This window comes from Delphinus delphis, chromosome 1 (assembly GCF_949987515.2).
Source record: "Delphinus delphis chromosome 1, mDelDel1.2, whole genome shotgun sequence".
Taxonomy (NCBI): domain Eukaryota; kingdom Metazoa; phylum Chordata; class Mammalia; order Artiodactyla; family Delphinidae; genus Delphinus; species Delphinus delphis.
In genome coordinates, this window is record NC_082683.1 from 83,100,381 (window position 1) to 83,388,738 (window position 288,358).

General features: G+C 40.1%; 3 protein-coding genes, 1 long non-coding RNA gene and 1 other non-coding gene across 16 annotated transcripts; 3 read left to right on the forward strand and 2 right to left on the reverse strand.

Annotated features, from left to right (window-relative positions):
• Positions 1-5,906: 5,906 nt before the first annotated feature.
• On the reverse strand, positions 5,907-111,985 carry ALG14 (ALG14 UDP-N-acetylglucosaminyltransferase subunit). Of its 6 annotated transcripts, none has more exons than XM_060025958.2 (5): positions 111,586-111,980; positions 107,736-107,887; positions 69,166-69,297; positions 56,545-56,693; positions 7,321-7,532 (listed from the first exon to the last, which is right to left on the reverse strand). In XM_060025958.2, the coding sequence occupies exons 1-5, from the start codon at positions 111,935-111,937 to the stop codon at positions 7,466-7,468; spliced, it is 852 nt and encodes a 283-aa protein (XP_059881941.1). In that variant the 5' UTR covers positions 111,938-111,980; the 3' UTR covers positions 7,321-7,465. The 6 variants fall into 6 exon arrangements, with proteins under 6 accessions (XP_059881938.1, XP_059881941.1, XP_059881948.1 ...); XM_060025953.1 differs by lacking the exon at positions 7,321-7,532 and adding an exon at positions 25,706-29,612 and having other exon boundaries at positions 111,586-111,985; XM_060025955.1 differs by lacking the exon at positions 56,545-56,693 and having other exon boundaries at positions 5,907-7,532; positions 111,586-111,835.
• TRNAW-CCA (transfer RNA tryptophan (anticodon CCA)) lies at positions 49,260-49,332 on the forward strand. The gene has a single exon. It is a non-coding gene; the product is annotated as a tRNA-Trp (tRNA).
• Positions 111,931-213,065, forward strand: TLCD4 (TLC domain containing 4). Of its 5 annotated transcripts, XM_060025985.1 has the most exons (8): positions 111,931-111,998; positions 151,782-151,859; positions 173,873-174,038; positions 178,025-178,114; positions 179,861-179,919; positions 182,111-182,205; positions 197,046-197,119; positions 212,190-213,065. In XM_060025985.1, the coding sequence occupies exons 3-8, from the start codon at positions 173,884-173,886 to the stop codon at positions 212,506-212,508; spliced, it is 792 nt and encodes a 263-aa protein (XP_059881968.1). In that variant the 5' UTR covers positions 111,931-111,998; positions 151,782-151,859; positions 173,873-173,883; the 3' UTR covers positions 212,509-213,065. The 5 variants fall into 5 exon arrangements, with proteins under 5 accessions (XP_059881968.1, XP_059881976.1, XP_059881960.1 ...); XM_060025993.1 differs by lacking the exon at positions 151,782-151,859 and having other exon boundaries at positions 111,976-111,998; XM_060025977.2 differs by lacking the exons at positions 111,931-111,998; positions 151,782-151,859 and adding an exon at positions 152,973-153,288.
• Positions 213,066-228,597: 15,532 nt separating this feature from the next.
• LOC132434345 (uncharacterized) lies at positions 228,598-240,614 on the reverse strand. Its single transcript, XR_009521286.1, has 3 exons — positions 240,438-240,614; positions 238,247-238,313; positions 228,598-234,758 (listed from the first exon to the last, which is right to left on the reverse strand). It is a non-coding gene; the product is annotated as an uncharacterized lncRNA (long non-coding RNA).
• Positions 240,615-254,309: 13,695 nt separating this feature from the next.
• RWDD3 (RWD domain containing 3) lies at positions 254,310-265,497 on the forward strand. 3 transcript variants are annotated; one of them, XM_060026007.1, is made up of 4 exons: positions 254,310-254,417; positions 262,170-262,657; positions 264,792-264,907; positions 265,006-265,497. In XM_060026007.1, exons 1-4 carry the CDS (start codon positions 254,333-254,335, stop codon positions 265,118-265,120), a joined length of 804 nt encoding a protein of 267 aa, XP_059881990.1. In that variant the 5' UTR covers positions 254,310-254,332; the 3' UTR covers positions 265,121-265,497. The 3 variants fall into 3 exon arrangements, 2 of the variants coding, with proteins under 2 accessions (XP_059881990.1, XP_059881996.1); XM_060026013.1 differs by having other exon boundaries at positions 262,170-262,610; XR_009521287.1 differs by lacking the exon at positions 262,170-262,657 and having other exon boundaries at positions 254,321-254,417; positions 265,006-265,027.
• Positions 265,498-288,358: the final 22,861 nt, after the last annotated feature.

The following is a 288,358-nucleotide window of genomic DNA, read 5'->3' on the forward strand; positions in this document are numbered from 1 at the left end:
CCTAATATCAAGCCAAAGTAACCAAACTTTAGAGGGACTGGCTCCTTCTGAAAGGTTATTGTTCTAATTACCTATTGCTTTGAAATGAACTCCCCGAAAACTTAGTGGCAGAAAACAGCAACCATTTAATTCTGCTCATGGACGCTGCAGGTCAGAAATTCACTGGGCGCAGAAGGGAGGGCTTTTCTCTGCTCCATGGTGTTTGAGCCTCAGCTGGGAGGACTAGAAAGGCTGGGAGTGACTCAAATGGCGGGGCTGGAATCATCTGGAGGCTTCTCCCCTCACATGTCTAGCACCTGGATTGAGATGACTCAAAGCCTGTGCTAGCTGTGACCATGACCCTGAACACCTACACCTGGCCCCTCCGCGGGGCTTGCGCTTCTCACAGCCTGGTGGCTGCCTTCTGTGACGGCATCCCCCGGGGGAATGTCTGAGTTAGAATGTCACTTCCCACTCTCACTGCAGTCTGGTGGCCGGTTTAAATTCCAAGGGAGAGCAACCAAACTCCACTTCTGCGTGAGGAAGCAGCCGGGTCATACTGCAGAGCATGTGGCTGGCCAACTTTGGAAAATACAATTCACCTCCGTGGTCTGGGTTGAGGCCCTTTAGGGAGGAGGTGGGAGAGGGAGTTACTGCGTGCCAGGGCCATCTTCTCCCTCCAGGCCCCCCACTGGCTCTTTTCACCCAGTTCTTACTCAGCTCTTCCCCAGTGGCCACGCTTTGTCCCCAGACCTTCTGTCTTTGTTCAGTCTCTGGTCATGGGCAGAGATGGAATCACAATAAACAAAAACACTCCCTGTAGCAGCTTCCTGGCTGCTGTGCTTAGTTTTTGGTTTGTCTTTCTTCATCTGTATACACAGCCACAAATATCTAAGGACAGATTCCCTGACTACTGATGATAGTTTTTTTCATTGAGAAATAATTCACATGCCATACAGTACACCTTTTTATAGTGTACAACTCAGTGGGTTTTAGTATATTCATAGTTGTACAACCATTATCGAATTCTAGAACATCTCACTTAAAAGAAAACCCCACATCCATTTAAAGTCACCCTCATTGCCCTTTCCCACAGCACCTGGCAACAATGAATCTACTTTCTCTCAATGGATTTGCCTATGCTGGACAGTTTATGTAAATGGAATCATACAATATGTGGGGTTTTATGATTGGCTTATTTCCCTTAGCATGTTTTCAAGGTTCATTCATCTATGCTGTAGCATGTCATGAATTAGTCACATCCTTTTTGTGACTGAATAATATTTCATCGTACAGATATATCACTTTTGTTAATCCATTAGTTTGGTGGACATCTAGGTTGTTCCCACCTTTTGACTATTATGAATAATGCTGGAATGAATGTTTGGGTACAGGATATGTGCGAACATGTTTTCAGTTCTCTGGGGTATACACCTAGGAGTGGAATTGCCGGGTCACATGGTAACTTTAATTCTTTGAGGAAGTGCCGAACTGTTTTCCACAGCTGCTGAACCATTCTACATTCCCACCAGCAACGTATAAGGGTTTCAATTTCTCCACATTCTTGGCAACATATGTTATTTTCTGCTTTGTTTGATAAAGGCCATCCTAGAGGGTGGGAGTGGTTGCTGGGCTTAGTCTAAGGAGAGCCTTCCTTTAGGCCACTACATACCAAGGAAGCCACCTTGGTTGCCTGGAGACATAAGGTAACTGAGGGCTTACTATGTGTCAGGCTCTGTGCTAAAGGCAGTACGCGTATCATCTAGTTTGGTGTTCACAACTCCAGAACTAGGTACCATTATTATGCCTATTTGACAAGTAAACAAAGTGAGGCACAGAATAACTTGCTAGAAAAGGGACGAGGTTTGGAAGACATGAATTTCCCGTACTAAAAATAAGTTAGAGAACTTGGATACTAATGAAGGAGTCTGGTGGTCTAAGTAAAAGTTAAAAAAAAATTTTTTTTCAAAACAAAACAAAAAACGCCAGGCACATTGTAGCTGGCCAAATTCGAAGCTGGCCTCCAGTATTCTAACCATGATGCCCACACCCCGTATGATCCCCTATCCTGAAGTAGAAATGGGACCTATGAACATCATGGGCTATTGCTCTCCTGAATATGTTATATTAATATGGCAAAAGGAATTTTGAGGATGTTATTATGGTTCCTAGTCAGTTGACGCCAATTTAATTAAAAGGGAGAGAGATTACCGTAGGTGTGCCTGATCTCAGTTACGTGAGTCCTTAAAAGCGACAAGCTGCAGTAGAGACTCTCCTGCTGGCCATTAAGAAACAGGTCACCATGAGCCCTACAACTGCAAGGAACTGAATTCAGCCAACAACACCCTGAACAAGTTTGGAAGATCTAGAGTTCCAGATCAGAACTCAGTCCTGGCTGTCACCCTGATTACAGCCTGTGAGACCCTGAGTAGAGAACTAGTTAAGCCCTGAATGAGTTTCTAACCTACGGAGCTGTGAGATAATCACTGTTACTTTAAGTCACTAAGTTTGCCGCACTTTGTTACACAGCAATAGAAAACTAGTACACAGAGCACAGACCGACTAAAGGCTGCTAGAGGAGATGAACTCATTGGTGTGTCATACATAAAGAACAGCACTTCTCAAAATGTGGCCCAGGGACCCCTGGGGGGCCTCAAGGTCTTTTCAGGGCTCCATGAGGTCAAAACTATTGTCATGTGATTAAGGCATACTGAGGTGTTATCTGTCTTTTTCCTTCTCATTATTTTATAGTTTTCTAGATGCTACAGGATGTGTGATGATGTCATTGCTCTGATGGTTAATAGAATGTGTCCCCGTCTATTCCTATGTTTAAAAAATTTCTGGTTTAATTTCTAATGTGGTAAATATTGACAAATATAGCCCCCATAAACAAAAGTTCATTGGGGTCTTTCAATAATTTTTAATGAGGTCTTGAGACCAAAATGCTTGAGAACCACTGGTCCAGATGAAATGGAACTAAGTAGGCCTAGACAAAGTCTGAAAGTATAAGAATTTAGATACTTAATGGCTACATTCTGTCCTGAGCTGTGGTAGGTGTGACCAAGAGTGGAGCAAGGGCACAAAAGTTGCATGAGGTACAGTCCCTGAAGTAAGGCAAACATGAAGAATTAATTAGCAAAAGCATCCGTGTCTTCCCTTCGCAGGTGTTTATGTAAGTACAAGGTACTGCAATATGATGGTACCTAATCTGTGCTAACCTTAGGTGTGGGCAGCTAGGACACAGTGTGTAGAGAAGAAGTTGCTGAAACCAGGCTATGGGGGAACAGTGATATTTTACTGGAGAGGTGAGACGTAAGTTGGGAGGGGAAGTGGGAAGAGGACAAATATTTCAGGCACCCTGCCTCAAATCTCAGCTGAAATGTCTCTTTCTTAGAGAGGCCTTTCCTGATATCCCTCTCTAGAGCAGTCAGCACTGTATTCCCTTCACAGCACCCTGCTGATTTCCTTTCTAGCACTTTTAAAATTTTAAACCTAACATAGCTGTTCAAATAAGTCTGGCTGGAGCTACAGTACCTTGGTTCAAATGCCAGCTCTGCTACTTTCTAGTTGTAAAATCTTAGATAAGTTACTTAATCTCTTTATGCCTCAGTTCCTCAAAAAATGTGCTAACAAAGCAAGGAATTTATGTTAAAGCGTTAGCTTAGTTGTGACCAAGGGACTAAAAGGGAAGGCTGGATATGAACTAGTTCAAACGCAGAATCAACGGGTGAAATCAGATGACGAGGAGAGAAGAGGGATGAAAAGATACGGGAAAATTCTGGGGATATTAAAAAAAAAAAAAGGCAACCAATTATATGTGGATTAAAGAAAGAGTAAAATAACAAAAATTATTCCAAAGTTTGTTGTTTGAGCAAGATGGCAGAGCCTGGCATCAGGTGACTACTTTGAAGGGAAAAGGAGGACGCATGTCAAATCCATGTTTAAAGTGAGTGGGAACAAGAACACAGACCACTTGATTTGAGAGTCCTGGGGTGCTGGGGCTTACAGAAGCAAGCTCATGGCAGATGACGAAATCTGGATGTCTGCTCATCGTCTGCCAAAGCTGAAATCATGGGGAAGAAACTACACAAGGTCCCCAACACCGAGCTGTATGGAGGATGACCTTCTTTAATATTCACGATGGCATTACCGTGGATAAAAGAAGCTTCATACATTGCTATCAAACTCTTTTTGGTGAGATGGGGCTTTTTAGGAGATATGAAGCACAGATTCAATGCAGGGAGCTGCACAGTAAGAGGTGGTACATTTCCCAACGTTAACCTATCTTGGTAAAGACAATTAAACAGTGTGTTTCCAGATGCTTTTATACGGGGAAGCCTGGGTCATCTCTCTTCTAGCAAGCACCTCTTGCTATTCAGTTTAAAAGTGTAGGGCTTCCCTGGTGGCGCAGTGGTTGAGAGTCCGCCTGCCGATGCAGGGGACACGGGTTCGTGTCCCGGTCTGGGAAGATCCCACATGCCGCGGAGCGGCTGGGCCCGTGAGCCATGGCCGCTGGGCCTGTGTGTCCGGAGCCTGTGCTCCGCAACGGGAGAGGCCACGGCAGTGAGAGGCCTGCGTACCGCAAAAAAAAAAAAAAAAAAAAAAGTCTACAACATTCCTCTTGTTGACATGGTTTCATAGCACTCTTCGTTCCAGGCGAAAGCTTCCTGTGATGACTTTTGGATGTCCCTTCTGAAACATTTAGGCTTTGACCTGGCAAGCTGCTGAGACCCATTAGGACAGCTGAACTGTAGATAAAATCTTCCAGGGAAGTAGGTGTGGGCAGGATGTGTGGTTTCCCTGCCTCTCATTTAAAGACTGATGCAACAAATTTTTCATGAATAGTCTCTTCCAGTAAGAGTTGCATTCCAGAGTGCCTCAAGAGGAATTGGAAAGGACAAGTTAGCTACTGATTTCTTCAGTTTCAGTTGAGACTAGAGCACTAGCTTTCTTCATGCCGCAGAAATGCACAGCAGGGATACAGCCCCTACTGCAATCTCAAACCAGCTCCCTTTGCTAGTGTGACCCTGAGGACTTGAATTAGCCATAACAGTAAGACACAGGGGAATAGGCATTTGTTTACCAAATAATCTGCAACTGAGAAAGAAGGCATGATCACATGTGCCTCAGCTGGGCTCTGAAACGTGTGCATAGCAGCCCGAACCCAGGAAGATATTTCTGAACTTTCAGTGATATAACACACACAGATTCTTTCTCTGACATTCCAGGCTAACCACTGTCTAAGTTAAGGCTCTGCAAAGCATCTGGGACATACGTTTCTGGAAAAAATCATGGCTTCTTTTCTACAATTCTCCATGGCCTAAGCATTGTAAGCTCTGGCCCGACAGGAGCCAATGCAGCAGGCTTCGTTGCGGGGGGCCCTGGGACAGCTGCCCTGGGGCACAGACGGGCATGAACTGCACTGAATACAGTCCACTCATCCACTATTCACCTAGTGCCACTCAGGAACAGTGACAGAGAAAAACTTTTCAAAGATGCATAAAATGTACATGCTGCTGTCTCAAAACAAAAAACAAAAAATCACTTTCTCCCTAAAAAAGTCGAGGCTTACTTCATCTCCGCTCCTGCTGGAACCACACAAATATGGTACCTGATATTTCAGACCTTTATGTCAGGTGACACAGAGCCAGTGCCTGAGATCTGAGATTTAAAGTCAAAGCACAGTGAACTAGCGCTTGGCTGCCCCACTGGCCACCGGCAAAGTGCTTTCACTATTCTGAGAGCCTTCTGCCATGCGTTTCCCCAGCCAAAAACCTGGGAAAATGTCCTGACAGATGAGCCTACTTTACTTTATTCAGAGAAAGAGAATTTCTAAAAGAACAAGAAAGGCTAGGGTAGCCTCAGCATTTTAATTTTATGTCGTCTTAGGTGATCAAGCCCCTTTTCACCAAAAGTCAATTTCTTTGTTCATTTCTTTATTAGATTTATATCACACTTATAAGACAGATTTAAGAGGGAAAAAAAAAACAACTTAAACATCACAAGAGGTCTTCTCATTGTCTGTTGCCTTGTTAAAATAGCAGGGAGGGGAATGGAATTCCTGTTTATTGCAGAGCTGCTGGGCCAGGCCCTGCATTAGGTGTTATACTTCTGTTGTAGTTGACAGGGCTCTTTAGGAGCACAGATTCTCAAGCAGGGCCAGCTAAATAATCGGCAAGGTCCAGTGCAAAATACAGTGTGAGCCTCTTATTCAAAACATGCTAAGAAATTCAAGAGAGAGACAGCAGAGTACTAAACCAAGTGTCGGGCCCTGCTAACTATGGGTCCCTATGTGGCCGCAGAGGCCCCATGCCCATGATCCTGGCTCTGCTCTTAAGCTTGGGCTCGAATTCTCGATTTGGCACTTACTAGTCCTATGAGCTTGGAAAGTCATCTGTAAAATGGGGGAAATTACAGTCCCTACCTCATTGAGTTGTTATTAGAGTTAAATGAGTTAATATTTGAAAAGTGCTTACAAGAACACCTGGCATACAACAAGCACTTAAGTAAATGTTAAGTAAATATATACTCTCCTGAGCCTACACATCTTAAAATGCCAGAGATAGCTATAGCCACAAAATCGTGAATTTACCATAACATTAAAAAAAATGTTTTGAGAGTTCGGCCCTGATAAACAGAACCATGTTTTTACTCGTATGACAGTAGTCACCTTTTCATTTATTTTAACAAACAAAAGATTTTAAAAGATATCCTGGAGTAAGGCCAGCTACTCACAAAGCAAAACCAAAGAATAAAAACAGATACTGGTCTATGCGCTCAGTTCTGGAAGCCTGTGGAGTGCAAATTGTCATGAAGCCAATTTAATATAACTGCTTCCTTTATGCTGAAAGGATCCACTAGGGACCTCTCTGTTTCCATACAGGAAATAAAGCCTGTTGTGTCTGAACAAAAACTAAGAAATATTTTTCTTTTTCTTTCTATAATGCAGAATACTGTAAAACAAAAAAAAAGCTGTAGAACAGGAAATGTGGCTAATCATACAAATTCTATATTTAGTTCTAGAAAATATTAGTAAAGTATTAGTAAAACAAGTCAGAAGATAACTTGCAGGTAGTGGTAAACACCTTTATATAGAACAGAAATTTGGAGCACGGAGGCATAAACACTTAATGGTTTATTAATGTTTGTTTTATAAAAGCAACCTCAGTTTCCTCACTGGGTTACTTATACATTTCTCTACTCTTGACCACCAATAATTCTCAGGATTCTCAAAGGCTTTTACATAAACATGTAGTTTTCTGTTCCCCATTTATAGTAAATATTGTTGACTGCAAAATTCTAAAGAAGTAAGTTGTCATTCATCAAACAATTCGCCCGAGGTAGACAGATTTGGGATATTTCTCCTTAAGAGTCGGCCACTGAACAATGAAGTAATCGGAGAGGTGAAACAGAATCTTTCCGGACAGGGATAAATGTTCCACTCGGCAGATGCTTTCAACGTAGACAATGATCACTTTCTTTATTCCTAGTATCCCAAGGAGAAGGGCAGATATACAGATAGGAACACATGTTCCTGGTCCGTTACATAACACCTTGAAAAAAAAAAAGTTGAAGGTCAAATAAAAACACAGAATACTGCTCTAATTTTAAATGAAAAACAGTCCAATATCAGGGAGGATTTTTTTATTATGCTAAGTCTTGAGCGATTCCTTGTTAAGATCTGGCCTGTAGCAAACTCGTGCAGTTAGAAGCCAGGTGGGGCTGTGTTGTCGGCTCTCCTGCTTACCAACTGTGTGAGTTGGGACAAATCAGTCCACTTCTCTGCACCTGGGTGGCCTGCCCTGCACCACAGGACGTGTGCGCACAGTGCCCGGTGCTCAGCCAGCACCCACGGGATGGGTGCGTGTTGCTCTTCTCCGACTGCTTTGTGGATCTTGAATGTCACACAAACATATGGAAAACAGATAAAATGAGTTGTGATTCACTGTTTTCTCATATATTGACTTGTTCGTGTTGATTTTTTAAAGTAATCTAATTCATAGTTGGAGGACTGACATGTTAAGATATAGGAGAAAATGTCTTTAAATGACTAATTATGTAGAATATTTTTGTTGGAGGTAGAATCACTGTAGGAGTTCAATCCAACACATGGGATATTCGAGAGAAGGTTACTAAAGGAATGAGATTTTCCCTCAAGAGAATTTAATCCACATTTGTGGTCCCGAGAGTTTTAATGCTTTTGACTTCTGCTAATTTTTATAGAAAGCCACTGATTAAAAACAATTTAGTTGGTGAACCTAATGAGAGAAATAAAAATTTAACTCATAGAGTAACTGCAAAGAATTTTTATAAGTTTTTTAAGAAAATGAGGGGAAAGCTATTACACAGAATTGTTGGTAAGATAATTTACTATTATTTTCAGAGGAGAAAAAGCATTTTGCACAACATCTCAATCATATGCTCGTGCTGACTGAATTAGTACAATCTAATAAAGCATTTTTTACTCCACAAGTCATAAAACAGGAGATCCGTGGTTGTCTACACACGCCTACTGGGTATTACCTACAATGTCACATGATCGCTCCAGCACAAGGCCCACAAAACTTATCAGACATCAGAGAATCTTAGAGATGAAAGGGTCCCCAGAAATACTGTCTAACCATCCCAGCATTGCAGGGACCTTCCCCAACAGATGTCTGTTGGGGCTGTGAGACAAGGTGAGGGATATAACGGTTTGGTAAAGGTCATGTGAACTAAGCCCCGCCCTTCCTGGAGGCAGGACCACCTGGAACACCATTCACAGAGCTTTGGAATCAGAGACAGTAGCCTGTTTCAGGTAGGAACCAATCCTTTTTAGTCTCCCTTAGCTCCCACCTACGAGTTAAATCCCCTGCCTGTCTTTTATGAAGAAATTTTGTTCAGACTTTCTCCTGAAGTACCAGCTACTAAGCTGCTCTCCAGGTCAGTGCTCTTTAATCCCCACTGAGTTGCCCCTATAACCTTTCTTCATAGACCCTCAATGGAGCATAACAAAATGGGACAGGGAGTCTGGGGTTAAACAAGCTGTGTACTAGCTCTGTGACCTTGGACGACGGTAATCGTAATTACCACCTCAGCTCTCACTACCACTATTTATCAACAACACATCGTGGTCAGGTACTGTACTGAACATTTGACATGTATTCTTTTAGTTAATCTTCACAGCAATCATTTGAGGCAAGCTTTCATATCCCTTTTTGCAGAATAGGAATCTGAGGCACAGAGAGACTGGGCCAGCTGACTGATCACACACCTAGTCCAGACTAGATGACCTTTCCTGTTAGCTCCAGGATTTGATCATTCTTTGAGTCTCATTTGTTTCTAGTTTTGTCTGAAGCCTAAGTTACAAGATTGTTCTGAATCCTTTCAGGATTTAGAATTCTAAAAATCCTATTAATGCAAGGTTTCTCTAATAACGGCACTATTGACATTTTGGACCGGATTCTTTTTCCTTGTGGGGCCAGTCCTGTGCATCGTAGAATGTTTAGCAGTATCCCTGGCCTCTACCCACAATACTCCAGTAGCCAAGAAGATGAAGAATGTCTCCAGGCGTTGCCAACTCTCCAGGAGAGAACCACTGTGTTCATGTATTCCCTAATCCTTGGATTATCTGTGTTGCTTTTCTCAATTTTTTTTCCCATAGTACAGAACAAAATAAAACCTACAGCTAAAAGATAATATAAAGGTTGCATGTTGGATCTTGAATGTCACAAAAATATTTTCATGTTTGTTGCCTTTAAAAAAAATATACATATCCACATGTGTTCCCTTCAGTGTCTGATCGGCCTGCTATACACAAGCTGTGAATACATTAATAGAGATGTCTGGATACAAGAGGGGAAGCGACTGGGCACTGGTGGGAGATGCTTTAATAACCTGCCATAGATCAGAGGCAAAAGGTAAAAGTGGAAATTAAAGGTATTTTGTTTATCTCTGTTGTATCTCTATTTTGAGGTACCTTACTACAAAAGTCCCAGAAACAATAAAATCACAAAACCCTAAACCAAGTATATAAAAAAAAAATCTTAAGGAAAACTTAGGCAAAGGAAAGCTTCTTTTAATTAACCACAGGTTTTTAACTCTGAGTTTTACAGTAGCCTGGGCAAAAATTTAAAAATTGGGGATTATGGAGTTTCTATTATTTCATGGAGCATACCAAAGAGACTTATTCCAAGCACTAAACAAACTAGAATTTACTGAAATAGCCTGGGTAAAGACTTTAAACAATATAATGGTTGAAGTTGTCTTTTTAATTTTATAAAAAACACAGAAATACTCTTCATATTTCTATTTCTTAAAACATAAGTTCTCAGTAAACGTGGGTGCACTGCTCTTACTAACGCTCTACCTCACTACTTTGTAAGCTCCTTATAAGCAGGGTCAATTTCTAGGACAATCTATGTTTTGAACCTGGAACAAAATAGGCACTCACTAATTCTGCTGAAAGGAAGGAAGGAAAAGCATTGAAGGATAAGGGAGGAGGGAATCCTTTGCCTACCATGTATGAAGTCAAACGTTCGCTCTGTCAGACTTGGCCCTGTTTGTAGCTGTATCGTACACATTTATCATGAACATAATGGCTGTGACTGACAACTTAAAAGTTTTTTACTATCTCAGATCCATCGCCTTTTCCTCAGGGGAACCACTGTATCCCTTGCTCTCAACTTAAATGTTTCAATAGAGTTGACTCCACGCTCAACTATAAGGAGAGGACATATGACTCCAGTCTGACCAGCTAGATCATCGAATTGCCCTAGGCAAGGTCATCCGTTCAGGGAAGAGCATATAACCCAGTGAGAAGCCGCAAGACATAGTGGGACATTGGTTGGGGCTACTGAGAGAGCAGTACCTTTTCTGTTGTACTGGCATCTAGGAGAATGTGGACCTGGCAATGGTAACATCTATCTTGCCACCATGTGGAGGGCTTGAGGATGAAGCCATCACAAAGCAGAAGAGAGCAGAGCTGAGAGATGAAGACAAGCCAGGTCCCAAAGATAGCATTTAAGATCCATGAATCCAGCTGTGCCTGAAGGAAACCAGATCTACCCCTAGACTTGCCAGGTATGTGAGGGAATATATTCCATTTTTGCTTAAGCCAGTTTGAATCAGGACTTCTGTCATTAGCAATAAAAAGCATCCTGACACAGCCCTTTATTTTGTCTAACTCCCTGACTAAGCCCCGACTGTCTGCAGTGCCAACCGGTAGGTGTTCATACGTGCCTGTTGGATGAATTAGCAAATCAATAAACTTCTCTGAGAGCAGGAAATCTAAGAGATGTACTAAAGATAATATAAATTATGGGTCTAGAAAACTGCAAGAGGTCAGGGCTAAAATAAACATGAAGTCATGAGGCTAGATGAGCCCGATCGAGGATCAAGAAGAGTTACAAGAGGACTGTTGTTCTGTAGATTTGGGTCACCACAGGTCAGGTCCTGTTGGCTGAGACATGACATCGGCATGCACGAAAAGACAAATTTAACTAGGGTAGTCTGAACTTAATTCGTAGCCTAGTAGGAACCCCATACACAGAATACGGGCCAAGACCTTTGGGGTCCTGGGTTGGTTTGAAAGTCAGAGACCATAAAGTTGAGGGTGATCCAAGCATATGAAGGTGAGATTGAAAGCCAGATGCAGAGTCCAACTACTCTGTAATCTAAAGAGACTGGACAGAAAAGCAGAGCCCAACTCTGAGACACTGGCCTGAAAACCAGACTTTTGGACACCAGCCTCTGGCTGGTGGAGGAGGAGGCTGGAGAGAGCTAACAAACTGAGGAACCCAGCTGCAGGCAAGGTTTTACTGAGCTTCCAGGGCCATGCAAGAAGCTGGAGAACTAGAGCCCACTGTCAAAGCTGAGCTGGCTTGGGAAGACAGTCTCTATGGAGGTCACAGGTTCTGTCAAAGCCAACACTTCCATATATAGGATATTGGTTCCATTATGTAGACAGGTAAAAGTGGAGATGAGGAAGGCAGTAACCACTGAGATGTAGAACTACTCAGGAGTCACAGCAAGAGCCTTACAGGGGCTTCCCTGGTGGCGCAGTGGTTGAGAGTCCGCCTGCCGATGCAGGGGACATGGGTTCGTGTCCTGGTCTGGGAAGATTCCACATGCCGCGGAGCGGCTGGGCCCGTGAGCCATGGCCGCTGAGCCTGCGCATCTAGAGCCTGTGCTCTGCAACGGGAGAGGCCGCGACAGTGAGAGGCCCGCGTACCGCAAAAATAAATAAATAAATAAAAATAAAGAAGCCTTATAGGTAAGTTGCTTAACAATGCATCCTTCTTTTTTTTCTTTGTTTGTATTTTATTGAAACCCTTTATTTATTAATTTATTTTTTAACATCTTTATTGGAGTGCAATTGCTTTACAACGTTGTTTTAGTTTCTATTGTATAATAAAGTGAAACAGCTATACGTATACATATATCCCCATATCCCATCCCTTTTGCATCTCCCTCCCACCCTCCCTATCCCACCCCTCTAGGTGGTCACAAAGCACCGAGTTGAACTCCCTGTGCTCTGTAGTTGCTTCCCACTAGCTATCTACCTTACATTTGATAGGGTATATATGTCAATGCTACTCGCTCACTTCGTCCCAGCTTACCCTTCCCCCATACCGTGTCCTCAAGTCCATTCTCTACGTCTGCATCTTTATTCCTGTCCTGCCCCTAGGTTCATCAGAACCTTTTTTTTTTTTTTTTAAGATTCCATACATGTGTTAGCATATGGTATTAGTTGTTCTCTTTATGACTTCACTCTGTATGACAGACTCTAGGTCCATCCACCTCACTACAAATAACTCAATTTCCTTTCCCTTTATGGCTGAGTAATATTCCATTGTATATATGTGCCACATCTTCTTTATCCATTCATCTGTCGATGGACACCTAGGTAGCTTCCATGTCCTGGCTATTGTAAATAGTGCTGCAATGAACATTGTGGTACATGACTCTTTTTGAATTATGCTTTTTTCAGAGTATATGCCCAGTAGTAGGATTGCTGGGTCATATGGTAGTTCTATTTTTAGTTTTTTAAGGAACCTCCATACTGTTCTCCATAGTGGCTGTACCAATTCACATTCCCACCAGCAGTGCAAGAGGCTTCCCTTTTCTCCACACCCTCTCCAGCATTTATTGCTTGTAGATTTTTTGATGATGGCCATTCTGACCAGTGTGAGGTGATACCTCATTGCAGTTTTGATTTTTTTTTTTAACATCTTTATTGGGGTATAATTGCTTTACAATGGTGTGTTAGTTTCTGCTTTACAACACAGTGAATCAGCCATACATATACACATGTTCCCATATCTCCTCCCTCTTGCATCTCCCTCCCTCTCACCCTCCCCATCCCACCCCTCCAGGCGGTCACAAAGCACTGAGCTGATATCCCTGTGCTATGCGGCCGCTTCCCACTAGCTATCTACCTTACGTTTGGTAGCGTATATATGTACATGCCTCTCTCTCGCTCTGTCACAGCTCACCCTTCCCCCTCTCCATATCCTCAAGTCCATTCTCTAGTAGGTCTGTGTCTTTATTCCTGTCTTACCCCTAGGTCCTTCATGACATTTTTTTCTTAAATTCCATATATATGTGTTAGCATATGGTATTTGTCTCTCTTTCTGAGTTACTTCACTCTGTATGACAGACTCTAGGTCTATCCACCTCATTACAAATAGCTCAATTTCGTTTCTTTTTATGGCTGAGTAATATTCCATTGTATATATGTGCCACATCTTCTTTATCCATTCATCCGATGATGGGCACTTAGGTTGTTTCCATCTCTGGGCTATTGTAAATAAAGCTACAATGAACATTTTGGTACATGACTCTTTTTGAATTTTGGTTTTCTCAGGGTATATGCCCAGTAGTGGGATTGCTGGGTCATATGGTAGTTCTATTTGTAGTTTTTTAAGGAACCTCCATACTGTTCTCCATAGTGGCTGCACCAATTCACATTCTCACCAGCAGTGCAAGAGTGTTCCCTTTTCTCCACATCCTCTCCAGCATTTATTGTTTCTAGATTTTTTGATGATGGCCATTCTGACTGGTATGAGGTGATATCTCATTGTAGTTTTGATTTTCATTTCTCTAATGATTAGTGATGTTGAGCATCCTTTCATGTGTTTGTTGGCAATCTGTATATCTGCTTTGAAAAAATGTCTATTTACATCTTCTGCCCATTTTTGGATTGGGTTGTTTGTTTTTTTGATATTGCGCTGCATGAGCTGCTTGTATATTTTGGAAATTAATCCTTTGTCAGTTGCTTTGTTTGCAAATATTTTCCCCCATTCTGAGGGTTGTCTTTTTGTCTTGTTTATGTTTTCCTTTGCTGTGCAAAAGCTTTTAAGTTTCATTAGGTCCTATTTGTTTATTTTTGTTTTTATTTCCATTTCTCTATGAGATGAGTCAAAAAGGATCTTGCTGTGATTTATGACAAAGAGTGTTCTTCCTATGTTTTCCTCTAAGAGTTTTATACTGTCTAGCCTTACATTTAGGTCTTTAATCCATTTTGAGTTTATTTTTGTGTATTGTGTTAGGGAGTGTTCTAATTTCATTCTTTTACATGTAGCTGGCCAGTTTTCCCAGCACCACTTATTGAAGAGGCTGTCTTGTCTCCAGTGTATATTCTTGCCTCCTTTATCAAAAATAAGGTGACCATATGTGCGTGCGTTTACCTCTGGGCTTTCTATCCTGTTCCATTAATCTATATTTCTGTTTTTGTACCAGTACCATACTGTCTTGATTACTGTAGTACAATCTGAAGTCAGGAAGCCTGATTCCTCCAGCCCCATTTTTCTTTCTCAAGATTGCTTTGGCTATTTGAGGTCTTTTGTGTTTCCATACAAATTGTGAAATTTTTTGTTCTAGTTCTGTGAAAAATGCCAGTGGTAGTTTGATAGGGATTGCATTGAATCTGTAGATTACTTTGGGTAGTATAGTCATTTTCACAATGTTAATTCTTCCAATCCAAGAACATGGTATATCTCTCCATCTGTTTGTATCATCTTTAATATCTTTCATCAGTGTCTTATAATTTTCTGCATACAGGTCTTTTGTCTCCTTAGGTAGGTTTATTCCTAGGTATGTTATTCTTTTTGTTGCAATGGTAAATGAGAGTGTTTCCTTAATTTCTCTTTCAGATTCTTCATCAATAGTGTATAGGAATGCAAGAGATTTCTGTGCATTAATTTTGTATCCTGGTACTTTAACAAATTCATTGCTTAGCTCTAGTAGTTTTCTGGTAGCATCTTTAGGGTTCTCTATGTATAGTATCATATCATCTGCAAATAGTGACAGTTTTACTTCTTCTTTTCCAATTTGTATTTCTTTTACTTCTCTGACTGCTGTGGCTAAAACTTCCAAAACTATGTTGGATAACAGCTGTGAGAGTGGGCAACCGTGTCTTTTTCCTGATCTTAGATGAAATGGTTTCAGTTTTTCACCATTGAGAATGATATTGGCTGTGGGTTTGTCATATATAGCCTTTATTATGTTGGGGTAAGTTCCCTCTATGACTACTTTCTGGAGAGTTTTTATCATAAATGGGTGTTGAATTTTATCAAAAGCTTTTTCTGCATCTATTGAGATGATTATATGGTTTTTATCCTTCAATTTGCTAATATGGTGTATCACATTGATTGATTTGCGTATATTGAAGAATCCTTGCATTCCTGGGATAAACCCCACTTGATCATGGTATATGATCCTTTTAATGTGCTGTTGGATTCTGTTTGCTAGTATTTTATTGAGGATTTTTGCATCTGTGTTCATCAGTTATATTGGCCTGTAGTTTTCTTTCTTTGTGACATCTTTGGTTTTGGTATCAGGGAGATGGTGGTCTCATAGAATGAGTTTGGGAGTATTCCTCCCTCTGCTATATTTTTGAAGTGTTTGAGAAAGATAGGTGTTAGCTCTTCTCTAAATGTTTCACAGAATTCACCTGTGAAGCCATCTGGTCCTGGGCTTTTGTTTGTTGGAAGATTTTTAATCACAGTTTCAATTTCAGTGCTTGTGATTGGTCTCTTTATATTTTCTATTTCTCCCTGGTTCAGGCTTTGAAAGTTGTGCTTTTCTAAGGATTTGTCCGTTTCTTCCAGGGTGTCCATTTTATTGGCATATAGTGGCTTGTAGTACTCCCTCATGATTCGTTGTATTTCTGCAGTGTCAGTTGTTACTTCTCCTTTTTCATTTCTAATTCTGTTGATTTGAGTCTTCTCCCTTTTTTCTTGACGAGTCTGGCTAGTGGTTTATCAATTTTGTTTATCTTCTCAAAGAACCAGCTTTTAGTTTTATTGATCTTTGCTATTGTTTCCTTCATTTCTTTTTCTTTTATTTCTGATCTGATCTTTATGATTTCTTTCCTTCTGCTAACTTTGGCGTTATTTTGTTCTTCTTTCTCTAACTTCTTTAGGTGTAAGGTTAGGTTGTTTGAGATTTTTCTTGTTTCTTGAGGTAGGACTCTACTCCTACAAACTTGCCTCTTAAAACTGCTTTTGCTGCATCCCATAGGTTTTGGGTCATTGTGTTTTCACTGTCATTTGTTTCTAGGTATTTTTTTTATTTCCTCTTTGATTTCTTCAGTGATCTCTTGGTTATTTAGTAGCGTATTGTTTAGCCTCCATGTGTTTGTATTTTTTACAGTTTTTTTTCCTGTAATTGATATCTAGTCTCATAGCATTGTAGTCGGAAAAGATACTTGATATGATTTAAATTTTCTTAAATTTACCAAGGCTTGATTGTGATCTATCCTGGAGAATGTTTCATGAGCACTTGAGAAGAAAGTGTATTAGGTTGTTTTTGGATAGAATGTCCTATAAATATCAATTAAGTATATCTTGTTTAATGTGTCATTTAAAGCTTGTATTCCTTATTTATTTTCATTCTTGGATGATCTGTCCATTGGTGAAAGTGGGGTGTTAAAGTCCCATACTATGATTGTGTTACTGTCGATTTCCCCTTTTATGGCTGTTAGCATTTGCCTTATGTATTGAGGTGCTCCTATGTTGGGTGCATAAATATTTACAGTTGTTATATCTTCTTCTTGGATTGATCCCTTGATCATTATGTAGTGTCCATGTCTCTTGTAACATTCTTTATTTTAAAGTCTATTTTATCTGATATGAGTATTGCTACTCCAGCTTTCTTTGATTTCCATTTGCATGGAATATCCTTTTCCATCCCCTCACTTTCAGTCTGTATGTGTCCCTAGGTCTGTAGTAGGTCTCTTGTAGACAGCATATATATGGGTCTTGTTTCTGTATCCTTTCAGTGAGCCTGTGTCTTTTGGTTGGAGCATTTAATCCATTCACATTTAAGGTAATTATCAATACGTATGTTCCTATGACCATTTTCTTAATTGTTTTGGGTTTGTTTTTGTAGGTCCTTTTCTTCTCTTATGTTTCCCACTTAGAGAGGTTCCTTCAGCCTTTGTTGTAGAGCTGTTTTGGTGGTGCTGAATTCTCTTAGCTTTTGCTTGTCTGTAAAGCTTTTGATTTCTCCATCGAATCTGAATGAGATCCTTGCTGGGTAGAGTAATCTTGGTTGTAGGTTCTTCTCTTTCATCACTTTAAATATGTCATGCCACTCCCTTCTGGCCTGTAGAGTTTCTGCTGAGAAATCAGCTGTTAACCTTATGGGAGTTGCCTTGTATGTTATTTGTCACTTTTCTCTTGCTGTTTCAATAATTTTTCTTTGTCTTTAATTTTTGCCATTTTGATTACTGTGTGTCTCGGTGTGTTTCTCCTTGGGTGTATCCTGTATGGTACTCTCTGTGCTTCCTGGACTTGGGTGGCTATTTCCTTTCCTATGTTAGGGAAGTTTTCGACTATAATCTCTTCAAATATTTTCTCGGGTCCTTTCTCTCTCTCTTCTCCTTCTGGGACCCCTATAATGCGAATGTTGATGTGTTTAATGTTGTCTCAGAGGTTTCTGAGACTGTCCTCAATTCTTTTCATTCCTTTTTCTTTTATTCTGCTCTGCAGTAGTTATTTACACTATTTTCTCTTCCAGTCACTTATCCGTTCTTCTGCTTCAGTTATTCTGCTATTGATTCCTTCTAGAGAATTTTAAAATTTCATTTATTGCGTTGCTCATCATTGTTTGTTTACTCTTTAGTTCTTCTAGGTCCTTGTTAAACGTTTCTTGTATTTTCTCCATTCTGTTTCCAAGATTTTGGATATCTTTTCTATCATTACTCTGAATTCTTTTTCAGGTAGACTGTCTATTTCCTCTTCATTTGTTTGGCCTGGTGGGTTTTTACCTTCCTCCTTCATCTTCTACATATTTCTCTGTCTTCCCATTTTGCCTAACTTACTGTGTTTGGGGTCTCCTTTCACAGGCTGCAGGTCTGTAGTTACCATTGTTTTTGGTGTCTGCCCCAAGTGGATAAGGTTGGTTCAGTGGCTTGTGTAGGCTTCTGGGTGGAGGAGACTGGTGTCTGTGTTCTGTTAGGTGGGGCTAGATCTTGTCTTTCTGGTGGGCAGGGCTGTGTCCGGTGATGTGTTTTGGCTGTCTGTGAACTTAGTATGATTTTAGGCAGCCTCTTTGCTAATGGGTGGGGCTGTGTTACTGTCTTGCTAGTTGTTTGGCATGGGGTGTCCAGCACTGGAGCTTGCTGGTCGTTCAGTGCGGCTGGGTCTGAGCATTGAGACAGAGATCTCTAGGAGAGCTCTCGCCGATTGATATTACATGGGGCCGGGAAGTCTCTGGTGGCCCAATGTCCTGAACTCAGCTCTCCCACCTCAGAGGCTCAGGCCTGACAACAGCCTGGAGCACCAAGACCCTCTCAGCCACACGGCTCAGAATAAAAGGGAGAAGAAAAGAAAGAAAAAAATGTTTTAATAAAATAATTAAAATAAAAAGATAAAAAAATTATTAAAAAAGGTAAAAAACATTTAAAAAAAAGAAGAGAGAAACCAAACCCATAAACAAATCGACCAATGATAACAAGCACTAAAAACTATACTAAGATAAACATAAAAGTCAGAAACAAGTCAGTCGCAGACAACAAACTCCAAGTCTACAGTTGCTCCCAAAGTCCACTGCCTCAATTTTGGGTTGATTTGTTGTCTATTCAGGTATTCCACAGATGCAGGGTACCTCAAGTTGATTGTGGGGACTTAATCCACTGCTCCTGAGGCTGCACGGACAGATTCCCCTTTCTCTTCTTTGTTCGCACAGCTTCTGGGGTTCAGCTTCGGTTTTGGCTCCACCTCTGCATGTAGGTTACCCTCAGACATCTGTTCCCATCCAAACAGGACAGGGTTAAAGGAGCGGCTGACTAGCGGGCTCTGGCTCACTCACACCAAGGAGAGGGAGGGGTATGGTAGTTATAATTGGAATGCGGGGCAAGCCTGCGGCGTCAGCATGACGTTGCAACAGCCTGAGGCATGCCGTGTATCCTCCCGGGGAAGTCGTCCCTGAATCACGGGACCCTGGCAGTGGCAGGCTGCACAGGCTCCTGGCGGGGGTGGGGGGCAGGGGGTTGTGGATAGTGACCTGTGCTTGCACTCAGGATTCTTGGTGGCTGCAGCAGCAGCCTTAGCATCTCATGCCCATCTCTGGTGTCCGTGCTGAGAGCCGCGGCTCATGCCCATCTCTGGAGCTTGTTTAGGCAGTGCTCTGAATACCCTCTCCTCTTGCACCCTGAAACAATGGTCTCTTGCCTCTTAGGCAGGTCCAGACTTTTTCCCGGACTCCCTCCCGGCTAGCTGTGGCATACTAGCCCCCTTCAGGCTGTGTTCACGCAGCCAACCCCAGTCCTCTCCCTGGGATCCAACCTCCGAAGCCCGAGCCTCAGCTCCCAGCCCTCACCCATCCCGGTGGGCGAGGAGACAAGCCTCTCGGGCTGGTGAGTGCTGATCTGCACCGATCCTCTGTGCGGGAATCTCTCCACTTTGCCCTCCACACCCCTGTTGATGCACTCTCCTCCGTGGCTCCGAAGCTTCCCCCACCCACCCACTCCCCGTCTCCACCAGTGAAGGGGCTTCCTAGTGTGTGGAAACTTTTCCACCTTCATAGCTCCCTCCCAGAGGTGCAGGTCCCGTCCCTATTCTTTTGTCTCTATTTTCTCTTTCTTCTTTTGCCCTACCCAGGTACATGGGGATTTTCTTGCCTTTTGGGAAGTCTGAGGTCTTCTGCCAGCATTCACTAGGTGTTCTGTAGGATTTGTTCCACATTTAGGTGTATTTTTGATGTATTTATGGGGAGGAAGGTGATCTCCTCATCTTATTCCTCCGCTATTTTGAAGGTCCTCCCTCTTCTTTTTAAAATTTTTATTTATTTATTTATTTAGGCTGTGTTGGGTCTTCGTTGCTGCATGTGGGCTTTCTCTAGTTGTGGCGAGCAGGGGCTATGCTTCGTTGCAGTGTGCGGGCTTCTCATTGTGGTAGCTTCTCTTGTCGCAGGGCACAGGCTCTAGGTGTGCGGGCTTCAGTCATTGTGGCACGCGGGCTCAGTGGTTGTGGCTCGTGGGCTCTAGAGCTCAGGCTCAGTAGTTGTGGCGCATGGGCTTAGCTGCTCTGCAGCATGTGGGATCTTCCTGGACCAGGGCTCGAACCCATGTCCCCTGCTTTGGCAGGCAGATTCTTGACCACTGCGCCACCAGGGAAGCCCAAAAATGCATCCTTCTTATTTTAGAAAATAAGAAAACCACAAAGCCACTTGCCTTAGCCGACAGAGACAAAATCTTCAGATTTGGGTAAGAGAAGGGTAATGGAAACCCCAGAGATGCCTACTTCTGTGAATCACTGAGCTAAAATACGGGGAGGGGAAGATGAGCATGAGGGAGGGAAAGCTCAGATAGGAGCTGGGTGAGCTAAGCAGGGCTGGGAAAGGCTTACAGAATGGAACGAATGATCTATACGTGAACACAAAGACTGCGGGAATGAACTGGTGGTGAGGGAAGAACTGATGATATAGAAAAAGTGAGTTTTTTCAACACCAGGAGAAAAGAGTAAGAATTCAGAGTATTTAGTTTGAGATTGGTTTGGGAAAAAATGTACCTTCTGAGAACATGACAAAGGATAAAAACGGTGGCACAGGAAGTTTGCCCTCAACAGATTTTTCTTTCAATATTTATAACTTTCCAGCTCAATGTGAAAAGTGCGGAAAAGCAAAAAGAAGATAATAATCCTTCTAATTTCATCAATCTGTTAACATTTTGGTGTATTATCTTCATATACACATTTATATTTCACTATAAAATATGTTCACGGATGCACATATAAATCTGAGAGCTTATATATAAATATTGTAAAGTGTTTTTTTGAAGTGTTGTTATATTTTTGTGTGTTGTGGAAAATTTTTTAAATTCATGATTTTTAATGACTGCATATATTTAATCCTATGGATATCTCATAATTCATCTAACTATTCCTTTATTGTTGGAAATTCGGGCTGACTCCTTTTATTGCTATTCTAAATCATGCTGTTATGAACATTTTTGTATATAAATCTGTGACCCCTAAGGTTTTAATTTTGCATTGAACTGTGTTCCAGAGTTCTTGCTGAGTGAGAAGTCAGAAGAAACAGCTTCAAGGACTTAAGGAAGTTGTAGAAAGTTTAATAAAACAACTGTCCTGAGTTGGGGATGGGCCATGTGGCCTTTAGTTTTGTTTTGTTTTTGTTCCTGTGTGGAAACTGAGTGATTTCCCACTGTATGAGTTGTGACAGCAGGCAGAGCCCATCTCACAAGTGAGATACTCCTTTCTGTGTTCCCTCTGCAGCTAGTGGATGGGCCGTGACTTGGCCAGATGTTTCTGCCTAGGTCTGATCAGGTGCTGGTGGTGCAGAGAAGCAAGGCCAGAGGAGAATCTGTTCTGGTGGCAAAGGTGCCACTGGCAGAGTCTGGCATCCAGTACCAGCGGGGCCAGCTACACTGTTCACTATCCAGCAGTGGTGGCAGCAGTGTTCCCCCAAAGCAGCTCTGAGGCCATGGAATTTGGGCTGTGGTTCTAGCTGTTCAGCTCCCACCTTGTCCCTCCACGTTTACTAATCCTATTTCATTAGCTTTCCCAGTAACTCCGAGAGCTCTCAATAATCTTTCCCTAAATTCTTTTTCTGTTTCAGTCAGCCAGAGTGGATTTTTATGGTTCGTTACCAAGAACCTGACTGGTATGGAAAAAAAACAAAGGCTTTGAGAGCAGCAGATGCAGAGTTACAGAAGGAACAGGTCACGTCAGAACAGTCACAGGATTTCCTCAAGCAGGGCTCAGAGCGCTGCACGGTGAGCACAGGAAGAGGCAGAGTGAAACAAGGATGAGGACCAAGCAGCAAAAAGCACCCAGGGTGAGTGTTTTGGCGTAGGGAGAGGATACTCAAAAGTCGTCATCCAAGAGAGGAGGAGGGCAAGAGCCGTGGGATAAAAGCCGTAGAAAACTGGATAGAGAAGCATCTGTGAGTAATCAAGAGAGTGAGGAAGAAAATGCAGTTGGAGGGCAGGTGGTCTATAACATGTAGAGGATATCGTCAGAGGACCGGAAGGCTGGGGGTGCAGCCTGAGGAAAGGCAGCACGGAATGTCAGCGCTCAGTGGAGGTGGACAGCAGGAAGGAACAGGACACAGAGCAGATGGGATGACGTGTTTGCTTGGCTCACGTTACGGTACACTGCATTTCTTCTTTTTTATGTGTATTTAATCATCTGAGTAGTAACAGTTAAACAGGAATATCTAAATATCAAGACCAACATGAAATAACCAAATAAAGCCCTAAACACTGGAATCACCAACTATTTATGAACTTCAAGGTCTCTTACAATCCTATTGCTAACACACAGAGTCTTCAGAGTTGTCATCACTGTGTATAGCATCTTGAGGTCTACTTTTCCAAGTATACCACTCTTCCTTCCATGTTGCTGTATAGGCCTCAGTTGCTTCACTGCTTGAACATGTCACAGTCCACCTAGCCCCTTCCCTACTTGTCCTTACCCAGGCATAGCTTTCATCTTCTTTTAAGTCATATCAAAAAGGTAAGTAAAGTTATAAATTGTTTTTATCTAGGCTAATGGCTTACGTTGCAAAGACGCTGAATTTATTGCTGGCTCCTCGAATATCAGTTACTTGCATTTCATTTGATAACAACTGGACCCAGTTCTAATGTGTGCACACGTGCGCACGTGTAGGCTGCCTCACAACAAACAATGCTCTGGACACCAGCTGGTTGTCCTACAATTTAACTCAATTCTGACACTACCTACCTGGATATAGAATCAGATTCCACAGGTTAATGGCTCAGTCCCAAAGACTGCCCTCCCCCTTCAGATGCCTGTCACAAGCCCTGGCTGCTACCTCTACTTCTGGCTATAAGTCAGAGGTTCCCACGACCCACTCCTTGAGATCAATTAATACGCTAGAATGGCTCACAGAACTCAGGAAGGCCCATTTACTCACTAGCTTACTGATTTATTACCAAGGATATTAAAAAATACAAACCAACAGCCAGATAAAGAGATACATAGGGTAAGGTATGGGGCAAGGGGGTGGAGTTTCCATGCCCTCTCAGAGTGTGCCGTTCTCCCAAAGTCTCCACATGCTCACCAACCTGGAAGCTCTCCCAACACCGTCCTCTTGGGTTTTTATGGTGGCTTCATTACATAGTCATGATTGATTAAACTACTGGCCATTGGTGACTGATTCAACCTCCAGGCCCTCTCCCCTCCCCAGAGGTAGAGGCTGGGGGTGGGACTGAAGTTCCAACCCTTTAATGACACAGTTGGCTCCCCTGGTAACCAGTCCCCATTCTTGGGTCCTTTCCGAAAGTCACCTCATTAACTTAACAGGCACCTTTATTGCTCTCATCACTTAGGAAATTCCAAGGGTTTTAGGAGCTGTGAGTCAGGAACTGTGGATGAAGACCAAATATATACAAAAAATATATTTTGGTCATCTGAATAAACAAATATATATTTTTCTTTTAAATCATGTAATCATAGAATGTAATCAAATAAAGAACAGTAAACTTTGGCCCTGTAGGATCTTGCCGAATTGGTAAGTCCCTTATGCCAACACCCCAACACTGATTACTCCCAGTCAGCCAGAACATTCTTGCTCCTGCTGCACTCACATAATCGATCAGGGAGCTGAGCAACATGGTGCTTATGGGCCAGGGCTTTGCAGTCACACAGATCTGGGCTGTCTGCTTAACAGCAACGTGAGCAGTCCGTTCTATGTCTCAGTTTTCTCATTCATGGATTCATTTGTTCAAGAAATAGGTACTGAGCAAAGATAATATGCCAGGTACTTTCTGGGTATTAGGGATCTACTAGTGAACAAAGGTCCCTGCCCTCACAAAGTTTACATTCCAGTGGGAAGACAAAAAATAATAGGTATACGTTTATATAATATAAAGTAGGATAAGGGAACAGGGAGATATGGAGGTCAAAGAAGATCTGGGAGGAGGTGAGCTGGAAGCCAGTAACTGATGAAGTGGTATGGTATTCTGGGTAAATCAGACAGCAACTAGAGCAAGACTGAGGAGAGAAGATGATGTAGATTTTGTGAACCGACCGTAAGTCTGGGCCAGCAAAAAGGGTTTAGGAGGTTGGGGAGGGGTGTGGGCTTGAGACAGATTATAATTTAACAGAGCTGTTAGGTCCAGGTAACACTCTCTCTCAGGGGCTTGAACTTCTTGTGGTGAATAAGGTAAACAGAGACATATATATAAGGGCAAGATGAGACTGGTCCTGATGGTCCTTCAGGGGAGGTGGGCAGTAAGTTCTAATGTATTCTCCTTCTTGGGAATTAGCAACAGTAAGGTAGAGAATGTCAGGAGTGGGGAATGGTAATCCAACCAGAAACAAATATAAACACAGGGAAGACGGTATATCTACTTTTTAGTATTGCTGTGGAGATCAAATAAGATAACACATGTAAAGCATTTAACATAGTGCTTTGCCCATGGTAAAAATTCAATAAATGGTAGCTATTATTATTATGTATATATGTATTTTAAATTATTTATTTCTTTATTTTTGGCTGCGTTGGGTCTTCGTTGCAGTGCGTGGGCTTCTCATTGCGGTGGCTTCTCTTGTTGCTAGGGCACGGGCTCTAGGCACGTGGGCTTCAGTAGTTTCAGTACGTGGGCTCAGTAGTTGTGGCTTGCAGGCCTAGCTGCTCTGCAGCATGTGGGATCTTCCCAGACCAGGGATCGAACCCGTGTCCCCTGCATTGGCAGGCGGATTCTTAACCACTGCGCCACCAGGGAAGTCCCAGCTATTATTATAATCCATCCAAAAGTCAAGTAGAATACTTGTGGCATTTTTCAAATTCTTAAGAGTACTATGTGGCAGAAGGCTTGTCCCTCACTCTGTCACAGACATGGCACTGACCCGGCATGATCTATCCTACCCTTCAGAGGGTACCTTATAAGACTGACCCAACCATCCATTTTAGCCTCTTTATCTTCAAGTCATATTTTTTGCTCTGCCTGATACACTCCACGTGATGCTTATGTAAAAAAATGACGGAAGGAGCCTGATTACCCGGAGCGGTGTTTTCTCTTCTTCCACACGTGGGGAATGAGTGAAGGATTCTTGAGCTCCCCTGCTCTGGATCTGGGGAGCCACTGTAGTGTCCTTCTCAGCCAAATGGCCATGAAAGTCCGTGGCCATAACACGGTAAACAAGCCTGATGACCTGGTGAGTAAGCCTGATCTTGTTCATTTCAAAACAAGGGTCGGCTATTTTGCCCTTGTATGGGGAAACTAGACTTCACAACCTTCTGCGACCATCCTGATTTGTTGCGTTTGGGCTGAGTTACAGGGGTGGAAGTTATGTAGGTGGAGACACACAGACAGCAGACTCCAGTGTCCCCTCCACCAACTCTGGGATGCCCACCTGTAGTCTGAATGCATGTTAACAAGATCCTACAAGACCCAGGCCACTGCATGTATGTTTATGGCCACTCCATGTATGTTTATGGCTCCTCCAACTGTAAGTGCAGAGTAGGCAAAAGAGCTCAGAGGTTGTCGGTGCCCACACTGGGGTGACATTTGATTTTCTTGCCCTGACGATCCATCATAAAAGATACACAGATAAAATTAAAACTTAAAAAAATTTTTTTTCTCTGAACGGTTAAGCTGTACCTACTTTGCATCGTCGTTAAAGATCAACGTCAGGCCAGCCAAACATTGTTTTCCTAACCTTCCTGGCTGATTCTACTTTCAGTTGAGGAAACTGAATCTTTTAGTTTTCCTGTTCTCTGGGCCAAATGGTCAAGGTGACGACTTCCTGACTTCTTGGTCTTTTTGTGTTTTCACTGTATTTTCAACACTCTGAAATGTGTTCACGGAGGTCTTTGAATCCTAGTAATCCAGTACTTTTTCCTTTTGTTTTCCCCACACCGTATACTCAGCAGTTCTCGCAGAAGCCCTGATTGCTGACGCTAGATGCAGTCTCAGGAGTCACTTAGTTCAATCCTTGCCCTTTAGCTTGAGAAGGAAGGCGGAGACCTTGACATTCACAGGGCACATACTACTTGCCAGGCCCAGAGCATAAGTGTGGCATTCTGCGTAATGAGCCTTTTCTTAAACCTTACAACAGCCCTTTGAGGTGGATGTCTTTATCCTCATTTTTTAGACAAGGAGACTCAAGACCAGAGCAATTAAGTGACATATGAAAGATCACACAGCTGAGACGCAGACCAGCTTTAGAAAACAAGCCTGGGGCTCTCCTGTCCCCCATCCTGGTCCTGCACCTGTCAGTCAGGACCAGCATTAGTTGGAAGTGGGCTGAAGGCAAGGTAGGCTCCAGGGCAGATGTGACACAGGGAGTTTAATTGAAGGTAAAATTCTGGCAATTGTTATTAATATTTTATAGCTTTAATAAAGAAATTAGTGGCAGACTATAACATGTCATTGGACTAAGATGGATTATGAAAGCTTTTCAGCAGATAAAATGGGGGCAAATGGTTAACATTTTCAAAAGAAAAGGGAGTATCCTTTCTAAACAGGAAGAACTGGCTCAGATTCAAAGCAATTATGTAACTCCTGACTTCTGTCAAGGCCCTCTCTTAGGCAGATTAAGTGATATTTTATTCGTGATCCTTCCCTAATTTTTTTTTTTACATCTACCTATGAATAAAACTGCTATCTTGCTGAACTGAAAACTAGTCAGCAGTTTTCCTTAGATAATTTCTTTATGTACAGATTATGTTTGCAGTATTAAAAAAGGCTTACAAATTTTTTTTTATAGAGGAGTATCTAATTCCTTAATTCTAAACCAAAAGGATACATAAAAACACTTGTTTGTGAGTTTCTGGTTGTGTGTGTAGAAAAGAGAGGTAGACATAGATGCTCAAAGACAGACAATGAAATGGAGGCAAGAAGATAGAATCCAACAGAGTGAGATGCATTAAGGAGCTGTACCTCGTTGTGGTTAAAGAACATGGTACTCTGGAGCCGAGCTTGGATTCCACACCTAGAACGAACGGGCAGGGTTCTCCATAGAACATGTGCTTCACTCTGCGCATTCAGGCATTCAAAAGGTGTTTCCCTTTCATCGTCCACCATGCATTTATCAAGATCTTAGCATTGGTGCACCTGACTCCATTGGTAACTTGCAGAAGTAGAATGACACTTCTTGTCAAAATCAGGGTGTCTCTTGGAGGTTTTTATTGCCTTCAAGCTTAGTTGAGTTTTGCTAGGTGTGTTTGGCTGTACTAACGACTCTCTCTTATTATACTCTTAGAAGACAGGAGCATTGATAGGAACTGAGAGAAGTGGTAGGTTTGTCCCAGTTCTATTCAGAGAGGACCCCTTTAAACCAGCAGGTAGAGAAGTGACTCCCATGTTAGTATTTTGCAGGCCTTCACATCCCATTCACCCAGGGATACTTGTCAAAAATGCAGATTCTTGGGGGAGGGAGGGGGATGACTGGGAATCTGGGATTGGTAGTTGCAAACTATTACATTTAGAATGGATAAACAACAAGGTCCTACTGTATAGCATAGGGAACTATATGTAATCTCCTGGGATAAACCATAATGGAAAAGAATATTTTAAAAATGAAGGTATATATGTGTAAAACGAAGTCACTTTGTTGTAGAGCAGAGATGGGCACAACACTGTGAATCAACTATACTTCAATTTAAAATAAATAAATAAATAAATAAAATGCAGATTCTCTCCAAATCAGAATCTCTGGGTCTGGGGCCCAGGAATATGCATTTTAAACAAACTGCCAGGTGTTTCGGTACAAATTAGCACTTGGAAACCTCTGCCCACCACTACAGGAAGGGGGCTGGCACTCTTCATAAGTGGCACCTTGTCTACCTTCCTGCAAAGGGGTCTGTGTGTGCTGAGGGAGAAAGCAGCGGCGGAAGAAATGTGGGGACTGGTAAGCCATCAAAGGCCATTCTCTCTCTCATCCTGCTCAAAACCACTTCAGGGACAAGCAGCCCAGCTGAACTCATCTGGAAGAGCTTTTCAGTGAGCCTGAGGTTCCTAATAGCAGGGAGAACTGCCAGGAATTGAGGAGCTCCACCATGACGCCCCTCCTTCCCTCTGTTGTCTAGATCTAGAGACTCCCTCTTAGAGAGCCAGCATCCCTGGGAGGAGTCCTATCTTAAAGACTAGAAGTTAGCTCCTTAATTATCTGTTAATTCTTTAAAAATGATTAGTTGACAACGTTGCGAGAATAAGGACAGGTTACAGGGAAGGAAGGCACCTGAAGGATGGCAGAAAGGGACATTAGTAGGGAGGTGGCAAGGCGGCATATCCTCTGCCACTCAAAGTCACCCTAGCTGTCAAGGTGCCCCATCCCACTGGTGCTGAAGGAGCATCTCTGCAGACGTGGAGAATGGTTTGCTCACACTTCTCTGCATCACAGTCTGGGTCTTTGGGGAGGGGAGGGCTGGACAAGCAGGGCCTCAGTGGTGGGGCTCAGTCTGTCAGTAGCACCAGAGTGAGTCCTCTACCAGAGTCATCTTAAGGGCAGGGCAACAGCTTTTAATCCAGCAGGTGATCTGGGAAACATCTTGCTTGACCAGAAGCCAAATTTTGTTAAGAAGAGATTCTTAACCACTATGGAGAGAATACCAAACCTGCAGGTTTTCTAATTCAAACGTGGAGCACCGCCCCCCCGCACCGTTTCTTGAAACAAGCTTCTGTCTTATGGTAGACAAGATGGGGTATCTGAGTCACTGACAGTCCAGGGAAAGGGCAGTGACGAGAGGATGAACCCTGGAGCCAAACCACCGGGGAGTGAATCCGGGCTCCACTGCTTCCTACCTGTGTGAGCTTGGGCTAGTTATTTCACCTCTCTGTGCCTCAGTTCCCTCATCTGTAAAATGAGGATTCAAGCAGTGCTTTCCACATAGCATTATAGTGAGGATTAAGTGAAACAGAGCTTGACAAGCACTTAGAACTCAGCAAGTCCCTTATGCGTATTTGCTGCTATTATTTTTCTTAGTCTCTCTGCCTAAGGCTGCTTCACGACAAAGACCAAAAGAGGGGTCTTAGAGTTGAAGGGGGAACAGGATCCTTGTGTCATCTGTATGGCTCATGTTCTTTCAAGATCAACAGTGGCTCTTTTGACTGAACTGCAGTCTTCTCTCCTCCCACAAATCCTGCCGAGGGCACTGCTGGGCCACAGTCCAAGCATCTTCTGTTGGGGCAGCAGGTTCTCAGGTCCTCTTTTAAGAGCCTTTTAAGGGAAAAGGAGGTGGGATGGCAGATGAATCAACCCCCTATTTTGTACAGTTCAGCTAACAGGGCAAATAATGTACACCGAACTATTACTGGTAGGGCTTCCCGGGGCAAGACTGAAAATAAAATTCTGTTAGAGGGACAGTCCATTCAGGGTATAAAATGGAATTATCTTCACCAGGATTAAATCACACTTCCTGACTGTGACAGAGCGTTTCCACGGAGAGTAAGCGCCGCGCAGCCCTTAATGCCACTCGTTCATTGTTGCTCATGACTCCTACCCCCACTGGCTGTCTAACCCCATTCAGCCTCCCCCGCCTGACCCACTGCGGTTTGAGTCTTTGAAACAGAGAGCCGGGTGCGGAAACAAGACTAGGCTCCCTCTGGTCTGGGGAAATGTTGGCAATGGGAATTCTGGAGGGGAACTGGAGCCAGACACTCACACATGTTACAGATGCTAACTTTAAATTTGATGTTAATTATAATCAAGTATGTTTAAAATCCATGTTGTAATTCTAATAACTACCACTAACCCATCATTCTGCGTGGTCTCATCTGTATGACCCTATTAGGAAATTTATTCATAAATTCAATAGTTATGTCCCGGGACTTCCCTGGTGGCGCAGTGGTTGGGAATCCGGCCTGCCAGTGCAGGAGACACAGGTTCGAGCCTGGTCTGGGAAGATCCCACATGCCGTGGAGCAACTAAGCCCGGGTGCCACAACTACTGAGCCTGTGCTCTAGAGCCCATGAGCCACAACTACTGAAGCCCGCACGCCTAGAGCCCATGTTCCGCAACAAAGACAAGCCTCTGCAATGAGAAGCCCGCGCACTGCAATAAATAAGTAAATAAATAAATAAGCTCACAACTCAGCCAATGAAAAGCCACTCTTCTTCCAACTCCTCCGATGGACTCTGTTTACTATCGCCCTTCCAGCTTCCTTTTCCCCTCTTTAAAAGAGTTCCCCTCTCCTTGTGGCCTGGCAGCAGGGATCTGCGCATAGTTGACCATGGTTGCAGACCTTCAGATTGCAATTCTTTGCTGATCCCAAGTAAACTCATTTTTGCCGGAGAAGTAACTGGCAGTCTGTTTACGGTCAACAGGTATTATAATGATGCTTGGCATTTTTCTCAGCACTTGGGCCTGGGAAGCTGAGTAAGCAATCAGGGAGCCCACAATCTAGAAATGTGGCACTGCATTCAGCCCGTCAAGCACTTTGCACAAAACCGGCGCACAACAAAAATCTTAGGGGAGCTGGCAGAAATTGCTGATTCACTGCTGGGTCTCTCTAGTTGTGGTCAGTTTAACATAACAAAATACCTCAGAAAAAACAATGGTTTTAAACATTGCCTCTACAAATATTGAACAAAACCCTTTTATAGTATGTCATTAGTTAAAATTCCCCGCTCCAATACTGAGTCTTTAAAAACTAGGACATGGCGGGAAAAACTTTAGTCTTTAAACAGATAAGAGAAAATAGTTTTCCATTGTTTTATGTAATCACTTACAAAACTAAAATATATGTTCACCATGGGTATGCCCAATACTGCTCTGTTATGAGGGGCACAGAATGCTATGTCCAATTAATACAATCTATGGATATAAAAGGGTGAGAGAAGAACATCATGGACTGTTCTAAAGCCATAAAGTCGTTCTCCTTTCCTTCCCCTTCCACCTTGCGAAAGTATTCACTGATCTTTTCTTGTTTACTGTTTTCAGACCCTTGTTTTAAAACTGAAAAGTTCTATAACATCCTATAAAAACATACTACAAGGAGAGAGCCTGTCCCAGGGATTGAATTCTCTCTATCCCACGCAATAAAAGAACGCAATGAAAAAAACCCAAAGAAAATATAGTTCACAATACAAAAAACATCTAGCTTAGTATCCACCTAAGTACTTTTGTGAGACCTGTTGTTTGGAAAAACTGAAATAAGGCTTCATGTGCCTTATTGTGTGAATGGTTGACATAACTATGCACGAGGCAGGAGAATCTGCAACATCATGGCACTCTTGACAGTGGCCCCCCAAAGCCCCCAACACTTTGGCTTATTTCTTTTTCTGCCTTCCTTTTTCCTCCTCTCCCTTTCCCGTTAGTGGAAGGCAAATCTGTTATGCCATACCCTGCAGCTTTCACCTGCCAGAGGGCTCCTTCTCTGCTCTCTCCTGGGGGACTGGTCCAGCCCCTCTTACTGGCCAAGTTAATCTCTCTTTTGGCTCTGACTCTCTCAGGCTGGATTCCCCATGTTAACCCTCTAATCCTGCTGAGGAAGGGCCTCTGGCAGCACTGCCATTTGAATTCTTATTATTTTAACTTTAGAAAACAGCCTTCTTACCAGATACATTTCTCTCTTTCCCCCTTCTCACCCAAACCCTGCCAATTCTACTCCTAAAGCCTCTTAAATCTGGGCGCTGCTGTTGATCTCCACTACTTGGTGTGGGCCAACTCCCCTCTCACCTGGTTCACCTCCTCCCTGCTTTGCATGCCCCGCCCTCTCCTCCGTTTCACTCTCGTAGTGCTGCTACATGGCTTTCTCCTAAAATACAAATCTGACCCCGTTAGCATTTATCATCAGTGGCTTCCTGCTGCCCTCAAAATAAAGTCCAAATACCCTGAATTAAAAATTCTTCCCGGGGCTTCCCTGGTGGCGCAGTGGTTGAGAGTCCGCCTGCCGATGCAGGGGACACGGGTTGGTGCCCCGGTCCGGGAGGATCCCACATGCCGCGGAGTGGCTGGGCCTGTGAGCCATGGCCGCTGAGCCTGTGCGTCCGGAGCCTGTGCTCCGCAACGGGAGGGGCCACAACAGTGAGAGGCCCGCGTACCGCAAAAAAAAAAAAAAAAAAAAAAAAAAAAGTTTTTCCCTAAAACTCACTATCTGTACTGTTTTCCTTCATCGTTGTGGTTTCAAGGCTCACCTGCAGTATTTTCTATGGTAATAGAGAAACTCATGAATATCGTTTAAGTTAATATAATAATAAATGTGAGGAATCAAGACATACATTTCTCATGTAATAATATACCTGTTTGTAGCCATGTATTGTACTTTGGTGACCCTTCAGGAACAAGTAGTTTTGTAGTTCTAAAGTAGACTTAATTATCCAAAATGCTTGCTTTGTCCAAATTAATGAGTTGTGTAACACATATGCCAGGGTTAGAAAAGATCTGGCCAGTGTGCTTACTGGAAATCAAAAGCTTTAGGACCAGTATTCCTTCATTTTTTTTTTTTTTTTTTTTAAGCAGTAGTGAGGAGGGGGAAAATGACCAAACCGGGGTTCAAAAAGAGAAGACAGAGGGCAACAAAGACATATCAAGCCACTGAATGACTAATTCTACTTTAGGCTGGTCCTGGTCAAAGAATGACAGCTAACAAGTACTCATATTCTTTGTGAACAGTATCTCATTTCATCTTAGTCTCCACAGCCACAATAAGAGATGGGTAAGATTATTCATATTTTATAGGTGAGGAAATAGACCGGTGATATTTATTTTGTCTCCTATGGTAATCGCTGGTTAAGTATACCACTTAGAGTTTTAAGGGCAAATACTCAACCTTCCTGTTTCCCTGGAAGGAAGGAAGTTTCCAGGTCCCAGGAAGGAGGAGTGAAGTTTCTGCTCGGTCTTCTCACTCAGCCCTTCCCTGGGGGGAGGAGTGGCCTACCCATCAGTGACTAGGTTAGGAGAACAGCTGAGGATGCACAGCTCAGCCAGGCCCCCCGGGCTTTTTTCACTCTCTTCTTTTCAGCTTGTCTGTCTTCAACATCTATCCTCTATACCTGGCTTGTGTGCTAAGTAGAGAGGCGGGCCTGTGGCCTAATTTAGCAGAGACGGAAACCCATGGTGGCTGCATATATCAGCCACATCCTCCAATCTGGCTTTCATCAGTTGATAAAGCTAATATTTTGATTTCTACTGTCTTATTTCTCAATTGGTTGAGAATATAAGAGAGGAAGACAGAGGGCTATTAATTGGCTCCCGAAAAGCCAAATACAGGCACATAAGAGGCACTCAATAAATATCTGTTAAATGAATGAATGAATCTGTCCAAGGCCACAAAGCTAAAAAACCACAGAGACTTGAATCTATGTCTGACAGAAGAGCCCATGGTTTTCTAAAATTCCCACTTCCGTGCTTCTTGTAGAGTGTTCTATTTCCAGGCTTCAATTCATGCTTCAGCATGGCTGCCAGGAAACTGGAAACAAAGGCTGGTGTAGGCATTAACTACCTTAAAAACACATGTCTGCCTAAGAACTTAGCTGATAATCTGTCTACAGCAGTGACTAGGGACGAGTTCAGCCTGTCTGCCTGTTGTCCGCTGTACTGACTGAGCCCTCAGGTACATGAAGAGGGACCTGGAGGATGACAGAAGCAGTGCAGGTGGCACCAGCAGTGCATGTAACAGACCAGGGAGGAGAAAGGCAGGCAGCCAAGCATGAAGCAGGATGTGCACAAAAGGGGCAGGGCAAGGGCCTGGGGACCAAGGGGAGAATGAGGCCCAGAGGGATTTCAGGGAATGGAGGATGGGAAGGAGGCAGGGGAAGGAAGAATGAACAGAAAAATCCCAGGAGAACAAAAGGCCATAGAGACAGGAAATAAAAGTATGTCCAAACAAAGAGCATAAAGTGGAGGCAGATAAAAGGACGAGAGTAAATCACTAGCTATGAAAACAGCCACAAACTGATTTTCCATTTCATGTCAAGATGATGAAAAGTGAGGGCTGTCCTGTGTGCCAGCAGCCTTCAGGAACTAAGAAATAAAACACCCAGGTTGAAAATAGTTTGGGGAGCCAGAGGATGACAAGATTCCTCCTGCAGGCAAAAGTGAAATTAAAGGAATGACCGCATCTTCTACCCCTTTTCCCCACCGATCCCCCTCCAGTCACAAAAGAGGGAGGAGCTGCTTGGCGGACAACCACGTATGACCTCAGCGGGGACCCTGTTCTGACTGAGCTAATATAGTTGCTTTTTAAGAGAATCTGGTAGAACTCAGGATTGTGTGTTCACAAACACCATATAAAAAACAGGGTCATTGCTGCCTTCCAAGCAGTTTTTTTCAGTCCGTTTAAAGGCCGGACTTCGTCTTTTTTTCCCCTCACTAGAGCAGCACACAAAGAATTCTCTGACACACTGCACCCACTGCAGATGAAAGTGCTTAAGTGTGAGTGAAAGCAACAATGTTTAGAGTGACATTTACTAGCTGCAAACAGTGAAATCAGAGAGCTCCAGTTCATGGAGATTAAATGTCAGGATTGAAAACATTTAGCAGAGTATTAGCTATGGAAGTTTTTAAAATTTAGGATTTGGTTTTACACTGCAAACAGCACTTAAAAGTTTTTAAAACAAACAACTGAGTCATAAGCTGAATAAGAATATATATTTTGTACTGAAGATGAGACAAGTGTAGGACAGTCACAGAGTTTGGCTCAACAATGCCAGAGGTGCTCGCTGATCTTCACCTGTTCAGATGAATAAGAGACAAGTGACAATCCCCACACTTCATGTTTTGGAAAATGCAAGTCAAAATCCAGAAAACAGTAGTTTCTAGGCACATAATTTTCCACACTGGGCATGGACTTTACAAGCCCAAGCGTTTTTACATTACTGTTTCAGAATGAATGCTTTTTAATGAACCTATAAAAAGTCAGAGCAGAAAACAGATCCCCTTTTTCTTTTAAGAATATTTTCCATGGATAAATTTATGCATGATAAAATTGGCTATATGTGCCAAATATAACATCCGTTTGAACACGACTAAACAATAAAATCTCCAAATCTGACAATATCAGCAGTCCGTCCTTCCTTCATTCAAAAGAGCTGGTAAAGCACCCTCTCTATTTTGCTTCTTATGAGGTGCTGGACAGATACAAAGCCAATGAAAATGATTAACATTTCAAGCTTTGTTCTAAACACTTTATAAGCAGTATATTATCCCCATTTTACAGATAAGAAAACTGGGGCTTCCAGAGGTTAAGGACTTTGCCCAAGACCATAGGATCGCCAAGTCATGTAGGATTCAAACTCTAGCCACTGACTCCAAAGCCTGAGCAACTAACTTCTATTCAAGGAACTCTCAGTCTGGCAGAAAGCACAGGCACGTGAACAAATAAAGGTTAACGCAAGAATATGACACAACCAAGATATGAACAGAGACGCAGAGTGAGTAATTCTGTCTCAGGTCTGGGACCCAAGGAGGAGACATTTAAGCTGGGTCTTGATGTATGAGGAGGAGTTTTTCAAGGTGAAAAAGGTAACAGTTTCTCTAGGCATAGGGAACTACACTACCCAAACATGGAGGGCTTGGCATGTCGATGGAATGTTCAGAGTTCACGGTATATTTGAAGGGGGGCGACCATGGAGGCCAGCAAACAAGCATATTATAATAGTCTGGATGAAGATATAAAGGAAGGTTGGAGCAGGGGAAACAGAGGATGCTGTTGTTTGGACAGCAGAAGTGATGGCCTGTGACCCACTGGATGTGCACAGTGAGGGAGATGAATCCATAGTGTCTAGCTTTTTAAGTCTACTGTAAAGACTGAGAATAAAGGAAGTAAGACAGATTGAGGAGCGGGTTAGAGAAGAGGAAGATGATACCTTGTTTAGTTTTAGAAAAGCTGAGTTACAGATACTTGAGGGATATCTAGGCATCCTCTCTACTACGCTCTCTACTTTAATAAACACTGCGAGTCTCTTGTACCAAGTACTAAGGAAGTTAAAAGAGAACAAAACTGGGGCTTGCCTTTTCAGAGTTCATGTACTGTATAGTCTGGCTCTCAATGGTGGTAATATATTAGGGAATTAACAAGATCATTTCTGGTTGTTACAGTGACTGAGGGGTGTTACTTGCGCTTAGTGGACAGGTGCCAGTGATACAGATATTCTGCAATATTTAGTCTGCTTCATACAACAAAGCACTATCCTGTATCTCACTGGTCATCCATACGGGTGATAATCCATTTACAATTATCTGAGCTTAGAACCTAATTCTGTTTGACAAAGAAAAACAAAAATTGTTCTGCCTGTTTTACATATACACTGAATTTTTCCGAATAGAACCACCATGGAAACTGAAGGAACACTGTTGTACTTTGTTTTGTTTGGACTTTTACCAAGAGTGTTCACTACTTAAGAAAATTACATCAGGAGTTGGGGGAGATGAAAAAGTTCTGGACATGGAAGGTGGTGACAGTTACACAACAATGTGAATGTACTTAATGCCATAGAACTGTACACTTAAAAGTGATGAAAATGATATACTTTATGTTACATATATTAAAATAAAGTAATTTATAAATTGAAAAAAATTAAAAAGAAAAAGAATATTACATCATGGGCAGCAAACCTACTCATAGTTTTTGAAAAGTTACCCATGCAATGTGCCTATACCAGTCTGCATTGTAGCTGCCCTAATCGTGCTACTCCCACATTCTAAATATCTACTTTACTGTGTCTCCTGGTGTGGTCATACCTGGAGATACTGTAAAACATGTAATTTGATTACAAATTACTTTCTTTTTCTTTCTACCTTTAATTGCAACTAGGGCATTATATTGTATTTTTGAAATTATGTGCTGCGTAGGTGGGTTATATTAACTATGAATTTCATTTCAGGATAGGGAAGGGTGTGTTATATTTGTTATAAAAAGAATACATCAGTTTGAAAGGGTTGAGAATCACTAGTGAGAGAGACATATATAAACGGAACTAAAGTACAAGGAAAACCATGGCAGCACCTCAGAGAGCTAAAAGTACAAAGGAAGAACAGGGGAAGAGATGTAACTGGCCATGTAGGGTCTGGGAAGGCCCATGGAGTAGGTATGATGTGAGCAGGTGCTGACTGACATCCTCTGTTAGAATAATTCCAGAGAGATGGGGCTTGGTATCTGCCTCCAATGATGTCCATTCCTTCTGCCATGGCGTTGATTTTTATCAAGTTCTTTTCGATGTTCTTCCTGTATCTCCCCCTCAGTGGCCCTCGTTCTGGGAGGCTCCAGTGGGCAGAGCATGATGAATCCCTAGCCTACGCAGCATCTCTGCCAGAATCTGAAAACTGTGGTCTCTGTAATACTCTCTGGTTAATCTTCTCTTCTTTCGGCTAAATCTCCCTGCTTCCTCCAACTGTTTCTCATATAACTTGGTTTCATGTTCCCTTACTATCTGGGTCATTTTCCTCTGAACATGCTCCAATCTGTCAGTGGCCCTTTAAAAGTGTGGTGCCTAGAACTGTATGTGGTTTCCAGCACTGAAATATATAACTGTATTTCCTAATATCCCCCCAAAAGGGGAAAATGTTACTGCTCCAAACAGTGAGATCAGGATGGGGGAGGGAACAGGGGAGATCTGTCTTAATAATCATTGTATTTCCAGTATTGAAAATTTTTCCTTTTTTGTTTAAACAAGTTAAATCTGAATTTTTAATAGTCACAAATAGAGTTCTGATCTCAAAAAGCTTTCTTTTTCTTCCTAGTTTGTTTTTGTTTTGAGGATACAATGAAAATGTGGGTTTGGCTAATAAACACTAACAATTATTTTTATTTGCCAATAGCATCTGTTTACCACCATCTTATAGTCATTTCTTGTCTGCCAATGTCCCAGGTCAATCTAACCAAGACTGGCAAGTGTGCCACCCTTTCCAGGGGCTTGGCCTGTAAACTGGAATTAGTATTTCTGCATTAAGCATGGACCTGGTGTGTGTGGAAAGCCCCTGCATTCCTGTGTGTCTAGTGAACGTCAGCTTGAGCCCCATCATGCATAATTCCATCTAGGCTCCTGATTTTTCATCCCATTTTGGTCTGAGACTGAAACCTTGCAATAACTTGACTGGCTCTTACCAACATTCTGTCCCCTCGGACTGAAACAGTACCAGCTCATCTCTTCATTCTAGATGCTAAGGACTCTTGAACCACAGTGACACCATCCACTGGTCTGAATCTTTGGAAGTTACAGCAGAACTCTGCAGAAGAACATCACTCTGACATAAATGCCAGCTTGCTATCCACCCTGAATGCAAAGCCTTCAACTAACTGACCAACAAACAGGGGACAGGTTAGCCTCAGAAGTTTAAGCACTTTATGTCACATCTGCTGGCTGCCCAAGTCCCAATACACTTTTGCTGCTGAAAAGACCAGCTCAAAGGTGAACTACGTGAGAGCTGGGTTATTTGTCTGTTTTGTTAGTTAATGTACCCCAAGCCCTCGGAACAGTGTTTAGCATATAACAGCTGCTCGACAGATATTTGTTGAATGAATTAATGAAATGACCTGGTATGGCAGATATCTATCTTTGTTTTGCCCAGTATTCTCTTCTTTTGAGAACCGCTTCTTGATCGTGCTGCCAATCATGAGACTGAACAAGCTAGCAAATGGTGTTACGAGTCTGGAGCTTATTAGTCTACATACGTCCCTAGCCCCTAGATTCCCTACAGTTCAAGCAGGTATCTGCACTCCTTCTTACTTCTGGAGAATCCGAGGCACAACGTCAGGAGGTTTGATGAATGTGAGTGGTACATTTTGCAGTTAGATCATTCAGAGGCTAAACTTTATGTGAATGTCAATCACAAAACCCAAGACAATAGGACAAAATGAATCTCTAAGCTTATGCTTCTAATATTATTGATCTTCGTAACTAATCAAATACTAGTGTCATAATTTATCTTATTCACATTCAAATAAATTTGAGATGAAACTTTTTCAAACTTCTAATGACGGATGAAATACAGTTTTTATAATGTCAGCTTTACCATGATAATGCTATTTAAGGTTTCTCAGAAAAAAATTAATCTGTGAAATATGGAAAAGATATATATTGGATTAAAATGATCCAATAAGTGGGGGGTGGGAAGGAGAGCAATAGTTGGATAAGGCTTTTTAAAAATTGTGGTAAAATACACGTAACAAAATTTACCCTTTTAACCATTTTTAAGTGTACAATTCAGCATCATTAAGAACATTTGTAGTGTGTGCAACCATCGCAACTAACCATCTCTAGAACCTTTTCATCATATCAAACAGAAACTCTGTACCCAATAAATAATAACTTCCCACTATCCCCTCCTCCCAGGCCCTGGTAATCTCTATTCTACTCTTTATGAATTTGCCTATTCTAGGTACGTCATATAACTGGAATTAAACAATATTTGTCTTTTTTTTTGGTCTGGCTTATTTCATTTAGCATAATGTTTTCAAGTATAGATGTTGTAGCATGTATCAGAATTTCATTCCTTTTTATGGCTGAATAATATTCCATTGTATGTATATACCACATTGTGTTATCTATTCATCTGTTGATGGACACTAGGGTTGTTTTCCCCTTTTGGCTAGTGTGCTATGAGCACTGGTGTACAAGTATCTGTTTGAGTCCCTGATTTCAATCATTTTGGGTAAACCTAGGAGTGAAATTGGTGGATCATATGGTAATTCTATGTTTAACTTTCTGAGGAACCTACGTAAGGGTTTTAAAGATAACTTATAAAATTAAAAAAATTATTAATTTAGGAACTATATTCTGCAATAAGAAAGTTATTCCTCACTTGATACTTCACATATCATTACTGGAGACAGAAAGACTGCTGTAGTAAATAGAACAGAGGATACATCATTTCCTTGTAGTGAAGGAGGAGTTTCCAAATAACTATAGATCCCCAAGAAGGTAATACATGACAATAACTGCAACTTGCTAAAATGTAAACACCAGGATTTTCACAAACACAAAATACAGTCTTCTTTAGAAAGCTCAAACTTTCATTCAGAAATAAAGAAAGAATGAATCCCACTATGTAATCATACACCTGTAGTCTCTGTATGCAAAATAATTGATCAGTTTGCTTCTAAAGTGTAAGGGTTATGAAAGACTAGGAAAGACTGGAGAAATGTCAGAGATTAGAAGAGACGATGGAGATCTGGTAAGTAACCAGGATTGGAATCTCGGATTGGATCTTGAACAGAAAAAGTATGATGACGGAAAAACTCGCGAAATCCAAATAAAGGCTGTAATTTAGTTAATAGTTATTATACCAGTGTTAATATCTTGGTCTTGATAACTGTACTATAGTTATGTAAGATATTAATTCCAGTGAAAGCTGGATGAATGATATACAGGAATTCTCTACTATTTTTGCAACTTTTGTGTAAGTTTAAAATGATTGCAAAATAAAAAGCATTCCATATTTTAAAGAAATTATGCCATTTCTCTACAATCTCTTTCAGAGGATAGAACTGGAGGGAATACTCCCTAACTCATTCCACAAGGCCAGAATTTCCCTAGTTCCAAAACCAGACAAAGACTTTACAAGAAAACTATAGACCAATATCTCTCACGAACACAGATGCAAAAATCCTCAACAAAATATTAGCAAATTGAATCCAACAGTGTTTGAAAATAATTATACACCACAATCAAGTGGGATTTATTCCATGTATGCAAGTCTGGTTCGACATTTGAAAATCAGTTCATGTAATCTATCACAACAACAGGCTAAAGAAGAAAAATCGCATGATCATATTAATGGATGGAGAAAAGAAGCATTTGATAAAATCCAAATCCATTCATGATTAAAAAAAACTCTTAGTAAACTAGGAATAGAGGGGGAACTTCCTCAATTTGATAAAAAATATCTACAAAAAACCTACAGCTAACATTATACTTAATGGTGAGAAACTAGGAGCTTTTCCACTAAGATCAGAAACAAGGCAGGGATGTCCCCTTTCATCACTCCTTTTCAACATTATACTATAAAGTCCTAGCTAATGTAACGGGATAAGAAAAGGAAATAAAAGGTGTACTAATTGGGAAGGAAGAAGTAAAACCGTCTTTGTTGGCAGATGGCATGATCTGGAAGAAATGACCAAAAAATTCCTAGAATTAATAAGTGATTATAGCAAGGTTATAGGATATAAGGTTGATACACAAAAGCCAATCACTTTTCTATTGGACAATTGGAATTTTAAATTAAAAACACATAACCATTTACAACAGCACCCCAAACAATGAAATACTTAGATATAAATCTAACAAAATATGTATAAGATCTATATGAGGAAAACTATAAAACTCTGAAAAACAGGATCAAATAAGAATGAAATATATACTCCATGTTCATGGATAGGAAGACTCAGTATTACCAAGATGTCATTTCTTCCCAATTTGATCTATAGGTTCAATACAATCTTAGTCAAATTCCCAACAAATTATCAATATTTTGTGGATATCAATAAACTAATTTTAAAGTTTATATGGAGAGGCAAAAGACACAGAACAGACAACATAATATTGAAGAAGAAACAAGTTAGTGGACTGACACTACCTGACTTCAATAAGTACGTACTGACTTTGTACTTACAATAAAGCTATAGTATCAAGACAGTGTGGTATTGGTGAAAGAAGAGACAAGTATGTCAAAAGAACAGAATAGAGAGCCAGAAATAAAGCCACATAAATACTGATATTTGACAACAGAGTGAAGGCAACACAATGGAACAATGACAGTCTTTTCAACAAATGATGCTGGAAAAACTGGACATCTACATGCAAAAAAAAAAAGGGAGAGAATCTAGACACAGATCTTACACCCTGCACAAAAACTAACTCAAAATGGATCATAGACCTAAACGTAAAATGCAAAACCATGAAATTCCTAGAACATAACACAGAAACTCTATACAACCTTTGGTTTGGCACTGACTTTTTAGATATAATACCAAAGGCACAATCCATGAAAGAAACAACTGAAAAGTTGGACTTCATTAAAATAAAAAACTTCTATTCTTTAAAAGACATTATCAAGAAAATGAAGACAAGCCACAGACTGGGAAAAAATATTTGCAAAAGATATATCTGATAAAGGACTGTTATCCTAAATATACAAAGAACTTTTAAAGCTCAACAATGAGAAAACGAATAAACCGACTAAGAAACGGGCCAAAGATCTTTACAGACACTTCATCAAAGAAGACACACAGATAGCAAATAAGCAGGTGAAAAGATTTTCCACATCATATGTCATTAGAGAAATGCAAATTAAAACAATGAGAGACCAGTACAAACCCATAAGAATGGCCAAAATCCAGAACGCTGACAACATCAAATGCTGATGAAGATGTGGAGCAACAGGGACCCTCATTCATTGTTGGTGGGAATGCAAAATGGTCCAGCCGCTTTGGAAGGCAGTTTGGCAGTTTCTCAGATAATTAAACATACTCTTACCATATGACCCAGTAACTGTGCTTCTTGGAATTTACCCAAGGGATTAAAAATTTACGTATACGCAAAAACCTGTACACAGATGTTTATAGCAGCTTTATTCACAACTGCCAAAACTTGAAAGCAACCAAGGTATCCTTCAGCAGGTGAATGGATAACTAAACTGTGGTACAACCAGACAATGGAATATTATTCAGCACTAAAAAGAAATGAGTTATCAAGCCATGGAAAGACATGGAAGAAACTTAACTGCATATTACCACCTGAAAGAAGTCAATCTGAAAAGGCTACATACTGTATGATTGCAACTATATGACATTCTGGAAAAGGCAAAACTATAAAGATAGTAAAAAAAAAAATTCAGTGATTGTCAGGAGCTGGGGCAGTGAGGAATGAATAAGCAAAGCACAGAGTATGTTTAAGGCAGTGAAACTACACTGCATGATAATATAATGGCAGATACATGTCATTATATATTTGTAAAATATATAATGTGTAACACCAAGAGTGAAGAATAATATAAATATCAGCACTTTGGGTGAAAATGAGGTGTCGATGTAGGTTTATCAATTGTAACAAATGTACCACTCTGGTGAGGGACGGTGATGACGGGGGAGGCTATGCATCTGTGGGGGCAGAGGGTAAATGGGAAATCTCTGTGCCTTCTGCTGAATTTTGCTGTAAACCTAACACTGCTCTAAAAAATAAAATCTACTTAAAAAAAAAGTGAGAGAAAGAAACAACAAGCTACAGTATACTGATATTTCTATCAGCCATGTGACTACTCATTTGTGTATTATGGATTTAGAAAATACCACAAGAATGAGTTAGTTCTTTTTGCCATTCCTAAGTTCTACAAAGAAAAGAAAGTTCTTATTGACTGGAAGGGAAAAATATATCACCATATCCTTCCATATTTAGAGAAAAGTTCTACAAATTTGGAAGAGAAAATTCCAACAGGGCCTAGCAGAAACATAAACAAGCAACATGCTTCATTATATAAACAAAGAAATTGAATAAAGTCAGAGGAATTGTTCTTATCATAAACTTAGAATACTGTGTGGCCAGAGGGCCACACTATGATCAGAAAGCCAACTCAGAAAAGAATGAGGCGTATAAAAAAATAAATAAAGTTCAAAAAAAAGAAAAGAATGAGGAATGGGGGGTGCATCTAAATTAGCCTAGGGCTTCCCTGGTGGTGCAGTGGTTGAGAGTCCGCCTGCCGATGCAGGGGACACGGGTTCGTGCCCCGGTCCGGGAAGATCCCACATGCCGCGGAGCGGCTGGGCCCGTGAGCCATGGCCGCTGAGCCTGCGCGTCCGGAGCCTGTGCTCCGCAACGGGAGAGGCCACAACGGTGAGAGGCCCGCGTACCGCAAAATGAATAAATAAATAAATAAATTAGCCTAGAAACCTAAAGATACTAATTACTTCCATATAAAACAGGATTAAGATTCTTTATTATTCCTTATTATTGAAATTCAAAAACTAAATTTGATCATCGTTTTAGTCTTCACTTCTAATGAGTAAAAGTGATAAAAAGTTTGGGGGAGAATGGATACATGTATATTTATGGCTGAGTCCCTTTGCTGTGCACCTGAAACTATCACAACATTGTTAATCGGCTATACTCCACTATACAATAAAAAGTTTTTAAAAAAAGTGAATTTTAATTATTATTTCATCATATGAACTTCCATGTAAACATGGTTTGGATCTTTTGGTGAATGTCATGGTAATCCAAAATCTCTAGTTTAGGGAAATACTATACCATCCAACTTGGTGAGAAGTATAGCTGGAATTAAACTTATATCAACTATTTTCCAGTTGTATTGTCTTATTAGAGAAAGCTACCAAGTTATTATAGTAGAGCCCAGTAAGATTTTGCTGCTCATTAAGTAATAATGAGTCCTCCACATTTGTTACTAAAAAAATACAAATGCCAGATTCGGTGGTCACCAAGGCTATGCTGACAGCGTTAGGGCAAGTTCTGAGGTACCTCTAATCAGGCAATCCTCTCTGCAGGTCAGTCACACACTACATCATCATACACTGGATTTCCCCTTGAGAACATCTATACTCCAGGGCCAACAGGGCCTGTACCAGGCAGCCCTGCTTTGGTGGAATTTCCTAGTATATCAAATTAGAATCAGTGAATCAAAGACTCAAAGCTGGAAGGAACCTTAAGATCAAAAGTGACATCATAGGAAAAAGTATAATTTGGTAAGATATTGTCCACCTCTGTGTCTGCGCTGTTGATTAAACGAAAAATAAAACAAAAAACAATCCAGGAGAATCTTTCCCTCTCATCAAAGATATTAGTTGCCATATATTTGTAATCATAGAATTGTCTCATTTTTCCAATGCAGGATAAGTAACAGGCCATATTTGAACTTGACCAAAAACTATTGTTAATTTACAATTTATCCTAACCCTCTAATGCTTCTGATGGAAGTTTCCTGTGCATTATAATAAAAATACAGCAACCAGAACCTGGATGTTTACAGCGTTTTGCCAACAATTAAAACAAGCAATCCACCAAAGCTGCACTGGCTCTGTAGACAAAAGAAATCAAACAACTACTTCAGAGTTCCAAAACTAATTTATTGGTCTAATGAGGACTAGACTCCAACTTGGATATTCTACTGTTTCTGGTCCTCAGTAAGATAAAAGGCTTCAGCATATATTTTTAGAATTATTTTTATTTTAATAGCATGGCCTTTAAATCACTTCTCCTTAAAAATAACAAAACAAAAAACCTTCCAGCATTTCTAACTTTATGATTCTCCAATTAAATTATGAAACTTGATTATGAAACAACAGTTTAGTTTACTTTACCAACTTTTATCATTTTGTGTTTAGAATCATTCTCAGAAATCCAAATTGGCTGATTACTGAACAAGTTCTAATTACTCCCCAGAGACTGTGGGAGCGGGGCTTTTAGCATTGTTCACTGTTTGGCTGGGAAACAGGCTTCCTCTTGTAGTGCCCGATCTGTTATTGATTTAAAAACTGACCTAAAGGGCTATTTGTTTTGGGTTCTTTGAAGTACATTTGCTGCTCCCGCCTTCTGGAACTATGCTGTCAGACATCCTGAAGCCTTATGCCATATTCTTCACTGCGTGGTTTGTGAACGACGGGATAATGGCTCATTAACGTGCTCTCACCACCAAAAGAGGGCCTGGGATTTAAAACACCTCCGAATAATCACACTGGTGTTTCTGTCTTGAACCTTGAGGCCGTCAGTGCAGATCCCAGTTCACATGATCCCTCCTTCCTAATCCTGGACTTGGGGCAGTGCCTGCTTCCTAAATTATATACTCTTCTGAGCATGAATGCCACCCATTTCTCATGGTCACCTCTTTCTTCCGTGGTGCCCAGCTCAGGTCTCAGCTCACAGCAGTTATTCAATGTAAAATAATAACACCACTGTAAATAATTTATTTATTTACAGTTATTTATAGACAAATTACAATTATTTGTAAATTTATTTACAGATAATTTTTTATTTGTAAATAAGTTTATAAAATAATAACAAATTCAGGAATAAATGACTTCAAAGGATAGAGATTCAGATTATAACCAGTAAAAAAATCTTGCTCTGATATCTAGGTTTTATGATCCTAAGAAGTGGCATCAGAAAGCAATTCTGCATTGATAGTTTCAGGTCCTCTTAAAAAATAAAAAGTAATTCAACGAATAACATTTTCCTTAAGAATCAAGTGGGTATTTTGGCAGAATGACAGCAGAGGAAGACCCAAGTTCCTCAGGCTTAGTTATGCTTCCCAATCCTTTTCAATATGAAGAGAGCTTTGCACAGTTTTAGACTTGCCACGGCACTCTTAGAAGAGGGGAGGTCCAAGTTCCCATGCTTTTTTTTTTTTTTTTTTTTTTTTTTTTTTTTTTTGCGGTACGCGGACCTCTCACTGCTGTGGCCTCTCCCGTTGCGAGCACAGGCTCCGGACGCGCAGGCTCAGCGGCCATGGCTCACGGGCCCAGCCGCTCCGCAGCACGTGGGAACTTCCCGGGCCGGGGCACGAACCCGTGTTCCCTGCATCGGCAGTCGGACTCTCAACCAGTGCGCCACCACGGAAGCCCCCCATGCTCTTTGATAACTAAGAGGAAGGGGCACACCTGGCTAGTGGGGAGGGAAAGAGGCACAAGAATAAAGGTGATCCAGGAGGCAGTTCAAGGGTCCCCTGAATGTCATTCACCTCTGAGTGGGACCTAAGAAGGAAAAGAGGGTGGTGGCCGAGGAGGAGATATTTAACTGGCAGAGAAGGAAGACAGTGCAGCACTCTGGGGTCAGCTGGGATCAGGAGCTGCTAGTATTTGTCACGGTGTCTTCCAGTTCCTTACAATCCAGTTACTAATCAAAGACCTCCCTAAGCACCCACACACTGCTAAGCTCCCTGGCGGATAATAATACAGCCAGAAGACTGGTTTTGGCCCTAAAAGTGCTCATAATGTAAGTTGGGGAAGGAGAAAATGAATGGAAGTGAGATGACCAGTGACAGTGAAATGTTAGTCTGAGGAGTTCACAGGTGGGAAAGATCTGGATGGACTGATAGTCCAAGACACAGCTCAGAAGAAGCTTCCAGAAATTGAGGATATGAATTGTGTAACTGAGGATCAGGCCCATGCCCACAAGCTCCTCCTTGAGAGGGGGCAGATTCAGAAGGATGTCGTTGACCGGTGGCCCAGTAGGAGAGAGAACCTGACAGACTGCTTTTAGAAAGGCTGGAGTATGTGACGAAAACACAAGAGGGCCGAGAAGGAAAGGACAGAGAAGCAAATAATCCTTGGTTGTTTTCATGCCTGAAGGGGCTCACTGTGGCATGAAAATCAACATGAAAACAGTTAGACATACCACGTCATCCAAACTGGGCACTGTGCAGACATTCCTTGGCTTAAGTTTAAAAATATTTATTAACTCCTTGTTAGCCTCTCAATTTTTGGAAGAGAATATTGAACCTGGTGATATAGGGGTGAGAAGGACCTAGGAACCTACCATGGAGGCCCCTTGTGTACATACTAGTTATATTCACATAAGACTATGAAGTAGGTTTCATGGTCTCTGTTCTACAGATGAGGAAAAGGAAGTTTATGGAGATCAAAATAGCTCACTTAAGCTTGCCCAAATATTAGAATGGCAGACCTAGATTCTGAACCTTACTATACATGCTGCCCAAGCCCATTTCCTTTGTTTCATGTAGAGAGTACACACTTGGTTGCTCTTAGAGAGGAAAGAAATCTATGTTTCATTTGTAGTGTGGTCTACAGCTGAGCCTGGAGCTGGGAGTGAGAAGAACTGGGTTTTTCATCCATGCTTTGCTATTAGTTCTAAGACTCGAGACAAGTCTTAGAACTTATTATCTTAACTTTATAAAGTTAAAAGTCTTAGAACTTTATAAAGCTAAACTTTATAAAGTTAAAGTCTTAGAACTTATTATCTAAACTTTATAAAGAGGATGTGGGATTAAATGATTGCTAAGGTATTATCTGTGTAAGTTTATGATTCTAAGAGTACAAGTGGATTCCCCACCAGGGAATGACTTAATATGACTGTTCTAATAAAAAGAGGAGGGGGAATATGAGACACGCATTGATGGCTGTATACAGAAATCCACCAGGATATAAATAATCTAATAAATAGTTCTGCCACAAGAGCAGTGGCAGCTGCTCAGGACTTTAAAAGCCAGGACTTTAAGGAGGAAGGGTTCAGGGGCGGCAGGTTTGTCTTGCCACCGTGCACAGTGAGCCCACCGCCTTCATGTGCATAGCCTGCATCTAGCCTCCCACGTGGATGAGGGCTACAAACCACCCTTTCGCACTGCTACCACCCATTTTTGTTGCTGGGAAAGGCATGAAAGCTGAACACACACATAATCCGCTCAGGGAACCTATATAAATGAAACAACCAGAGGTAAGAGAGCATGTACCCCAGACAGAGCAGTCACGACTCAGCTCTAGGTGATACCTGCCCTGCAGTCGCCTGCCCTTCCAATTTTTCAAAAAGAGCCAGAAATATGGATTTTTGTGCAACATGAAATACCTGAAACAACCATGTGGTACCAATGCCGACCAGCTATGTGAATCAGACAAAACATGTTTGTATCTACTTGTGATCCAAGATCATCAATTTGCTTCAGAATTAGCTGATAAAAAAAGAGAACGCAGGAGGCCTAGTCTTAAATATTTTAAAAAGGGCTCACTGAAGTAGACAAAGAAAAGGCATTGAGAAAGACCTTAGCCATTTTATTTGAATAAAGTCTATCAGTAATGCATAAGCTCTTACACATCTAACTCTGATAATGCTTACAACTTTTGTCAATACCCATCTGTTTCCTATAGTCAGTAGTAAGAGAGCCCTTAAAACAAAGGTGAGTGTGCTAATTCAGGGACAAAAAACTGGGAGACTTATGAAAACTTAAAATTTAGTTCTATCCGGGACTTCCCTGGTGGTCCAGTGGTTAGGACTCCATGCTCCCAATGCAGGGGGCACAGGTTCGATCCCTGGTCAGGGAACTAAGATCCCACATGCTGCACAGCACAGCCAAAAAAAAAAAAAAAGTTCTATCTCCTAAGAGACCTAAGGGAAGAAGAATTTCTGCAGCAGAAGTTGATCAAGGCAGCTGGAGAAAAGTGGAAGATAATGGGCCAAACCCCGGGGCCATCAACATGAATCCCAATGGGAGGGCAGAGGTGTAAGTGAGAAAGAGGAAGAAAGAGAAAGAAAGGTCAAAGTACGAAAAGAGACAGAAGAGAGAACGCTGCTGTATAGGGCGGGACAGTAGAAGGATAGCCAAGCTTTCGAATGCGTGTGTATGGGTGACAGGTGTTCCTTAAATAAACTATGAGGAACCCCAGAAATACTCTCAGAGCTAAGTCATCATCATAATTTAAAAAATATGTTTTGGGCATCCACTCTATCTAAGATATTATGAGGTGCAGGAGCTCCAACCAGCGCCAGTCATTCAGACACCAGGTGAGCAGGAGTTAGTGGTTTTGAATGGTAGGGAATCAATCACCTTCCCGGCAGAGGGAGTGGCCTGTTCAAAAGCAAGTGGATCTGACATCTGTGCTCTGCCTACTGTGCCTTCCTATTATTCCCGTTTGATTGGAGGAGAGGCTAAGCTCAGACAGGCTAAGTGATTAGCTTCGAGTCACATGCCTAATTATTCACAAAGCTGAGAGCAAAACCAAAAAAATCCTGATTCCCAGTATGGCATATTTCCTCCTCTACCACGATCAAGGTATAGTGGATGCAAGCCAGAGAAAACAATAATGTGGAAACTTTCAGAAAAAAATGTAAAGCAAATACGCAAAATGAATTCTTGATGAAACCTATATAACAAAAATGAGGAACTCTTCTTCGTGACCTGAAGACTGGAAGTTTGCGCCACACACAAGCCTCACCTAGTTCCCACAGAGGGAGGGAAATCCATACTCCCACCCACTCCCAGCCTCGACCCCACCCCAATTCTCTTCTCCCTTCGTATTGAGCAAGGAGGGATTTTTTTCTCCCTGTATGACTTCACAGAGATGAATCATGGCTCCTTGAAAAGCTGAAACAGGAAAGTTGGCTTGGGAATAATAAAACAGCAACAGACTAAGTCCCCTGAGCTGTGGGCACTGCCTCCACTAATGAGACTTATCTACAAAATACTGTATTGTGTAAGCAAATCTTTTGAAAAATAGCATCTGGAGCTTTGAAGATGTGGACACAACTGATTTGAGCATGACACACCTGTCTTTAGAGAAAAGTAATTATTTAGCCCATAAGTACAAACCTGTTTTCACAAACTGTCAGCTATAAACATTTTTTAAAAACTGCTTTGTCAAAGATTTGTATAAATGGCTTAAGTATGATTTCAGGAAGACCAAGAATGCAAGACGGTATTCTGCTAACAAATGGAATTTGCTGCCCTTTGCAATTCTACAGCTGACCCCACTGCAGATTTCATTCTTTACGGCAGAATATGGAAATTTTGACATCATATACATAGGAAACTTATAAATCTGCTGTTCACATTTCTTAAAAGGAATGATCAGTCATGACATGTTCTTTCTGTAATTCAAAGGTCTTATCAGCAGGGAATGTTTTGCTATTTTTAAGAGAGCTCTCAAGCTCTCTAACCTGTTTCTAGTTGGACCATTTTCACTCCTCTAAACAATAATGCTAAAATATCTTTTTCTGTAAGCTACAACGTTTGAAATTTGTAAGGTGTTTATTCCTTCCTTTAGTAAATCTAGAGTAATCACAGTTTCCTCATCCCTGATTATCAGGTCCTTTTGAATATTTTTATAATTATTTGTCCATGTGTCTTAGAGAAAATCAGAGTTTGCCCTTTTTATCCTGTGGCAAGGATCCATGGAAGATGAGAAGCACCTGACTTACATCTCCTATAGAATGCTGTCCTGGTGTAAGCGGAATCTCAAATCTCATGCTCCATGTAGAGAAGTGATAAGCTTTCTGGAGCTGATTGAATTTCCAATATGTTTAGCACTAGAAAAAGAAATCCTTGACCAGGAGGCTTCGTTGTATTCACGCTACAAAAAGTAAGAATTATACCAGGAGGCCAGGAGAAAAAGAAATCACCAAAAAACAAACTACCAAAGAGGAAATGCCAGCCTAAAGAGGTAAGTTTTACCCAATGATTCGTGGGGAGGGAAATGAGAAATTTAAAAGACAGACTATGAAGAAGATGGCATGTAGTCTCCAGAGGCTGTTAGAAAACACTGACTAGGTTTCAGTCTTCTTTTTAAAATAAAGTAAAAAGGGGCTTCCCTGGTGGCGCAGTGGTTGAGAGTCCGCCTGCCGATGCGGGGGACACGGGTTCGTGCCCCGGTCCGGGAAGATCCCACATGCCGCGGAGCGGCTGGGCCCGTGAGCCATGGCCGCTGAGCCTGCGCGTCCGGAGCCTGTGCTCCGCAACGGGAGAGGCCACAACGGTGAGAGGCCCGTGTACCCCCCAAAAGAATAAATAAATATAAAATAAAGTAAAAAACTCTAAGTGGTTTCATGATACTCAGGCATTAAAGTAAAGCAACTGTTGATGAAAATGTTTTGGAATCTAATACAGGTGGTGTCCAACACCGTGAATGTACTAAATGCTACTGAACTGTACACTAAAATGGTTAATTTTACGTTGTGTGAATTTCATCTCAATAAAAAAAGTAAAGCAACTGTATTCTGCTTGAGTTGAAAGAGAAATTTTTGCCATTTCCTTTTGATTGCTTCGACAAAGACAATATTTAACACTTCAGAAACGTGCTATCAAGAAAATCCTTAGATGAATTCCAGGGATTAATTCAGTCGGTGCAAAGGTTAGCCAAGGAGCAGTTATGCAATGCTTTTTCCCCTATTCTATTTTTTCCACCCCCTTAAAAGTGCTAAGCAGTCATCACTAAGTTTTAATAGCTTCTCTCTTTCCTTCCTATATTCCTCCTACCCAACTTCTCTCCTTCAATATTTATTGAAATCCTATATGCCCCCGAGCACTTTAATAAGTGGTAGGATTGCCAAGATGAGTAACACATCTTACCTTTCCTCAAGGAGTTCACAGTTTGCATTCAAATTTCAAAAACTCCCCAAGCAAATGCCTCTAGTGTTTTCCAATTAAATAAGAAACTGCCTGCATTTCTTCTTATATATATACACATATATAAAATATTATTATATATTATCATGCTAAGTATTTCTCATGTTACTCATGTCCAATTTTCTTGAATATTTTGCTCATAATGGGTGTTGAATTTTGTCAGACTTGCTAAGTATCTGTTAATATAGCTATATGACCTTTTTCTCCTACACTTATTAATATGGCATATGATGTTAATGGATTAACTAACATTAAAACAACCTCATATTCCTGCAATAAACTCCACTTGATTATGGTGTATTATTTTCTTTAATGTGGTGTTAGATTCTGTATGCAAATATTTTACTTAGTGATTTTGAATTGACATTTATGAGTTATATTTCTCTGCAATTTTCTTTCTTTATATTGGTTTTTAAATCTGGCTTGGGCTTCTGTTTTATTATTTTATTCTTTACTGTCAGGTTTATCAGTTATTTTCAGTATCTTTTAATGTCCATCTATTGCCCGTACAACAATAAGCTTTTTCATTTCTCTCTTTCCTTTTCTTTCTCTCTCATATTTCAGTTGCATTATTTCAAATTTATCACAATACATAACCTTTGTGCATTAGCGTATCACCTTCATTCCACCTCTGTTTTATTCTTACGTGTACATTTATAGAATTTAAAATGTTGACCATCTGTCTTTTTGCTGAAGTTTTCCCAATCATCTTTTGGTTGGTTGATGTCATTCATTAGTAGTTTCCTTAGGAAAGGCTGATGAATGCAGAATTCCTTAAGTTTTTATGTGCTGAATATTGTTTTTTCAGTGCCTTGGTCTTTGAAGGACACTTTAGCTGAATATAAAATCACTGGTTTACACTTTCTCTCATTGAGTTTTGAAAAACATATTGTTCCTCTGCTTTTTAGATTGCTTTTAAAATGTCTAATGCCTCAGTCTAATTATTTTGCTTATGTAAATTATTTAATAATTATTAATCACTTAATGATTATTTAATTATTGAAGGCCTTGATGAGTTTATCTTCATATTTGAAATCTAGTAGTGTCTTAGATTTGTCTAGGATGTGTCTTACAGCTGACTTTATAAAATATTTCAGAGACTAGGTTTAAAAATTATCAATCTATTTGTAAAATTAACATAATCTTGACATGTTAATTTTAAATAAAAATAGTAAACAAACAAAAAACAAAAAACTCCCCAAGCTACTTCTTCCACACCAACTCGAGTTCCAGACATCTCCAAATCTTTAATGACTCCACTTGACTTGGACTGCAGCAGCCCTTCCTAAGCTCTCACATTCCATACTCAATTATTTGTGCTCTGATTGTGCTCCTTTCTTTTCTTTTTTCCTTCGGACCAAAGGGAGATTTTTAAAATTCTAAACAAAAACAACACTTTAGTGATTTTCAGATACTATAAAAATAGAGCTATGCTGATTCACATGAAACTTTAAAATAGGCACCGTAAGGCTGTGAAACTGGCTGCTTCCAGGAATCATTATTTAAATTGAAGATCATTTCAAAGATTTCCTTTCTCTTGATCCCACCCTCTGTTCTCACTTAGCCACTGGTGCCCCCATCACCTTTTTGTACAAGGCCGGGTCTCTCTGAGTTCATTGTCTCTGATTACGTATCAGTCCTTTCTTGGAAAACAGCTTTGTTTCCATCATGCTTGCTTCCCTTATTCTCATCCTTTCACAACTGAATTTCTTTACCTTCAACTTTTATTTCTGTTTTCACTGTAGCCACATTGTTATTCTTAGGAAAACACACTAGCTTTCACCTTGAAAGGAAGAGGCCCCACCAGGCCCAGATCTCATATGTGCCTGTAATGGGCTGAAACAGTGACAACTCAGAGAGTGATGCAGGCAAAGCGAAACAAGAGAAAAACGGTAGGCAAAGCCACACTGGCTTCTGCAGAGAGGAAAAACGTAACGTTTGCCAAGTGGAAAAAGGATCAACTCGGAAAAGAAAGAAAAATCATTTTCAAGCTTCAGAGAACTCCCCCAAAGTGGAGAAAAAGAAAAATAATTCAAAGCCATCTCTAACTGATAATATACAGCCTAATTTTGACACAGATTTTGTTCTAAGGTCATTCAAAATGTGAAACAGAAACCATAACATTTAAATTAAATACCTCATTTGTGGATGGAAGTAGCTACAGGTTGTCACCCAGCCAATGTATCAGTGGCACAGCTGGCAATTTCACCATGCAGCTGGGAAATGCAGTTTGTCAGTCATAAGAAACCAGATATGTGGGAGGATTTTCACATAAAATCACTCCTCACGGTGGACTCTGACCTTCATCAGACTCGCTAAATGAACGTACAATACAGAGCTGGTTCTTCTGTATCTTTATGAAAGCTGCTAAATTTACAGTACATGTAAGGAGGGGAAATACAAACTGGGAAAAAGTAACCCTTGGTATTATTTTAATGTGTTACAGAGCACTGGTCAACAGAGGGACAGGAACTGAACAAGCTTAAACAAATGGCTCCCAAGTATGATTTCATTAATCTTGGAAAACAAGAAGCAGTAGATGATTGCGATCTAATTGTTTCTTATTTGACTTGGCTTGAAAAATCTTATTCTCACTTAACTCCATTTATAGATAGGCATCTTGGGCCGGCTGACCTTTTCTTTGTCTAGCTAAGTTTCCTTTGAACATGCTATAAAGGTTTTGATCACCAAAAAATATAATACCAGATGAAGGTCATTACATAAAGAGAATCAAACCAACAGCAATTAAGGGGAAAAACAAAGTTCCTGTAAGGGTTCTGGCATATCAACAAGAAGTTAATTGATTCTTCTTAATGTTTGAAACACATGTCAATCAACAGGGCAATAAAAATTTTATATACTATGCAAACAGTGGTAATCCCAGTTCCATCCAGTTGTGGCTCACCACAGAAAATACCTAATTAAAAGAAAAAAATCATAGTATCCCATTTATGGACAACAACCCATTATCCATGTCATCAACTTGCTACTGCTATGAACTTAGGCATTTCACAGCTCAAACTGGATACAGAACATGGAAAAAAATGACTAAGTAAAATAATGGCTTTCTTTCATACAAAGCACGAGTGTACATGTAATAAATACATCTAAATTTGTCATAGTGAATTAAATCAGCCTCAGCTTCAGGCAAAAAGGCAGAGCATTAGGATGAAATGGTCCATTTCTTTCCAGTTTGTTATACGTGTAGAATCTGAAATTTATTTTTTTACTTGATTAAAAATTAAATTAGGTTTCATTTTTACACGCAGAGTTCTTTCTTTGAGTATTTCATTTAACAACAGCCAGGCTGGAAGGAAGCCAGTAATCAAACACTTCAGACTTGGGAAACGCTTCTGGTTTTTCAGACTCTTAATAAAGCCTGAGAAGAATACCAGTTTAGGGAGCGGGTGTCTTTGTTTTGGGGATGACTCACATCATTCAGTATTCATTCATTTATTTTTAAGTCATTCCACAAATATGTGGAAGGCACTTTTCTAGGAAGGGACCATGGGAAACACACAAATACATGGCCTTTACCCTCAAGAACTTTACAGATCTTTCCCCCTCAACATGAGCATTCCTCTTACTTTAGTTTAATGATCAGCAACCTAACAAATTCAACGTTCTCTTCCTCACCTTGAAACAAACAAATTTCTTCTCAGGAATATATTTTCAAGAGAGTATGAGATCAGCCCACTTACTCAAAGAACGATTCAAAGACTCCTACTTTTAGGAGAAACTAAAAAGACACAATAGAGAAGAAATATTGGGGTTTTGAGAGACAAAACAGTGAACTACAAGGACTACTTAAAATTCATATGACTGTAGGATCAATACGTACATTACACTAGGGGAAAAAGGGGATAGAACGAATTATGAAGGGCCAAGATCAATGAGACCATTTAGACATGGTTTTAGAAGGGCTAACGAAATGTTCCATGTCTCTCACAGTTATCTGTAGACCTATTAGATGGAAAATCAGCAAAGATACAGAAGGGCTCAGTAACATCATTCAGCAACAGGATCTAATGGGCAATTACAGAACACACCACACAGCAGAATACACGTTCTTTTTAAGCACCCATGGACAATATATTCACCAAGATAGACTGTATCCTGGATCATAAAACATTACCTTAACAGGGCTTCCCTGGTAGCGCAGTGGCTGAGAGTCCGCCTGCCGATGCAGGGGACACGGGTTTGTGCCCCGGTCCGGGAGGATCCCACATGCCGCGGAGCGGCTGGGCCCGTGAGCCATGGCCGCTGAGCCTGTGCGTCCGGAGCCTGTGCTCGCAACGGGAGAGGCCACAACAGTGAGAGGCCCGCATACAACAAAAAACAAACAAACAAAAAAAAACACTTTACCTTAACATATACAAAGAAAAGAGTATGTTCTCTGACCATAATGGAATCAAACTAGAAATCAATAACAAAAAGATAATAGGAAAAAAATCTCCAAATACTTAGAAATTAAAGCACTCTAAATAATCCATGGGTCAAAGAAGAAGTATCAAAGGATATAAAAAATACTTAGAACCAAATGAAAATATAACATACCTACATTTGTAGGATGATGCTATAGCAGTGATGAAACAGAAATTTATAACACTAAATGCTTACATTAGAAAAGAGGAAAGGTCTTCAATCAATAATCTAAGCCCCTACCTTAAGAAACTAGAAAAAGAAGGGCAAAATGAACCCAAAGCAACCACAAGAAAGGAAATAGTAAAGATAAGAGAAAATAAATGAAACAAAAAGCTGACTCTTTGAAAACGTCAATAAAATTGGTAAGTCTCTAGCAAGACTGACAAATATAAAAAGAGAGAAAACAGAACTTGCCAATATCAAGAATGAAACCAAGGCTATAACCACAGATCCTAAAGCTGTAAAAGAGGACAACTGGGAACATTACAATTCTGTGCACATAAACTTGACAATTTAGATGAAATGGAATAATTCCTTGAAAACCACAAACTACTAAAATTCACCCAATATGAGACAGAGAAACTGAATAATCCTATGTCTATTAAAGAAATATAATCTGTAGCTAAACACTTCTGAAAAAGAAATCTCCAGGACTAGATGGTTTCACTGGAGAATTTTACCAAACATTTAAAAAAGCTTTAACATAAATTCTAAACAGTCTCTTCCAGAAAACAAAGAGGGTGAGTCATTTTATAAGGTCAGTTTAATTTCAATACCAAAATCAGACAAAAATAGTACAAAACAAAAAGCCAAAGACAAATATCCCTCATGAATATCATCATAAAAATTCACACGAATTATTAGCAAATGAAATCCATATAAAAATGTTTAAACAACATGATCAGGTGGGATTTATTCAGGGAATGCAAGCCTGTTTCAATATTTGAAAATCACTCAATGTAACGTACTGTATCAATAGCTAACAAAAAATTATGATTGTACCAATCAATGCAAAAAGAACTTGTAACAAAGTTCATTTTGTCATTAATACATTAATTTTTCTATTGTCATTAATAAAAACATTCTCAGTAAATTAGGAATAGAGGTTGTAATGGTTAATTTTATGTGTCAACTTGACTGGACCATGGGTGCCCAGACATTTGGTGAAACATATGTCTGTGAGGGTATTTTGGGGTAAGATTAACATTTGAATCAGCAGACTGAGTAAAGCACATTGTCCTCCCTAATGTGGACGGTCCTCATCCAATCAACCGAACACTTGAATAGAACAAAAAGGCTGAGTAAAATCCTATCCCATTGATTTTGGTTCAGCTTTTCTGGAGAACCCTGACTAATAGAGAAGGGAAAGTTCTTCAATTTGACAAAGAGCATCTATAAAAAACCTACATTTGACACCATACTTAGTGGTAAAAGAATGAAAGCTTTTTCCCTAAAATTGGAAAAGAGACAAATTGTCTGCTCTCATCATTCATATTAAACATGACACTAGAAGTCCTAGCCAGTGCAATAAGGTAAGAAAAGGAAACAAATTATATACTAGTTGGAAGAGAAGAAATAAAATTTTTTCTATTTGCAGGACATATGATTGTCTAGAAAATCTATTTAAAAAAGCAAGATCTCAGGATATGAGACAAACAAAGCTCAATCGTATTTTGATATGTTAGCAAAGAACATGTAGAAACCAAAATTAAAAACACAATACCATTTATAACTTACAATTATTCCAAAAAAGTAAAATACCAAGATATTAATTTTAAAAACGTGTACATGATCTTGATGCTGAAAATTACAAAACTTGGATAAACAAAATAAAAGGAGATCTAAATAAAAGGAGAAGCATACCATGTCCATGGATTGGAAGACTCAATATAGTGAAGATGTCAATTTCCCCAAAACTGATTTATACATATAATGCAAGTCTTATCAAAATCCCAGCAGAATTCTGTTGTATACATAGACAAGCTTATTCTACACTTTTTATGGAAAGGCAAAGGAACTAGAATATCTAAGACAATTTTGAAAAAGAAAAATAAAGTGGGAGAAATCACTCTACCAGAAGTTAAGATTTACTATATACAGCTATAGCAAACACAGCAATGTGCTATTAGCAGAGGAAAAGACTCAGAGATGAATGCAACAGAGATTCCAGGAAACGATAAACACAAATACACCCAACTAATAACTTCTTTTTTAAAAAAAAAAAAAAGAATTCCAACTGATTTTTAACGAAGGGGAAAAGCAATTCAGTGGAGGAAGGAAAGGTTTGTTTATTTGTTTTTAGCACACTGTGCTGGGCATCCGTAGGCAAAATGAGCCTTCATCTAAACCTCACACCTGATATAAAAACTGATTCAAAATGACTCACACATTTAAATGTAAAACATAAAACTATAAAACTATTATGAGAAAACATGAGGAAATCTTTGGGATCTAGGACTAGATGAAGAGTTGTTAGATGTGATGACAAAAGTACGATTCATGAAAGAAAATTTGATAATTAGACCTCATCAAAAGTAAAAAATCTTTGTTTTGTGAAAGACCCTGTTAGGAAGATGAAAAGACAAGCTATGAACTGAGAGAAAATATTTGTAAACCACATATTAGACAAAAGTCTTACATCTAACATATACAAAGAACTCTCAAAACTCAAAAGTAAAACAAACCAATCAGAAAATGGGCAAAAGACATGAACAGACATTTCAGTGAAGAAGAAATATTAACGACAAATAAGTACATGACAAGATGTTCAACCTCATTAGCCATTAGGGAAATACAAATTAAAAACACAATGGTATATCCCTACACACGTAAAAAATACTGATAATACCAATTCTCTAGAGAGAATGCAGAGAAACTAGATCTCTCAGACATTGCTGGTGAGATGTAAAAATGGTATAGCCACTATGGAACATAGTTTGGCAGTTTCTTATAAAAGTAAACTTGAACTTTCTATCAGACCCAGCAATCTTTTTCTTGGGCATTTACCCAGATAAATAAAAACTTATGTCTATACAAAAACCCGTACATGTATGTTCACAGTAGTTTTATTCATAGCAGCAAAAAAGTGAAAACAATTCAAATGTCCCTCAATGTATGAATGGTTAAACAAACTGTAATACATCCATACGATGAAATCCTATTTAGCAATAAAAAGGAATTATTGATACACGTAAAAAACTGAATGGATCTCAAGGGCATTATGCTCAGTGAGAAAAAGTCAATCTCAAAAAGTTCCATAGTGTGTGATTCCATTTATAGAACATTCTTGGAATGACAAACTATAGTGATGGAAAACAGATTAGTGGCTACCATGGAACAGGGACTGGGGATAGCACAGGGGAGTTCCTTTGCAGTGATGGAACAGTTATGTATCTTGATACATGGATAAAACAGAGTAGAACTATACACAAACACAACCACACATGAACACATATGAAATACAGTGAAAACTGAATAAGGTTTGTAGTCTAGTTGACAGAATTGTACTAATATCAATTTTCTAATTTTGATATTGCACTATGGTTATATAAGACCACCACTAGTGGAAGCTGGGTGAAGTGTACATGGAACGTTGTGTACTATTTCTTCAACTCCTTGGAATCTATAATTATTTCAAAATAAAAAATGCTAAAAAAAATTGTGTTCAAATGCTTTTTTTTTAATTTTTATTTTATTTATTTATTTTTGGCTGTGCTGGGTCTTTGTTGTGGTGCACGGGTTTCTCATTGCAGTGGCTTCTCTTGTTGCAGAGCACGGGCTCTAGGCGCATGGGCTTCAGTAGTTGTGGCACACAGGCTCAGTAGTTGTGGCTCGTGGGCTTTAGAGCACAGGCTCAGTAGTTGTGGCACACGGGCTTAGTTGCTCCGCGGCATGTGGGATCTTCCTGGACTAGGGCTCGAACCCGTGTCCCCTGCATTGGCAGGCGGATTCTTAACCCCTGGGCCACCAGGTAAGTGCTAAATGCTTTTTTTTTTTTTTTTTTTTTTGGCGGTACGCAGGCCTCTCACTGTTGTGGCCTCTCCCGTTGCAGAACACAGGCTCCGGACGCGCAGGCTCAGCGGCCATGGCTCACGGGCCCAGCCGCTCCGCGGCATGTGGGATCCTCCCGGACCGGGGCACGAACCCGTGTCCCCTGCATCGGCAGGCAGACTCTCAACCACTGTGCCACCAGGGAAGCCCCTCTAAATGCTTTTTAAAAGAATCTCAAGCACCAAAATAAGCTGTAGGCTGAAGAGATGGAAAAACTATTTCTGATTTTAAATAGTTTTTTTTTTCCACCAACAGAATTACTCTCTATTTCATGCCTACCTGTTGTTTCTTTAGTCCACTTTTCTTGAAGCTAACTAAATATAAGCTTCTTGAGGACACAGCTATATTTTATTCATCCCTTTCAGTGCCTGCTGCAATACAGACATTAAAAAAACAAAACAAAACTACTAGTGAAGTTTTGAGTGAGTTATCTAATTCTGGCAAATCTGATACATTTCTAAAGAGAACTAGAATTATGCTACTCTGACTAGCTCTGTGACCTTGGTTACTTAGACCTCTCTGGATTCTGAGCTCCTCATCTATAGAATGGCGGTAAAGAGTATTGTGTCAGAGAACTGTTAGGAGAATTAAATGAGTTAATATAAGCGAAGTACTTAGAATAGTGCCTGACACATAGGGAGAGTTCAATAAATGTTATTTTTCTAAAAATTTTTAAAAATACAACTTTTAGGTGTTCCGGTCACATGAATGAAAACGATAAATCAGTAAAACATTTAAGTGTCCATTTCTTTTAACTTCTATTGGATTTAAATGAAAAGAAGTATGTTTATGGGGTTTATAGAGGAAAAGCCCAAAACGCCATCTTAACAGTATCCATAATATTTAACCTTATAAAAATGACTACCTTGCTACTGCATTCAGGTCTTAAGTTCCAGATCCCATTAATTTCTAATAGCAAGAAAATATTATATTTAAAATGCTAATTAATAAAAATTCAGTCTAAAGATTTCAACCTTATATACATTATGTGACACTCACTCAACTGACTTATTAATCTTTCACTCTTCTTAAAATGACCTTTTCCTATTCTCTGACTTATTAACTCTTATCCACCTTTGCTTAAATGTCATCTCCACTCTCAAGCCTTGTCCAGCTCCCCAAAGAGGACCTATCACACTGCAACCACCCAGCTGTGGGCAAGACTGCTGTCCACTGTGCTTACTTACTTTTATACTTCTCACACACAGTATAAATCCTGTCACAGAGTAGGGTCCTTGACAAGTATCTGTGAATGAATGAACCACTGAGTTCTTCTTGTGATAGCCCCACAGCAATTTTCACCTACCACCATAAGGCACTTGGCACACTACATTATAATTACTTTCCTATTTGTCTCCCCCACTAGAGTGTAAGCTCTTTGAGGGAAGGGCCCACAGCTCACTCATGCACAGTGACTGGACCGTTCATCAAAGATACGTACTGTGAGGCTACCAAGTGCCAGGCACTGTTGCATCAGTATAATGAACAAGGCAGTTGCTTATGGAATGACAAACACATACATAAAAATGGGATTAGTACTATGAAGAAAATAAAGCAGGGCAGTCTGACAGAGGGATGAGAACATGAGCTGGAGGAAGGGCTAGTATCAGGACAGGCCTTTGTGAGGAGGTAACATTTGAGCTCAGAGAACAAAAAGGAACCAGTCACGTTTACAGCAGGGGTGAAGAGCCCCATGCACAGGGAATGGCAAGTACAAAGGCTCTGAGACAGGAATCAGCTGGGTTTGTTGGAAAAAAACAAAAAAAAACAAACAGGCAGGTCTGGCTGGCACACAGTAAACTAGGGGAAGAGAGGAGGAGAAGAGGTCAGAGAAGCAGGTTGGGCTAGGGCGTATAGGCTACACTGAGAAATTTGGACTTTGTTCTAAGAGCACAGAAAACCGCTGGATGATTTTAAGTGTGGAGTAACGGAATCTGATGTACGTTATAAAAGAAATCACATTGGTTGCTAAGTGGTGAAGCAACTGCGGGGGATCATGAACTTCCTTCCATAGGCAGACAAATTAAGAGGCTATGCAGTGGGGGTGGCGTGGCGCTGCATGGCTTGGGGCAGAAAGATGGACAGAAACAGACAGAAATCACGGAAAATTGAGAAGACATGGCTGGCAGGCCTTGCTATTGAACAGGGGAAGTAGGTGTGGCAGAGAGGAATCAAAAATGTATCCTGAGGATTTGACTTGAGCAAGTTTACCAAGATGGGGAAGAGTAGGAAATATCTACTATCTTGAACCAAGAAACTTTCAGATGCCTACTGGATACACAAGTGGAAAAGTAGTACACGTTAGGCACTTAATATAGACTTTCAGTAACTAACAATTCGAGGATGATAGACTCACCTAAAATCAAACATATAATATAGCATTCCAAACATGACCAACTCTATTTACTGCTTCCAAGGTTACAAACGTAAAATAATAAGCAATTGAAATGAAATGAACTGAGAAATCTCAGTTCATTTGATAAACTATGTCATTTTTGGCTGCTACTGATGCTCCCTGACCCAGATGTTTAATTCAGCAAAGGTGCTGAATTTTATGTTAGAAATTTTAGACAAATGCTGTAACTCGATTCCGGTATTTGTGCCACTTAGAGAAGGTCTTAAAAACACCGGAGAGGTGAGGTGCCGAGAGGAGCAAGCAATGATTCACCAAATCACTTTTACTCAAAGGTAGGTACATGCCATATATGAAGCTACTGCGAGCCAAAGGTTTTGATGCTTTTGGCCATGATTCACATTTTAAAACTTTATTAAGATATAAGTTACACAGAGTAAAATTTACCCTTTTTAGTGTACAGGTCTGAGTTACGACAAACGCATACAATTAAGTATCGACCACCATTACCACCATGACCACTACAATCAAAATACAGAACGGCTTCTCACCCAAAAAAGTTCTTTCAAGTCTTTTTGTAGTCAGTCCCTCCCCCACCCCTGGAGGCTGAAAACCAATGATCTATGTTCTGTCCCATTATCTTTTTAAACTCAAGAATAATCTTATGACTCTTATTCACAGGATGCCTGGCAAAGCCATATTTCTTGAAAAGTATGATATGTGAAACACCAGAACCACCTAAAAAGTATTTAATGCCCTTGTAGAAAAAGAAACCATCCACTCCAATTACTAAGGGTTAGATTCAGGCCTCCAAAACACAGTTTATAACTTTCCTCTAAGATGCTTTTTGTCTAATAATTGGCTTGGATGAAACAAGCATGACTTTCAATATACACTCAACAAGCAGATTTACACATTTTTTCCTCAAAACAACCTGATGTTTTTGATTACTATCTCATTCAGAACGTTAAATTAAGATATAAAACATTACATATACTCACAATGGTTTTCTAAGTCAATCTCATTTGCAAATTCTGTAATAATACTTTTTAAATAATACTGTTCCTCTTATTTTAATTATCCATTTTGAATTTTAAAAATATTCTATTTTGGGCTTCCCTGGTGGCGCAGTGGTTGAGAGTCCACCTGCCGATGCAGGGGACACGGGTTCGTGCCCCGGTCCAGGAAGATCCCACATGCCGCGGAGCGGCTGGGCCCGTGAGCCATGGCCGCTGAGCCTGCACGTCCGGAGCCTGTGCTCCGCAATGGGAGAGGTTGCAACAGTGAGAGGCCCGCGTACCGCAAAAAAAAAAAAAAAAAAAAAAAAAAAAATTCTATGTTGACAAACATACATGACACTTAATTTTGAAATATATACTATTATTATTATTCAATTAGATCAGGCTTTGTTAAATCTACTAAAGCAGATACTTAATTTGATCTGTTGGGATCTATTTAAATCTTACACTCTTATTTAGAGGGAGTGATGCTTAATGTAATTTATTTTAAAAGTAATTTATTAACTGATTCTTTTTTTTTTTTTTTTTTTTTTTGCGGTACGCAGGCCTCTCACTGTTGTGGCCTCTCCCATTGTGGAGCACAGGCTCCGGACGCGCAGGCTCAGCGGCCATGGCTCACGGGCCCAGCTGCTCCGCGGCATGTGGGATCTTCCCGGACCGGGGCATGAACCTGTGTCCCCTACATCGGCAGGCGGACTCTCAACCACTGCGCCACCAGGGAAGCCCTATTAACTGATTCTTAATTAGCCTGAATGAATGAACACATCTTCCATGGTGAGCCAGAAATGGTGGCATACAGTCCAGTGGTTAAGGCCTTGGGTTTTGGAATCAGAAAGACCTGGATGCTAGACCTAGCTCTGTTATTTACTGATTGTGCATACACTCTGGGCAAGTAACTTCCTGTCTCACAAAGCCTCACTTCCCTCCTCCATTAAATGTGCATAACAGTACTACCCACCTCATACAGCATGAATGCCACTACTTAGGACTAGGTCTGGTACATGTAAGTGTGCTCAATAAACGTTAGCTAGTACATACTGGATGGAATTTCCATTTAAAAAACATTGAAATGTTCTATTATTCAGCATTTGCTCTGAAACAACAAGGAAAGTGACTTTATTTATATTTTATAGATGACAAAGTGAGGCACAGAGACAGTTGAATGGAGAGCAGACTTACCGGCCCAGGTGCATACAGTTAAAGAGAAGCAGAAAGTCACCTGGTTGTTCAGACAACTCAAGTAATTTAAAGTCTGATGGTACTATAGTTTCTAAAAATGGTTTGTTTTTTTTTTTAAGAAGTAAAGAAGAAATTTTGATGAAAATCTTAAGAAAGCTAAGGATGTACAAAAACAGACATATGGATCAATGGAACAGAATGGAGCCCCCAGAAATAAACGCAGGCACCTATGGTCAATTAATTTTTGACAAAGGAGGCAAGAATACAATGGAGAAAAGACAGTCACTACAGCAAGTGGTATTGGGAAAGCTGGACAGCTGCAGGTAAATCAATGAAGTTAGAACACACCCTCATACCATACACAAAAATAAACTCAAAATGGCTTAAAGACTTAAATGTAAGACATGATACCATAAAGCTCCTAGAAAATAACATAGGGAAAACATTCTCTGACATAAATTGTAGCAATGTTTTCTTAGGTCAGTCTCCCAAGGCAATAGAAATAAAAGCAAAAATAAACAAACGGGACCCAATCAAACTTATAAAAGCCTTTGCACAGCAAAGGAAACCATAAACAAAACAAAAAGACAATCTACATACTCGGAGAAAATATTCACAAACAATGCGACCGACAAGGGCTTAATTTCAAAAATATACAAACAGCTCATATACAAAAAAACAAACAACCCAATCAAAAAGAATGAGAAGATCTAAAGAGACAATCCTCCAAGGAGGACATACAGATGGCCAACAGGTACATGAAAAGATGCTCAACACGGCTAATTACTAGAGAAATGCAAATCAAAACTCACACTAGTCAGAATGGCCATCATCAAAAAGTCTACAAATAATAAATGCTGGATAGGGTGTGGAGAAAAGGGAACCCTCCTACACTGTTGGTGGGAAAACAGTACGGAGGTTCCTTAAAAAACTAAAAATAGAGTTGCCATATGATCCAGCAATTCCACTCCTGGGCATATATCCAGAAAAGATGAAAACTTTAATTTGAAAAGATACATGCACCCCAATGTTCATAGCAGCGCTATGTATGATAGCCAAGATGTGGAAGCAATGTAAGTGTCCACCAACAGATGAATGGATAAAGAAAATGTGGCATATATATACAACGGAATATTGCTCAGCCATAAAAAAGAATGAAATAATGCCATTTGCAGCATCATGAATAGCACTAGAGATTATCACATACTAAGTGAAGTAAGTCAGACAGAGAAAGACAAATACCATATGATATCACTTATTTGTGGAATCTAAAAAAATGATACAAATGAACTTATTTACAAAATAGAAAGAGACTCACAGACATAGAAAACAATCTTATGGTTACCAAAGGGGAAGGGAGCGAGGGAAGGATAAATTAGTTTGGGGTTAACAGATACAAACTACTATATATAAAACAGATGAACAACAAGGTCCTACTGTATAGCACAGGGAACTATATTCAATATCTTGTAATAACCTATAATGGAAAAGAATCTGAAAAAGAATATATACATATGTATAACTGAATCACTTTGCTGTATACCTGAAACTAACACAACACTATAAATCAACTATACTTCAATTTAAAAAAGGCAAAAATATTCAAAAAGAAAAATGAAATTAGTGCCATTTACAATTTTAAAAAAAGAAAGCCAAGGATGAATACAGGAGAGATCTGCATGTTGTTCTTAACCATTAACTTTGTGTGTGTGAATAAGGGAATTTCATTACGTGGGAGTTCATTTTGTGAAGCCAGCCACATCAAAGCAACTGACTGGATAATGTTCAGGTTTGAAATAATTTTCAAAACTCAGTTTAAAACAGAAATAAGTATTTCACATTTCCCCCCTTTTCCCTTTTTATTCCTTTAGAAACATAATAGTCTTTTTTTCCCCTTCCACTCTTTATAGGCAAATTTATGGCACTCATAAAATTTTAGACTAAGTTTGAAGGAAACTGAGAGGACATCTGGTCCAATCCTTTTGTTTTAAGGTAGAGAATGATGCCCAGAAGGGAACTAAAATAAAATAAAAGCCAAAGTGAACCTGGGACCAAGTGTCCTAATGCCCCATCAGTTACTCTTCCTACTACAAGGGTATCAAAATACTTAGGCAGGGCCGTCACCAGAGCTCCTCCATGTCCACAGCAGACATCAGCCATCATGTCACTACTTCCTTCTCACCTTCACACCTTAGAGTCCTAAAGTCACCACATTCAACAGTGGCTGCTGCCACTGACAGTGGTCATGCCCCCAGTGATTTAGTAAATGTAAACCCCAAATTTCCAGCTTAAAATGTGAAGACTTTTTTTCTTCCTTCCATTTTGTCTCTTAAGTTTCAGAAATAATTAAATCTTTAAGAGTAGTAATGACCTTTTAGGAAAACATCTGAGTTCCACACTCTTAAAATGTGGTTGGAGACTGTGAGATAAACTTATTCTGTCAAAAATTTAAAAATAAATATAAGCAAAATTAATCTATGGTGATAGAAATCACCAGAAAGTGGCTGCTTGGGAAGGGGCAGGTGGGGTGATGGAAATGTTCTATATCTTGATAGAGATGTGGTCAGACTATATACTTAAGATCTATGCATTTCACTGTTTGTAAATTATAACTTTTAAAAACAATCTAAAGTACTCACGTAGACAATTCAGATTTTTAAATTCTCATCCAAGGGAGGGACCTGAATTGCAATCCAGCTGGTGAAAGGCAATGACCAAACTGATAGAGATCTTTCAAAATCATGGTAGTTAAAGGCATTTTTGTGCAATTATTCATGAGAATAACATCCACTGTGCCAGAACTCATGTATATGGAAAGCAAATAAAGGGTTTCTTTAAGGCTATGCAGATTAATGGATTCTGCCTTAAACAGGAATGAGAGCATTATTTAAGTACTGTGTACACTACTGTGATAACATATCTGCTGATCTGCATTGCCTACTGAAGTGCATTTAGTAATAGAACTTCATCCTAAAGACCACAGAGAACTTAAGACTTTTATAGATAAGGAAGGTAAGGTTTAATACAGTGCACTAAAGCCTTCACATTTCTATTTTCTGTATTACTTTCCTATAAAAACTTGAGTGTGTATGACATTCTGCCCACTGCATATCATTTTCTGGTAACAGAGCTTTTTGTTTTTGTTTCTGTTTTTTTGTGCCTACTAGATTGCTAACTTAAAAAAAAAATTCATTGGGGTATAATTGATTTACAATGTTGTGTTAGTTGTTGTGTTAGTTTCAGGTGTACAGCAAAGTGAGTCAGTTATACAAATACACATATCCACTCTTTTTTAGATTCTTTTCCCATACAGGCCATTACAGAGTATTGGTAACAGAGTTTTGGCAAAATAAAAAGAGTACTGAAAAGGAATAAAAAAAACTGGCTCTTCTCTGGCTGACAGGCAAGCACATGACGTTGGCTTAGAAACCACAGGTGGCTAGCAGCACAAATTGCTTAAAGATAGTGCTGGGTTAGTCCCTATTGCCATGAGACAGAGGGGAGAAAAGGGCAAGTTTAGAGTTCAAGTTATAGCTAGAAATGGAAAACAAATTTCCCACCTCTTTGAGCAAAGTGCATTGAAATAAATTTTAGCACATGTTAGTAAAAGGTCTGGTATAGTATGTGGCACACTGATGAATGGCAGCTGTTCAAGAAAACAATATGTCCTGTTACTAATGAAGGATCCACAGGAGAGTGACCTTCTCTCGCCTCCGATGCTCATACGTACCAAATCTGGCTTCACTCGGTGAGTCAGGGGGAAGGAGAGCCACATAGAGTACAAGGTGGTGAGTACCGTGGACAGCCAGGACTGCTGGACCTCCCGGCTTCTGGGAATGCGGTGAATATAGTATTCGGTAAACTAGAAGGAAATAGTGAAAATGCAAATCAACTGGGCCAGTATGCTGAAGTTAAACATAGAAACAGTTAACATTTGTACAAACAGGAAATGCTCTCTCAATTTTAATTTTCATTGGAAATATTTTTAAACTAAGTTATAAAGCCTTTTTCATGCTTTATACAACACACATCACTGGGTTATGACAAAAAGTTCCTGAATATGATTCAAAATGTTAAAGTCAGTGTTGACAATAAGCTGGGGGAAATTTTCTATAAAATATGTTTCAGGCAAAGACCTTAACATACTTATATACAAAGAGTCCTTACAAATCAGTATAAGTAACCTAGTATCAAGATGGGCAGAGGAGATGGACAGACAATTCCAAACAGAAGAAACACAAACAGCCAATACACTTTTGAAAAGATTGTTAACAATTAAACACAAAAGAAAGCAATGAGTCATTTTTCACCTACCTAACTGGTAGAGACTGTGGATACTCAGCGTTTTTGAGGACGTAAGGAAATAGACATTTACATTCCCTGGGCAAATACATTAGAACAACTTTTGGGGAGGGCAATTTAGGAATATCTATCAGAAGTTTAAGTGTGTCTACTTTTGATCCAGCATTACTGCTACCAGAAATACATCCCACAGATTTACCCACATGCTATCTATTTTATCACTGTTTGTATTTGTGGAAATTGGAAACAGCCCAAATATCCTCCAACAGGGATTGGAGAAGTCCATACAATAAAATATATGGAGACACATGAACAAATGACATAGATTTATATGAACAGATATGGAAGATGTGCCCAGATAAGTTGTTAAAGTGAATATACACGTTGCAGGACAGTATGTTTAATATGATCCAGCATGTATTAACAAATCACACAGCTGTGTGTGTTTGTATACACAATGGTACACATATCAGTATTTGCATGAAGAAAATCTGGAACTGTTTGCCACAAACTGTATATGATGTGGAAGGGATTACACAGGGAACTGAATACCAGAAGGAGAGAATCACTGGGAGTTCCTTGCAGCCTGGCTACCACAAACGTTAAGTCAGAGAGTAAAGGACTAAATACCTAATACATTCCTCTCCCCATCCCCCCACCTTTGGCCTTGAGGAACAATACGCTCCTAGAGAAAAGAACAGAAAAACTTTTCCTAAACTAGTGCAAGACACAAAACTACTGGTCCTAAGTTTTTTCAAATTTAGAAAAAGGTGTGAGATTGTGTGTGGAGGCTTCTGTTATGCTCCAGGAGGGCATCTGTGTAGCTCCTATAAAAATGAAAACGAGGGCTTCCCTGGTGGCGCAGTGGTTGAGAGTCCGCCTGCCGATGCAGGGGACACGGGTTCGTGCCCCGGTCCAGGAAAATCCCACAAGCCACGGAGCGGCTAGGCCCGTGAGCCATGGCCACTAAGCCTGCGCGTCCGGAGCCTGTGCATCCGGAGCCTGTGCTCCGCAACGGGAGAGGCCACAACAGTGAGAGGCCCGCGTACCGCAGAAAAAGAAAAAACGAAAATGGGCTGCACACGTGACCACTCTGTTTCACATATGATGGACAGTCCCTCTTCCTTCCATACTACACCAGTGGGGAAAGAAAGATCTGGACTCAATATGTTATCCACTATTTTTATTTATTTATTAATCATTTATTATATCAATGGTTTTTTTTCTTCCAAAGGATTAAGGTACTAAATGTTCAACTAGAAAATAATACTGAACAGTTCCCAAACTATAGACCATACAAGGGGCAGTATCCAAAAGGGGGCAAACTTGTAAGGAATCTTGCTGGAAGTTTGTGCTTGCCTCATTTGTGGAGATTATTCATTTAAAAACATGTAATGGGTAAAACAGTACTGAAACTGAGCCCCCCTAACACTGAGTTTCCTTACTGAGCTTATGATTAATCTCTCTATCCAAATCTTTATTCCCTTTCTTGTCCCCTCTGACCTCTATGCTGTGCTAACTGAACACTTATTCACCACAGTCAGATGACTAAAATTGCTGTTGTCCATAACATCGTTAATGCACTAAAATTGCTATTATATATATCATCATTAACATACAAACCCAGGTTGTTTCTCCAGGGCAAGATGAGCGAACAGACCCCTGAGCCACGGACCACCTGGTCTGAGCCTCATAAACCAGAACATCCCGACTCCCGAAACTGTGATGAAGAAACGTCACAAGATGATTAATCCCAGCCTTTGTTCATCCCTTTAAAAAAAAAAAAAATCCCTAACTCAAAGACCAAGTGGGAATGGATCGGAGGCTTGTCTCCCACACTCTTGCTTGGCCCCTTGCAATAAACCCTTACGTTGCTGCAAACTCTTGGCTGTCAGAGTTTGGCCTTCTGCACTGTGGGTACATGAGGCCTTGCTTGGTTTCAGCACTAGAGAGCCAAAATGCCTCATCAGAAACCTTCTGGATCAGAAGTATTTCGAACAGGTAATACAGGACATATACCATATATTACATAATATCCACCGCTGAAGTTTGGAGAAGTAACCAAACATATTGACATTTCTATAGCAAACCACGAACATTCACACTAAGTGGGATAAAGACTATACTCCTCGTGCCAATTCAAACCAGGTTTTACTGTCAAATAAACTTGTGACAAACCTGGAACTTTTTTTTTCTCCCTCAGTTTTCCGAGCTTTCTAGGATTTCAGATCAGAGGTTGTGGACCTGTACTACAAAATACATTTGAACCCAATAAGATGTCAGTATTATTATAGTGAAAATAACCCAGTAGGGTCTCATTAGAAAGGATTTTTCAGTGTTACTTCAAAAATTTGAGGCCTGATCTTAATATCTGTAATATTTTCTTTAAAAAACCATGGGTGTCTACCATGTCCCTTGAATCTTTTAACGCTGTGAGCTATATATAAAAAAATTTTTATTTTATTGAAGTTTAGTTGATTTACAATGTTGTGTTAATTTCTGCTGTAGAGCAAAGTGATTCAGTTACACATATTCTCTTTCATATTCTTTTCCATTATGGTTTATCACAGGATACTAAATGTAGCTCCCTGTTCTATAGAGTAGGACTTGTTGTTTATCCATTCTACATATAACACTTTGAATCAGCTAATCCCAAACTCCCAATCCATCCCTCTCCCCTCCCCCTCCCCCCTTGGCAACCACAAGTCTGTTCTCTATATCCTTGAGTCTTTTTCGTAGATACGTTCATTTGTGTCATATTTTAGATTCCATATATAAGTGATATCATATGGTATTTGTCTCTTTCTGACTTACTTCACTTAGTATAATAATCTCTAGGTCCATCTATGTTGCTGCAAAGGGCATTATTTCATTCTTTTTTACGGCTGAGTAGCATTCCATTGTATATATATACACACCACATCTTCTTTGCTTATAGCTATGTAAAGAAGCAATGAACAGTATTTTTGGGTATTTTTAGTGTCCTGAGGGGCTGGAAGGGGTGGTCAGCCTGACTCTGGCTCTGGAAGCCCAGCTCCCCTGACTCCATCTGAGCTCCAGAGAGGCAAACACAAAAGCCTGGTAGGGCCTACGCAAGGTCTGGAGGGTCTGGAGACAGCTCTCTTAGACTTGGACATGGAAGAAAAGACTATATCTCGTCCCGGGGAGCAGCCTGAGGAAGCAGAGAAAGTGGGTTCTAGAAGTCTCCAGTCCAGTCCCAGAAGGATGGAAACTAGTGGAGGCATGTTCTGGGGTGCGACCTGAGGGTCCTCCTAGATGGAGACTAGAAAAACAGGCCTGAGGGTGAGCAAACAAGGTAGTGACTGAAGAGTGATGACCTGTCTTCTGACTTCTGGCTGCACCATGGAAGGAGCCCAGCCTCAGCCTTCAGATCAGATGCTAGGCTGGGGAGGGGAGTCTTGGTTCCACTTGCGGGCTGGAGCTAACTGAGCCAATGACCTCATGCATACAGTGACCCACCACTCCGTTTACACAGGATGGTCCCAGTTTATGTCTGTAGTCCTGGCATAATTATTAATAGTGCTCCCTTCTGCTCTCAGAAGTATCCCACTTTAAATGATAAAGTATATGGTTACCCACAGGGTGGGCAAGGAGTAGGTTCTTCCTAGTGATAGGGAAGGAAATTTACTCAGAATAGCCCAAGGCAAGGTGATGCAAGAATCTACATTACCATCAAGGACAAGAGTCTAAGTGGTAGCTGGGAAGAAATCCAAGCTGGAAGTCCTACCAGTGAGATAAACAGGAAAACAGAGAGTTGGTGACCAGCGTGGGGAAATGCGGGTGGTGAGGACCGAGCCAGGCAAGGGGTCAGAACCATGACCCTGACTGGCAGGAGACCAGGGACGGGGGGCAGGGTCCATATGGTACCCCTCTCTGGCTTATGGCTCTACGCTAGAGAGGCCTATACCTCCAAACCCCATCTAAGTCTTCGCCACATTATGTCGTTTTGATAATAAGTTCAGGGAACTGGAAATCCTACCAAAAAAGAGACTTCTCTCCAAATCCAAGCCTCTTCCCACCCATTCCCCCACCAGATCAGTTCTCAGAGGTACCTTTCCCGACTGACCTTTCTAAATAACCCTGCTCTTCCCACCTGTACGCACACTCCTCTCTCCTCCATCACCAAGCTTGCTTTTTGTTTTAAAATTACTCTATTTCCTCTACTGGCATATTATATGTTTATTTACTGATACCTCCACGAGAATATAACTTACCTGAGAACGCCAGGAACTTTGATCGTTGCAATCTCAGTGCTTGTAAGAGTATTTGGTTTACAGTTGGTGCGCAATATATATTTATTGAATAAATGATTCAATATGTTTTTGCATATTAATATAAAATAACTCAATCTTCCTGTCACCTACCTGAGATGTTCTTAGACTGGGAATGCAGAAAGGACACAAAGGAGGTAATTTCACAGTGCTTAACCTGGGGCCTTATTTGTAAGGTCCACTCAATAAATGGGTTGAACTGAACGGATGGAATTCCTGGGGCAAGAGGGAAAATGCCAGAGCAAAGCAGGGTATTGAGAGTTTATAAACAGCCAGAGCCAGGAGGCACCAAACCCTAAGGGGAGATGAGAAGGGACCAAAGACAAACGCGCCCTCCCCATCAATGTGTCCTAGATACACAGCCTAGAGGGCCTCAAGGAACTTCTCAGCCCTTGTGGGTCCTCTCCCCAGAAAATAAGTCCAAGAGAGAAGACTGTCCTGAGGCTTTGAGGTCTGAGCACAAAGGGAAAGGGAGTCTGCTAGGTTAACGCGACCAGAGCCTTCCACTGTACACCTAAAACTTCTTGAAAAATTCTATGCCCACTGGTTCTGTATTAAACCTGCTATGCGGGGGTGCAGTCAGGCAGATGGAAACCTGGGGCCATCTTGATAGGGACAGAGCCCTCAGAAGAGCTATGCCTGATACACAGAAGTGGGTGCTAGGGTATCTGATGTCCTGTATCACCTAGAAGAAACACTGAGAACCAGGCCATGACAAAACCTTAAGAGAGCTTTTATTACTTTATATAGTTTTAGAAGATAATCAAATATATAAAGAAGTCAGTGAAGAAAAATTATCGATAGAATGCTTGTATTTTGGTCTTCACTAAAGTTCCTTTGAAGACAAAGGAATGGGAGAGAGTTTCAGAGAGCTACAATTTAGGCTCGGCTCTGACCAGGCGTTCCTAGGCGTTGTGGCATCTAGAGAAATCCAAGTGAAGGCACCTTTATAGACGTACTGTTTTTATTAGTCTGTACCTCTACCTTGAGGAAACTGTCCCTGATCCTCTTCTATGTGCTATTAATGGGATGCAGGACACAAAGGATACTTCATCCATCATTTTACCCCCCGAGTCCCATCTCCAGACCCAACATTTGGTTTCAGAGTGGCCACATGACCCAAGCAGGCTCAGTCTTTTCCTGGATTCTTATAGAGACCCAGGGAAAGCGCTTCCTTCTACAAATACTGTGGGCTGCTAAACTGGCCCTCAATAATCCATTCTACTGGGGCAAGAAATACATACTTGTTTTGGTATTCCTCTATTCACTAGGCTTTTCTGTAACAACTCAAAACTGAACTATCATATTTGCCACCAAAACATGCTATTCCTGTGTTCCCAAGCCAGAAACTGACAAATGAACAGTAGAACCTGTCATAAACAGGTTTCCTGAATAGATGTGAAGATCATGAAGATCTATGTTGGGACTGGCAGGGACGAGGGCTGGTGGGGGACACTCTGAAACCAAATTTTGGGTCTGGTGATGGGGGTCAGGGGGTAAAATGATGGACGAAACATCCTTTGTGTCCTGCATCCCATAAATAGGACATAAAAGAGGGTCAGGGGCAGTTTCCTCAAGGCAGAGGTACAGACTAATAAAAACAGTATGCCTATAAAAACTGTCCCCATGTTTCCTTCTTCCAAAACCTCTACACACACTCCTACCTACCCATCTATTCCCAACATCCCTGCTACTCTCATGGTCCCAGCCATCACCACCTCTCACTGTGACTATTGCAATTGCCTCTCCAGTCGTCTCTGCTTCTTCTCTTGCTCCCCTTCATTTTATTCTTTACAGAATCTCCAGAGCGATCTTTTTATAATGTACATCAGATCTTTCTTTCTCCCGCTTAAAACCCTCCAAAGGCTCACCACTGCACTTGGGATAAGATCCAGTTTCTTACAACTGCCTCCAAGGTCCCATGTAGTCTGGCGCTGGCTTATGTCTCTAGCCGCTCCCTGCTCACTCCCTCCAACCACACGGGTCTTCTTTCTGCTGTTTGAATGTGTCAGACTCATTCCTTCCTGAGGGTCTTTTCTGCTCATTCTGAGCTGTCTGCCCTGCTCCCAGACTGTCTCATAGGAAGCTCCTTCCTACAAGTCAGGTCTCGCTTGAACATTATCTCCTCAGAGAGGATGCAGTTCTCCCCCACCATCCCCTACCCCCAAAACATGGTTGCCCTCCACCGCACTGTCTTATTTTACCATCTTCACAGCAATTTATTGGTAACTCAAATTAACTTGCTCATTTATAGTTTGTCTGATTGCTGTCTGCCTCTCTCCCCAGAACGTAAGCTCCGTGAGAGGAAAGGACTTCGTCTCGCTGCCTGCTGTGATCCTGATGCGCAGAATGGTGTTTCACACGTCATGGGTGCTCATCCCTACTCGCTGAATAGATCAATGACTGTCATTACAGTTTCTAGAAGTTCAGTCTGTCGTCTATGCTGGGGAAGATGCGAACTCCTTATCTCATAACATCTCAGGAATGTAAGAGACCAATTAATCGAACCTTCTCACCTTCACAGGTGAGGCATCTGAACCTTCCCGCAGGGACAGAGCCAGCACGTGGTAGAGCTAGGACCTGAACCCAGGCTTTCCACGTGTCCTGAAATAGGCTGCTGACTCACCTTCATGAAGGCCGTTCCTGATGCCTGTGCCTCCCTGCTGAGAAGCCTGCCCCCTCCAACACACAGTGAGTTGAGCCAGCTTCCTCTGGAGCTCTGCTCCCGGCTGCCTGTGGTTTCTGTGATAGCCAACCACCCATCCTGACCCATTTCCTTTCCCTTCTCTGCTTTGTAACTCACCAGCCCTATAGCTCACAGCCTTCGACTCCGAGTGTGCTGCGTCTCTACCTGCTCTATGGGAATTGGGCCGCTGGCCTCCTCTCACCTCTCTGTGCTTTGTGCCCTGCTCTGCGCTATAGGTTTGGCACCGCTTCCCCGCCTACCACTGTCACCAATGACTCCCTCCTCTGCCCGCAAGCCTCTCTGCGGAAAAAAAAAACAGAAAAAAAAAGGGGGGGGGCTTAGAAATCTTCAGACTTTTCTGTTGGACCTTAGGCCCCCAAGTCCCTTCTGGTAAGTTCTGTTGTTTTGCTGTTGCTCCTACCTGGCAGCCGACTGGGAAAGTATGCTTTAGTTGAGTCCTTGCTTTCTGTGCAGGTCAATGTGTATACCCTGCAGTATGTGCACATCTTGCAACGTGATCCAGTCTGTTTCACACAATTGGCAGTCACATAAAAGAGAAGAAAGACTCTTTCTCTCTTATTCTCTCTCCACCATGTAGTTAATGAAACATCCTTTCTGTCTATCTATACAAGCTTCCTAATTAAGAAGTGGCAGGGACCGTGTCCTACATTACTGTGTATGCCCACAGAGCCTCCCAGCGTTCCCCACACGTACTTGATGGATGCATAACCAAACCCACAGTGGCAAGACAGACAGCAAAGGTAGACTGTCTAAGAGTAAAAAAAAATAATGTGGAGAAATGGATTTTTTTCAAGCTTCTAGTTTGTCTGGAATTATGTGAAACACTGAGTTAAATGCTAATAGTATATGACAACTTGTAACTTTCACAGTATCTTTCAGAATTACATCACTGCTGAAAACCACAGACATATCTGGCCTTAGATTTGTGACAAACTAAATAGAAGTTTATAGTGATTCAGATGGAAATAATTCCACCAAGGAATCCAAATGGCATCATAAACCACAACAGAGCAGGTCAAGTGGTCTATGAAGTCATTCTCTGCTGTTACCACACACTGAAACATACAATACATTTATTATTTAGTGAATGCCACGCTGTTGCAGAATCTTGGAAACAAGACAAAATGAAAATGGTAAAATTTCATTCAACCAAAAATGGTTTCAGTTTTCCTTCATAACCGCTTTTTTTAAAATAATGAAAAGTACAATATATAGTACAAGCATGCTAGATGATTCACCCAATCATTCTGAAATCAAGATGACCATAATTTACCACCCAAAAAAAGTCTTTATATGCATGTCCTTCAAGAACTTGGTAGCTGCCCACTTCAACGTAGGTGATGACGAGGTACCATGAAGTGTCTTGGAATGAACGAGCCGTGGGTTCCAGGCTGGGTCCTGCTCAGATAACCAGCTCTGTCACCTTGGGTGAGTTAGCCGCTCTGGACCTCAAGTCTCTCACTGTGAAGCAAGGAGGCCTGGCTGAGATCAGAGATCCTCCACTAGCCATCATGACCCCACTACTGGTTCTCAAGCCTGTCTTGTCAGAGACAGGCTTCCTTTTACCTTTAAAATGGTATGAAATTTAAAGACCGCTGTTCCAGGCCTGCCTCACGACTTGGGGCCACTCCTCACTTTACCTCGAGAAGTTCTTCCTTGCCTGGAGGTCTCAGGCTTCAGGGAAATAAAAAAGAAGTTTGTTCTTGAAACACTTAGGGGAGTCCGGCACAAAAGATTTCTAAAGTCCTTCATAATGAATATTAGTATTCCTCTTTCCAGCCTTTTATTGCCCCTTTCTTTTGTAAGAAGTAATCCAATTTTTCCTTTGGGTAACTCACCCTTGCTCACATTCTCAGCCAGATGGTTTTGGTGGGATTTCAGCCCCTGTCTCCTTAACCCCTAACCTGTAGCTCCAAGAGTAGGACTGGAATGGCTTAAGCACCATGGAACAACACTCATCTGTGGCTATGATGATTCGCTGAAAGATGTGAATATAACCCAGTTGGAGACCATCAGGCAGGAGACATTTTCTGGGACTTCTGGGAAAAAGAAGCTTCACCTCTCCCTCTCCTACATGCTGTAAGAGAGCTTCTTCCTTAGACCTTTAGTGCAAAGATATGAAGCCAGGAGGCGCTAATGCTTTTTGCTGCCCTGAGGGAAGAGCCTGGAGCTGCTGGAGGCAGCACCGGGGAGCCTGACGGGAGGATGCTGCAGAGGATAGAGCAGACACACCACTATCCTTGGTGGCCTCCCTGGGCAGCTGGACCAAGTCTTGCCAGAAACAACACTGAATTTTTCCCATTTCGTTAAGTCAAAAAATGCTCTTTATTGTTCAAGCCAGTTTTGAGTTTAGTTTTACGTCACTTGCAGTTGAAATACCCTTCCTTTTAGCTTTAAAATGGTATTAATTAATTAATTTATTTTTAAAATATTATTTACTTATCTGGCTGCACCGGGTCTTAGTTGTGGCACGCGGGATTGCCACACGCAGGATCTTTAGTTGCGGCACACGGGCTCTTAGTTGCGGCATGCGGCATCTAGTTCCCGGACCACGGATTGAACCCAGGCCCCCTGCAATTGGGAGCGTGGAGTCTTAACCCCTGGACCACCAGGGAAGTCCCTAAAAATGGTATGAATTTAAAGACTGCTTTCCTCTTCTTAAAAAGGAAAAGATATTAAAATCATAGATGCAACAAGTCTTTACAGTGCTGGCTATTAGAACTGCATTCTTCATTGTGAGCACAGATACACTCCCAAGAGCACCTACCAGGTGACAGAAACTGGGCTAGGAGCACAAGGGTAAATAAGACGTTTATAAAGAACTCACTGCAGTCTGGTAGGACAACACAGGACAACAAATAATTGCAATCAGAGAGACTGATACGATAAGAGACATCATTATTAAATATAATGTTAGCACCAAGTAAGAAATGATGAATTATACTTTGATAAACCCAGTCAGGCTCTATAGAAGAGATACTTTATCTAACTTGGAAGAATATGACATTTACCAGGTATAGCAGAGGAGGAAAAAAGGTTCTTCTGGCGTGTTCACAGCAGAGAGACATGAAATGGCATGGAATTATCTGGGGAACTATACTTTGGCATGTAAAGAGGACAGAGCAGCAGCAAATGGAGCTGGAGAGGTAGGGCCTTCAAAGCCATGCTAAAGAGTATGTACTCAAATCTAAAGGCAAAGAGGAGTTACTGAAGGATGTTAAAAAAGGAGAGTACTGTAGTCAGAGCTGCTTTCAAGAAATACCACTCTGGCAGTTACGAACAGAATGGACAGAAGGGTGGCAACTCAACCAGAGGAGGAAAATCATTTGAGAGATCACTGAAACATGCCAGGGGAATGACGTTGAAGGCCTGAAGCAGGGGTCCCCAACCCCCGGGCCACGGACCGGTGCTAGTCTGTGGCCTGTTAGGAACCGGGCCGCACAGCAGGAGGTGAGTGGGCTGCTCCCGTCGCTCGCCTTACCGCCTGAGCCATCTGCCCCCACCCGCCCCCCGCGGAAAAAGTGTCTTCCACGAAACTGGTCCCTGGTGCCAGAAAGATTGGGGACTGCTGGCCTAAAGGATGCTTACAACACTAAGCTGAAGGACTGGAGAGGGCAAACAGCGGGGAGCAGAGATTTAAGGAGGCTGGGGAGCTTGGGGTGACTCTCAGGTTTTTAGGGGAGTGAATGGTAAAAGGGGCAACAGACTGAGAGCATATCGTTATTCACTGTGGTTCAGTTTTGAGCATAATTTTGTGAGTCAGTGAAACACTCTCTAAGTACAAAATATATCCGTATTAGAGAATATGTACAGGTAATTGTCAGGTTGAAATGGGATAGACAGGGGTTTGTACTGGGAACTTGGGCAATGAATTCACTTGGCAGGTGGGCAGACAGAGCAAGACAACTGGGAATCTCAGAAAAGGCAGTGTTGGGAAATCTAGATTCCAGGCAGGCGCTGACAGGTCCCAGGGTGGCCTGGCCTGGAGCAGCGGCCTCGCTTGTCTTTGACAAGTCCGACTTGACAACCAGTTGTGGGATCAAGGATGCTAGTTGAGGATCCCTGATCTCAGCCAGGCCTCCTTGTTTCACAGTGAGAGACTTAGGTCCAGAGAGGCTAACTCGCCCAAGGTGACAGAGCTGGTTATCAGCGGGACCCAGCCTGGAACCTTCATCACAGGTCACTTCATGGCACTTCACCCTCTACCATGATTCGAGCATCTTTCACATCCTTGAAGGACAAGTGAACACCCTCTGCACCCGCTATTCCACTTATGCTTCCTTCTAGCACTCAGCTCATTGGTCAATCCTGACTAAAACCACCACCAGTCATCCTCACTACTTGTAGCGCTCAGAATTATGTTGTCCCTGGAAGGATTGTAACTACTGGCTCCAGAATTATTTCTTGGAGCTTAAAGGCTGAAAGAGACCAAAAAAATCTCCATTTGTGCAAAAGGAAGGATCAAAGGAAACAGGCCACATCCTGATTTTGTGACAACAACAAAAAAGAAATTATTGTATGTACAACAAAAAAGAAATTATTGTATGTTTGGGCCCATAATATAAGTTTTCATTTTAAAAATACGCTATTTATGGAAATGTTTAAATTCAAACATTGGTTATTAGAATGTCTTTAATTAGCTTTAAAAGAGAAACAATAGCACCATATTGCAAAATGTTACTAGCTCTGCATGTTGTAAGAATTCCATACAAATTTCACTGGCACAGGGAAAATGGTCAAATTACCTTAAAGCTGAAATAACTGCAAGACATTATTCACAGCTATTTCAATACCATCAATTCAGAATCTGATTCAAAGAAAGTTTAACCTAACATGCCTTTGTTGTAGAGATGGAGGATGGGAAAACTAAGATTTGGGAAGGAATTTAAGAGATTAAGCTACTTAAAATACTTTAGAACCATATATAACATCTATCTGAAAATAATCATTTATTCACTGAAACAGCCACATCACAGGATCTCTATGTGCAATAAATTTCAAATACTTTCTATTTTTCACACATCTAGAATGATCATCTTCCAAATTAGAGGTTTTTTTTTTTACTTTTACCTATAACTGAATATAGTTAAGGTCCATTATAAAGAGGAAAAGTGCATATATACATTAGTCACACACTAAAAAGGTAAAAATGTTAAACTATAAGTTGTTATACACAATTTAGAAACTGAAACAAAACCCCACAACTGCAATTACATAGTTCACAAACTTATTTCTTTTAGAATTGCTTGGGAATTATGAAAGAGAGATACCAAATGCATTAGCATTCGATTCAGAAGTCTCAGCAGTGAAACACAGTCTTAGTTCACTGTGTGAAGTGAGCAGCCCACCTGGTAGAAAATAGCAGGTGTTGTTAAATGGAAGCGCATCATGCTAATTTCAGAAGTACTGATAGATAAACCCTGCAATCACGAAACTGTCACTGAATCATACATACATATGGGCTAAAAGATGAAACCAAAAGATCTTTATTTATTAAAGTAAAAGAAAAACTAATATGCTTCCAAAACATAATTATATAATTATACTAGTCCCAAAATATTAGTGCTGATGATATGTGGGTTATTTAGAAAATTATTACTTCCACTGGGGCTTTTATCTCTTCTCAGCTTTGTTTCTTCAAAAAAACAAACAAAAAAACTTGCATTGTTTTCTAATTATAACTTAGAAAACACAGAAAATGTTCAAACAAAACCAAAAATGAACCACTATTCATAACTCAAAATGATCCCTATACCCTCTCTGTATAACCTTAAAAGATAGTCAGATCACTTAAATCCTTTCTGCAACTGAAAACACTCTAAGATGGTCTCAGGTTTCTACAATTGAAATAATTTCTCCTCTTGTAATTTAACCAACTGCTTTCCCAATCTCCTGCCACTCCCTCCTCTGCATTCAAAGCAGCACTGCCTTTTCTCTCTCGAGGCCTGTTGAACATGGCTGTCTTCACACTGGAACTCCCTTCACTGCCATCCTGAGAAATCCCCTTGCTGCTCTCTTGGGCTGGCGCCCAGATTCTGGGACTGGAGTCTTCCTCCTTCTTGGGTTTCCCTTGTTTTGGTGGAGCACATCCTCTGTGAAAGGGTATATGGGGAATCCGTTTGAGGACATTTCTCCACTGTCATTCTGAATGTCATTAGAACCCCCTTTCTGGATGTTTTTGGAATTCTTCTCTTTATCACTAGTTCTGAAATAGTATGATGATATATCTTATTGTGACTACAGTTTAACTAGGCTGGGGATAGTCCTTTAGTTTGAAGGTTATGTCCTTCCAGTGCTGGGAACTCTGCTTCGGTCTTCACTTGTTTTAAAAAAATTTTTCCCATGTCCTTGTTCTTTTTAGATAGTACACCGCCAAAATCCAGTTTAATTATTTAATTTTCTTACGTTTCCTCTATTGTTTTTATTTTTGGTTCTGATTTACAACAGAGCTCTTGTATATGATCTTCCAATTTTTTTTTATTCCTATAGTTACAATTTTAATAGCCAAAGGTCTTTCTTATTCTGTGAGGATTTAAAAAGAATAGATCTCATTTTTTTTTTTTAAGACACAATGTCCTCTCATTTCTCTGAGGATACTGCTTTCCTTTAATACCCATCCCCCAGCCCCACACATTCCTTTTCTCAAAGTTCCTTTCCCTGTTTTGCTTTCTCTTATGAATGGGACTTTCCTCCAATGGCTGGTAGTCTGTGGATGCCTGTTCAAACCAGTAGTTCTCAAGGAAGAGGGGGAGATTTCTCCCCCCAAGGACATTTGGCAAGGACGGGAGACATTTTTGGTCACCCGTCACATTTTTGGGAGTGAGGGGGTGGGAAAGGGATGGGTGCTACTGGCCTCTAGTGGTAGAGGCCAGGGATGCTGCTAAACATCCCACAGTGCAGAGGACGGCTTTCCAATGAGATTTATGTGGCCCCAAAAGTCAACAGTACCGAGTCTGAGAAACCCTGGTTCCTATTAAAGAATGAGGCACTAGAAGGAAGACAGAAGCTCTGTGTGCTGGGTAGAACTTGTCAAGTAAAGGATAAAAATAGTCAGGACTTGACCACTTCATTGGGGGAAATCCCAACTGTTGGAATCTATAGTTCTCTTCTCCTGAGCAAAGCATTTGCTTCAAAGCTGATCTTTCATCCCCTACCTGGGGTAAATACATGAACTGATTGGAAAGGAGACCTTAGTGGTGTGTGTTGTGGAGACAGGCGTAGTTACTTACATTCCTTAAACCCTAGGTTTTCAGAGCAATGTCTTATCCCATTCATAATTTGGCTTGTTGTTCCTAAAGCCAAAACCTCTTTATTCAACTTTTCCAGTGGGTAAATCTTGGGTTTTCTATCAGCGTAGGGCAGAGGGGCTGGGAACCTAACTGGTCTACAGGCAGACTTCAACCAAAAGGCTTCTTTTCAGCCCCACCGTGCATTCCAGGCTCCAGAGGTACCTGGTGCCTTTATTATTTTTTAGTCACTAGCACTGCCCAGTAACACTTTTATTAATTAATTCCTAAGGTTTCCAGTGTTCATGCTTTTGCCTCTCCAATTGCAACAAAAAACTTCACACAAAGGGCACTTCCTTTCCTTACTTCTTCATAAAACATAGCCCAAATTCTGCATATAGAAACTACTCAATCAATATCCACTTCTGATTTTCAAGAAGGATTTTACTTTTGGGAAGGCTTCTAGGGAGCTGTTCTACCTGTCTCGAACAAAGAAGAGCATATAAAACAAATACACCAGTACTACAACCTCAGCAAGGTGTTTGCTGAATAAAGTCTTTAAATAAAAACACTCTCTACGTGGAAAGACTGCTAGAAAGCCATATAGAGCCTTTTCAAACTCAAGAAAGGAAAATCAACCCTAGCAAGGATATATGATGTTTCTAAAAAAAGAATTGGAGACAATCTCTCCTCATCTTCCCCAAGCCAGATTTGTCTGTGATATATCAGCCCATTCTAAAGCTCAGCCCTGGGCTTCCCTGGTGGCACAGTGGTTGAGAGTCCGCCTGCCGATGCAGGGGACACGAGTTCGTACCCCGGTCCGGGAAGATCCCACATGCAGCAGAGCGGCTGGGCCCGTGAGCCATGGCCGCTGAGCCTGCGCGTCCGGAGCCTGTGCTCCGCAACGGGAGAAGCCACAACAGTGAGAGGCCCGCGTACCGCAAAACCAAAACGAAAACAAAAAAAATAAATAAATAAAGTTCAGCCCTACCCCCCTCTACTGAGAAGTAATGCAGGTCCCAACAGTGCAATGTTTAGCGGTGCACTGCCACCTCGTGGCAGCACGAGGGAATAACAGCGACATGGGCTGAGGAGGCAGCAGAGTCCAATAACAGAAGTCCTTCAACACCTGGAAGGATTTTCTAGGATGTTTCTGGAGCTTGAAGGACCTTTTGGGGTTGGAAGACGGGAAGAGAGGGAGAGCAAGGGAGGGGAGAGAAAAAAGGGAGACAGAGTACAAGTACACAGGACTTAGGAAAAGGTTTTAAACTAGCAAAGGGAGGGCCTGGGCACACCCTTTGAATCCCAGGTTGCATCCAGGTTCCTCCAGCCAATGCAGAGGCTGTTGATTCGCTTGGATGGTATGAAATATTATTTGTAAAGACACTTGGAGACTAGGATACTCCACTGACAGATTTCCCGGGGTCAGTGATGGCAACTCCAAAGTTCTGCTTGATTTCTCTCTTTTCTTCGCATCTCATATCCAATCTGTCAGGAAATTGTTAACTCTACTTTCAAAAAAAATCCAGAATCCAACCATTTCCCCCTATTCCTTATCCCTAGTGGTGTAAGCTACACTACCTCTTGCTTGGATTGCTTCAACCAGCTCCAAACTGGTCTCCTTGGTTTCACTCTCGAACCCTACAGTCTATTTGCGACACAACAACCAGAGTGATCCGTTTAAAACAGCAGTCAGGCTGCTCCTCCGAGCAAAACCTTCCAACAGCTCCCTGTTTTCATTTTTTTTTTCTTATTAGTCATCCATTTTATACACATCAGTGTATATATGTCAATCCCAATCTCCCAATTCATCACACCCCCACCCCCATCCCCCGCCGCTTTCCCCCCTTGGATTCCATACGTTTGTTCTCTGCATCTGTGTCTCAATTTCTGCCCTGCAAACCAGTTCATCTGTACCATTTTTCTAGATTCCACATACACGCGTTAATATACGATATTTGTTTTTCTCTTTCTGACTTACTTCACTCTGTATGGCCATCTCTAGATGCATCCACGTCTCTACAAATGACCCAATTTCGTTCCTTTTTATGGCTAATATTCCACTGTATATATATATACTACAACTTCTTTATCCATTCGTCTGTTGATGGGCATTTGGGTTGTTTCCATGACCTGGCTATTGTAAATAGTGCTGCAATGAACATTGGGGTGCATGTGTCTTTCTGAATTATAGTTTTCTCTGGGTATATGCCCAGTACTGGGATTGCTGGATCATATGGTAATTCTATTTTTAGTTTTTTAAGGAACCTCCATACCATTCTCCATAGTGGCTGTATCAATTTACATTCCCACCAACAGTGCAAGACGGTTCCCTTTTCTCCACACCCTCTCCAGCATTTGTTGTTTGTAGATTTTCTGACGATGCCCATTCTAACTAGCGTGAGGTGAACCTCACTGTAGTTTTGATTTGCATTTCTCTAATAATTAGTGATGTTGAGCAAATTTCACGCGCTTCTTGGCCATCTGTATGTCTTTGTTGGAGAAATGTCTATTTAGGTCTTCTGCCCATTTTTGAATTGGGTTGTTTGTTTTTTTAATATTGAGCTGCATGAGCTGTTTATATATTTTGGAGATTAATCCTTTGTCCGATGACTCATTTGCAAATATTCTCTCCCATTCTGGGGGTTGTCTTTTCATCTTGTTTATGATTTCCTTTGCTGTGCAAAAGCTCTGAAGTTTCATTAGGTCCCATTTGTTTATTTTTGTTCTTATTTCCATTACTCTAGGAGGTGGATCAAAACAGATTTTGCTGTGATTTATGTCAAAGAGTGTTCTTCCTATGTTTTCCTCTAAGAGCTTTATAGTGCCTGGTCTTACATTTAGATCTCTAATCCATTTTGAGTTTATTTTTGTGTATGGTGTTAGGGAGTGTTCTAATTTCATTCTTTTATATGTAGCTGTCCAGTTTTCCCAGCACCGCTTATTAAAGAGACTGTGTTTTCTCCACTGTATATCTTCGCCTCCTTTGTCATAGATTAGTTGACCATAGGTGTGTGGGTTTATCTCTGGGCTTTCTATCCTGTTCCATTGATGTATATTTCTGTTTTTGTGCCCATACCATATTGTCTTGATTACTGTCGCTTTGTAGTATAGTCTAAAGTCAGGGAGCCTGATTCCTCCAGCTCCATTTTTTTCCCTCAAGACTGCTTTGGCTATTTAGGGTCTTTTGTGTCTCCATTCAAATTTTAAGATTTTTTGTTCTAGTTCTCTAAAAAATGCCATTGGTAATTTGATAGGGATTGCATTGAATCTGTAGATTGCTTTAGGTAGTATAGTCATTTTCACAATATTGATTTTTCCAATCCAAGAACATGGTATATATCTCCATCTGTTGGGATAATCTTTAATTTCTTTCAGCAGTGTCTTAGTTTTCTGTATACAGGTCTTTTGTCTCCCTAGGTAGGTTTATTCCTAGGTAGTTTATTCTTTTTGTTGCAATGGTAAATGGGAGTGTTTCCTTAATTTCTCTTTCAGAGTTTTCATCATTAATGTATAGGAATGCAAGAGATTTCTGTGCATTAATTTTGTATCCTGCAACTTTACCAAATTCATGATTAGCTCTAGTAGTTTTCTGGTGGCATCTTCAGGATTCTCTATGTATAGTATCATGTCATCTGCAAACAGTGACAGTTTTACTTCTTCTTTTCCAATTTGGATTCCTTTTATTTCTTTTTCTTCTCTGACTGCCATGGCTAGGACTTCCAAAACTATGTTGAATAATAGTGGTGAGAGTGGACATCCTTGTCTTTTTCCTGATCTCAGAGGAAATGCTTTCAGTTTTTCACCATTGAGAATGATGTTTGCTGTGGGTTTGTCATACATGGCCTTTATTATGTTGAGGTAGGTTTCCTCTATGCCCACTTTCCGGAGAGTTTTTATCATAAATGGGTGTTGAATTCTGTCAAAAGCTTCTTCTGCATCTACTGAGATGATCATATGGTGTTTATTCTTTAATTTGTTAATATGGTGTATCGCATTGATTGATTTGCATATATTGAAGAATCCTTGCATCCCTGGGATAAATCCCACTTGATCATGGTGTATGATCCTTTTAATGTGTTGTTGGATTCTGTTTGCTAGTATTTTGTTGAGGATTTTTGCATCTATATTCATCAGTGATTTGGGTCTGTATTTTTCTTTTTTTGTAGTATCTTTGTCTGCTTTTGGTATCAGGATGATGTTGGCCTCATAGAATGAGTTTGGGAGTGTTCCTTTCTCTGCAATTTTTTGGAAGAGTTTGAGAAGGATGGGTGTTAGCTCTTCTCTAAATGTTTGATAGAATTCACCTGTGAAGCCATCTGGTCCTGGACTTTTGTTTGTTGGAAGATTTTTAATCACAGGTTTCAATTTCATTACTTGTGATTGGTCTGTTCATATTTTCTATTTCTTCCTGGTTCAGTCTTGGAAGGTTATACCTTTCTAAGAATGTGTCCATTTCTTCCAGGTTGTCCATTTTATTGGCATAGAGTTGCTTGTAGTAATCTCTTAGGATGCTTTTTATTTCTGTGGTGTCTGTTGTTACTTCTCCTTTTTCATTTCTAATTTTATTGATTTGAGTCCTCTCCCGCTTTTTCTTGATGAGTCTGGCTAATGGTTTATGAAATTTGTTTATCTTCTCAAAGAACCAGATTTTAGTGTTACTGATCTTTGCTATTGTGTTCTTTCTATTTCATTTATTTCTGCTCTGATCTTTATGATTTCTTTCATTCTGCTAACTTTGGGTTTTGTTTGTTCTTCTTTCTCTAGTTCCTTTAGGTGTAACGTTAGATTGTTTATTTGAGGTTTTTCTTGTTCCTTGAGGTAGGCTTGTATAGCTATAAACTTCCCTCTTAGAACTGCTTTTGGTGCATTCCATTGGTCTTGGATCGTCGTGTTTTCATTGTCATTTGTCTCTAGGTATTTTTTGATTTCCTCTGATTTCTTCAGTGATCTCTTGGTTATTTAGTAATGTATTGTTTTGCCTCCATGTGTTTGTGTTTTTTACGTTTTTTTCCCTGTAATTCATTTCTAATCTCATAGCCTTGTGGTCAGAAAAGATGCGTGATATGATTTCAATTTTCTTAAATTTACTGAGGCTTGATTTGTGACCCAAAATGTGATCTATCCTGGAGAATGTTCTGTGCGCACTTGAGAAGAAATTCTAAACTAATCTGCTGATTTTGGATGGAATGTCCTATAAATATCAATTAAATCTATCTGGTCTATTGTGTCATTTAAAGCTTCTGTTTCCTTATTAATTTTCTCTCTGGATGATCTGTCCATTGGTGTAAGTGAGATGTTAAAGTCCCCCACTATTACTGTGTTACTGTCGATTTCCTCTTTTAGAGCTGTTAGCAGTTGCCTTATGTATTGAGGTGCTCCTATGTTGGGTGCATATATATTTATAATTGTTATATCTTCTTGGATTGATCCCTTGATCATTACGTAGTATCCTTCCTTGTCTCTTATAACATTCTTTATTTTAAAGTCTATTTTATCAGATATGAGTATTGCTACTCTAGCTTTCTTTTGATTTCCATTTGCATGGAATATCTTTTCCAGCCCTTCACTTTCAGTCTGTATGTGTCCCTAGGTCTGAAGTGGGTCTCTTGTAGACAGCATATATATGGGTCTTGTTTTTGTATTCATTCAGTGAGCCTGTGTCTTTTGGTTGGAGCATTTAATCCATTCATGTTTAAGGTAATTATTGATATGTATGTTCCTATTTTCATTTCCTTAATTGTTTTGGGGTTTATTTTGTTTTTTATTTAAAGAGAGAGAGGTATGTAGTGGTTTTTTTTTTTTTTTTTTTTAGGTGTTGGGGGTAGGAGTTTATTAATTAATTTATTTATTTTTGCTGTGTTGGGTCTTCGTTTCTGTGCGAGGGCTTTCTCTAGTTGTGGCAAGCGGGAGCCACTCTTCATCGTGGTGTGTGGGCCTCTCACTATCGCGGCCTCTCTTGCTGCGGAGCACAGGCTCCAGATGCGCAGGTTCAGTAGTTGTGGCTCACGGGCCTAGTTGCTCCATGGCATGTGGGATCCTCCCAGACCAGGGCTCGAACCCGTGTCCCCTGCATTAGCAGGCAGATTCTCAACCACTGCACCACCAGGGAAGCCCTTGGGTTTGTTTTTGTAGGTCCTTTTCTTCTCTTGTGTTTCCCACTTAGAGAAGTTCCTTTAACATTTGTTGTAGAGCTGGTTTGGTGGTGGTGAATTCTCTTAGCTTTTGCTTGTCTGTAAAGCTTTTGATTTCTCCATCAAATCTGAATGAGATCCTTGCTGGGTAGAGTAATCTTGGTTGTAGGTTCTTCCCTTTCATCACTTTAAGTATATCATGCCACTCCCTTCTGGCTTGTAGAGTTTCTGCTGAGAAATCAGCTGTTAACCTTATGGGAGTTCCCTTGTATGTTATTTGTCATTTTTCCCTTGCTGCTTTCAATAATTTTTCTTTGTCTTTAATTTTTGCCAACTTGATTACTATGTGTCTCAGTGTGGTTCTCCTTGGGTTTATCCTGTATGGGACTCTCTGCATTTCCTGGACCTGGGTGGCTATTTGCTTTCCCATGTTAGGGAAGTTTTTGACTATAATCTCTTCAAATATTTTCTCGGGTCCTTTCTCTCTCTCTTCTCCTTCTGGGACCCCTATAATGTGAATGTTGTTGCATTTAATGTTGTCCCAGAGGTCTCTTAGGCTGTCTTCATTTCTTTTCATTCTTTTTTCTTTATTCTGTTCTGCAGCAGGGAATTCCACCATTCTGTCTTCCAGGTCACTTATCCGTTCTTCTGCCTCAGTTATTCTGCTATTGGTTCTTTCTAGTGTAGTTTTCATTTCAGTTATTGTATTGTTCATCTCTGTTTGTTTTTTCTTTAATTCTTCAAGATCTTTCTTAAATATTTCTTGCATCTTCTTGATCTTTGCCTCCATTCTTTTTCTGAGGTCCTGGATCCTCTTCACTATCATTATTCTGAATTCTTTTTCTGGAATGTTGCCTATCTCCATTTCACTTAATTGTTTCTCTGGGGTTTTATCTTGTTCCTTCATCTGGTACATAGCCCTCTGCCTTTTCATCTTGTCTATCTTTCTGTGAATGTGGTTTTTGTTCCACAGGCTGCAGGATTGTAGTTCTTCTTGCTTCTGCTGTCTACCCTCCCTCCCAGTGTTTAATATTTAAGGGATCTTTTCTCATGATCTTTTCTTATAGTTACTGGCATATAAGAACATTACTAATCTTTGTATATTCCGTTCACATGACACCTTCCTGAACGTCTCTTATTTGATAGTCTTTAAGTTGAATTTGTTTCGAGATATACTTTACAGAATATGTGACTTTATTTCTTCTTTTTCAATACTTACACCTCTTATTTCATCTTAGGTGGAGGGTTGAATGAAAAAATCGATGACTAATGCCAGGTATTCTTGGTTTACGTTCTGAGTCTAGGGAGAAAGAATGCCTCAAATGGAGATTGGCTTTTGCCTCCAAACACACGTTTTCATATTAAGGAAATCATTTTAAATGTTAGTATAACAGGTTATTTGCGCAATGCAGTGTTTTAGGACGATAAATGTGGGCAGTCATGAATATGAATGTGACACCGACAAGAAGGCGAGAGACCAAAGCAACTGCAGCACATGTAGGGTTTGCATATAACATGCATTCAGTATTACTGGCCCGAGCAAATTACTGAAAAATATGAATAGAGCACATGGAAGGTTTTATTTAGGTTTTATTTTTTTATTTATTTATTATAACAACAAGAGTTTGGGATATCTATTACACTAGGCTCTACTTCACGTGATACTTTTTCATGTTTATTGCATTTACCTCAAAACAGGGATTCAATCAACATACTACCAGAATGCTATAGTGCCAATGGGGTGACATGCCCTTTCATGTCAGCAAGGTACTTAATTTAGGCTTTTCGTTTTTAATTTTTCTTTTAATCAACGTCACACCCACATTTGTAGAAAATTTGGAAAGTTATAAGAATACTTGCAGACTGTATATAACATAAGTACAAAAATGTTTACTGCAGTAAGTATTCAGTGAAAAAGTGAAAACGGCAATAGGGAAAAGGTACATCAATACTACAGTCTACTATCCAATCATTAAAAAGTACAAGGTAGACCTACAAGTACCAACATGGAAAACTATGAAGGTATAAAGTTAAATGCAAAAAAGGTGAAAGCAATATATAGGGTGTGATTTATAAATTAGCCATACTCTGCTCCCTCAATGCCGTTTATGTAGTTTTGTGTATACATGTACATGTAATGTCATAATATTTTGTTATAAGTACGTGTATATACAGCAGGAGAAAAAAAGTGATACCAGCAGAGGGTATGACTCAAGCTGGTACAGTGTTTCCCTCCACAGAGTGGGTTGGAGTGGTTATAGGAAACTCCCATTTTTTACTTTATATGCTTCTTTGCTGTCTACAGGTTTTCAATTAAGAAACAAACAAATTTTGGAAAGAAAAGCATAACGAAACAAAAATAACCACTTACAGTCCTGAGGCAGATATTCTCGGGCATATTCAATAAAGATTTGCTGGAATATCCACATAAACAAAGTGTCTGTACAGAATTGGCACTCATTTAATAGTTTTTGACTAAATAAACAAAAAAATAATCTTTCTTGGTGAAACATTATAAGCTTAATTATAGAGGAGTGAGAACTCTAGTTAAGTGACCCAGAAGTAAAGAATGTTGGCTCTAATTTTTAACCCTTCAAATCAGTTTTCACAACTTCTATTGTTTTATACATGAAAAAAGCCTACTCTGATTTTTTTTTTTTTTTTTTTGCGGTATGCGGGCCTCTCACTGTTGTGGCCTCTCCCGTTGCGGAACACAGGCTCCAGACGCGCAGGCCCAGCAGCCATGGCTCACAGGCCTAGCCACTCCGCAGCATGTGGGATCTTCCTGGACCGGGGCATAAACCCGTGTCCCCTGCATCGGCAGGCGGACTCTCAACCACTGCGCCACCAGGGAAGCCCTCACTCTGATTTTTATGTGCATTTTAAAAATGTTTTATTCGAATGTCACTGAACTCTTTCCTTCAGTGATATGATCTGAAGGTGCCAACTCATGCTCTAACAGAAGTCACCAGGAGTAAGTGTTGTCAAGCGACATGGTTAACAAATGAGGTGCAGACAGAGAAGCAAATAAAGGATGAACCAGAATCTATAGTGCAATGCCCTGAGCCTCATTTCCCCCCGTGTGTCGAAGGGGTGGACGTCCCTGCTGAAACACAGACCAACAAGCGGACTACTGCTTTCCAGGAAGAAAGCTCTGGTGAGATTTCTCACTTACTGTCATTTAATATAGCTCTGGTAATTGGTTCTATTTGGAAAGGTTACTATCCAATTTTCCTGAAAGATATTACTTTAGCTACTCTTTACTTTAGAGCTAATCCCAGGGGAAATTACATTTTCTTTAGACGGCATTTCAAGATATTTTTTTCATATAAGTAATTTCACAGCTAAACATTCGCTTGCTTTTTGTTTTGCTTAGCTTTCTGCCCCTCACCTTTCTAATCTCACTTGCTTTATTTGAGTGGGATCGAGATGTTTCTCCCCAGAGATGCCTGTTTCTCTTAAAAAGCTACTTAAACTACTTAGAGATACACAGACTATAGAGGAGTTAGAAAGTGCACCAGGAATAACTATTTCTCTGCACTCTTGTGTAACTACAAATAAGATGAATTATGTACCTAAAGATTTTAAATATAATTAAAAGAATACACCGAATCAAAGGAATTAGGAGGAATGTGAATGAAGTTTCTGTGACAAAAGTAGGTCATCTCTACCATTCAATTAATAAGATTACATTAATTTAATATTTAGCTTTAAAATCTGCTGTATATGTATATCTAGCACAAATAGACAAATATGAACATTTAAATATTTTTCTACAAACTAGCAAAAACATTTAGAAATTAACTAATTCCATATCAGAATAACTTATTAACCAAACAATAGAAAATTCCTATGCTACTTGGGCAACTCCAAGTGAGTAACAGTGGGTCATTTGTATCTTCTGACTTCTGGGAAGGTCTTCTTTATGTTCCTGGATGAGCAGGCTTGTGCTGAAAACGTGGGTTTTGGCTTTCTAACAGAACCAAGTGGGAACTGATGTACTTTTATTCCTAAAGTGCTCTGAGAGATATGGATGAGACACCTTGCCCAGGCACAGAGTACAATTACTGATAATGCTTTAAAGTGGTACAGAGTTTCTGGGCTTACTTAAGAGGTCTGAAAAAAATCTAACTATAAAGAGATGGTCAAGGCCTTTAACCACAGTAGTATTATCTACAGCTAGGAAACTGCAGTTGGTACAATTACACCAGATTTTAAAAAGTGAGGTGGGACTTCCCTGGTGGTGCAGTGGTTAAGAATCTGCCTGCTAATGCAGGGGACACGGGTTCAATCCCTGGTCCAGGAAGATCCCACATGCCACGGAGCAACTAAGCCCGTGCGCCACAACTACTGAGCCCGCGTGCTGCAACTACTGAAGCCCATGCACTCTAGGGCCCATGCCCCGCAACAAGAGAAGCCACTGCAATGAGAAGCCCGCTCACTGCAACCAAGAGTGGTGCCCGCTCACCCCAACTAGAGAAAGTCTGCGTGCAGCAACGAAGACCAACACAGCCAAAAATGAATAAAAAAATTTTTTTAATTAAAAATAAATAAATAAATAAGTGAGGAAAATTGGGTGGGTAGGGGGTGCTATTTACACAAATAGTGCAGAATAGGCATCTAAACAGAGGATATGATAAAACTCTGACTTAAACCAACACCCAAACCCTCCTTCTATAAATGGATTAAAATTCTGTAAGATATATATTGAAATACTATTTTACTGAACTGAAAAGAAGGGAAATCCCTACTTGCCAGAAACAAGAAGAAAATGAAACGGCAGCAGACAGCCTGTAACACTGAGGTTTGGGAGGAAGACAATGATGCCAGAAACCTAGAGCTGGAGTTTGAGTGCTCCCCCACCCCACCCCACCCCCAGTTCTGGAGGAGAGGCATACAGAGGAACAATAAATTGGCAGTCAATATTTCCATGACAGTAACAGCTCCCCTGAAAGCTAGAGTGCTTTGGGCTCAGTTCTCAGTCGTCTCCTATTTCCTAACTACATTCAATCCCTGGGTGATCTCACAGTTTCCTGTTTTAAGTACTACCATTTAAACACAGATGACTCCAAAATTCATATTCCAGACCAGCCTCCCTCCTCAACTTCAGGCTCATATATCCAACTGCACAGTCCACATCCTTGTTTATATGGTTACAGACATCCCACATTAGCCCTCCTGCTCCCTCAGATAATCTTCCTCATGTAAATGAATGGCAACTCCATTTTCCTGGTAGCTTAGGCCCAAAATCTGAATGTCGTTCTTCACTCCTCATTTTAACCCCCCCCACACCTCACACCTTATCTGCCAGGAAATCCTATTAGCTCTTCCTTCAAAATATGTCCAGAATCTCACTACTTCCCAACACATCCACTGTTGCCATCCTGGTCCAAGCCATGTTGGTCTCTCACCTGAATTACTGCAATAGCTCCCAAACTCCTTTCCTTGCTCTGCCCTTCTCCCTTTGAGTTTATTCAGCAGCCAAAATGATCCTATTAAAATATAAGTCAGATGATTATCACTCCCCTACCTATACACTCCCAATGGTTCCCCACATCACTCATGGGGAAAAAATCTAAGACTAAAAATGGACCAAAAGGTCTTAAAAACTCTGACCCCATTATCCTCACTTTGACCTCCATGGCCTCATAACCTACTCAGCTTTCTCTCGCTTACTTTGCTTTGGCCACACTGATCTCCTTGCTATTCTATAAACATGCCAGGCACAGCCCCACCTCAGGGCCCTGCGTTGCAGTTATCGCATCCTCTTCAAGAATTCTCTTCCCTCAGTTTGCTTTACAGCTCACCTTCTTCAAGTCTTTGTTCAAATGTCACCTTTCCCAGCCACTCTGCCCAAACCTGAAACCTCCCTTCAACTCCCCAATACTCTCCATTCCCTTTCCCTACTCTATTCCTCTCCTCAACATTTATCATTAACATATTATACATTTTACTTAATTATCTTGTTTACTATCCCTCCACTGGAATATAGTCACCACAAGGGCAGAGATATTTGTATTCTATTCACTACTGTATCACTAGCACCAGTGGGAATTCAATAAATACTTGTCTTAAAAAAATGAATAAATGTTAAATTCACAATTACGAAGGAAAAAATTCCAACTAGAATTCTAAACGCAGAATGCAGTCAAAGGAGGGCAAAACGAAAACATATTTTCAGGCAAACAAAAAACATGGATAGAATAAATCACTTACAGACCTTCCATGAAAGAACTAATAAAATATATATTTCTGGGAAAAAGACATTGGAGGGCTTCCGGGTGGTGCAGTGGTTGAGAGTCCGCCTGCTGATGCAGGGGACACGGGTTCGTGCCCCGGTCCGGGGAGATCCCACATGCCACAGAGCGGCTGCGCCCATGAGCCATGGCCACTGAGCCTGCGCGTCCAGAGCCTGTGCTCCGCAACGGGAGAGGCCACAACAGTGAGAGGCCCGCGTACCGCAAAAAAAAAAAAAAAAAAAAAAAAAAAAAACATTGGATCCAAAAGAAAGAAGCAGTAAGGGTAAGGAAAGAAAATACTACATAAATCTAAATAATTACTAACTGCATAAAACAATAATAGTAAGTAATTTAAGTGGAATAAAAACAAGGTAGAACCAAAACACTAAACAATAAAATAATACGATGGGAGGAGGTCCTCACAGTTAAAACATTCTAAAAGCTTTTTTTTTTTCAGAAGGAGGCTGGAGATATTAAGTTTTTGACTTTAAGGTGGATATCCATGTTAACAGTTTAAGGAAAATGGCTAAGATAAGAGAATAATTTCCATTCTAGGAGAAGGGGAAAAGGGAGGACAATGAAAGCTCAATTAATCCAAAAAGAAGACAGAAAAGGAAAAAAAAATCGAAGAAAAGTATGGTAAATAGAAAGAATCAAATAAAATAGTAGAAATAAATCTAATATATTAGTAATCAAAATAAATGTACAGATACCAAACATGCTTGTTAAAAGACAACGATTCTCAGTTTTGAATTTTAAAATTGTGCTTTATGTCATTTATAAAAGACACAGTTAAAACATAATGACAAACAAAAGTCAAAAGAGATGGAAAAAGACATACCGCACAAACACTACAGCACAGATTACAAAAAATAGCAAGAGAATATTTTGAAAATATTAATGCCAATACGTTTGCAAGGTTACCAAAATTAAATATGTTCCTAGAAAAATATCTTAAGTTATACTGATTTAAAAAGAAGCAGAAATCCTGCAAAGTCCTATAACCATAACAAAAAGAACACATCAGGGCCAGGTGGTGTTTTAGACAAGTTATACAAAACTTAATATTGTAAAGGAAGAAGTAAATTGTCACTATTTGTAAATGACATGATACTATACATAGAAAACCCTAAACACTACACCAAAAAACTGTTAGAACTAACAGACACATTCAGTAAAGTTGGAGGATACAAAATCAACAGGCAAAAACCTGTTGTATTCAACAGGCAAAACCTGTTGCATTTCTACACACTTTTAACAAGTTATCAGAAAGAGAAATTAAGAAAACAATACCATTTACAACTGCATCAAAAAGAATAAAATACCTACGAATAAGTTTAGCCAAGGAGGTGAAAGACTTGCACACTGAAAACTATAAGACACTGATGAAAGAAATTATAGAAGACACTAATAAATGGAAAGATATTCTGTGCTCATGGATTAGAAAAATTAATATTGTTAAAATGCACCACCAGGGGGCTTCCCTGGTGGCGCAGTGGTTGAGAGTCCGCCTGCTGATGCAGGGGACATGGGTTCGTGCCCCGGTCCGGGAAGATCCCACATGCCGCAGAGCGGCTAGGCCCGTGAGCCATGGCCGCTGAGCCTGCGCATCCGGAGCCTGTGCTCCACAACAGGAGAGGCCACAACAGTGATAGGCCCGCGTACCGCAAAAAAAAAAAAAAAAAAAAAGCACCACCAAACCAGCTATATAAGAAATGTTAAAGGAAATTCTCTAGGCAAAAAAGAAAAGGTCACAACTAGAAACATGAAAATATGAATGGAAAAAGCTCATCGGTAAAAGCAAACATACAGTAAAGGTAGGAAATTATCTATGCACAAAGCTAGCAGGAAGGTTAAAAGACAAAAGTAGTAAAAACCATCTATATCCACAATAAGCAGTTAAGGGATACACAAAACAATTATTTGTAAAATATGATATCAAAAACAGTAATCATGAGGGGAGGAGAGTACAAATGCATTAAAATGCATTTGAAATTAAGATGCATTTGAAGTTAAGAGATCAGAAACTTAAAACAATCGTATCACAATCATAATCATATATATCACATACAAAAGAAAAAAGAATCCAGTACTAAAGATAATCATCAAATCACAAGAGGACAAAAGAAGAAAGGAACAAGAAAGACCTACAAAAAGAACCCCAAAACAATGAACAAAATGGCAATAAGAGGGCTTCCCTGGTGGCGCAGTGGTTGACAGTCTGCCTGCCAATGTAGGGGACACGGGTTCAAGCCCTGGTCTGGGGAGATCCCACATGCCGCGGAGCGACTGGGCCCGTGAGCCACAGCTACTGAGCCTGCACATCTGCAGCTTGTGTTCCACAACACGAGAGGCCGTGACAATGAGAGGCCCACGCACCGCGATGAAGAGTGGCCCCCGCTCGCCGCAACTAGAGAAAGCCCTCACACAGAAATGAAGACCCAACACAGCCTAAATAAATAAATAAATTTATAAAAAAGAAAGGCTTCCTCATCAGTCCTTCATATGTTTGTATGAATAAGCATCAAATCAACAGTTAAAAAAAAAAAAAAAATGGCAATAAGAGCATACATATCAATAATTACTTTAAATGTAAATGGACTAAATGCACCAATCAAAGACACAGAGTGCCTAAATGAATACAAAAACAAGATCCATATATATGCTGCCTACAAGAGACTCACTTCAGATCTAAAGACACACACAGACTGAAACTGAGGGGATGGAAAAAGGTATTCCATGCAAATGGAAATCAAAAGAAAGCTGGGGTAGCAATACTTATAGCAGACAAAATAGATTTTAAAATACAGACTGTTACAAGAGACAAAGAAGGGCATGACATAATGATCAAGGGAGCGACCCAAGAAAAAGATATAATAATTGTAAGTACATATGCACCCAACATAGGCACACCTAAATACATAAAGCAAATATTAACAGACACAAAGGGAGAAATCAACAGTAAAAATAACAGTAAGGGACTTTAACCCCTCACTCACATCAATGAACAGATCATCCAGACAGAAGATCAATAAGGAAACACTAGCTTTAAATGACACAACAGAACTAATGGACTTAATAGTTATATATAGAACATTCCATCCAAGAGCAGCAGAATACACATTCTTTTCAAGTGTGCATGAAACATTTTCCAGGATGTATTACATGGTTTGCTACAAAACAAGCCTTGGTAAATTTAAGAAAACTGGAACCATATCAAGCATCTTTTCTGACCACAATGCTATGAGACTAAAAATCAACTACAAGAAAAAAACTGCAAAACACACAGACACATGGAGGCTAAATATTATGCTATGAAACAACCAATGGGTCACTGAAGAAATCAAAGAGGAAATAAAAAAAATACCTGAAGACAAATGAAAATGAAAACATAATGATCCAAAATCTATGGGATGCAGCAAAAACAGTTCTAAGAGGGACATTTACAGTAATACAAGCTTACCTCAGCAAACAAAAAAAATCTCAAATAAAAAATCTAACCTTATACCTAAGGGAGCTAGAAAAAGAAAAACAAAACCCAAAGATAGTAGAAAAAGGAAATCATAAACATCAGAGCAGAAGTAAATGAAATAGAGACTAAAAGACACTAGAAAAGATCAAGGAAACTAAGAGGGGGTTCTTTGAAAAGATAAATAAAATTGATACACCTTTAGCCAGACTCATTAAGAAAAAAAGAAAGTGGGCCCAAATCAATAAAATCAGAAATAAAAAAGAAGTTACAGCTGACTCCACAGAAATACAAAGGATCATACGAGACTATAAACAACTATATACCAGTAAAATGGACAATCTAGAAGAAATGGACAAATTCCTTAAAATACATAATCTTTCAAGACTGAATCAGGAAGAAATACAAATATGAACAGACCAATTACCAGTAATTAAATTGAATCAATAACAAAAATACCTCCCAACAAACAAAAGTCCAGGACCAGAAGGCTTCACGGGTGAAATCCACTGAACATTTAGAGAAGAGTCAACACCTATCCTTCTCAAACTATTCCAAAAAACTGCAGAGAAAGGAACACATCCAAACTCATTCTATGAAGTCAGCATCACCCTGACACCAAAACCAGACAGAGATATTACAAAAAATAAAATTACAGGTCAACATTACTGATGAACATAGATGCAAAAATTCTCAACAAAACACTAGCAAACCGACTTCAACAGTACATTAAAAGGATCATACCCCACAATCAAGTGGAATTTATCCCAGGGATGAAAGGATTTTTCAATATCCGCAAATAAATAAATGTGATACACCACATTAACAAACTGAAGCATAAAAACCATACAATCATCTCAACAGATGCAGAAAAAACCTTTTCATAAACTTCAACATCCATTTACAATAAAAACTCTCCAGAAAGTGGGCACAGAGAGAACGTACTTCAATATAATAAAGGCCGTATATGACAAGTTCACAGCTAAGATCATACTCAATGGTGAAAAGCTGAAAGCATTTCTTTTAAGATTAGGAACAAGACAAGAATGCCCACTCTCACCACTTTTATTCAACATAGTATTGGAAATCCTATCCACAGCCAGAGAAGAAAAAGAAGTAAAAGGAATCCAAATTGGAAAGGAAGACATAAAACTGGCACTGTTTGTAGATGACATGATACATTAAAAAATCCTAAAGACACCACCAAAAATCTACTAGAGCTCATCAATGAACCTGGTAAAATTGCAGGATACAAAATTAATATACAAAAATCTGCTGCATTTCTATACACTAACAATGAACTATCAGAAAGAGAAATTAAGGAAACAATCTCATTTACAATAGCATCAAAAAGAACAAAATACCTAGGAATAAATCTACCTAAGGAGGTAAAAGAGCTGTACTTGGAAAATTGTAAGACACTGATGAAAGAAACTGAAGATGACACAAACAGATGGAAAGATATACCATGTTCATAGACTGGAAGAACTAATAATCTTAAAATGACCATGCTACCCAAGGCAATCTACAGGTTCAATGTAATATCTATCAAAATACCAAAGGCATTTTTCACAGAACTAGAACAAATAATTTAAAAATTTGTATGGAAACACAAAAGACTACAAATAGCCAAAACAATCTTGAGAAAAAGAACACAGCTGGGGGAATCATGCTTCCTGACTTCAGACAACACCATGAAGCTATAGTAATCAAGAGTATGGTACTGGCACAAAAACAGACACACAGATCCATGGAACAGAACAGAGATCCCAGAAATAAACCCATGCACTTATGGTCAATTAATCTAGGACAAAGGAGGCAAGAACACACAATGAAGAAAAGACAGTATCTTAAATAAGTGGCACTAGGAAAACTGGACAGATACATGTAAAAGAATGAAATCAGAACATTCTCTAACACCATGTAGAAAAAATAAACTCAAAACGGATTAAAGACCTAAATGTAAGACCAGAAACCATAAAACTCCTGGAAGAAAACATAGGCAGAAGACTCCAACATAAATTTTAGCACTATTTTTTTGGATCTGTCTCCTAAAGCAATGGAAACAAAAGATGGAACCTAATTAAACTTAAAAGCTTTTGCACATCAAAAGAAACCATCAACAAAATGAAAAGACAACCTACTGAATGGGAGAAAATATTTGCAAATGATATGATTAATAAGGGGTTAATATCTAAAATATATAAACAGCTCATATAACATCAAAAAAAAAAAAAGTCCAACACCCTGATTAAAAAATGGGCAGAAGGTCTGAATAGACATTTTTCCAAAGAAGACATCAGATGGCCAACAGGCACATCAAAAGATGCTCAACATCGTTAATCGTGAGGGAAATGCAAATCAAAACCACAATGAGATATCCCCTCACACCTGGCAGAATGGCTATCATCAAAAAGAACACAAATAACATTTGTTGGTGAGGATGTGGAGAAAAAAGAACCCTCCTACACTGTTGGTGGGAAGTACATTGGTGCAGCTACTGTGGAAAACAGTATGAGGTTTCCCAAAAAACTAAAAATAGAACTACTATAAACCCAGCAATTCCACTCCTGGGTATATATCTGAAAAAAACAAAAACACTAAGTCAAAAAGATACATGCACCCCAATGTTCATAGCAGCATTATTTACAATTGCCAAGATATGGAGGCAACCTAAGTGTCCATCAACAGATGAATGGATAAAGAAGATGTGGTACACACACACACACGCACGCACACAATGAACAAGAGATAGTAAGTGTTGGCAAGGATGTGGAGAAAAGGGAACACTTGTACACTGTTGGTGTGGTCACTATGGAAAACAGTATGGAAGTTCCTCAAAAAATTAAAAATAGAACTACTATATAATCCAGCAATTCCACTTCTGGATGCTTATCCAAAGAAAATGAAAACACTAACTCAAAAAGATATATACTACCCCAAGTTCATTGAAGCATTATTTACAATAGGCAAACCATGAAAACAACCTAAGTGTCTACCAATGGATGAATGGATAAATACTGAATATAATGTGATTGATACATACACATACACACACACACACACACACACACACACACACACACACACCAGAATATTATTCAGCCTTAAAAAAGAAGGAAATCTTGTCCTTTGTGACTACCTTGATGGACCTTGAGGGCATTATGCTAAGTGAAATAAGTCAGACAGGGAAAGACAAATACAATATGATCTTACTTATATGTGGAATCTAAAAAAACCAGAAAACAAAAAACCCAAGCTCACAGATATAGAGAACAGATTTGGTGGTTACCAGAGCTGGGGCATTGGGGGTGAGGGAAATAGGTGAAGGGGTCAAAAGCTGCAAGCTTGCAGCTATAAAATAAAGAAGTCATAGGGATGCAATACAGCACGGTGACTGCAGTTAATAATATTGTAAGAAAAAGAAACTTAAAACAAATTCTTACACAAATTCCCCCAAAGAGCAAAAAGTTGTGTATACCCTACAACTCACATAATGAGACTAGTGTAACCTTGATACCAAAACTAAAGAACAGCATGAGAAAGGAAAAATACAGGGCAATCTCTGTCACGTACATAAACAAAAAAATCCTAAATGATATGTTTGCAAATCAAATCCAGCAATGCATTAAAATACAATGCACCATGAACAAACTGGGTTTATTCCAGGAATTCAAGACTAGTTCATAACCATGTAATTGTCCATATAAACAGAAAAAGTTGGAAAAATTATAAGATCATCTCAGACGCAGAGGAGACATTTGATAAAAATCAACAACTATTATTTAAAGTAAAACTCAACACATTTTTTAAAGCAGAAAGAATACAAAGATGACCACTACACGGCTCCTATTCATTACCGTTCCAGAAGTTCTAATAACAAAATGAGAAAAAAGAACTAAAAGATGTAAGGATTACAAAGAAAGAATCACAATTATTACTACTTGTAGATGATAAGATTATCTTCATTAATAACACAAAAGTGTACAAATTAGGATTAGAGTGTAGCCAGGTGGTTCTTATAAGATCACTTTATAAAAATCAATTGTATTTCTATATATTGCAACACAGGAAATATTATTAAAAGTTATACCACTTACAACAATAATAAAAGAATACAAGGTACCTAGAAATAAACACAACAAAAGATATGCCAGACTCTTATGAAGAAAATTAGAAATGTTACTGAAAAGCATTAAAGGAGATCTAAATACTGTAATGGAGAGAAAGGTGATGTTTCCAGATAGGAAGATATCATCAAAGAGATGTAAGTTCTCCTCAAACTGATGGACAGATTCAATTCAATTCAACCCAAAATCCCAACAGAGTTCTTTGTGAATTTTTCAAAGCTAATTTAAAAACCTATGTGGGGGGCTTCCCTGGTGGCGCAGTGGTTGAGAGTCCGCCTGCTGATGCAGGGGACACGGGTTCGTGCCCCGGTCCGGGAAGATCCCACATGCCGCAGAGCGGCTGGGCCTGTGAGCCATGGCCGCTGAGCCTGCGCGTCAGGAGCCTGTGCTCCGCAACGGGAGAGGCCACAACAGTGAGAGGCCTGCGTACCGCAAAAAAAAAAAAAAAAACCTATGTGGGAAAAAAAAAAGATACTTCTGAAGAATAAAAGAGCTTGACATTAGCTCAAGGATAGGCAAATGTACCAGTTAAAGTAGAAAGCTCAGATACAGACCTATACATACATGGAAACTTGATCTAATGGTGGAAGCACCACGGATCGGTGGGCAAAGGACTATTCAATAAATGGTACTGGGTCAGTACTGGTGGCTCCTCTACTAGACACTGCAGGTCTAGAGCGTTCAGTGTTCTTGGCTGACGTGGGCTCTGCAGCAAATGTATTGATCGCTATTGATTTCTTCAGTTAGACCCTTCCTCTCCCCAGTCTGGTGAGCTCCACGGTAGGTACAAAAGATAGCTGTCAGGGACGCTGCGGGTACAAGTCCCCTTAGCTGAAGTGTAGAGAGAGACAAGAAGTGTATTCCTCCCTTTATAAGGCTTGGTCAGAAGGTGTCTCTCCGCCCTGCCTCCTGTCCGCCTAGTGTGGCTCATAGGGGTGGTCGACACAAAGGACAACAGTCATGTTCCTTCTACTGCCCTCAATGGCTCTCTTCTGCTTCTCTGCAGAAACTCTCCCCAGCTTTAGATTCACACATGAGCAGACCATTTCAGGAACGAGATAGCGTTTTTTCTCTAACAGGGGTTGCACTGCCCCAGCAGGAAAGTAACCGACAAAGGAAGGAGGTTGAATAGAGATGCTTAGTCCTATACTGTGGTGTTACTTTGATAACGAGAAAAAAATAATGGCACTTATAAAATTGAAATCTTTGGCTTTCTTATTAAAGTGCATCAAATCCAACTTACTGGGTTCTAAAGCATCATGATACACAGTACATAACAATCTTCTAAATGTTTCACTAAATCCTGACATAATTCAGCAAATAAACGGTACATACAGTGATGGACCTGGAGGGAAATATTCAATATGTATGTTAAATTAAACCTGGAGCCTCCAAATTGGGTACAATTTCAGAAAGAAGAAAAGAACACGCACACTAATAATTAGGTAAAAACAAAGATACCCACTCTGTATGTTGAAAAACAGGAAGAAATTTGTAATCCTTTGACCTTTATATTTTTTTCTAGTAGTGTATGCCACTGCTAAACTATAAGACTTTTAACATTATTCTTGTGAGAAAATTACCATCATTTTCTATAAACTCTCCAATTCTAATATATACTCTAAGATAAGAGATTAAATGACATTTTAAGTCTCTGATGCCTTGGATAAGAATTCTCAAGGCATTCTGTTCACATTGAGTGCTTTGAATTGTAAAAGAATACACAAAAGGGGCAGAGTGGGCTGTGCAGCAAAAGCGCAGGCTTCAGAGAAGACACATGTAGGTAAGTCCCACATATTTGGCAGGGCCTTGGCTGAGTTTTTTTGTCTCTGAGCCTCATTTATCTCATTTGTAAAATGAAGTTACTATTATGTTTCACCCATTACTGAAAGGATCAATTACTGGCATACTCAATAGTCTCTACTATTTTCTCCTTTCACACTTGCTAAAAGGAAAAAGTTTGTTTTGCTTTATGTCAAACAGGAGGCTTTTCCTGAAATAGTCCAGTGTACATATTTGTATAGGGATGAATACTGTCCTCCAAAAAGTCATGTCCGGGCTTCCCTGGTGGCGCAGTGGTTGAGAGTCCGCCTGCCGATGCAGGGAACACGGGTTCGCACATGTCGCGGAGCAGCTGGGCCCGTGAGCCATGGCCGTGGAGCCTGCATGTCCGGAGCCTGTGCTCCGCAATGGGAGAGGCCACAACAGTGAGAGGCCCGCGTACCGCAAAAAAGAAAAAAAAAAAAAAAAAGCCATGTCTACCTGGAACCTATGAAAGTGACTATTTGGAAATAGGGTCTTGTAGATGTAATCAAGTTAAGATGAGGTCGTACTGGAATAGGGTGGGCCCTCAATCCAATGACTGGTGTCCTTATAAGAAGGGCCTGTGAAGACACAGGAATGGCCCTGTGACAATGCAGGGAGAGACGAGAGTAATGCTGACACAAGCCAGAAAATGCCAAGGACTGCTGGCCACCATCAGAAGCTAGGGAGAGGTGAGGAAGGATTCACCCCAGAGCCTCCAAAGAGAACACGGCCCTGCTGACACCTTAATTTTGGACTTCTAGCCTCCGGAACCATTAAAGAATAAATTTCTCTTATTTCAAGCTACCCTGTGTGTAGTACTTTGTTACAGTAGCCCTAGGAAACTAATACAGTATTGAGTCCTGAAACAGAAATGAAGGATTTTGGCTCACCTCCCACAAAGAAAAAACATACCACTTATTTCGCTACGGCTGAATAGTCATCAGCGCATTCCAAGATTGTTTGATGTGGATTTTCCAAGAACACAATTTAGTAGTGCGTTATTGAGGGATCATGTTTACAAGTGAACAAAACGTAACTAAAGCAGGCTTTAACTAACTAAAAAGGTCAGTGGAGGATGAGTTATATTAGTGGATCCTGACTTCCAAGAAACGTAAGAACCACCAAGACAGGGCCCATATGGAAGCAGCTCTGGAGTCAATGAAGGCAGGAGTCACCATCTGGTTTCCCATCTTGTTCTTCCTGTGGATGAACTTCATTCTTTTCTCTAGCTGCAGTCTGTCTTTAGCCAGCAGGTGAAAACATGACTGCTGGCAGCTTCCAAGTTTTCTTTTACAGAGTTGAACCCCTGAAGAAAGACTACTTTCATTTTCTGGGTCCCCAAGTCCAAAAAGCCTGGAGGAACACTTTGAGTGGCCTGAGCTGGTTCGCCTGTCCACTCCTGAACTACCTGTTGGAGCCCTGTGGCCGGGCAGGTACCAGAGAGAGGGATGGATGGAGACGATCTAACAAGGAACAGCTCTAGTTTCCTTCCTGATTAAGGAGTTCCACTTTTTTCAATTTACCCTAAATTCTGCTATAATGCTAAAACGAAGGGAGCAACCAGGAGCAGAGAAGTAATTTTAAAGGCAGGTACAGATACAATTGGAAGAATAAGAAGTAGTAATAGATAAATCAAATTATCAATACACGTAATACACTGATAAAGAACTTTAACGAAGAACCAATAAGCACGTGAACTGGATGCTTTCTGTAAGTATAAATAAAACAATTTTCACAGTTGGAATTACTGAGAAACAATTTTCTCTATTTAAATAATAGAAGAGAATATAAGAAATCAAGCAACCATTTTGATTTGAAGATTTATTTTAAAGCAGTTTTTATATTTGGGTAGTAAAAGAACTATATTTCATCAGCAATAAACAGTTGACTGCATTGTGTGAGCAGGGCACTGAAGGGTCATGAGATTGTTTCTAGAGAAAATTAAATTCAATACATAACTTGTAACTTTTCTTAGACATAGAAATTACCACTTACCATAGCACTGGGGTTTCTATCAGCTCGATTTCCTTCAAAAGAATTTATTTTATGGGCACTCATTTCATCAGTGTCAGCAATGATATAATGTCTAGGAGAGTAAGCATCGGACAAGTTCTCAAGCAGCCTCAGGATCTCAGTGGTATGCCCACCTGGAAAAAAATATTGGAAGGCTTGAGATTCAGAAAACGGTAATGGACACATCCATCTGACTACATTATACGAATACTATGCTTTGTGTATTTCTCAAAACACAGAAGGAATATTTGGAAATGATAATCTATGCCCTTGTATAAATACTACCTTTATATGGGGGAAGAGGATAATAAATGTATAAAAACAAAATCAGCACCAGCAGTTGGTTGTGCTACTATACTACCTGAGGAAGGTACAAAGAAGTATAAGACACAGATCCTGTTATCAAGAAGTCTAGTGGGGGGCTTCCCTGGTGGCGCAGTGGTTGGGAGTCTGCCTGCCGGTGCAGGGGACACGAGTTCATGCCCCGGTCCAGGAGGATCCCACGTGCCGCGGAGCGGCTGCCCCCGTGAGCCATGGCCGCTGAGCCTGCGTGTGCGGAGCCTGTGCTCCGCAGCAGGAGAGGCCACAACAGTGAGAGGCCCACGTACAGCAAAAAAAAAAAAAAAAAAAAAAAGAAGTCTGGTGGGGAAGGGACAAGACACACAGATATACAAAGAGCGACGCAAGACAGCAAGAAAAATTAAAATGGGGTTTGGGGGAGGAAACAAGCAAAAGGTTATGAAAAAACAATGTCCTAAGCATAGGGGAGATCCCTGGTAAAGGCTGAAATGACTTGAAAGGTGCAGCTAATGGACAGATATGAGTAGGGAGGCCACTGGGTGGGGGTGGGATTATTAGGACAGGAGAAGGTAAGATCTGGGATGGGTGATCAAGGCATGGTGGGAACACTGGGAAGAAAGAGGAGAGTGAAGTAAGGTCAGGAAAGTAGGCTGGAAAATGGGAAGACAGTTGCTGAAGGTGTTGCGAAGTAACATCAGAGAGGCATGAGCACTGACTCCCAGGGCTCAGATCTTCCTAAGGAAGACTTTTGTTCAACTGCTCCTAACAGAGGTCTCAGACCTAACAGAGGTCTCAAATATTTACCAGCTTCACCCAACAACTGTGTGTTCAATTTCTGAAATTGTACAATCTCCAAAATTTTCATACTTTAATTTTAAAACCATGAATTTTAAAACCAACTGTGTTCACTGAGTTTTCCTTCGGGGGAAAAAACCCAAAGGAACATTTACCTATTACATTAACTATATACCAATTAAGCAAACCAATCAAACTCCTTAAGAATGGGCCCTATTATACCTATTTAATTTAACTGCATGATCCCCTGGCCTCAGCCAGGTTGATGTCTTTAACATTCTCTGTGTTCATCTCATTTGTTACCTCTTCCTTGTCTCTGGTCACACTACAAAGCTCCCCCGACTCACCTCCCTTACTGTTGCAAGAAAGCTTTCAATAGTGATACAGTGAACATATAGGATAATCAAACAAATTATGTGTTTTCTCCAAACGCATATATTTTCTTATAGTAGAAAGGGAATGATTACTCTCTAGATCCCAGAAGGAATTAGATATAGAAATAAAGTCATCAGAGAGTAAGTATAACAGGAATTAGAATCATGCTTTAACTTTGTAACTTGTCAGCCATCTTCTTATGTAGGGCAAGCAATTTACACATCTTATACTCATTTTATCATTTTTGTTTTTAACTTTGAAAAAGTGTGGTGGTTTGCAAAGTAGGTACTTGTTTTCAGAGCTGGAACAATTACGGATAAATCCGAACATATACATCTTCCACTGCTATTAAAACTTCATTTTACCTGCTTTAACAGTCTTTTCTTTTTTCCTTAAAAGGAAACGCTTTTCCCTTAAAAGGAAACTGAATACATTCTTTGAAAAATTAACTGTGTTACTGAATAAATAAATAATAAGAGCTTCATCTTGCATTTTACGTTTTTATTAAGACTTATCCTTTGGGAATGAAATCTTCTCAGTTCTATCTTAAAGTATATCCAGAATCCAATCACTTCTCACCACCTCTTTTGCTAGCACCCTGCTCCAAACCACATCACTCTCACATGGATTATGACCAAAGCTTCCTGGCCTGTTCCCCTCTCTGCACTTGTCCATTCAAGTGTCCACTTGAGTCCACTCTCAACACAGCCTCTAGACTGATCTTCTTAAAAAGAGTTGATCAAATTATTTACCTCTGCTCAAAACCCTCCAAGGGCTCCCCTTCTCATATGGAATAAAAGCCTTTTTGTAAGCTGACCCTTATTGTTACCTCTTGGACCTCATCTGCTTCTTCTCCCCTTACTCAGTCTACTCCAGCCACTCCGGCCTCCTTGCTGTTGGGTACCTGTCATCTCCCCAGGGAGGCTTTGCCTGACAATTCTGATGAAAATGCAACTTTCTTTCTCCTCGCCTCTTCCTAACCCACATTTTTCAAACTGGAAACAGAAGACTCAGTGAGGTTAACTAATTTGCACAAGATCATCAAATTAGTAAGTGGCAGAGATGTGATTCAACTCTGGTGTTACGTTCATTTAAAGGCACATGGTCCTAACCTCTGCATGGTAGGAAGCAGTGGAGTAGTGCCAACAGCTCTGTAGAGCAGGGTTTAAAATACCCTTCCGCGATCTGCATGGGGCTTGCCTCCCCACATCCAACTCAGTACAATAGTGCCCTCGCACCTCTGGTCATCCCAAGTGCTATGGCCTTCTTTTCACACCCTCCCATCCCTCAACGCCCCAGCTCCCCCTTGTCTGGCTACTTCTTAGTCATCTTTCAAGTCTCAGTTTAGACATCACGACTTCCAGGAAGCTTCCTGTCTCAAGTTCAGAAAAAGTGGCGCCCAGCGTGAACTTCCACAGCAGTGTTAACTTCCCAGGTTATAGCATTTATTGTGGCAAGTACCCATTCTGCTTTTCGTTTTCTATTCTCCATTTCATTCACTGCTGTGTCCTCACAGCTTTCACACTGCTTGGGACATAGTCAGTACGCCGCGGCAAGTCGTATTCGTCAGTTTTGTTATTTCCAGGGCTTAGCTTAGTGCCTGACCTCCCCTATGGCTCAAAATACATTAAGTGAATAAAGTAATGAATTCCACGCGAACGTAAGTTTAGACCATTTGCTAATACTTATAAATATTATGCTATCCGGATGCAATCTCCTGGCATTTCTGAACGTACACAGCATGTATATGTATCGCTCTGTCAGAGCTGTCCATTTAAAGCGGTACGCCTACAGAGCTGGCCCACTCCGTTTGGATTGTATTACCTGATTGCACAGGTTGTTGTTCACCACCCAGCACAATATCCTGAAGTGTGTATTGTTCTCCCGTTAGTAGGTAATTGTTTCTATACTTGTGGGTTTTGTATATGTATATTTATAAATGTGACAATTCGCTTTGTCTCGCTTATCATGTAGTATTCGTGATTCCTAAATTATCCCAAATGCCTAGATTAATAATGCAAAACAGCAGTTTTTATTCAGGCAAATTGCATGTTAGCATCACGGGCTTCTGTGTCCTCTCTGTTCACTAATAATTTGTTAGAAAAATATACGCTACAGAGACGCTTAATTACAGACAAGTGTAAGTAACTCATTTGTTATTAAAGACGCGGCCTGGGCCACATCAACAACAGACCAGCATTTTGCCCAGCCTGGGCTGACCCGCTCCAGTCCCGCAGAGAAACTACAAATCTCAGCATGCAACGCTGCACAAAGCGCTAGGGGTCCTGCGAACAGCGCCGCGGTGGACTCTGGGGTTTGTAGTACCCGACCCGAGCCCGCCAGTCGCCGCCCGGATACTCACCGGACCCAGCCACCACCAAGAGGCTGAGAGACCGCCGGGGCACAGCGGCGCGGGGACGCAGCACTACCCATAGCCGCACTGCCAGCAGCACGGCCACGGCTCCTGCCGCCGCCGCGAGGATAAGGGTGCCACCCATTCGAAGACAAGACGCATGCGTGCTATCCCCCGACGCCGGCCGCAGGAGCGGTGAAAGTTCAAAACTACGGGCGCTGCGGAGACCCAAACTCGAAGTGTGAGCCCCTTGGTGGGCGGGGCTTGTTGGCGGTGGGAGGAGTTCAGGGCCAGAGGCGGAAGCCTGGCCTCTGACCACCCCGCTGGGTGCCCCGCGGGAGTCTGCGCACGTACAGCCCATGCGTAAACTGAAATTCGCGGATTAAAGCGGTGGAGGAGTTTTGGTTTCGATTCGTGAGGAGGTGAGGCCAGCTGGGCGCCCTAAAAAGGACCTACCAAGTTAGCAGGTGTTCCAAATTAACCAACTTTGTGAATTCCACCTGAGGCCAGTGGCATACGTCGCCTTTTTTTTTTTTTGGTGCCAAGGGAAATGTTTCTGTTGCACAGCTACTGAAAGTGCTTGCCAGTGAAAGGTACCTTAGTACAAAAAATTGAATTTCGGGTTCTCATCCAATTCTCCTCTTTCCCAGGCACTCATATTTTTAATTTTTCTAGTCTTTTTCACAGATCTCAGTGTGACCAGAGTAGCCAGCTGAGGGTGATCACCTCTAGTTACACCATGTTCCTGAGAGCAGTGGAAGTTCAGTGGCTCAAGGTAGTGAGATAGAGAATCGTCCTATTCAGTTAATTTTACCGCAAAGGCAACACCTCCCCCAATCCCAATTTTGCTTATTTTTATGTTTACTTAATCCACATTGTAGCAATATAAAAAGGCTGAGATTAGAGAAGCCCCTTCACCCCAAGTGTAATTTGCCTTCAGTCCCCAATGGACCTGTAGGTTAGATAGGACAAGTATACAGATGAGTAAACAAGTCCAGAAAGGTGAAACAGCTTGCTCAAGTGAAATAGTGGCAGATGTAGATTTAGAAACTGGAAACCCTAACTGCTGCTGCATAGCAATTTACGCCATGTATTCCTTTGCCAAATTCAAACTTCCTTGATTTTCAAACTTGCTTAGATCCTAGAATGTGCTTTTAAAAATGCAGCCTTGGGCTTCCCTCGTGGTGCAGTTGTTAAGAAGCCACCTGCCCATGCAGGGGACATGGGTTTGAGCCCTGGTTCGGGAAAATCCCGCATGCCGCGGAGCAACTAAGCCTGCGAGCCACAACTACTGAAGCCCGGGCGCCTAGAGCCCGTGCTCCGCAACAAGAGAAGCCACCCCAATGAGAAGCCCGCGCACTGCAATGAAGAGTAGCCCCTGCTAGCCACAACTAAAGGAAGCCCGCACGCAGCAACGAAGACCCAACACAGCCAAAAATAAAATAACTAAATTTATATATAAAAAAAGAATGCAGCCTCTCAGGGTACAATAGGGAGCTCCTGAATCAGAATCTCCAGGGGAGAGGGCTGAGATCAGCTCCTCTAACCAATGTGTCTATTTCTATCAGCAGGCAAGTTTGGGAGACATTTAGGTACTTTGTAGCATCATTTTCTGGCTAATGGACTTCACATACTTCCTGTATTCTATCAAATCCTCTTAACCCTATATCCTCACAATAACGTTATAAGGTGAATATTATTCCCCTCTTTACAGGTAAAGAAAAGGATTCTATAAAAGTTAAATGATTTGCCTAAGGTTAGCTAGTGGGGAATTCCCTGGCAGTCTAATGGTTAGGACTCGGCGCTTCCACTGCAGGGGGCACAGGTTCCATCCCTGGTCAGGGAACTAAGATCCTGCATGGTGTTAGTAAGTGGTGGAGAAATTTTATAATTGTGGGCTTAGTAGTCAATGCTTCTCAAATTTTGATGGAATCAGAATCCCCTGGGCTTACAAATACGTAGTTGCAAGTCCAGAGGTAGGGCCTCTGGCGCGGTATGAAAAACAGTTTAAGAATATTACAAAAGATGTAGTTTTATTTCATCTGCCCACTCTGCCATTCCCAGCAATGGCTTCAGCCTAAGACTCTCTCCCATCATACTTTTAGAAGAAGACATTAGTTGTCTCAGAAATTTACATCCAGGCAGGGCAGTCTCCAGATTTCAAGAGGTTATCTTGTCCTTGGATCTTTTTTTTAAGAGTGAGGAAACCTTTTCCAGAACCTCCCACAGCAGACTTTCACTCCTTTTGGCCAAATTTTATCACTTGCCCCTTCATAAAAGGAATGAGACCACAAATCTGGCTGAGGTAGGGTGGAGGATGACATACAACTCACCTGTGGTACCTGGCTGTTTGGTGGAGGGTGGGTACTGAACAAAACAGGCATTCTCCTGGAGAGGAGGATGTTGGGGGAGGGTGGAGGAAAGATCATTGCTGGGTAGGCAAATAATAGTGTTTGGATTGCTGCAAAGGTAATGCATCTGAGCTGGTGTTGTAAACTGACACAGGCAATGCAGATGTTTGGCATATTAATAATGTTAGTCTCTAGGCCCCAAAAGATACCCCTGCATTCCCTAGTACCCATCCCCTCACTACTGTCATTACCTGCGTCTGTACGAAATAGCAGTTTGACCACACTTCGTTGTAGATGGAATGAATGGGGAGTGATCAAGCATTTTAGTGGCTGCCAGTAAATGCAGAGAGTCAAAGAGGGTGGAATAGCAGACATCGTTCGGAGTTATTGGTTGAGTTATTTTGAATTAAGTCTAGGATCAAACTGTTCAGTGTTCCTGACAAGGAAGTTGAGGACTGCAGGGAGGAGCTGGGTGGCAGGTGGAGACAGGAACACAGTTGGGAACTCCTGAACACAATAAATCAGGAGTGTTTTATTCACCCACAAATTGCTGGGTGAGCTGAGTCCTGGGCTGTGACAGGCACGGAATATAATTAAGAGGTGAATAATATGTACTGGATTAATCAGAAAAGGCAGGACTGAACAGGACGAAGCAACTAAAATTTCTCTTGGGGAGGTAAGTTGCACAGACAGTGCAGCTAACAAATGTACAGAGTTAAATTATACTGTGTGAAAAGCATGAAAATGTATTAATAATGGATAAACTGAATAATAGTATTGAGCCATACCAATCGTAAGTAAAGTCTGCCTGAGAAGTGATTTTTATTATCTTCTTAAATCAATTTTCTGAAGTTTCTGTGACAAGTATTATTCATGAATATTTTTAAAATTAAGATTATTTTGCACTATTGAATGGAGTTGTACTTGTTAATTTAGTCAGCATATTTAATGAGCACCTGCTATGTGCTAGATTTAGGTGCAGGGGATCTTGTATGACAGTAGTAGTCCAGACTAAAACCTTAGACGAGGAAGATGACAGTGGAAGGTAGAAGAGGGTAGATTTGAGATATATTTTATGGATAGAGTCAGTAAGACTCGTTGACGGATTAGATATTGGGAATCAAAGTGGCTCTTAGATTTTTGGCTTCAAAACTGGCTGGATGGTGTCATTTGCTCAGACTAGACAGACAGGAAGAGAAACAAGGTTTTGTGAGCAGAGAAAGGGGAGGAGATGATGAAAGTGAAGTGTTCTGTTTTGGATATTAGTTTGAATAACCTGTTAAACATCCAAGTAGTTGTGTCAAATAGGCAGTTTATGTATAAATCTGAAGTGTGTGTTAGAGCTAGAGGTATAAATTTAGAATTCAGCATATAGATGGTATTTAAAGCCATGGGACTGGGTGAGATCACCTGGGGAGGGAATTTAGGTCAGTCCTGTCCAACAGAAGTTTCTGCAATGATGGAAATGTTTTGTGTCCATGTTGTCCACTAGACACATGGCCTGCTGAGCACTTGAAATGTGGCTAGTGCTATGGAGGAACTGAATTTTAATTTTATTTCATTTACATTATTTTAAATTTAAATACACTGGCATTAGCCAATGGCTAATGTATTGGATAGCTTAGGATAGAGAAGAGTCTGGGGTCATTAATATTTAGAGGTCTAGTCAAGAAGACTGGGCCAGCGAAGAAGATGGAGAAGAAAAAGCCAGGAAGATAGGAGGAGAATCAGGAGATAATGGTGTCCACAAAAACCACAGGAGGAAAATGATTCAAGAATGGGAGTGCAGTTAGCTATGTCATATGCTGCTGATACGTGGCATTAGGTGACTTGGGAACAAATTAGTCACTGGGGAACTAAACAGGAGCAGCATTACCATGGAAGGGTGGTTGTGGAAGGCAGATAGAAATGGGCAGAGGAGAGAATGGGAGATGAAGAGAAGCAGTGTCTGTAGACAGTCATTTCAAGTTTTTCTTTGGAGGGGAATGGAAAAATTGGATGGAAAATATGGGAGAATTTGTAATCAAGGAAACATTTTTTTTTAAGATAGGAGTTAACTGACATATTTATTTGATGTTAAAAATGATCCAATAAAGGGAAATTGATTTAGGTGAGAAAAAAACATTTATCTTAAACATGAAAAGAGTTGGAATCTTGAGCACAAGGGGAGCAGTTGGGCTTTGATAGGAGGGACCCTTATTCCACGGTAACAGAATGGAGGGCAGGGTTATGGATGCAGGTCCTGGGAGGTTTGTAGAATTGGCAGTGAATAGATAAGGGTGTGGAGACTGGGGGTACAGAAGAGTATGAGACGCTCAAGAAGAAAGAAGGTATGAAGTAATCACCTTGAAGAGTAATTGGCATACTCACCAGGATCAGCCTAGGATTTCGGGGCAGATTGGTATGCCCATTTGTAGCTTGTGATAACAAATATAGAGAGAAACCAGTCGGCGTGATTTTATGTCTTTTCCCCCCACTGGAAAAGGCAGACAGTTGGCTTTAACCACAGTTAGATTTTTGACAGCTGACTACATAAGAGAGAAGGTTCTTTTCAAGGGAGTGAGGTCCATGGAATTTCCTCTTGACATAGTGGAAAGTGAAGACAGGGGAGTGGAGGTGGGACAGTGGATGAATCGTGGAAGAGTATAAGGCCAGTGGACTGGAGGCCTAAAGAAAGTTGAAAACTTGCAATGAAAAACTAGAGTCAGTGAACTATAGATATAAGAGGTGGTGATCAGAGAGTGGGATGCTTGAAGTAAATATTGTGTTATTGCTGGTGGTAGTATTTAGGGTATGACAATAGGAATGGATGAAAAAGATCATTAGGGGTCACTAAGGGGTAGAGAGGAAGAAAATGAGCTAGGAACTCAAGTCTTCAAAGAGAGGTTGAAAGATGACAGCAACCAAAGAGAGCATTGATTATAAGCTAGATAGGTTCCATTTGTCCTTCCAGATCCATGTTTCTCCACCCCACTCAGTGCCATGGGAGCCCAAACCTGGATTAAATCAACGGGGGTTTCCTTGCTCTCTGGTTCTGGTTGGGTTTGGCCAAGGGGGATCCTCAGCAAATTGGATGGAGAGAGGCTGTGCCCCTGAACTGAAGATTTCTGCTCTTCAGTGTGGCCTTCTCTACACATCTCTCTCCTTCTGGGTCCCAGAGCTCCCTTTCCTTGTTCCCTCAGGCTAGGGGTGGTAACAGTTCCGTTGTTACTAACCCTGAGTCACTGTATGATCCCTTGTGCCTTCCCTACCTCATTCACACCTTTGTAAATACAGTTGACCCTTGAATCGCACGAGGTTGAACTCTGGGCATCCACTTACACATGAAGTTTTTTCGATAGTAAATACTTCAGGACTACATGATCTGTGGTTGGTTGAATTTGTGGATGCAGGAACCGTGGATGGAACCACAGATACGGAGGAACCATGGATATGGAGGGCCGACTATAAATGATGCTAGGATTCTCCACTGCACAGAAGGTTGGCACCTCCAACCCCTGAGTTGTTCAAGGGTCAGCTGCAGTCCCTTTAGTAAATCATCCTCAAATTAACCTAATGCACGTGTGCCATCTGTATCCCGTTAGGGATGCTGATACAGGGTGGTACAACTGCATGACCAGAACTTCAAAGGAGCTGGGGTTTTGGAAAGAAGAAGGAGAAAGCTACAAGTGGTTTGGAAGCAGTGATAGGGGTCAAGAGAGGTACTTTCCCCGCCTCCCATGGGGGTGTGAGAATCAAATGGCCACTATTTGAGAAACATATTGAGGAAATGTGGGAGAGCAAGGGTTCAGCTTATGCAGCAAAGTGGAGAAGACATTCAGAAAGAAGTTGAAGATATAGAGGAAGTTTGCAGATACAGATCAGGAGGTCCAGAGGTGCAGTGAAAGTGTTTGGAAAGATGGTGAGGAATGCGAGTTGGGGCAGATTGGGGCATTTACAAGTAACTACAGAGATAAGAATCAGGATGATACTGGCTCATCTGGGAGCCTTCTGGGGATTGAAGTAAACAGGGGTGAGGGCAGGCTCTCAGTTCAGTTCCATTAGTACCTGTTATGTGCTACACCCAGGGTCGGGGCAGGGACAGTGGTAAGGCAGTTGACAGTTAACACCCAAGCAGTGATTTAACAGTGATCCTGGCTATATGAACTGTGTACCTCTTACCAGAGCCTCCTAAAGCAAAGTCACCTTCTCACGCTCTCATGGGCTGCCTGGGAGGGTGGGCTGCTAGGAAGCCTGGCAGCTAGGCTGTTCCCACCAGAGTTCAACAATCTTCAGTCCTAAGGAGCGTGGTAAAGAAAAGTGAAGCTTTTCTGCAAGAGCCAGGGAGACCCACTTTGATCAGCATCATGTTTGCCCATGATAAGGTAGGATAAAGTTGGAAGGGAGTTCTTCGTCTGGGCCAGAGACAGAGCTGTGGCCACCAGGACTGATGGTTGTATGCTTTAACATTAAAGATCTTCTGGAAGGTTGGGTAGGATGGGTGACAGAAATTGTGCCAGTAGAACCCAAATATCTGAATTATAGCCAAGACTTTTTTTTCCTTGTCAAGTATACTTTATATATATTTAAGTCAAGACCTTTTCCTGGTTGAAGCCACTTCCTAGGACTCCTTGAATACTAACCCTTGAAGGCCATTATATAATCCTTAACCGGCATTTTACTGTGTGCTTACTATATGCTAAGCACTGAGAACATGATTTAACTTATCTAATGCTCACAACACCCCCATGTGGTAGGCATTATGATGATCCCCATTTTGCCAATAACAGAGAGATCCCATCATTTGCTCCGAGTCACAAAGCTAGGACTCGGTAGTCAGGATTCAGAAAAGCTCCCTACAGTATCATTAAATGTATTTATTGTATATTTACACCAGCTTTTGTGCTATATATTAAAGAAAGAAAGATAGAAATATAGTATCATTTACTATGCCCAACTTTTCATTTATAAAATTAGAACTAAATAGGAGGGAGAGGATTTTGAAAAGTGGCTCTTTCACAAGCCAGTCAAGAATTGCTCTTCTGTTTTCTAGCTTTTTCTCCAAGTACATTAAAAAAGGATACTAGATTAGACAGATAGATAGATAGATAGACATATGTATGCCTCTCTCTCTCTCCCTCCATATAGTTTATATAAATATATACATATACATATAAATATATATATATATCTTGATTCAAGCCTTGTTTAAGATGAATTTACAGTGAAATTACTAGACATGCTAATTTTGTTCTTTCACTTTATGTCCATTTATCTCAGATAAACCTTTCCAGATATGTTTATAAATCCCTTGCCCTAGCCTTGTGCACCCAAAATGCCTCATCAGTTCCAAATTTAACAAGACATTAAAATCTTATTTAAATCTACATTCCCAAACTATCACAGTAAGTGTCATACCAACTTATACCATTTACTAATGACAAACACAATAAAAGTAGCTTCTTTAATTTTCAAAGTTACCATATTTTCAGTTTTAGACTTATAAAGAAACAATTCTATTTCTGCACGTAACACCGCTTGTCTTTGAAATCTGTTGAATTAATGTTCTGCTCATCCCAACCCTCTCTCCCCACCAAAGCCTCTGCCCAACACCTCCATCAAGTCCATCTTTTCTTCTTCATTGTACATCTGCCCTTTTTTCTGTTTTTCTCAAGTTCTTTTCTGCTTCCGTAGAGCTTTTTGTCCTTGATAGAAACACACAAATTATGTCTTCACTCTTGTCTGACTATACATTATTCCTTAACTGTATATGAAAAAAAATAAATTTATATACACAATCAAACATGCAGTCTACCGTTTAGTAGGCATTTATGTAGTTTCTCAACTACCTCTCAGAACCGTCCTATGAACTTAAGTACTATTATTATCCCCATTTTGTAGGTGAGGAAATTAAGGCCTTAACCATGCTAAGTCTACACTGCTGGTGCTCTGATTTGACTTCCTATGGATGTACTGTGGCCAGCTAGTGGCTTCAGGGAATATAGTGATGTTACTTAGGGAAGGTAATTAATGCAGAAAATATGTTACGTTAAGAAGAAGGGGATAAGAAGAATGAAATTTACAGATGTGCCACCTAAAGCTTAGTGTTATTTTCTCTTGGAAATTTTGTAAAAATATTATATGAATATACTTTACAACAGCAGATATGTAGCTCTTGCTGTGCTCTTTAACCTGGTTTCTTCTCTGCGTCTCCATGATTTATTTAATATACTGTTCATCTTTCTTTTTTTTTTTTTTAATAAATTTATTTATTTATTTTTGGCTGTGTTGGGTCTTCGTTTCTGTGCGAGGGCTTTCTCTAGTTGTGGCAAGAAGGGGCTGCTCTTCATCGCGGTGCGCGGGCCTCTCACTGTCGCGGCCTCTCTTGCTGCGGAGCACAGGCTCCAGACGCGCAGGCTCAGTAGTTGTGGCTCACGGGCCCAGTTGCTCCACGGCATGTGGGATCTTCCGGGACCAGGGCTCGAACCCGTGTCCCCTGCATTGGCAGGCAGACTCTCAACCACTGCGCCACCAGGGAAGCCCTGTTCATCTTTCATCTATATTAGGTGCCCTATTCATTGTGAATTCCTTCTGAATTTGTTACAAACAGGCTTGACAATTTACTGAAAAACCTTTTTTGGATAGAAATTTCAAATTACTTAGCTATTTCCCAAACTTAAGATTCCCTTCTCCACACCAGTGCTCCAGTGGGGTCTTTGCTGGTTATATTTGTTTTGGAATAAGTTAAAAGATAACTTAAATGAACCTGAGAAAGTCTTAACACTTTGTAATACTTTATTAATGTTTACCTAGGGAACTGTGGAATAACTGTGTCTTAACTTAGAAATTTAAAAGAATCTCTAAATTTCCCTTTCTGAAAAGATGCTATGAACTAAACAAAAACTTTATGGTCAGTTTCCTCCATCAATAATGCCTTCTCTCCTGAATCTTTAACTATCGACTCTCATTGTATCTTTGCCCTTAGCCTATAAAGTTCAAGTCTCTCCCATTAAAAAATAAAAGCACAATCAATAAAACCCTCCCTCAGTCAGCCTGGCTCAGCATAACTCCTTTAAACTACCAGTCAGACACAGCCCAACCACATTAAAATGGCACTCCAGCCTTTAACCACACCATTTATCCCTTTGCCAGAGTGTTTTTCCACTCCCAGTCTATTTTTAAGCAACTGGGCTATTTCGTGGAACTGAAGCCTTCTGGTGTGCACAGAGCAAAGTTATTTTTCTGATGTTGAGGGGCAGTCATCCTGAACGTGTAGCCAGGCAGCCTGTTTTTGGTGAACTCCAAGCATATGTAGGCTCCTCTCAGCATATGGAAGAAGCATGGCCCTCCCAGCGCTCCAGAAGTCAGGTATGGATTGACACAGGCCTTGCCCTAGAATAACACTGTCCTATGCATACTGGTTACCTCTATAATATACTTGACCCAAAGAGTTTCTGAGTGTCTGAGAGCTTGGTTGAATTAGTACTTGTTCACGATGCACGTTAGGTATATGCTGGGCAGCTAGAACTGTGGACCACCCTAGTCCCTAGGACCCAATGCCCCAACTCTGCTCCCGGAGGCTGGTTCTCATCCTAGTCCACGTGCCAGTGGAACTAGTTATACCTAGTTGCCATCTTATCTCTTCTTTCCTAAAAAGTCAGTGTTCTTAAAGACTAGTCCATGCTTGCTGTCATGTTTTGCTTTGTCCATTTTCACTCCTTAATTCACTGACATTTAGCTTCTGCCATAATTATTCACCAGTAACTGCTAGATTTTCAAATCCAAAGAACATTTCCTTTTCTAGTTTTTCCTTGTCTTCTCTCAGGCAATTGAAATTTTTCTCCTGTTGACTTTCATTACTCCATTTTCTTCCTATTCTCCTCATATCACTATTATTCTACCTTCATATTCTTCCGGGGTCCCTTTTTCTCTGTCTAATTCCCTTAAAATAAATTTTAAAAACCTTTTTATTTAAAAAACATATTCAGAAAAGAACTGGAAATAATAAAATGGAAACTTGGGTACCCACCAACTAGATTTTGCCTTCCTTCCTTCCTTCCTTCCTTCCTTCCTTTCCTTCCTTCCTTTTTCAGACTATCATTTTCTTTCTAAGAAACAAAATGCTTATTTATCCACTGCCCCTCCCCCCCACTTTGGCTTTATATTTCTGAGGTTTCTTAACCTTGGCTATCTTTTCTCCCAGGTCAATCGTTGTCATAATAAAATCCATTCTCTTCTTTCTGGTCACATGTTCACTCAACTGGAGATTACATTTCTTATCCTCTTTTGCAGCTAGGTATGATTTTGTGGTTAGGTTCTTGCCAGTGGAATATAACTAGAAGTGATGGGTGCAACTTTTGCCTTACCCTTTTAAAAGAAGATGGCTTGTCTTGGACTGCTTTCTGTCTCCTCCATAGACATGTCTGTGACCAGCTGCAGCCATGAAGATGACGAATACATGGTAGGAGAGGATGTAATAACAGATAGAAGGAATCTGGGTCCTGAATGACCTCATAGAACAGAGTGCCCTGTCAGTCTAGGCCCAACTATGATATGAGCAGGAAAGAAACTTCCATTTTCTTTATGTCACTGATTTCTGGGGTCTCTTTATTACAGCAATATAGCATTTACTCTAATACAAAAATTAATACCTGGAAATAGGGAACTTCTAATAGAATCTTAAAACATATAGCATTACCTTAACAGTCAGACAATTGGCAGTGAGGAAACAGATCTTACAGGCTGGAAAACTGATGATCCTTGTAATACCATTGCAAAACATTGTAGAAATTTCTCCTACTCAACTTGGAAGCCTGACCATGTTCCGTCTATGGCTGAATTTTAGGGGAAGCATTTGGGGAGAACCAGAATATAAAAGTGTGATGGTTGCTCCTCGCTGAATTTAGCAAGATTTTTTGAGAAAGAAATGAGCTCACATAAGAAATGAGGGGTTTGCAAGCAGAAATGGAAGGAAATAAAGGGTATAGAAAATTGGGGCCTCACAGGGTTGGAAAATCCAACTATTTCTGTAGCCCAAACAGGAGGTAAAAGACTGTTTTTCAGAGACTTTCTTAAAGCCCTTCCATTAAGATTCCTCAGACAAAGAAAGGAATATAGCCTTCCAGCAAAGATCAGATTAAGGATGTTACCCTCACTTATTTTGTAAGATTACGTCAAATTAGGCACCATTAAAACAATGAAAAGAGGAATGGGTAGAGCATAGAAACTACAGAATAAGCTAGTTTAAGAGCCAGATCCAGAAAAGAACTTTGGTACCATTTCTGGCACATAGACTGGAGATGAATAGTACAAAAGCCTGTGAAGTTTTTGAGGAAATTGCATTACTAAAGAAACCATAAATCTGACCTGCAAAAGCCATTCATTGTTTGTGTCCTCAGGCAGTCTCCACGAGAGCATAGTCTCCAACATCCTCTTCAATCTTGAACCTGGTGAATGATGGACAAGGTTCACCAGAGGGTGAACCCAGGGGTCTTCAGACATAACAAAAGGCATCCAGAAGGGTTCCTCAGGGAACTTCTTCCATGTCAGGGCAAAAATTTCTGTCTGGAAAGAAAACTATTAAGGATTACTCCTTGCTATATGTTTCCCATTCTTTCGTTTTTCAAATGGAAGTTTTTATTCTATTCCTGATCCACCATTGCATATTGGGTTGAAAGTGGGGATCAAGTAACTATTTTTTGGTTTATATGTCATTGGACTATATGTTGCCACATCTGGACAAGACAGAGAAGGCTGTACTTTCCCCAGAGATGGTAGACCTTGAGCTGGCTATGGAAATGAATAGGCCCACAGATGGTCTCTGTTAGAGAGGGAGGTTGAGACGTATGGGAAGAAGAGTGCACTTAGATATCTGGGTGGTCTGAGGGATTGACTGAATCTCTTTGTTTACCTTTACGTGAACTAATGCAGTCTTCCTGGGTGTTGTGATTTGTTTACTCAGAAACCTATCACCTGCATAATGACAACTTTCAAATTTGTATGTCCCACCAGGATTCTCTTTTATATTCTAGACCTATATTATCCAAATACTGAACACCTCTGCATAGATTTATCACAGGAGAAACCTTAATCGCCACATGTCCAAGACTGAAATGATTTCATATCTCCTTAAACATGTACCTCCTCTGTGATAGATTGCAATAAATGGTCACAACCTCATCCCATCCCTCTACACACGCTCCTTTGCATTGTGACTTTTTGTTCTTCTCATCAAGAAGTGGACTCTAGGTCTCCACTTCCTTGTGTCTGGGCTTGCCTTGTGACTTGCTTTGATCAATAAAATATAGCAGAAGTAATGACGTGGGAATTATGAGCCTAGACCTCAAGAGGCCTTGCAGGCTTTGCTCTCACTCTCTTGGAAAGCTTCTGTCATTATGTGAAGAAACCTGGGCTAGTCTCTTTGGGGATGAGAAGCTACGTGGAGAAAGGTGCCCAGCTGACATCCAGCACCAACCACTAACATGACTGGCAACATAATGTGCAAAGCCCAGTAGGGCCCCTTGTTTCATAATTATTAAGAATTTTAAGACAGCAATAGCAGAACAGTGAACCAAGCACAAGTTGTATGCCCGTGAAGCTGGCCTTGACCGCTAGAGAAACAATTGTGGAGCATCAAGCCCTTGTCAAGCTGCCACAGCTGACTGTCACCACGTGAGTGAGCCCAGGCAAAACCAGCAGAAGAACTTCTCAACCAAGTTCATCCCAAATTGTCGACCCATGTAACTGTCAGCTAATAAACAATTGTCGTTTTAAGCCATGAACTTTGATGATAGTTTGTTTGGGCAGCAATAAATAATTAAGTCATCCTTATAATGTCTTATCCTGGATAATTACAGCCTGAATCAATTAAACTCGCCAACACTTTCAACCTCATCCTATGAGGCTTGAAGAGTTCTTTATGTTATCTGCTTCCCTATGTGTTCTCTCCTTACCCAGAAGTAAGTGTTGTGGAGTCAGACTACTGTGGTTTAAATTCTAAGTCCTCCCATTCTAATTGTGTGCCCTTGGACACATTATTTTACCGTTTTTTGCCTCTATTTCCTTATCTGCAAAACAGAGCTAACCTTGTGTTTTTTAATGAGGGTCTTTGAAATTTGGATGAGTAACATGAACAGCACTTAACACAGTGACTGTGCTCAATAAATGTTAGTTATTACGATCACCTTGGATTTAACACACTAGCCGTGAGATTCAGGATGAAACTTGCAGGAGGACTGCAGAAGACTTCTGGGGTTGTACAGGAATTCAGAGAGGTAAAAAGAACAACAACAACAAGAAATAACAGACATGGTCTGAGAGAAACTATAGAGTAGTATGAGGTTAGAAATGTGATTTCTGGCGTCAAACTTTCTTCCCTCACATCTCAGCTCTGCCATTTGTTCTGTTTCTTTGGCAAGTTACTTAACCTCTTTAAGTCTTAATTTCATCAACTATAAAGTGGGACCAAGGAAAGGAAATCTCTTATAACATTATTGTGAGGCTTGAGTAAGGACTAAATGATTACATCCTATAGGCCTGGCTTATAGAAGTTCTGTGAGCTTGGCATATAGAATACGCCCACCACATGATATTTGAAATGTGAGTGTTGGTCAGAAAGGCAAGCCAAGATCACCTTGAGAGGAGAATTACCAAATATAAAGTGACACTGGGGCTTCCCTGGTGGCGCAGTGGTTGAGAGTCTGCCTGCCAATGCAGGGGACACGGGTTCGAGCCCTGGTCTAGGAAGATCCCACATACCGCGGAGCAACTGGGCCCGTGAGCCACAATTACTGAGCCTGCGCGTCTGGAGCCTGTGCTCCACAACAAGAGAGGCCGCGATAGTGAGAGGCCCGCGCACCACGATGAAGAGTGGCCCCCGCTTGCCACAACTAGAGAAAGCCCTCACACAGAAACGAAGACCCAACACAGCCATAAATAAATTAATTGATTAAAAAAAAAAGTGACACTGTATACAAGACTGTAAGCAGGATATGAGGTAAGAGATTAGGAGCCAAAGAGAGGGTGAACAGATTAAGTTTGGAGATCAAGGCAGAAGTGAAACCATTCAAGACTTTGGTTGCCACATCAGAAAGTCTGGAAGACATATTGCATGTTTCCTAAACCTTTCTGCAAACTATAATGGCAAAGCAGAAAATGCTCTAGGAGCAGATTTTGGATTAGAGGGAACAGTTCAAACAAATCTTAGCTTATTCTCCACCAATTAGCCTTTGAAGGTTCTCTCCATTTTTAGGTTGGTTCTTGTCTTTTCCTTCCTCAACAGTCAAGAACCCATTTATTCAGCAATTATTTATAGAGTACCTTGGAATACAGTGGATGAGTGGCAGACCAATTTCCTGTCCTCACAGAGCCTTGGACTAACAGGAGATTCAGACAATTAAACTAGTAATCTCAGCACTGTGTGAGAATTTAATGTGAAACTTGAAAAACAGATAAGTAGACATCAACTAACCTGGTGAGTGTGGGAGACATGGTGAGTGTGGCTGCAGGGAGAGAAGAATATTCCAAGTAAAAGAACAGCATATGCAAATTTGTGGAAGGAAGAGAACCAGGAATTTGGGGGGAATTCAAAGTAGTTCAATTGTGCTGAAAAATTGAGTTAGGAGCTAGAAATTGCTGGAGAGGAAGCTCTTCTAAGGAATCTGGACTAAGGGCAATGGGAAGCCATTCAAGTGTTTAAGCAGAGGAGTGATATTTAGAAAGAATACCCTGATTATAATATGGAAAACAGAAGGAGCAGGACAGAAAGCCTGCTACCTGAGCTTGTAAAAACGTTTTATTGGAACACAGCCATATCCATTCATTTACATATTGTCTACTGCTGCTTCCAGGCCTTAAGTGCAGAGCTGAGTAACTGACCATCTGGCCCAGAAAGCCTGAAATATTTATGATTTGGTTCTTTAAGAAAATGTTTGCTAATCCCAGGGAGACTACTGTAGTAACCTGGGTAAAACAACATTGCTGTCTTCCCAGCTTTGGGGAAGACTGGAATCCTAGAAAGGCAGTCATTGTCAATAACTGAAGAAATCATAACCTAGATATCAGTTGTGATAATCTGTTGTTTTTCAACTAAATAAGTGTTCTTCCTATGTTTTCTTCTAAGAGTTTTAGAGTAGCCAGTCTTACATTTAGGTCTTTAATCCATTTTGAGTTTATTTTTGTGTTTGGTGTTAGAGAATGTTCTGATTTCATTCTTTTACATGTAGTTGTCTGGTTTTCCCAGCACCACTTATTAAAAAGACTGTCTTTTCTCCGTTGTATATTCTCTCCTCCTTTGTCATAGGTTAATTGATCATAGGTGCATGGGTTTATTTCTGGGCTTTCTATCCTGTTCCATTGATCTATATTTCTCTTTTTGTGCCAATACCATACTGTTTTGATTACTGTTGCTTTGAAGTATAGTCTGAAATCAGGGAGCCTGATTCTTCCAGCTCCATTTCAGGATTGCTTTGGCTATTCGGGGTCTTTTGTGTTTCCATACAAATTTTAAATGTTTTTGTTCTAGTTCTATGAAAAATGCCATTCATAATTTGACAAGGATTGCACTGAATCTGTAGATTGCCTTGGGTAGTATACTCATTTTGACAATATTCATTCTTCCAATCCAAGAACATGGTATATCTTTCCATCTGTTTGTGTCATCTTTGATTTCTCTCACCAGCATTTTATAGTTTTCAGAGCACAGGTCTTTTGTCTCCTCAGGTAGGTTTTTTCCTAGGTATTTTATTCTTTTGCTGCAGTGATAAATGAGATTGTTTCCTTAATTTCTCTTTCAGATCTTTCGCTGTTAGTGTATAGAAATGCAAGAGATTTCTGTGTATTAATTTTGTATCCTGTACTTTACCAAATTCATTGATTAGCTCTAGTAGTTTTCTATGTTTTTAAAATTTTCTTTAGAATGCTGATTGTCATCTTTTTTCCCCCAACATCTTAATTTTTAATTTTGGTATTTTATTTATTTTTTTATACAGCATGTTCTTATTAGTCATCTATTTTATACACATAAGTATATGCATGTCAATCCCAATCTCCCAATTCATCACACCACCACCACCACCCCAGGCCACTTTCCCACCTTGGTGTCCATATGCTTGTTCTCTACGTCTGTGTCTCAACTTCTGCCCTGCAATCCGGTTCATCTGTACCATTTTTCTAGGCTCCACATATATGCCTTAATATACGATATTTATTTTCCACTTTCTGACTTACTTCACTCTGTATGACAGTCTCTAGATCCAGCCACGTCTCAACAAATGACCCAATTTTGTCCCTTTTTATGGCTGAGTAATAGTCTGTTGTACATATGTACCACAACTTCTTTATCCATTTGTCTGTCGATGGGCATTTAGGTTGCTTCCATGACCTGGCTATTGTAAATAGTGCTGCAATGAACATTGCGGTGCATGTGTCTTTTTGAATTATGGTTTTCTCTGGGTATATGCCCAGTAGTGGGGTTGCTGGGTCATATGGTAATTCTATTTTTAGCTTTTTAAGGAACCTCCATACCATTCTCCATAGTGGCTGTATCAACTTACATTCCCACCAACAGTGCAAGAGGGTTCCCTTTTCTCCACAGCCTCTCCAGCATTTGTTGTTTGTAGATTTTCCGATGAGGCCCATTCTAACTGGTGTGAGGTGATACCTCATAGTAGTTTTAGTTTGCACTTCTCTAATAATTAGTGATGTTGAGCAACTTTTCATGTGCCTCTTGGCCTTCTGTATGTCTTCTCTGGAGAAATGTCTATTTAGGTCTTCTGCCCATTTTTGGATTGGGTTGTTTGTTTTTTTCATATTGAGCTGCATGAGCTGTTTATATATTTTGGAGATTAATCCTTTTCCTGTTGATTCGTTTGCAAATGTTTTCTCCCATTATGAGGGCTGTCTTTTTGTCTTGTTTATGGTTTCCTTTGCTGTGCAAAAGCTTTGAAGTTTCATATGGTCCCATTTATTTTTGTTTTTATTTCTATTACTCTAGGAGGTGGATCAAAAAAGATCTTGCTGTGATTTATGTCAAAGAGTGTTCTTCCTATATTTTTCTCTAAGAGTTTTATTGTGTCTGGTCTTACATTTAGGTCTCTAATCCATTTTGAGTTTATTTTTGTGTAAGGTGTTAGGGAGTGTTCTAATTTCATTCTTTTACATGGAGCTGTCCAGTTTTCCAAGCACCACTTATTGAAGAGACTGTATATTCTCAATTGTATATCCTTGCCTCCATTGTCATAGATTAGTTGACCGTAGGTGCGTGGGCTTATCTCTGGGCTTTCTATCTTGTTCTGTTGATCTATGTTTCTGTTTTTGTGCCAGTACCATATTGTCTTGATTCCTGTAGCTTTGTAGTATAGTCTGAAGTCAAGGCGTCTGATTCCTCCAGCTCTGTTTTTTCCCATAAGACTGCTTTGGATATTTGGAGGCTTTTGCATCGCCACACAAATTGTAAGTTTTTTTGTTCTAGCTCTGTAAAAAATGCCATTGGTAATTTGATAGGGATTGCATTGAATCTGTAGATTGCTTTGGGTAGTAGAGTCATTTTCACAATATTGATTCTTCCAATCCAAGAACATGGTATATCTCTCCATATGTTGGTATCATCTTTAATTTCTTTCATCAGTGTCTTGTAGTTTTCTGCATACAGGTCTTTCATCTCCCTAGGTAGGTTTATTCCTAGGTATTTTATTCTTTTTGTTGCAGTGGTAAATGGGAGTGTTTCCTTAATTTCTCTTTCAGATTTTTCATCATTAGTGTATAGGAATGCAAGAGATTTCTGTGCATTAATTTTGTATCCTGCAACTTTACTAAATTCATTGATCCACTCTAGTAGTTTTCTGGTGGCATTTTAAGATTCTCTATGTATAGTATCATGTCATCTGTAAACAGTGACAGTTTTACTTCTTCATTTCCAATTTGGATTCCTTTTATTTCTTTTTCTTCTCTGATTGCCATGGCTAGGACTTCCAAAACCATGTTGAATAACAGTGGTGAGAGTGGACATCCTTGTCTTTTTCCTGATCTTAGAGGAAATGCTTTCAGTTTTTCACCATTGAGAATGATGTTTGCTGTGGGTTTGTTGTATATGGCCTTTATTATGTTGAGGTAGGTTCCCTCTGTGCCCACTTTCTGGAGAGTTTTTATCATAAACGGGTGTTGAATTTTGTCAAAAGCTTTTTCTGCATCTATTGAGATAACCATACGGCTTTTCTTCCTCAACTTCTTAATATGGTGTATCACATCGACTGATTTGTGTGTATTGAAGAATCCTTGCATCCCAGGGGTAAATCCCACTTGATCATGGTGTATGATCCTTTTAATGTCTTGTTGGATTCTGTTTGCTAGTATTTTGTTGAGGATTTTTGCATCTATATTCGTCAGTGATATTGATCTGTAATTTTCTTTTTTTGTAGTATCTTTGTCTGGTTTTGGTATCAGGGTGATTGTGGCCTCGTAGAATGAGTTGGGAGTGTTCCTTCCTCTGCAATTTTTTGGAAGAGTTTGAGAAGGATGGGTGTTAGCTCTTCTCTAAATGTTTGATAGAATTCACCTGTGAAGCCATCTGGTCCTGGACTTTTGTTTGTTGGAAGACTTTTAATCACAGTTTCAATTTCATTACTTGTGATTGGTCTGTTCATATTTTCTATTTCTTCCTGGTTCATTCTTGCAAGGTGATACCTTTCTAAGAATGTGTCCATTTCTTCCAGGTTGTCCATTTTATTGGCATAGAGTTGCTTGTAGTAATCTCTTAGGATGCTTTGTATTTCTGCGGTGTCTGTTGTAACTTCTCCTTTTTCATTTCTAATTTTATTGATTTGAGTCCTCGCCTGCTTTTTCTCGATGAGTCTGGCTAATGGTTTATCAATTTTGTTTATCTTCTCAAAGAACCAGATTTTAGTGTTATCGATCTTTGCTATTGTTTTCTTTGTTTCTGTTTTATTTAGTTATGCTCTGATCTTTATGATTTCTTTCCTTCTACTAACTTTGGGTTTTGTTTGTTCTTCTTTCTCTAGTTCCTTTAGGTGTAAGGTGAGATTGTTTATTTGAGATTTTTCTTGTTTCTTGATGTAGGCTTGTATAGCTATAAACTTCCCTCTTAGAACTGCTTTTGCTGCATCCCATAGGTTTTGGACTGTCGTGTTTTCATTGTCATTTGTGTCTGGGTATGTTTTGCTTTCCTCTTTGACTTCCTCAGTGATCTCTTGGTTATTTAGTAACGTATTGTTTAGCCTCCATGTGTTTGTGTTTTTTTCCCTGCAATTCATTTCCAATCTCATAGCCTTGTGGTCAGAAAAGATGCTTGATACGATTTTAATTTTCTTAAATTTACTGAGGCTTGATTTGTGACCCAAGATGTGATCTATCCTGGAGAATGTTTTGTGTGCACTTGAGAAGAAAGTGTAATCTGCTGTTTTGGGGTAAAATGTCCTATAAATATCAATTAAAACTATCCGGTCTATTGTGTTATTTAAAGCTTCTGTTTCCTTATTTATTTTCATTTTGTATTATCTGTCCATTGCTATAAGTGAGGGGTAAAAGTCCCCCACTATTATTGTGTTACTGTCGATTTCCTCTTTTAGAGCTGTTAGCAGTTGCCTTATGTATTGAGGTGCTGCTATGTTGGGTGCATATACATATATATAATTGTTATATCTTCTTCTTGAATTGATCCCTTGATCATTATGTAGTATCCTTCCTTTTCTCTTGTAACATTCTTTATTTTAAAGTCTATTTTATCTGATATGAATATTGCTACTCCAGCTTTCTTTTGATTTCCATTTGCATGGAATATCTTTTTCCATCCCCTCACTTTCAGTCTGTATGTGTCCCTAGGTCTGAAGTGGGTCTCTTGTAGATAGCATATATATGGGTGTTGTTTTTGTATCCATTCAGCAAGCCTGTGTCTTTTGGTTGGAGCATTTAATCCGTTCATGTTTAAGGTAATTATTGATATGTATGTTCCTATGACCATTTTCTTAAGTGTTTTGGGTTTGTTTTGTAGGTCCTTCTCTTGTGTTTCCCACTTAGAGAAGTTCCTTTAGCATTTGTTGTAGAGTTGGTTTGGTGGTGCTGAAATCTCTTACCTTTTGCTTGTCTGTAAAGCTTTTGATTTCTCCATCATATCTGAGTGAGATCCTTGCTGGGTAGAGTAATCTTGGTTGTAGGTTCTTCCCTTTCATCACTTTAAGTATATCATGCCATACCCTTCTGGCTTGTAGAGTTTCTGCTGAGAAATCAGCTGTTAACCTTATGGGAGTTCCCTTGTATGTTATTTGTCATTTTTCCCTTGCTGCTTTCAATAATCTTTCTTTGTTTTTAATTTTTGCCAGTTTGATTACTATGTGTCTTGGCGTGTTTCTCCTTGGGTTTATCCTGTATGGGACTCTCTTCGCTTCCTGGACTTGGGTGGCTATTTCCTTTCTCATGTTAGGGAAGTTTTCAACTATAATCTCTTCAAATATTTTCTCGGGTCCTTTCTCTCTCTCTTCTCCTTCTGGGACCTGTATAATTTTGTTACGATTAATTTTGTCCCTGAGGTCTCTTAGGCTGTCTTCATTTCTTTTCATTCTTTTTTCTTTATTCTGTTCTGCAGCAGTGAATTCCACCATTCTGTCTTCCAGGTCACTTATCCGTTCTTCTGCCTCAGTTATTCTGCTATTGGTTCTTTCTAGTGTAGTTTTCATTTCAGTTATTGTATTGTTCATCTCTGTTTGTTTGTTCTTTAATTCTTCAAGATCTTTCTTAAATATTTCTTGCATCTTCTTGATCTTTGCCTCCATTCTTTTTCTGAGGTCCTGGATCCTCTTCACTATCATTATTCTGAATTCTTTTTCTGGAATGTTGCCTATCTCCACTTCATTTAGTTGTTTTTCTGGGGTTTTATCTTGGTCCTTCACCTGGTACATTAGCTCTAGTAGTTTTCTGGTAGCATCTTTAGGATTTTTATGTATAGTATCATGTTAAGATCGGTTCAAGCCCCTATTACACAACTCTTAAACAAAGTACAGTATCTCCTGAAGTGTTCTGCCAATTTTCTAGACATATACAGTTTTAGCATTATCTTGGGCCCTGCTTCTACTGATGGGTTCATTTTGTGTACTGTATCATTTTTCTAGGTGTGCTGTCTCCATTCTTTTCCTTTTTGATCAAGCAGTGGAACTTGGCCCCATGATTTCTTTACTTACCCCACCAACATCTCCACTCACAATGTGTGTACTATGGGGAGGTGTGATTGTGTAGGGGTAATGGAAGACTAACTGGAGATTTGGAAGACATGAGAGGAGTTGAAGGAATGCAAATAACTTAGAATACTGCACATGAAGAAAAAACATTTTAGGCATATTATGGAGTTACTCTGCCTTCTGTCTCTTTTCTTTCTCTTCTGTCTTCTCTTTTCTCCCCAACTTTTTCCATCCCCCCAAGTGAATTTCTAATGTAGAACAGTCTTTGATTATCCTCTCTCTTGCTGACCCAAGTTCTCAAGCACTCCGTGTCTACTCATAGCAACTCATCAAAGTATTTCCCTCTGAGAAGAATTCTGGTGCCAGCTGTTGAGAGAATTGGTTTAACTTCACTACAGTAGCAAGGTTCCTTGGAACCAGGGTAGGGTTCTGAGGATAGGTTTCGATCAGATGAAGTGTAATCTTACTCATCGAGGAAAGGAAGGAGTACAAATTTGGGGGAGGAGAGTAATGAAGTAGGGAAACCAAGATCACTTCCAAAGAGTAGTGTAAATATCAGACCCAAGGGATGAGTGAGAGGTTGTAAGTAAAAGAGGAGGCCAGGAATCTAGAATAAAGGAAATCAGCCCAAAGAACTGTATTGTAGATACAGACTGTACAGCTTGACTCCTTGTGAAGGGAGACTGTGTTTTAACTATTTTTATGTATGCAACACTTAATATAGTGTTGGACACAAGAAATGTTTGATAAACTGAACCCTCAACCTCATGCCATTCCTGAAATCTGGTTCTCTTTGTGCTCCTGGGACTTTGCTGTTCTTATACAGGTGAATTTACTATGTCTGAAAAAGTCAAGCAGTATTGATTTTATTTCTAAACGACCCAGATAAAAGCACACCACTAAGTGTATTTAACATGTTCTTCCTTCAAAAATACCTAAACTAGGTCTCAAGATATCTGTCTCACAACAAAAATGGCAATAAACAACTGTTAATACAAGCACCATCATTTATTGAATGCCTACTAGATCTAAAGTACAGTCAGGTGTTTACCTATGTTCTTTCATTTACACCTCATAATGACTGTATTATATTCATTTTACAGATGAGGAGACTCTGGCTCAAAGAGGTTCTCTTTCCTTAGGTCGTGATAAGTGGCATGGTGACTGGCTTCAAAACTCTTGATCTCAATAATACTAGCCTTTGCTGCTTCATAACTCGTTGCCCTGCCTCCAATCTAAACCTTTGTTTGCTTTATTCCCTTGCTTAAAGTCATCCATTGTTTCCTCATTTGCTCCTGAGCAGAGTCTGCAATATTTAGTGTGAGATAATTTATTTTTCACAATCCCTGAAATGATCTTTAGGGGCTTCATCTCCTATTGCTGTTTCTATATATGCATATTGAGTTTCAAACATTTTTGGTTCCTGGGGACATGCCACGCTCCTCCATGCCTCCAAGGTTTTGCTCTTTCTCCTTCTTTCTGGAGTGCTCTTCCTCCCCAACTTGCCTGGGCTTTAAAACCAGGAACCCAGGGGACTTACCTGGTGGTGCAGTGGTTAAGAATCCGCCTGCCAGTGCAGGGGACACAGGTTCGATCCCTGGTCCGGGAAGATCCCACATGCCGCAGAGCAACTAAGCCCGTGCGCCACAACTACTGAGCCTGCTCTCTAGAGCCCACGAGCCACAACTACTGAAGCTCGCATGCCACAACTACTGAAGCCCATGAGCCTAGAGCCCATGCTCCAAAACAAGAGAAGCCATCACAATGAGAAGCCCTCACAATGCAACAAAGACCCAACACAGCCAAAACTAAATTTAAAAAAATAAAATAAATTTATTTTTAAAAAAAGAATGTGAATTGTAAAAATATATATATTAAAACAAACAAACAAACAAAAAATACCCAGGAGCCCAGTTGCCAATCAGTTTTTCCTGGAAGTTTTCATAGTCTCTCTGGGTTTTGATTCTCTTATTAGTAAATGGAGATGATATTTCCTACATTTTGGAAATAGGTTATCTGGGATGAATTGTGGCTTTGCCACTCACCGGCTGCATCATCTTGGGAAAGTTGCTTGATTTCTCTAAGCCTCGGGCTTTTTCTTCATAAAATAGGATAATGAATGTTATTTTAAAAAGGGCCTGACACAAAGTAAGTACTCAATTTGTGTGCGCTCTTATTATACGGCTCTTGTGCGAATTAAATAAGATTAACGTACATAATGATCTAGCACAATAATTGTTAGCACACTGTGCTTCCTTAGTGACTTCCTGGTCACCCTTCAAAATTCAGCTCAAATTCACCTCTATAATGCTTTTCTGGAAGCATTCTGTACATTCCACACACGGTTAGCCATTTTGTTAATGGTACTCACATACCTCTATTTTTACTTTTTGTATCCTGTGTAACTATTTGTTTAACTTCTCATCTCCTCTGCTGGCCTGGACTCCTTGCGGGCGGAGACCATTTTATAATCCACCCAAACGTAGCATAAATAGGTATTTTATACACATTGGTTGATTGATTGAATGACTACATTCACTAATAAACAAAAATGAGTCTCAAGGAACTTCTAGTTGGTAGTAATAGTACCAGTAGCACTACTACCGCTGTGTGATGTTTATCGAGTATCACGTGCGCATCACTGTCCTAAGATCTTGGAACTCATTAGCTCATTTAATTTTCACAATAGCTCTGTCAGGTAATTATTGTCCCCATTTAAACTTTTCAAAAACTATGAAATCTTATTACCATTTTACAGATAAAGTAACTGAGGATCAGAGAAGTTAACATACTCAAAATTGTACAGCCAGTAAGAGGCATAGAAAAACTGTCATGTTTTAGTAGAAAACTTGGCATTGCCTACAAGATACCTTCCAGGTCATCTCACTCTTGCCTTTCATTGTCTTTGAACTACTGCACATCCTTCTGGATTATCTGATCATAGCCGTTTATCATCTTTGCATCATTTTACAACTCTGTATAAATGTCTTTTCTCAGATTCTCTTTCGAACAGGTTATAACATCTCCCTGTTTCCCTCACTGAACGAGTTAAATAACATCTTTAACTTTTTTTTCTTTTCTATCTGTATCAGAGTCATGATTTTTGCTTTCTCTGAAAATTATCTTTTAACAGAGATACAACTGGAATGCAACTCAGTTGGACTGACTTCAAGGCCCGTTTCTGTACCTCACAGGCCTCCAACTTCTCTGTGCCCTTTACTGGGGAGCCTGTTTTCAAACTGCAGAGTTCTGAGTTCTACCTCAAAAGAGTCCGATTCAGTAGCGTTTTTGTTTTGTTTTTGTTTTGCTGTACGCGGGCCTCTCACTGTTGTGGCCTCTCCCGTTGGGGAGCACAGGCTCCGGACGCGCAGGCTCAGCGGCCATGGCTCACGGGCCCAGCCGCTCCGCGGCATGTGGGATCTTCCCGGACTGGGGCACGAACCCACGTCCCCTGCATCGGCAGGCGGACTCTCAACCACTGCGCCACCAGGGAAGCCCTTGTTTTTGTTTTTAACAAGACTCCTGTTATTCTGCTGCTGGTGGTCTGAAAAGCACTGCTTTGAAAAACTGTATGATACTGCTTCTTTAGTAGGAGAAATAAAATACTTGTACAAAGCAAGTAGCAAACTAGTTTCAAAGAAGGAGAGAAGAGGAAGAGAGAAATTTTGTCTGGAAGAAACAGTAAGTTTTATGAAGAAAGTGGCATTTGATCTGGGCCTTAAAACTAGGAAAGCTTTTGACAGAAAGATATGAAGGCAAGACATCCTGCGTTTTGGAAGCAGCATGAGCAAAGGCAAGGAGGCAGGAAAATGCACAGCATTTTGGGGGAGAATGACTAGTGGTTGAATTTGGCTAAATTGAGTAAAGAATATGAGAGGGAGGGTATGAACAATAAGACTGGAAAGGTAGGTCTGAGCTAGAATGGAGGATCTTGGTGCCATGCATTTACTTGATAGGCAATAAAGAGTAATAGAAAGCTTTGATTGGAGGTAAAAGGGTAAGAAGAAAATCAACAGCAAGTTAGAAGAATCCTGAAGAAGCATGAGGTTGGATGTAGAGACAGAGGCAATCAGTGAATGGCGAGGAAAGGAAAGATGTGAGATCACGAGGATTTGAAGTCTCTTCTGTAATTAATGAATGCTTATTGATGGTCTGTCATGTGTGAAACCTGTGGTGCTAGGCACTGGGAAGGAAATTATTATCCTGGAACTTTCTGTGTAAAGGCTCAAAGAGGGAAGACACCAGAGAGACATCAGAGGTTAAAGAAGGCACGTGGGTCTAAACTGGGTGAGTGAAAGAGGAAGGGTAGAGGACATAAATATATGAAAGATCTTTAGGGAGTAGAATTGACAGAATTTGGTGTCTACTTGGATACAGAGAGCCAAGTAAGAGGGAGGAGTCTAGGAAAATTGAGGTTTCTGGGTTGGGTGATTAGGTGCACAATGACTCCTTAAACTGAGAAAAGTGAGAAAGAAGAGTATGGGGAGGAGTGGGGGAATAATGAGTTACATTTTATTGCATTTGAAGAACCTGAGAACACGTAGTAGGATATTGGGAATGTCGGTCTGGAGCTCAAGAAAGAGAGCTTTAGATAGCTATTGTGTAAGTGGAATTGATATCAGATGTACCTTGGTGGATTGTGGAAATAGGAAGAACAGAGTGGAGACAAAGCTGAAACAGGTCCAAAATTGGATGAGGCTGTTACCTGGAGTGGGTGGAAGTGAACTGAGTAAAGGTTAGTTGCAAAAGTTAGAGCTCAGAATTAAAGCAGAAAAGCCCATATGTTATCAGGTTACTCAAGAAGTTGTCAAAACTTGGAGATGAAAATGTCAAGGGGCTAGGAGAGTGTAAGAGTGTACTGAGAAATGAAAGCGAGGGAGGTGAATCAAGTTGAAGAAAGTTTTTCACAGGACTTATTTTAGGATTCGTGCTGTATTTGTTTGGAAGAACTACTTTAGGTAAGCAGTGAAACTCCAAGGAGTTTGAGAGACAGAAGATGCCCATTCAATTGTCATGTAGGGAAAAAGAGAGGAACAGAGTTGATGGCAGACCATTCAACTTCTCAGGAATCTCCTTAATCGTCTGTAAAGTTGGGGTAAATCTTGAAATTCTTGGAGATAATTTTCTATGAAAACTAGAGAGAGGGCTGAACTCTGGGTCCAGGGTGATGAAGCACAACAGGGGTGTCAGTGAGTTGACTCTTTGTATTTTTATGTTGATTTCCAATTTCAAAGAATGATTGGTTTTTACTGTTGTAATGGTCGTTACAAACCAAAGAAGGGCAGATCTACCAAAAAACACATCTAAATATTGAGACACATGGTTTTGAACTTTAGCTCTATTTGTTTGTTTGTCCCCTCTTCCTTCCAAATCAGTATAATAAATGCTGAATCTAGACAGTTGGTGTTTTTAGCTGTTAGTGATAGTTACTTTTTTCTAAGAATTTCTTGTCTGGCTTGCAATCAAAATTTATGCAATTTTAGGGCTTCCCTGGTGGCGCAGTGGTTGAGAGTCCGCCTGCCGATGCAGGGGACACGGGTTCGGGCCCCGGTCCGGGAAGATCCCACATGCTGCGGAGCGGCTGTGCCCGTGAGCCATGGCCGCTGAGCCTGCACGTCCGGAGCCTGTTGCTCCGCAACGGGAGAGGCCACAACAGTGAGAGGCCCGCGTACCGCAAAAACAACAACAACAAAAAAATTATGCAATTTTAAAACTTTCCCGTGATGCCCTTACAATGTGCATTCTTTGTTGAAAGATTTAATAATTTGGATTAAGACAAAGTGAATTGAAATTGAGTTCCTTTCACTTGTGATATATTAGAGGGCCTACTTTCCCTTTCTGTACTAGTAGAATATTGTGTGCATAAAATTGTGTTAAAAGCCAAATCCTGATAGTTTGTAAAATGTCATCTGGTACAGCGCTTCCTGTACAAACCAAAGGGCAGTTTCTCTGTAGGAGCTCTAAAAGGAAAGGCAAAGTATTTCTTTAAATCACTTGGTTCCCTTTTATTAACTTTAGATAATTGCTCAGGATAAAAAATGAGGGAAAACATGTCGTTCTTTTGCCCTTTTCCACTCTAGAATGTAGACTGTGAGTTTAGACTCTCCCCTAGCCATAGAACTTCCAAGTCTTTTTAAAAAATATTTATTTATTTTATTTGTTATTATTATTTTTTTTTGGCTGCGTCGGGTCTTCTCTGTGGCACACAGGCTCTATCAACACGGCGTGCAGGCGCTTCGCTGCCGTGCGAGGCCTTCTCTCTAGTTGTGGCGCGCGACCTCCAGGGCGCGTGGGCTCTGTAGTTTGCGGCACGCGGGGTCTCTTGTTGAAGCGTGTGAGCTCAGTAGTTGTGGCTCGTGGGCTTAGTTGCCCTGAGGCATGTGGGATCTTAGTTCCCCAACCAGGGATCGAACCTGTGTCCCTTGCTTTGGAAGGTGGATTCTTTACCACTGGACCACCTGGGAAGTCCCAGAACTTCCAACTCTTAACTGAGTTCCTTTGCTAGCTAAGAAAAGTGGGGAAAATAGGTATAGGGAGAACACATAGAGAGCACCCACCTTGCAAGGTGCAGTATAAGGTGCAAAGGTGGAGAAGACAGAAACTTTGTCTTCAACCAACTTAAAATCCATGTGTGTTCAGCGATCAAACTCCCAGAACACAATTGTGAGACTCTTAGTTGTGCTTTGGACTCTGATGTACCATAATGTTGCCTCTTCTATTGGTGGTGGGCTTTGATAATTAGGTACTTGTCCAGAAGTCAGCTGGACTTTGGGTGAGTATGTGACTTCATTTATTTCTAAGTTCAGAAAATATTCATTGTTTTCTTACTGACAGCAGCAATTGAGGTAGATTAGAAGATGTAGGAACAAGACTGGAACAAAGGAGACTAGTTTGCAGGCAGTTGCTCTAATGCACATCCTAAAGCTTCTGTGGAGTGAGAAAGGAGTCAAAGGTGACTTCCAGTTACTGGTGGATCATGTTAGCCATGCAGAGAGATAGACAACCACTGCAGATAATATTCTCTCTGCCAATTGGTTATCACCAAACATCCAAATTCTGAAGACCTCACCTTCTATCTCTACATGTTTTGAGAAATAGTGAATTTCATATCTACATCAAAAGAAATAATTTCTATGCTAAAAATACTGACATTTCATTTTGACTTGGTATATATATTATTTTTGTGAAATGCTTGATTTGTATTTGACTGGAGGAAGAATTCATAGATTAAATTAAATTTCCTTATCCTGATGGTCTTCTGATTATTGATATTATAGTTCCTAATATGCCACATATAAATAGAATTAATAGTTAAAATTTTCTTTACCCCAAAATTCATTCCTACCTACTTTTTGCCTATTAAATATTATGTTAGCATTTTGGGATACTCCACATTTTATTACAGAATATATTTGACAAAGTTTGAAGACACTTAATTGTAACAGTCTTTCAATAATTATTTTTGACCTTGTATTTTCTGCCAAGGATAATTTAAAAATCTGTGACTAGGGACTTCCCTGGTGGCACAGTGGTTAAGAATCCAGCTGCCAATGCAGGGGACACGGGTTCAAGCCCTGGTCCGGGAAGATCCCACATGCCATGGAGCAACTAAGCCCGTGCACCACAACTACTGAGCCTGAGCTCTAGAGCCGCGAGCCACAACTGCTGAGTCTGCGTGCTGCAACTACTGAAGCCTGCATGCCTAGAGTCTGTGCTCTGCAACAAGAGAAGCCACAGTGAGAAGCCCGTGCACCACAACGAAGAGTAGCCTCCACTCGCCGCAACTAGAGAAAGCCCATGCACAGCAACGAAGACCCGATGCAGCCAAGAATAATAAATTATTAATTAATTTAAAAATAAATAAAATGAAATAAAAATCTGTGACTAGAACTACACGTCTCCTGTTGGAAAAAAAATTTACAAAGGATGATTTCTTTTTTACTAAAACTAGATTGACTTCTTAGTATATTGCAAAGTATAACAAGTATTTCGAAAAGAGATGGAAATGGATAATTTTTTTAAACTGTTACTTGCTAGAGGGCAAAAATGTTTTGTTTGTACTAAAATGCAAAGAACGTAGGCCTCATGATTAAGTGGGAGATCTGAATGTAGCATGTGCATTTTCTATATAAACAATAATTATAACTCTCATTCTTCTTTTTTTACTGTTTTTTTTGAATTTTATTTTTTAATACAGCAGATCCTTATTAGTTATCCATTTGATACATATTAGTGTATATATGTCAATCCCAATCTCCCAATTCATCACACAACACCCTCCCTGCCACTTTCCCCCCTTGGTGTCCATACGTTTCTTCTGTACATCTGTGTCTCAATTTCTGCCCTGCAAACCAGTTCATCTGTACAATTTTTCTAGGTTCCACATATATGTGTTAATATACAATATTTGTTTTTCTCTTTCTGACTTCACTCTGTGTCACAGTCTCTATATCCATCCACAACTCTACAAATGACCCAATTTCGTTCCACTTTATGGCTGAGTAATATTCCATTGTATATATGTACCACAACTTCTTTATCCATTTGTCTGTTGATGGGCATTTAGGTTGCTTCCATGACCTGGCTATTGTAAACAGTGCTGCAGTGAACATTGGGGTGCATGTGTCTTTTTGAATTATGGTTTTCTCGGGGTATATGCCCAGTAGTGGGATTGCTGGGTCATATGGTAATTCTATTTTTAGTTGGTTTTTTTTTGTGGTACGCGGGCCTCTCACTGTTGTGGCCTCTCCTGTTGCGGAACACAGGCTCCGGACGCGCAGGCTCAGCGGCCAGGGCTCACAGGCCCAGCCGCTCTGCGGCATGTGGGATCTTCCCAGACTGGGGCACGAACCCACGTCCCCTGCATCAGCAGACAGACTCCCAACCACTGTGCCACCAGGGAAGCCCCTATTTTTAGTTTTTTTAAGGAACCTCCATACTGTTCTCCGTAGTGGCTGTATCAATTTACATTCCCACCAATAGTGCAAGAGGGTTCCCTTTTCTCCACACCCTCTCCAGCATTTGTTGTTTGTAGATTTTCTGATGATGCCCATTCTAACTGGTGTGAGGTGATATCTCATTGCAGTTTTGATTTGCATTTCTCTAATAATTAGTGATGTTGAGCAGTTTTCATGTGTCTCTTGGCCATCTGTATGTCTTCTTTGGACAAATGTCTATTTAGGTCTTCTGCCCATTTTTGGATTGGGTTGTTTGCTTTTTTCATATTGAGCTGCATGAGCTGTTTACATACTTTGGAGATTAATCCTCTTTCTGTTGATTCATTTGCAAATATTTTCTACCATTCTGAGGGTTGTCTTTTCATCTTGTTTGTACTTTCCTTTGCTTTGCAAAAGCTTTTAAGTTTCATTAGGTCCCATTTGTTCATTTTTGTTTTTATTTCCATTACTCAGGGGGTAGATCAAAAAAGATCTTGCTGTGATTTATGTCAAAGAGTGTTCTTCCCATGTTTTCCTATAAGAGTTTTATAGTGTCTGGTCTTACATTTAGGTCTCAAATCCATTTTGAGTTTATTTTTGTGTATGGTGTTAGGAAGTGTTCTAATTTCATTCTTTTACATGGAGCTGTCCAGTTTTTCCAGCACCACTTATTGAAGAGACTGTATTTTCTCCACTGTATATCCTTGCGTCCTTTGTCATAGATTAGTTGACCATAGGTGTGTGGGTTTATCTCTGGGCTTTCTATCCTTTTCCATTGATCTATGTTTCTGTTTTGTGCCAGTACCATATTGTCTTGTTTCCTGTAGCTTTGTAGTATAGTCTGAAGTCAGGAGTCTGATTCCTCCAGCTCTATTTTTTTCCCTTAAAACTGCTTTGGATATTCGGGTTCTTTTGTGTCTCCATACAAATTTTAAGATTTTTTGTTCTAGTTCTGTAAAAAATGCCATTGGTAATTTGATAGGTATTGCATTGAATCTGTAGATCGCTTTGGGTAGTAGAGTCATTTTCACAATGATGATTCTTCCAATCCAAGAATATGGTATAACTGTAAATCTGTTTGTATCATCTTCAATTTCTTTCATCAGTGTCTTATAATTTTCTGCATACAGGTCTTTTGTCTCTCTAGGTAGGTTTATTCCTAGGTATTTTATTCTTTTTGTTGCAGTGGTAAATGGGGGTGTTTCCTTAATTTCTCTTTCAGACTTTTCATCATTTGCGTATAAGAATGAAAGAGATTTCTGTGCATTAATTTTGTATTCTGCAACTTTACCAAATTCATTGATTCACTCTAGTAGTTTTCTGGTGGCATCTTCAGGATTCTCTATGTATAGTATCATGTCATCTGTAAACAGTGACAGTTTTACTTCTTCTTTTCCAATTTGGATTCCTTTTATTTCCTTTTTTTCTGATTGCCATGGCTAGGACTTCCAAAACTATGTTGAATAATAGTGGTGAGAGTGGACATCCTTGTCTTGTTCCTGATCTTAGAGGAAATGCTTTCAGTTTTTCACCATTGAGAATGATGTTTGCTGTGGGTTTGTTGTATATGGCCTTCATTATGTTGAGGTAGGTTTCCTCTATGCCCACTTTCTGGAGAATTTTTATCATAAATGGGTGTTGAATTTTGTCAAAAGCTTTTTCTGCATCTATTGAGATGATCATATGGTTTTTCTTCTTCAATTTGTTAACACGGTGTGTCACATTGATTGATTTGAGTATATTGAAGAATCTTTGCATCCCAGGGGTAAATCCCACTTGTTCATGGTGTATGAACCTTTTAATGTGTTGTTGGATTCAGTTTGCTAGTATTATGTTGAGGATTTTTGCATTTATATTCATCTGTGATATTGGTCTGTAATTTTCTTTTTTTGTAGTATCTTTGTCTGGTTTTGGTATCAGGGTGATGGTGGTCTCATAGCATGAGTTTGGGAGTGTTCCTTCCTCTGCAATTTTTTGGAGGAGTTTGAGAAGGATGGGTGATAGCTCTTCTCTAAATGTTTGATAGAATTCACCTGTGAAGCCATCTGGTCCTGGACTTTTGTTTGTTGGAAGATTTTTAATCAATCACAGTTTCAATTTCATTACTTGTGATTGGTCTGTTCATATTTTCTATTTCTTCCTGGTTCAGTCTTGGAAGGTTATACCTTTCTAAGAATTTGTCCATTTCTTCCAGGTTGTCCATTTTATTGGTATAGAGTTGCTTGTCGTAGTCTCTTAGGATGCTTTGTATTTCTGCAGTGTCATAACTTCTTTTTCATTTCTAATTTTATTGATTTGAGTCCTCTCCGTCTTTTTCTTGATGAGTCTGGCTAATGGTTTATCAATTTTGTTTATCTTCTCAAAGAACCAGCTTTTAGTTTTATTGATCTTTGCTATTGTCTTCTTGGTTTCTATTTCATTTAGTTATGCTCTGATCTTTATGATTTCTTTCCTTCTACTAACTTTGGGTTTTGTTTGTTCTTCTTTCTCTAGTTCCTTTAGGTGTAAGGTTAGGTTGTTTATTTGAGATGTTTGTTGTTTCTTGAGGTAGGCTTGTATTGCTATAAACTTCCCTCTTAGAACTGCTTTTGCTGCATCCCATAGGTTTTCGATCATCGAGTTTCCATTGTCATTTGTCTCTAGGTATTTTTTGATTTTCTCTTTGATTTCTTCAGTGATCTCTTGGTTATTTAGTAACGTATTGTTTAGCCTCCATGTGTTTGTGTTTTTTACGTTTTTTTCCCTGTATTTGATTTCTAATCTCATAGCACTGTGGTCAGAAAAGATGCTTGATATGATTTCAATTTTCTTAAATTTACTGAGGCTTGATTTGTGACCCAAGATGTGATCTATCCTGGAGAATGTTTTGTGTGCACTTGAGAAGAAAGTGTAATCTGCTGTTTTTGGATGGAATGTTCTATAAATATCAATAAATCTATCTGGTCTATTTTGTCATTTAAAGCTTCTGTTTCCTTATTAATTTTATGCTTGGATGATCTGTCCATTGGTGTAAGTGAGGTGTTTTAAAGTCCTCCACTATTATTGTGTCACTGTCAATTTCCTATTTTATAGCTGTTAGCAGTTGCCTTATGTATTGAGGTGCTCCTATGTTGAGTGCATATATATTTATAATTGTTATACCTTCTTCTTGGATTGATCCCTTGATATTATGTAGTGTCCTTACTTGTGTCTTGTAACATTCTTTATTTTAAAGCCTATTTTATCTGATATGAGTATTGCTACTCCAGCTTTCTTTTGATTTCCATTTGCATGGAATATCTTTTTCCATCCCCTCACTTTCAGTCTGTATGTGTCCCTAGGTCTAAAGTGGATCTTTTTTAAACAGCATATATATGGGTCTTGTTTTTGTATCCATTCAGTGAGCCTGTGTCTTTTGGTTGGAGCATTTAATCCATTCCTGTTTAAGGTAATTATCGATATGTATGTTCTTATTACCATTTTCTTAATTGTTTTTGGTTTGTTTTTGTAGGTCCTTTTCTTCTCTTGTGTTTCCCACTTAGAGAAGTTCCCTTAGCATTTGTTGTAGAGCTGTTTTGGTGGTGCTGAATTCTCTTAGCTTTTGCCTGTCTGTAAAGCTTTTGATTTCTCCATCGAATCTGAATGAGATCCTTGTCCTCACGGTGAGACACAGCCACCCTCCGCTTCTGCAGTAGACCCTCCAACACTAGCAGGTAGGTCTGGTTCAGTCTTCTATGGGGTCACTGCTCCTTCGCCTGGGTCCGGATGTGCACATCACTTTATGTGTGCCCTCCAAGAGTGGAGTTTCTGTTTCCCCCTGTCCTGTTGAAGTCCTGCAATCAAATCCTGCTAGCTTTCAAAGTCTAATTATCTAAGAATTCCTCCTCCCATTGCCAGACCCCCAGGTTGGGAAGCCTGATGTGGGGCTCAGAACCTTCACTCCAGTGGGTGGACTTCTGTTGTATAAGTGTTCTCCAGTTTGTGAGTCACCCACCCAGCAGTTATGGGATTTGATTTTATTGTGATTGCGCCCCTCCTACCATCTCATTTTGGCTTCTCCTTTGTCTTTGGATGTGGGTGTCTTTTTTGGTGAGTTCCAGTGTCCTCCTGTCGATGATTGTTCAGCAGTTAGTTGTGATTCCAGTGCTCTTGCAAGAGGGAGTGAGAGCACGTCCTTCTACTCCACCATCTTGAACCAATCCCCCATAACTCTCATTCTTGATGCTTCTAACTTCTCATACAGAGTGCCTAAAACAGGAACTTCAGTTAGTGATGAACAGGATTTAAATCTTGGGTTGATTACAGTAATACTATCACATGAATGATAGTCATGATGACATTAGGAGATCAATTTGTTTGGGACATATAAGGGAGATAATATGTTTGTATATTAAAACAATACTGTCATGGAAATTGCTAAGAAATTTTTTCTTTTTAGTTACTTTTAAGATAGTTCATATGATCAGTGCATATGAACACATGACTAGTGAAGTAGTTGAATTATATCACTACAAAAATTTGATTCTTTTGGAACTGAATATATTTGGCAGAGGATGGGGCTAGGGTAGGAGATGTTTATACTAAGGAATATTTCTAAATTTTAAAATTGTATTTAACTCTAGTTATGAATAATTTAACTATCAACTTTATTTTTTTTAATTTGTTAATAGGATGAAGATAGGGAACATACTTGTTCTGATTTTTATCATAATGATATATGGGTTCTTCATATTTCAAAACAGCAAGCATATATTTTTATATGTTGATAAACAGTAACACTCTAATGTTATCCAGTTAAGCTCTATCTGCCCTGTTAACAAAATGTGCTATAGAACTTAAAGAAAGACATAGCTTCATAAATTTCCCATTTTTTCTCAAAATGATAGTGGGTAGATTCCAATCTAAAGAGAATGTAGTGGGAAGTGAATGCTCCAAAGTCAGAGAATAGTGAGAAAGTAAAATAACAATCTGTGTATGAGATGTGGTTGATTAGTTTTAATTTGCTTATCTTTATGAATGAGGGCCATTTATAATGTGTAAGGGTCATTTTTATATTTCTTTTTCTGTCACTTTTCTGTTAAGGTCTTCTTTTCTTTTTTCTTTTTGAGTGGCAGAATTTTTTCTTCTTGATTTCTAGAAGCTTCTTATACATTAAGGAGGTTAGCCCTTTATCTGCGATTTGAGTACCAGATTTTTTTCCCCTAGTTCGTAATTTGTGTTTCAACTTTGCTTATGTTATTGTTATTAGTTTTTGCCTTATAGTAGTTTTTGATTTTTAATTAGTTACATTTATTAATATTTTATGGCTTCTAGATTTTGAGTCACAGTTAGAAAGGCCTTCCCATTCCAAGGTAAGAAAAGAATTCACCTATATTTTCTTAGAGTACATTTGTGTGTGTTCACAGTATATATTTAAATATTTGACCCATTTGGAATTTATCCTAGTATACAATATAGATTTAAATTAATTTTTTCCAGATGTTATCCATTTATTAAAACGTCTATTTTATACCAGTGGTTTGAGATGCCCCTAATTTGGGTCTATTTCTGGACTTTTTATTCAATTCCATTAGTCTCTCTATTCCTATGGCTTATCCAAAAGTATTTCATTATTGAGGTTCTGTAGTATTTTTTAATACATAGGAAGCTATTCTTCCTTTTCAAAAGAGTTTTTCTGTGATTCTTGCTTGTTTATTTTTCCATATGAACTTTAGAATCAGCTTGTCCTATTCCAGAAAATAGTATTTTCATTGACATTGCAATAAATTTAAAAATTAAAATTTAGGGAGAATTGACATACATTGACTTTTCCTATTTAACAACATGGTCTATCTTTTCATTGTTCCAAGTCTACTTTGGGTCCTGTAGGAGTGTTTTAAAGGTTTTCTCATATAAGTTTTTCATATTTATATTGTTATTCGTATTGTTAAATTTATTCCTAGGCACTTTATATTTTTTGCTGCAGTTGTAAGTGGAAGCTTTTCTTTCTTTTATTTTGTAAGGGGGTATTGTGTGTGTGTGTGTGTGTGTGTGTGTGTGTATACAAATATATATGTGTATTTATATATGTATATATACACACATGTACACAGTTATATGTATACATATATATCTATATATATCAGATTTCCACAAATTAATTTTATATCCTGCTCCCATACTTAATTTTCTATTGTTTATATATTTTTCAGTTGATTTTCTTGGGTTTTCCAAGTATGTAATAATCTACAAATATTAACAACTTTATAATCTTTTTTTCCCAATGGTTATTGTCTTTACTTTTTCTCTTTCACTAGTACCCTTGACTGATACTTCCAGTACCACTGTATTAGCAGTGGGAGAGTGGCCATCCCCCTTGTCTTCCTCTTTTTTTGTTTTTCTTCCTCTTGATCTGAGCAGGAATCCTCCAGTGTTTCCCCGTTAACCTTGAAACTGGCTTTGAATCTTAGAATTAATTTCTAGTCAGACATTACTACTTTACTGTATTGGGAAAACTGAAAATTTGGTCCAACAGTAAGGTCTATAAATGTCCAACAGTAAGAGATTGGTTAAATACATTATGGTGCACCCATTGAATGGAATAGTCTGAGCAATTACACAATAATATGTACTGTTTTAATTCATTTTGTTATTTAAAAAATCCTAAAGTATATGCAAGTATGCATGGAAAAGTATCTGGAAGGATATTCAACAAACTGATCTAAAAGTTATAAGCATATACATAAACTAGCAATTGTTAACATCTATTTAATTTGTAAAAAATTTTTTTAATTTATGAAAATATTTTGGCACAATTAAAAAAATAATTTAGAAATTTAAGAAAAATTATGTTCTTCCCCTTCCTCTGTTTTGGGTCCCTTTCTGTTACTTAATTTTTTAAAATCACTTATTCTTTGCAGAGTAGCACTAAAATGATAGTGTACAAAGGGGTTTACAAGATATAAGCCACAAGAAAGAAGAGGACTGGAGAAAAGTACATAGCAGATGGGAGATCTCAGTAAATTTTGGAAGCCAGAAGTTGGATGGAGTAGAGATGCATTTATACCTCGGTATCTTTGGGGGATTGCTTCCAGGACCTCCTTTGGATATCACAATCCATGGATATTCAAGTTCCTTACATAAAATGGTGAAGTACAGTCTGCCCTCCTTATGACCGGGTTCCACATCCACAGGAATGGAAGGCCGACTGTAATTGACTTGGCAAATTGGGAGAGGGGCTAACCTAAGTGCTTGGAGGAGACAGCATTTGGAGGTGCACTGTATGGTGGAAGGCAGGTTGAGGAATAAACCTGAAGAAGGGGGATTGACCAAAGTTGTTTACAAAGCTCTTGGACCACTGGTTCTCCTCCCCACCTCATACAGCCAGCCTGCACTCAGGCACTCCACCCTGACTGTACCACTACCAACACAATCTTTCTGTGAAGTATGAAATTTCTTTTCTGGAGAAAGGAGTTTATTTTTTGATGGAGAGTTCCCATAACAAAAGAGCTAATCAGAAAATGGGAAAGAAAAATATGTCTGAAATAGAAACTTTAGAAGGTTGGAAGATAAAGTTAAGTAATTCTCCTCGTCCAGAATTTCTCAGCCTTGGCATGACTGACATTTGGGGCTGGAAATTCTTTGTCGTGGGAGGCTGTCCTGTGCATTGTTACACGCTTAGCAGCCTCCCTGGCCTTTACTCACTAGATGCCAGTGCATGCCCCTTTTTCCTGTGGTGACCACCAAAAATATCACTAGACATTGCCAAATGGCTGGGGTGGGGAGAATCAACTCTCCCTCCCCGCCATTTTTTTTTATTATTATTTATTTATTGGCTGCGTTGGGTCTTTGCTGCTGCGGGCAGGCTTTCTCTAGTTTCAGTGAGTGGGGGCTACTCTTCGTTGCCGTGCGCGGGCTTCTCATTGTGGTGGCTTCTCTTGCTGTGGAGCACAGGCTCTAGGCACACAGGCTTCAGTAGTTGTGGCATGCGGGCTCTAGAGCACAGACTCAGTAGTTGCGGTGCACGGGCTTAGTTGCTCCGCAGCATGTAGGATCTTCCTGGACCAGGGCTCGAACCCGTGTCCCCTGCATTGGCAGGCGGATTCTTAACCACTGCGCCACCAGGGAAGTTCCCCTCCCCCCCAATTTAGAATCTCTGTCTTAGACAGTAGAAAAGAAAGATGCAGAGATGATCAATCAGATAAAAGGACAATAAATCTAGAGAATAATATTGAAGTCCCAACATCCTAGTAACAAGAGCTCACAAAGAGAGAACAAGAAAATGGGAGGGAGGAAATTAGCAAAGAAATAATAAAAGAAAATAATTGCAGATAAGATCAAAAGAACCCCTGAGTATCCAGCACAATCAATGAAAAAAGAACCATTCTAAGGTACATCACTGTGAACTTTTAGACTACTAGAGATAATGGGACGATTCTAGAAGGAAAAATAGGTCAGATACAGAGGAATGGGAACTAGAAAGGTATTAGACATTGCAGTGGCAACACTGAAAGTAAAAGACATGGAACAATGCTTTTAAAATGCTAAGGGAAAATGATCTTCAGTTTATGCAAATTATCAATCAAGGATGAGAATAGAATAAAGACATTTTCAGACAGTCAAGCCCTCTAAAAATTTATCTTCTATGCACCCCTTCTGAGTAAGCTGCTGGGGTCTGTGCTTTAGCAAAGTAAAAGAATAAATGAAAAATCTCGTGTTTGGGCATTAGAAGATATTATTTTTTTAATAAATTTATTTATTTTATTATTTATTTATTTATTTATTTAGGCTGTGTTGGGTCTTTTGTTGCTGTGCACGGGGCTTCCCTAGTTGCGGTGAGCAGGGGCTACTCTTCGTTGCAGTGCACGGGCTTCTCATTGCGATGGCTTCCCTTGTTGCGGAGCACAGGCTCCAGGCACATGGGCTTCAGTAGCTGTGGCACACAGGCTCTAGAGCACAGGCTCAGCAGTTGTGGCGCACGGGCTTAGCTGCTCCGCAGCACGTGGGATCTTCCCAGACCAGGGCTTGAACCCTTGTCCCCTGCATTGGCAGGCGGACTCCCAACCACTGCGCCACCAGGGAAGCCCTAGAAGATATTATTGATGGGCATTTGATAGTTACATTGAAGCATCTGGATAAATTCAGGTTAGGTACATTTTTTTAAAAGTGAAAAAATAAAGCAATTTTTAACTCCAGAAAGAACAGGAGATTTTCAAGAAAAGCCTTATTATGGTAACTTACTTGATTCGGCAACACCCTATATTTGTATTGTCAAGATGGTACAACCCTAACTGCTGACTTGAACGAGAGTTGGGATGTGGCTATGTCAGAAGGAAGGGTGAGGGCAAAGTGGGTGGTGGTGTGTATAAAAGAGCTAAATACTCAAATACCATGACAAGAAGTCAATAAGTAATGTCTAAACCTGAAAATCAAGAAACATTGGTATAAGTTTATCATTTAGGAAATGAAGAACACCTAGCAGGGTTGTGGGGAACTGGGGTGAAGCTAGGTGGGGGAGAAGTTGGTCAGGGGACTGATGGGACTCCTGGATATTTTTTGTTAAAAGCGTTTAAGAACCACTTGAATTTTCACTTAACTGTATTACTTTCATTAAAAATAAAAATACAGACAAAAGTAAGACATATATATTATGGGAAGAAAATAAGAGAACCAGGGATCGAACCAGTGTCCCCTGCATTGGCAGGTGGATTCCTAACCACCTTGCCACCAGGGAAGCCCCTGGAAGAGGTAGTCTTGATGCAGATTCCTGAGATAACGTGTGTAATCTGTACTTGCAGGGCTGATCCCACTGATGTGCACCTACAACCATTCTGTCCGTGGATAGTTCTGAAATACCTGTGTGAGTGCATAGACAGGTATGGGGCAAACCAAAGTTGTCAAGGACTATGCACACTGTGAAGCGACTGTGATGGGACAGGTTGTTGTCAAAGGGTATTGGTACCCTGGTATGTTCTGAGAATCTTGGGGAGAAAAAGGGGAACATGCACTTGGGGGCCTGCAAGATCTTCCTCCCTGCTTGACTACAGGGCAGTTTTCTGTCACTGTAGCTTGGAATAGGTTTTGTCTTTTCTAAGTCAGTCTGAAGTCCATTTGCCAAGACACTTCAGAGATGTGTGTGAATTATTATCCCCATTATAGAGATGAAGAAATTGAACCTCAGTGAGGTTCTTTCTAAAAAAAGTATTTGTGATTTTTTTTTTTTGCAAATTATAACAGCCTAAATATATTTCTTCATTATTTTGTTTTATTCAGAACAATTCTATCTTTTTGATCCAGGACACCCGGAAGTTTTTGAGGCCGTATTTAACAGGTCAGAAGAGCTACTATTTAACGGCAAACTTTATGCACTGGGCAACTTGAAATTCTCAGCCAGCACCCAAAAATTTCCAAATCCTACTTCCCCACCCTGACAGCAGAGGGGCTCCGCGTGTAGGTGGTGTTTTTCAGGGATTCCGGAGGAGGCTACTCCAAAAGAACTTGCCTCTTCCACACACGCCCCCTACCCAGTTTGGAACGCATCTGCAGCCCCAAACCAAAAACTGCGAGGGACTTTGGCTAAGAGAGACGTAGCAGGAAAAATCAGCAATTGCCCTTTCACCTCCTTTCTGATAATCAAACCATGCGCTTCATTAACCAGAATTTGGGCATCTAAGGAAAAATGTAAATTCATAATCTGAAAAGAATTTTGGTTACGTGGCTAGCCCAGGTACTGACCGCAGCGGAAGCGGACTCAGACCATTGTCCCACTTGCTAGTCTTGTTACTTGCTTTGGAAAGCCGAGGAACCTTACGCTCTGTCCCTGGCGAGGTGTGCTCTTCCAGGATCCCACCGCAGCCCGCCTCGGGTGTTCCCGGTTTTGAGCCCTTTCCGGGACCCAAGTTCCAGCACCCGAAGGTCTGCCCTACTGCCGGCCTCGGGGCCCCGGGCCCCGCCCACTTTGGCCTGGGGTCGGAGCCTCCTGGAGCCGGAGCGGGAGCCTGAGCCCGAGCGCCGCGGCCCCTTTAAGGAGCCGCTCTGCGGTAACCCGAGCCCGCAGTCCAGGCGGGCGCGGCGGCCGCGGCGGTAGCAGTATCCTCCGCGGCTGTTCCTCCCTGCGGCTCGGAGCCCGCGGCTCCCCTGGCTCCCCTGGCTCCCCTGGCTCCCAAAGAGCATCTCGCGGGGCGGCTCTGGCCGGCGCCAGCCCTCGGGCCGGGCCGGATGACCAGGCGACTGTAACCACTCGCCGCCCTCTCCCGGCCCGGCGCACCACTGCCCGCGCGCGAGTCGCCCCGGGACCCGGCACAGGTGACGCCGTTTGGAGAGGGCTCGGGAGGAGGGCGGGCTCGCTTTGCCCCGTGGCTCTTCTGCGCCGCCGAGCGCAGCCCGCTGGCAGGGGCGCCGCGGCTTCCCGCCCCCGGCCTAGCGCGGCCGAGGGCTCCGGCGCCTGGAGGCTGGGTGGGCGTCCCCGGCGCGGGAGGCGGCCCGGGGCTCCGCGGAGGGCTCCAGCAGGTGTGTGCTGCCGGCTCAGCATCCTCCTAGCCCGGCGGGCTCCGGCGCAGCTCTGGGCGCAGATGGTGTCCCCGAGGCCCGCGGCCCCAGCGCTGCCCAGACGCCCAGCGTTCCACTCACGTTTCCCGGGCTGTGTGATTCGGACTGATGGGGCTGCCTGGGGGTGCCTCCCGGGTCTCAGCTCAAAGGGATGGGTGCTTTGGGCATCCAGAGAAAGCTTTCTTGTTAGAGGCCGGTACAGGATCAGGTGCATCAAGTGGGTAAGTCTCCCCCTCTTACACCTCCCCACTACTAAATAAAACAAGAAGCTTTTATTTACGCTTGCAGTTCTCAAGTGGGTCCCATTTTTAGCTACCGAGTGCTGAAGAGTCTAGTGGGAGAGGGACTGGGCGCAGAGTCAGAGGGAGAAATTGGTTTCTGCTTCCATCTCTACCACTGTATACCCGAGCAAGTTTATTGAACTAAGTACCTCGGTTTACCCAGCCATAAAATGGGATCCATAATGCTAGCATTTTCCTGTCGCCCTCCGTGAAAGCGCTTTGAGTTGTCTAAGTTCATTAAAGGTTCACTGTTGCTGGCCAGTATTTTCTTAGTTGTACACATCTGAGTGTGAATGTGGTGCACATTTTTATATGAAATTATAAAATTATTCTTAAAGAGTGATATTTGATAATGTTTAAATGAATCTGATTCCAATTTGGGGACAAGTTGGAAGAGTCTGTGTGGATGTTAGGAGTTGATGTGTAGTAGGAAAAAAAACTGTCACTTTAGTAAAATCTTTAGCCATTCATAAACGGAGTTGAGAAAAATGGATCTTAGATTGTGTATTTTAAGTGAGATACTGCTGTGTGAGCACAGGGTGTAGTTTGGAATGCAGTTTCATCTTTGTGTAGCCAGTTAAGGTAATATGGTAGAATTAATGCCAGTCCCCTTTTAAGTGTGCTATATGTGAAGTAGAGGATTTTTCCCTTGTTTATCTTGTCCTTAAATTGTATGGGTGAAACTAAGTTAGAAAAGTGGACTCCTGCAACACTAGAAAATTTGAAAGATTGGCTTGAGGAACCATGGATTTTAGTTTATTTGCCATCCTCCTTCCTCTGCCATTAGGTGATCCTGAGGATAATATATTTTCAGGATGCCTTTTTTTCCCTACCCCTGCAGCTCCCTTTTGTCACATTACCTCCCTCCAGAGTTTGAATCCTTACTGTGTGATCTTGCGTGAGTTTTACCTATCTAGGGTGGATGCCTCACACCCAGCTGCTCAGTTAGTCATGCTTTTTTACACTATTAGCTTTCTGTTCCTGTTCCTTTCACTCTAATCCTTCTTTACCTTGTGGGAAAGAAGAATGGCTTTTTGCGACTCAAGCTGTATACTTCGAGGTGCCTAGGAATGGCAGTGGTCAAGAGGCTGAAACTTTATAGTAAATTCCAAAGAAGGAAGCCTTCTACATAGACCCTAGGGTATGGATGCAAGAGTTGGCCTACCTTTTCCTTCATTTTTCTGAAATCTCCATCGGAGAGAGATTCATTTGATTAGCAAGGTAAAGAGAGGCCTCTGGAGCAGGGAGCCATCAGAAATTTAACTCAGTGCTAGATTGGTTAAGAACTTTCCCAGCTAGGAGTGGGAAAGGAGGAAGAAGCGACTTGGGTGGGGCTGGAGGGCCTGTCCTCCCAATAACCAGGTGACCAGAGAGGTGCTAAAGGAGCCCTGGATTCCTGACTGGGAAATGGGGAAAGGGCCGGGTCGCAGAGAGGGAGTGGTGGGGCTGTGAGGAGAATTCTAGAATGTGCCCTAGATGTGACTTGCCCTTTTTCCCTTTCCCTTTGAGAGTGTTTCTCGCCCTTCAGAGCCTAGCACAGCTGTCCTGCAGTTCTCAGACCTGTTCACTCTCTCCCTTGGTGCTCTAACCGATGCCCCACGTTTATGTTCCTCCCTCAAAGCTGGCCTTCCGTGTAAGAGAGGAAACTGAGCAGTTTGCTTCATAAGAGACCTTCAGACCTCATTGTCTCCCCACTCCCTTCTTGTCGAACTAATGTCCCACATCCTGCAGATTAAGGACTCATTTAGCTTTGTTATCTCTTGGAAGATTAAAAAGTGGGATACTCAGTTTGACTGAGAAAAGTAAACTGAACGGTCTACAGGAAGATACAGAAAACGAGTTTTTCTGTAGAGGAAGATAATGCATGAATTGTCTGAGTGAGAATTGTGGGCGATTGGACGCGGGAGGGCAGGACTGGGGGTGGAGCTGTGCTGGACAGCTTTCGCCCTTGTCCTTGAGAGAGGAAAGGATGCCCCCATGCTCCTACAATCACCTCGTTGTGCCTTCTCTCCTTCCATTTGCCTTGTGAGAGGAAGAAGAGAGAGCAACATGGCGGTGGAGTAGCCATCTGTTCTCAAGGATGGCAGACAGGCTTTAGGGATGAGCTCCTTTCCCTGGCGTTGGTATCAGGCACTGGATGTATTACATCAGGGAACGCATTACATCAGGAAAGTGAAGTTAATTTTGTAAGAAAATCTAAGGTGTTTCAAGAGTGACTTTGGTGATGTTTTTTTCTCGTTGGAGATGAAAGGTAGCAAAGAAATGGAGTCCTGCTGCTCTGAGTTTGTTATTCATAGTGAGACAGTTGGAGGTGCTGTGAGCAGATCCTGAAAAGAGGGCTAAGGATAGCAAAGGGGCGTGTGTGTGTGTGTGTGTGTGTGTGTGTGTGTGTGTGTGTGTGTGTGTTTGCTCAGAACATTGGTCTGTTCAAGGAGAGAGCAGTCCTGTGGCTACATGAGAAGGGGCTTGTGAGTCACTCTAAAAGGCCAAGGTTTGTGCAAACAGCCGATGAAGAAGACAGCTGGCAGTCTGCTCAGAGCTTGAGCCGGCACGGGGAAAGGAGTCTCTGAGCAGCAGGCCCAGTAGCAAGGGGGAGGTCTGACTAGATGGAGAAAGACTTGTTTCAGGCATTTCTGGATGACAGCACAGTACAATTTTCACATTGACTCAGGGCACAAGTAAGTGTATGTGTATCTGAAACAGGTTTCATGAAACAATATGTACCCTTACTGTGCATTGTTTCTATTTTCATTTCTATTTCTACTCTATTTCTGTTTCTGTTCTGTGTTCTGCGAAACTCATCAACTATTAATGGGTCACAGTCCACTCTTTGGAAACCATTTGTCTGCTGGATGGTAAAACAGGTTGCAGTGGAGCAGCCTGGGTCTTGGGGTTGGAGACGCTGGAGGAAGTGGGGGGCACTCAGAGTGGTTGGGAGATCCCTGGACCCCTGTCGGTGGGGACAGGGGGAAGTGTGGGAGCTCATCTGGTGTCTGGAGGGTGAAGGACTCACGTTAGTGAAAGGCAGTTGGATGGGCAGGTGCAAAAATAGAACTTCCTACCAGTTCTGTCCACTTCAAAGCAAAACAGTTGGTTTTGAGGGAAAAGGAGGCGTGGAAGGAGTAAGCTTGGATTTGAAAGTAGTATCTTTAGAGCAGTAGATTTTTCTCTGTAGGTTAACTAAGAAGACAAATGGATCCAGAACTAATTGGCTGGTAGATTTAGGCCACTTTGATCAGCTGGGTAGGGAGCAAAGGGCGTCACAGTGCAGAGTGGGTGGGTAGGCAGCACACGTCTCCTCTTCCAGCTTTGAGAAGTTCTTGCAGAAGAAGCGGATGGATGTGTTGTTTCAAAACCCCATTTGCTGATCAAACTCCTTAGGAAGTTGGCTGCTTGCCTCACAGTGAATTGGAAAAGTATTCTCATTACATTTTATAAAAGGGTTTATCAAGACTTCTTTAGACATCTATTTCAAGATCTACAGTCAAACTGGAATCATCATTCATAGTCTTTGGGATTGCCAAAAAAGCTTCTTGGAGAAATAGGTGAGACAGCATCCAGCATCCTTGAGCTAATTCCACTGGCTGTGCCCTGGATGTTTATCAAGGTCAGAGTCTATCTGTAGGCCTTTGATTTCCTTTTTATAATAATTAACATCTGACTCCAATACCTAACACCCTCACCAGTGGACAAATACAACAAAGCCGGGAGGAAAACGTACACAGGTATCAGAGATCACCTGGGTTGCTTGGTTACTGCTTGCTTTTATCATCCACATTCTGACCTAGTTGGATCCTTCCTTTGACCCATCCCTGCCTTGTCTGATTTTCTTAGTTGATATATTTCCAGTGTCTGACTTCGCTGCTCCTCCACTGTCTGCTATCTATCTGATGCTTTCAATCCTGGTTTCTCTGACATCATCTCTGAGCTCCAGACGTATAGTCTCCACCTGACTGTTCCCATGGAGCCCAGGCTTGGAGCCCACGTTGGATCCCGGCCTGGGCTGTGTTGGTGTCCACTGTGACATGGCCGCTTTAGAAATAACTGATACATTGGTAGATTTATACATCGGTTTTGATTTAACTTTAAAATTTTGGGGACATGGAGAAACTATCTTGGTCAAGTTAATTTAATTAGCTTTCTTCAAATAGGCTTTAAAAAAACCTTTAAAAAGTACATTTTGAAGGCACAGAAAACTTCTCTTTGTTTGGCACAGGTTTATTTAGTGGAAGAGGAGGAAGGAGGAATTTTCATTTGATAAAAAAATTTAGAACAAATGAAAAACCGCCCTTTACAAAGTGTTTCATTTTAGGGATATAATTCCCCAAACTAGTCTTTCTCAATTAACATGTTTTGCTCTAATACATGTAAAAATTTTGAGCCAATTATGAATTTAAATGCTTTATAATTTGTTATATGCTGTTTTAAGGGCTTATAAATTCTATAGCTATGTTCCGACGGAGAAAGATTCTTTGGCTTTTCATATTTTAACAACGTGTATGAGTGTTACTGAACACATCAATTTCTTACACGCTTTGTGCAGAAATCCAGGACAAGATAAAGTCGATAGGGAGGAAGGCCAAGTTGCGGGAAGGGGAGGCCTGGCTGCTTGGAGCAAAGGCAGCATGTTTGGAGTATCCCAGTTGAGTCTCTCGGAACAAACCCTTAAGACATTAGGCATTTTGAGGATTTGAGAATGCATTATAGCCTCAAGTCTCTAAATGTTTCCTTCAGTGTTTTTTATTTTTAAATTACAAAAGTGACACTTGCATATTATAAGAAACATTACAGACAGTCAGTGTTCAAGAGAATGCAAGTTCACTTCTTCCCCTTCCCCCAGCTCCCACCTCTCGTGGCTTCACCCCCAACCTCAACCAGTTAGCAGTTTGGGGGGTATAGCTCTTCAGACCTTCTTTCTGTACAAATGCCAGAGCGTGCCAAGCTATGTATTTATGACAAATTTATCGTTTCGCAGCCTACTTTTTTCCTACGTGGTAGTATGTGATGGACATTTCTTCTGTATCCTCTTGTTCATTTCAGTGTCTGTGTAACTTGGGGTAGTGTGCCTGTACCAATATATTTAAGCATTTCCCTAGCACTGCACCTTAAGGTTGCTTCTGATAACTAATGCTATAGTTAATACTCTTGTACGTGCATCCTTTCACACTCATGTGAACTTGTTTTGAGGATAAAAGATAAAATCATTAGTATACTGTGTATTTCATAGTTCAGGTAACATAGTGCTATCAAAAAGTACATATTCTGCCATTTAATTCCCCCCAATATTTTTTTAGCAGTAAAAGCACAGCACTGGACACTGTAGGGATTTTAAAGTGGGGCAATGCACAGCCCTTGCTTACCAGAGCTCTCTCTCTAGAGTAGGGGGATTAGGCATACACACTGACTATAATATCTTTACTTTTATTTATACCCCACCTTGTTCCAAAAAAGATTAGGGAAGGCTTGCAAAGATGCATACATATGACAAGATAAAATAAACTTAGGATGAAAAAGAAAAATAAGTCAAAGGAAAATACGATGGAGGTATGAGGGCGCGTGTACTTTGAAGTACCGTTCTCTTCTTCCTGGAAGTTCTGGCTGTCAGCTTCCCAGCAGCCAAGGAAAAGAGGCAAACAATCCAGAACAAGCTTCAAGGTGTCCAGAAGAGAAACCACTTTGGAGAAGCCCATCTAGTCCTGATTCTAGGAGGTGAAACAAATGTCTCCTTTGGATTTGCATTCAGAAAATGCTGCCTTTGCAGTGGCTGGCCTTCTCAACCACATTCCTGGTAGTGTAGTACAGTCAAACCTAGTGACCTTGCTTTATGATGCATTTCATATCATGTTCCTCAGTTCTGGCCAGGGGTGTCATGCCTTGGCACTGAGCAGTGAAGGGTCATTAGGATGAGGTGTGAGTTCATGGGTTTAATCCAGAAATAGCTTTAAGAGGATGCATGACCAATGAAAACAGCAATCTGATATTGTTCCTGGATAATTTTTTTCTACAAGGTAGTAGAGAATATATAATTTTAGTGGAATTTCTGTGAGTAGAACCCATTTGCCCAAGAATACTAGGCTTGCAACTTAAAAAGCAAGAAGTGAAGTTGTTTTTGATGGCATTAATGTATTCGAACCATAGCAAAGATTGAACAAAAGGTTTTCCTTTGGGCTTCCCTGGTGGCGCAGTGGTTGAGAGTCCGCCTGCCATTGCAGGGGACACGGGTTTGTGCCCCGGTCCGGGAAGATCCTACATGCTGCGGAGCGGCTGGGCCCGTGAGCCATGGCCGCTGAGCCTGAGCGTCCAGAGCCTGTGCTCCGCAACGGGAGAGGCCACAACAGTGAGAGGCCCGCGTACCGCAAAAAAAAAAAAAAAAAAAAAAAGGTTTTCCTTTAAAATAAAAAAGAGCAAAACTCTGCACTTGATCCATGTAGGAAGGATAGTAATCTTCACATTGGTCAGCTCCACAAGTTAGAAAGGTCAGAGCCATCATTCCAAGAAGCCTTGAGGGTATCACCAGGCTTAAAATTGTTAATAGGTTATAGAATGAGTAGTTCTGGGATTAGGGGGTCTACGAGCTGGGGCCACCTGACCCTGTTTTGTAAAGCTGGGGAAAGTTCAACTTTCCTGGGCCACCTGGATCTGAGCTTCTGTAACCCCATTCACTTAAGTCTGGCCTCAGGAACATTGCCCCAGAACGTTCTTTATTACCAAGTCTATGGGCCAAGCTTAGGTATTTGACAGGACTTAACCCTGTATTTAAACATGACGTTTGTAATAAATGTTAAACTTGAGGTCACCTGAAGCCACATCAGATGTGTTTTGTGCATCATCACCTCTCTGGCCTGTGAAATGGTTCAAAGAAACACGTCACTGCATTTAGATTTTTTGGCTACCTGATAGTGTCAAACCAGATACAGAGTCAGATAAGTACCATGTTTATTGGAAAATAGTGCAGTTGGAATCAGTGTGAGGCAACAGCAGTCTTATGGGAGGAGGTCAGAAGAGAAACCACTCTCAAAGTACCCTGGGTAGGGTTTTAAGTTGCTCTTAGGTAACAGGATAAAAGTCCACTTAGACAATTTAGTAACTCCTTGGCTGTCTTCTCATTTAAGCCACCAGATTTCCCATTTGGTAGACAAGCTTCAGGGCCCCTAGGCCAAAGGTTAATAGGAGGCGGAAATGATCATATTGCTTAAGATACAGAATAGCCTATCCCTGTGTGACTTGGTGCCATTGGAGAGTCAGGTGTAACGTTTCCCCGTTAGGAAATGTGTTAGGAACGGGTGGTAATAATAAACAATATCCTTTATGGAGTGGTGTTTGGATCTATTGCTGAACGACAAACCACCCCAGCAACCTAGTGGCTTAAGACAATTTCTCATGATTCTGTGGGTGGCTGGGTAGTTACTCTGCTGGTGATAGGCTCACTCGCTCATGTGTCTGCATTCAGCTGGGGGGTCAGCGGGGCTGGAAGGTCCAGGATGGCTTGCCACCATGGCTGGCAGTTGGTATTGAGTGTTGCCTGTCAGCTGGGCAGCTTCAGTTCTCCATGTGGCCTCTCATCCTACAGTAGGCTAGACAGGCTTCTTCACACGGCAGTTTCAGGGCAATGCTCTAAGAGGGTGAAAGGCAGATGCTGCAAGGTCTTTTGCTGTGGATGGTAGGATGGCAGTGTCACATTGCAAAGGAATGTACGGTCATTAAATGATCTACCACAAGTGGCTGGATGTGCCAGGCACTGTGCTAGGTGTATTTAACTTGTCTCATTTAAGCCACATAACCGTCTTGCCCCATTGGCGTTCTTATCTCCATTTTGTAGAACTTGCAGGTCAAGAGGTCATATTCCTCTTGAGCGAAAGACCACTTGATGAATACTGGGACTAGGACTGGATTCTAGCTTGCTCTCTCTAGCCAAATGGAATTTGGCTTAAGAGCTCAGCAGGTGGGAGAAATTTGCTCAGTTGTTCTTCAGCCCCTCTAACCCATTTAATGCCGTCTCCTGTTTCCTATGGGGAGCAAGCAAAAGAGAGAAATAGGGGGCAGGCGGGCAGAGCCCTGCCTCAGTCACTTCCTTGCAACCTGAGGACTTTCTCAGAGGTAATCAGATCGACAATTTGGAGGTGAGAAGACCTCCCTGTCTCCTTAGGTCCCGACTTCCTAGGTTGCTTGGCAGGTGTCCCGTGATTCCTTAAAAAAAAAAAAAAAAAAAAAGAACAAAACATAGTTGCCCTATTATAAATTGTGTTATTTTAAGTTTATAATAGAAAAAAAACATAGTTGCAAAAATCTTGCTCTGTCCAGCTTTTCCTTGATTTCATAGTGTTGGCAGAAAGCCAAGAGATGTCCCCAGCCGAATGGCTCCTTCTGTGATCCCTCCAGGAAAGGAAGAGCAGAAATGTGGAAATAAGTACATCAGAAGCTGGTAGAGGTTGAATGCAGAACCTCTTGCCTCTTCCGGAGTCCCCCAGGTGATGTGGTGTCGCCCGGTCCCTACTTCAGCTTCAGAGCCCCTCACTCACACGGACCCCGTCTGAGGCTCAGGGAGTGTGTTGTATTTGAAATGTTGAGTTCCTTAAAGATGGGCTCTGAAATTACATAAACTTGCAGCACCTTACTTTTTATTTGTGTCAGATACTGTATTAGTGTGACCTTCTAATTACCATTGTCTTCTGGCTTAAGGCATTCTGGTTTATTCCAAATCCAGTGGCTGAGGTTGGAGCTCATAGGTTTAAAAAACAAAGACTTCTTTATGAAAGTTTTGAGTGGAGTAAGATGCTAAGAAGCAACATTTACCAAGTAAATAAAATGTGCCGTCTGTGCTTTGAGCCTTAAGACCCTAGAAAATGAAGGGTTTTTTTCTCTGTTTTTTGCCTGCCTTGGGTCTTTGTTGCTGCGTGCGGGCTTTCTCTAGTTGCGGAAAGTGGGGGCTACTGTTCATTGTGGTGCGCGGGCTTCTCATTGTGGTGGCTTCTCTTGTTGCGGAGCACGGGCCCCAGGGCTCAGTAGTTGTGGCGCACGGGCTTCAGTAATTGTGGCACGCGGGCTCTAGAGAGCAGGCTCAGTAGTTGTGGCACACAGGCTTAGTTGCTCGGTGACATGTGGGACCTTTCCGGACCAGGGATTGAACCCGTGTCCCCTGCATTGGCAGGCGGATTCTTAACCACTGCTCCACCAGGGAAGTCTGAAAATGAACTCTTGAATTTCCTAAGGGGAGAATTCTTCAGTGGGTTGGGAGCTGGGAAAGAAGGGCTTTTTTCATTACAGCCACACTTCTTGTTAGGCATTATAAAAACAAATTCCAAGCCAGGAGTCAGTGTAAAATGAAATAAAAAATTTAAAATAAGAACAACAAAAAAGTTGCCATGACAGATTAACTATATTAGATTTCATTTGATTTATTTTTAAGTTAATAGCTAGAACATGTAAAACCTATCAGTAAATGTAAGCTAGGAGAATAAGAATAAAAGTTTTGTTAAGATTCTAATTAAAAATACCTATAATAGGAGGGAGAATTGATAAAGTGTGGTAGGCAATTAAGGCGAAACATTATTTCTCGAAAGAGCAGGAATTCTCAGGGAGGGTTTAAGGAGATGGGATAACCCCTCACCCTTGTTTTGTCAGAACCTCTTGGTGGGGACTCTGGGCTATGTGAAAAACATATGTCAAGAAACCTTATCCCCCCACCCCCTGCCCAGAAAACAAACTATAGAAAGGAGACTTACAGAATCTTCTTGACTGGTAGGAATAAGCAGAACATATACTGAGAAAATATTGTGTGATGCAGGAGGGGTTGGGGGAAGCTTTGGGATATGAACATATGAATTAGAGAGATCAGAGATTCCTAGAAGGCATTTAGCATAGGATGTAAAGGGACAGGATTATGAGAGATAAAAGGGAAATCTTGTATAAGGAGATAGGTAACAATATGAGCTAACTGTCAAAACAGTTCTCTGAGTTGCGGTACAAGATGGGACCACCCCAGAGCCCCTGAGTGAGGGCGTTTCTTGCTGGGGGTAGATGACTCTTACAGCCCGTTTGGGGAACAGAGTTCGCTCCTTCCTGTCCTAACCCACTCTGATTGTAATTACTACGTAGAATTGTGGGGAAAATAAGGGCCAGTTAGAAATGACTATTTAACCTTAAATGTTTCATTCTTTGTTTTCATCAAACAATCGATAATCCAAAAAAATTGTTTCAGGGGAGTATCCATCGCCAAGGTCTGTAACAGGCGGAATCAAACAGTTTAACTTGAATCCTGTTATATGCTCTTGGAAGAGAAAGGGTTGAAAGTATGGGAAAAATATAAAGGACACCCTTATTCAGAGTTTAGGATCTTAACTGACAGGGAAGAACCATGGAGAAATCTTTTCTATAGTAATGAGCAATTCTTTGTTGAATCTTAAGTAACATCATATCACCGAGAGAGGGAGTGTAACTTAATCATATTAATGTAGGGTTCCTTAGCCTTTCCAGGTTTAGACTTCATTTCTTTCCATTTGCTTCAGTTTAAAAAGCAGCACCATGAATACTGGAGGATTTATAGAAGTTCGGTTGACATTTATGCCGCTGGCTTCCTTTAGACTTCTACTCTAATGCTAATGGTTCTCGAGCTTGATGCTCAGAAAAGAAAAAGAGGTGGAATTCTCCTAGCTTTTTTTCATAGAGCTCTCAACGCAGAATTAACAACAACAATGAAAAATAAAAACGGTGAGTGTAGTTAGCTGAAAACTTTGTACACATTTGATTAGATGCTTAAATTTTTACATGAATGAAAAGTCAAAAGTGGGTGGTATGATGAGTTATTCTTTACTAAGGGGTTTTAACGTCTCTGGTTAATTATTGACATTTCATGAGCATTGAGAAAGATGATTGCAATGATTTCATACCACCCGTATGAAAATGCAAGTAAAACCAGAATGGGTGGGGAGCAGGTATTTTTCTGGTAGGGTTTTTGTTTGTTTGGTCTGGTAAATATCTCATTTTCTCTAGTCACGTGTTCATTTACAAATGATTTACAGTTTGCTAGTAGAGACTTTTAAAAAACTTTTACGTGTTAGGGCTACTGACATGGTAGATAAGTTCAATAAATAAGTACATCTGTAATTGATGAGAGTATGAAAATACAGTGCAAATTACAGTTAAATATACACATGAAGTCTTTGAACATATATCACACGTTGTAAGGAGTTTGGCATAGACAAACCAAATATCATACCGCTGTGGTCTGAATGTTTGTGACCCACCCCCACCAAAATTCATGTGTTGAAATCCTAACCCTCGAAGTGGTGGTACTGGTAGGTGGAGCCTTTGTGGGTGATTAGATCATGAGGGTGGAGTCCCCATGAATGGGATTAGTGCTCTTGTAAAAGAGATGCCACAGAGCTTCCTTGCCCTTTCGGCCATGTGAAGTCTGTGACCTGGAAGAGGGCCCTCACCCAACCATGCTGGTACGCTGATCTCAAACTTCCAGCCTCCAGAACGATGGGCAATAAATTTATGATGTTTATAAGCCACTCGGTCTGTGGTATTGTGTTACAGCAGCACAAACGGAGTAAGGCACACACTCAATGTTATTTCATTTATAACATTGGTGCTCTTAGCTTTGGGATATTTGGAGGTGAGAATCCTTTTGCAGTGAATATGTGTTCATACTATACTACTAGGGTTGTCAATTTAGAAAATTTTTCTTTCTAGTGTTCTGATTATACTGGTAAAATGAGGGACCTGTGACTGATCAGGTACTAGCAGAATGGAAAACACGTGTAAGAATACGAATGTCTGTTGTCATCATTATTATATTTCATAGACATTTATTGAGCACATGCTGTGTGGCGGGCACTGTGTTAGGTATGGGGACACCATGGTGGGGGGGAAATGTTTGTGTTTCCCACCCTCATGGGGCTCACATTCCTCTGGGGGAAGGAGATGTTCATTTAAATTGCAGCTGTAAAGGAGAGGGACATGATGCCATGTGAGCAGACCGGGGCGGGGGGTGGGGGGGGGATTGCTCCCAGAAGGCTTCCCTGAGGAAGTGATGATTGACCTGAGAGCTGAGGGGCCTGAGCGTTACAGTGGGGGATGGAGGGGCGGGGTGGGAGTCGGGGGATAGCTTATGCAGAGGCCTTGTAGAGGGAGGGAACATGGCATCTTTAAGGGTCAGAAAGGCCACACTAGCTGGGGTGCAGCAAGCGAGGGCAAGTGCCACTTGAGGCTGGGGAGAGCAGGGCCCTCATCAGAGGACTAGGCAACCAGTGAAGGTTTAAGTTGGGAGTAGGTGGGGAGGTGGCATGACCAGAGACAGCTTTTAGAGCCAATTCCCTTGGAGTCCTCCAGTCTGTTCTCTACACTAAGGAGGCCAGTTTGGAGACAATTCAGAAAAGTGGTGGTGGCAGCTTGAGGAAAATGGATGTTTCTGAAAGCTGCTTAAGAAGGGGAAGGATATGGTGGCTTAGCAGGAGGGTGCAGAAAGCAAGTTATCGGGGACGGCTCCTAGGTTTCTGGCTGTCACATGGGGGGTGTACAGTGGTACCATTCACAGAAATGAAGAACCTGCAAGAGGACCAGGTTTAGAGATTAGGCCATGAGCTTGGTTTGAAATGTGTTTGAAATGCTGTGTGGTGCTGACAGCTAGGCAGTTGGCCATACATGTCAGGAGCTCAGAGAGGAGACCTGGGATGGAGATTAAAACTTGAGATATTTCTGCATGTAAGTGGTAACCGAAGCCACAGGTATAGGTGAAATCACACAGGAAACAAGTAGAAGAGAGTCTGGGACTGAGGCTTAGGGAATTCTGCTCCTCAGTGTCTGGGCAGAAGAAGAAGTGTGATGTCATGGAAACACAGGGAAGAAAGTGTTTCAAGGAGAAAGTAGTCAGTGGTGTCTAATGTTGCTGAGATGTCAGGTGACACGAAGGCCACACATAGAAGTCATTGCTGACCTTAGCAATAGCTATTTCAGGGGAGCGACGAGGGTGGGGACAGGAATGAGGTGGGCTGAAGAGTGAGAGACCTGGGAAATGATGATAATATGGAAAAACCATTCTAGAACTTTGTCCTTAAAGGCGGGGGGGAGGGAGAGAGGGCAAGAGGCTATACTGGAAAAGAGATATAAAATTGAAGAAGAGGTGGTGGGTCTGTTGATTTTTTTTTTTTTTTTTTTTTTTTTTTTTTGCGGTACGTGGGCCTCTCACTGTTGTGGCCTCTCCCACTGAGGAGCACAGGCTCCTGATGCGCAGGCTCAGCGACCATGGCTCATGGGCCCAGCCGCTCCACAGCATGTGGGATCTTCCCGGACCGGGGCACAAATCCGTGTCCCCTGCATCGGCAGGCGGACTCTCAACCACTGCGCCACCAGGGAAGCCTGATTCTTGTTTTTACTGGGAACTTGAGCCAGTTTAAAAGCCAATAGAAAGGTCTAGTTGAGGAGAGAATAAAGGATAATGGGGAAGAAAAGTTTCCCAAGAAGGCCAGAGAGGATGGCTCCAAAGTGCACAGGTTAGGTTGTCTTGAGATGGGAGGACAGGTGGGTAGTTTGAATGGTTGATAATATGATATTGAGACTTTTCATATGTTGGCTTCTATTTTTTGTGAAGTAGGATGGGGGTTATCTGTTGAGAGTGGGGCTGGATGGTTGGAGGTTTGAAAAGAGTAGGGGCAACTTGGAAATTTAATTGTGGAGCGTGAAAGGATTGGTTGGCGAGGGCAATGTGTTAGGAGTGCAGGGCAGAGTTGAGAGCTGTTTGATCCCACTGTAATTTCACACTCACCAGTATATGACTGGTATAAACTTTGGTATATGACTTTTTGCAACAGTGCTCCGACTGTGCTTGCCTTGTCACTGAGTAAATTGTTGGGCCTGTCCTCGGTTGGAGTTTCACCGGCTCTTGGCAGTGGAAAGGGGATGTGGGGTGTTAGAAAGACTGTTATTAAAATGATGTGCTCTAGGATCTAAGCTGATTAAAGAGGGAAGTAAAAAGAGAAAAGGGCTACTGAATTGAGGAAAAACTGAGAGGCCAATGTAACCTGAGAATGTTGTAATACTGAGCACACTTGAAGGAAAGGTCAACAAGGAGAATTCTAGAAATGTTATTTTGGAGGCAGAAAAATGATGGGTAAGGGACAGTAAAGGTCCATGAATGGTTGAGGTGGCATGGAAGGGGTACCATTCCAGATGAAGATTAAGGGACTGAGTTGTTAAGGAAACCTGGGCCTTCTACATATATAGGAAGTCATTCAGGATAATGGCAGGGCTTGAGGACCATAAGTGAACCAGGACCAAAGTCTTTGAAAGGGAGGAGATGTTCAGGAGGTTGGAATATGATATCAGTGAGAAGAGGGAGAAGGTGGTATAACTGAATAGCAGGACCAAAGCACCCTGCGTGTTTATAGGAGGTGAGGGAAGGGAGGAGTAAGCCCTGAAGGGAAGCATGAGAGCAAAGAGCCTGTAGGGCCACTCCTGACACTGAAGGATGAGGGCCTAGGCAGCCACTAGCTGAGAGGCTGCAGAAGAAGAGGGGTGTCTTCAGAGCAGGCCGAGGAGAGGCCAAGCATAGAGCACTGTTTTCTGGGTGGGGAGCCCAGTCCCAGGGGACCAGTGGAAGCATTTGGGAGGTAGAGGGGGTGATGGGCTGGGTCAGGTGGCTGGGAAGGAACGTTGGAGCATGACAGGGATAGTCCAGTGATGGAGGCTAGATCTCTGCAGTGGGGCTGCCTACATTTTGAGTGTTGACTAATGTAAGGGGGATGAGTTAGAGGCATAGGGCCTAGTGGCCAGAGAATGGTCTTGTTTCCCTGGGCTGGAGTGATGACAGGCCCAGAAGTTGCATGTCTTGCATGCTGCTGGAGGTGGTCGATGGTGGAAGGAGAAACAGTACTCCCGAGTGTGCACCCCATGCCAAGTACTGTTCTAAGCGCCCAGCGTTCTGTGGTTTATTCCCCATGTCAGATTAGTACTGTCGTTATCTCCATTTTCCAGATGAAGAAACCAAGGTGCAGGTAAGGCAAGGCAAGTTACTTGCCCCAGGTCACACAGTGAACAAGTGGTGGAACTGAGGTTCAAACTCAAGACTGTAACAGAGCCTGTGTACTTCCCAACATGTCATACGTACTTAATATTTTCTTACATGCCTAACTTTGATTTTGTAAAACATAAGTGATAGACTGTTGAAAAGCTAGTGTAATATTTAATACAAAATTATCTTTTTAGATGCCACAATTAAGTTCAGTCCTAGAATCCCAGAATCTTACTTTGCAAGTGCTCTAAAGGTTAGACTAGTGCCCAACCCCTTTGCAGACCAACCCTCCCTGTGGTCAGTTTACCACTTCCATGACAGATGCTTGGGCACTTCTAAATTGTTAGAAAGGTCTTCCTTAAATTAAGCTGAGCTCTTCCCTTTCTGTAATTTTTGCCCATGTGAGCCATTTAGAGTGGTGCAGAGTAAGTTCCCTCTTTCACTTTTCCACATGACAGTTCTTCAGATGTCCGAAGAATGCCCTTCAGTCCTCTCTAAGTAATCTTGTTCCCAAGCTGACATTACTCAGCCCTTCAACTCTTCATGATATGATATGGTTTCTAAAAATCACCATCTTAGTTACCCTGCTCTAAAGGTACTTTGACATGTGATTAATTCAGAGTAAAATGGGACTGATACGTGTCTTGATCTATACTCTTTGTAAGTGGTTCTGAGGTTTGTTTTTTGTTATTAGTATCTTCATTACATTATTATTTCTTGTTGGTTTGTGTAAATTAAAATGCTAATATTACGTGTATGTGTGCGTGTGTGTGTGTGTGTGTGTGTGCGTGTGCGCGTGCATGCGCATGTGTTATATAGCTATTATGCTAAGTCTTATACTTGGGTATTGCCTTTTAAAAATTTATTCAGGTTTTTATCTTTCTGATTGGGATTCATTATTTGAGCTTCTGAAGATCATTTTGAAACCTGATTCTGTTAACTGATTATATTAGCTATCTTTCCCAGCTCTGTGTTATATGCAGATTGAGTAAACATATAAATATTTGTAAAAATATTACTGAAAGAGACCAAAAAGAGAGAACCTTATGGGCTATCGCAGGAGATATTTCTCAAGTCTCTTTCAGATCATTGATCTAAATGCTGGTTCTAGTTTTTCAGCTAACTCTAGATTTACCTAATTTTGTTATCCAGCCACATTTCTTTGTGTTATTAATAAGGATCTCATGAGAAACTTTCAGAACTTTCCTGGAATCAAGTTGTTCTTCATTTGGTATTCTTCAATCTACAAGGATTTGGCAGTCAGTTAATTATGTGAGTAGGAAATAGGAAGGAGACCAGGATGACTGAGCTGTTCTAGATTAAAGGTGAGGAGGTGTTTGCGGGTGATAGTATCATCCTCTGAGATATGGAACCCTGGGGGGAGGACTGGTTTGGGGTTAAGTTCAGCTTGGGTCATGTAGAGCGTGTGGGCCTCCAGGATACCCTTACGGAGCCACCCAGAGGGTAGCTGACCATCCAGGACTGGTACATTGGGAGATGGTGGGGTTTGGTTGCACACAATGTAAACCATGTTGAATGTGTGGGGCATACACCCCAGCAGAGCCTGTAATGTGCAGAGAAAAATTCTGGATTGGGGCGAGGGGAGGTAGTAACATTGCCATCATCAGGAGTTTATGCTTGATGGCCTCCATTTTTTGGTGAAATGGGAAGAAACCTCATCTATTGTAAGACAGGGAGAACTGGAGATTTGTGAGCAATGAATATTTGGAGTCAATGTGGGAAAAAGGAAAGGGATGGGAAAAGGACTGCTAAGCATGTGTAGGGCATTCTTCCTAGCTCCCCCTTCCTCGCTGCCCTTAAAGACAACCACATAAGACCTTTTCCCCCTGTATTTAAGGATTTTTACTGCTAATCGGTACATCAGTGGTTCTTCCCTGGAAGTTGTATCAGAACGTGAAGGTTGTGTATGTGTATTGATGATTGGAGGTGACATTGGTGATTCCAACACACTCCCTAAGGAATCCCTTGTGCTATAAGGAGATAATGAACATGGGGAAATGAGAGTAAAGGTTGTATTCCCAGGTCAGTATTTCTAGAGTCACCTGGTGGAACTGAATCTTTAGGGGTTTCAACCTTAAAGCATCTTGTTGGGATTTTACTAGATGAGAAGATGTTCTCTTGGTTTAGCTTGAGTACCTTCAGATATCTCCTCACTGTTTATACGTCTTCTCTGCTGGGTATTTATTCCCAGGAAAGCAGGGAGTGCCCCCCCTTAGCACCATGAATTTACCACTTTATGTGGGAGTGATCAGTTTCTTGCTTCCTTACTAGCCCATGAGCATGTCTCCCATTTTGTATTCTGAGTCCCAGCACAGTGCCTGGTATGTGGCGGACTCATGACAGGTATTGGGTGAACTGTTGGCTGAAGTAAAGACTGAATCAGTCTGGCTGGGCTGTTTCCAGTGGTCCTCCTTCTGGGAGTCCTCCTGGAGAAGGGCCCTCACAAGCTGGTGGTTAAGAGGCATCCTTCAAACCTTTTCATGGTTTTCTCTACCAAGAAACCAACTTGAATTAAAGTTTATGGAAACCATCTTGTGGGGAAAAGTACGAACATCCTTTGTATTCAGGAAGCCTCTGGAAGAGTTTCTTTGGTGTCCATAATTCCTGGGAATCAGGATGGGCTAATTAAATTTCATGTCTAGACACTCCCCTTGTAAATTGGCACAGAAATATTTCCCACTTCTGTTCTGGCTGCTGTGTTCTAGGATAGTATCCAAGCCTTCTGCCAGCTACTAGCCATATGTAGAGGTGTATGAACCAAGTCTAATACTTTTCTACTTTTACTGTGTATTCCTCTACTTAATAATCACTAAACTCTAAAAGGCCCTTAATTTGTGTCAGTAATGAGCATTATTTGGTTTTATCCATTTTCACCATTTTCTTGCCTGATTCAGTGAATGAACAGGGGCAGTTGCTTCCTACCGGAAGCTTTGGTTTTCTGGGAAAAATTTTTTTTAATTCCTTAGATTAGTCCCTGACTTGGCATGACTGATGAAGCAAGCAGCTGTTTAATATGAAGCAAAGCTGGGAGTAGAACAATTTAATTAACTTCTGTCTGTTGAGCCTTTAAAGGAAGCCATAACTTGAGTATGTGGAGCTTTTTAGTTTTAAATGGAACATTTTTGCAGAGAGAGAGTCTCAACATGTACCCCCCAAACTCTAGTTAACTGAAAGTCCGTTGAAAATATAAGATACCCAGTATAACAAAGACTTAATAAAAACTAAATTTTTTTAGGAATGAGGAATTTAATAGTGAATTGTTTGATTTTTTAATGTATTGCTTAAATTAACAATTCATGAAATGGATAATGTTGCATGATACCTACTATGTTTTATAACATAACTTTTAGCAAACATTCATGAAATAAATACTCATTGTATACATTGAATTTTAACTGAGGTAAATAAGCAGCTCTTGCCTAGCCACCCTCCATAACCTCCCGGGAACACACAGAACCCTTCAGGACAAATCATCCTCACATTTAAGATTAGATTCTCCACTCACTACTGGTTACTGGTTTCATTGTCTTTGTTTATCTGCCCACCTGGCATGCAGATCCTTGTTTGCTTAATCTTAGAAAAACATTTTCCTTTTTACATCTCACTTAACAAACTACAGTGATGTTTAATTTATGTATAAAACTTACTTTTATGTATTATTTTGTTAATATTAAACCTAGGTTAAAGACCAAGATAGGTTAAAATTAAATTTTGTAATGCCCAATAAACACATGTTGAATTAAAAACAATTAAATGAGCAATAAAGTTAATGGAATCTCACAGAGGAGAATTGTGATATCAATATTTTTACTGTGCACACACAGCAGAAAAAAAGAATGAGGAAAGAATTCATTACAGACACATAAATTCTGTCAGAAGAGGCCCTGTGGGAGACTGATTCTTATTATGATATCCTGGTTGGAAGGGAATGAAGTGGGGTTATTGCTAGTGCAGTCAATGATGTGGTTTTTCTCTAGTGAATTGGCTTCAGTAGGTGACTTTATTTCTTCACATTAGGCAGCTGGAAATATGTATTGATTCATTTCCTTTTCATTTGAGGGTCAGCTCTATCAAAGATGGAGCCGTAAAAAAAAAAAAAAAGATGGAGCCGTAGAAATGCTGTATTTGCTGGATATGAGCAAATGCTTCAGTGTCTTTTTTTTTTTTTTTTTTTTTGGTCTGAATGTTCCTAAGATTTTTAGGAGCCAGATAAAGTTTAGCTCAATGAGATAGAAAACATACTTTGAACGTGTATATATGCATATTACCATTCTTTGCGCTAACTCTATCCTTAAAACTTGGAGCTCTTTTATAAAAATGTTTTCTTTTAGAGATAAAAATCCATGGAGGATTTTTGGTTCAAGGATATCTGTGATTGCAAAATATTTTTTTAAAAGTTAAATACTAAAAAAAAAAAAAAGTTAAATACTAATTTAAGCAGTAACAATGGTATGATTATTTCCAAGATGGTATTATTCTCCTTAAACTTTAAATGTTTGTCACACTGTACAATTATTTTTTCTTATATAATTGGTTTTTGTTTTGCTATAGCAGATAATGTTAGTTCTATTCTTATTTTGGCTTAATTGTTTCTTAGAAATTATCTAACCAACTTTCTTTTATAGATGAGAAAATTGAGGCATAGAGAAATCAGGTGATTTGTCCTTAGTTTAATTAAAAATATTACTAAAAGAATACCTTCAGTTATAGTACTTGAAATTCCCTCTTAGTGGTAAACTCTAGACCTAGGTAATTTTGAATATCATGATGTTAAATTTGTCTCCTGACATTTATAATATTGAAATCATTAAGATAATAGATCTTCCCCTCTTTTAAGTACAAATATGAGATACATGACAGATAGCTGGTAAAGGCTTAAAATTCATATAGTTTCCTTGTATTCTTACATTTGTGTGAAATTAAAATAAATCACTAAAAATACAACCACATACTCTTTTAAAATTAAAAATTAATTTAGGTGTATTATGAGCAATTTAAAGGATTTTATAGCCAACATTTCTCTTAACAGGTTGAAGAAGTATGGATACCAACACCATATTGGTCATCAGCGCTGGTTTTACCAGCTTTTTCACCTTTCAGCTTCTTTTCCACTTTGTAAGTTATTGGTTTTCAGCAAAAGTTTCTCCAGGTTTTAATAATCTCAACTTCGAAAAGAAGATTGAATGGAACTCAAGGTAAAGCATACGAAATGTAAATGACTGATTAAAAAATACCTAGTCTTTTGAAATAAAATTATGCATTTAAAATATTTCCAAAAAGTCTTTTTCATTTAGGATCTAACAAAATCTTAGGTCAAATTTTTTTATTTGACGTTAGGAATAAAAGGAAAGACAAGTAGATAGATCTTATACAAGAAAAAATTTTCAATTCTTATTCTGAAAGATGTTAGGAAAAATTTATTTAACTGTCTAGGGAAGTGTTAAGTAGACTCTGGCAGACTGTGGTGGAAGGCACTGTTTTGCATTCTCCTCTGAAATATTTATGATAACAAACACATGTTCTTTGGAAATGGTAACAGAAGTAACATTAGTTGGGGCTGTGAGTAGCCTATATATAGTATCAGGCTGGCTTAGCCCAACCTAGGACAGTTAAACACTACACACCGAAGAACCTGGTGCACGGTTAGCACATGTCTCTCTTTTAATGAACTTTTCATTTTAATTCATAGCCCTCCAGAATCTGTTCTTTTGTTATGTAATTCTAAAGTAAAAATTGCTTTTTAGATCTTTTAAACAAAAGAGTAAATGGAAAACGGATAAGACATCTAAGGATATAGAAACCTGCCAGAGTTTTAATTAGTTGGTTTGCGAATTTTTTGTGTATGTGCAACTCATTAATCTCTCACAAGGTTTCAAACACAGACGGACTCTGACAGCTTCACTTGCTTTAGAGCATTTCAGATGCCCAAACACCTCTGTGCATTTGCAAACCTCAGTGAATTAGAGCAGCTATGGGATACTGTTTATTATTGAAGTTAATGCTAACTATAAAATGAACTCAGCAGATCTCCAAAATTGCTATAATTATTTTTTCATTGAAATTTCCTTTCGGAATTAAAAACTTCTGCCAAAGTCTATTTATTTGAGAATGGTCATATGTGACCTGAAATGCCCTATCTATTTGAGCCAAATTGTTTTACAGGCATTCACTTTTGTAACTCAGACTGTGAAGAAGACTAGTTGTTTTCTTCTGCACCTTACACTGATTTGTCTGGTTCATACATGTTATAGCTCTTCTTCCCAAGAGTGAGAATTATTTCTCCATATATTTTTGAAAAGTAAGAGGTATGATTCTTTTGTCTAAACAATAGCACAAAAGTATTGTTCAAATGTGGATACAAAAGATACTAACCACTATTTTGTAAAACCATTTCTAACATGAAGATAGAATAGTTGGGTAAGAGAAGGAAAGGGATATGGAGGGGGACATTCATTTTCTACGACTAAATTTTGAACTGTTTTCATTTCCATTTCAACATGGTTAAGGTAGGTAAAGGCATTTGAATCTTGGCGAGCTGCAAGCCAAAGAAACAGGGAGGGTACAGATAGATAGAAGCAAAGGTAAAAATGAAATGAAATGATGCAATTGAGAAATACTTTGCATTATTCAGTCTTATTATGACTGCCATTCTATGAGACATGGAATCACCATTTGGGAAACTGAGTTCCCATTTGAAAAAGGAGTCTGGGATTATATGATTCATTATGCTATTCAAATACTATTATGCTATGCTATTTTCTCTCAAATTTACTCCTGTTTCCCACTCCAGCTTGCTTTACATGGGACTTAAACTGTGAGGTGGAGAGTGCAAAGAAGGGAAAACAGTTGGCTTCTTTTTGAATACACATATATGTCTTGAAATCCAGATTCCAGTCTTAAAACAGACAGATCAACACAACCCACATTAATTCTCTCTAGTAATCAGGAAAGAGTCTCTGAACGATGAGTGGCTCAAATCGTCTAGTAGTAAAAGGACAGAAGGCAGAAAAGCTCTCCAGAAAATTCACACCTGAGAGTAACAGTTGAATTAATAAGTGAGAAAATCTTATACTTAATTGTTACTTTTTCTGCAAACATACATACTTATAGATGTTATTAACATTATATAATTAAATAAATTTCTTATTTCCACTTGCTTTCCTATGGCATGGAAAGTCCTTGTTGTGCTGAAATATTCCTAATTTTTAAATCTGCTTCTTCAAAATATAACCCTTTTGTCTGATTGAGCTATGTAATTTCTGTTGGTAATACTCATACTACTTGCGAGTGATTACATCAGTAATTTTAAAGTGCTATTCTAAAATTGTCATTACTTCCTTAAAAAAAAAGAAGCCAACAAACATTCCTTTTTAACCTTCTTTAAACAAAATTGAAATATTTTATCTTGGTGTTTTTTTTAAGACCCTGAGGAATATACATTATGCTTTGCCGGGAATCTGATTTTAAAGAATGAAATATGAAATTTTCACTAACAGAAGTTTCTGAATGTATAGACTTTAATACAGAATAGCATGTAAGCACAGGGTGTTTGTTTCTCCTCTTCATTATAGTGGGAGCTATTTGATCCAAGTAACATGTAACTTTTCTCTCGTGAATTATATGCCATTTCCATCAGCTGAGGGCTTGTAATTCTTCCCTTTTACCATATAGCATCTCAACAGAGTAGGGAATTTGAGGCCTGAGTATCAGGAACAAAAATTCAGATATTTTCCAAAAGGAAACTTTTTGATAGAAGGTTACTAAGCCAACAGGTTAGTAAAAGGTTATGCTTTTTCCTTTAATAGAATTTTTGAATGGCAACAGAAAGCTGGTTGTCTGATTATTTAGATGGCATGTTTTACTTGAGATCAAGGAACTTACATTTTTATCTTGCTATGTTCAAATGGAACACAGGTGTGCTTGGCGTGAAAATTCCAGACTTGTAAACCAGGTTAATTGGGTTAATTATCACACTTCAAAATGTATTTTGGTATTACAAAGGACTCAGTGCCTTTAAATTAGTGAGACTCTTTGAGCATTTAAAATATGATTTGATTTAATTTGATATGTTTACTTAGGACCACATCATATATTAGATCAAGTATATTGATTTTTCAAGTTACAATGAGACTTTTTAATATCAAACTTTGTATTGGTTGATATATTTCACTTACTTTTAAAGATTTGGGTCATATTGTAGAGAGATTCATTGCATACCAATTAATTTCTAAAGAGAAAACTTTGCTATTCCTCTCATCCTTTGTTCTAATGAAGAGAAACTTCATTACTCATAAACTTTTTCATTATGTGAGTAAGCATATAGTATCCTGTATACAGTTCTTTAAGTAGGATATCATAGAACTTGCATATTGGTTAAGTCATTAAATTTTTAGCAAGATATGTTCATAGAAACTGATGTTTTTCAACTAAAAGTTATTCCTTCTATAAAGAAAATGCCACGTGGATCATGTGAACATTTTGTTTTCACTTGGGCATTTCTTTTAAAAACAGATTTTTTCTGAAAAAATTCATGGTCCTCCATTTTTCTATTTAGAAGTGATTTCATAATAATGATGAGACACTAATAATAGCCACCTTAGCTTTCTCACAGATTTGTTACAAGAATCAAGTACAATAATGTGTGTATTAAAACTGAAATTTCCAAGGGAATACATTTTCATTTCATGATCCATTCCAATTCTGATCCATGAATATGGAGTTCATGGAGTTAAGGAGTTAAGGCTATATGGAGTTAAGGCTAGTAGATTTGGAAGTCATTCCTAACTGATTGGAGCAGGAACTAATCCCGCAGTGATGCTGCTGGGGATGGAGCAGGGTGCAGGGTAGTGTGCTTACCAAATGCCATCTGTTTGCACAACACTCTGTCAACTGGTTCATCAGATATGCTTCTGCTTTAGACCCTTTAATCAATAAGTGATTCATCATTTGTCTAGCAGGAAATTGTAGACCTGGGCATCTTTCTTGTTATTGATTCCAAAGTAAAGTTGTGGCCCTTGGATTTCTAAATAGCAATTTTGTATTATATTCTCAGATGTACTCCAATCCTATATTTAAATGCTTCCACATTTAACTTCTTCAGAGTGTTAAATGACTTGCCAGAATTAGTTAAAATTTATTGCACAGATTCTAAAATCTTTGTGTCTATTTCATCTCATTGCAGGGTAGTGTCTACGTGTCATTCTTTGGTGGTTGGGGTTATTGGCTTGTACATATTCTTGTTTGATGAGGCTACTATTGCTGATCCACTTTGGTAAGCTGTTTCTTTCCAATATAGTCAATTTGATTTATGTTTTGATTTTAATTATTAATAAGAACATCTCTTTACTTTAAAACAAAACATATTGATGGTGTATGGTTTGTTAAAATGCTTGTGTTCAGACATATTTCAGCAAGGTGCATTAGAATGATTTATTTTAGATTTAATACAAATAATGAGGGCATTTTGCATTAGTATTGCAATTATTATCCAAAACAGGGAGAATATGATTATTATGTAAGCGTTTATACCGTGTTAGTGAGTGAAATCAAGTTATTGTGAACACTGTTCTGAGTAAAAATAAGTTATTATTGAGATCGGATAGTCAGATAGATAGGATAGACTTAGTCTTTAAATTTATGTTTGACCCATCATTTGATATCAAAGATAGGAAAATGAGAATTATAGATGTCCATGTGAGAGGGATTTAGTACCACATGAGATGATTTGAAGCACGAGTAATAATTGTGTTTAGCCATAACACGATAATTTGTAAGATGATTCTTTTTTAAGAATTTAAATGTCATTCCAATGAAAGAAGTTTTACAAACTGTACTTCCTGGCATTATATGAGAAGACTTAGTTCAGTTTAGTTTGAGGGATTGGGAGTGTTTTGAAAAAGCACTGCACAGGGATGTGATAGACGTGGGTTCTGAGGGATGTGGGGTAATTTGACCAGGTCTTTTGACCATCTCTATTTGACTGCAATGATGTTGTTTTTTATTCATAAATATGGAATTATGCTGGTCAGAGTTATACCAGTATTCATACATTTTCACTGAGAAGATATTTTTCAAAGTGAATTAATTTAGTGAATTTCATTCCTTGACCAAGTTTTAATGTGCTCTACCTAAACAATTGCTACTTTTTTTTCATATTTTTATTTTACCCACATGATTGTCAACAGAACCAGTTGTTTTGGGAAGTAAATTTTATAACAAAGATTTGATTCGTTGACCAATTTGTCCTTATCAAATTTTTACCTATTATATTTTTTGATATTTTAACATTTTCTTAGATACCATAACTTATTCCAGGTCCAATTTTCCTGGATCATATTTACAGATCAAAATTTGTAAAGAAGACATGACTTCTACTAAATATTTCCACTTGTAGTTTACCTGTTGTCAGTTTTATTTTATGTTCATTTTACCAGTAGTTCACATTAAAAGTCAGATAAAGGACTGATCATTTGTATCTGTTTCTTGGAGCCAAGAGCATGAGCAGGGCCAAAGTGTAGGATCTTGATATGTGTAAGGGTCGAAACAGCAGTATTAAATTGTTCTGTTCCGATCAATTTCTAACTTGTGATAACAGGCAAATCTCTCCAGTCCTCAGTAAAGTGAGGGTAGCAGTATAGTGCCTCTAAATCAGGGGCAGGCTAGATGATTTCTTGAGGCTATTTGAGCCTCTGATTCAGAATAAGGAATCAAAACAACAACCACCAGCATCTGGAATTCCATTTGAGTCCTTTCACAAACAAATCATATGAGAACACACTTATAAAATGTTGTCTTTTGGTAATATTATTTTCATAAAACTTTGGGCTTAAGTATAAGCAATTATGATTATTGCAGTTTGAAGCATTATAGCTAACACAGTACCTTGTGCAAATGACAAGTTACCATTTGAGCACCTATAGAGAACATTTAAATTATATTTAAATCTCAATAGAAAAAAAAGTAGCTGTCATCTATAACCATGTGCTAAAAAAAGGAACCTGTTTTTTAATATTTATAGGGGTGATCCATCTCTTGTGAAAGTGAATATTGCTATTGCTTCAGGCTACCTCATTTCTGGTATGTGATATGTTGTTCACTGTCTGTTTCTTTTTAGACTACTTATGGAATTATGCAAAGAATACATACATAGTCTATGCTTTTGGTTTATTTATTTAAGAAGCAACTTTTAGGATCCATACTGAGGGAAAAAAATATCTGCTGTAATGGTAGAACATGAAACATTTTTCATGTTGGCTCTCTGGTTCTCAAAGATCAGAGCTGCAGAGTGGGGCCTCAGTTAGGCCTGGATTTTTTTTTTTTTTTTTTTTTTTTTTTTACTAGTGATGGTTCCTTTTTGGACTAAAGAGTTGCTCAGGTGCAATTACGATGACGCTAAGGAAGTTTAAGCCTCAGGGTCCTCACTTGCAAGGGCCCTTGAAATGTGCTCCCATGGTCATGGTTTTGTATTGTTTTGGTAAGACTTGCAAAAGTAAGGTATTTTAGTCATAATCAGTTAAGATCATGGACTCTTTCTACTTCACATTTCCCTCTGTCATATTTTCTCTCATGTTGGATGAGGTTGGAATAACCTTTTACACAACGAGAGAGAGGGGAAGTTAAGTTGAGAATATGCCATTTAAACTGCTCTTTGAAAAGACATTTTGGACTGTCTCAATAAAACGAGAAATAAGAGATCTCTGATTTGGACATTTATGCAAGGAACCCTATTTTGTAATTTTCAAATTTAATAAACAGCTGAAAGAAAATCCAAGTAAAAATGGACTATGAAACAAAAGTGATAAAGATGAGTGATGGACTCGGTAGAAAATTTTCTGCCATCAAGAAGTGAATTGTAAAAAAAAATTAGATTAAACTAAAACACAGTAATTTATTAAGAGGAAAAGATACATTTGGGATAGAAATAATGAATAGGCTATTGGATTATTCAACGGCCCAATTAAAAGAAGAGTGTATCTTGTGGACATTTTGGGAAAAGATTTGCTCTTTGGCACAAAATGCTGTCATTGACAAGGTTAACACAAAATTTATAATATGCCTCATACACTGGTTAATGAGTATTGTCAATTCAGAGAGTAGTTACTACCCAGGAAATCTTGTATGAAAGAAACTTGATAAAGATTTTCTCAAATAAGGTAATAATTCAAAACACTTACAAATAAGTTATGAACTGAAACAAACTTTCTAAACCAAGCTGAATGAAAGGTGAATTCTTTTATTCTCTCTATAGAAAATATTATAAGATCATTATCATATAAATTGGTGACCAAAGAATATACAGCCAAATATAGGAAAAATGTATCTAGAGAAGCATATCAGGCAGTTAATTACTAATAATTTTAAATTTTCTTGATTTCCACATTTGTGGTATTTTTTCCTCTCCTTAGAATTTATAATCTGATGATTTCTTTTACCTTTAGATATATTCACATCTAGTTTTGTACTAGTAATTTTTATTTTTTATAAAAGAAGCTCCTCATGCTATAAGCTCCAAACCCACAAAACCTGAATCAGACTCTGGTTTCCATCCATGATTGCCATTTGTTTCCAGGTTTAAATTTCATGTTTAACCATTTGGTAAAGAAAATACTTGTGTTCACAGTTTGAGATGTTTCTGTTTTATTAAATGAAACAATTTTCTGAATTGTGGTATTGATTTAGAATTTAAAGAAAAATGGATGCCTTGAGCTCTTTTTTAAGATATCTTTTTAGTAGTTATAGTTCTTCGTGTTTGGTTTTTTTTTTTTTTTTTTTGCTATTTTGATATTTAACCACATTCTATGTTAACTTTAAAATTTTTTTGCTGAATTTGTGTTATACACGAGTTAGTCGTTTTATACCTTTTCTGAGATCGTCTTATCCGATTGAGTTATTATAGTGACAAAAATCAGTAATTTAGCCTTATTTTAAAATTATTTTTATTCTGTAATATTTTCATTTTATTTAACCCTTGTAACAAGTTAATTTGTTTATACTTTCAACAAATACGTTACATTACATAGCTATACGCCTGGCACTGTGCTGGATGCCCACACTTGGTCCTCTTCCTAGAGAAGTCCCAGTAGTGTAGGGGAGACGGTTATCTGGAAGCACATACTTCGTGGTAAAAGGGGTAGTTGAGCTCCTGATGTACGAGACGAGTGCTGTGGGCTCAGAGTGGACTGTGATGTGATGTCAGGAGAAAGTTAAATACACTTGAAAAACAATGAAGCTTTCTTCCTGTGTAATATCTTATTTTTCCTTGTTACAGATTTGTTGATTCTCATTTGGTATTGGAAAGTGATTGGTGACAAGTATTTTATAATTCACCATTGTACAGCGCTGTATGCATACTACTTTGTACTGGTGAGTGCCAGGATTTACAGTGGTCTGACAAGCAGACAAGATTGGGAGTAACGACTCAAGGGTGAAGACAAATCTAAACATACAATTCTTAATTTATAAAGATCAACCCCAAATGCATTCAGGAATCACTCTTGTGATGTTATCCTGTGTATTAACAAAAATAATAGCTTTACTTACGCATTTGTATTAGTGCGTCTATTTGGATTCACACACTTTGAGAAAGTCAGATGACCCCAATTTCCTGAATGTTCACTCAAAACCTTTAGGATCATGTGGCTACTGATATTTGTCTGTCTTTCTAGATGCATGTATGTTTTATCAGCCGGAGCTAGATGTAGATTCCTGTATAACCAGCTGAAGTATCTCTTTTCTGTTTAATTTCATATACCGTTCCACGTACAAGCATAGTTACACTTGAGTACGCTAGAGCAGGGGGGGAGGAGGAGGGGGAGGGGGGAGTCTTGTTCAGAGGCTTCATCAGAACTTCCAGACTGAGCTAATAGAGGATCCAGCAAATCTGGGGCACTAGTGCATATTAACTTTTATTTCTAACATTATTTTAATACATTATACATTTGTAAATTAGCAATTTTATATCCCTTGCATCTTTGTTAGGTTTCTTCTCAATCAATTATTTTTCAGCCTATATAGACCACCAAACCCAAGATAGATACTGGGAAATAATAGACGTATGTAAACTCGAATAGTATAAATTTTATGTAATACATGTGGTATACCATTCCATGTTTTTCCTGTTTTAAAACATAAATGTAACCACTGGCTTTTTTTTTTCTTATTTGGTATTACTAAAATCTGTATATTACTGGACATTTGTGACGATTTTCAGGGCTTTTAAAAAACTCATACAAATGTGTATTAATAATATTCTTCTATTTTTCTTTATATTGCCCCACACAAGGGTAGCTGGTGAATAAGACATCAGATTACATTATTTCTGCAAGAATAAGATACATCAAAGCATCTCTTTATATCACCCATTTAAAGTTATAAGTCTAAATAATTAATGTAAATGTTTTAAAAACTATGCTGGTTTTAATGTTATAAATAAGTAGGTATTTATAGGATCCCAGTAGGGATCCATAATCACTTTATTCTTCTGAAGCAATAGGCTGTTTTTACTGGCATTTCCTACTGTTTATTTCCTTGTCTTCCTTTTTAGATTTTAATACATTATAGGTAGTTATAACATATAGACTTCTACCTTTTACAGGTCTTAGATAGTTGCAATACATGCACTTTGTTTCCTGAACACTTTTGCTAAAGAGACGTGGAAACTGACTAACAAAATATTGGTTGACTCAGGGAAGAATGTGTGTGGGTACTCGTGTGAGTTTAATATCCTGCTGCAGGTTAGAAGTATGGTCTCTAAACATGAGTCACAAATAATCATTGTGCTATGAAACGAATGTAAGCTGGTGAAAGATAACAGGTCATTTACATGCATTTGTAAATGTGACTAGTAAGAACTGCTGTTCTCTCTCGGCCACTGAAGTCACAGGTCTGGCAAATGGCTGCTGTGCATGGAATGGCAAGTTGAATATTTCATTATGTGGGAGGAATACTGTTTTCTCTTTGGACTTTTATGCCTTTATAAAATGTTAGTGAAGTGAATGCTGGATTTTTAAAAAAGAAATTAACTGCTGCCTTATTTAGTAAAGTTGATAAGAAAATCAACTGCAATTTTTTCAAGAGATGGTTGCTTTTTTGATATGTCTTCCTTTGTTCTATTGTATGAAATAAATGAATGGTATGAAAGAAAATTATCTAATTAAAGTGAATCTATTCATAGGGAAACAAAATAGAAACAAAATTGATGAAATAAATATTTATAGATGTAGAGATCCTATGTCGTTTATAGATCTTACATTTACTATTTGAATATAAGAAAATTTTTTCCCATGCAATGAATTCCCAGGTTACTTTGTGCATTTTAAGTAAGGCTAACAAAATACCAACAGCAAGTACTACTACTATTATTATTTTGTATAAACTTTCTGAAATTCTTATCCCTTATGCAATGAGAACTGACATTGGGAAAGCACTTCGACTTGATACTTCTGCAACTATTTAAGCTGTTTGTAGTAAGCTTTTTTTCTTAAAAGATTTTCTAACTGGAACTAATTAAAAGTTAAAGTGAAGAATAGAGGCTAATTACCTGTAGGTTTTAAATGTACGCCCTACTGAATAGTTGAATGTAATGAATAGTTGAATGTAAATAACAACTTTACCTTATCTGACGTAACAAAAGTAAGTCTTTTTTTTTTTTTTAATTTTTTTGCGGTATGCGGACCTCTCACTGTTGTGGCCTCTCCCGTTGCGGAGCACAGGCTCCGGACGCGCAGGCTCAGCGGCCATGGCTCACGGGCCCAGCCGCTCCGCGGCATGTGGGATCCTCCCGGACCGGGGCATGAACCCATGTCCCCTGCAATGGCAGGCGGACTCTCAACCACTGCGCCACCAGGGAAGCCCTTTTTTTTTTTTTTTTTTTTCAAGTAAGAGTCTTTTGAACTTAGGGTATTGTAGGTTGTAAATAAGTTATATAATGTCTTGATCCTCTCTCTAATATATTTACTGGAGTTTTAAAATTATCTCATGGAATAATTTAGAGCTTAAGAAATCTTCTCTTCTGCCTACATAGAAAGGTAAAAATCCTACAGCTTTTTTCTTGATATTCAGCTTTCATCCCTTGGGGAGGATACTCATTATCAGGGAAAATATGACAGGTTAATCTCTTATCATAAAGGAAGTGACACATTTAGGCTTTAATGTTCTATGTTTAGGGATAAACCATCCTCTTTTGTTCTCCCTTTCTGACATCTTGGATAACGTTAGTTTTCTCCTGTATTCCTTGTGAATCACCTCCTCTCCCCAATCAAACCACATCTTTAGATACTGAGTTATAGTATATTTGGAAAACTTTTAAACTTGACAAGAAAATCACTGAGTCTCTGCCTACTTTGCCAATTCTTCTGCATCTTTCCATTACCCTAGGATCTAATCATTAAACCATTCTGCTGCAATTTAAGAAGAAAATTTGGTTTCAAATGCCTCTTGTTACATTTATTTAAGGGTATTAGTATTAGTTGTGATACTTTGAAGGTGAAGATTTTTGACTTTTGTTTAATATTTTACCCCAGTTATCTGTGTTTTAAAAACCTTTTGCAAACAATTGTGTATGAAGTGGTACTGAAAAATGAGATTCGTTATGTAAGATAAGGTAAAGTTGTAATTTACGTCAGGAGACAAGAAGTAGAAAAATACTGGTCTTATGTTTAGTCTAAACAAAAATTTCCACAGTGCTGTGAAACAAATGCCATGACTCACTAACATTTTATCATTATCAGTGTTAAAAAAGAAAAACTACTGTTTGAAGGTGAGTTAAATAGTGGTGCATGTTCTCAGTTACACTTAAATAATGTATTTCCTTTTTTTCTCCCATTAAGATAGCCTTAAAGAAAAATTTTAGGTAACTATAGTGGCTGTTACAGCAACACTTTAAGGTAACAAAATTTCAAAAATTAACTTTTCTGTAGACTAGGTAGGTATTAAAAATAGGTACTTAATATAGCTCACTAAAGCAAGATTCACCAGTAAAGTCTTTGTGATCTCTATTTCCCACTAAATTTACATATAATAAGACATCTTAAGTATTTAAATCAAACAAAAATATTTTTAGAAGTTGTATAATATGTTAGATAATTTTTTTTCCTACTGAAATAAAAGATTGATAGCTTTCTTATACAGTAATGAATGATAGACTAGCAGAAGTAAGTCTTAGAAATTGTTTTATTAGTATTTCTATAGCTCGCTTATACAAATCTATATAAAAGCGCTATGATACAGTTAGTTTATTACTTTTACTACTAACTGAGGGATTAGCCATGGTAAAAATATTAAGTGCTCAGTTTTTTATTCATAAAATATGTGTTCTATGTGTGTGTATATGTAAAGATACATACATATTCCATATAGGTATGTGTGTTTTTGGTTTTGGAATTCGTTTCAGTATTTCATTTTTAATATAGAATACCTGATGTGAGCATTTCTTTCCCGTATTTCACGAACATAACAAACCTCCTCTAAGGCCTTCCTCAGTTTCGGTAAGGAGGGATTCTTCTCTTTCTTCCTGGTTCTGTGTTTACTGCTTCATGCTCTTTTGTGGGCACAGAGCATCTCCTCAGATATGCATAGTGGGATTACCTTAGCAGAGCTGTGTCCCTTCCTTTCTCTAAGCTGGCCTGATTTTTTGAAACCTATTTCCCTTTAATAACCAGGAAAGAAAACAGTTCATGTATTGGACTTGATGTGTGATGATCAAATAGGTGTCAACGAAGAGGATTGCCATGTCCACCCTAGTCGATATTTTGTTCTTAATTAGGTTTTTTAAAAAGAAATCTTATATGATTCTTCTTACATGAGGTAACTAAAGTAGTCAGATTCCTAGAGACAGAAAATAAGATAGGGGCTGGATGAAGGGGGTGTTGGGAAGTTACTGTTTATGGGTAAGAGTTTCAGTTGGGAATATAAAGAAGTTCTGGAGGTGGATAGGTGATAGCAGCACAACAACATGAATGTACTTAATGCCAGTGAACTGTACACTTAAAAGTGGTTAAAAGGGTAAATTTTGTGTTATGTATGTTTTACCACAATAAAATAAAGTTTAAAATATGCAAGCTTATCAATTAACTGAAGCAAGGTTAGGAAGAGGAACTAATAATATGTTGGATGATGGATTACATTTTTTAAAGTTTCAGGCTGGAATAATAAGCTGAAACAAATAGATGGAACCGGATAGTGATGAATGTCAAGTTTTGCACTTGGACTTGACAATGTATAAAAAGAGAGGAATGACTGGGAAGTGGCGGATGACCACAATTGTAGTTGTACCAATAGCACGTCACATCTGCTAAAAAAGAAAGCTGTTTTTAAATGTTTACTCTATTCGGGGAGGTACAGTATCCAGTTCAAACAAATTACAGTTTCCTAGTTAGACCATACTCACAGCATCTGGAGTCTCTAAAATTGCATATGTTCTGGGGCGAGCTGCCAGATAACTGTAGAGGGGAGATTAGATTAGGTGGCTATTGCCCTGGGATAAACAACTGAAGGACCCAGAGAGGTCAGCTTAGAAAAGATAAGTTGTAGGACAACTACATGGCTTTGAAATGTCCTTGGAAATACGAAAGGACTGTTAAGTGGAAGAGGAAGTAGACTTACTCTGATTTAATTCAGACATTGGAATTAGGACCAATGGGGATGATAAAGAGAGGTAGGGGAGACTGCTGTTTTACAAAAGAGACATTCCCAGTGAATAGATTATAACAACAGCCTTTTAAAGTGGTTCTTTTTACCATAAGATATCTTCAATCAGATAGATATAATAAGTAGAAGCTTTAGGTCGGAGCTTATACTAAATCGTCTTTAAAGTTCTATAAGTCTGAGATTCTGTGATTCAACTGTTTTGATGAAATGATTGGATTTAGTTCTAATGCTGGAGAGCTAGGCAATGGGCAAGTAAGAATAAGCTACGTTTTGTCACCAAGTTCTTAAGTAACCCAGGGAGGAAGGGGTGAAAGCAGCTGGTCTGCAGATCCATTTACTTCCTTGGGAGAAAGGGAGGGGAAGAAAAGAAGGCAAGTGACCCAGGTCTAATCTCCTTGTCGACGGGACCTTTGGGTAAATAGGGTATGTACCGACATTTGTTAGGAGAAAGAGGTCTTAACTCTGGAATGCTCTTAGCCTGTTCCTGGCTAAGGATTCCCTATAGTAAAGAGAACCCAGGCTCTGTGAGTCCTGGCTCTTTGGAGAATGTCATGTAGTCTGTACAGTTGTTTGGAGGTATAAAATGGAGATGTTTTATAAGATAAACTCTCACTGCATGTGAGGAACTTGGTGAACCTCACCTAGTAGAGCCTTCACACCTTCTGGGCCAGTGCTGCTTGTTCAACACAGGAAGGACCTGGCTTGCCAACTGCCCTTCACGTCCCAAGCCTCTCTCTACTTCCTCTGAATTATCTGATAGCCTCTATCCTTGTAGTCGTTAGTAAAGCTTAATTCTAGGTAAGATCACTGTTTCACATGAGCCAGATTGGGCAATCCAATCCGGTCCTGTGTGTTAGCTCAAACCTTCAACTCTGTCTTATAAGTAAATAATCAAAAACCTTGAATGATTAAAGTTAGGCAAAGAGTAATTAAATATAGGGTGGATTTTGTTCCCAAATCTCATTTCTAGATTCATGGTGCTCTGAAAGGGTTTCCCATGGAAATGTCCTAAGATTATGGGTCAGTCTAAATAGCCTAGAAAAAGTACCTCCTAATTGCTACAGTAGAACATAGTCACATTTTTATATAAACCCCAGTGCCCATAACTTACCTCACACCAATTACGTAGCCCTAGTGGTGGGAAAGTGTGCCCATCCCACTCCAAGCCATTGATAGTGGCACGGTATTTAGTGTCATGCTAGCAGTAGTAGGTGCATAATAATTTTATTTATCTTTCTCCCTCACCTTCTAAATTCCTGACCCTAGCCACTCTTGGCTGTTAGAAAATTAAATGTCCTATGATAAGAAAATCCAGATTTTCATAATCACTGGCTGAAAGGAAAATTTTCTTTTAAGCTCTGGAAGGGATCAGACAAATCTTATTTTGTTTTCCCTCATAGAGTCATGCAGAGGCCATGGCCAGTATGAATTTTACTATAGGCAAAGCTCCTTAAAGATAGATGGCAGAAGTGGAAACACCACATTGACCAGAGTCAGTTGTGAGTTTTGCCATAATTTACTAACAGTAAAGTATCAAAATGTATAATTTATTAGAGCTGAATTAAACCTGTCCTCTTACTAGTGTCTATCTCACTTGTATTTTAGTAGGTTTTGTTGGTGGGGTAAGGATAAGGTAACAAGGAATTATTCATAACCTGAATCTTATCTAATGGCCACCTGTGCCTGTGGAAGCCTGTGCCACACGTGATGCTGACTCTCACGGGTGAACTGGATTAAACAGGTCGAGAGTCATTGGTGTGCAGGATCAGAGACTATGGAAGCCAGGCTACTGACGCATAGTTCACTGGCTCGCAGTGGTTTTGAACTGAGGAGGTGGTGGTGGGGAGAGGTAAGGAATTAAGGATATGATAGCTACCTAATTCAGTCCCGCAGGTTCCGAGATTTAACTATGGGAAACTATCTTTAAAATTCAAGTAACACATCACCCAGTGACAACGCTGTAATGCTATAGCAATTTAGAAAATGGAAAGATGAATGTGTTAATTTCCATTATTTTTTTTGTCTGAATATGCATGTTTATAAAAAAATTCTGAGTTTGTAGACATACAGGGCTTAGTAAGTATAACGTTTTCTAGGTCTGAGTCTCCAGAGATAACTACTGACAATACTTATGTATATTCTTGCAGTTTATATAAATTGTTCGGGAATTTTCATATATATATATATATATATATATATATATATATATATATATTTGTGTTTCTTTAAAATTTTCCAAGAGAGCTTTTGAGGTAGATGAGACTTAGTCAATCTTCCAAAACAAAAGATAAAAGCATGTTTAGATCAGCAGATAAAAGTAGGGAAGGCTTTCTAGGTTGGAAAACATGAGGAGAAGAGGTCAGATCTTCATGGGTGGTAGGAAGGACTTGGGTTGTCAGCCTACGGGATTCATGTGGGCTCAGCGGTGGTTGTACGTTTGGATGAGTCAGATGGGGCTGCCTGATGGAGTGAACATTCTAACTCATCAACCTTGCATTTTACTTTTCACAGAATTGTTGTAGGACCTTTGGCCAAAATATAACTTGATGCAGTTGGCATATTAGAAAAATAAATGTGGTGGTGATAACATAGGAAAAAGAAAGCTGCATGGGAGAAGATCTCTTTGAGGAGGTTATTGGAATAATGTAAATGATAGATTATGAAGAACGTAACTTTGGTGGTTTTATTAGTGAGGAAGAAACTAAACTAAAAGCCATTTTGTAGTCAATAGGTCATGGTGACTAATTTTGGATTTCAGAGAAGGAAGGAAAAGAAGAAGGCAAGGTGACCCAGGGCATTAGAGAAATGTGCGACCCTGAAGGAAATGGGAGAAAGAGTTTGGGCAGGAATATGCTTGTAGATGTTGTGAGGTTTGTGGTGATACATGGTTATTCCAGGGGAGAAGGGCCCATGTGCCATTAGAAATAAGGTGTGTCTTGTTGGGGGAGGGCAGTCAGGGTCAGGGACCAGAAAGAAGGTTGGTCCTGTAAAAGAAGCAGAGGAGAATTTCAGAAGGGTAGAAAGAAAACCACAAAAGAATACATTTGGAAAACAGTGGTTAAGGCCCCTTACAGCAACACTGTAAGTTAAAAAGCTATGATAAGTAATGTACAAGCAGAGGGTATTTGAAAAAATTAATTAGGTCATTCATTGTTATTTGAAGATTAGAATATATTGACAAGCAAAAAAGAAAAAACAATGTCCCAATCCCACAACCCAGAGATAACTATTTATATTTACTTAATTACCATTTACATTTAGGAGTGTATCCTACTTGTATATATGCATAAGTAAAAAACTATCATTCTGGGTAAGAATATACATTACAAAAATGGGATCAAAACCAAAAATTTTTAATTTGTTTTACATATTGAAGTATTGCATACAACAAAATAACTCTGGTAATCTTGTGTCAGAAAGCAAGGAACCTATCAAAGACTAAAAGGGTCTTGTCGAAAAGACACAGGAACCAATGTGATGGCTCTCACTTTGGCTAAAAATGTGACATTTTGATCATCAGTTAGAATACTGACTTTGGCCAGTGAAACCCACTGACTCGTGAGATCTTAATTATATTGAAAAAAAGAAAAAGAAAAGAAGAAGGAAGAAGGCTTGGTGGTCCTTGCACGAGGTCTCATGTGGGTGCTGTTAGGTAGCTGTTGGGACTGGATCATCTAAAGGGTCAACTGGGTTGAAAGGGGCTCATTTAAGTAGCTGGTAGTTGATGCTGGCTTCCTGCTCGGACATCAGCAGGCTCGTTGCCTAGAGCTCCTGTATGTGGCCCCTCCATGTGGCTTGAGCTTCTCATAGCCTGGCTATGGTGTTCAGAGAGAGAGCATCTCAAGAGTGAGTGTTCCAATGGACCCAGGAGGAAGTTGCATGGCTTCTCATGACCTAGCTTCAGAAGACCCAGAACTTCACTTCCACTGCATTCTGCTGGTCAAGTGAGTCACTGAGGCAGCCCAGCTTCAAGGGGAGGAAAGTAAGACTCCACCTCTTGATATGAGGAAGGGAAGGAATCGATGGTGGTCACTTAGGTGACTGTCAGCCACCTCTTGATTTGTCAATGTTAGATATGTTAATTATCTTCTTGCCATGGTGGGTAAGACTTTAACACTCACACCTCTGTTTTCCTTGCCTTTTTTCCCATGTAGTTAAAGTAATTTGATTTTCTCTCTCCGTTCCTTTGGAAACTTTAAACACTTTTATTTCTGGTTTGTGGCACCTCTGGATCCTTTAAGGTGAAGATGTCTGTGCTTCTGTCCTTCCATCCACTTCTGTCACTCCCACTGTGCTTCCCAGTTTCTGTCATTTGTACTTGTATTCTTGTATCACCAAGATTTTAAAATAATTGCCTTTTATTCTATAATCATATTGTTTTCCTTTATATACAGTTGATCCTACACAGAGAAAATACAGTGTTTATTATGACTGTATTAAAATAGTTCACTGCACAACCAGGATTACATTTCCTGTCTAATTTTTGCTTCGAGTTTCTAATCGCCTTCCTTTTTTTCTTGTAACATACGCCTTTGTCTTATATTTGAGTTGTTCCATATCTTGGAGGATAGCATCCCATCTCTGCAGTCGTCTTTCCCCCAGATACCTGCCCCTGGAGCTCTCCATTCTCCTGCTCTCTAGGTCTGCTACTTGATGTCACAGGCTTCCTGCCATTACTCCCCTGGTTTGGGGTCACTGTTTCCTGCATCCCATATGTCTTGGTTTACTGACTCGTGCTGCAGCATATCCTCAAATAATTGTCTAAGAAAGAGGGTAAAGGAGGTTTACTCTCTAAGTCTTCAGCAAGTTCTGAAAATGCTTTTATTTTCAGGCCATTTGGTTTTATCATTATCTCTGTTGATGGCATATGGATATATAATCATATTTAATCAATTCCCTATTGTTGTGTGTTTGTTCTCAGTTTCACTATTGTGTATAACTTGAGGAAACATTCTTATGTTTTCATATTTGTGCCTATACATAATTATTTTCAAAGACTAATTTTGTGGGATTTCTGGGCAAGTGGTGTGTACATTTTTAAGGGTAGTGACATGTTCTACTAAAATTCTCTTTAGGAAGGTTACCCTGTCCCCTCAAAAAGATGTATGTGCGTATGTGATTTAACTGGTTAACGTGTAGAGATTATTATGTGTAAATGGTTCTTTTCATCAAGAGATTCGTTGGTTTTTGTTGTTGGATCTGTTTGTTTTTGTTTTATGAATACTGGCAGTTCATAGGGCTCAGAAACTTTGAAGAGGGTGGACCAGAATTTTCTGAGCAAATTGGAAACGGTATCTGGAAAGAAGATAGACATGTACCTGGACAGTCATTAAATATTTGAAGGGTTGTCATATGAAAAAGAGATTTTGGATAGCCAGGATCAGGAGTAGGACTGGCAGGTGGACGTCAAAGAGGGTACAGTAGGGCTTCCCTGGTGGCGCAGTGGTTGAGAGTCCGCCTGCCGATGCAGGGGACGCGAGTTCGTGCCCTGGTCCGGGAGGATCCCACATGCCGCGGAGCGGCTGGGTCCGTGAGCCATGGCCGCTGAGCCTGCGCGTCCGGAGCCTGTGCTCCGCAATGGGAGAGGCCACAACAGTGAGAGGCCCGCGTACCGCAAAAAAAATAATAAATAAAAAGAGGGTACAGTGTAGTTCTGGAACTTTTGGAAAGCTGCTTTAGGAGATGCTACTCTGCTCACCATGGAGTTGTCCACGCTGGGGGGCAACCTGGAAGAGCTTTTGTAGAAGGGATTTAAAACATCTGTGGGTAATTGAAATAGGCAATCTTCAGAGGCCATTTTAACTCTACCATGCTGTGATGGTCATGAGCATAAACTTGTGGTGAAGAATTAAGTTTGGGTTGGGTGCAGTATAGTTGTGCAAAGTGAGGTAAAAGGTTGATATAACCTATTGGGTAAATAAAACAGGTGAGTCTTCTCTTAGAAGTATTTATTTTCCTTTTCAACCTGGATTTTTTTCTGCAGCAATTAGAAAGTAACATTAACTACTTTTGGAGGAGTGATTATTAATATGATTCATCTTTTATAGTGAAGTAGCAGTAGTGAACCTACATTTAGTCCTTACTAATGGTGATGGTGATCTGTCTTTCTTATCATCCATTCATCATCATCATTTCAAGTGTGGCCCTTAGTCCTGTGTAGTCATCCAAGACTCAGGGATCAGTGACTAGAGGTGGAGGCTTCTGTCTAGGAAAGAAGGAATAGGTCCTTTTAGGACTTGTTCAAACTTATTTAATCTTCTTTATAGCTATAGTAAGAAAAATTACCTGGTTCAATTTCACTTTTAACTTAATTTTTTTTAGAGTGCCTTTTCTGTTTTAGTATTTTTCCTGTTTGCCATTAGTGTGCATTTTGTCTTTTTAAATTTAAAAAAAATCTATTTATTTATTTACTTTTGGCTGCATTGGGTCTTCGTTGCTGCGCACGGGCTTCACATTGTGGTGGCTTCTTTTGTTGCCGAGCACCGGCTCTAGGCACGCGGGCTTCAGTAGTTGTGGCTCACGGGCTCTAGAGCACAGGCTCAGTAGTTGTGGTGCACGGGCTTAGTTGCTCCACGGCATGTGGGATCTTCCCGGACCAGGGCTCGAACTCGTGTCTCCTGCATTGGCAGGCAGATTCTTAACCACTGTGCCACCAGGGAAGCCCCTGCATTTTGTCTTATTCTCACATCAATTCTGTCATAAAGATGATATTCTGCCTGTTTTACAAATGGAGAAACTGAGGTTTTGGTCAGCTTTGCCCAAGGTCACTTAGGAGAGCTAGGGTTCAAATCCTTGCCTGCACACCCCAGGCCCATGATCATTCATTAACTATCCCTGACTCCCCAGACTTAATTGCTTGATTATAATGAATTGTCCAAATAGAATATCTGCAGTGAAACAGATATTTATGGACTGGTTCTCCAAAACTGATGATCATTGAAGAGGCCACGAGGAGCTAGAAAAGGATGAACTCTCGGAACCTGCATTGCTTGATGTTATGTGCAGATTGTGACAAAAACTCATACAGTGAAATAATGGCTCATTGTTTGGAAATAAAACTGCTTCACAACTCAAAACTGGGGGCTTCCCCTGTGGCGCAGTGGTTGAGAATCCACCTGCCAATGCCGGAGACACGGGTTCGAGCCCTGGTCCAGGAAGATCCCACATGCTGTGGAGCAACTAAGCCCATGTGCCAGAACTACTGAGCCTGTGCTCTAGAGCCTGCGAGCCACAACTACTGAGCCCCTGTGCCACAACTATTGAAGCCTGCGTGCCTAGAGCCCATGCTCTGCAACAAGAGAAGCCACTGCAACGAGATATGCCCACATGCCACAACGAAGCGTAGCCCCCGCTCACCGCAACTAGAGAAAGCCCGCGCGCAGCAATGAAGACCCGATGCAGCCAAAAAAATTAAATAAATAAATTAACAAAACAAACCAAAACACAAAAATGTTATCAGAAAAGGGTAGCTACTTAAATAGTACTTTTTTTTTAAACTAAAATTGTAACTTATTGGAATCCATCTAGGGTACTCTAGAGTGTCTTAAAATGGTAGATATTTTAGAAATAGATGGCATATATGATGAATTTATACGTACAAATGACCTTACAAACAGCTGATCTACCAGAACAAGCCTGTAGATACAAAGTGGATAGATACTCTTAGAGAGCTGGAAACTTAATTCTTATAATTCTAAAAGCCTGCTATTGCTAGTAAGTAAAATTTTATGTATTTTATGCTTAAACACCTTTGTTGAGAAAATACGTAGCTTGAGATCATCATACTGGACTGATAACAGTAATGTGGGCCTCTAAGAGCAGAGTTACAAGTCAAAGTGAATTTCACATTTAACTGTAGTTGTTTTACTTCTGCAAAAAAATAAGGCTATCCTAAAGGCCGCAGGCATTTCAGAAAAGTATTATTGGAAAAGGAAATAAGGAGTAAAAATATCCTACTGTGTCATGGATAGAAAGATATCATTATTATTTTTTTATTAAATACAGGTAATAACTGTTTAGTCCTATTGTATTTACATTCTCCTTTTTAAAAGTCTTACATTTATGCTTCTTAAAGACATAATAAAAAAAAATAATGTAACCTACTACATTTAAATATCTAACAAAGAAAAGTAAAAGGCCAGAAAGAAACATTATAAAAATATTATATTTTTCCACAATTTTATTTGTTTAGTCCCACTATTAATTACTAATTGCCACCATTAACTGGTCCTGTTGTTTAAATAAATGCATTTATTGTGACAGAAAAGTAAATAGTACAGAATAATATGTAAATTCAAATTTACACGTATTTCTGTGTTAAAGTGATAACGCACGCGCGTAGTCATTTCCCGTGTATTGTCATGTGGCTTTGGACTGCTGTGGCTGTGTCTGGTTGCCTCTAAAATGTTGAGCATCCTCCTCTCCCGCCACCTCTGTGCATCGTGCTCATCTTGGCCACTGTCTTTGTCTCTCTGCTGTCCTCCTCTTCTTCCTCATCACCCATTTCAGTTTCACTAAGGACAGTGAGTTTGAGATTATAAAAAGTTTTAGATTCATTTTGGAAAGCTAACTCTTGCAGTCCAGCTCTCAGTTTTTAATCCCTAAAATAATTTACATAGAGAAGAACTGAGAATCTTCAAATAAAAAGTCCATTCATTATTATTTTTTCATTATTGCTTTATAGTTTTCCCATTTGGAAGGCAGTGTGGTATAAACAGTAGGAAAAGTATTTCTGAAGTTCTGGTATATCTGATGTTTTGAGGGGCAGGTTCTTTTGGTGTGTAATCACAATTGATTTAATTGGAAGTGCTAGAATGACGCCATTTACCTAGTAACACTTAAAATTACGTAAAATTTTTGGAATGTATACTTTCGGTTTTCTTTCTAATGCTTATTTACTGTACTTTTCCGATTATTAAATTAGTGGAAAGTACTAGGCATTATGTTTCTAAATTCAGAAAGGTCCCCAAAGTGTGTGTTTTAGCTATAGTATCTTCTGATTGACAAATATATTTTTCAGGTCAAATATGACAGATATGGTTTAACATGTGTTGTTATGTTTGACAAATGTGTATCTGCTCACAGGCTTATATATTGTTACTTAGGAAGTGAAATACACTCTTGAGATTTTTAAGGTGCTCCTAATGGATATTAAACTACATTCCTATTTGATATTTAATTGCTATAAAATTTCTCAACTTCCTAAATTCACACTACTTTAATCATTATTTCTACGGTAATTTGAGAATGCTGTTACTAATGGCTATGTGCAGAATTCATTAGTTTAGCGTGAGACAACTGCTTGAAATCTGTTTTTCTAAGTGAATATGGTATACATAAGTGAACATAAGTATACAATATGTTGTCTTTAAAAAATGCTGTAGAATTCTAATGACATTTCTAAGTTTTCACGGAGAAGAAAATCCGTTTAGCAGACTTGGTTTGTGTTTATATTGATCATTATTTTATGCTGAGAAGCTATTGAATGTTTCTTCGATGTTTGGAAATTTTGATAAGAATGTTTTCCCTGACATTATGTTTTATGTTTTATCACCCAGAGGGATGGAGTGCTGGGATACATTGGGAATTTTCGCCTGCTTGCAGAACTTTCCAGCCCTTTTGTGAATCAGCGGTAGGTAACTGATATCATTAATTATTTTAAACTTGGGCTGTTTGGTTTGGGGAAATTTTCCCCCAAGATCCTAAATGTAAAAATGAGAGTATGGGCTTCCCTGGTGGCACAGTGGTTGAGAGTCTGCCTGCTGATGCAGGAGACACGGGTTCGTGCCCCGGTCCAGGAAGATCCCACGTGCCGCGGGGCGGCTGGGCCCCTGAGCCATGGCCACTGAGCCTGCGCGTCCGGAAAAAAAAAAAAAGAGTATGTGATATGAATTATCACCATTGTACAAATGAGGAAACTGAGCCTTGGAAAGGTTAGGGAATCTTATCCAAGATTCCCAAGCTAGAAGGTGGTGGTCCTGGCTCTTGAACCCAGCTCTCTTTGTGGTATGATGATACTTTGTTTTACTGGATTTATCTTGGATCCAGTTAATATTCCTGACACCAACTTCCTCCTGTTCCCAAATTCTGACACCAACATTATCTTAGTCCCTCTTTTAAAATAATCTTTTCATTTTAGATTTACAGGAAAGTTACAAAGATAGCACAGAAACTCCCATATACCCTTCACCTAGTTTCCCCTAGTAATATCTTACATTATCATGGAACATTTGTCAAAACTAAGAAACCAGCACCGATACTTTACTATTAAATGAACTTCAGACTTTGTTGGATTTCAGGAGTTTTTCCATTAGTATCTTCTTTTTGTTCTTCGGTTCACTCTAGGCTGCCATATTGCATTTAGTTGTCACGCCTCCCCAGTCTCCCCTCGTCTGTAACAGATTCTTAGTCTTTCCTTGTTTTTCACGACTCTGACAGTGTTAAGGGATACTGTCCAGGTATTCTGTAGAATGTCCTCCAGTCTGGATTTGCCTGTTTTTCTCATGACTGGACGGAGGTTATAGGTTTTCGGAAGGAATCCTATAGAGGTGAAGTGCCCTTCTCATCACATATCAGGGGCTACATGATATCCATGTGACATCACTGGGGATGTGAATTTTCATCATGTGGTTGAGGTGGTGTTGGCCAGCTTTCTCCACTGTGAAGTTTTTCCTTTTCTTTACTCTCTTTGAAAGCAAGGCATGAAGTATAGCCCACTCTCAAAGCGGGTGGGGAGAGAGAAATTAAGCTCCACCTCCTGGAGGGAGGTAGTTGCTCATTTTTGACAATGGATTGATTATTATCCTTTATTACCCTTGTCTTGTCATTTGACAGGGTCTGCTGACATTTTTTCTGTGAAATGTTTAGCTGTTCCTTTCCTTCCACATCCATGGTCCCAGTTTAGGGCCTTTGGGATCTCCATGGTTGATTACTGCGATAGCTTTCCAACTGGCTTCCTAATTCGAATTCCACATTCACCCACTCTTCAGTCCTTTCCTCACAGTGCTACCAAAGTCATCTTCCTTGTGTTCCACTTTCAGTACCTTACTTTCTTACTAAACACTGCATCCTCTTTAGATTCTTCTCTGAACTTTCGAAGCTCTCTGTGATGTGCACCATGTCTCCAGCCTTATTTCTTACCACTCATTAGAGTTAGTTTTGCACCCTTACTGTCTCACACACCTGTGGGTTTTTCTCACTTTTCTTCCTTTATTCCCATCCTCTATTTTCCCTCCATCTTCGAAAAATTTACCTATCTTTCAAGTCTTAGGTCAAAATCCCAAACCCAGGGAAGGCTCCCACAATTACATGTAGCCTTTTGTAACTTGAGATTATAAAAAGTTTTAGATTCTCTGGTTAGAGATAACCCAGAGAATTGGGAGTCAAATCAGACTCGTGAGTTAGGGAGCTTACCCTGTATCAATCCTTACTAATAATCTCAAGAATACAAGTAATCAAGAATACAAGTAATATAAGTAATCATGAGATACTGGCAAAGCGAGGAGATGTTCAGGACCATGGCTCCCTAGGTGTTTTTTGCACTGGGCATTCTCTGGAATGAGGTTACCTGTGAGGTCTCTAAGTGATATGTATAGTTCATATTGCTGACATGGAAGGAGCTCTCATGGAAACCATCTCCATTTAATACTCAGATAGTTACATAGCATATATAACTTTCCTGGGGCAGGGGTCAGACCCCATAAATCCATACATTCTAGATTCATTTATCATAAGCAATACTAGACTAGGTATATCCTGAAAGCATTCCATGGATGAAGACTCTTCTACTACAAATACCGTTAGTATGCTTACCAAGCAATTACCCTCATCACCCTTTTTTCTTGCCAAAGGTGGAAGGGATGGTCCTTCCACCTCCAAACAGGAGAGATTAGATTACAGATCTGCTGCTTTCCCAGGTACTTATATACTGTTTTATATTGTTTGCCAGTGTTTCATATGTTATAATTTTATTTCTTCAAGAAGATACTAAGTTCCTTAGGCTTGGCCGTTTAAAATTTTTAAAATAAGAGTTCTTTTGCAATTTTTAAAGACTCCGATGATGTGAAAGTATAGAGAGCAAAGAGCATGTTCTCTGAAGGCAGAAGACCTGGATTTAAATTCAAGCTCCCCCACTTACCATTGTGTGTGAGTGGAAGACTTTTTAATCTTCCTGAGCCTCAGTTTTCTTACCTGTAAAACAGGGATAATGATACCTATAGGCCTTACAGTTTATTGTGAAGATTCTATGTGGTTATATGTTTTGTTATATGTTTACATATGTGTGTAAAGCACCTGTCATAGTGCTTGTCATTCAGTACATATGCAGTAAGTGTTAAATGTAGTGTATATTCAATATGCTAAAATTTACTCAGCCCTAGAAGTGCATAGTTTATGTTTGCTTTATCTACTTTGTAGTAGCTTTTTTGTTCTTTAACCCATCAAAATAAGGTTTCCTCGTCTGTCATTTTGCTGGAACGATTTCATTAGAGGTACCATTGACTTCCAGATGCAAAATCCAGTGAACTCTCTTCGGTGCCTATCTTATTGTATCTCTCTGAGGACTGCCACCTCCTTCTTGTAATGCCATAACTCCCCTTGCTTTCGTGACCCTGCACTCACCTGGTTCTTGTAGTTCTCTGACCATCGTCTCCCAGTCTTCTTTGTCGGAGACAGTTCCTTAGATGCTGGTGTTCCCCAGGGCTCTCTTCTGGGCCCACCGATATTCTCTGTGCTTCTCCCTGAGTGGGTTGTGCTTTCAGGGTTTCAGCTATTACCCATTTGCTCAATGTGGTGTAATGGACTATGCATGAATTTTAGAATCATATAAGCTCAGGCTGCAATTTAACCTTGCCGCTTACTTGCTCTGACCTTGGCTAAGTTATGTAACATTCCTGTACTACAGTTGCTTTCTCTATAAAAAGGGCATATTTAATATTGCCTACTTCTTTGTATTATAGTCAAGTGTTTTCTGCTCCCAGGTGGCACATCAGAATCAACATGTCTAAAATAGAATGCAACATATCTCCCTCTGTATTCTCTTATATGCTCCTGTTCAGGATGTGGCCTGGCCATTCTCTTGGTTAACTCTGCTCAACATGTGGGAATCATCTTTGTTTCTCCCTCACCTGTGTTTGGTCCATCCCAGGTCCTACGTATCACCTCCTAAACATTTCTTGCCTTGGCCACTTCCTCTCCATCTCTGCTGTCAGTGCCCTAGTTCATCATCTCTTGCCTGGGCTCCTGCACCAGCCTCTAACTCTGTACTGTCCAGTAGAGTAGCCACAAGCCACATGTGACTATTTACATTTAATTTAATTAAAATTAAATAAAACTAAAAATTTAATTCCTCAGTCTAACTGGTAACATTTCCAGTGCTTCCTAGCCCCATGTGTCTACCGAATTGGGTAGAACATCTATAGACCATTTCATTATTGCAGAAAGTTCTTTTGGACAGAAAAGAACTATTCTAGACTGGGGTCGGCAAACCAAGGCTTGAAGGCCAAACCTGCTGCCTGTTTCTACAAATAAAGCTTTATTGGGGCACAGCCATGCATATTTGTTTACCACAACTGCTTTCACACAATAACAGAGTGGATTAGTTGCCACAGAGACGGTAGAGCTTCCAAAACCCCTTACTTTGTGTTAGTCTCTGGCTCTTTATGGAAGAAGTTTGCTGATCCCTGCTCTAGACAGTCTGCCTGCCTCCAGTCCTATTCCCCTTTCATCCTCTCTGTATTATTATCTTCCACGGCAATCTCCCTGAAACTCAAAAATGAACACGTAGCCTCCTGGTTAGATCCTCTCAGTGGCACCTGCTGCTTCCAGTATAAAATATGGGCTCTGTAACGTGATGCAGAAAGCTCTCCAAGTAGAGCTATCTTCTCTCTTTCTGCCATATTCCTCCTCAGAAATCTCCTCTCACCCCAACTTGTCCCTGTGCTAGAAAGGCCTCCTGGCTCCTTGCTCATCCTTCATGACTCAGCCCAAGGGTCATTTCCATCACGAAACCCCACCTCTTCCAGGCTGGGCTGGGTGTCTCTCACCCGTGCTTCCATAATAGTGACACACAGTTATACCATTATGTTAATAAATTAAATTATTGTAAAGTTCTCTTTCTCTTTTTCCTGTTTCTTATTTATCTCTGCGTTTCATTAGGTCAAGAGCCAAACTTTGTTGAACTTTGCATGGTTCAGCATCCACACATTGTCTGGCACATAGTAGCCGTTTAATTGCTTTTGAATGAATGAGTCCCAAGCGGTGATCAGTTAAGCTTTAGCAATGTCTGTCTCCTGAAGATGATTCAGATTTGAGATTTTGAAGCAGGAGAAAATTAACCTTGACACGTAAAGGAACTTTAATTTGTTTCTGTTTGAAGCTCTTTTTGAAAAATCATAATATTAGAGAGTTTAACTTATTCTTTAATTTTGTAGTAAAAAGCTATGCTATACCTTTATTTAAAAGCTTCAAGTTTTTGTAAATTAAAAAATTGAGAAGTGGGGTTGGAATATGAGCAAGAAATGGTATAATGGAACAGCAACGAGATTATGACAAAATTTAGCACAGCTACTTAAGTACTGTTAGAGTTTTCCATAGTTTAATTGTTTTCTTTAGTTTGTGATATTTTTATGTTCTCTCTATTTTAGAGCTTTGTATACTTTAAGAAGACACATGGGATGCATGTGGTGGGGTACAAAGGTTAGACACCTGGGCTTCAGTTAATTTTCAGCTGCTGAGTTATACCCATGCCTCAGGTTTCTTTTTGTAAAAAGTAATTTAATGGTGGTAACTTCTTTTGCCTAAATGCCCTTAACTGTTATGAGGACATATTTTCGAATTGCTGTTAAGGTTAAATACCTTATAAAAACTTGTACCTATGCTCCTTAATATGTTCCTTCAGTATTTATTGAATACCTTCCCAGTACCTAAATGTTCCAGTCCCTGCCTCAGGGAGCTTCACTAGAGTGTCTGGTGTCATGTCTATGTTTGAGAAAATAGGACTTAATAATACAAAATAAAGAGCTAGTAAAATAAGACATTGTGTGAAAAAGGGCAAGAAGAAAAGTGCTGTTATTAATGGTTTAAAACAACCATTCTCAGACTTGTTGATCTCGTAAATTATTGAGGACCTCAATGAACTCTTACTTCCTATAGGCTGATAGCTATGGATATTTACCAGATTGGAAATTAAAACTGAAACATTTAAAAATATTTATTAGGTCATTTACTATTAACAATAATATTTCATGTTAATGTAATTTTTGTGAAAAATAAACTACATTGCCAAAATGAAAAATTTTTCGTGGGAACAGTGTTGTACATTTTTTGCAAATCTTTTTAATGTCTAGCATGATAGAATTCAGCTGGATTCTCAAGTTTGGTTCTGTTTTCAGTCTGTTGTGAAATGTTATTTTGGTTGAAGCATATAAAAAAATCTAACTCTCAGGGTTAACAGTGTAGTAGGTAAAGGAGTATTTTAGTAGCCTTTTCAAATAATTGTTGATATCCTGCTTTAATACTACACCAAAATATACCAAGAGGTAGTTTCTTAAAGATTAGTTAAATGTGGAATCTGAAACCTTATCAGTGGACTTTTGATACACTGTTATATTCAAATCCATTGGTCTGTCTTGTACTTCGAATCTTTTATGCATACATAATTTTGTGTCATTATGCCTTGGTCATTTAGAAAATATTGGTTCACTGAGTTATGTAGGTCTTATGATAAATGCTGATACATTTATTAGATAAATATTTTTTTAAAAACCCATTACTGACCTCATCAGAAAAGTTTTTAACTCTTCAGAGGCTATCCAAGAGTTTTTCTTCCAGACAACTGTGCTTTGTGTGTACTTCCCATTTTATCACAGAATATTAAAAAGACATGTACTCAAAACACATGATTTAATATAATTAATCATTCTTACTGCTTCATACAGGACATTCTTAAGTGAAACTTCTCCACTCAACCCCTCTTTTTTTGTTTTTAACTGCAAATATGTGGCATAGATTACAATGGCGACTAGTACCATTTTGTACCACTGCTATGATTTGTGCTAAGATGCCAATGGTCTTATCCATCAGTACTTTACACCATCGGAATAGAAGTCAGCACAATGAGAAAGGCAGATAATATTTTAGTATCATTATGAAAATAGTTTTCCCTTGTAGACTCCCCCAAAAGTCTCAGGGGCCCATGAATCACGTTTTGAGACCTATTATTGATTGATGTTAGTCATGCAAGGCTTCAAAGAGAAATTGGGACACATTCTTAAATGTTTTAGGATTTTTTTAAGAAGTGGATGGGAAAGGGAGAAGGGAGAAAGGCATGAACATAAGGTTTTGAAAAGTGGAATAAACATGCCATGTGAAAGAGAAACTTCATAGACTTGTAGGATCAAAGAGTATGTCTTAGGAGGATAGTGGATAGAGAGGGTGTTGAATGCCAGGGAAAGCTGATTGAACTTGACCAGTGGACAGTGAGAATGTATTCTAGTGGAGAAAGACATTCTGAAAATAACACTGAGTAATTCTAGTTTTGGGTATTTGTGGGATAGATGGTAAGATGAAAGGCAAAAGCTTGGGTTAGAAGGTTAACATACAGCTCTTAGTTGTGTGAATGACTGGTGTAATTTCATTAGTCCAGGAAATAAATAGGAGCCCAAATTAGGCAGTCATGATAGAGTAGATATGATGGAATAAAGGTTTTTGAGGGTAGAAAAAGTGAAATTGGTAATAAGAAATTAGAGATAGAGGAAAAAAGACAAATTTAAGATATTTTCTACATTGGACTTAGAAGAATGAAAAAGATGAGGATTAGGAAGAATAGGCGGGAAGATGATGAGTTTGCTTTGGAGATGCTGCGTTAGAGGACAAACAGAGCATCTGAGTGGAAATGTAGTAAGAGGTAGAGAGGCATTTTGAAATGATCAGATAGAGATTACATTTGAAGCCATGAGAAAAGATGGTGTTTAAAAGGTGTAAAGTTGAATGTCTAGAATCGAGAAGTAAGAGAAGGAAGAGTAGATACAATAAAGGAAAAGTTTAGAAGTAGAAGGGGAGCCAGAATAATATTGGGATGGAGGACAACTTTTCTAAAATTAAGTTTTCGAACTCCTAAATTTCCAGAGTTAATATTTGTTAAATACAGTGTTCACATGCATGAAAGAATTACATTTGCAACCAAGATAAAACCCAGGGGTCAGCTCACGACCCAGTCTCCATGTAGAGTCCCAGCAACAGTACAACATGTAAATCCTTATTGGAGTTTTTCCAAGGATGTCAACAAAGGTCCAGTTTGTTACAGCAGCACTTCTTAAAAGTCTCTTCATTCCTCTTGAACTCACAGTATCTCCTGGACCCTGTAGCTTTCCCAAAAGCTCACACTTCTGACTCTCAACTCCTAAAAGTCACCAAACCGGTACCATATAGGGGGATGGATCCTTTGCTCACATCCTCTTTTTTTTCTTTGTTTCTCTACCTGAAAGTAGCCCTCTCTCCTCTTTCCAAATGTGAATTATACCTGCTAATGCCTTGTTTTTACACTGCATGTGCTTACTACCGCACTCTGCACAATTAACTCCCAGGGAACTTAATCAAAAGCTCCAAGTCCCTTTAGAAGAGCTGGAGGAGGAAGAAGTGCTAAATGACCAAAGACAGAGTTTTCTCTGTGGGGTTGGGGAGGATTACACACACATACAATCAAGTATGCCTAAAACGCAACATGCATAAAACCAATACCCTACTCTTTGCCTAACCTCCCTTTCCTCCATGACCACCACCACAGAAAACTCCCATTATGAATCAGTGGGATCACCGTTGACTTAGTCATCCAAGTCAGAAACCTGGAGTCACCCTAGACTGTTCCTAGTCTGGAAGCAAGCCCAATCCATTTTATCTCCTAATATACTTCCTAATCCTTCCCCGACTTATTCCACTCCACCTGCTGTCATTATAATTTTTGGTCCTCGGTGTCTTTTCTTCTTTACCCATCTAAGTAATAACTGTGGATGGTGGTGAAAGACAGTGTTTTCCCTCTCTCCTTCCATCCCACCTGCATGTCTTCTTGCTTTCTTCTGCTCCTCTCCCTCTCGGCATCAACACATATATTCCCAAACTGTTAGCCTTTATTTGTTGGAATGAAGGGGTGTTCTCATTAGGTAAGAAGAGGTAGATTCCAATAAAATAAGTGGTCCTTCTGACATGAGAGAGAAAGATAAGGACAATTATATAAATATTATTTCGACTTGAATTAATATGTGAGTTATTTCCTTTGAAAGAGACTGGCTTAAAGATCAGGCACCAGTCACGTGGGAAAATTGGCCGAAGATAAATGCAGTGATTGTACAGTAAAGCCAAAGCACAAGTTCTTAAAGTCTAGATTTTTAGATAATCACCTTTCCAGACAACGAAAAATTTGGAAAATGCATAAAGTGCCGGAGAACAGGAAGTAGTCTAGGCTAAATGTAATGTAGGACTTGTGGCATCGAAGAGAAAAGGCTAGAAATGTAGAGTTAAGGGAGACCAGTTGGGTTATTGCAGTCATCTAGGTAAGAGACACCGAGGACCAAAAATTATAATGGCAGAAGGTGGAATGGAATGAGTCGGGGAAGGATTAGGAAGAATCTTAGGAGATAAAATGGATCGGGCTTGCTTCCAGACTAGGAACAATCTAGGGTGACTCCAGGTTTCTGACTTGGATGACTAAGGCAATGGTGATCCCACTGATTCATAATGGGAGTTTTCTGTGGTGGTGGTCATGGAGGAAAGGGATGTTAGGCAAAGAGTGGAGTATTGTTTTTATGCATGTTGGGTTTTAGGCATATTTGAGAATTGGTGGTTTGTCAGGTGAGGATGCTCAGCAATAAATGAGAAATATGGAACTACAAGTAGAACTTAAGAGAGGACTTGAAACCAGAGATTTCTGTCAGGGTGTTTGAGCCTTCGAGGAGGAAGAATTTTTCCTCTACTCATCAAGGTTCTTTGGTGGGTCTAATAATCAGTGTGACATAAGGCAGGTTAACAGAAGAAAAACATTTAATTACATATATGTGAGAGTCCCACAGGACAATGAGACCCAAGGACAAGCCGGGCAGTAGAGGCTCATAAGCCGTCTTGAGCTAAGGAGTGGGATAGGGGCTGCACGTAGGAGGGTGATTCACAGGACGAGAAGAAGAGCAGATGTTTGGAAATTAGATGTTTGTCCTGCCATACAGATAGATCATTCAGATAAAAAGTTATCTCTTGGTAATAGCTCTTTGTGGGCCAGGACACCTATCTAAATTGTTTCAGGTAATTCAGGGAGATGTAGGAGTTTTTCTTGAGTCTGCTGGGTCTTAGTTGCTTTCAGCTCAAAATATTCTGCATGCCAAAGTGGCACATTTTGGGAAGCTTGTTCTGAACCCCTTTAAGCCCATGGGAATGTATAAAATGGCCGTGATAGAGCATATGGAAGGGAGTGTGCCTGGGAAGCACAAATATTTAAGGGACAGGCAGAGGAAACGGAGACAGAAAAAGTATAGGTAGGGAATCAAGAGAAAACAGTATCGGGAGAGGAGAAAGCAAGTATGATGGTTGGCAGTGTCGTATGCTATAGAAAGGTCACCTGGGATGAAGGCTGAGATGAATCCACTGTCTTGGTTATGGGGATGCCACTGGTGATCAATTTCTTTTGTAGGGGAATGCAATCATATTGTACTGGGTTGTGAAGTATAGCCAGAATGTCTGTGAATACACTGTTGACTTCTCTTTTTAAGAGTTTAATAGGGAAGAAAAACAGAAGGAGAGATTTTTTGGATTAGAAAGAATCGGGCATGTTGGTAAGAGAGAAGAAAGAATCAACCTATACATGGGGAACTGGATGGAGCAAGGGAAAGGGGATAATTGATGGCCTAAAGTCACAGAGCATGGGTACAGAAGCAATTGGCCTTGGAGAGAAACCTCTTCATCTGAATATAGAGAAAAAGGTGCTTGAAAAGAAGATTTGAGGCCTTGGGGTCAGAGTTTGAGGAATTCATTTGATGGACTCAAATACCTTAGTAGTAGAAGAGGCCAGTTCCTCTGATGGAATTGAGAAGTAGAAGTGAATAAGGAAGGGAAGTGACTTGATTTGTGAGACAGAGGTTGGGGAGCAATTCTATGGAGAATGTGGAGTTAAGTAAAAGGAATGCCAAGCAAATTTGAGAATTCAGTTGAAATTCAGAGCTCTTTAAGTTACATTTGTGCTATTTATGTTAACATCAATATTAGTGAGTAATAATAGCTATTAATTGAGCTCCTAGTACAGGGGAGTTCTTATGTGTCAAAACAGCTTCATGGTATAAGGGAGGTGCTATCATTATCCCCATTTTGTAGGGATCAAACTGAGACATAGAGGTCAATAACAGAGAGGTAAGACCACACAGCTGCTAAGTGGCAGAAGCAGGTTTGAACCTGGGCCTTCTGACTGCAGAATACAGTACCCACCTTCCCTCTATACTCTGCCTAAGGAAAGCTGGCCTGATGAGAAGCTGGGGATAGGCAGCGTGAGTGTGATGGATGAAGGGGCAAGAGAACTGAGGGTGCCGATGTGTGTTCTGAAGGTAACTGAGTTCCAGTAGGTAGGAAAGGAAGTGAATCAAAGGCTGGTAGTGAGGGATTTGGGAGTGGAGGTCAAAAAAGAGATTTAGGTGGAATTGGGTAAAGAGAAATATGGGGTACTACGAGTTGTGCTTAGAAGGGGATGGGTTATTTGAGGTATAGCATTTCTGATTAAACCCAAGACCACCATGTAGTCAAAGAAAGGAATGGCTGAGGGTCAGAGGGGAAATCTTTGGAGTAGAGAAGTCTGGAGGATAGGAGATCTGGATAGAGCAAAAGATGTTGACTTTACTTCTTTAGTGACATTTTTCCTATTTGTGATACTATTTTATTAATTTGAGCATTACTCTCTAAATAGTTTGTTTTTAACTGTGTTGAATAATTTAGCCCTTCTCTTTTCACCCTACACATACTTATAAATTGTAATACCCGTCTTATCCTACAAATTATTTCTGTTTGATATTTTAATATCTCTGAAAAATATTTTAAGGTTTTTTTAACAGTTAATTTTTAGTTTCTGAAGTTGAGCAATTTCTAGCTTAGTCATGACTAATTCTGTCAAATTGAATATTAAGATACATGGACACATTTTACTACATTTACAACTTAACCTCTAAAATATAATGAGGTAACATTAGGCAAGATAGTTTTTTTTGAGGAGGAAAAAGTAGAATACAGCAAATACTAAATTTTTTTAAAATAAGCTTTTTACTTAAGAATAATTTTAGACTTCTAGAAAAGTTTCAAGGATGATTCAGAGGGTTCCCATATACCCCACACTCAGATTCTCCTATTGTTAATATTTACATTTGTATGGTACATTTGTCATAATTAATGAACAAATATTGATACATTATTATTAACTAAAGGTCATAGTATTTTCAGATTTCCTCAGTTTTTACCTAATGTCCTTTTTCTGCCCCAGGATCCCATCCGGGATACTACGTTGGATTTAGTTGTCACGTCTCAGACTCCTGGTTGTGATAGTTTCTCAGACTTCCGTTGTTTTTGATGACCTTGTCAGTTTTGAGGAGTCCTGGTCAGCTGTTTCGTAGAATATTTCTCAATTTGGGTTTGTCTGATGTTTTTCTCATGATTAGCCTGAGGTTATGGGGTTTTTGGAGGAAGACCACAGAGGTAAAGTGCCGCTCTCATCACATGATATCAGGACTCTACCTGCATAAACATGGATTGCCACTGTTGTTTCCCTTGTTCACCTGGCTGAGGCAGGGTTTGTAAGAGTTCTTAAAGTTAACTGTTTCCACCCCACCTGCCGTCTATACTGAACTCTGTAACGAAGTCCCCCCTTGAAGAGCGGGGAGTTATGCTTCACCTCTTTGAGGGTGCAATATCTACATAACTTATTTGCAATTATTCTGTACAGGATATTTACCTTTTCTCCCCTATTCATTCACTCATTCATTCATTTATATTACCGTGGCTTCACGGATATTTATTTTATACTTTGAGTTTGAATCCAATACTACATTACTTATTTTGTTCAAATTGTTACAACGTTTGCCATTGGGAGCTCTTTCAGTCGTCTTCTGTGTCCCTTTGACATAACTTCATCATCTTTTTTGGAGCACTTCTTTATTTTCTGATACTAAAAAAATACTCTAGATTTATATTGTGTATTCTCTGTCCCAGTGCTAGAATCAGCCATTTCTCAAGGAGTCTTGTTTTCTTTTATTGGACAATGGTATTAGAAACCAAAATATGGGCCCTGGGTGTGCTCATTGCTACTGGGGCATCATTGTTTCTATGCCCTCCCAGCTGACAACTTGGAAATGTACTAACCTGTGTATACACACATATCTATAATTATTTCTATATATGTCCACCTGTATATATGTATTAAACTAAGCATGAGTTTATACTGAAGTTTCCAGCTCTAATCCAGTATCATGTGGATCAATCTAATCTTTTGCACTCAATTATCTGTAACCTTCCAGTCCCACAATGAGAAATCTGGTTCCCACTTCACCATCAGACAAATTTACTTATTTGTTAAATACCAGTATACATGTATAATGGTTTCAGAATTGTTAACCTCTTCCCCCATGAGATAACAATTTTACCAGCTAGAGCAAAGTGCCTATGTACAGTTTCTTTTGTCTTTAGTCTTATGGTCTTAATTCATTTTCAAAGTTACTTAGGTCACCTATTTTTACCCCACTCCCTCCAGTGAGGTTATGTCATGTATTTGGAATGCAGTTAGATTCTTTTGTCACAGGCTACATTCTGCCTGGCATGCCCCAACCTCCTATTGATTTTTTAAAAATTTGCATACACTCTTCATCTGTTCCATGGGTTTTGACAAATGCATAATGTCATATATCCCCCACTACAGTATCATACAAAATTGTTTCACTACCCTAAAATATTGCCTGTGTTTCACCTATTCTACCCTCTCCTGCTCTCCCTGAACCTCTGGCAGCCGCTGATCTGTTTTTTTGTCTTTATAGTTTTGCTTTTTCCAGAATGTCATATAAATGGAAGCATACAGTAGGTAGCATTTTTCAGATCGGCTTCTTTGATTTATCAATATGCATTTAAGATTCACCCATGGTGTTACATGAATTGATAGTTTGTTCTTTTTTATCGCTGAATAGCATTTAATTGTATGTACATACCACAATTTACTTATCCATTCACGTACTACATTGTGAATAACATTATGAAGCAACCTATAACATTTTGGTTGCTTCTAGTTTGGGGCAATTATGAATACGGCTGGTGTAAACACTTGCATGCAGGTTTTTGTGTGGACATATATTTTTAAATCAATTGAAAAAATACCTGGAAGTGTGATTGTTGGATTGTGTGCTATGAATATGTTTAGCATTATAACTGCAATGCTGTCTTTTGAAGTGACTTCACCATTTTGCATCCCCACCAACAATGAATGAGTGTTCGTATTGTTCCACATCTTTGCCAGCAATTGGTATTGTCAGATTTTCAGATTTTAGTCATTCTAATAGATATGTAGAAGCATGTCATTGTTTTAATTTACATTTTGCTAATGACAAATGATTTTTAGTATCTTTTTATATGCTTTTTTTCCTTTTGTTTATCTTCTCTGATGAGGTGTTTAAGATCTTTTCCCCATGTTTTAATTAGGTTGTTTCTTTATTGCTGAGCTTTAAGAGTTCTTTATATATTTTGGATATAAGTGCCTTATCATATATGTATTCAGTAAACAATCTCTCCCTGTGTTTGGATGTCTTTTCATTTTCTTTTGACAGTGCCTCTCACAGAGCAAGTTTTTAATTTTAGCAAAGTCCAACTTATATTTTTTTCTATGGATCGTGCTTTTGGTATTATATCTAAAATACTATCATCAAACCCAAGATCATGCAGATTTTTTCCTGTTTTTTTTCTAGAAGTTTCACAGTTTTGCATTTTACTTTTAAGTCTGTGGTCCATTTCAAGGTAATTTTTGTGTAAGATGTGAGGTCTCTGCCTAGGTTTATTTTTCTGCAATATGGATGTCTAATTGTTCCAGCACTGTTTGTTAAAAAGAGTGTTTTTCCTCCACTGAATCACCTTTACACCATTATCAAAAGTCAATTGAGTATATTTGTGTGGGTCTGTCTATGGGCTCTCTATTCTGTTCCATTGGCCTGTCTGTCTGTTCTTTTACCAATGCCGTGCTGTCTTGATTATTGTAGCTTTATAGTAGGTCTTGAAAGTTAATCTATCAGCTTTATTCTTTTTCAGTATTATGTTGACCATTCTAGGCCTTTTGTCTTGCCACATAAATCTTAGGGGGGTGTTCTGAGTTTTAAAAATGAAAAACTAGGGGCTTCCCTGGTGGCGCAGTGGTTGGGAGTCCGCCTGCCGATGCGGGGGACACGGGTTCGTGCCCCGGTCCGGGAAGATCCCACATGCCGTGGAGCGTCTGGGCCCGTGAGCCATGGCCGCTGAGCCTGCGCATCCGGAGCCTGTGCTCCGCAACGGGAGAGGCCACAACAGTGAGAGGCCCACGTACCGCAAAAAAAATAAATAAATAAAAAATAAAATGGGATTGGTAAATATTTAAAAAAAATAAAAATGAAAAACTAGAAATTGTTAATCCTCAGAGATACAGAATAAATGTGATGTTTCTTTAATTTTTTTCCCAGGTGGTTCTTTGAGGCTCTGAAGTATCCTAAGTTTTCCAAAGCTAATGTCATCAATGGAATACTCATGACTGTGGTGTTCTTCATAGTGCGGATTGCCTCCATACCTCCTTTTTATGGCTACATTTACTCTGTGTTAGGAACGGAAGCCTACCTGAGGCTTGGATTTTTAATTCAGTGTTCCTGGATCTCTACTTGTGTTGTTTTGGATGTAATGAATGTCATGTGGATGATCAAAATTTCAAAGGGGTGCATCAAAGTCATCTCTCTCATAAGACAAGAGAAAGCCAAAAAGAGTCTTCAGAATGGAAAACTTGACTAAAAGTGGGCTATTGATAAGCATACTTCGTGATTACCCACATTATATCTTCTGATAGGTTGAATTCTTGGCATGTTCTTGTGCTTCTTTATTAATTATACTTGTTATTCTTGGTTTCAATGTCCTTTTTTTCCTAACTGTTAGAAAAGAGAAACTAAAATTTAGTTTTTATCTGAAGATTTATTTTCTGATATTCTTCGGCATTATAAGCATGGATAAAATCTTAAAGATTTAAATAAAAATGTATAAATATGGTGGTGAATCTTTTTAGAAACCTGTTAACCAGCATTGGTATTTTTCTCTGTGAAAACATGACTTTGCTAATTTGGTGCACTTGGTTTTATGTCACCGATTTTGCTGAAAGAATGGGAACTGCTTTAAAATCTGTAGATAGCTCTCCACATTTTGTTGTATTGCACTCATTTCTTACTATGGCTGTCAGTACCTGTGTAGTGTTTAATTTCCAAATTGTTGAAATGTTCTTTTTCTTAGGCTATTAGAAGTGATGTCTTTTTCATTTAGATATGCTGTCATCTACTAATAATGAAGTATTTTGCTTATTTGGGGAATCTTTAATTAGTTAACTTATGGGAAATATTTCTTGCATTTTCAGATTTTTCTGACATCACTTTATTATTTCTATTTTAAACATTTTTTCAAATTATTGCTTTTTTCTTTTGTAGTAAAGCTTAAGACCAATCTAATAGAGCTCCTTAAGAGATGAATTCTTCCTCCTAAACATGCATGTTCTAGATGACTATTTGGGCTACTAGGAGGAATCATTAAGAAAAAAGCTTTAACACTGCTGTCTCTATCTGCACCCCTTGCACTTTTTCTATGAAAAATATATTATTTCTATTTGCAAAACCTCCCCTGAGTTCAGAACCCAACATCAGCACCAAAATCTCATGCAATATGTATTTATCATGCTCCTAAGGTAGGCCTCTTCTTGATGAGACCAAGGCTACAAAACAAAATCAGTATTCATGTTTTACTCACAATTTACACCCATGCTTTTGCTTAACCAGCACTTTGAGTGCTTTGAATTTGTGTCTTTCCTAAAGGATAGGAAAACAATAGATAATTTAATCCAAGCATTCTGATTATCAATATTATTGCTTTATCTGAGGATAAATGACTGGTGACTTATTTTTTCTGTTTGTGGGTATGTTTGTGTTTGCTTTGGTCCTTACAACCCAAATATAGAATTATATAGTTAGCTATTATTGCCTTTATTTATTTTTCTCAAGTACTTTAATGATCATCCTTACCTAAGGAAAAAAATTAATCAGCGGTAAATACTAGAATTTAGTTGAACCCAAACCAGAAGATCTAATTCATTCCGTTTGAAGGAGAATGTGTGACTTACTCTTATTGTCCATGTTATGATGATGAAGGGAGGCTAGCTGGATATTTCAGGACTTCTGATTTGATTGATTTGGCTGTCCCATGCAGATGGGGCCTGATACATTGTAGAACATTTGAAGAAGGTAATTGAGATCTCGGTCAGTAACTAAATGAAAAATTGAAATTGATTGGCTTATACCAGGTACACTTATTTTTGAAAGACTTAATTAAAGTAATATAAAATATAGGTATTTGTTTTTAAATCTGCTAATATTACATTGATAATTTGTTACTAAATTTAGTGCCTTCTACACATAGGCACTTAAACAGGTATTGGTTGTTTAGCAGGGGTAGGAAAGCACGTGGCTTTATCTTGTTCTTTTCTTGCTCTTTTGCAAGAAAAATGGCTTTTTAAAAGGAAAACATTTATATTAGAAAACTATTTTGGAAATTCATTCCTTTAGGAAGAAACAAAACTTGAAATATTTTTGACTTTGGATATTTCTGTAGCTTCTGAACACAGATTTTAAACCCACCATCAAAAGGAAGACAATATAGGGCTTCCCTGGTGGCGCAGTGGTTGAGAGTCCGCCTGCCGATGCAGGGGACACGGGTTCGTGCCCTGGTCCGGGAAGATCCCACATGCCGCGGAGCGGCTGGGCCCATAAGCCATGGCCCCTGAGCCTGTGCATCCGGAGCCTGTGCTCCGCAACGGGAGAGGCCACAACAGTGAGAGGCCCGCGTACCGCAAAAAAAAAAAAAGGAAGACAATATAAAGCTATATATTAGTGAGTTTCAATATAGCAATTTCCATTTTTATAGTTATTTCATGCTTAAAACTTCATTTTTACTTTCACCAACAGCACCTTTCTGCAGTATAACCCCTCACTAAGTAAGTGTAATTAAAATATCAATGTGTTGAACTAAAGTTTGTTATTCCCTTAGTCAGCAATTCTTATTTTAAGCTGGCTGCACGATAGTTAATTTAATATCCAGATTTAATATCCAAAAGTAGTTTCTATGCATTTCCTCACAAAACAGACATGAAATGAAAAAGACACTGCAAGCTGCCATGCTACTTGAAGGCAGATCTTTACAGGAGCTATACTTTGCTGTTCTGTGATTGTATCCACCTACGTAAGATACAAGTAGTTAAAGACAGAACATTTCATTTGTTAAATGATGAATTTTTTCATTTATTAAATGACAAACTTTTGCTACACATTTTACGTATTAAATATTTTGACTACATGGATTAATTTAAATGATTCTATTAGGCATTCTGATATTTAACAACTTAAAATATTTATAGAAAATGAAAGCAAATTGGTATAAATTTTTAAGCAACTCTATTTTTGTAGAAAAAGATCAGTGACAACCTGTAACTATAAAGATGTTCTCTGAACGTGTAGTACTCTAGAAAATAAAAATTCTTACAAAATTTTGAAAATGAATGAAAATCAACAAATAACATGCAAGATCATAAACTGCATTAGATATTTTATTTGGGAGAATTTAGAAATTATGAGCTTTAGTTTATAGCGTCTGCATTATTGTGCCTAAGATCTTTTTAATGAATATTATTTGCATTTACTTAAAACAATATGGAGTTATATCTGAATGCAAAGAAATGAACTCCTGCTTAAATTGTCTTGATACATCATAGTAAGTTGAAATGTAATTTTTATTCCAACTGTTCGTTTTGGTATTTCATGGATTAGCCGTATGTTAAGAGAAATAATGTCCTCACCATTCCTAAGAGTGACTGATATACTGTGGATGACCCAGTACTGTTGTAAAGGACTAGTTTTAGAAACTACCTAGTTTATAGGTGTTTGAATCAAATTCTTTTCTAAATTTTAATAACCTATTTGACTCAAATCAAAATTTTGCTAAAAGTATCAGTTTTTAAATTGTATGCTTTCTCTGAGGTGCATTGGGCATTTGGAGAATGGTTCTTCCCTTTACTGTTGGTTACACCAGTTTTTATCATGTATTTAGAAATATTCTTCTCATGGAGATATACAGGGGAAAAATGTGTTGTAATATTCATGTTTGTTCTGCTTCATTTTTAAGGAAAATAAACATGTTCCAAAAGACACTATTAAAATAAGTGTTTGAACAAATTTCAGTTTCTAGGTTACTCTTCACTCCAAATATGTAAATATACATTTGAATTGGCTTTAAGTGGTTTAATCTGTTGGATGAAATTGAAAATTCCATGTCATTGTTGACATCATCAGTTATACGTCATAGAAGACTATGTATTTATGTGTTTTGGATTCCATAAGAAGCGAACTGGTATAATTTTATCAGAAGTGTGGTACAGTATGTCTCAACAGGTACAAACCAGCACAGCAGCGAGACCCCTCCTGTGCTGAGAGGCCTGGGGCACACACACACACCTTCCCAGCCTTAACCACAGCAGGTTGACAATAGACACACTAAACCTACTGAAAGTGAATCCTGACTTGAAAAACACGTGTGATATGTGTGAGAACAAGGAAAAGCCAGCAGGACCTGGGGTTGGAGGAGACAGCATGACTGATTTGCCCTTAAGAGCCATGATGCTCCTCCTTCAATCCAGAAGTTTTCTCTCTGAATCCCTTGAGCCTTCCATCTCTTCCTCCTAATACCCTAAAGACTTCATCAGCACCTCCCTCCTTTATACTAACACCTTTCTATGTCAACTTTTGAGACCTCCCCATACCTGTAAGCTTGCCAGTCTATTGTGGCAAATTTAAAAGTTCGCAAGTGTGTTCTTTCATTGAAAAAAAACCCCCAAAAACATTGCAGTAAGTTTCAGTAGTGAACAAACCATAATTTATTAAGAGGCTATAGGAAGCCACTTAACATTTAATAATACTTATTTACAACACCAAGCAAAGCTTATAATGTTATGGTTTTATTGAGAAACACCTGTAGTCTCTTTCTTAAACTGGCTTAGCAATAAGAGCTTTATAACATGTTTCAGCTGGGGATTCATTGCAAGCATGTAAACTATCTAAATGTTCTTCCTCAGACCCTCTGACAGGCAGAGGAGGAACCGAGGTAGCTGTGTGTTATGAGGAGGGTGTGCTGGCCTGTGGCAGCATTACTGAGTCCTCGTTCATCAAGCAAACTCAGTTATGGTCCTGTTTCTTTTAAAAACAAGCTTATAGCGAGTGGATTACTCAGGGTGTTTTCCAAAGTACAACACCCAAGGATTTGAGCCCTGTCCCTTTTTAGCCCAGACCTCTTAACTATCTCTGTTAGCTTTGATAAGGTCATACCTTTCTTTGGAAGATATTTTGGGTGGCAGTGAAGGTAAAGATTGGTTTGTTTGCATTGAAAATGTTTACACTGATTCCCTGTAAGCAGTAGACAGTTTTGAAATCAGGCCCGATATTTAAGACCAAAAAAAAAAAAAAAAAAATTCTAAATCTCAAAGATAAAAATACCTCTGGCTGAAAACTCGTTAATTATTATCTGTATGTTTTTTCCTTTATATCTTTATGTAATTCTTTCTGTAATTAAGTGTGCATTAAGGTATTTGCCACTTCTTGGTTAATGAAGCATAAAAATATAACTAAATAAAATATGCCCTATATTTTTCTGTTTCTTGCTTGGTTTGCTTCTAATACGATTATGTCTACTTTTTACTCAAGGAATTTTTGCACAGATAATACTCTTACTAACTTGTAACTGGGATGAGTTATGAGATTTGGGGGTAATTATTTGATTTTGTAATGATAACTTTTAGACATAGATTTAATTTGAAAAAGTTACTTGAAACCTGAAGTAAATGTGACAGCTATAGTGATACACAATTTTTCTCTGAGAATATATCACATTAATATTTAATTGTCAAAGATTTTAGAAGTCTTTCAAAATACATTTATTACCTTTGAGAACACACCTTCTAATGTACTTCCATAAGGCTGAAGAACTTTTATTTACAGAATGTAAGACTTGGTAATTTACAAATCAGTGTTACTCAGATTTATCAGATATTAAAATAGCAACTTAGTATTCTTGTTTTGTTTCTGGTGGTGCTTTGGAGGGGTTAGTGGACATCTTTAGGTATTTCCCTTAAAATTTTGAAATGTTTGTATACTTTGTATGTGTGCCATTTTAAAGTATATGCAAGTTCTAAGCAATAATCTGCATGTTATACAAGGTTGGCATTACTTTGTCATGACAATTTTATTATTTTAAGAATGTATAAAATCAATATCCTATATATAAATCACTCCAAACCCACCCCCCAATGAAAACACTGGGATTTTCTTGTGTTAGAACACTACTAATAATGTGGTGCAAAGCTTTGTATTTTGTGAAAAAAATAAAATCACAATTATTTAGTGCAAAAGTTTGAGTCTACAAGGTGTACGCTTGAATAATAATTAATGGGTGATAAAAATTACTTTTCTCACATCCAATCATCTCTCCTAGCATCTGAATCCTAACGTTAATATTCACTCTTCATGATGCTTGTAGAGCTAGTTTACCCCCTTCCCTCCCTCCTTTCCTCCCTTCCCCCCCCTCCCCCCCCCCCCCCCCCCCCCCCCCGAGGCCCCAGCCTTGTAGCAAATCAGAAGGCACAGCAAACATTTTAGTCCTGCTTATTAAGGGAAGGAATGGTGCTATCTAATCAATAGGCTCCTTTAGATTGAGTAAGACTTTGGCAATTATGTTTTTAATCTCCTTCCCTTTGTCCCTCAGGCCTCTCCTGTGGTCTTTAGTGTTTTTCCCAAATGTCTTGGCTGGAATTCCTACCTTCCCAAATTGCCTGTGGTCTTAACGTTGCATCTTGGTCTGAGACTATCCAGTAGATCAGGAAGCAGAGCGCTAATTGAATAGAATACTGAAGTGGTTTGGCCTTTGGAGAGTAGCATGAGTCATGCTTCAGAACATGCCTAAAATGTTGTGTCAGGACTGGCAAAGGAACAGCTGAATTTCAAAATTAAAATAGCAGTCACAGCTGTCAGTGGAGGCAGGTCACAGGTAAAATTCCAAGGATTCAGAAGTCCTCTAAGCAAGTGGAAATGGGCGCTCTCTCCCCTACCTCAGGCTGTCTCAAAGATGAGACACCCTTTATTCTCCTATTTTCCAGTCTTCATCAAAGCCTGCATACTGCTTTCCCTCCCTTTTGATTGTCCTTAAACATATACAAAATAAGCGATGATGGCAGATTTGCAACTTTCGCTCATGTGAGTAACTGATCATCTGACAGATGTTCCTGGATGCTCCCACAAAATTAGGCTCTTCACCTATGGCCTGTGTACCCCCTTCTGCCCAATGAGCCCATTGTTGCTTCTGGCACAGTGCTCCTAGGTCCTCCCTGCCCTGGCTAAACAGCCCCTTCCTCTTTTCATCTACCCCCAGCTAAATTTTACTGCCACATCTAGTTTTATTATTTTCCCCAAATCTTTGGTTATACCACTCCAGAAATTACCTGAGCAGAACTTTCAAAGAAGGTGACTTGTAGGGAGAAAGGAAAAGTCAGTAATGGTGGGCTGCATTTCTGCTGAGGATAAAGTTCAAGGACAGATGAAAATTTGGAAAGAATGACACAGGAAAGGAAGGAGAAAGGACTTCAGAGAATAAGAAGAATAAGAAAATGCTATGTACGTGTCCACTGCATTGGGTGACATGAACCTATCAAGAAAAATGAATATAGTGAAATTCCTATACGTGGTATAAGAATTTTAATGTCTTTTCTATATTAAGATAAAATATGTACATTATTCATTTTAGATGCCTTTCTATATGTATGTGTTTATATGTAGGGATATTGTGTGTGTGTGTGTGTGTGTGTGTGTGTGTGCGCACATACAAGAGAGCATATCTTAGCAGTGTTTCACCCACTGCGGACAATCAGATGCCTTGCTGTGGACGCAGGAATGAGGAGGTGACCTTTGTGGAGCAGTGGTCCTAGTGGGCTGCCTGAGCCTGCAGGAAACTCCATGTCCTGAGAGCTGTTGTAGTTACCAAAAGCCAAACTATGCCCAACAATTCAACTTCCTGGAATGATTAGTGTTGTCAGGTAGCCTCATCATGAGAGGTTTTAGAAGATCATGAGCAGTTTCTAAAGTCTACTGTGCTGTGGACGGAAAGGAGGCATGAATGGATGCGACACAAGAGGGTAGGATTTTGTTTGAATTGTAAATTGGAAAAGAGCAATTTGGAAAGCGAGGTGCCTGAGAGCCTAAGGGAACCAAGAAGATGTATCTTTTTTTTTTTTTTAAGAGATATCTTTTTATTTATTTATTTATTTATGGCTGTGTTGGGTCTTCGTTTCTCTGCGAGGGCTTTCTCTAGTTGTAGCAAGCGGGGGCCACTCTTCATCGTGGTGCGCGGGCCTCTCACTGTCGCGGCCTCTCTTGTTGCAGAGCACAAGCTCCAGATGCGCAGGCTCAGTAGTTGTGGCTCATGGGCCTAGTTGCTCCGCGGCATGTGGGATCTTCCCAGACCAGGGCTCGAACCCGTGTCCCCTGCGTTGGCAGGCAGACTCTCAACCACTGCGCCACCAGGGAAGCCCTAGAAGATGTATCTTAATCTCTGTGAATCTTAGTTTACCTGTAAAAACATTTGAAGTATCTCTGATGTTTCTTCCAACTCTTGCGTCATATTTGTAAGAGCTTCAATTTGAACAAAACAACTAGGAAGGAGCAGAAGTAGCTCTAAGCTTGGTCATGTGATTGAAATAACATTTGAGGGAGATTCTCAGTGTCCAGTGAATGGGAGGACAGAGATAGGTTAGTGATGGAGAAACCAGCCAAGCAACTACAAAGTGGTTAGTTAAGCCAGATGTGTGCCCAAGACAAGGAAGAAAAAATAGATGGGCCAGATCTGATAAATATTGCAGAGGGAGAGCCAAAGAGATTAGAAAAACTCAATGTGACTCACGAATGGGTCTGTGGAACTGAAAGGTGACAGATGCTAGTGGTTGTGACATCAGAATGTGGGGTGCCATGGACTGAGCGGGAGGTTGGAGAGTAGGCAGCTCTTAGGGGACGTCGTGGATGAGACGGAAAAGGGGGAAGTAAGGTCTGGGGTCTTTTGCCATGAATGAGGAAAGAGAAGGTATGGTAGTGGAAGGGCAGAATGGAGCCTGTGGTGGGTGTCACATAACGGCAACGTGAAGAATTCAATCTGGGAGAAAGAAAATGTCTCTCAAAGTGCCTCACTGTCACTGTGTGGTTTCAACTGCTTTTCTCATTTCGGACCCACAGTCTTGCCTTGACCCCTCGTGTCTGCGTTCCAGGTTCCTGACCGGTCACTGATTCAGGCTCTCCACTCCATCCTCATGAATCATTACTCCCCATGGTGTCTGCCCAGTGCCATCCAGAGTTTGGGAAAGGTCTAGAGATGATGGTAAGAGGCCCAAAGAACAAGGCCCTTCTATGGAGTCTGGCTGCAGGCCCCTGGAGAGGGCGCAGCCTTGCAATGGGATTGACTCCTCAGGTGAGCTGGTCTTTGGATGGTGAGAGGAGGGGCAGAAGTTCCAAGGGTGTAGCAGAAGCTGGCGTGTCCTGGAGCAGGGGCAGGGAGGCTGCAGTGATTGTGCTAGGGCTCCAGTCTTAGTTCATGAATCGCCAAGGGGTTCCCTCCCGGACTGCCGTAGTCTCCTGATCGGTCTCTTCCACTCCACGCTCTCCCTGCTCATCCATCACCCCTGCTACTGACCAACACATTTAAAAACACAGCTTCAATTTGTGCCACAGCCCTCCTCTACTCCCAAGTCTAAATTCCTTAAACCAACTCCATCTACTCAAGCCCCACCAGCTGGATACCATGACCAGCACCCGCTCGTCCAGCCACAAGCCTTTGCACTTGCTGTGCCTCTTTCCGCTCACACATCTGTCGCCTACTCATGCTCGAGACACGTATTAAGAGTACTGGTTCCGGGCTTCCCTGGGGGTGCAGTGGTTGAGAGTCCGCCTGCCGATGTAGGGGACACGGGTTCGTGCCCCGGTCCGGGAAGATCCCACATGCCGCGGAGCGGCTGGGCCCGTGAGCCATGGCCGCTGAGCCTGCGCATCCGGAGCCTGTGCTCCACAACGGGAGAGGCCACGACAGTGAGAGACCCGAGTACCGCAAAGAAAAAAAAAAAAAAAAGTACTGGTTCTTTTTTTACCAACACAAAACAAAACAGACAAATGAGTTCAGGTAGAACTGAGAGGAATAAGCTCATCGAATCATTTTAATATTTATTAAGCACTGGCTAGATTGCAAAGTGGGTTCCTGGAACAACCGGGGTGAAGAAGCCCATTCTTGCCTGCGTCTGGATCTCAGAACTTCCTATCCTGAGTAAGCCTCTGAGCCACAGCCACGCTGTTATGTTTTCTCTCAGCCTAAAGGTCAAAATTAGTTCACCCACCTCCACTGATTGGGCAAGTTGTGGGGGCTCAGCCCTCTTCAGCCTCCTGCACAGACTTTGATGTTTTTGAGTAACGTGGAGGAAGGACTTCATCTGGGAGCCTGGAAAACTGAATCCCAGTTCTGGCTCTACCACCGACCACTAGCCATCTTAGCCAAGTGCTTTCACCTCACTGGCATTTGTTTTTTCATCTGTAAAGTGAGGAGTTGAATTGGGAATTGAAGGCCCCTTTTCTTTCGAATTCTATGATAATGGTAATTAGAATCAGGGTTAGGGTTTAGCCCAGGGTATGGCAGACCCGGCAGACTGCAATTCTAGTATATTGGTTTAAGTTGTGTAAGTTTTGGGGAGCCGGCTTAGATTCTACTTTTGATCGTGACTGTATGCCCTTGAGTGAGGCCCCTTGTTTATGATTCTACCTTCCTCACTTGCAAGAGGAGATGGTATCACTTGCAATCAATGAAGCTAGCCAGAAAGGCTGAGTATAATGTTTGCTGAGTGCTTCAGCATTTTTAGGGGAAAGAGATAAAGTTTTAATGATGTTCTTTCCCACTATATTTCAAGCCAATTTTTAAAGTGCTTTTCCTAGTGTTAACCTTTGGAAGATGTAAACATCTTGATCGTGGTATCCAAATATGGAACCCATTTTCTTTGTTTCCCACAATGAAATATCAGAAAGGAAAATAGGTGACTGATGAAAATGTAAATAGTAAGTTATTTATTTCTTTCTCTCCAAAACAAAAAATCTGAAAATCTGAACCCAATTATTTTGAGGAGCCAGTTACCATCAATGGGTCAATTACCTTGATTGACTCCGTATTGTGTAATCGGACTTTCCATAAGATTTCTGTGTTCTTAGTGACCCTGAGTGTGGGCTGCTGGAGTTGTTTGGTGGACTTTGTGCAGAGGCCAGGATGAACTGGGGTGGGGGAATTATGCTGACAGTGTTTATTGTCTGTGACTTGGTTGGGTAGTATACTTGTTTCCTGCAACTTGATTGGTCTTATCTGACTGGTGATGGAATTATCTATAGTAAAGAACCACTCCAGATTTTTCAATCAGTAGATGGATTCTCTAAGGCACTGTATCATGAAGAAAGGAATGTAAGAAGTAGCTCTGCATTGCTCTAGGGGAAAATGTGAATGATTTCTTAGCATTGTAATGAGCTAATTGTAAACACTAATTAGAATTTATATTCTAAAGAATAGAAGAGAAAATGGATGTGACATTATGTTAGTATTTTTCTTTAAAAATGACTAAAAGGAAAACTTTCATAACCTGGGACCATTCTTTTTAGAAAGGGACCTCAGGTTTTTATTAAAAATGCGAAGCCAGAAGGAAGATGTTTACACTTCATTGTCTATCCCTTTCATGACTCTCCAATCATTAGTTTCAACTCTTGAATATCCTTATCCCGGATCTAACCAAATATGTACATTTTCGGTGTTTAACCAATGCTTCAGAGACCTGCTGGAAAATCATTCAATCCTGTGTAATTGGAGCCGTCACAAATTCATGATCTCGGTCACGAATAAATAAAAAACATTTATTCTGTAGGTACCAGACACCATGCAAGGCAGAGGATACAGACAGTGAACAACACTGTTGGGGGCCTTGCCCACAGAGAGCTGGACGGGAGTAGAGAGGTAAGGAACAGGAAAGCATATGGTATGTCAAGCGACTCTGTAGGGCGTGCTTTCCCTCTTCGATCCCAGATCTCACATAGTGTTTCACACATAGTGATTCACACAATCAAAAAACATTTCACCAGCACTTACTATGTACCAGGATTTATTTCAGGCTTCAGAGATACATCAGGGAACAGGCAGGCAAGGAAGTCTGCTACCTTAGAACTTACATTCTAGCAGCTGGAAAATGGCAGTAAACAAGTCTGAAGAAAAGAAATAAATATACAAGGCAATTTCAGGTAGTCAAAAGTGCTAAGAAAGAAATAAAAGGAGAGATTGGGGGCATTTTAGAAAGTCCACTCTGTGGAGGTGACCCTTGCACTAAGACCAGGCAGAATCTGCAAGTATTGTGAAGAGTATTCTAGGCAGAGGAAAACAGCAGGTGCAAATTCCCTGAGGTGGGGATACTTTGGTGTGTTCAATAAAAAGGCAGCCAGTGTGACTGGGGCACTGTTAGGAGGAGGAGAGAGATAAGACATGGGGAGAGATAAATAGGCAGCAGACCACATTGGGCCTTTAGGCCATTGTGAAATGGTTGGCTTCTCATCATGCTTAGAATAAACATTCCAGGTTTTAAGCAATCCTGGTGAGAAATGAGGGGGGCTCATGAAGGCTTTCAAACATTTTTTTTACTACAGTCCACAAGAAGAAACATATTTTTTATGGTCACTCATTACATAAACACATATTCATAAACAAAAATTTCATGAGACAATACTCTTACCATGAGTGATGCATCCTGAGATTTTCTATTCGATTTCACTGTAAAAGAAGAAATACTGGTTGTTTGTTACCTATTAAACTGATTTCATAACTCACCAGTGGGTTGCAACTCACAGTTTGCAAAATGCTGGTTCAGACTAAAGTGCTGACAGTAGAGAAGGAGAGAAAAGAACATATTCAGGATGTATTTTTTTTTAATTAATTTATTTTTATTTTTGTCTGCGTTGGGTCTTTGTTGCTGCACGTAGGCTTTCTCTAGTTGCGCTGAGCGGGGGCTACTCTTCGTTGTGGTGCGTGGGCTTCTCATAGCAGTGGCTTCTCTTGTTGCAGAGCACGGGCTCTAGGTGCGTGGGCTTCAGTAGTTGTGGCACGTGGGCTCAGTAGTTGTGGCTCGTAGGCTGTAGAGTGCAGGCTCAGTAGTTGTGGCACACGGGCTTTGTTGCTCCTTGGCATGTGGGATCCTCCCAGACCAGGGCTCGAACCCGTGTCTTCTGCGTTGGCAGGCAGATTCTTAACCACTGCGCCACCAGGGAAGACCTCAAGGTTTATTTTAGAAGCAGAGTTGACAGTGGACATTGATAGACTTGAGGGAAAGTAAAGGGAAAAGCCTGATAAATGATGATTTTCTATGATTTTGGCTTGAACAAATGGGAGAATGGTAGTCCTGTATCATAAGATGGGGAAGACCAAGGAAGGAACATGTTTGAGGAGTAGAGGGGAAATCGGGAAATCTTCACTTAAACACTTCAAAAAACTCTGATTGTAAATGTTCTTGTGCATAAAGATCTGCAATATTAATTGCTCAAATTACAAGCTGACAATAAAACAATCTTTTTATGTAAACTCTTAAAATTAAAAACACTTTTTAAATGTTAATTTTATTTTTATCATAGAAATAAAATCTGCTTACTAAACTAAACATGAAAGAAATGTGATCCATGGTCTACCCACAAAAAAATGACCATGGTTAATTTTTTAATGTTTCCTTAATGTAATTTTCTCCATGCGTATTTTTTTGGTCATTGTCTAATCTTTCATAAAGATAATTGTTTAGGATTGGAATTATATACGCAGTTTAGAGATAATCAATGGTTTTGGAGGCAGAGAAATTTATGATCATTGATGTTTAATGAGTAGCCTTACTTTTGTAATAAAATCATTTTAATGAGGAACCCAATATTCACTCCAATGTTTTTTCAAACTTTAAAAATCCATATACATGATCACATCATAATTTATAACCAGTTTTGGATATGTGCCGATATTTGCACATCTATACTCATCCTTCCGTATCCTCAGGGGACTGGTTCCAGGACCCGCTTCAGATACCAAAATCTGAGGATGCTCATGTCCCTTATATAAAATGGCATAGTATTTGCATATAACCTACAGACACCCTCCATATACTTTAAATCATCTATTACTCATAGTACCTAATACAATGTAAATGCTATGTAAATAGTTGCTGGCCCACAGGCAAATTCAAGTTTTGCTTTTGGGGACTTTCTGGAATCCTTTGTTCTATATATTTTCAGGCTGCAGTTGGTTGGATCCATAGGTGCGGCACCTGTGGATATGAAGGGCCGACTACTACTTCACACACTCTCCAACATCCATCTTTGTTCCCACTGAGAATCCTGGCTACACAGGCTTCCAAATTTTTCAATTATAAAATAATTAAATATGCTTGTCTGAATTACATGTGCTCTCTCTGGCCTCTTTCACTTCCCATCTGATGCATCCCTTAAAAAACTACATGCTTGGGACTTCCCTGGTGGTGCAGTGGTTAAGACCCCGCCTGCCAATGCAGGGGACACAGGTTCAAGCCCTGGTCTGGGAAGATCCCACATGCCAAGGAGCAACAAGTTCATGTGCCACAACTACTGAGCCTGCGCTCTAGAGCCTGCATGCCACAACTACTGAGCCCACGCGCCACAACTACTGAAGCCTGGGCGCCCTAGAGCCTGTGCTCTGCAAGAAGAGAAACCACTGCAACGAGAAGCCCACGCACAGCAACTAGAGAAAGCCCACGTGCAGCAACGAAGACCAATGCAGCCAAAAATAAATAATAAATAAATTTTAAAAAGCTACATGCTTCTCAGCTTCTCAAATAATAAATAAATTTTAAGCTTCTCAGCTTCTCAAATAATAAATAAATTTTAAAAAGCTACATGCTTCTCAGCCTCCTCCAAGGCTCCATTCCTCTATGACACGTGATTATATCAAGCCCAGCTGGGCTTTCATACAACAAAGTGTATTTCACAGTTCTCATAAGACTGTCAGATACTGTGTTTGTGGTCATCTGAAATCCACAAAAATATTTTCTCTCAGACTCAACTGTCTGTGAAGCATTGTCCTAGGCTTTATGTAAACAAATATGAGGGCGAACAAGGCCTCTGCCCTCAAGGGGTTTATAATCTGATCTCATTGCCAAGCAGCTTTTTGAAAAGAAATTTTTTGTTTTAGAGCAATTTAACATTTACTTTAAAATTATGAAGATAATACAGAGTGCCCGTATACGCCAAACTGTTTCCCCTATTATTAACTTTTATATTAGTATGGTGCATAATTTTACAGCCAATTTAAATCATATCATTGATAAAATTTTGAATTCTGACCTTTTCACATTACAGAATATCCTAAACATTGTTTCCACTTAAAATGAACATAAATGTTGGCCAGATACTCTAGATATTACCTGTGCCAGCCACTCCCTTTATTAGATGAGGAAACAGAGGCATGGAGAGATCTTACGTGTTTTGGCAAAGGCCAGAGTAGTGTATAAAACCACAGCTGCAGGGCCTTCAGTGTCACGTGGCTGCTTCTTACCTCGCAGGGAGAAGACGTGAGGATGTAGGGGATACTTCGTGCATTCATTCAACCAAGTCACTGAGTGCCCACAGAGTATCAGAGATTATTCAGGCGGTGGGGAAAAGGTAACAAAGCTGTTCAATCCCTACCCTCCAGGAGCTGATGTGGTAAACATCTTCGAATTGAGATCACAGGGTACGAGGCTATTGAGTGTCTGCTTTACTTCAGTCAAGTGGCCAGGGGAAAAGTGTACTGGGAAATGGAAGCCGAACATAATTTCAGAGGGTTTGTGTGGTAGGATGACTAATGGTCCCCCAAAAACGTCCATGTCCTAATCCCTGGAATCTGTGAATGTGTTACCTTACATGGCAAAAGGGACTTTGCAGATGTGATTAAGGATCTTGATTATCCAGGTGGGCCCAATGTAATCACAAAAGTCCTTCTAATGGAGGGAAAGAGAGAGGCATGAGAATCAGAGAAGGGACAAGAGATGCAGCTGGCAGTGATGGGCCTCACAGGCTGGAGGCCAGGAGATGAGGAACATGGGCAGCCCCTAGAGGCTGGAAAAGGCAGAAAACAGACCCCCCCTAGAGCCTCCAGGCCTAGGCAGGAAGGCAGGCCTGCCAAAGCTTTGATTTTAGCTCTTTAAGACCCATTCTAGACTCTGACCTCCAGAACTATAAGAGAACAAATTGTGTTGCTTTAAGCCCTAAATTTGTGGTAATTTGTTACAGCATCAATAGAAACTAATAAAGCTGCTAACTTGGCTGTGTAGAGGCTACTTTTTATACAAGAAAAGGTTATTAAGATTATAGATTATTAGACTCTAAGTTTCATCTCTGCTCTATCTAATCCAATAACCTCATCTTTTTAATGGAAAATAATGATGAGAAAAAAAAAGTATTGCCAAACATTTATTTATTCAAACTGATTATATAACTTTCGATTAGAAACTATAATGTAGGGCTTCCCTGGTGGCGCAGCGGTTGAGAATCCACCTGCCGATGCAGGGGACACGGGTTCTTGCCCCGGTCTGGGAAGATCCCACATGCCACGGAGCGGCTGGACCCGTGAGCCATGGAGGCTGAGCCTGCGCGTCCGGAGCCTGTGCTCCACAACGGGAGAGGCCACAACAGTGAGAGGCCTGCGTACCGCAAAAAAAGAAAACAAGAAACTATAATGTAGCAGCACGATTCATAATAGCCTTAAACTGGAAACAACCCAAATTCATCAATAATAGAATGGAAAACCAACTGTTATATATTCCCATAATGGAATATTACACGGCAATGAGAATGTATGAACTACAATTACAAGCAAATATGGATGAATTACATGAACTCATGCTATTTTTGAGCAAAAGAAGTTCAATACAAATAGTGAATACCATATGATTCTGTTTACATAAAGTTCAAAAACAGGCAAAAGCGATCTGTGATGTTAAAAGTTACATTGATCCCAATCTGTTACTGAAACTCTAACACCTCTGTGAAAATTATATAATTCAAACTTACAGCAATAGTTTCAAAACTATATTTCAAAAACATGACAATTGTAATCATTGTATCCAAAACAAATATCAAAAAATATTGACAAGACAAGACAAATGGTTAACATGGTAAGGTGCAAAAGTATTAAATGATGAGCGAAATTTAAAAAAAACAGTTACACTGGAGAAGGGTGAGGGTAATGACGAGGCAGGGCAGGATGGAGGCTCCTGGGACGCTGGCCATGTTCTGTTTCTTGATCTCAGTGCTGGTTACATGAATGAGTTTACTTTGTGAAACCTCATATGATTTGTACAAACTTCTGTATGCTGCACATCAATGAAAAGATTGCTTAAAATAAAACTATATGAGTGTGTGGCCCCAATGGTTGTTTTAACATTGGGGTTGTGGCCCCAATGGTTGTTTAGCTTGATATAAAGACTAAGAGCCTTTAGAGGGAAAATAATGAGCAAACTCCGCCTCTGGGCCCTTCTTGGATTCATTGCCCAAAAACAAAGCCAACAGCCCTCCCTGGCTTTAGAATATTAGATTTAAGATTTGTCCTAAAACATTTGAAACACTTGCTTTGTGCTGCACTTATTAAACTCTCTCCCCAACTTCCCCCAGAACACTTTATTTCCAAGCTGGTGTTTAAAAATATTATTTAATTATTGGTAAGTAGGCTGGAAGGAAAGTCTTTAATAAGTTAATGATAAATAACAATTGCCTAATTATGATTCTGTGGAAGAACGAGGCTTTCTGGTGTGCTTGGAATTTTATCTACTCTGGGCACCCCTTATTTTGAGCAGGCTGCTGGTGGAATGCTAAGCCTGGAGTCTGACTAAATGACCCTTCACGCTCAGTATCGTGGGGGAAGAATTTGTACAAGGCTGTTGAGTTCATTTAAAGAATGGTGAACAATTTAAATTTAAATACTAAACCATCTGTAAATTAAATGGTTTAAATAATAAGCATTTAAATAATAGATATCCTTTAGATGCCATGGAAAAAGATAATTTCCTATAACAAATATGATTTCTAAGATGTGCGGTCCTGACATAATTTTTGATTGCCTGTAAGAATCAAAATTTTGTAGTTAATAGTTGAATATCTTGGGGGAACTTCTTGCTCTTCAGCAAACATTAAGGAGAACTGGCAATTAAATTTAAGTAAGTCTTTACCCCTCCAGGTTAGTGTTCCTTGTTTATTCTGTTCTTGAGGTTGCTGCAGTGTGAGTGCTTCCAACATTCTCTTATCTTTGCTAAGGAGGAGGAGAGCCAGTGTTTGGAATTCTCGAAGTACTTATAGCAACAAGACTATTTCTGCACAAGGTTCATTATCAAATGCCATTGTGACCTCCAACATTAATTTTACCTAAAGCTGAAAGAAATTTTGGAGGGTGCTTGTAATTTTATGTCACAATTTTAAGGGAGCCCAAATCCTAAAGTTGAATATGGACTTAATGCAGTTTATTTTTGGTAACTAACTTCCTACCAAAAAAAAAAAAAAAGAAATGAGTGAAAGTTGGTGCTCAATTCTGGTGGAGAATACTAACAACAACAAGGGCAACAACCACATCACCTTAAAAACATAAATCAAAAGAAAATAATATATAAAAACCACAGTGCTATCTGGGTAGCTAAAAAAGAGAAAATATCGATGCCCTTAATTTTAATTCAAAGCTGGCAACATTTTTATGTCAAATTAGTCAAGTAATAAAAAATATGATTTAATGTACTACTTTATCCATACTAGTACTTATGTTAAAAAATTAGTTGGGAGAAATTTGTGACAATGATGTGAGATATTAGAGAACAAAGGAGACAAACGAATACAGGAACATATCATGGACTGCATAAAATTTATACATTTTAATTTAAAAAATATTTTCCTATCTTCTCCTCATTGTTAAAGTCCTAAAATACTCATCGATAATCTAGTGTAAGAGCTTTTGAAATAAGATTGCTTTCCTTCCTTCTATCCTTTCTCTCCTTCAACAGTGAGTGAGGTATAGTACCTGACTCAGGTTCTTCTCAATTTGCATACAAAATATCAAGGATTTTATTCAAATGCAGATTTTCATTCAGTAGGTCTGGGGTTGATCCTGGGTTGGTCCTGGGGTTGATTAGAATCTGTGCTTCTAATAAGCTTCTAGGTGATGCCAATGCTGTTGCACCTTGTACCACAATTTGAGTACCAAGGATTGGAGAGAACAGCCAATCCTCAAAGAGTTCATAGTCTAGTTACAGCCATTTCCATTTTCCACTATAGTTCAAAAAGTTTTAGCTTATTTTTCAGATTATGTATACAGCCCAGATGGCATCAAGGAGCTTCTTCCTCCTCTCAAGATCTAGATAAAATTAGATCAAAACACATCCCTAATTCTCTAGCCTCTGAAAACCCGAAGACTTTCCCACAATTTATGGAATGAGCCCAGAGACGAAACTTGGACCTTTTCCAATTTCCACAAAAAATCCACCTGCACAAGAATGTTGTCATTCGTAGAGAACATTTTGTAGGCATTGTCCGTTTATAGAGATGGGAGAAGACAAAGGGAGAGTTGACCTAACACTAGTACAAACACTCTGAAAGGGACTACTGGCTCCTGCTTCCACAGGATTAGTTCTGCGTCTGGATCGTCTCACTACTTGAAGTGCCGTGTTCATCCTGCACTGTGTGCTGTAAGTGTCACCCATAAGCTCATGCTTCATGAGGGAGGGAGCCGGTATTTGAGCTGTATCTGATCAGACACCTATTTAGAACTCTCCTTTAAACAAACAAGCTAAAAACTTTCTTCTGTTTGGATGGATTCAGGAAGCTCCATTGTTTAGTATAAATGTTTAATATGTAATAAAATTAAATACAGGCACATCTTGTTCTATTGTGCTTCAATTTTTTTGCACTTGCAGATACTGCGTTTTTTACAAATTGAAAGTTTCTGGAAACCCTGTGTCAAGCAATTTTCTATCGGTACCATTTTTCCAACAGCATTTGCTCACTTTGTGTCTCTGTGTCCCATTTTGGTAAGTCTCACAATATTTCAAACTTTTTCCTCGTTATAGTTGTTATAGTGATCTTTGATGTTTGATGTGATCTTTGATGTTCCTATTGCAAAAAGATTATGACTCACTGAAGGCTCAAATGATGGTTTAGCATTTTTTAGCAATAAAGTATTTTAAAATTAAGATATGTACATTTTTTACACATAATGCTATTGCACACTTAATAGACTACAGCATGGTATAAACATAACTTTTATATGCACTGAGAAATGAAAAAAATTTGTGTGACTCGCTTTATTGCAATATTTATTTCATTATGATGGTCTGGAACTGAACTGACAATATCTCCAAGATATGCTGTTAATATTAAAAAAACAGTGAAATGATAAGACTAATAGACAACATAAAGCAATGCTTAATTAGTTGGTAAATGCTGGATCTATACCAATGGACAGGTCAAACATCAGGTGTTCGTAACTTCTTGTCATTCTTAGAGTCACATAAGCACATAAGCAATAATATAAATACGTTTAGTATTTTACTTAGATATAGGAAAAAATATTGCCAATGCCCTCCTGCCAAAGACCACCAGGAACATACTTGTGGTTGAACAAGGAAGGTGGGTTTATTACTCATGGCAGAAAGGAAGAATGTACACCACGGGGAACTGTGCATCTCAGTAAGATGGTGTTAGAAAGGGTTTATTGTAGGACTGGGGTTCGGGTTAAGTGATTTCAGGAGAGTTTGAGGAAGTGGGGCTTTGCTTAGCATTAAATGTCAGAAAACAGGTAATTCTATGATTGAGTATGATTAATAAATCTTAACTCAAAGGAGAGAAGACTAGTTGGAGGCTAGCCTGTAATGGGTAAAGAAGCAGCAGTCACTCATATCAGCCAGGATAGGAGGATGTTTGGCCATTTTTGTGGTTTGGACACTGTTCATGTTATGTCTCTGTGCAGACATGTTTATGGAGTGGCCTTGTTTTTGTCCTGACCCATCACAGTCAAAGAGCAGCCTTGTCTCTTGCTGATGGTCTGTGAAACTGTTTGTGTTCAACAGTAGAGTCTTAAGGCATAGCTGATAGTAGCAGGCCAGCTCCTGGAGGTTGAGAGCTGCTTTTCTTTTTCTCAATAAGTTTTAGAAGCAAAATATCATTAGCCTTGCTTTTTTTCTCAGAGCAGTGTAACATGGAACACTGTTTCAGATACACTACTTTGAACAATAGGAAAATAAATGATGAGTTTTAAGCTGTAGAGTAACATGATGTTTTAGAATCACATGTGGAGAATGGACTGTGGTGGATGGACTGGAGGGGGAAGACTAAAAGGCAGGAGCAAAAGTTAATGTTTATTCATTTATTTATTCATCAAATTATTAGATACCTACTGAGTGCTAGGCACTGTGCTGGACTTTGGGGCTGCCATGGTGAATGAGACAACCCCTCCCTCAGGAGCCCACAGTCTCCCAAGGACGATAAACAAGAACCGGGTACAGCGTGATAAGCACTGTGATAGGACATCTCACAAGAGAGGCCGCTAATCCTGACTTGGGACGTGAAGGAAGCCTTCTGGAGAAACCAATTATGAGTTGGAAAAGACAGATGCACACAGTGGGAAAATGGGAAGCATGTTTCAAATTGAGGAATTAGCATGCTTGGGGAAGTGTAAGACATCAAGAGGCAATTGCAAAGTCCAGGCAAGAAGAAGTGAGGGTCTGGATTAGTGCAAAGAAGGTGGCGAACAAGAGAAGGTGGTAAGAAGAGGAGAGATTAGATGTGGGAGGTGATGGAAAGGAGGCAACTAAGAAGAATCCCATATTTCTGTTTGGAGTAATGCCACTAGTAAGGGTAGGGGAATATGTTTTTTATGGGTGTGTGGGTGCACTTTGGGGAAGTACAATCATTTGTGGACAGGCTGCATTTGCAGTCCTATGGAACACCCAGATGAAGTTAAGGAGGCAGTTGGAGGTAATACATAGCTCAGAATCCTTTTTTCTAGATAGAGATATGGGAGACATTGGATAAAGGAGGTAATAAAGATACAGACTGGATGGAATTATCCAGGTGGAGTACAAAATTTTCAAAAATAGCAATATTTAAGGGTTAGGTAGAGTGAGCAGAACTTGTGTGGCTGGTGTGAACTTCAGAAATTTAGGGTACAAATATGATCACATCTTTTGTTTAACAAATTGACTGAGTCCATATTAGCAAGGTTTCATAATTTCCTTCCTCAAAAATGTCCATTAATGGCAGGTACTGATTCAGCCCAAGGATTGGGAGCTTTGTTGGTCAGTCTTCTTCCAAGCGTCAGGTGGAGAGAGCACTGGAGCCTGGTAAGTCCATTGCCTTTGTTTCTTGAGTCCACAGGGTATTACCATTGAAGACTAATCCTGCAGTTTGATGGATGGTGTTGGGATGCCCTTGCTGGCCTGTTAGATGACTGTGCAGACCACAGCGGTGGGTATTAGGGTCACAGCTACCCTTAATTCACACTTATGCGCAGCAATTTTCCCCCAACATGCAACAGCAATGGCAGGATGGTTGGGGAGGTAATTCTGCCACTGTGTGCTGAAAACAATGTACCCACCTTCCACCCCCATGAATTCTGGGGTCTTTGTGCTGCTGTATCTTATTTTCCTGGTATATTCAGCTCTTGGAATCCTTGGTCACTTCTCCCCTAGCAGACTTTCCTCAGGACTCCTTGATGGATCCTTAACAGGCTTCCCTGACGTTGAACCATGGAGTCTGGAGTTTGGGGCTCTGATGTCTTTTCCTCAAGCAGGCCTTCAGTTCCTTGTAGGGACTGAGTCACCTCCTCCCCAGTGTCTAGTTCTGCACACCAATGGGAGAGACAGTTTTTGCTAAGACAAAAAAGTAAGTCATGCATGTCTACTTGCCCTATATCTGCACAACTAAATGACCCTTCTCCAGACCAAGAAGCTCAAGTTCTATCAGATTTAAAAAGAGATCAGCTTGGTGCTTTGTGACCACCTAGAGGGGTGGGATAGGGAGGGTGGGAGGGAGATGCAAGTGGGAGGGGATATGGGGATATATGTATATGTATAGCTGATTCACTTTGTTGTACAGCAGAAACTAACACACCATTGCAAAGCAATTATAGTCCAATAAAGACGTTAAAAAAAAAATAGTGGAGGGTGGATAGGCAGCTTTTTTAGCCAAGGAGAAGGAAAGTTAAGAGAACAGGAGAGACTGTGGCAAGGAAACTGGGAGTTATAAAGAAGTGAGTGATCAATACTTTCAATCTTTATCAGATTAAATAAGTGAAAACTGAGAAGCATCCACTGAATTTCTACTTGGAGTTATGGCTGGCTAGTCACATGACTGCAGTGGTTTGAAGAGTGAATGAAAGGTGGAGTAGAGGCGGTAAGTCTACACTCTTCTTACAAGAACCTTGGCTGTGAAACCAAAGTAGGATAAAGTAGGGGTGGTGGTGATGTAGGAGGTGGGCTTCCTGAGAACCAGCAAGGGTAGCTCCGAGGAATTCCAGCCTCATCTTATCTGCTTCTTTAGGAATTTTGAATTAACTGAAGGCCTGGTGTAGTGCGATCACCTACTGAAGTGTCAAAATGATAAATGAGTTATTTTCTTAAAATAAACTTCATTCTTTAGAACAATTTCAGATTGATAAAAAAAAAGATTGCAAAGATAGTACAGAAGTTTTCCATGTACCTCACAAGATTTCCCCTATTATTAACATCTTTCGTTAGTATTGGTATATTTGTTACAATTAATGAACCAGTGTTCGTACATTATTATTAACTAAAGTTCCTACAATATTCAGATTTCCTTAGCGTCTACCTGATATTTTTTTGTTGTTACAGGCTCCCATCCAAGATACATAACATTTAGTCATCATGTCTCCTTAGACTTCTCTTGGCTTTGACAATTTCTCAGACTTCCCTAGATTTTGATGACCGCAACCATTTTGAGCAGTACTGGTCAGGGTATTTTTTTGTAGAATGCCCCTCAACTGGGATTTGTCTAATGCTTTTCATGATTAGACTAGGGTTGTGAGTTTTGGAGGGGAAGACCCCAGAATGCCGGTTTTTGTTTTTTTGTTTTTCTTTTTTTTAAGGCAAGTAAAGCCGGCAGACCGAGAAGATGGCAGACTGGTGCCTCTGAGAAACCATGTTATCGGGGTTTGGATGCCAGTTTCTTTTATAGCACAGAGAGGGGGAGGAGATGAGGAAGTAAAGTAAAAAGGCCAGAAGTTTTGCAAATATCCCCTGGAATGGCCAGCCTCAGGGAGGGGATGTGTTAATATCTTCTTTCTTGAAGCCATCCACAGGTGGGTGGGGTCGGATCCTCTCCCTGTGAGCTGAACAAAGGCACTTTAACATTCAGGCAGAGGGGCAGGGTTCCCTGAGGCAGGCCATTATGTATGATTAAAATAACAAGAGCAACGAAAAGGAAAGGTTAAAGTCAAAGAAACAGATTGAACATGGAGTCTGATTTAGCTCTTTCCTGTTACAATTCCCCACTGTCAATGTCCATTCCACAATCTTGTGGAAAAAAGGGTGACAACGTTTTAACTCTTCCGTCTGATGGATCTTTCTGGGAGTGTCCACCGTCGGGTGTCAGTGATCCAAATGTTGAGATTCGTGTTACACTTTGGAAGTGTCTACTTTATGCCTGTAGAGTTGAAAATATTTATAACCTAAAAGTTGAGAGTTATCAGGAATTTTGAGGTCTTCAAGCCCAGGAGGCCACATCTCAAGTTAAGGAATTTAGCATTTTTCTATGTATGGGAAGATGCAAGAGTCTGGGCTCACTGAAATCATTTCTTTGATATGCACCACAGCTATCTGGGGCCTGTATCCTGGATTTTCATATCTTGAGTTTCCTCAGAGCTCACCATAGGGAGTGGCTGCAGTCTGATGGCTGCTAGATGGCAGGTATTCTTCTCCTTCCTGCATTTCCTCAGGGCTCACCGGCTCAGGTTGGAGGGCTGCGATCGCTGATGACTGATCCTCTCCTCTTGGTCACGAATTTGACCAATAGTTGGGAGACATTTCATGATCAAATTTTGTCCCACTGTGCTGGGAGGCTCATCGCAGGTCAGGCGAAAATTCTTGATATGCCACTCCAAGTGCTAATTTTTGGATTAGGCCCTATTGATAATTAAAGATTCTCTGGATCCTCTGTTTAATTATGATCCAGGAGACATTTTCCCTTGTTGCTTCTTCCCATACCTAGAATCGCATTATTACAATTATGTTATAAAAGTGATCTATTTCCTTAAGATGTTTAGCCATAGAAGTTTTGTTGGAGGCCTGGTTACACACTTGGTACTGCAAGAGACAACACTCATAAAATAGACAGGATATAAGTAATGCAGCTAGTAACATTGACAAAGACACAGTGCAGCAGGGAGATACAAAGCACACACAATTTGGAAATAAAGAACTAATTAAAACAATGATTAGCATAGTATGAAGTCCACAGGAGAGCCAGCTGGAGAAAACAAATTCTGGCAGGGTCAGGTAGAGAGAAAAAGATAAACATTTCCTCTTTGTTTACAAAGGCATACTTTATCAACTGTTGTAGGTCACAGCATAAGAGAAAAGATTTTTCCGAAAAACAAAGATTAAAGCCAGAATATTTCCCAAAGTCATAAAATTATAAATCATGTTTACCAGTTCATTCATTCCCACGTAATTAATTCCCATTGATCTGGATGAAATAATCAGGTTTCCCTTTAGTTTTGTCATTTGTTACCCAGTCCAGTGATATTATCTAAAGGCTATCAGAAACTTATATTTGTTAAAAAGTTCCTTTTTATCAGTCTTCTTGAAGAATCTTCATTTTGTAAAAGCATCAGGACAAAAAACTTAAAATAGCATGGTTAAAGATTTGAGTACAATGTAATTTTGGATATAACATTTTAGAATAACTAGTATTATGATTGATAACATATCAGGACATATCAAATGTTAGGGATTCCATATAAAATTTGGAATATCTATATAAATGACATTTATCCATACTCTGTAATCTAAGGTTCATCTCCAGTCACTTGACAATGTTTTTGAAGTAATTTAACATACGAAATAAACTTAGTTTGACATCTCTCTCTGAGATGTTTCAGAGATGTTCTTTCGAAGTATACCGGGGTCAGATGGAGGCTAAAAAGCTTTAGTCAGATTTTGATATTTGGGAATTTTGTTAAAAATATCAGAAAGGTTTCAAAATACAACAGGATCGTAGGTCACTGTGAAAGAGTACTTATTCATTTAACCAAAGTCACAAAACGATTAAAAGAAAACAAATATGGATCACTTAAGGGCACAGAAACTTACATAATCTGTTATCGAAAGAAGCACTTCTAACACAGAGAGATCAAACTCCAGTCTTGTATTAGCTTATCTAAAAAAAGAAAAAAAATCCATTTACTTAGTTAACATCAATCTTAGTTAATCCTGATCATGTACAAAACTTTCTCAGCAAAATGTAATTCCATTCCTCATACATTCTTAACTGAAAACACACATTCTACCGTACTGAAATGTTTTATTAGTTTCAGTAGCTTTAATTATATATTTAAATTAGAATCCCCAACTCTTGAAAACCTTAATTTCTAGTGACAACCAAGAGGCAAGTAATAGTTACCAAAATCTGGAGAACCTATTTTAGATGATTTTTAGAACACAATTATTCTTATAGTTTACCTAAAATCTCTTATTTTTATTTACTTTAAAGTTTCATCATATCAAGTTATTTTTCTTGCTGACAAATTTGCAACAAATCTAACAAGATTTCATTTAACTTCTATTAAACCTAGGTGCAGTGAAAGTACTATACTTAATGTTGATGGCTCTAAGGACATGTCTCTATTAATTAGATCAACAAACTTAAACATGAATACCAGGCATTAATTTAATACTAAATATTTCCCAGTTCACATGAACCTGAAACTCATTTAGCTTAATTTCTCTTGTATTTAGAATTGTTTGGTTTGTAAGCACTTTTCTTTAAGCCAATTAAATAGAGCTCATTTACAGACTAACCTCAGCAATGTTACCCAAAGACAAAAACACATACAAACACACAAACAGACATCATAGTTCTCATTTCAAAATTCCAGCCCAAGTCAGGTACAGCAATGTAAACCCCATCAATTTACAAAAGAGGTTGGATTAAAGTTGGGTTTCTGGCAGATGGAAAAAATTAAGCTCACTTGTTCAGATGGTTAAACCCTTTCTACTAATACTTATGGAAAACAAGTCAAGTTCTAAATTACTTTTTATTTAGTACCCTCTTTTTCAAAATTTGCATTTTAAAAAGATGGCAGAAATAAGTGTTTTTGAGAAGACCAGTTAGGACATTGTATCTCAAAGATATAGGCAAGTTTCTCCTAGGATGACTTTGTTTCCCCTTTGTTTAATATTTATAAGTCTCTTAAGATCACCCGTATTTATTAGAAAATCAATCACCTTGTTCCCCACTGTCAATGTTGCCTGCGGCTCCTGTGGGAAAATCAGAATCGGATGCCTTAAGTCCAAGGGAGTCCCCTGGCCTTTTACAGGATATCGGGGCACGGGAAATTGCCCTGCTGCAGAAGTGGCCCCGGTCCAAATTGGGTGCCCTGTTGGGTCTTAGATGGTGATACTAAACCAGGTCCCTGTGTCCTGGGGGTTACCATAGAAACTTGTATTTGATCCCCACAGGTAGGGGAAACAGGAGGTGGTGAATCTGTTGGCGGCACGGGGTGGGAGGGGGCGGGGTCAGTTGGAACAGCTGCCGGTGCAGCCTGCTCGGCCACTGGGGAGATGAACAGGCTGGGTTGGGGGGTTAAGTTTTGAAATAACATGTCCCCACTCGCATTTTCTTTTTCTTTTCCCTTGTAGAACAGGTTTCCCTTTGTGTTTCCTTTCAGACCACTGCACCATAAGGTGGCAGCCCTCTGACTCCTTTTCCTCCTGATGCAATAGCATAAATGCTCCACATATGGAATCTCATCTCTTTTCCCTGCTCTTTTGCAGAACATTTCTAACTGCGAGATTGTATAATAATTGAGTGAGCCATTCAGGGGCCATCGTTCTTCTGATCCTAACATATATTGGGTCCACATCTTATTACAATAGTATATCATGTCTTTCTTAGTTATAGGCTCACGGCTATGTTTTGCCCATTTATCTAATATATTCCCCAAAGGCCTCTCCTTAGGGATAGATGGAGTATTTTCCACCTTTAAAAGTTTGATAACACCAAGACACAAAAGACGCAGACAAATTCCAACACAAAAGGCACAAATTCTAGCCTCGATGCACACAAAACCAAGACAAAACCAATGAACTAGTTCCCAGATCGGGTAGACTTACCCTACAAAACCAACGAACTAGTTCCCAGCGAACCAGTTCCCAGGATCAGGTAGAGTCCAACAATTACCCCCTCCAACAGGGTACCCCAACCAGATTGGTTTGGTCCGTAAAGGAAAAGCCCAGATTATGGGGGGAATACGTTCCCGGCATGCACGCCGGTTCGACTTACCCTCCAGAATCAAATCGAGTCCATCGACTCATAGCCACAAACTGAAGTTTGTCGGTTCCTTGCTTCAACTGCCAAGCTCTGGGGTAGCCAGTGCCGCTGCAGGGAACTTTGGAGGGAAGATCCTCAGGACAAATGGTCCTGGCAGCTGCTAGGGCCTTGCCCCAGTATTCCCCTGACCGGGGCCAGTTAGCCAGGAGCAGCAAGGCTCCTGGCTGGCTAAGCCGAATTTGTTACTGAGTCCAAGCTCCCTCTGCTGGCCGCACGATAGACCAGTGAATCGGAGACAAGGTGTTGAGGCAAGGAGCAGGACTTTATTTGGAAAGCTGGCAGACCGGGAAGATCTGCGAGTCTCTGAAAAACCATCTTGCAGAATGCCATGTTAATCACATCATGTCAAAGGTACATACCATTAATGTGACTTATCACTTTTTTTTAATACATTTATTTATTTTTGGCTGTGTTGGGTCTTTGTTGCTGCGCGCGGGCTTCCTCTAGTTGCAGCGAGCAGGGCCTACTCTTCTTTGCAGCCTTCTCACTGCGGTGGCTTCTCTCGTTGTGGAACATGGGCTCCAGGCGTGTGGGCTTCAGTAGTTGTGGCACGCAGGCTCAGTAGTTGTGTCTCATGGGCTCTCGAGCACAGGCTCAGTAGCTGTGGTGCATGGGCTTAGTTGCTCCGCGACCTGTGGGATCTTCCCAGACCAGGGATCGAACCCGTGTCCCCTGCATTGGCAGGCAGATTCTCAACCACCGGGCCACCAGAGAAGCCCGACTTATCACTTTTGATTTTGACCTTGATCACCCGGATGAAATATAATTTGTCAGGTTTCTCCACTGTAAAGTTACTCCCTGCACACCGGCCTCCCCCATTCTGCCCTCTTTGGATGGAAATCACTATGCACTGCCTACACTCAAGGAATCAGGACACAGGCTTCGCCTCTGTGAGGGTGGAGTATCTACATAGTTTATGTTGAAGTCTTCTGAACCACAGCCTTTTCTTTCTAGGGTAAGTGAATTTTTAATCCTCCTATAAAAGACTCAATGACTTCATGCCTTGCTTTCTAAGATTAAACCTGTAGCATAAATTTCATCCAGGAAGTTAGCTATTTGGTTCATATTTTTCGATACAGATTAACATGCTGACAGTAGCAGAAGATGAGAGCAGTGAAGAAGAGCCTCACAAAAATATCACTGAAAGTGTCTTATGCACGTATTTCTTGTACTAGTCGTTAACATTTCCATAGGCCAAGAAAAAAGTCATTTAATAAGAACTGCTGATAACTGAGTGACTTGAATAACATGAAGCTGAAGTACCGAATCAACATTTTTTGTCACTTTTTATTTTCTAATTTCTCAATAGATAGAACAGCTTAAAAAAAGTCAATGTTAGTGAGTTTCATGTCCTTATAATTAGCCCTAAGAATGAAAGAGAAACCACAGAATAAAACAAACTGGTTGTGTTAAGCAGCCATAGGTAGTTTATCTAGGCTCTTTCCCTTACTAGTTGTGTGAGCTATGGCAAATTACTTAACTTCTGTAAGCCTCAATTTTCTAACCTATAAGTTAGAATGATAGTAATGCCTACATAACATAATTTTTGAGGATTAAGTGACATAATGTATTTCAAACTATATTTGTAACCTATAAAGCTGCACTAGTCACTCAAGCTACTATTCCTGGGGTGACACTCAGCCAGGGTGCACTGCTGCAGCCAGTATAGATCTTTATGCCTAATGTTCGTTAGATTGGTCAGAGCCCAAGCTGCATTAGTGTTTAACATTTTGATGATCACTGCTGCTAGCTGCTTGTGAGCTGCACGGAGAGCCTGCTTCCTCCTGGCCCTCACAGTCATTTACTTATGTACTGTTGGGACTAGCACAGTACCTGGGCCTCTCTACATGTGAATAATTAAGATGCTGTGATGCTTGGAGATCTGGGGTTGGGGAATTTGAAAGGCAATCTTTCCTCTTGCAGAACGTGTGCTTGCGATGGCTGAGTCAGCAAGCCAGGTTGGTACAGCCCTTCCCAGTGTGTGGTCCTGTGGACCCCCATCTGTCGCTGTGAACATTTAAGGCTGTGTAGATGTAGTATTTAGTAAAGGTAGGTTTGTTCTTTCCTTGATTTCTTTTATTAAAATGCTACCCAAAGTACTGATCAAATGAGAGAAATTATGCCCCTGAATAATTTCTTGAGTATAAGAAAGTTAGGTATCATAGAAAGCAATAAAAAATTCCAAACCATAGTTGAACTGAGTTAGGAAATAGCTGCTCCAGGGAATTACATGACACCAGTAAATAAGAATAATATTGAGGAGTATCTCCTCAAATACATTATATATAACTTGAAGTTACTTTATTGAATCACTTCCACTTTTGCTGGAAAAAAATGCTTAGTGCTTTTGGAAGAAATATTTAATAATATAATTTTCCAATCACATTTCATGTTTTGTTTTTCCAAGTCACAATTTTGACTAAAGAGTTTAATTTTTGATTTATAAAATTGTACTGATTGTCTGAGATTGAATACAGAAATATTTTTTAACAATTGCAAATCACTTATTAATATGCTTTTGTCCTGGCAGTGAAAGCTCCGAGTCCTAACCATTGGACCACCAGGAAATTCCCTTAATATGCTTTTTTAAGGGCATCACTTTGGGAAAAAAGTCGTTATATATTGTATTTTGTGCACATAATTGAAGGAAGAACTGTATCACCAGATCAAGGATGAAGCTGTCTTCAAGAACAACCTGAACAGAAACTGAATGATGCCCCGATTCTCATCTCGCTCTCTCTCCACCTTCTGTAAGCTTTCACTTTGAACTTACGGTGATGGTGGGGTGGGGGGGGAGGCAGGGGAAGAATCTACTATACAAAGATCAAGAACTTTGGGGGTCATTCAAAACTAGGTTCAGATTCGGTTTTGCAAACTTAACTTGGACATGTTATTTAATGGCTCAGAAGGGATAAAGGTCTGCTCAGTAACAACTCTCTCTCAGGCTTTTTGGGGAGAATTACATGTAATGATATACATAGGCACTTCGCATAGCAGCTGCCCATAGTAGCCACTCAGTACAAAGTATTTTTATTATTATAAATTTAAGATATTATTTGATGACAAGTCTTTCTTGCCTGCTCTTCTATCATCCCCCTGGCTGAAAAGCAAGCATGCAAAAAGTGCAAAGATCAGCTTTAATAGATTCTAAGACGCCATCAGTTGTAAGATGGGTCATTATTTTATGTACCACTGCAAAACAAAACAAAATATGCTGCCAATTGTACTGTGGCTCACTTTCTTATCACTTGAAGTTTCTATTTTACACTTCTTGAAAAAGCTTTTTTAGACTTATGTAGATGTACATTATCAAATATCACTCTTGTGCACACATAAACAGGAAGATATAACCAAAATAACTAAAGTAGTCTTAAAACAACTTCACATTCTGTGTCTGTCGACTGTGAATCATACATCAACTCGGAGGCACTGGTGTCTGTTTTTTCACTGGTGTCTGTTTTTGTCATCCTTTGTTCCAACGAAAGCATCAGTGAGACAGTATTTCTTAAAAAAAAAAGATGCTCCACTAATGCTAGAATTCTAGAACTTTTTCCAAGTTGCTGATACCCATTCTGCCATTCTGCAAATTTTGATGCTGCTATTTTCATGATCTCACCAGAAATCAAGTCATCAAGGAAAACAACCAAATTAATGCACGTGCAAGCCACATCAGTCTTCTCTGCTGCCTGGCCAATGGCCAATAGAAGGTACCATCCATGGTATAAAGCTTTTCAATTCCAGAGATGTTAAAATGTAAAAAACTATGTGCATCTAAGAATTGATGTACAAATGGTAGATGGTCTATGTCATTACACATTCCTCACCTAGCAGAAAAGTCATCATAAAATTATTTGTAATAGTGAGCTCATCTAGTGCATTAATAATATTTGAATAATTGCTCTTTAGTTTGTATAAAATGAGGTGTACTTGTATCGGTCTTTTTTTTTTTTTTTTTTTTTTACATCAACAGACAATGGTAGGCTGAGCTTTTAGGCGAAAAACAACTTGCCCTGAGTGAAGGGATGGTCTTCTTCATTTGTATTAACATCTTACTCACAGAGAGACAAGTTGGTGCCATTTGAAGATACTTGAAACCTGCAGCTTTTTCTTGCCAAGATTTGTTGTTATACATAAAAATCAAGCAGCAGCAAGGTTTCAATATTTCAGTTATTTCAAGAATAATTCCCTTCAGCTTTCAAGTCGAGGGCATACTCAGGTCAAATTCAGAAAAATGAAGAAATCTTATAAAAATATTATACACTTTCTGTTCCCACCAATACTCTTTTTAAAAAATTGAGATATATTATACATAAAATAAAATGCACAGTTCTTAAAAGTATGGTTAAATGGCATAAACTCATGCAACTACCACCCCAATCAAGAAATAGAATGTTTCTATCGTGACAAAAAGTTCCCTGGGCCTCTCTCCCATCAATCCCCCGTCCCTTCAACATAATCTATCTTTTAACTTAAATCGTGGGTCAACAACATGTTGAAGTATCAGAAAAAGAAAAGAGAAAAGAAAAGAATCTTTTTAAATGATCATGAGTTACACAGTGGAAAATCTGAGTCCCATAACTTCGAATTAATTACTACAGCTGCATTGTTATATATAATACCCTGTTGTCAAGTGACATTTTTATTTTTAAAATAATGAGTATTGGGCTTTCCTGGTGGCGCAGTGGTTGAGGGTCCGCCTGCTGATGCAGGGGACACGGCTTCGTGCCCCGGTCCAGGAAGATCCCACATGCCACGGAGCGGCTGGGCCCGTGAGCCATGGCCGCTGAGCCTGCGCGTCCAGAGCCTGTGCTCCGCAACGGGAGAGGCCACAACAGTGAGAGGCCCGTGTACTGCAAAAAACAAAAAAACTAAGGCTTAAAATGATGAGTATTAACCTGAATAATAAATAAAATATATACCCCAGTCACATATTCAGGTGGAAATATGATATATTTCTAGCCAGACTGGATCATGTACCATGTGGGCTCCCATTTCAGTTTGGGACATAGACACTATATAGATTTACCTACCACGTGACTTCCCGACTTAGTATTGTGTATTAGCTGTAATAATTACTTTAAAATTCATTTTTTCTTTGTTCATAATATAGTCAAGCAAAATGGTAACTGTGGACTACTGTTACTCACAGGTTAAAAGTTACTGTAAATGTGACAATATACTTCATCTCCCTTTTCACTCCCCTGTATGAAACTGTGGGGCTTCGTTAGGAGTAATCCACTCTTTCCTTTGCCCATTCATGCTTTCTTCATTCCTCTGAATGTGATTCAAGTAAAGACATGGGTAGTAATCTGCTTGCTTGATGTTGATGTGTATCAACATATTCAAGGGTGAAAAAAACTGGTGGGAATCAGAGTAGAGGTAACAAGAAAAACAAAGCACAGTCTATTTACTTTGACACTATGACCATGCATTCACTCATTTTCGATTTATTCTACAAATATCGAGTTCCTTTTGTATGCCAGTCACTGTGCTAAGAGTCGGAGATACTTTCAAAGGTGGAAGAGAGACATCCCCTCCTCTCATGAAAGTCATACCCTACCAGGATTGTAGACGCATGAGCAACTATAATGCAGCCTGACAGGTGTGTAAATATGATAGGTGGAGGGGAAGTAGAGGAGGGGTCTTCAACTCAGACTCAGAAGGATGGGTGGGATTCAGACATGAAGAATGAATAAGAATTCACCAGGCAAAGATGTGGGAAAATATCTTATGAAAAAGGAGAATTGGAGCTAAGGACAAAGTATTTGGTAATATGATCCCAATAGTAGGAACCCTGGTTCTGCCTATTCCAGAAGTATAGTGTTCCTTTTAAAAGTAATGAAGCTATCAATGAAGAAATTTCTGGCCAATTAATGTTTCAAAGGGCACTAAGAATCACATAAATATAGCAGGATTTTATCTGAAACAACAATAGACAAAGTATTCTAGCCCAGTGTTTTATTCTCAGATAGCTTTTATATTCCAAAGGAGAGAGAGACAGAGACAAGAGACAGAGACCCTTCCAAGCGCTAACAGTGCCACAAAGGAAACTTTTTTCTGTTTTCTCGGCTTGATTTTTCTCCTCACTAAACACAGAGTAAAACAAATAAATGAAAACAACGGGGAAATACATAGACACTACCACAAAGCAACTATCGTTCTGACGCAGATTGTGTTAGAAACTGGCAAACCAGTGTTTCTCTGTTCCAACTGCTGAGAAATAACATCACCTTCATTGTGAAATTCTTGAGATGTGGGCAGGCAATCTCATCTACTCCATGATTTCAACAGGCTGCCCATTGCCGAATGTGTGGTCTTTTAAGACCTGTCTCCCTCACTTCACTGCAACCACAGTTTCACCAGGACCCAGTGTAATACTCGGCACATGGTAAGGCGCTCAATAAATGCTTGTTAAGAATGAAAGCGGAGATCTCTCTCCAGCCATCTTTCCCTGTAGTTTTCCTCCTCCTCCCCTGGCCCTGTGATGGGGAACCTCTAACACAATAGCCAAACCAGGCTTTTCCTGGGCCTCCTCTGATGGCCTTCCGTTCACCTGGCAGGACACTCATCACCCCACCCCAGGAAAGGTTGATGTCTCCTAGACGATTTGGAGCTCCTGGAGGGCAGTGATGTCTTATTTAATAGTCTTGAATGCCTGAGTCCTCACGAAGTCACTAGCATATGGTAGGCACTGCGTGATCCAGTTGAATACGCAATTGTTATGAAGAGTTTATAAACTTTGCAGTGAGTTTATTTGTATTAAAATATATGTTTAGTGCATTCCTGATTTGCCAGGTGCTGTTTTAGACGTGGAGGATACCGAGGTGATAGGGCTCCTGGCTTCATGGGAGTTAGAATGCTAGTGGAGATAGACAGTAGACATGCCTGACTCTGTTTTTGATGTTAGACTGCCCACAGCTTTCAAGCACCCCCCCCCCCCACCTTTCCCCTCTGTCTCGCCTCTGGGAAAGTGGGTAAGAAAGTCTGGGCACTCCCTCTCTCCTTCAGACCACAGAAACCCCTGTGGTGCCGAGGAGAGCCCCAGCCCAGCCCCGCCCTTAACCAGATGAACCCCAGAGCCAATGGCCCCTGCCTTCATTCAGGCCCTGCTCTTCCCAGAAAATCTCAGCTTGTGAGTAACAGACCCTCTCAGACCCTTTTGGGGCCTGTGTGTTCTCGTCACTCTGGACATCTGAACCAATTCGGTGGTACAGGTGGGAGGCCATCCTGCTCTCTCTGGGGCAACCATGAGATGCTTGTCAGCAAATAAACGAGATTTCAGGTAATGGTAAATGTTGTGGGAAAAATAGAATGGGACAGTGAGACAAGGAGTAAAGGTGGGGGTCGAGGGACACGGAAAGGGTGAGCTCTACAGAATTATGGTATGTGACTACTTAACCTCTTGGTCAAAACTTGACTTCATGCGGGGACTGCCAGCTGTCTCCTGGTGCTGTTTTCCCTCTCTCCATAATAAGAAAGAAATAATGACGAGAATACTTCATTTCTTCCTCCACCTTTAGCTGGGTACATGGCCTCCAAGAATAAAAATGACATTTCCTGGCCCCCCTTTTAGCTGGGAGCACTCATGCGACTAAATTTCAGCCAGTGGGGTGTGCCTGAGCCCCATTCTCCTGACCACATGTAGACTTGGTGGTTGGGGCCCCAGTGGCCACCCCAGACCATGGCATGACCGAGGGGGTTCCAGCTGTGGGGAGCAGAGCCACAGAAGAAGAGTTTGGACAAATAAACTTATTTACAAAACAGGAGTCACAGATGTAGAAAACAAACTTATGGTTACCAGGGGATGGGCAGGGGGAGGGATAAGTTGGGAGATTGGGACTGACATATACACACTACTATATATAAAATAGATCACTAACCAGGACCTACTGTATAGCACAGGGAACTCTACTCAATACTCTGTAATGGCCAAATGGGAAAAGAATCTAAAGAAAGAGTGGATATATGTATATGTGTGACTGATTCACTTTGCTGTACACCTCAAACTAACACAACATTGTAAATCAAATATACTCCAATAAAAATTAAAAAACATTAAAATTAAGTCAATCCAAAAAACAAGAGGAGTTTGGAGCCTCACACGGAGGGGCCCAGCTCCCTCTATTTGAAGGTCTAAGAGAAAACCACTTGTATCTTGTGAAAGACACCGAAGTTTTAGGTTCTGTGCTTCTCTCACCTGAACAAATTCTGAAGTCATGCATTTGTTGAACATATCACTTTAGAACCTGTTATCTGCTCTCTTCATGTCCTTCACCAACTCTGTTCTCTCTACTTAGCTCCAGTTCTTTTCTTCTTTTCCCTTCGCTCCTATTTATCCCTTTTACTTCTGTCCTTTTTTCCTTAATTGAGTACTGTGCAAATTTCAAGTATCTTGATATATTATCTACCAATCACATTTTAAAAATTAACTTTTATTATAGAGAGTATAAAATATACAAAAATAGAATAAAATGCCAAATCCTGTACCCACAACTCTGCCTCACCAATTATTTACCTACGGTCAAGTCAGCTCCATCCATTCCCCAGCTTCTTCCCCCTTCCTATGTTATTATTTTATTTTATTTTATTTATTTATTCTTGGCTGCATTGGGTCTTTGTTGCTGCGCGCAGGCTTTCTCTAGTTGCAGTGAGCGGGGGCTACTCTTCGTTGTGGTGTGTGGGCTTCTCATTGTGGTGGCTTCTCTTGTTGCGGAGCACAGGGTCTAGGCACGTGGGCTTCCATAGTTGTGGCGTGCGGGCTCAGTAGTTGTGGCTCGCGGGCTCTAGAGCACAGGCTCAGTATTTGTGGTGCATGGGCTTAGTTGCTCCGCGGCATGTGGGATCTTCCTGGACCAGGGCTCGAACCCGTGTCCCCTGCATTAGCAGGGAGATTCTTAACCACTGCGCCACCAGGGAGCCCCTTCCTACGTTATTTTGAAGCAAACCTCAGGCCTTGTATTATTACTGAATAAAGTTTCAGGTCTCTCTATGTGTAAAAAGCTGATAAATCAATCTTCTTCTAGAAATAAAGTCGAATTCCTAAATCCTGGTTTCCTTCACTTCATAAAAATCATCCTTTTCACATCACCTTCTAAAGCATTCATCTTCCTAGTTCTCCTCTTTGCCCCTCCCCCTTCCTTCTTTTTTCCCTTTCTCTCTCCCTTTTCCCCTCCCTCTCTCTGCAGCTAATACATCTTCTGCTTATGGGGCCCCCACTCTTTTTTTTTTTAAGGAGATCCAGGTCTAATTTTCCCAGTCACAGTTTTGATTTTTTGATATACTCCCTTTTAATTGTCAACCACTGAGAATCTATTTTGCCAAAATGGCAGCATTTACTCATTTATAGTCCCTTTACGAGTTTGGAGAAAAAGATTTTTTATAAAATTCACATAGTCCCCAGCCCTGCGGACCCCCTCCCCCCATCCCCCCAGATAATAAAAACTCGCTAAACTAGTAATATGCACTGGCAAAATGCAATGAATAAAAAGGATACACTTACAGTAGTAATCAAAATTAACTATTGGGCATTAGACAAAGTCTAAATCCCTAATGATACCGAAGACTTGTTTTTATAATATTGATAAGGCATTGAACTTTTATGTCAGTGAACCTGGGCCATGTGGATGTTTTCCCACAAAGCAAGCTGAAACTGTTTTGGTATCACTCATGTGTGAGAACCAAGCATGTTTCTCCCAGGCAGAACGTGACCAATTTTTTGGAGGGAGATTACTTGGACAAGGTGGAGGCAGATCTTTCCACAAAAGGGTATGATTACAGTGTCAGTATCAAATTCTTACACATTTGACTTGCTTTTATTTTGTTGTCTGGGTGAAAAATAAATTTGTGACTCGCACACGGTAACGGAACACAAATAACTATGACCAATCAACACCACTGACTTTTTGTCCTTTTGGAAACCTACTATGCTCCTGAGCATTACAGACATATTTCTCCTCTGGGAAGTTGTAAGAGTTACATGTCACGCAGCAGCCCTTTGCTTTCACCTCTACCGTGATAGTGAGTGTCACACCAGTCAGGGAATGTGGAAATTCTTGTAGCCTCAGCATGATGAAAGAACTTGCAATGGCTGCACGTTGGGTTTACTTGTCTAGACCAAAGACTGAAGAGAGCAAAGGCTTGCTGCTTTCCTCTCTGTATCTTAAAACAGCTTGTCGAGCCGACCAACAGTCAACGAGTGCCCAAGAGCACTTATGAAGTGAGTAAATACAGAAAGCCTTTAGACAAAACCAGTAGCACACAGCTTATTGGAGTTCGGGTTCATTTGGCAAATGGGCATTTAATGCCTTTCTTGTTCTTTACTCTTAGTGGTTCTTATTTATTTATTTATTTTTGGCTGTGTCGGGTCTTAGCTGTGGCACGCGGGATCTTTTCGTGGCGGGGCTTTTTGTTGTGGCGCAGGGGCTTCTCTCTAGCTGTGGTGCATGGGCTCCAGAGCACGCAGGCTCAGTACTTGCGGCACGTGGGCTTAGTTGCCCCACAGCATGTGGGATCTCAGCTCTTCAACCAGGGATCGAACCCACATCCCCTGCACTGGAAGGCAGATTCTCAACCACTGGGCCACCAGGGAAGTCCCCTACTCGTAGTGGTCCCCCCTACCCCCAGTTTATTTATTTATTTATTTTTGGCTGCGTTGGGTCTTCGTTGCTGCGTGTGGGCTTTCTCTAGTTGCGGCGAGCAGGGGGGCTACTCTTCGTTGTGGTGCGTGGGCTTTCATGGCAGTGGCTTCTTTTGTTGCAGACCACGGGCTATAGGCACTCGGGCTTCAGTAGTTGTGGTGCACGGGCTTAGTTGCTCTGCAGCATGTGGGATCTTCCTGGACCAGGGCTCGAACCCGTGTCCCCTGCACTGGGAGGTGGATTCTTAACCACTGTGCCACCAGGGAAGCCCTCTTAGTGGTTCTTGAAGGCATTTTTACTTGCCTCATGGTCTTAATATGATCACTTTTCTTATCACACCCCCACTCACTTCAGAATTAGGATTCTCAGCTTTTTTGACATGATACTAACACTTAACCTCTCTTAATACTCTTAAAATTGTGTGTTCTCATTTCTATGCCCAATTCTACAAGGTTTGACTTAAAATTGCAGACAGAGTTGAATATTTAAGTCTACATACTACACATGATAAAGTGAGTAGAAACGTTTTCCTAGAAAAGTTAAAATAACTATCTCTTGGGCAAGTGGTTTTAACTGGAGGTGAGAGATTTAAAGCTACTCCTTTGTATGGTCTTGGGAAAGCAACTATTTAGAAAAGTTGCATGTATAAATAATATTGTTCTAGGAAACCATACACTACTGGGGGCAGGAGAGTGGAGAGAGAAAGAGAAATGTTCTAACCAGACATTCATCCACATGTCTAGACATCATAGCACATTTAGATATTTAGAATTTTCAGTAGCTTATGAATACAAGAAAACTTATTGCTTTAAGGTAGGCTTTAGATATTTGACATGTAGCTGATATTTTCATAGTGTGAGAAATATCAAGCTGACATTATGCTTTCTCTGTGTTGATTACTTCCAAATGTCAGAGAGTAGTAACTTATTCATGGGACTTCAGGGCCTTAGGATAGTATCAATTTAAAAGACATTCATATCGACTTCTTTTTTATTTAAACATACTAAATGGAGTATGAGAAGCAGGTTAAGGAATCGAAGAAAGGAAGAGCAAAGAAGAAACCTACTGACAAGAAAATTTTAAATAGATTGATGTACTCTTACATCACCTTGCTGACAGCAGGCTTTAGGGACTGCCTCCAAATATTTCTGACGGCTGTAGTCTTACTGTTCACATTATTTCACTCATACCACTTATACTGAATTTGGGAAATTAAAAATAAGATATGAACTACTTTATTTTTGGTCAATCTTTAATAAATAAGTCAAACAACTAAATTAATATTTTCCTACCACTTTTTTTTTTTTTTTTTTTTTGCAGTACGCGGGCCTCTCACTGTTGTGGCCTCTCCCGTTGCGGAGCACAGGCTCCGGACGCGCAGGCTCAGCGGCCATAGCTCATGGGCCCAGCCGCTCCGCGGCATGTGGGATCTTCCCGGACCGGGGCATGAACCTGTGTCCCCTGCATCAGCAGGCGGACTCTCAACCACTGCGCCACCAGGGAAGCCCTTTCCTACCACTTTTAATACTAACATTGGACTTCAAGCTAAAATCAAAAATAATTTAATGATATTTTAAATTAAAAATTTATTCTTTTGTTCACCAAACTCTTTAGCAGCTAATTATGAACCTACTGAACTACTATTTTGGAAATAACTCAAAGGAGTTATTATTATTATTAAACAAAAATTGGCCACATTAGAGACAATTATGTGTTTAAATAAACCTTTGTCTTTCCAGTTATGTACACAGCAGTGCTCTTAATTGCTTGGGGTCACTGAAATCCCATGGCATCCTCTGAGAAGCATTTCTCCTGCAGTTTATCTTGTTGGATTTCCTTTCTGTTCTCGGAAGCCAGTATCTTTTCCTTTTTAAAATCTCTTTTTAGTAACAGTGGGAATGATGCTGATGATGGTAACATGAATCCAGTCTTCAAATCAGCCCCGTTTTCCTGACTTCTGTAGGTCAATGTCAGGAGTCACTGTGTAGCCATCTACATCCCTTATTTATCTCAGAAAATGTTATCTCTGATACAAACAAAAAATTGTGGGACCTCCATGAGCTAGACCAGCTACCATCTGAGGCTGCAAAATTTTAAATTGTTACCTGACAAACAAAAGGACAAGCCAAAGATGCTGACTGACAGAACTATCACACACAATCACTGTAACCTTGTTCACGAAATCAAAGTTGAAACAGAATGGATTGATAATTGTTACCCTATTGGAACTGCAAACAATCTTAAATTTAAGTGCGGAGTTCAAGGATGAGCATTTCATTATTGAACTTCAAGAATCACATTGCTTTGTATGCATCAAATATCACAAAATAAGTAATACTGAAAAGCTAGCGTTTGCTACATTTTCATACTTTTTGTACCCCTAAAGGCCCAGGAGTTCTCCTGGCCGATTTCAGCAGGTCTGTCCCCTGTGAAGGCGGGAGACAAATGGGAAATTACGTCGTTGCTCCCAGCACCCGGGTGCATAGCTCCTCCAAAGGTTCTGGGTCACCCCAGTCACATCCTTAGAATGCCAGAGGTGGTAGGTCCAACCCTCCCCTTCTGCAACCGTTGTTAGGAGAAGGACGTCCCAGAAACCCGGTTCTGGTCCAGAGTCCGAGCTCCAGTTGCCTCTCAGCATCTGGAGGTTGCTCCTACCCCGGACGTTTTCTGGGTGTCCCAGACCGCCTGGGTCGCTAGTGCCTCCAGGAGGGCGGAGAATCTCGTCTGTTCTGTTAACTGCAGTACCCCCAACACCTAGTTTAGTTCTGAGCCAGACAAAGGCTAACCTCTTCTGGTCACTTCGCTGCTTGTTTTCTCCTCTTAACCTCCAAGTTCCTTTCAAGGCCAAGTCTGGGCGGGAAGGGCTAGTGTTCAAAGCCCGAGCTAAAGTTAGAGAATTTCGGGCTTTGCTGGGAGGCCTCCCTCCGTCAGGAAAGCAGCGGGTGAGCTGCACGGTGACCTCTGGCAGACACCACGGGGCCTTCCCCCTCGGACAGAAACCCCCCGAGAGGGCGCGGAGCCTCGCGTCTGGAGTAAGTGAGCGGGAGCTTGTGGGCGGGGCTTCTCGGGGCCTCCCGCCCGCCGCGCGCTGCGGAGACGCGGGGCGCCCCCCGGTGGCAGCCCTGCAGCGCTGCTCGGGGCCGGCGGGGGCGGCGGCGGCGGCGGCGGAAGGCGGAAGGGGAGGTGTTGAGCCAGCCGAGCGGCGCGGCCATGGCGGAGCCGGTGCGGGAGGAGCTCTCGGCCCTGGGTGCGATTTTCTGCGGGCCCGGCGAGTGGGAAGTGCTGAGTCGCTCAGGTGACTACCCCCGCGCCAGACGGACTGGGCGCCCTCTGCTCCCCACCACCAAGGCTGGGCTCCCCGCCCCGGGCCCACACTTGGGGGCCGGGGTAGTTGAATGAGGGAACGACACGCCCCGGGACTGGGTGTGTGTGGAAGCTAGCGGGAGAGTGCGGCGACCCCCAAAACGTGAATAGTATCGCGCCCCTGCTCGCTCTTCTGCAGTGAACGGACAGCATAATGCTCAGGCTCTTGCGGCCCGTGGACCGGTTCCTGCTTCCCGCGCCGCTCCACCCACTCGTCCGTCCCACCCCCCACTCTCCCGTCGCACTCGCACTCGCCCTTCCCCCTCCATCCGCCGTTACCCCCCGTCCCCACTCTGCCGTTGCACCCTCTGACTCGCCTGTCTCCTCAACTCGCTGAGCGCTACGAGCCAGCCGCGACCTCCTGGAAAGCGTCCCCCCCCCCCCCCCCACGCTTTCCCTGGCCGTCCTGTACTTACCCGTCAGATCTGACCGTGAAAAGAGGTTTCTCCTGACACCCCTAGTTTAAATCCAGTTTCCCCAAATTGAACTACGTGCTTTGTAAGCACCACGCATTATGTCCTTCAGGGCACCCACCACAGTTTAACTATATGGGTATTTGGTTGTTTCAAGTTGCAAGAGGGCAGGGACCCTGTCCGTTTTGTAATCACAAAACTCCAGGAACCTACGACAGTGCCAGGCACGTGGTAGGTATGCAGTAAATGTTTGTTAAATGAATTTTTGAATTCGACCAGTGCTCAGTCAGGACTCTCAGTTTGATTGCTTTTCTCCTGCTTTTTCTAGTCGGCTGAAAGGTGGTTGCCAATTACAGGCTCTTGGGGGCGCATTAATCATTCAACTCATTTATTGAGTCCCCGGAAGCGCTGACGGTTTCAAAGACACTGACTGCTCAGGGCCTCTAGGAGCTTACAGTCTAGAACGGTTCTTTTGGCTATATTTTCATGATAGTGAAAACTTCTTCTCTGCCTGTCTATGGCGTCTATTAAGTAAAAACCAAAACTTCAGTTTATGAAAAAGTGCAGTGATGCACATAATTTTCAGTTTTTACTTAGCTTTCAAATACATTCTGTGAATTTTTTGGCATAGCTTTCAAATACATTCTGTGAGTTTTTTGGCATAAGATTTAAACTTCTGTTATGTTTCAGCTACTATTAAAATTGTCCTTCTGACCATAAATTGGTTGACCTTTAAGAAGGTAGTCTAAAATGTTCTGAATGTTGTGAGAAAGCCATCAAGGGTTAGGATCCATTCCTGGTATCTACGTGGTGTGCTATTCACCTACAGAGCAGGAGTTGGCTCCTTTTCATTTATTCTTTCTTGATCACCCGTGTCTATACGTTCATTGAGCACTGTTATGTTCTGGGCACTGTGAACCAATTCATGTAATGAAGCCGCTTTCTTTTCAGTGCCTAGCCTGTCTTGTAGCTTTCTGAAACAATTGTTTAAAATCCATATGAAAGGATTTACTCACTTTTAGTATTTTCTCGTCACCTCTCTTCTGATTGGATAGCATTTGTTATTCTTCATCATCTTACTTTGCTGTCTCTGGCTCTCTTTATTGATAATTACTTCTGCTTGAGGCAGGCTGTTTGAAGAGATCATCAGTTTTCTTAAATTCCTTTATTATGGCTCAACTAGGAATATCCTGGGAAAATGAACCTATGATTTCCCATTACACCTGAAAGAGGATGGAATGGTGGTGGTCTGGGTCATGAGTATGGTTGAGCATACGACACTGCTGACAGGTCAGAGAAAACCCAAAAAAGTAAGCATAGAAAGAAAGAAAGAGCAATTTCTTAATATGAAGAGCACTGTGGACCCTTTATCTGCTGTTAAATTGAGCATGACTTTCAAGCCATGCCTCCTAATTAATTTAATTCAGTGTTTTGGCATCAATAAGTAATTGAATTATAAAAGAATTCAGTGTAACAACTTAGGACATTTTGTTGCTGAAAGGTTCACTGGAGAATAGAACAATTCAGTGATTGAAATTGGGACGTTTGATGTTCACAACTGGGAATTAAGGGTAAGGTAAGGACTTCTTTAATAGACCTCAGTAAATATACAGTGGGCTGCTGGGTACCACTGTCATGGTCACTGTCAGCTTGGGTTGGAGGATGTAAGAACATTCTGAACACCATCAGTTCCTTCCTGGCCTTCCCCTCAAATAAGCTGCTCCTTGTTGCCACTGGAATCAGGTTAACATTGGGTAGGATTGCACTTCTGGTACGAGATAGCCCAGGCAGGCTCAGGCTGCTAACCCTAGGGTCATCTATGAAGGTCATAAGATTGAAGAGTTTGAATAGTTGGATTCTTTTAGCTGGACTAATTTGTGCTGAGAATTTCAGGGGACTTACATACACTGTGGCCTCTTTGTGATGGTTGTAGAAAGCTCATAAGAGGCATCAGGTGTAACTGTCTCTGATGGGTGCAAGTTATGTAAGCTCCTATTCCTGTCCACTAGGGAGGGCTGTGGGCAAATCAAACCAGGGGTATTCTGCTTCTCCCTGTGCAGTGCAGTCAGACAGGGTGCCAGGTTTAATGGGGTCACCTACCACAGACCTGATACTTTAAATGCATCTTACTTGATGAGGGGTATTCTTTTTTTTTTTTTTTTTTGCGGTACGCAGGCCTCTCACTGCTGTGGCCTCTCCCGTTGTGGAGCACAGGCTACGGACACGCAGGCTCAGCGGCCATGGCTCACGGGCCCAGCCGCTCCGCGGCATGTGGGATCTTCCCGGACCGGGTCACGGACCCGTGTCCCCTGCATCGGCAGGCAGACTCAACCACTGAGCCACCAGGGAAGCCCGATGAGGGGTATTCTTAACTTTATTTTATAAAGAAGGTAACAGATGCTCAGGCTGGTTGAGTAACCACCAGGCTCCAGAGTATATGGACTCTTGCATTGCGTCATGCTGCTTAACAGAGATGCGGCCATTGCGTCAGGAAAACAGTTCTTGGAGAGCAAGGATGACACCTGTCCAGGAAGAAGAGAGCAAGAAGAGCACCCAGAGCAGAGAAACGGGGATGACCCCACTTATGTTCAGAATAGTTCTGAAGGGGAGTGTGTGTGCATGCCTGTGTAGGTACCTATGAGGTAGATGGGATTTGGTATTGTTATAAATCTGCATTTTCCTGATGAGGTAATTGAAGGTCACAGAGATTATATTGCCATAGTTAGTGCTCATTATATGTGGAGTTGTGTTTCTGGAAATCATCTTACAGATAAAGAAGTTATAAAATGGGAGGTGTGTAAGACTCAATATCATATGATATGTTCGCACAGTAGCTTCAGAGTAGCTTTTTGTATTCTGCTAACACTAATGCTCAGATTGGATTGGGCCGTCTTGCAAAATGAATCATGACTGTCACCCACTGACCCCTCTAAATCTGCTCAGCCCTGTGTCCTGCTGATGGTCAGTACTGAGGTCGTCTCTAAAAACAAATCAGCCTTGAACTTCACGTCTAAAGGATGGGATTGCCACTTTTAGCTTCACTTATTTTTAGTTTATTTTTTTTTTTCTGTAACCACGTTTAACATGTATAAAATTCCAGCTGTAACATAAAAAGAAGCACTGGTGGATGTATACTTGTGGGGAGCCACCTGAGAGCGAGAGGAAAAAAATCCTGTGCAGTGAGGTAAGAGAGGGTGTTGGGGGCTTTTTAGTGGTTTTCTGAACAAAGTCTTACCCTGAGGACATATAAAACTGCAAAAAAGAAAAAAAAAAGCAAGTATAGGGAAATTCAGTTGTATATGGTATATAAATGATTTCTTAATGGGCTCTAAATGAATCTTGAAGAACTCATCCTCTTAAATTTTGTTTACATTTTCCACTATCTTCTGTTATTGGACAGCATTTATTGAATTTTTATTGTGTGTGATTATGAAGTAGAGTGAAGTCTTAAAAATAACAGTATGGAATTTGGGGTTCAGTTCAGTTTCTCTCGTTTGAATTTCTGTTGTTTGGAGTGTGGTTAGGAGCATAGTTTCCTTCATGTACTTGTAAGGAAGAATAAGGTTTGAAACTAACCTATTTTAGTTATGAAATTGATATACTTATTTTAAGGTACAATGACTTATTTAAAAAAACCAAAAAAACCCAAACTAGGGAATATGTATGCAAGCTTCAACCAGAGGCAAAACTTACATCTTTTGGTAGGATCTTTAGAACAGATGAAAATAGTCTTGGAACTCATGAAAATTTTAGATTTGTAGGGCAGGCATAAATTTTCTAGGGCATAGATTTTATTGAGAATGATGAGTTTGTGAGTTAAACTTAATGACTAGAGTTTTTTGGTGCCAGGGAAGGCCAGAGATTAGCATTAGATGTAGAACACCATTATTTTTCTGTTAATCACTCTGTTTCTAAGCTGTTAATAAAGTAGATAGGGACAACCTTGTTTTCTTTTTTTAATGGAAAAAAAACGCCCAAAATCAGACTGACAGTACATGTGATTACATGAAAAATTCTGAGGAAAAAAGAGCCAGTTTAATTGCATGTACAAACTAAGGCAGATGAGAAATGGAAGGGTAATATACATACTTCTAGAGTTTCAGGGAGAAAATGAGTTTTTAAAAGAATACGTAATTTTATTCCTGCATTAAGTATCAGCAGAATGGGGTATGTTGTTGGGATTTTCATTTTCTTACAGAGATAGCATCATTTTGTGTAATTTCAGCTTGCAGCTCCTGTGTGTGTGTGTGTGTGTGTGTGTGTGTGTGTGTGTGTGTGTAGCTACGGAGGGAGTCAAAGAGAAGACCAAGTAGGAAGGTTGTTAATCCTTTCCAATTCTTGATAAAATTAAAGCAGTTTTCCTTCTAAGCTTATAACTAATAATTTCACGGTTTTCTAAGGCGGAAGTCAGGATTTTCTCCTGTTGCTTTTCTCTTTGCTGACTAGGGCCAGAAAATCACTAAGAGAGAAGAATGAAAGTTGGTAAGGATTTGAAGAGCCAGCTCAGTAGGCTTTCCAGACCTTCTCCCTGGACTGCCTGTTTCTGTCAGTTAGGTCACTGCCCTGGGGAGGAATAGGTGGCTGTTTAGGTGGCAGAGATTGGAGAACACTCTAGGTTTCAGGGTTTTTACCAGAAAGGGAGCCTTGCTTGCGGGGAAAACCTTGCTTTGTGAGCACAGATACTGTGTTAGTTTCTTGTGGCTGCTGTGACAAATAACCACGAATGTGGTGTCTTAGAACAACACATATTTATTCTCTTACAGTTCTGGAGGTCAGAAGTCTGAAATCATTTTCACGGGGCTGTAGTCAAGTTGTCAGCAGGGAGGCACCTTTTGTTCAGAAAACATTAAAAAATGCTATTCCCATGGAGAGTTATCTCCATGGAAATAAAAAAAATATATAAAATACAGGTTTATAGAAATTATATGTATGTATGTTTATAAGTAAAGACATTTTTAGGTGTAGAAGAGAAGTTGAGGAAGATCACTTTGGCTCTGTCCACTATTTCATGTTATGAAACTGGATTGACTTAAGAGGACAGGATCTGTGTCTTACCCGTTGTTTTCTCTCAGACTAGAACAGTGCCTTGGGCCTAGTAGGTACTCAGTGAATGTTTGTTGAATGATGAATGAAGAGCTTTAAAAGTTATACCTCCCCCTTGAGAGGGAAAGTGGACCCTCTAGATGATTTCTGGAGGGTTTTTTTAGCCTAGTGGTCACATGTCTGTAGGTCTATTTATAATGCCCATTTTATCTAGTGAAGTGCAGTGATCTAACTGACATCTAGGGAGCTTACTTTAATAATAAAATATTTTTTACAAAGGATAAGTAACAGGATAGAAGAAAGAAGGGTTTTGAGAAGCTGGTGATGGATTTTAGAGGAATGTACTAAGTTGTTTGGAAAATCTTCCTTTATGCAGCATATATTTTACTTATGTAATACAAATTTAAGTTACATCACTTTAATATGATCTTTTTTTTAAAATAAACTTATTTATTTTATTTATTTATTTTTGGCTGTGTTGGATCTTCGTTGCTGCGCACGGGCTTTCTCTAGTTGCGGCGAGCGGGGGCTACTCTTCGTTGCGGTGCACGGGTTTCTCATTGCGGTGGCTTCTCATTGCAGAGCACAGGCTCTAGGCACGCGGGCTTCAGTAGTTGTGGCACACGGGCTCAGTAGTTGTGGCTTGCGAGTTCTAGAGCGCAGGCTCAGTAGTTGTGGCGCACGGGCTTAGTTGCTCCACAGCACGTGGGACCTTCCCGGACCAGGGCTCGAACCCGTGTCCCCTGCATTGGCAGGTGGATTCTTAACCCCTGCGCCACCAGGGAAGCCCTAATGTGATCTTTTTTTTTTTTTTTTTTTTTTTTTTTGTGGTATGCAGGCCTCTCGCTGTTGTGGCCTCTCCCGTTGCAGAGCACAGGCTCCGGACGCACAGGCTCCGCGGCCATGGCTCACAAGCCCAGCCGCTCCGCGGCATGTGGGATCTTCCCGGACTGGGGCACAAACCCTTGTCCCCTGCATCGGCAGGCGGACTCTCAACCACTGCGCCACCAGGGAAGCCGCCTAATGTGATCTTTATAATGGTTACTGCCTGGGTTTCGGGGTGGTGTCCTAAAACGGCAGTGCTTTGCAGCTGATACTGAAGGTTCTATTAAAGAAAAACCTGGTGTAATGGATGTGTTTGGTCCTATATGAATCCATGTCTGTAACAACAGCTTCTGTATAAATGGAATTGGATGGCTAGAGAGCCATTTTAATGTTCTGTTAGGTTCTTTAAAATGGGAATGCACTCAGGTTTCCATTGTTGAGGGTGTTGAGCAGCGATCCAGGTATGAAAATTAGAACAATCTGACTGCCTGTCTTGTGAAGGAGAATGAAACAAGGGCTGTGGAGAAAGAAGTAGGGTAGACGGAGGCAAGTTAGCTTCAAAGAGCCTCGTCAGCACCCAGTTCGGTTCTACTCTGCTCTTCTGATCTGTGTGCTTCTGCCCCCTGCAGAATGAATCAGCCTGACGTTTTATCAACTTTTGAAAAGTGGGGTGAAGTGGTGTGGAACACATCAGAGGGGTGAAGTGGAGCAAATCTGAAAGAGAGCAGAGTGTTTCATCTCATATCCTGTGTGCGCTTTCCCCTTTCCCCCTCCTCCTTATGGAGCCAGAAACAGCTGAACTGATGTCTGCCCAATTTTAGTTCCTCCCGCTGCCTTCATGTTACACTGATACGAATATATTTGAAGTGAAAAAGAGCGGGTCCAGGCAGTTACTGTGTATGCACAGTCATGGTTTGCTCTGTACCCCTGCAACCACATGGGATCCAGTATTTGGTTTGATTCAGACTCACTGCAACATGACTTTCACCGGATTTAGTGTATAACTTTTAAACTAATCACTGATTTTATAAATACACAATACTGTTTCTTTGAATGTTCATATGAGTTTATTAGGAATTTCTGAATTATCAACTAAGTCTGGGGAGGAAGAACATCATATGATGAGAAACCTTTCTGGTAACCTTAATAAAAATGGGATAATGGCAATTATAAATGCCAGTGAAATCCTGGGTGCTGGTGAGCATGATTCTATGACTATATATGTATGGCTGAAAGTAAGAATCTGTAAATCATGGCTTTCTTAGTGTGATGTATCTCTTCATAAACTAACTTAGTTTTCACATGAAAAATAAATTGATACTTGAAACAAAAATTCTAACTTGTTAGTGTTCCATTCAGATTGAATTAGGTACAGCTAATCATTATTTTTGGATGCTTTCCAGAGACAGATGGAACTGTGTTCAGAATTCTCACAAGAGCCGAAGGATTTATGGATGCGGATATACCCTTACGATTGGTGTTCCATTTACCGGTTAATTACCCGTCGTGTCTGCCTGGTATTGTGGTTAACTCCGAACACCTGACCAGGGCTGAGTGTGAGATTGTGAAGGAGAAGTTACTGGAGCAAGCAGAGACCCTTTTGTCGGAACCTATGGTTCATGAGCTAGTTCTCTGGATTCAGCAGAATCTCAGGCACATCCTCAGGCGGCCAGAAGCTGGAGGTGGCAGTGAAAAGTGCACTTCTGCAGCAAGCACGACTGTGGATGATGGATTGTGGATGACTCTTTTGCATTTAGACCATATGAGAGCAAAGACCAAATATGTCAAAAGTGTGGAGAAGTGGGCTTCCGATTTAAGGCTGACAGGAAGACTGATGTTCATGGGTAAAGTAATACTGATTTTACTGCAGGGAGACAGAAACAACATCAAGGTGCCAAAAAATTTTAATGTTGAATATGAATTTGGCTATTTTCTGCTAAAATGGTGTGTCTATAAGTGTGTTTGATAACAATGGGACAGATTAATCATTAAGATGTTTCTGCTTTCACTCTTACCATGTTAATGGATCTTTCTTTTTAAAGACTGTCTTTAACTTCTAATTACAACTACAGACTTGAAAAGCTTGAAGAATAAGTAGAAGATTATGTTTTAAAAATCATGCCACTTAATGAAAGTGGTAGGTTATTAAAAAAATCTCTGGTACATGAGTGTTTGTTTCTGTAATCAGCTTTGAGCCTAAATTTTATAAATTTGCACTAAAAGTTTGTGTGTATTTATAGTTCTTTCCTTAGTTAGGCACACAGCAAGGTGTATATTTGTGGGTAGCCTGCAGAAATTTTAACTTTTTGGAAGTTAAAGATATGTTCTGACGCTTGAACTTGGTATCTGTTATACCTGAAAAGAGGAGCTGTTCCCTCCTAACCAGGATTTAGTGTGAGTGGAAGTAGAATCGTTAGGGCTGTCAGCTTGTCACCTCCTCCCTAACTTTTGCTTTCCACCTGACTTGTCTCAGCAGCTGCTTTCAAAATCATCGTCTTCTTCAGAGTTTTCAAGTTCTCATTCTAAACTCATACAACCTGCTTTATGTGGGACCAGACAAAGAAAGCTGCTTATTATATTTTAAATCTTAAAAGAGCTGCAAATCACTTAATAGGTATTATGCTTTCAAGTGGGTTGGGTCAAGAATAATTACAATGGAATTTATTTGAAACAGATTTATATTGCATAACCTATCATCTTAAAGGTTTGTAGGATAACTACCTAGCTTTTTGTCATGGGCTCTTATCCCAAAACTTGTTGGTTAATAACTTCAGTTGACCAGAGTAGCGCTGGGTTATAGTGTATAGGTACCACAGATTTTCAGATTTAATAAAGATATTGGGTTGGGGTCTGACCAAGGAACCACATATATTTTTTAAAATTTAATTAATTAATTAATTTATTTTTGGCTGCACTGGGTCTTTGTTGCTGTGTGTGGGCTTTCTCTAGTTGCGGTGAGCGGGGGCTGCGCTTTGTTATGGCGTGTGGGCTTCTCATTGCTATGGCTTCTCTTGTTGCAGACCACGGGCTCTAGGCGCGCGGGCTCAGTAGTTGTGGCACACGGGCTTAGTTGCTCCTTGGCATGCGGGATCTTCCCGGACCAGGGCTCGAACCTGTGTCCCCTGCATTGGCAGGCAGATTCTTAACCACTGTGCCACCAGGGAAGCCCCGGAACCACAAATTTTAAGGTGATTTACAGTATATCTATAAAGTTTGATCCTTTTGGATAAAATACTGGCTGACAAAATGAATACAAATTAATTTCTTTGCTCATATATCCCCAAAAGGCTCAGATTTTTCTTTAAGCCAGCTCAGGCATATTAGGCTAAGTGTAGCTGTTTTGCAGATGTTGTTTCTCAGATTGGATCCATCAGTTAATTAATTTATTTAATCATATGGCTTGACCTCTGGTAATGTAGAGTACTTTTCAAGGAGTTCTTTCTTTTTTATTAGCTGTCCCTAAAATGTCATTTAATGTAAATATCCCTTAAATTTTTATAAGACTGTATATCAGGATTGAGAACTACAGGTACATATTTATAGATGCCATCAATTTGGAATGTTCGGTACTGTGTGCCTGTTAACTTCATTCCGACCTTGAGGAAGTGATAATAATGACAGTAGCTGGTACTATATTAAGCACTGTTGTGCCAAGCACTCCTCTAAGTGCTTTATATGTATGAACTCATTTAATTATCACAACTTCCCCATAAGGTAGATGTTATGAGTACCATTTTATGGAATAGGTTACTGAGGCACAGAAGATCTAGATAACTAACCCCAGAATCAGATCTAGTTTAGATTTAAGCCTACGTAGTTCGATTAGACCCTTCTTTACTCCAGCATTCACCAGAATGTTATGCTTCAAAGTATGTGAAAACACTGTGTAACTCTCTTACTGCTTGATTCAGAAAGTGAGTACTCTGTAAGCGTGGAAATAAGCCTATAGGTTTATGGCTCCTTTCAAACTAGGACTTTGAGATTCAGAGTAAGATACGTATTTAACGTACTGATTTATCATTTAGGAGTACCTGATTCTTCAGAAAACCTGCAAAGTAGATGTGGACTCAAGTGGAAAGAAATGCAAAGAGAAAATGATTAGTGTACTGTTTGAAACAAAAGTACAGACAGAACACAAAAGGTATAATTTAGTACTATTGCAGATGGAAAAGCAACTGAATCGATAATTATACTCTGACAAATTTAGGCATATTCATGAGTTTCTCTTGTATAATGCAGGTTTCTGGCATTTGAAGTCAAAGAGTATTCATCGTTGGATGAGTTACAAAAGGAATTTGAAACTGCAGGACTTAAGAAGCTTTTCTCCGAATTTGTACTTAGGCTGGTAAAATGAAGTGGAAGACAGGTATCTTTTAGTGAAACAACAGCGTTTTTTGTTTTGTTTTGTTTTTGTTTTTTGCGTTGGATTTTGAGAGTGGCTGATTGAAATACTCATAAGGGAACAATTTTAGAGTTTTCTCTGAAGCAAAATGACAGACACCATCATAACTTAAGGACAAAAGCCAGTTCTGTTTATGGAATATTAAACAGTAAAAATATCCATGTATTCTAATTTTGCCAGTATAGGCTGGGTTCAATAGATGGAATGTTATTTGAGAGATAAATACAAAAAGATGATGGTGAATGAGCCCTTGTGTTTATACAGAGGATTTGTTTGGAACTGTGCAATTTTCTGCCTAATTTTCTTGTAATTAAATGAATTTTTAAAAAGAGATTTGTTTTCATGTTTACTTCCTTCATGTTTACATTTTTAGCATTTGATAATGATTTTTCCCCCATTCAGATTATTCTGTCTAATGTTTTAAGTTGAATGTTAAGAAAATTATAACACTGATTTCATTGTGGAATTGGATAAATGGTTAGTTTAAATACAAACTAAAGAAGTTCTACAGAACTTGATTTACAATTGCTTTCTTTGGGGTCCCAGAATTGCATGATACTTACTAGTGATAGGACTGGAGAGTCAAATTAAAATAAAATTCTTCAATTTAAATTAAAACTTACAAGGGAAGAAGTGTTTTACACAAAATGAACTTGGCTTACCAGAGGGAAGAAATCATATGGAGATACTATTTTTTATTTTTGATGAAATTTGTTAAAGTCTGATAATCTCAGAATATATTTATTATGACATAAGGAGAGAAGCCATAAAATAAAAGCTTGTGTTAAAATTTGTACCAAAAGTATAGACAGGCATTTATGTTTGAGAAAGGATATTTGTGTTCCTGAAGCCACCTGTGCTCCTAAAATAAGAGGCCAAGTAATAGAAGAAAGGCCAGGCAAATCTCCCTCACTGTAATCTGAGGTACAGTGATGTCATTATAAATTATAACTGATGGGAGAGAGAAATAAGGAGATGCTGTGGCCCGCCCAGTAGCGTTTCTTGAAAGTGCTGCTCTGTGACTGTGGCAGTACCGTCTGATTGTCTCATTTTCAGACACCCTTGTAATTAAATTAGACCTACCTCTTGATCATTCCATTAATTAGAGGGGATTTTTTTGTTCGTTTTATGTCATTCTAGGGTGTTGATGATTTTTTCCTGGAGAACTGGTAAATGTAGTTAGGTTGTTCTATGGGAGGGTGATATTCTCAGAGTTCAGAAACTGCTAGGAGCCTGTACCCGCCGCTGCACTATTGGAGACTGTTGTAATTGATCCTAGATCTGCTCAAGTGGTACTGCCTGGACCAGAGCTAAGGTTGCTGATAGGTACTCTCTGTGGTCTGTTGGCATTCACAGTCACTCCACCCCTGCTGCCACTGCAGCCATTGCCAGCAACTACCATGGTGCCAGAACCTCTGCTGCCTCTGACTTCCCAGTGGTGCCTCCTGTTGACCAAACCTAACAGGAGTCCAGTTGGCAGAGAAGTCGGGAAATGTAGTTTGCATGTGTCCCAACCCCAGGAGAACAGAGCAGAATACAGGAGGGTGGGTGTGTAAGTGAGGGAGAGGGAGCTGAGTGCCTATGGCGAGTAACAAGCGCGACCTTCCCTTTTAGCTATTAAGCAGCCACGCACAGCCTTCTACCCATATTTAAGTTTCCGTACAACAGCAACAGTTTACTTCAGTCTATGCAGATTTTACTATCTTTTGTACAAAGGAAAAACTCTCACCTTTCCCCCAAAAGGGGAAAAAGTAAAGTTCCATCAGTTACTATTATCCTTAGCGGTGTTACTTATCCTGGTTCAGTCACAATCCCACCTCAATTAAACTGTCAAGTGCACTACGACCAACATTTCTTATGTAACTTGATAGGGGGTAGGGGAGGGAAAAAATAGTTAATATGTACAAAAATATCCGCAAACGATGAAGTAGATTTGCTTAAGTACTTGTTTCTATAACTGGTCTTGAAGCTGTAGTTGATATTTATAACTTCTTCCTCTGCTCCATTTGGCTTTGCTCGTGGCTGCCTCTTTACCTAGTAGGGTGGGCGAATCTTCATTCTGGAAGGTCTGAGTCCTTAGGAGTTGGTTGTTTATTAACTTTCACTCTTGAATAAGAGAATATTAAGAGGCAACTCAGAGAACCCCTGGGCTCCTGACATAGTTCTTATTGACCCCATTGTGTAGCAGTAGATCAATTTCCCTGTAATAATGTGGTCAACCACCCCAGCCATTATAGGAACCTCTTTTGTTGCTTGTTGGTTTAGTGTCATAGGGACCCTAATATATTCAGGTGTCAGTCTCAACTTCAAATTCACTTGAACCATTTTGTGTGCCCTGGTAGAAATATTTTTTTTCCATGGGAGCTAAGACCACCAAATCAACATAGCCCCTTTATAGGGATGGTAATAAAAAATTCTGTGAGTGGGTTATTAAACATAATACTGAGAGAAATCCATCCTATTTTTATTCTGCGATTCCTGGACCCATGTATTCCGGCAGTGGGAGAAATAACATCATATATTGATGACTGGTTCAAAGTCTTAATAGGTCATTATATTATTCTATCAAGCCAGCTACTTCTGGGTGATTTGGTACATGGAAAGACCTATGAATTTCATAGCTATGAGCCCATTGCTACATTTCTTTTGTTGTGAAATGAATTTCTCATTTAGAATTTATGTTGTGAGACATAACCATGTCTGTAAGATTATGGTTGGTAGTCTTACAGGAAGAGACTTAGGACTCATATCCAGAATTAATATTTTCATGAGAACAGTTGCTGACCCTTCCACTAGAGAAGAGATCCAATGTAATTAATTAGCCACCAGGTGGCTGGTGTCTCCCAGGAAGTGGGGCCCTACTGGTGGCTCAGGATTCGTCTCTGTTCCTAGCAGGTTAGGCACTCAGCAGTGACAGTAGTAAGATCAGTATTGGTGAGAAGAATTTCATGTTGCTGAGTCCGTGTATAAGGTCTGTCCCTGCTGCCACAGTTACTTTGTACATGAGACCGCTGAGCCAGCACTGGGATGCTAGGGAAAGAGGATGACTACATCCAGAGGATGAGTCAGCCTGTCCATTTGAGCAAGGAAGACATTCACTGCAGTGGTTGCCCTGTGAACATCACATGGGACACGAATATCCTCACATTTTGTGCTCATCCTGAGAGGTCCATTCACACACTCCTGCCCCAGATTTCCTTGTCATTAGGCTTCTGATCTTATTCTTTCAAAGTCCCTGACTACCTGGCCAACCCATTAGCCACTGCCCATGAAATACTGTAGATCTACGCCTGTGGACATCTCTTTACCTAGATAAGTAGACAGCCAGAAGTACTGCTCAAAGTTCTGCCCACTGAGAAAATTTCTCTTCACTACCTTTCAGAGACACTCTAGATTGCAGGGATAATTGCCAAAGCACATTGTGAAGAACCATCCCTATACCAGGCCTGAGTTCTTCCTTCCGCAGTAAATAAGTTATGGGTATCCCCATGACAGCATAGATGTGGACTAAGGAAGAAGCAGCAGTGCAGGAGTAGTCGCTATTGGCATTTGAGCCACTTGATCATGCAGCTTCATGATCAGAACCTGCTTGAGCCTGATCTTGTACATATCACTTCACTTGTACATGTCCAACTTCATGATTTCATGGATGAAATAATACCTCATTAGTAATCAGGAGAAATGCAAATTAAAACCACAATGACACCTCTAGCCACCCACTAGAATACCTAAAATTTAAAAGATGGACAGTAGCAAGAGCTGACAAAGAAGTAGAGTAATGGCAACACTGATACACCATTGGCAGGACTATAAATCGACCCAAATGCTTTGAACAAGCAGTTTGGCATAATCTAGAAAAACTGACAATTCCATACCTTATAAGCCAGTATTTCTGCTTCTAGGCATATACCCTACAGATGTGTGCATGTATGTGTGAGGTTACCTGTACAAGAATGTTCATAACAATATTATTTTTAATAGCCCAAAGGAAGCAACCCAAATACCCATCAACATAGAATGGACAAGTAAGTTGTGGTATATTCATGCAATGAAATACTGCACAGCAAACTAAATAAGTGAACTATAGCCAACATGCATTCATCTTTAAAAAAGCAATATTGAACAAATGAAGTAAACACAAAAGGTACCCTATGATTGTAAAAGTTCAAAAGCAAGCAAAATGATATTAAATTATGGATGCATACTCAAGTGCTGAAACTAAAAGACAAGAAAAGAAGTTGGTATAATAAAAGTCAGGATGGCAGTTACCTATAGGGTGAAAGGATGGGGTTGTGGTTGGAAAGAGGGTTTTTTCTGGGGGGTGGGTAGGGAATGGCTATGTTCTACTTCCTGACCAGGGTGCTGTTTCTCAGACGCTTCTTTTATAATAATTCATTATTTTTTATTTCTATTTCTTTGATATATTTATTTATTTTTGGCTGCATTGGATCTTCGTTGCTGCACGTTGCCTTTCTCTAGTTGTGGCTAGCAGGGGCTACTCTTTGCTACAGTGTGTGGGCTTCTTACTGCAGTGGTTTCTCCTGTTGTGGAGCACGGGCTCCAGGCATGCGGGCTTCAGTAGTTGTGGCACACGGGACTAGTTGTTCCGCGGCATGTGGGATCTTCCTGGACCAGGACTCGAACCCGTGTCCCCTGTGTTAGCAGGTGGATTCTTAACCACTGTGCCACCAGGGAAGTCCCTATAATAATTCATTAAGCTATAAGTTACTTTAATGCATATTTCTGTATTTCTTCCCCTATAAAAGTAGGCTTGGCTTAAAAAACGCCAGTTATTATATTTTTGGTAAATAAGAAAAATATTGAGGGTAATTCTTAAATCTTTGTAATTAATAGCAATTTCTCTAATCCTGAAGTTTGGTTCAGACAAAATTGTAAGTTACGTGGAGAAGGTAGGTTATTTCAAGCAGAGTGGTTAGGGAAATCTTCTGTAAGGGGATGCCATTGGAACCAATAGCCGAATGAAAGGGACCAACCACAGGAGAAGGAGGCAGCAGGAATTCCAGGCAGTAGGAACAATAAGTGTGAAAGGGCTGAGGCCTGAAGGAGCATGGCCTGTTTGAAATAGTCAAAAACAAGAGTGACCTGTATGGGAAAGAATGATGTATGAGGTGACATCTACAATCTACATGCACAGTGATAAGTTTGGAGAGAGACAGATACAGGAGCCTGATGCTGTTGAGTCTTAAAACCCAATATAAGCCTTCTTCTGTTTTGCTAACTGCAGTGGGAGTCAGTTGCACTGGAAACAGGTGTGATATGTAATTTACACTTTAATAAGATCATCTGGCTGTTACAGAGCAAATGAGTAATAGGAGAGCAATAATGGAAAAAAGAAGGCCAGTTAGGAACCTGTTGCAGTGGTTTAGCTGAGGGATGATGGTGGCTTGGTTGTGATGGCATTGGAGAAAAGTGGTCAGATATTAGATACATTTTTGGAGATAGAGCTGAGTATATTTGATGCCAGATTGGATGTAGAAGATGAAGGAGAAAGAAATGAAAGACAATATTTAGGTTTTTGTCTTTCGTAGCTGGGTGAATGATGGTACCACTGACTTGTGAATTAAGGAAGTCTGAGGAAGGAGCCTATTTGAGAGATATATTAGAAAAAGTCATTATATTTCCTTGCCTCCTCTTTGCTGCCATTATAGGTCTATTGGGAAAAAGGATTTTAAAAAATGAATTCAACTAGTGTTGGAGGAGGTCATTGAGAGGATATGAACTGCCGGTTGACCCAAGAGCTGGACCTGGGCAATCAGAGGCTCCTCACCCCTGCCCTGTCCTTGGAACGTATATTCTGCCCACCGTTCCTACACTAGGAGCCATTCAGGGATGCAGCCTTGAGACAGTAAGGTGGTTGAGAGCACCTGGACTGAATATGTGACTGAACCCACTTAAGGCCTCTATGTAAACTTTTAAGATTCTGGTGGGGTGCAGAGATTTACTCATATTATGGCCATCCAACACAAGCCTCGTCTGTAAGTTCACTTGCTTATTAAAACCACCACCTCCCAATCTGGAGTGATCTGCCTCTTTCTTGGGTCTCTCCTTGCCCTCCATGTATGGGGGCAAGCTACGAGCCAACAACAAGTTAACAAATGGAAGTTTTGGCAGCAAATGAAATAATTTAAAATAATTTTTCCAAAAGCAGATTGGTTAAAAAAATTGGTTTAAAATCAGTTGTTTCGATTGAGTAATATCAGTTACTGGTTTTTCATCTAGTGGTACTTTTGGTGAACCATGGGCGGAGTAATTTTTGCAATGTTTGTATGCACCTTTGAGTGTGAGTCTCCTGTAACCATGCCGCTCATGGTGTGGTTCACAGACACAATCTCATGCACTACCCCAGACCTACGGAACTAGAATCTACAATTTAACAAGCCCCCAAGGTGATTTGTATGCACATTGAAGTTTGAGAAGCACTATCCTGTCAACATATCTATGTTCTTAAAATATGTGAGGGGGTCATATGTGAAAAGTTGAATAATAGACATACATGTTGTAAGGGGCATTCCAGTCCTGGAAAGCTAAAAATATTATAAAATTCCTAATTACCTCTGTCTATCAAACAATATTTGATCATATAAATGTGGCATTTCTTACATATTCTTAATTTTGTTCTCTGTCTCATAATTAACATGCAGGTGAGTAAAGATTAACAATTGTATGACAGAAGCTGTACGTCCACCTTTCTTTGCATGCCAAGTGATCTCCATCTTGTCACAATTGTGCTAACTTTATGAGACCTTTGCTTGCTAGCATTATTTTTGGCCCTTTAATTTGCTGTTTTCCATTTATTTTTAAACAAAAGGGAAAATGTAACATTTAAATGATTGTACAAATCCAGCTATATAAAAAGGTGCTGTTGAAATCTTGGAATTGTCATAGGATAGCTGACTCCTTTGTCACTTGATGCACAAAAGTCTGAATTTGATTGGTCAGGAAAATGAATTTAAAATTAAAAAAAATAGGAGCAAACCCCTCATCTTGTGAAAAAGACAAAAATGTCTAAAGGTTGCAAAACTGCCAGTGATGTATAAAAATTATCAAGAAATAAAAAAGTTGGGGAGTGGCATCTTTATTTTTGATCAGTTTGCCATTTTAACGAATCTAATGCCCCAATCAGTTTGCTTTTCACCATTTGGTTTTTGACTACATTGCTTTTTTCCAGACAACCCGGATCACAGATTTCAGTTTCTCCAGTTTCTTCAGATCACCTGATGTTATGTAGCTTTATTCCTTCTATCCTTCTTGTATTAGGATTCTCCAGAGAAACAGAACCGATAGGATATATATTTATTTATTTTAAGGAATTGGCTCAAGCGATTATGGAGATTGGCAAATCCAAACTTTGCAGTGGGCCAGCAGGCTCAGGAAGAGTCCATGTTGTAGTTAAAGTCCCAGAGCCGTCAGACAGGAGACCCAGGAAAGAGTCAATGCTGCAGTTCAGGTCTGGAGGCCGAGGCTGGAAGAATGCACTCTTGGTCAGGGGAGGTCAGTCTTTTGTTCAATTCACGTTTTCAACTGATTACATGAGGTCCACCCACGTTATGGAGGGCAATCTACCATAAAGTCTACAAATTTAAATGTAACTCTCACCTCAAAACACCCTCACAGAAACATCCAGAATAATGTCTGACCACATCTCTGGGTAATGTGGTCCAGCCAAGCTGACACCTAAAATTAGCCATCACACCTCTAGAGAACTATCCCATCTGTAGCTTTGCTTTTAGAGGTGAGGAATGTGGCTTTCCATTGTATCTGCTTAACTCATTGCAGTATATTCCTACCATGTTTTCACTGCTACAAAACATTAAATACTGATATGAATCTGTAGCAGCATTGGTAAGAAAGATACCATTTTCACATAAGTTAACAACTCGACAAATTGTAGTTTACCTTGGCTTGAATGACCCTCTTGAGACAGGACTGGCCCCAATAATACACTCCACAGAAAGCTACATTTCTACTAGCCTGGGAGTATAAAAAAATGTAGACTCAATGACATATATTGATTTTAGAAAAAAGTGAACTCATCTGCTTTGGGGCATCTCAAAATGATGTTTGCTCAGTTCTTTGTTGGCAGCAGATACCCTGAAGTGTTATTAGGAGGGAATTCTGGAATTGTGCTCCTTCCTATAAGAACCTGGTGTATTTCTGATACGTCTGACAATGCTGCTTCTCCATCATTAAGAGATGATTAACCTCTGCTAATGTTCAGCAGTAGACCTTTCGTGCAACTAAGAGAACTATGTAGTAAAGTGCTAGTGATTTCCCCAAATCCTGTGCATGTGTTTTTTCACTTCTATGTTTCTTGGGAATTTCATCCATTTCCATAGGTTTCATTATCCCCTCTATGTGGTTGTCTCAGATTTACACCTCAGGTACTGATCTCTCTCCTGAACTCTAAAACACTCATTTCTAACTGTGTGTAATATCACAACTTAGATGACAACTTAGATGTTCCGCCAACGCCTTAAATCCAATATGATTAGAACAAACTCATTAACGATTCCATTTTCATTGTTGTTGATACTGAAACTATCACCAGGCTCCCAGGATTTTCCTTTGACTATTTCCTCACTCCCTTGCATCCAATCAGCTGCCAGATCTAATTCTCAGTGATTCTTACATTCACCCATCTTTTCCATTCTCACGGCCACCATACTTTACTTGTTTTTCCTAGCCAGGACTATTGGAAGTGTCCAAACTAGTCTTCTCACCTCAGTTCCCCCCTGTCCCATCTTATACATAGCTACAGTTCCTAATATCTAATATTAAAAAATTGGGGTCAGATCTACTTTATTTTAATTAATTGATTTATTTTAGATATATTTTAGAATACAGACTTTTCTTGTTAATTCTTGGAGTTTTAGAAAGGTAATATGGAGAAAATACTGTATATTATAAAATCCCCCAATGGAGACTGAGGCAGCATCCTGTAATCAAACACTGTTATTTCTTCAGTGAAATGTATGAATACTCACATTAAGTAATATAAATAATGATATAATTGGTATAAGTAAATGGTGTCTCATTGTTCATGTTAAACTTTAATACCTAATGTGTTCAGATCAGATTGGCTTTTGTCTCCACATACATTATTAAAAAACCACATATTTTTGATTTTTAGAACTTTTGGACTTTGGAATTGTGGATAAGGATTGGTAGACCTGAACTAGATAAATCTTCCTCAAATAACCGTATCCTGTTTCCTACTGGATTAGTTGCAAACTCTTCACTCTGCTATTTTCATATGCCTTCTCAATTTGATTACAATCCATTATTTCTAGATTTATCTTCCACTCATCCTCTATATATCCTTTTGCCCTAGCTAAACTGGATAAATACTCTTTTTTTTTTTTTTTTTCTGCATATGCTCAGGTTCATCCTTCTTGCTGAAAGGTCCTTTCCTCTTGTCCATTTTTCTGTCAGCTACCTGTTGACATTTTTTTCTGTTTCCAGAACTTTTTCCTCTGATCCCCATTTTGGGATCAGTAGTTGTTTTCTGGTCTAAATTCTTGTAGCAAGCTTCAGTTGTCCCATATGTAAAGTAAGAATAATACCACTTTCTTACCTCTTAGACTTGTCACTGGATTAAATAATGTACAAATGCACCTAGCACGGTGTAAGATACATGATAGGAGCTTAATTGAGGTTAGTTCTTTCCTTTTCCTCTCCTCCTCCTCCCTTCCTTTTTCTTAGTACATACTGTACTTTATGTTACAGTTTTTAAAGTACTTTTATTGTCCACACTTCTAGATAAAAGGTTTTTGAGATAGAACCTTGCTTATTGGAAGCTCAGTAAATATTCAGTTATGCGAAATGAATACAAATGGTGTTACTGGAGGAATTTCAACTCCCCCTCTGGATTCTGGAAAGACTGGTTTGTGTACATAGGAATATATATTTAAAAACTTAAAACAAAATGAAAAAAAACTATGATCACAGGACCCATCTTGATGCTAAATAGCATAATTTCTGCTTCAGTGGTCCTCTGGCTGTCCTAAGCCATTGTAAGGGAGATTGCTCACCCAGGCCATAGCAAGTCTCAGAGCCTAGAGGAGCACATTTATTTTTGGTGCATTAATAGGCCATTGAGCTCTTGGGAAGCTCTTGCCAGAAACCAGTGGGCAGGATGACTAACACAGCTCCTCTGCACTCATGAGTTTGGCGCTCACGTGCATGGAACCTGGATAGTGAGAAAGCACTGACCATGCTCCCACATTGTTCCCTGGGGCTCACTGGTCTGTTCCTGGGCTCACTCTGGGGGGATCTCTGAACACCACTTTTGCTTTCGCCCATTTGGTCCTTTCATGTTGGTTCCATTTATCTCTAGGCTCTGCTCTCTCTCACTCAAAACATCTCCTCTAAAGCCCCTTTAACCCCTAGCCCAGAGAATATTATGTCCTCCAGAGAGAGAAAAGCTAGTGGTGTTAGAGATCACTAAGTGTTTACCTAATTTCTATTCTAGCTTGCTTTCTTAGTAGTTTTTCGTTAGTAATTTTCCAAGTAATTTCTTACCTGGGTACATTGCTATCTAGAATAAAAACTATATTTTACAGCTTTCCTTGAAGCTCGGTATGACCATAAGACTAAATTCTGGGTAAATGGAGGTACCATATGTGGTTTCCAGAAGGGCTTCTTGAAGGCGTTGACTCACTGGGAGCTGCTGCCTTTTCCTCCCTTCTACTGCCTGGAATGTGGACAGGAGGGCTGAAACTCCAATGGCAATCTTGGGTTATAAGGTGAGCATGAGGGTGAAGGTGGAGCAGAGAATAGGAGCTACCTTCTGAACGTGTTTTATGTGAAAGAATATACCTTTGTGGCTTTAAGCCACATTGGAAGTTTTCTATCGTATGTCATCAAATCCCGTCCTGATGGATATGAAGTTTGATACCTAGTATAAATAATAGAAGCTAAAATGTGACTGATTATGAATTATTTGAGCTTTGTTATTTAAGGCTTAAACTTTTGCTTGGAGCTCTTAGAATTCTAGATTTTCTTAATTCAAAGTAAGCTTTCGAAACATGTTGTCTAAGAATTGAATTATTTTGTTTACCTGTGTCCAGCTTCAACAGCCATTCTCTATTGCAGAGAAAGTGGGACACTCTAATTTTGGGGCTGAGGAAAGGATACAAGAAAATTCCAGGGGAGAAGACATGTAAGTTAGTATTTCTAAATACCATCTCACATCATATCCTATAGATAAATATTCCTTTGACTCTTTGTAGGGGAATAACACCTTATCACATTCTTCGTTTATGTTCCAGTGTTTCTAATTAAGTACGAGCTAATTTGGCATGCTTTTATTTTTATTATAATCTTTCTGTTTCCCAGAATTATTATTAATAATTATTGGAAATCTGCATGGTGCTAAGACAGCCAGTAGCGCTAGGATGACTTTAAGCTTTTTGCTTAGAGTTCTCCTGAAAACACAGATTCCTATGAAAATAACACACAGGGGAAAAAATGGAGAAATCTGCTGTGAGTTTAATTTATGTGCACTTCATGGTTTTCACTAAGCCCATTGCTGGATTTACATCGTCAGCCCACACAAATGTGAATTCCCAAGAAATCCAAGTAGAAAGAGGAGAGAGAGAAGGGCAAAGTGTATTTGAGTTCTTTATGGCTAGAGCTTTGTTCTAAGCCCTCAAGTATGAAGTTATTTATATCTATTTATAAATCATCCATGTATATATATTCATAAATTCACTCCACGTACCAGGGAGCATCTCAGTTAACTTTGGATGGATGAGGTTCCTCACAATCCAAAGGTCAGTTCCTTAATTAACAAGACTCTTTTGGAAACATTCTAGAGATGAAAACATTTTAAAGCTGTTGTACACTCATCTGATAAGCAGACCGGATCGAACACATACTAAGCTCAGTGTGTCAGGGTTGTCATCAACACCACGACTTCACTCTGCTGCGGTGGAAGGAAGCCCTCTCCTGGTCTGTGGAGGTGAATGAGCCTCAGCTTCCACCTCTACCAAGGGAACCCTGTTGTTTCATGCTCCAGCAAGTGTTTGTTCCTTTCTTTTTGCTCTCTCTGCTCTGTTTCTCTTCTCTCTCTCCCTCTTTTTCTTGCTCACCATTTCTGATGCTTTTTTTAAGTCCTGCCATTGAAGAGATTGGCTGCTTATTGATTTCTTTCCTCTCCTTTCTTCCCTTTGTTTTGCTTTTTTTCTTCTTTGTGGTCTCTTCTCTCCCTTTCTTGCCACTTCTTTTAAATTTTATGACTTTAGGGTCACAGGGCTTAGCTTTTATAGCCATCATCACCCAGTGAGAGTGCATTTTCTTTCCATCAGTATGCCAACTGATCACAATGTGTCCTCTTAGACTTTATCTCTTTTTCCTTTACGTTATTTCCATTGGTACTCGCAATTTCAGGCTTTAAACATTGTTATTAGGTTTATAGTTTGTTCCTGAAGGTCGACAGTGCTTGACTGCATAAGTGGGGCATCATATATGCAGAAGTAAAAGACCTTAGAACCAGAAAGAGCTAAAATGATTTTAATCCAACTGTTTTTTTTTTTTTTTTTTAAAGTGTGATACTGAAGTAAGTTACTTACCCAAGGCCATGTATCTGGTAGCAAAACTGGGACTAGGACCTAGGTCTATAAATCTACTTTGAAAGAGAATTGTATTAGCTCTTTCATCTTATATATGATCAAAGAGGACTCAGGGAGCCAAGTGAGCAATTGTTGTCCAATTGTTACAGTCTCCTAGGAAAACATCTGCTCCATTCTGTTCTGGCATGTTAGAGAGGAGAGAGAATTTCCTTTATTCTTGATTCGTAAAATTATACTTAAGTTTACACTTACTCATAGTCAATTTTATATGGCCTCCTCACAAATAAAAGATATTTTCTTATGATGGCATTAATTTATGTGTGAATAGGACATACAGGGCCTGTTGCCTGAAACTTGTTATACTTCTTGTTTCATACATTGGATGTTTTAAAGACCAAGTGATTCTTTTTGGTTGGAAGTAAGCATTCTGTGTATCACAGAATCTTATATTTATTTTTAAAAATGTAATTGAAGATATTTAGCTGTTAGAGAAATGAGCATATAATAAAAATCTCATTTTGTACTGTGTTTATGTATTTCATTTTATCAAGAAAATTAGAATCTGAGATTTAGAAAGAAACTTAGAGATTTTTAGCCTAATTCTCCACCTGGTATAGTAATTTTTAAAAATTATAACTCTAACAGGCATCCACTTCTGCTTGAAAACCTCCAGAGATTTGTACTGCCCTCATGAGACTGGTGTTATTTTTATTGGACGGTACAAGCAGATTAAAAGTTCTTTCTTGCATTCAGTCGGAATCTGCCTTCCTTTACTTCCAGCTTTTTATCCTAATTCTAGCCTCTGGAGCAACACAGAATTAGTATACTCATCTCTCCATGACAGCCCTTTGAATATTTGAAAGCTGATATTATGCCTTTCCTTATTCTTCACTTCCCAATTTGCTTGAATAATTTCTCAAAAATTATAGCTTCCGGGCTTCCCTGGTGGCGCAGTGGTTGGGGGTCCGCCTGCCGATGCAGGGGACGTGGGTTTGTGCCTCGGTCCGGGAAGATCCCACATGCCGCGGAGGGGCTGGGCCCGTGAGCCGTGGCTGCTGGGCTTGCGCGTCTGGAACCTGTGCTCTGCGGCGGGAGAGGCCACAACGGTGAGAGGCCCGCGTACCGCAAAAAAAAAAAATTATAGCTTCCCCTATTCACCTGGACATTTGCTTTTTTTAAAAAAAATTATTTATTCTTGACTGCGTTGGGTCTTGGTTGCTGCGCGTGGGCTTTCTCTAGTTGCAGCGAGTGGGGGCTACTCTTTGTTGTGGTGCGCGGGCTTCTCATTACGATGGCTTCCCTTGTTGCGGAGCACAGGCTCTAGGCGCACGTGTTTCAGTAGTTTTGGCATGCGGGCTCAGTAGTTGTGGCTCGCGGGCTCTAGAGTGCAGGCTCAGTAGTTGTGGCGCACAGGCGTAGTTGCTCCGCGGCATGTGGGATCTTACAAGACCAGGGCTCGAACCCGTCTCCCCTACATTGACAGGTGGATTCTTAACCACTGAGCCAGGGATAACCCCTGGACCTTTGAGCCAGGGATGCCCCTGGACCACTGAGCCAGGGATGCCCCTGGACCTTTGCTTTTCATTACACTCTAATTGACCAATGTCCCTCTGAAAATGTGGCACCTAGAATTGAATTCTATATTACAGATGTGGTTTAAACAGCTAGAAATACAATAGAACTGTCACAGGTAGTGATCTGTGGGTAGTAATTTCTCAGGGAAGCCTCTTTTAAATCCCTTAAAAGAAGGTGGCTTGTATGAAAACACTTGGTAAACTGTAAAGTACTTTATAAGTGAAATACTTTGTTATATTCTATTTTAAAACTTTAAAAATATAAAAATTAATGAAAGAATGTGTGTTTTTTTTCTTGCCAGTAACAATGCTGATTTCAACCTTTAGGTTAGCAAAATCAGTAGAGTGAGCAAAAAGACTGATGTTTTTTCCTTGTGGCAAAAATACAAAAACAGTTTTAATCTCAGCCATTATGTTGGAGTACTGGGCCCTTTCTGAGTTGAACGAGTTTTAAATCATCTAGTCATTTTTGGAACATGCTTTTTGTTGACTCATATGATAAATGTAATGACATTTTATCATATAATGAATGTCTGTACATACTTATTTAATGAGGCAATAGCAGAGTCTCCTATTGACAAGACAACTTAATAAGTAAAACCATTTTCACATTCAAAGTAGAGTGTTAAATATGTAATCTGTATTCCTTCCATTTCAGAGTATACTTTTAAACATTTCTGAATTTTATGAATTTTGAGTAGAATGGGAATGTGGTTTAATATTGTCATCTAACCATTCACTTATTCTCAATTGCTTATTGAGTATCAATTACATGTTAAGGACTTGAAAAAGACATTGATGAATTGTGTATCCTTCTTTCTTCACTAACTCTAGAAGAGTTTTTGAAAAGAGTAACTTTTTACCTAGTGTGTTTGGCATGAGTTTATAGTCTGAACATTCTGACTAAGAATTTAACACACTGCTAGATAGAATAATCTCAAAACTAGCTGTATCAGGTTATAGTTGGTGAATATGAATGTGAAATATAAATATGAGGCCCAAATGGGATAATGGTAATGCTGGGAAGCCCAACACACTCCCTGGCACATACTAGATTCTTAATCCGTACTTGCCATATGAATACTGCATATTAAGAGAGTATTACTCCTAATCAGGTAGTGAACCTGGTGTTACAGCTGGAGGTTGAGTTCCATATACTGACGTGCCATTGTTCAAATGAATGAGACACATTTGGGACTGCACTGAATTTTAAGACCTCATATCTCTTTTTAAGAAACATTTCTTGGTCGAAAGAAATTGCTACATTTTCTCGAACTTGACAGTGTGTTGTGGTGGTTATAGTTTGATTTGCAACATGGGTCAGATACTCTAAAGAACATAAATTATTTTAAATTATTTAAATATTCAGAATAAAAATCAGTTGTTCTGTACTGTCCACACTGGAAAGAAATTTATTAAAGAAGATAACCCAGTAAATCACTTCCACGGATTAAAGTATTCTGATATTTATTTAGAGAAAAATAAGAAAAAATTAGAATTCTGGAGAATCATTTATTTGTTGACGTACTTTTTAACTTTATTTAAACTTTATTATTGTTTTCTTGTTACAAGTCTTTGGTGACTGGGGCCATGTAAATTGGAGGGAGCCTGCTTTGTAAATTTAGATTTGGAGTCAGATAATTTAAATTTATACTACTAGATCCAGAATTTCTCTTTTTATTGGATTTTCTTTCTTTTAAATAGTTTTAAAAAGTTACTATACAAATAGGTAAACCTTTCTAGAGAAAGACAGTGTTTTCCCTTTTTATTTTGTACACTTAATCTTCCTAAGCTAGGTATTATTTGGTTAAACATACAATTTATAGTCATGTGCAGACTGAAGAAATATAAATATTCTAATAGCACCTAGTTGTTATTGTTTTTGGCTATATAGATGTGTGGGCTTTTATATCAATATTAGTTAGTGTTTTCTAAACTTCATAGTATTTTCCTCCAGGAAAGAACTGTCTCTTTTCTGAGAGGGGGAAAAAAACCCCTGCTTATGAAATGAGGCTATTTTGCATATTAATCAGGAGGTCTTTGAACTCTAAGAATAAAATCCGTCAGTGCTTTGGGTATGGAACAATTATGCATTCAAGGACTTTAATTTTATGCTAATAATGCAACAAGCTTTACATTTTTCTTTTTTTTTGTTTGCATTTCCTAAAGATAATTTAATGCAAATAATCCATCCATATACTGCATAGAGCACGTAGGATGGTTTCCCTATAGTTAAGATTGTATCAGCACTCCCATTATAAATCTCTATTACCCATGGTTTATAATTTAATTGAAAAAAACCCACTGCAGGCAAAGCTCAATACTTAGGGTTTCAGGCTAAAAGTAATATTTCTCTTTTAAAAATTGCCTCCTCTATTTAATTTCATAGTTAATGGAAATATAAGAAGGATCATCCTGGAGCTGATTTTGAACAAAGCCAAACAGATCATTGTCTGTAACTAAAATAATTTCTAAGTTAAAGTAGTTGATATGTTAGAATTGGCCTAATACTACAACGTTTAACAAAATGAGAAAAGACAATGGGATCTGTTTATCCTTTCTCTACACAAAAATATACATAAGGAGAACAGGAAAATTCTGTAAGACCAGACATTTATAAAGTATACATTTGACAATATTGTGTGAAGTGTTATGCTTTATTTTATTTCAAAGTACACACCTCACTCCTCTCAGTGGATCTGGGCTCAGGCTGTGGAATCTGCTTTTTGTCAAACTGAGATAGGAAGGGGCATAGGGTGGGAGAAGCATGCTCTGGATTCTTTACTTTATCTACCGTATAAATCTTATCTTAAATTTATGCTTCAATTACCTTGAGGGGATTGAGGGGTTAATTAACAGGCATAGCAGTCTCAACCTGCTTACACAGTAGAATTGAAAAGATCAGTTTTTAGACACATGGTGGTTTTGTCATCATCTTTTGAACCCAAATCCTGTAGAAGAGAAAGGTTAACCTGCCAGGTAATATGCAATCTCCAATCAAGACTTCACTGTAGCTTTATGAAGCCCAATGAGACAAAGAACATATGAGTGAGTTAGAACAAAATGTTCTCTATTTCTCTCAAACCATCAACCTTTTCCTGTTTAATTCCTACCTGTAATGCTGTTCATGAAATAATATGCTATGCTTTCTTAACCCTAAGCAGTCCTCAGAAGCTTAAAAATGATCTGGCTTTATGTATGAAATGTACTGTGTTTCTAAATCAGTGGTCTTTGAGATCCTAGGGACAATTATTTAGGACAATAATACAAACTCACATTTCTTACAGCACTTAGTGGTGTGCAGAGGGCTTTAAGAGACATTAATACACACAACCACTCAACAATAAAGAAAGTGGAGGCTAAGAGATTAAGTAATTTGCCTAAGCGTGCAGCTAACAAGTGGTGGCCACCCCTCTCATTGTGTCTTCAGTCTAGTCCTCCTTCGCTAGTGGCTCAGTGGCTCCTTAGTTCTTTCAGGGGAACTCAGATTTTTAACCTTGAGAAATAGCGTCTAGTGATATCATGATGAGAATGCCTTGTACTTACTTGACATCTGTTGTCAGAAACTGTAAGGGAATTCATAAAATTTGTAAGCCTAAGTCTTTAAATATTCCATATTAGCTTAGATTCATAAGTAAAGAACTTAGAGCCTGGGTAAGAGTCATGTATATCTAAGCTGCACAGTAGATCAGTGAAGAAGTAAAAGGAAGTCATGGATTTACTATTCCATCTCTGAAAAATTATTCTCAATGGTGATGTTTTGATTATATCAGAAACATCGCTTATGTATAAAGGTTATGAGAAAAGATTGTGTGAACACATGTGGTTGTACAGCCTTAAGAGATTTTTGAGAAAATAGTAGACAATTATTTTCCAAGGATGGTGTAAATGTAGCAATGGTATAATGAAGCAGGGAATATATTAGAAAACCCCCTAGGATCGCTTTGAATCTGGAAGTCCATATTTTTTATGTATAGTGAAAAGCAGAGTATCTTCTGATACTTACAAACTGATTCAAAGTTTTTTAGTTTTGATTATAAGAATTTTAATAGGTCACTTCTTACCCGCATCCCTTTTATTTTTGTTGCTTTTGGGTGGTGTAAATGTATAATAGTGCAGGGTTTACGTCTAAATTTTTTATTACAAAACGTTTCCTACCCCACTAGGTATTGTGAATAATATGTGATATTGAGTTCAGGCATTCAACTTGACAGCGTGCTGTCAGTGGATGGTCGCTCCATGTGGGAACCGGTAACCTTGTTTCTTTCCCCTACTCTGTCCTGAGCAGATGTCATCATTTGGTGCAGTTTTTACCTCCCATCCAAGTACTATCAGGCCCCGACCTTGCTTAGTTTTTTTTTTTAAATTTTATTTATTTATTGATTGATTGATTGATTTATGGCTGCATTGGGTCTTCGTTCCTGCATACGGGCTTTCTCTACTTGCAGCGAGCGGGGGCTACTCTTCATTGTGGTGCGCGGGCTTCTCATTGTGGTGGCTTCTCTTGTTGCGGAGCATGAGCTCTAGGCACGCGGACTTTGGTAATTGCAGCATGTGGGCTCAGTAGTTGTGCCGCACGCGCTTAGTTGCTCCTTGGTGTGTGGGATCTTCCCGGACCGGGGATCGAACCTGTGTCCCCTGCATTGGCAGGCAGATTCTTAACCACTGCGCTACCAGGGAGGCCCCCCTTGCTTAGCTTTTGAGAACTGGTGCATTTAGGGTGGTATGGCTGCAGACGCTCTTTTGCCTCCTTTTTCTCTCTGCATTCCCCACAAGATGAATTGCTCATGCTCTTCTGTTTTCTTGCACTGAAATTCTCTTGTTTGGGCCACCGGAGATTCCTAATGACAGCATCCAACAGATAATTTTTAGGCACTATCAAGGAGAGGCAGTGAGATGTACTTGAAAGACAGTGGATTTTGGATTTCGACCAGGGTTGGCACACTTTTTTTGTAAAGGACCAGATAGTAAATATTTTAGGCTTTGTGGGCCGTGTGATCTCTGTCCCAGCTACTTCCTTCTGCCACTGCAGCACTAGAGCAGCCATAGAGAGATGAGAACAAATGGGTGTGACTGTGTTCCACCAAAACATTACTTATGGACACTGAAATTTGAGGTTCATTTAATGTTCATATGTCACAAAGTATTTATTTCATTTGTTTTGACAGTTAAAAAGTGGAAAAGCCATTCTTAGTTCATGGGCCATAGAAAAACAGGTGGCAGGTGGGATTTGGCCCACAGGTTGTAGTTTGCAGACCCCTTTAGACAATCCTGAGTTTACCCAGCAGCTCTGTTAATTACTGGTCTGTGTCCTTGGTGTATGGTCAGACCACTCAAGATGGCAGTCCTCTTGCTTTCTGTGCATCCCCTGCCTGACGAGTGCCTGCTGCGCGTACACCCTATGCACCTGACTGACCTTCCTGAGTACTTGCCCCAGGCCCCAGTGAGTGAGTGTTCTTATCAAAGTGGGGGTGAGGGGCGTGCCCCTCTGCTGGTTTCCCTGGTAACTGATGAGCCAACCTGACATCAACTGCCCCTATAACTGGTAACCTCTCCTTCCCCAAAGACTGCCACCATATCCTGACAACAGTCTGCCGCACACGATGGGGTGTTGCTCCAGGACCTTGCTTCAGACGTGTAAGCTCCCCCATCCTTTAAACCACTGATATCTCTGTCGCTGACTCCCCACTCTTTCTTCCATCTTGAAGCTGGGCAAGTACAAGCCTTGTAGGCCGGAGGGGTGCAGCCCAACACTTGGGTAAGTTACTTCTTTGAGTTTCAGTTTGGTCACTAAAATGGGAATTGTACCTACTTCATGGAGTGATTGTGAGAATTAAACTTGATAATGTAAAACACAGAATGTGGTAACTGTAATGACAGTTACATTGTAAATGGTAGATATAAAACGCAAATTTTAAATAATTAATGATTAACTTGCCTGTTGGCTTTTCCTTAATTATACTGTTGAACTCTCTTCTCAAAATGGAAGTAGCTTTCTTATTCGTAAATAAAAGTACTACATGTTCTTTTAAAAAATAAAATAATATGGAAATACAAAGATAAAGAGAATGATAAAGTAATAAGAATAAAATTAACCCACAATGTTAATCCCACAACAAACCTATGATATAGGTACCATCACCTCCTTCATTTTATCCATACATATGAGGAAACTGAGGTTCAGAGATGTTAAGTAATTTGTCCAAGGTTACTATATATGTAGTGTTTATTTACCTTTTTATTGTCCAGAAGAATATTTCTCTTTTGGGGAGATCGTGTTTCCTCTATCTGATACCTGTAGTTGCGGTGAGGGCCAAACAGAATGCTTCCGTCCTTTGGCCACAGAGTTGACATTGTGCCAGACAGGGCCACTCGTCATGCCCTGTTGCCCTGGCTTGCCGTATGATTCATTCTTTTCTTTTTAACATTTATTTATTTATTTTTGGCTGCATTGGGTCTTGGTGGCTGCGCACGGGCTTTCTCTAGTCGCGGTGAGCAGGGGCTACTCTTTGTTGCGATGCGCGGGCTTCTCATTGCGGTGGCTTCCCTCGTTGTGGAGCACGGGCTCTAGGCGTGCAGGCTTCAGTAGTTGCGGCATGCGGGCTTCAGTAGTTGCGGCATGCGGGCTCAGTAGTTGTGGCTCACGGGCTCTAGAGCGCAGGCTCAGTAGTTGTCGCGCACAGGCTTAGCAGCTCCGTGGTATGTGGGATCTTCCCGGACCAGGGATCGAACCCGTGTCTCCTGCATTGGCAGGCGGATTCTCAACCACTGCGCCACCAGGGAGGGAAGCCCTGATGATTCATTCTTGGTTGGCCATGTGATCCAGGCTTGTCTGACCAGTGCCATTTCCTGAGACAGTTTCAATTGAAGCACCAGGAAGCTCTTTTTTCTCTGGCCATGAAACTTGAAGAATATATTTTTAGTATTGCCAGTGACCATGGATTGAACTTGTGGGAACAGAGGGCCTGAGAGAATGAAACCAACTCTAAGGAGCAGAGCTGGTAGACTCTGGGAGGGGACAGTCAGTAGGTGGGGGGAAGAGAAAGAAAGAACCTGATGAGGTTCCATTCTCTGGATCCAGGTGTTTCTGAAGGCTTACTCATGGTTTGGTGGTGTGAGTCTTGACCAAAACATTTTTCTCAGGTCAGTTTGATTTTCTTTCTGTTTTTTGCAGTCAAAAGAACACTGACTGAGCAAGTCAATGGGATACAAACCCAGACCTGGCTGACCCTGGAGCCCTGAGCTTTCTTCCCAATCCTCCTCATAGAGAAACACAGCTAATAGTTTGAATTTTCCGTACCAACTTCTTTTCTTTTTTTAAACGACTAAACCAATATTATAGTATATGTGAATATTTATATATATATTAATTTTTTTAATTGAAGTGTAGTGAATGTACAATATTATATGTTATAGGTGTACAATATAGTGATTCACAATTTTTAAAGGTTTTACTTCATTTTTAGGTATTATAAAATATTGGCTATATTCCCTGTGTTGTACAATATATCCATGTAGCTTATTTTATACGTAACAGTTTGTACCTCTTAATCCCCTACCCCTATCTTGCTCCCCCTCATCCCCCCACTGGTAACCACTAGTTTTGTTCTCTATATCTGTGAGTCTGTTTCTTTTTTTGTTATATTCACTAGTTTGTTGTATTTTTTAGATTCCACATATAAGTGATACTGTACAGTGTTTGCCTTTCTCTGTCTTATTTCACTTAGCATAATACCCTCCAAGTCCATCCATGTTGTTGCAAATGGCAAAGTTTCATTCTTTGTAATGGCTGAGTAATATTCCATCGTATATATATATACCACATCTTCGTTATCCATTCATCTGTTGGATAAACACTTAGGTTGCTTCCCTATCTTGGCAATTGTAAATAAAGCTACTATGAACATTGGGGTGCATTAGTGTTTTTGTTTTTTTTGGATATATCCCCAGGAGTAGAATTGCTGGGTCATGTGGTGGTTCCATTTGTAGTTTTTTGAGAAACTTCCATACTGGTTTTCCACAGTGGCTGCACCAACTTACATTCCCACCAAGAGAGTACGAGGATTCCCTTTTCTCCACATCCTCACCAAAATTTGTTATTTGTGTTCTTTTTGATGACAGCCATTCTGACAGGTGTAAGGTGATATCTCATTGTGGTTTTGATTTGTATTTCCCTGGTGATTAGCAATGTTGAATCTTTTTATGTGTCTGTTGGTCATGTGCATGTCCTCTCGGGACAAATGTCTATTTAGGTCTTCTGCCCATTTTTTAAACCAGGTTTTTTTTTGATGTTAAGTTGCATGAACTGTGTATGTATTTTGGATATTAACCCCTTATCGGTCATATTATTTGCAAGTATTTTCTCCCATTCAGTAGGTTGTCTGTTGGTTTTGTCGATGGTTTCCTTTGCTGTGCAAAAGCTTTTTAGTTTAATTAGGTCCAATTTGTTTATTTTTGCGTTTATTTCCTTTGCTTTGGGAGACAGATCCAAAAAAAATATTGCTATGATTTATGTCAAAGAGTGTTCTATGTTTTCCTCTAGCAGTTTTATGGTTTCCAGCCTTACATTTAGGTCTTTAATCCACTTCGAATTTATTTTTGTATATGGTGTTAGAGAATGAGGCTGACCTGGGAGTACGGGTCCCTTGGTTTCTGGCTTTTGGTAGGGCTGGGTCGACTGATGGAAGGGTTGCAGGGTGGGGCCGTGGCAGGAGGTGAGAGGGAAGGAGAATTCAGCTGAGATACTGCTTCTCCTGGTCCTCCCTGTGGGATTGCTGAGGGATGGCTGCCTCCCTAGACCCAAGGTCACAGTTCTGGTAGGTGAGCCTCTCTGCTCAACTTCGTTGCTCCAGCCTCGGGGACTGCCTTATCCCTTTTGGGTTCCCTCCACCCTGCCCACACCCTTATGAATAATCCTTTTATTAAATGCTCTTCAAATTTCCCAATTTGAGCGTGCTGTTTATTTCCTGTGTGGATTCTGGGTAATACTACTTGTATAAGCGTGGCTCTTCCTTCCACATTTC

Excerpts from the sequence above, each read along its gene's own strand:
- ALG14 (XM_060025953.1), bottom strand. The coding sequence starts at position 111,937 with ATGGGCTGTACGTGCGCAGACTCCCGCGGGGCACCCAGCGGGGTGGTC. Across the intron at positions 107,888-111,585 it reads CTTGGTGGTGGCTGGGTCCG|GTGGGCATACCACTGAGATC; the intron begins GTGAGTATCCGG and ends ATTTTTTTCCAG. Across the intron at positions 29,613-56,544 it reads ACCAGGGAAGCCCTGTTAAG|GCTCTTAAAAGAGGACCTGA; the intron begins GTAATGTTTTAT and ends TTCCCTTAAAAG.
- TLCD4 (XM_060025985.1), top strand. The coding sequence starts at position 173,884 with ATGGATACCAACACCATATTGGTCATCAGCGCTGGTTTTACCAGCTTT. Across the intron at positions 174,039-178,024 it reads AAGATTGAATGGAACTCAAG|GGTAGTGTCTACGTGTCATT; the intron begins GTAAAGCATACG and ends ATCTCATTGCAG. Across the intron at positions 179,920-182,110 it reads TTCAGGCTACCTCATTTCTG|ATTTGTTGATTCTCATTTGG; the intron begins GTATGTGATATG and ends TCCTTGTTACAG.
- RWDD3 (XM_060026007.1), top strand. The coding sequence starts at position 254,333 with ATGGCGGAGCCGGTGCGGGAGGAGCTCTCGGCCCTGGGTGCGATTTTC. Across the intron at positions 254,418-262,169 it reads GGAAGTGCTGAGTCGCTCAG|AGACAGATGGAACTGTGTTC; the intron begins GTGACTACCCCC and ends GATGCTTTCCAG. Across the intron at positions 264,908-265,005 it reads GTACAGACAGAACACAAAAG|GTTTCTGGCATTTGAAGTCA; the intron begins GTATAATTTAGT and ends TGTATAATGCAG.